At 32.5% G+C, this 288,358-nt stretch overlaps 2 protein-coding genes across 2 annotated transcripts; one reads left to right on the top strand and one right to left on the bottom strand.

The window, feature by feature from the left end:
• Positions 1–33,021: 33,021 nt before the first annotated feature.
• ath (ATP-dependent RNA helicase DHX33) lies at positions 33,022–150,176 on the top strand. Its single transcript, XM_085812780.1, has 22 exons — positions 33,022–33,483; positions 36,753–36,803; positions 51,420–51,491; positions 56,024–56,077; positions 56,662–56,717; positions 58,192–58,309; positions 58,551–58,649; positions 61,009–61,094; positions 62,438–62,523; positions 75,869–75,951; positions 83,910–84,007; positions 90,776–90,871; positions 94,056–94,130; positions 96,554–96,644; positions 104,393–104,461; positions 106,650–106,738; positions 108,736–108,802; positions 120,452–120,556; positions 122,948–123,081; positions 130,671–130,737; positions 139,372–139,481; positions 149,745–150,176. The coding sequence occupies exons 1-22, from the start codon at positions 33,334–33,336 to the stop codon at positions 149,908–149,910; spliced, it is 2,022 nt and encodes a 673-aa protein (XP_085668906.1). The 5' UTR covers positions 33,022–33,333; the 3' UTR covers positions 149,911–150,176.
• A 4,403-nt stretch (positions 150,177–154,579) lies between these two features.
• Positions 154,580–221,073, bottom strand: LOC118192756 (beta-1,4-glucuronyltransferase 1-like). The gene is made up of 6 exons (XM_035363769.2): positions 220,897–221,073; positions 193,519–193,825; positions 178,381–178,680; positions 172,619–172,946; positions 168,316–168,492; positions 154,580–157,046 (listed from the first exon to the last, which is right to left on the bottom strand). The coding sequence occupies exons 2-6, from the start codon at positions 193,761–193,763 to the stop codon at positions 156,852–156,854; spliced, it is 1,245 nt and encodes a 414-aa protein (XP_035219660.2). The 5' UTR covers positions 193,764–193,825; positions 220,897–221,073; the 3' UTR covers positions 154,580–156,851.
• Between the last annotated feature and the right edge of the window lie 67,285 nt (positions 221,074–288,358).

The raw sequence follows: 288,358 nt of genomic DNA on the forward strand, positions 1-288,358 counted from the left end.
TACGTAAGTTTTAAATCAGTGATATTGTTCAATTTCTCATGTAAATACTGTTGTTTACAACTCAGTTTTTCAGCTATTATTATATTTATTCTTCCGTTATTTACGATACTCTTTAATTTGAATGTGGATTCAATTTAAAGTGAAATTATTAAATTTCTAAAAAATACAGGCAAATTCGCAATAATATTTTTCACTTGATTATTATACTAATTATTCTTCTGTTTCTGTGTATTTTTAACTACCTTCTGATTGTCCAGCACTTTTCAGTAAAAGTGTACGTCTTCTCCGGTTCTTATTAACCCGGTTAACCAGGAGTATATTGTAATAATAATAACAATATTACTACTAATAATAATAGTAATGCTTTCCATCTTAAATATATAAAAATGCATTATAAATCGAAAAGAGTAACACATAAAATAAAAAGATGGAATAGAACTGAGAGCTAAATATATAAATAAGAGTCTTATCTTGGAATAACAATGAAAAACCTGACTAATGCCTTTCTGCTAGCAAGGCACATGCCCGGATGAAATAAGCTGAGTGGTATAAAACTACGCTAAACCAAAAAAGAGTGGATTAAATTAAAAATCCTTTTACAGATGGAATCTAGTTCTCTTCTTATCAACCACAATGCAAAAGTAATTGGATTTTTCTCAAATTCTATTTTAACTGCTGGAAAAGTAATACGAGTACACTTAAATCTTTAAATTCTGTTCTTGAGTTATTCTTTGCTTTCTGAAGAACATATCATGTTTGAAGGCATAAAAAAATTCATTTCATAACCGTTTTTGATCACCACATGTATTATAGTTTGAGTTACTGTAGCTCAAAAGAACTAATTTAGAATACTTAATGAAAAAATGATTTGAATATTAAAAAGTATATGATGTGAGCACCACATGACTAACTTGTACAGCCTATTAAATTATACATATATTTTTGCTGCAATTCATTTAAACTTATTTCCTCAGATTTCATTAGAGATGCAATATTTCGAATTCAGTCAATTCAGTTCTCACTTCACAGAAAGGCAAAAGCGTATAAAAACCCAATTTTCATTAAAAATTGCAAAATACAGAAAAACCTAGAACTCCAAATACAGTTAAAAACAGTCAGTTTAAAATTATTTTTTACAATTAAAATTAAAGTTTCTCTACGAAAACAAGCTATTCGGCTAGCGGGTAGGAAGACAAAATATTCGGTGCACACAACTGAAAGTTAACTTCTGGTCACACTGAGCAAAAGACATGGAAGCTGGTGCACCAACTGAATTAATTCATTATTCTATACAGAGTTTCAAATGTAAACAAATAGCAGCCTCATTAGGCTTCATGCCACTTAAACTTTTAAATTGTTGATAATTCTACAACTACTGCATGCAGAATAGCTCAATGCATAAAAACATTAACCGGGATTTAAGACCAACATAATACACTTTTGGAGTAAAAAATGAAAAATTTGCCAACATATAAGAATAAAAAAACTCAGCTCACTGAGCCGATAACAGGATGGGTATATGTATATACGTAACTAAATAATTTAATTAAGCTTTATAAAGGGTGTAATACTTGCGCAAATGCTGCAAAGCAATAAAATAATAATTTATTTACTAATGAATTATTTAGTATATTATCTCCTTTAATAAAGGTAGTTAGAATTTTATTGAAATAAAGTAACTTATAAGCATATTTAAAAATTGAAAATGGAAGCTTTTAAAAAGGTATAATTAAAATTGAAAATGTAATCGATAAACCGAGCAATTATCATCATTGATGGAAATTAGTTGACTTTTTAATGCGAACAAACCAATTCCCGATCAATATATATAATTATAAAGCAATATTTTTAAAAACAAAATATAAACACGCCTAGTATTTTCGCGCATTAAGCTGCTGAAAAATTATCAGTAAAGACATAAATTAATAAATTTAGAACTAATTTTTTACAAAGGCCAAAAATTGAAATTCATAATTAATAATTTTCAAATAATCCTATAAATGCAACAAAGAATTTTAAAAATGTTAAAACCAAATCTTTTAAACAAGCAACACCCCAATTAAAAAAAATTTAATGAAACTTAATGAAAAAAGAACATAACAGAAGAGGAATCTAATCAACTTCAATATCACTTCGTCAGGGAGGGAGGAACATTGAAATCAATTGAAATCTCTCATCTACAAGCAATGATTTTTGTAGAAGAGGGATTTTATAGCAAAAGCAAGGATTTTTGTAGAAGCCGACATAGACCATATTTTGGAATGATGATGAGCCATAGTTCAATGATTATTCGTCATGCTAAAACCACTATAACAAATACCGTATTTATGCGAATCTAATGCGCCATCGAATCTAATGCGCATCCCCATTTTAAAACTTTAAATAATAAAAAAAAATTTTGTCGGCGAATGTAATGCGCATCAATGGTATGAGGAATTTATTGAATCTTATTTTATACAACAATGGATTTGTATATAAACTATCAATCAATGGTATGATAATTTTATTTAAATTTAGATACCATATTTTATACAACAATGGATTTATACATAAATAGCAGAACATAGAATTAACCTATTAGTGGGCTATTGTTATGTGAAACAATCATTGTTAATTACCACTACCGTATATGCGGTACATATCGTAAAGTATGAACATGAAATAAATCGTAACATTTCTATCTAGCTAACAGTTTCTACAATCAGTGATTAATAGTAAACGTCTTTATTCACTATTTTGATGATAACGTTTTTAGTCCCCTTCTCCGTAATGGTGTAGTTGCGAGGCATATCAAACCAAATTGGCGTCTCGTCAGCGTTGCCAATTTGCCCCATTGAAAAATTCTTTTCCTTCCGAAGTGTGATGACATACCGCTAAAATGTTAGTAGTTTTCCCTCAAAATCTGCAGGAAGCTTTTGGCATATTGTTGTACGGCGTCTTAGAGATAAGCCCATCCGCTTCATAAACCGATCCACCCATCCACGGCTAGCTTTAAACTCTGGTTTCGGTATTCCAAGAACTTCAGCCTCCTCTTTTGCTTTATTTCTTATAGTGTCGCTAGTCACAGGTTGTCCATTCTTCCTCCTTTCACGTACGAATTCCAAAACGTTTTCTTCAATTTTAGGGTATCTTCCTTAGCGAGGGCCAGTGAATTTCTTTCTACTAGTTTTAGTTGCAAACAGTGCCAATTTCTGTTGCCGCCACAAGTGAATATTGCTCTCAGCTACGTTTAACCCTCTCCCAGCCTTTCTATTGCCATTTCTTTCAGGATAAAGAATTACTTTACGTTTGAAAGTAGCGTCATATGACATTCTTCTCTGCTTGCCCTCCATTTCGTGACTACGTACTCTGCAGTTTGTATCCTCTATGCAATAAGCGATAAGCAACGGAGGACGTGGGCACTATCCCTTTACCAAAACGTTAATCGGTATAGCACCAAGTCCACCTATATCTAGAGCCTAAAGAGGAATTACAAGACGCCATGCACCGGGCTCCCAAACCCAAAGCCAAATTTAACCCGGGGGCAGTCCAACAGACCAAATGCCCACGAAAGACAGTCCCAACAACCGCCCAGGCCCCACATTTATTAAATAAAATAACAAAAGCGTGCAGAGCCAAAAAGGGCGAGTTTTGACAATAGACAAAAATTTTACAAAGGTGTAATACACACAAATATAGAATATACATAAGCTAAAGTACAGTCTGATGTTGAGCAGCCCAATAATATACAATGAGTAAAATATAGACAGTAGAATTAGACTTAATGACAATATAACATAAAAATAGAGAACATAGTGACATAATGAATGTAAATGATTACAGCAATATACAGAGGATATACCAAAAGAAATAAAAATAAAATAATACAATAGCCATCAGTGTGTGACTGGAAGTACTGATACATGGGAAATGCGTAAAGCATTCAGAATTCGACTTAATTCAGAAGACTAACAACTGGATCGGGATACATTGCATAGCCAAGTACATATATTTGACACGATAAATGTAACGGTAAATGTAATCGAGAAATACAGTAATCCATTGTTACGATTTAAATTCGGTTGACGTCATCGGCGAACTTTGCACTCGAATCTAATGCGCCATCGAATCTAATACGCACCCCAATTTTGAGTACTACATTTGGCCAAAAACGATGCGCATTAGATTCTCATAAATACGGTATTTTGTAATTAAATTTCTTGATAGTAAACTATAAAAGATAAGAATTCATGTAAACCCAATAGAATTTGCATAGTAACACATCAGGCTCAGTCTTCCCAAACTGCTATTTTTTTTATTCAGAACAAATTTTATATTCTTCTCCTACCTCTACTATTACCGTACCTGTTTCCAGGGCATTATTTCATTTACTTATTTGTTTATCTTTTGTTTGTTTCTGCCTCACAAATTGTTTAAAAAAAATACAACCAGTTGCGTTGTTCGTGTTACAGCAACGATGACAGCTTAAAAGATGTTGTTCAAGAATAGTTTCAGGGCTATGACAAACTTTTTCTTCTGGATTTCAAAACTTAATCGATCGAAATCGAAGCATTCTGCGTAATAAAGTCATTTGAGACTACATAAAAAAACCTGGATGCATAATTTTAGGCATTTATCACATAAAAAAGTAATATTACCTTTATTTTATGTTTATTACGAGCCTATTCAACTAAAAACTTGATGAATACTTTTGGAATACCGGTCTCATATCTCTAACAGTTGTGTGTAAAACCGATGGGATAAAAGCATATCTGTCAGTTTTTTTCTTTGAATATCAGATATACAGCAGAATTAACTCCATTTTATCTTAACTAGAGATAAGCTTTCTGTTTAGCTAGTAGTCACATTGGCCTTGAATAATTCGAGGTAAAATTTCATAAATTCTTTATCTCTAGATCACTACAAGAACTTTAAAGAAAGCTTTTTTGCAGCACATCTATTTCTGTACTTAATCCTATATGAAGATGACCTATATATCACCTAATATTACCCGTAAGCTATTTGTCTATACGTTTCTTCGCCTTTATAAATTTATTGTCATTATAATTATATTATTGCAAATTATTAAAATTACCTCAATTTTTTTAAAACTACAGCTGAACTGGTTGACATTCAGCAAATCTTATTTCGTATTTAATGTATGAAGTTGAGAGGAAAAATTGAATGTTATGTTTTTAAGTTTTTATTTTAAAAAACATAGAAATAGGATAAGATTTTCAAGTTTTTTTGTAATATAGAAAAGATAATGTTTTCAGGTTTTTTTTATTTTTAAAGTTTAAAAATAGTTTTAAAAGCAGATTTTTGTACTTTATTCAAAATAAAAATGCTTTTAAGCATTTTCATTAAAAACTTCTTTCCGTACTTAAATAACACTAAGTGTATAATTTGTAACATATACTTTATTTTCTTAAATTAAAAAAATAAATTCGCCCCATTCCTTTGAAAGTTTTTATAGTTAGCATTAAAAGCGATGCTAAGAATAACATGTCATTAAATTTAAAATTTAATCATTAAATTCATATTTTATTCAAATACTAAACGGCTGTATGAAAGTTTTGATTCATTTATTATTTATTTTTTTATATTTCATAACTTAGATTTGATTACCTATTTAAGCATATGGTTTTGCTGCAATTTAAGTGAAGTTCGCCTTTTCAGCAACAGTATTCAAATTAATTTCCACCTATAAGATTATTCTTTCCTTATTTAACTTTTGTTCAACTGATATAAAAATAATTGTTAACCATTCTTTAATACGCAGTTTTCTCAAGACTTTGTAATTTTCTTTAAAAATTTTTAACTAGTCTACATGATTAATTTTTAATACATTTGTTAAACTTTGCAGCACATTTATATGTAATCAGCACTATTTTACTTTTCCTTTCTATTTAATTTGTATTAAGCTGAATAAATTTAAGAAGAAGCATAATTTTGTTTAAAAATAAAAGAACGAAAAATTGCAATTTCCTTTTAATTTAAGAGAGCCAAAATTAAAATGACAATCGATCATTTTGGAAAGTTTAATCTGACGAATGTGCGTAAAGCCGTATGACATGCTTTAAGCGCAGTATTTTAGAGTTAACCTAGGATTAGAAGGAAGCAATTTACAAGCAGTCTTAGGCAACGATGTGAAAATAAATAAATTCTCAATCATTTATTTTACAACATCTCAGTTCCGATGTCTGAAATGAAAAGAAGAGGAGATAACGGGAGAAAAAATCTTTATTGTGCCAAACGCATAAAATTAAAGCTAAGGAAAAATACAAGTTTCGTCCTTTTGTTTTTCCTCTGAAGTATTTTATTTTTACCCTACGCTTTATTGGACATGCATTTACTGTTACAGTTCTAGAGAATCACTTTAATGATGAAATATGCTTAGTCAGGGGAACATAATCGATATTAAATTTCATTATCTCTGCAGGCTACGTAGAACTCCACTGTACCCGGAATCTTTGCTATTATCTAAGATCATTATTACTTTTAAATCCTTGAGCATTTAATGCCATAATACTTAAGTAACTTTATAATTCAGCTATATTTCTCTCATTCTCTCTCTAAATTTCCATGAAATATTTTGTAAAAAAAGATTGTATATTTTTTTCTTCTTTTAAGGAAATTTTCTTTAAACACCATTTCAGATTTCTTCATTTTATGCATCACTAGACTTTTTGTTTAAGAACTATTTGATTTGTGTTCATAGAAACTTTTTAATTAAATCTTTACATTTATTTCTCTTCGTTTATTGCCATTAATTTTAGCTCTGTCTTTCTCCTGTTTTTCTCTGATTCTTTTCTTTTAATACCATTCAACAGAAACCTTGAAAGTGGACATTTATCAATAAATTTTTTGCTTTTCGTTTGTTGTACTTAACTTCGATAAAAGTTTTATTTCTAAAAAATTCTATATTTTCACATTCTACATTGCACGAACCAATTTGCTATGTATACGAATTTTTGACAAAATTAAGAACAAAATTGCTTTTATTTACCACTGATTGTCTGAAAAAAAATAGAATATTAACTCAAAGTTTGTCATTTAATTAATGTTCAGAGCGACAATATAGTTATAGATAATTGCAGACTAATATACGTCGTACATATTAATTTCTGAATATACTAGTTTCTTAAATTATGTATTGAACTACAATATCTGTTTATATTAAAGGAATGTACATAACTCAACTAGCAAATAAATTTAAAAACTTCATTTAACTTAAATAGAAACACACATCACCCGATTTACGTCTGTATGTATATACAGCAGAACTACAGTTATCTCCATTCCGCAGAACCCCGGTTTATTAGATTTCTGGTTCTCCTGAATGGAGATAGCTGTAGTTCTGCTGTACATACAGATGAAACTTTCTTAGTATAACAAATACTACAGCCTGAGAAATGAAGAAATTTAGCATATATTTACGCGTCAGATAGAATTCACGAAACAGCATAGTTATAAAGCCAAGACAATGCAGAAATAATACCTCTATAAATAGCATTAATCTCAAAAGAGAGAAGATAATTCGGAAAGCTTTCGAAAGACACAAACTATAGCACGACGTAGTGCGGTAAATTGTTATTTCACAGGGAAAACAAAAAGCTAAAAGAACCTGCATTTAATCGACATCCAACTTAACTGAAGGCTACCAGCCGAGGAGGAGTAAAGTCGCTGAACATCAGTAGTTCAACGTGGTACCGATTCCAGGGAAATGGATTGGTTGCAAAGGCCTTTTTGTGGTTTTGCGCATGTGGAACGAGCATACGAGCTAGTTTCCCTTAAAAGATCCTCCGCGAAGCATTAGGTGGATAGTCCTCGTGTGCTTTGCATTAATCAAATTAACAAAACCAAATCAACGTAATTGAAAATGTATAACATAAAAATAAAGCCACTTCGGGATATCTCAGAAGTGAAACATGTAATTCTATGAAATTTTGTGATGGAAAAGAATAGTGGGGTAGAAATTCATTTCTCGAATACTCTTTTGATACGAAGAATATATGCGCTGCTCAACGGGATAGCGATTAGCGACTCTAATTACTGTATCAAAGAGCCAAGGCTAATTTCCCGGAAAACGCATGGATGTTAAAATATATAGTGTCTTTGCAGCATGAATGCACCCTAAATATATAGCGAGTCGAAACTCATTTCGTGTTATTTGGTGGTAGGAGAACAGCAGGGGCGTAAGTAGAGAGGGGAAAGGGGGACAGCTGTCCTTGGGCGCAGCATCCAGGGGAGTCAAACTGATGTTATGAAATTTTAGAATTAAATATTTTCCATTCTTAGCAAACAGGTGGAGGCCTAAAATCTTCAGGTATTCCCGAGGTCTGAAAACCCTAGCTAGGACTCTGGAGGAGAGGGGTGGAAGACTCTCATACCGTCCACAAGGATGCTCTCCTTCAAAACTGGGAAGGAACTGGGCAAAATCGTAATGTCACCTATACTGTGCCCAAGACTCTTGCCGAGGACAGATGAAATTTTGTACTCCTTGCCACGACAAAATTCGTGAATTTGTTCTGATTAGGCCCGGCGTGTGAGATAAGTTACAACAACAACACAAAATCTGTGCGTTTCTGAATGTTTTGAGTGTAGTATTCAGTTTAACTGGCTAATGAAAATCTGAAAGATTACTACCACAAATGTTACCTTAAATTTACCTTGACTGTGTTTTTGATTAGCTACATTGTGCCTCAAATCAATATTAAAGAATATTTTTTTAGAAAACTGTAAAAAATGTACCTAAAAGTGTGCATGTAATATACAAGTATATTTTGAATTTTATTCTATTATTATTTGACGTGAATGAATTTTATATTCAGGTAGGCATATCTCTATTTTGAACTTAAACTGACTCATATCTATGTTACACATAGAGAAATCTACGTAATCAGCCCACTTAACTCTCAAGAACGGTTAAGAGTAAATACCAGCTTTAGTGGATTTATGCATTCATATTCATATACTAGCAACTATTTTATTGCATTCAGGTGATGTTCTTAGAATTGCAATTAGTATGAAAATCAATTTATCAGAAATATTACCCAAACTGAATTTAAAAGAAACTAATATGTAAAATTTAAAAAATTACGTCAAATACTATACACAGTATGTGTATATTTGTTTTGGTAGCATATGCATATGTCCAAACAGACTTGGAAAGAATTATCGCTTCGTCTGAAAAGAACTACAAAGTATTAAGACGGTTTCAAAATAAACCTCCTTATTAAGTCAGAACTGGAACATAAATGCACAACTCGTGCTTGTAAATCAGCCAACCACTTGTGGCGATGAAACTTAAGTAACAGACAAATTCAAATTTAAAATTAAGATTAATAGCCATGGGCTACACAATCGATTTAACGCGAAGTTGGCTAAAAATTTTCACCGGAGTAACAATTTAACTGTTGGCAACTATAATGCAATCTTGTTTGAGCTAGCTAGCTGAGTGATATGATCTCGAGAGGAAGAAACACCCACTGTCTTACAGTCTTAAAATCTCACGTTACCATATTCTCTAAATAATTTACATTCTATTAGAGAAACAAAAAAAGAAATGATAGTACAGATTTAAATCATAAAATAACTGGTTATTTAAAGTTATAGGAACCTCATAACTATAATACACTAAATTCTCTTTAGAATTTGGTTGCCATTTTATCGAATATAAAAATATAATTAAATACTACTGAACTGAAAGATATTGCTCAAGTATTAAAATAACTTAAGTACGTATATTTATTGTGTTTCTTAAGATAATTACCTAATCCGAGACCTACTATATACAACACTTCAAATAAAATTGCTCTAAAAAGTACATTTTTTTAACAACAGGTCCATATATTTCAGTGAATACATTCAGGGTTTGTTTGCTAAATGTTCAGCCATCACCATCAGTGATCAAGCATTTTTTTTACTGTATGCAGTTAAATTGAAGCGTTACATTAAAATTAGTTTAAAATTCTAGAAAGAAAAATAAATATTTAATTAACATTGTAAACAAGGCTATATTCTGAAGTCTCACTGCAAGATTCTTCTGAAGAAAAATGCATTTTTAAAACAAAAATAATTGAAAATGTCAAAGCGAAAAGAAATAAAACTGAAATGAGTTTAAAAAATTTAAAGATAGGAAGAGCTTTGATTTTGAAGAAAAGAATTTCTTGTTATTAATTGCTTGATCTTAGAATTAAATCTAAAACTTTTTGAATCTATAAGCAGTGTTTTTACAATTAAGAAGTGGACTATAAGTTTCCATTTTTTTTTTTTTTTTTAATTTCTTGAATAGATGTGTCCTCATAAAATCGTTGACAATTAGCGAAGAGCTCCCAAGTAGCTTATATTTTTGGTAGATAATGGCAGAAATACGAAAGATTTGAGAATCTATTGGGAATTTAGATTACTGCAGATGAAATGACCAATATAAACTACAATAAATTCTGTTCACATGGAGAGAAAAAAAAAAAAAAAAAGAGAGTTACGTTTATGCGGTATTTTTCTAATACAAGATAACATTCTAGCATCAATAGCATCAATAACAAGAACTCTAGACTTTGACAATCAATTCAACAATCAAAACGTCACTCAAATTTTAATCATAGCATACGTTTATTAAGGATTACTTCAAGAAATGTTAAAAGAATAGTTTATGAAGTACTAGACAATTTACGTGTCCTTGGCTACTAGAACTTTTATGGAAGTGTCTAGCGACTATTCACTGGTCTTCCTACAACTATAAAATATTAGTCCAAAGAAAGGTTAAACTACCCTTTTGTTCATTCAGATAAAGACTCACGGACGACCCCTTCTCGAGCTTAAAAGATATTTTATTTTTCTGATCATTTATAAAACTGTCAAGAATTTCAGGCATCATATTCAAATACTGTTACTTCGTACCAATGTTTTTTTAACCATAAAGTAAGTGTAGAAGGAAACTCTGAAAACAAACTACGTGTTCAGCAAAGTCAAAAAGCGAAAGTAGGATTTTTTTTTTTTTTTTTACAAATGTAAAATTTTTCAAATGTTTGAAAGAGATTTTTGAAAATCTGGAACATTTTCACTTAATATTATCCAATTTTACAGGCCAGTATAAAAATATATTGCATTGTACACTATTGTTTAAAAGCTATCTAAGTAGATTTAAAGCTTCAGGTTTCTGCTCTCTTCTTAATTTTCGAGCTGTATTCGCAAAATCGTATATAGCTGTAATTTAAATCTTTCAATATTTTCTAACACTATTGAACATACCTAAGCAGTTTAAATACGGGGAAAATCTAAATTTTTTTGTAAGACTGTATAATTTTATGAAGCGACATTACGTTGAAGAAATAATACTAAGTATTGCTTTTTTTAATAATAAAAATAGCTGCAGATCATCTGCCTAAATACGTCTAAAATCGTATTTGAGGTGAGTGCAAAACTGAATTTTTGCTTAATCATGAATACACAGACATTTTACAAAAAACACTTCAATAGCTTCAAAAGTTAGAATATGTAGATAATCGTACGAAATTTTAGTAGTATAATGCTTTGAAAAATTGTGCTCTACTATTCGCGAAAATACGTTTATTCTAGAAGTTGTGCAAAAGTTTTCACAAAACTGTATTTACCATGAAAATTCCTGGCCAAGTCTCGAATGTATCCTAACAAAGCATCTCAACTTGTACCAAAAATTCATTTGCAAATAACAAATAAGTTAAGGAGAAATGAGTTGCAGACCTACATTAGTTTTGTGAAGAACTCTATAGATTTTGAGTGTGTCAAATACGAAATGTGTTTTCTTCAAAGAGTGAAAACTGCTTGTTGCTTTTAAATTCTCTTTGGAAAAGAGGGATCCCTTATCTAATAACCTCGAAGTCGGCGAGAATCTTGTGTAAAACTAACCTAGTCTAGAATTACGATTTTTGGAGAGGATATATACTTGTATATTCAGTAAGACACTATATCTTGCAAAATCATTTTTAGTATTGCCTGAAACGTATTTATCCAAATATATTCTTCTCTTAATTTATGCTACGAAATCCTTCTTGCGTAATAACCAAAGAAAATATACTTATTATGAAAATTTCTTCTCGTGTGTTAGTTTTATTCAGGAATTCTGCTTAATATTTATTCTCAAAATACCTGCTCTGATACTGACTAAAAACATGTTTGTTTTGATACATCCCGCTATAAAGTGTTTAGATAATTATAATAAGAGCATTAAATAATTCCTTTTTAAATTTGAATGCTGTATGAAGTCGATAAATCATGAGAATTTGCGAGTAGTTATTGAAACTCTAATGCTTTAAAAAAGCAAGCCAAGAAATTACAAAATGTATTCTATTTAACTCCGAATCTCAACATAAAAATTGAAAGAAAAGAAAACGTATTAAAATACACATTAAGAAAAAGTATTATTAAAAGTTCATCAAGAATTTTAAAAAAAATGTAACTAGCATTTGTACGTGCATCAACGAGATTAAAAACAAACTTAACCAGGATTATCAACCTTATCAGAGCAGGTATTTTGAGAATAAATATTAAGCAGAATTAAAAGCACTTTTCTGATGCTTTCTTGAAACAATGTTTTAAAATCATAATCAGGATAAAAAGAACTTAAAATGGCTTTCTAACTAAGAAATTTAAGGGCATACTTCAGTTTTAGATGAATGCTTTGTATTTTAAGGAAATGCATAAAATTTTTGAAAAATACAAGCACTATAACTTTCATTACTAAAGAAATTTTTAAATGCCGATACATTTTAATCTGAATTATTTCTCTTATTTTCTCTTGTCAACTGTTTTCTTCCTTTCTCCAATTATAGTTGTCTTACGGTTTCAGTGAGTCTATTTTCATGAAATTCTCAAGTTCAAATCCATAAAGAATACCATAAAAAGCACTAGAATGCATTTTAGGGGTACTCTACGTATAACAATTGTGCATCAAGGTACCCTATGTACATTTTTCCCATTCCACTCTTCGTTTTAAAGTATTTTTATCTTAAGGTCATTTCAGTGCAATCTTCTACAACATGGATTACTTTCAATCTTACATGATATATAAATATAATTTTAATTTGTAATACAATTTTAAAACTCGATTTAAAAACTACTCTCCTATACATTAGACAATGAAAAATGAAAATTATGCATGCTGAGTACACATAAGTTCTCATGCTTTGATATGAAAATATCGCATCAGTTGTAGTATATACCCTCTGATCTTATACATTTTCGTATTCATAAATCAATGACTTTATAATTATAGTCTTTAAAAGCTCCATATTTTTAGAATTGCCGGTAGGATATTAAGTCCTGCCATACACTTCTTTTTATGTTCTCTATGTAATTCGCACGTGCTATATTATTTCTTTAAAAATAATATATAGCGGTAACATTTGGTAGCAGCATCCATTTATTTGAAAGTGAATTATTTTATTTATTTAAAAAAAACTGAAACAAACGTAAAATTAAGGACTGGGGTTAATAAGTATAGTTGTTTCATAACCAGAGCTTATATTCATAATGAAATTGTTCTCGTTAGATTTAGCATAATTTCAAGAATGCATTTAATGATCATAAAAATAATTGTAATTTGTTATTCTCAATCCCATACCTACTTTAAATAAAAACTAAACTCAGTGGCGTAACAGCCCTAATGGGCCAAGCCTAGCAGTGCCCGAAATCGTCTTCCTTGACCGTGCGCCCCGGGGAGCGTAAGCATATGCCCTGGGCAAATGGTCAGCTTGTCGCAGGACCCCCAGTGTTTAGTCCCCAAGCGAACTCGGTACTCATTTTATCAACTCAAGTGATGGACATCAAGGGATGAAAGGTTGAGTCGACCTTGCCCAGCCCGGGAATCAAACCCCGGATCTGTGGTGCTGTTCCGCGATGAGCTAGCCACTGCGCCACCGGACCTGCTCTACGTTAAATATCAAGTTTAAAAAGCTTTCCTTTATCTTATAACATTTTTTTTTTTTTTTTTTTTTTTTTTTTTTTACAAAAATCTGTTCAGAGCTTGAAGTAAAGTATCACTTTCCTTTTATCAGTTTTAACCCAAACTTAATATGTTGTTCCCGTTGAAATAAAAGTATTAAATGCTAAAATTGTAAATTTTGGATTATTATTTTAATACAGTATTCTATTAAAAACTACTACAGACGTCAAGTAAAGCACCACTTCAGGAAGTCTATTAAAGGTTGTTATGGGTTTCCTGTAAAATATCACTTCTGCTTATCCAGTTTTGGCCAAAAGCTAATCAACACTTTATGTGAAGTTTGAATATGGAAAATAAAAATTTTTGGAAGTTTCATATGGAAGTTAGCGTGGAGAGAAAAAATTACCTCAGAGAGACAGACATCACTATGAAAAACGTAAAAACCTGTTCTGGCGACCCTAGTTCGTAATTATGCACTGAAAACTCATTATGGACTTTTTCGATGGAAAACACTGACTACCTTACCTATGTGTATAGGTTGGTGGAAGGAAAAAATAGTGAATGCCCTTTTGATCTTTAGCGAAGCTGTTATGCTCAGCACGTTTCTTGGACTCATAGTCTTGCTAGAGTAAACAGTCCTTTATGCTTCAGTGAAAAACCTTTTTGGCCGCCTAGACAAGAAAATGGCTAGTGACACTGACTGCCGAAGGCACCGGGTTCGAATCCCAGCAATAAATCGTATTAAAATTTGAAGTTTTTAAGAAAATTTGGAATTAATTAAATTAATAAAGGAGAAAAGTTTCGCTACAATCTTATACGTTTAAGTACGCACGTTTTTGCAGTTCATTTTGTTTTCATGTTTTCATCTTTAGTTTTCATGTTCTTCCGTTAGTAAGTTGAAAAAGACAGATTTACAGATAAAATCCCCCATAATGCATGCCCCCAAACGAGAAAGCTTTCAATTTCTTTGCCACAAAGACGCAACCAAACAACTGCTAAAGTTCAGAAGGCATTTGTAACAAGAAGTACATTGTAATTTTTACCATTTAAAGTAGATAGGCAGTAAATTGATTGTATTTCGTTTCCCAAAACAGTTAGGATTAGAAAAAGTTTAATTTTGAATCTCTTACAAAGGGAAAACACTTTATCTTCTTAATGTGATGAAAGCAACATAATAACAATTTATAGAAATGTCATGTAGTAAGGAGATTATCGAAGTCCAAGATGATTAAAGCCTAGCCTTTGATATCAGGGCTTTGAACTTGCATAGTTTGGAGAGTTTGAAAATCTAATTGCGGACATTTGAGGAGCAGTTAGGATACTAATCCAGCTGGGAATGGTAATGTGGATAATTCGCAATTGATTGTGCTGAATTCCTTGCCGTGGGTGATCACAGATTCTAGAATCCAGCAATCTTCATTATAACAGCGAACAATTAAACTCGCATGTTGATACCTTAATAAAACAGGATTCAATGAGATCACACTGCGAAGTTAAATGCGCTCGAATTTGTAGTAAACTCTTAACACAAAAGTGAAGGTTAGAGATGATCCCCAAAGCAGAATGATGCTGTTACAACCTTTATAAGAATGTTATTAATTCGCAGTTTGAAACAACAGGAAACTTGCATCAATAAAAAGCGTGGTTAACATATTGTTATTGCTATTAATTATTGCTTCACTACTGTTTCTTTCTTTTTACATTTACACTACGTCCTGTATTGCTAACCATCATTTATATCACAAAAAAGCGCAGAATTTTTTTGTTAAACTGCATAATTTAAATCTTAAAATTCGTATTACAGACGAAGTATTCGTATTACAGAAGATCATTTATCTTTATTTGAGCCACAGCATATACTTGCAGCTAAGTTAATAAAATGTATTATTACTGACTACGGATTTTCGAATGTTTGTGTATTTTCATACTTTTAACCATCGGCTATCTTGGTGAAAATATCACTAATGTGACTGGTTGATTGCTGTGAACCCATCTTCACAAGATAATTCAATGTTTTTTAAACTTGTACAGCACTTTAGGACTTAAAATTTAAGACTTTGTATATTTTCTTACAGAGTATTTAAACAGCACCTTAAACTGCTATGTATAACGTATAACGAGTTGGTTTTAATAGTTGGCCTTTAAAAAATTGTTTATAAGACATACTTGAAATTAATGCCGCAAGAACTGTGAAATAACCAGTGTTTAATAGTTTACGAAATATATTCTTAAGTAATTGCCAAATATAACATACTGTAAAGCCTGTAGACACAATTACTCTAGATATCGAAGATACAGAAATTGGCCGCTGTTGTTTTTTTATATTTACAAATGCATTTTGTTTCTCCCACTTATAACATAAAATAACACCCCTCGCAAATTTTTCAAGAAATACAAGTGAAACAACTTTTTAAATTTTTTTACTTTCTTATTTTATAAAATATGCCTTTTAATAATAACTACGGTATTTAAAAATTTCTTATGTCGTGTCGACTGACTGCAATGAACTGTCGCCTTTCTAGTCTTTATTTGAAGCACACGGGACTTCATTACTGATCGAAGGAAACTCCTCTGAATATTAAAAAAGTAGTGAAACGCTTAAGTTTTTATTCGGTATCTCGAAGAGAAGTCATCATAATGCATAATTAAAAGAAATTCATCTGCATTGTGATATCTGGACTTTATTTAGATGAAATAGTACTGTAGAATTCAATGGTAATTATTTGTTTCATTTTATGAAGGATATATATTAAGAAACCATCAATGGATCGTATGAGATGTGATTTATTTCGAAGAACTGAAGAAGTTAAAATAAACGGATTACTCTAATCTTTAGATTAGAAACTCTCAACTGTTTATTACTAATGTGATCAAATTAATTTCTCTCGTTTTTCACGATTACTCTGCATAATAAACACACCTGATGTTTTAGCGTAACAGAAGAATGAATGAGTCTAAAACTATTTTACTTTTCACTAATTAATTGTAAGGTCAGTGTAAAAATATCTGATGCCAGTAATGTTAATTGCCAGATTACTAGAACAGTTATGATACTCAGACGATTTTCTATCCCAACGTCTGACTATAGTCAGGATAAATCTGTAGTCAGGAGATGGGATATAAAATCCCATCTCCTGACAATAGAAATCACGAACTGAAAGCGAAAGTTTAAAATAAAAGCTATTTATTAATTATTCAACCTGATGGTTGCACAAAACTCAGAAATATAACAGAAATACAGCTTCCACAGCTAGTAGGAAATGCAGAATAAATATTCAGATCTAATTAAAATGCGAAATACAAGTTACCAACCGCCAAAATAAGTTTTGTCTCGCCCCACAGTATTCGCGAAGCAAATGCCGCTTGCCGAAACTAAAGCCATAAATCAATCCAAGCAGCTGGGAGGCATATGAGAGTAAAAGTCAACAAAGGCCGTCAAAAGCTTTCTGACAAACCGAAAATCTCTGTGCTTATGTGTACTTTAACTAACTTGCGTTTTGGTAGGAGCTGATTAAAGTCGAAGTTATAGTAAAGCAAACTAATATGATACTTTGTTGTTGTTTATGAGAAAAAAATGCGTCCTTTCTCTTAGCGCTCGATAGTAGTGCTGTAGAAGTAACGAGAAATTGTGTATCCGTATGTATTCGCTACTCGGTGAACCAGTAACTCGTTACTATTGTATCGTTACTCGTTACTTTCACTAAAATCGATCGGTATCCGAATCCTCACGTGAGCTATTCTACCCCGCGGGAACTGAGTAGTGCTGCTATAGGGAGTTTTGCGTCGCATTTTTTGGGTAGAAATAATTCACTTTATTTTGGCTATTATTTTTTGGTGAACTGGATATGATTCATTATTAAATTTTCTATTGCTGTCAGGGCTTAGTTTCTAAAGTCAGAAGCGCCTACGGAAGGCCGTCAGGAAAATAGGAAAAAATAAAATAAAAAATAAAGAAAGAAATGAAATAAATATTACAATAATAACATTAATTAGTAATTAAAATAATAAAAAATACTTATTAAAAAACTTAATAATAAAAATAATAAAAAATAGTGATTAAAATAATGAATAATTAAAGTAACATAATAATTAGCAACTGAAATATAAAATACTTATAAGTAAATTTAATAAAAATGTAAAAACAAATGAAAATTAAAATAATTTTTAAATTTATGATGACTAGTTAAATAATAAAGTAAAATACTAGATCTTGTCTTATTTGCTTAGGTCCTGAGGCAAATTCAAATTGACGAGACCAAGAGTAATAGTAGTCAACGCCCGGTTTTGACAACAAAAGATTAGATTAGATTAGTATCATTTCGTCTTTTCTCATTTCATCCCCAGCTCGAAACAGTGTTATTTCGTTCGCTGCTTTCCCACACCAATTCTCTATTTCCTGTTTCATCCGCTGTTTGAAAAATAGGTGTTTACTTTACGATAAGGCGAACGTCTGTTTACTTCAATTAAAATGGTTTAGAAGAGATGACTGTTTCTACTTCGACTTAGCTTTTGATTTTTAATACTATTTAATATTTTATGCGGACAAATTATGTTGAGCAGAATAATGAATTTCAGACGTGTTCAAAAGGTGTGTATCTGAATATAATAACATTTTTGTTATATAGTATCCATTTTTTTAATTTCACACATTTCTAAAGCAACAGAAGTACGGTATCACTATTTTGACACACATATCAAAAACATGTACAATTAAGATTAATGTTACATTCTTTATTAAAAGTAATGGGTCCTCTTTAAATGCAACCATTCATCCTTTTAGAGGATTTTACATATGGTGGTCTTTAAAAGGTGATGTTCACTACCAATGTTTGTTTATGTTCCCAAAAATACAGATCGCTTAAAAAGTGACCTCTTAGAGATGTCGTAAATAGATGATTTGCTATAATTATTTTCCAATAGATAATAGAATTAATGTAATTTAATGTCAATAACTCGAGGAAGCAAGTTTAAATACGGTGCAACAAAAATACGGAAGTATTTTAAATGACGAAAATATTCATATTTTGTCAATGTCAAGTTTTTAAAAGAATTAATGTTGGACAAATTATGAAATCTAACTTTTAATGTCGTCTTCTGGTTTCTATATTTATATCTGGCAAAGTTTTATACTCGTTATGAAAAAATAAAATACAAGAAGTTTCAGTCCCATAGGACAAAGATTGGCCGTGAAATTTAGTTTAAAATTTGCAATGTCTGATGCCATTTATAACTTGCCTTCGGATATCGCTTAATTAAGTTAGAATAATTCGATGAAATAAGTTTAAATGAAGTGCGGCAAAAATAAGCATAATTTAAATAGTCGTAGAAGGAAGGTCATGTGGTATCCAAATCAAATTTTCACTTTTTCATAATGACCATAAAACTTTCTTAAATACAAATACAGAAAATGGGAGACCGCATTAAAGATTAGCTTTCATTATTTCGTTCGGGCCCACCAGCGGCCGAGCGGTAAAGTCGCTGAACACTGGTAGTTCGGTCCGAGGTTCGAATCCCGCGAACGGGCTGGCTGCATGGGTGTTTTCGTGGTTTTCCCCATGTGTAACGTGTATACGAGCCAGTTTCCCTTAGAAAGTCCTCCACGAAGGCATCCCTCCCCTTAGGCAGATAGCCCTAGTGTGCTTTGCCATAATTAAATACACACACACACTGCATTATTTCGTTCGCTGCTTTTCCCCCATTCTCTTCATCAGAACCGCTAATGACGAAAGCGTGAAATTTCCCCGATTCATCTCTTTTCCCAAAACTCCTTGTTGAGACTTATTTGTTGAGACAAGGAATGCTATATTATAAATGCCGACTTGCTTTTAACACTTAACAATATGATCGATAAAAACATTTGCACATGTATAGGTTAAGTACGAATTAAGAAAGAACTTAAAGGAAATTTAGAAATCTATAAAAGGTAAGGAAATTTTGTTATTTTATTAGAGATAATAGTGAAGCACTAAATATTTCAATCAGTGTTATTTCATAATACTATGAGTATAGCTTTATTCATTTAAGAAATGGCTCACCAGCGGTCGAGAGGTAAAATCGCTGAACACTGGTAGTTCCGACCTGAGTTCGATCTCAGGCGAACGGGCTGGCTTAATGGGCGTTTTCGTGGTTTTTTCCACGTTCCAACTTACAAGCCAGCTTACCACATACCATACGAGCCAGCTTTCCTAAGAAAGTGCTCTACGAAGTCATTCTTCCTCTTAGGCACATAGCCCCAGTGTGTTTTGTCATAATCAACTAAACCAAATCATTTAAGAACTATATTAGTTGATCACTGCTCAGTGTACATCTGCTGTTTGCTTACAAAAACACTTTGTAAAGACATTTCCACTATTTTGCTAATAATTCTGGAAGACTCATAAAATCCGAAATTATCTTACACTAGCTAACAGAGAACTTAAGTCTGCTTAATGTAAACAAAAATCTACTTTACTTGCTTTCGTGTCTTTGGGAAACGTAAGCATATGCAGAAATAAATATTAAAATCTATCACGTATATTTGTAAGGCTGTAAAGCATACTGTTTTGGTTCACGATAATGATAAATCTGCATCATGTTACGACAGTTTTAAAAGATTACGAATAACTATACATATGTTAGACTTCTAACACAATTTCTGTTACAATATGAATATGCATTTATTATTATGTGAGTCGTAAAATTCAGTATTCGTCATTTTTAGATTCTAGGTATATGACAAAAAATTTTCTTTAAATTTTCGTTTTGTTTTTAAAAATTAATTCACTTTAATTTTTTTAAGCATTTCTTCAATTTATTGTAAAGGAATAGAAGTTTAAATTTTGATTTATATATAATATGATATAAATTCATCATTCATTAATAATATTTTATGTATAACAGAAAAATTATTATTAATGTTTCAAATTTTAAGTTTTTAAATGATTTGTCTTACATTTGTTGTATATTTGTTGAATACGTAGTTAAATATTTCAATTATACACAATAAAAATTATGCAGAAAACAATTCAGCTGGCATAACAGCTAATTGCGAAAGAAAAATTAGAGACTTATTGCTCTTAAGCAGCCATTTTTAAATTGAAGTTAAAATAAATTTATTCTATTATCTATTAGAAAATAAGGTACTATTCCGTTTTGAGGACCGTAAAAAAATTGTAGCGAAAATGTGTGCGCAAAAGCGCCAAATTTAGCAAACGCGCCCATTTAACAACGCGCCAAATCTAGCGTACGCGCTGATTTCAGATTGCGTAAGTTTATATATAGTTCTATATTTATTAAGACGCCATTGAAATACTAGTTTAATTTTTAAATCCTTTTTTGGTTTTAAATTCTTTTTTGATATCCTTTGGATTTAAAAATTTGGGAATTGCCCATGACGAAAAGTGTGCAATGGAATTTTGTGTAAAGTGCAGAATCACCCACTGTTTGAGGCGTTTTTAAGAATTGCACATACTCGGTGTCCATATACACATCGACCTATTTTCACTTCAAAAACAATTCCAGAATTATACAAAAATGGCACTGGGCACACACTTGACTTTATCTATGTACGCATCGACATATTTTCACTTAAAAAGTAAAAGAAAATTGACTAAAATCCAATTGTTTTTACCCTTGTAAAAAGCGGCAAACAAATAAGTGGGTGATTCTGCACTTTACCGAGAATTTTTTCAAAGAAAAGGCATCATTCATTATAAGAAATTATGTTTGAACAACCAATGAGATGAAACTATGCTTTAGCGATAACTTGCTAGCGAAATAGCGATGCAGGCATCCATTCAATTATGTTTAGCAATTTTTATATTAATTCTAATAATGATCTAAAATAGTTATTTACTCTTATGCTTCCAATCAGTCATGTTTAGCCTTTTTTATATAAATTATAATAATAAAAAAGTATTTTATGAAATTAACCTTTCATCTAAATTAAAACATTAATCTTAGTTATTTATTATTATACTTCCTTTCTTGCGTTATGGTTGCCGCAATTATTTTTGGCAGCACTGGCATCAACAATAGTTTGGCGATTTCTTACGGCCTTCAAAACCGAATAGTACCGAAAATAACTAAACTGAATCATTTATTGACGACTTCTAAGAGGTCGCTTTCTGAAAGAGACCTGAGAACATAAACATATGTTGATACTGAACATCACTTTTTTAAGATGCTAGAGCAAATGCACAGAGCTTCAAAATTCTCTAAGAAAACGTTTAAAAAGGCTGACTAATTTTAATAAAGCATGTATATTAATGTTCATTATACATTTGCCACAATTTTACTTTCTTTCGAAACAGCAATACCAAAGTTCAATTGTTTTAGAAATGTGTGAAACTAATTAAATAGTCCCTATGTTATAAAAATCTAATTATATTCAGATACACACCTTTTGAACATGTTTCAAATCCATTATTCTAATCAGAATACTTTGTCTATAGAAAATATTGAATCAATATTAGAAATCAAAAGCTAAGTGAGATTAAAGTAGTAAGAGTCATATCGTCTAACCCCTTTTAATTGAAATAAACAGGTGCTTGCTTTATCATAAAGTGAACACCTGTTTTTCAAACAGCGAATGAAACGAAAAAAGAGCCCACCAGAGCTCGAGCGGTAAAGTTGTTGAACACTAATAGTTCGGTCCGGGGTTCAATTCCCGGCTAACGGCTGGCTATAAGGGCGTTTTCCCGGTTTTCCCCATGTGTAACTTGCATATGAGTCAGTTTCCTTTAAAATATCCTCCAAAAAGGTATCCCTCCCCGTAGGGCAATAGTCCTAGTGTGCTTTGCAGTAACCGAATAAACCGAAACCGAAAAAAAAGGGAATTGGTGGTGGAAGGCAGCGACCAAATTTCTATACATACTCTGGTAAACAGTACATTATTTGCCTAAATTTAGCTAATGCTCGGCTTAGTTCTTAAATTGCAATTTCAGCCACAGCCCCCAAACAAGACGATGTCTGGTATTTTATTTCATTACTTAGTTATTCACCATTAATTTAAGAATTAATTAAATTTTCATTTGTCTTTAAATTTTTATTGAATTATAATAATAATAATTTAATATTCTAGTTGCTAATTATTTCATTATTGTAATAGTTATTTTATTTATTTATTTATTTATTTATTTATTTTTGTTTTTATTTATTTATTCATCTGTCCTGATGGCCTTCCATAGAGCTCTAGAACATCTAATTTTAAAAATTAAGTCCTGACTACAACCAACAATTGCGAAAATAAAAGTCAAGTAACTTACTTAGTGATAATTAAATAAAATCAAGGCCAAGGCTTTTATTTTTGCCTTACTTGGCTTTTATTTTATATTTATATATAAATGTGTGTACTTGACATTTATTATAAGGACATATATATATATGCACTTTACATTTAATTATAATTTATTTAATATGTATATATATATACATATTTACGTTTGGTAGTATTACCGATTGCAATCTGCGATTCCAGCGCTCTGATACGGCATCTAGTGGCTAAAAAGTGGAAACATTAAAAATCGGTATTTACGTTTGACAAAACTACGTACTTTGTGAAGCGTGTTGTGATCGAAAAGTAATTAAATGTTTATTTTTTATTGTTTGGGGATTATGCGTTCAGTCGTTTTAACCACTTGTAGGACAAATCTAAAGAAAATGCTTGTAATATCATGTAATCAAAAGTTAATTACATGTTATAATGCCAGGACTGCTTTCTCAAGTACTGAGGGATAGGTAATACTTAATCTGCATTTTTTTAATGTTTGGTCATGGTATTATTCATTGCATGTATTTTCTATAATACATATAGAATACTAATATTTCTATTACAAGTGTCTTTTTTCATTTTTAAGTGCTTTGCTTGTTGATATTCTCAAAATTGCATCTGATAATTAGTGCTATTATGTATATAATAGATATAAATAAAATAGACGAATATTGTCACATTCTTGCCACTAGGTGGCGGGCATCTCTTCCTTTACTTTTGCTGTAATTAAGTTCCGAGAAGCAGTAGAGATTGGAACCGCTTTGAGGAGCGTAAAGACTCAGAGTTAAAAATGTACTGTCTTAAAATAATTATCACTTACCTTGTAAATAGTGTATATTAGCGTTTTCTTTGAATAAATAATTAAAAGACAAGATGGCCTGCTAATTGTAATAGAAACTCTTACTGGAAAACGTGATTATTAGAAGCCTGGCGTCGAGAACACTGAAGATGCAGCAGGTAAGGAATTTTACATTAATTTTGTTGTAAATAGAAGATCCTGATGCAACATTTTTATGGCGCCCGAACAGGGACGCCAGGTTTTTTGAAAAGTTCTAATAAAGTGAATTCAAAAGCTGAATATTAAAATTGAAGATTTTAATACTTGTTCTTGAAGTATTCAGAAAAAGAATAATTTTGTTTTCTAAGTAAGAGTTAAATATTTGTTTTTCATGAGACGTATATTTTTTGTGTAAATGTTTGAATCTAAGAAAGATAATGGCTGAAGTAGATAAATTAAAAAAGAAAAGAAGTATCTTAAGAACTGCCGTTACAAAACTATTTAAGAAAATCGAAAGTGAATTAAATAAATCTGAAGGTAGTATTAATGAGCTCGAAGAATTGTTAGAACAGCTTAATGCTAAAGCCGAAACACTAGCTAATGCCGATGTAGAAGTTGAACCAATTCTGAGTGTAGATGAATTCGAAAATGAATTCGAAATTACAGAACAATATCGTGAGAAGGTAACGTTATGGAAATTTAGGCTTAAGAAACGGATTAAAAAACTTAATCATGACTTAAATGCACCGAACACACAGCAAAATATAAAAGACACACCTAATGTTAAATTACCAAAACTTTCGATTCCCGTATTTTATGGGAACAGTAGTCAATGGCTTACTTTTTGGAATAGTTTTGAGTCCTCAATACATAATAACGAATTATTGAACAAAGTAGACAAATTTAATTACCTGAAAGCGTATTTAGGAGAAACAGCTGCTAATTGCGTTCAAGGACTTCCGTTATCGCCGAAACATTATGATTCAGCAATTCAAATCTTACACGACCGTTTTGGAAGGAGAGACATTCTTATTAATGCGCACATGAATAATTTGCTGAATATTGAATCATTAAAAAATGCGAATGACATAAAAACATTTCGTAACTTGTATCATAAAGTACAAACACAGATTAGATGTCTCGAAGCGTTAGATGTTGTATCGGAATCTTACAGTGCTTTGCTGTGTCCGATGATTTTGAAGTTATTGCCTTCAGAATTAACGCTTGAATTTCATAGAACACAAAATGTTGGCACAGATTATAACATAAAAGATTTAATGTCATTTTTACACGCAGAACTTTCATCCCGTGAACGCACAAGGTCAACGGTTTCGCAACAGCAAAAAGTATCCGATCGGCGACAGTCTTCTTCCCCCCCTGCAACGAAAAGCGCATATGCTCTCTCAAATAGACATAATAAACCAAAGATTCCGACCGCTACAGATTTGTTTACAAAATCCGAATGCAGAGAGGAAAATATGAACTGCGTCTTCTGTAATCAATTTCACAAGACTTATGACTGTAGTTTCGTTTCCGGCTTATCATTACAAGAAAAAAGGGACATTTTAAAAAGAAAATGTGCTTGCTATAAATGCCTAAAATTACACTATTTGGCTCAAAACTGCAGAAGAAAAATAACTTGTTCTATTTGTAAAAAACAACATGCAACTATTATGTGTAATAAACAAAATCCTTCTGTCGAGGTTTCGGAAATTAAAAAAGACGAACAGATAGAAAATAAAGTACTTTCAAATCAAGCAGGATGTTCAGAAGTATATTTGTAAACTTTAATTGTTCGCATATATGGAAGAGGGAATAACCAATTTGTTCGAGCGATAATTGACACCGGAAGTCAAAACTCATACATAAGCAGGTATGCAGCAGAAAGGTTACAATTAAGAAGCTTAGGTGAACAAAGTGTAACCCACGGACTTTTCGGCGGCATAGAAGTTTCGGAAAAACATAAACGTTATAGAATAAAATTGGGTAGCGTAGATAAACGGTATAATTGCGAAATCAATGTATTGGATGAAAGAAAAATATGTTCTTCGGTCCCTAAAATCAAAAATATACACTGGATTGGGGAACTTAGAAGAAGAGGAATTTACGTCAGTGCTGTTTTTGAAAATGGAAATTGCAGATTATTCCAGGAGAACCCCCAAGAGATTAATTTGTTGTTAGGGGCAGATGTTGCTGCAAATTTATTTACAGGTAAAATCGAAGTTCTTCCTTGGGGAAGATTAGTTGCTGTAAGTACAAGACTTGGGTGGACAGTCATGGGGAAAGCGAACACTGACAATTATGAAATAGAAAATTCCTTTTCCACGCTTTCGTTATCTTTACATATTTCTGATGCCACGTTGTCAGAACTGTGGAGGCTTGATGTTATCGGAATAACAGATCCAGTTACAAAAAAGGCTAGAGAGGAAAGGGATTTGCAAGCAAAATTGCAATTCGAAAATTCTGTATCTCTAAACGAAGAAGGGCGTTATGAAGTCGCACTTCCGTGGGCGGAGAATCATGTACCACTCTCCACCCACAAGGATTTAGCGTTGAAACGTCTACAATCTACCACCCAGAAACTTTTATCTCAAAATTTATTTTCTTCATACAATGCAGTTTTTAATGACTGGTGTAACTTAGGAGTGATCGAAGAAGTTAAAGAAAATATTGCGGTTGACTATGGACATTATTTACCGCATAGACCGGTGATCAAAGAAAATAGCTCAACACCAATTCGACCGGTGTTTGATGCGTCTGCGAGGAAACAATCGTCTCCTTCTCTAAATCAGTGTTTGGAGTGTGGACCAAATTTGATAGAACTAATTCCATCTCTTTTGTTGAGATTTCGGGAAGGCAAGTTTGCTGCTATAGCAGACATTGAAAAGGCTTTCTTACAGATCAGTGTAAGGCCTCAAGATAGAGACTGGCTTCGGTTTTTCTGGTGGAATGATGTGGAAGAAAGGAAAACGAAAATATTTCGTCATACTAGGGTAGTATTTGGGGTTAAGAGTAGTCCTTTCCTTTTGGCAGCTGTTATAGAATTCCATCTACAAAAGTACATGAAAAATTCTTCATATGATACGGAGATAATAGCTAAACTCTTGCGTAGCTTCTACGTAGATAACCTTGTTGCCAGTTTTGACAAAGAATCCGAGATGATTCAGTTCATCGAAAAATCTCGAGAAATAATGAATGAAGGAAAGTTTAATCTTCGAGGTTGGTTACATAATGGAGATAACCTGAAACAGGAAACTATTTCACCCGTATTGGGTCTGTTATGGAACACTCAGAAAGATAATTTAACTTTGAATCTGAATTGGCTAGAAGATTTTGAAATGGGTATAATAACGAAGAGAACAATTCTCGCTGTAACACACAAAATATTTGATCCTATTGGTATTGTGAGTCCTGTTCTCTTGTATCCTAAAGTATTGTTGCAGAACCTATGGAAAACAGGAATTTCTTGGGATACTGAAGTTGACAAGAGTACAAAACAAAATTTTGTGAATTGGCATAAAAGCCTTTTTCTCTTAAAAGAAATATCCCTCCTACGTTGGATACATTCCAGCAAGGACAATAGGAAGTTCTGCAGCATTCACACATTCTGTGATGCCAGTAGTAATGCGTATGCAGCTGCAGTTTTCTTGAGAACTGTGATGAATTCTGGAGTTGAAGTTCATCTGTTGGCTTCGAAGTTTAGGGTAGCTCCCGTGAAATCTATTACGATCCCTCGTCTGGAATTGATAGCTGCCACGATAGGTGCCAGACTATGCTCTTCTGTTTTAAATGGTTTGCAATAGCAAAATATGGAAACGCATTTTTGGACGGATTCTACAACAGTTTTGACATGGATTCAAAGGGAAGAGATTGTCTGGGCTGTCTTTGTGGAAAACAGAGTCAGGGAGATTAGGCAACTGATGGATCCAAAAACGTGGAAACATATTGCTGGAACAAAAAATCCAGCTGACCTTCCATCAAGAAGTTGCACCGCCAAACAACTTTTAGCAGTTAGATGGTGGGAGGGCCCCGACTGGCTGAAGAAAAATCAGGAAGAATGGCCTATACAAAGGGAAATACCGGACATGGAAATAGTGAATTCAGAAAAAAGGAAATCAGTCATTTCTGCACTAAATACGCAAAGCGTAGAACATTTTTATGAGAAATATTCATCTTACCATAAAATGTTAAGAATAACTGCTTGGATATGCAGATTTATCAACAACTGCAGAAGACCAGATTCTAAACAATCAGGAGAACTCACAGTCCCTGAAATAGAAACTGTAGAAAAGAAAATATGCAAGATAATACAAATAGAAGCATTTGGCAAAGAACTTAAAGTTAGCAACCTTTGTACCTTTTTTGACTCAGATGGCCTTATTCGGTTAAAGACCAAGATTACTAGAAGAGAGGAAGAAGAAAATTTTCTCTGTCCAATTGTATTGCCCTCAAATCATAACTTAGTTCATAGGTTAATTTTAGATTACCATTTGCGACTATCCCACGCTGGTGTGCAATTCGTACTAGCCAATATTCGACAGAAATTCTGAGTCCTGAGAGGAAGAAAAACAGTACGTAAAGTTCTTATGAAGTGTGTTCGCTGTAGAAGATATAGCGCAAAGAATATAGAGACTGTTCCAGCACCTCTTCCTGAAGATCGAGTTAGAGATGCTCTGGTGTTTGAAGTGACCGGAGTCGATGTAGCCGGTCCTCTTTATTTACGAAAAGGAAAAAAGGCATGGATCTTGCTCTTTACTTGCGCGGTCTATCGCGCGATACATCTTGAACTGATAGAAAGTTTATCAACAAATGCGTTCATCTTGGGATTAAGGAGATTTATTGCCAGAAGAGGTCGTCCAAGTGTTATTTACAGCGACAATGGCACTAATTTCGTTGGAACTGAAAATCTGTTAAGATCGATAGATTGGAAAGAAATAGAATGTCATTCAACTAGTATGAGAATACAGTGGAAGTTTAATCCCCCAACTGCTTCATGGTGGGGCGGTTGGTGGGAGAGGTTGGTACAAACAGTCAAGAAGATGTTGAGAAATGTTCTCGGAAAGTCCTGTGTCTCTTACGAGGAAATGTTGACTATACTTTGTGATATCGAATCAGTGATTAACTCAAGACCCCTTACGTACCTTTCAGAAGATCCAAATGATTTTACGGCACTAACTCCTTCAATGTTTCTACAAGATGTGCACGACGTCGGAGTGCCTGACTTAGACTACCTGGATACCATTAATCTGACAAAAAGATACAAGTTCTTGCAGAACTTAAGAGAACATTTCCGCAAAAGATTTCGTGATGAATATTTAGCTATCCTAGTGCAAAAACCATCTAAACGATCTACTCGGACTATCAACAAAAATGACTTGGTGTTTGTCGGCAGCGACAACAAGAAGAGAATAGATTGGCCAATAGGTCGTGTTGTAGAACTATATCCTGGGAAAGACAACGAAGTACGTGTTGTCAAAGTGAAAACTGCAACAGGTGAACTCCTAAGACTTGTGAAACGTATTTATCCTCTCGAACTTGATAGATCTAACTTGTTTAGTGACTTCACCATGAACAGAAAAAACTCTGCCGATAAGTGTTACAGTGATATGAACTATCAAACTAGATATGGACGTAAAACTGTAAAACCTCTTACATATTTTTAAATTGCTATACTAATTTTTGTTTCTTTTCAGTATTTTAGAAATTTAATTGTCCTAACAGTTGTCAATTGGAACATGTTATCTGGATATGGTATGAATGTAATGCAGAAAATGTTTAGATGTGTAATCCTTCTTTGTAAGTATTAATTTTAGAGCATTAGTTACTTTTCATATTTGTGAAAGTTGTACTTGAATTTTTGTTTGATTATTGATAAATTTTGTTTTGATTTTCCCATCTTATCGAGGTAAAATCAAAAGGTGGGAGGATGTCACATTCTTGCCACTAGGTGGCGGGCATCTCTTCCTTTACTTTTGCTGTAATTAAGTTCCGAGAAGCAGTCGAGATTGGAACCGCTTTGAGGAGCGTAAAGACGCAGAGTTAAAAATGTACTGTCTTAAAATAATTATCACTTACCTTGTAAATAGTGTATATTAGCGTTTTCTTTGAATAAATAATTAAAAGACAAGATGGCCTGCTAATTGTAATAGAAACTCTTACTGGAAAACGTGATTATTAGAAGCCTGGCGTCGAGAACACTGAAGATGCAGCAGGTAAGGAATTTTACATTAATTTTATTGTAAATAGAAGATCCTGATGCAACAAATATAATAGATCAACATATTTTTAGTATATAATGATTTAATATCATTTTTATGGAGGGAAAAAAAAAGACCCTTTTGACTGCACAGATTTTCAGGAAATCCCAAGTTAAACACATATGAAATCATTTGTTTACAATCAATGAACGTTAAAATCAGCTACCTGTCGCAAAACAATAAAACAGTGACACAATTTCCTACAACAGCCAGCAGTTCCTCGTTTACATGAACAAAAAATTTTCCTTTTTAACGATGAAATGTCCTTCGATTTCACGCGATCAGGATGCTATACAACTTATCTTTAAATAGGAAACCAAAATTTGTAAATTGGATTTTTCAAGTAAAATTCCGTGCATTACCAAATAATCCGCTTTTTAAAATTCTTTCTGCTTCAGTAACACAGCGAGAATTTACGCCTCCTTGAACAAAATAAAACATTTCGGAAAAGGTAAGCAACTACATTTTTGAATGTACGAAGTCAGATCACAAATCAAAATACCGGTTTTTATCCGCCACATTAATGTGTAAAAGCGCCACTTATAGGTGAATTGAATCGCGAATAAAAAGGGAGGTGCACTCTAGATGTTATAATGGACCCATATACAAAATCTCAACGTTCTACAACTAATCGTTTTTGAGTTATGCGAAATGCATACATAAGTACTTACACATCACGGAAAAAACCGTTTCTAGTATCAACTTAGAGTCATAATCATTAGTCATAAGTATCAGCTTAGAGCAAATGGGATTACATTTAACAATCCGTTTTGGAAAAAAAAAAAAAAAAAGGAGAGAGAGAGAGAGTCCTTCATTGTGTTCGTACGTACAGACGTCACCCCCCCAAAAATAACTTACATGGATTCCGTAATCGTCAAAAATGGATATTTCCGTTGGTGCTACTTTGGTAGACGGTTGCACGGATTTTGGCGATTTGTTGGCGATTTTTCTTTTGGCGAGTAATACAACTTATGGTAAACCCATTGATGGATAAGTTATTTATGGTAACCGATACTTTGTAGTCATTTTATTTAAAAAATAATGTGTTTTATTGTGCATAAATTCCGTGTTTTAAATATTATTTATGGCTTCTAAATATTAAAAATCAATTTAATTTTGCATTTTTATTTGAAATTATTATTATATTGTTTATCATATTTTATGAAATTTTATATTGTGGATGATGTAACCAATGACGTCACCTTACTTTAAAAATAATTGGTTTTTATATGTATAAATTTAATCTAATGTTTTAAACATTATTTATGGCTGTTAAATATTAAAATACAATTTAATTTTGCATTTTTTTTAAAATGATTTTATTATGTATGAATTTTTAAATAATTTTAATTCTAGGCGTGATGTAATAAGCTCTCTGATTGGTTATAGAATATTTGTGCATTAACAAGCTATAATCAGCTCTCTGATTGGTTTCTGAAAATTTGTGCATTTCCGCGCCGTTTTAAAATTTAATTCATATCTTCGAATTCCTTGAAAGATGTCTTCAAAAATGTTATTTAAATTATGATTCCGATTTGTTTTGTGGTACTTATCAATAAGAAATAGGTTAAATGACTAAAAAATGTAAGTACATATTTTTCCTTTATTTTATAATTGTATACTTCAATTTTTTGTTGAAAAAATTAATACACTATTTTCAAAAATTGCTGAGATAATTATTGTCCATATGTTTTAATGTTAATTATATTCTATATAACGTATTTTAAAGTATTTGAATTTAATAATATTCTGATTCTTTTAAATGTTGGTATGATGGTTTTTAATTCAATATTCAATTTCAGTAATATTTTAATCTAATTAAACGTTGGCACAATGTTTTTATAGCGGTGTTTTTATTCTCTTTGCTATATGAAAGTAATAGTAACCTTACTTTACTATTTTATACTCATAGTAAATGTATTTATTTACCCTTGCTGCCATCTTAAAAAAGCGGTAAAGTCGCTGAACACTGGTAGTTCGGTCCGAGGTTCGAATCCCGCGAACGGGCTGGCTGCATGGGCGTTTTCGTGGTTTTCCCCATGTGTAACGTGTATACGAGCCAGTTTCCCTTAGAAAGTCCTCCACGAAAGGCATCCCTCCCCTTAGGCAGATAGCCCTCGTGTGCTTTGCCATAATTAAATACACCAACACCAACACCGCCATCTTAAAAAGCGACATTTTCAACAAAAAATTAATCCATTACTTTTAACGATATTTATTTTTTTTAAAGTTTGGAATACTTTACTATGCGCAAAAACAGCGTTTTTCAAGATGGCTGACGTTTGTAAAAATCGCGCCAACAATTGCGCCAACGTAAATCGCCAAAAATCCGTGCAACCGTCCACCAAAGTAGCACCTTTCCGTTAAACATGATACCCAAAAGTTTTCTCGATTACAATACTTACTACCTTTTTATTTCGTGCAAAGAAGTAAAGAACCTATATTAACCTACATATTCTTATATAAACGATACCTAAGTGCAGTATATAAATATTTCAAATCAATAAAATCTCACTATGGCACGCTCAAGGAAAAAATCAATAATCACCTAAATTTTCAAATTACAAACATAAATCTTAATGTAAAAAGCAAATACAAAATAACGCTTCACGCTATCAAAATTGCTCTCTTTCTTAAATATCAACAACTAAATAATATTTTAACTAAAACACATAATGTAAACAAGAGTTTGCCCGATGCCCAAAAAAATTCAAAATTATCTATGAAAAATATGAGCGCATTGTGACGCGAGCGCATTGTGACGCAACCGCATCATTCGTATTCGCATAGAAATTGCAGTCGTGCGACCAACACCGACTCTACAGATGCGAGTACGACAGATGCGGTACGACAGATGCGAGTAACGAAATGAGCTTGTGAGCACCGAATCGGTACTTAGGAGTCAACCGATGTACCCGTTACTCAGTAACGAATACATGCGGTTTGATCCAGCTGTACATTGAAGTGTCGACGCTTTACTTAAATTTCTAGCCTGGCTAACAGACGTTAATCACGCAGCAGGAAGAGAAGAAGAAGAATTGTAACTATGTTTTTAACACGTGCGCAATAAATGTCGCGGGAATTGTTTTGAATGTGAAATGTGAGTTTGTGTATCGTTGGTTAGTGATCTTTAGTCAGGTTAATGGCTCAATCATTAGAAGAAATCAAGAAAAGAAGGGAAAGTCTCCCGATTTATCGAGCGAAAAGGGAATTGTTGCAAGCAATTTATCGAAATAAAACCATTATTTTATTAGGGGAAACTGCATGCGGTAAAACTACTCAAATTCCTCAGGTAATTACGATGGCTGAGCATATGTATGTTTAATAAAATGAATGAACTATTGTCTATGAGAGTGTTTTAAGAATGTCTAATAACAGTGATTGTACTTTAATAAGAAACTCGATAAATGTAAACATCAAGAAGAGAGTGCTAACTGTGCTGAGTTAGTAATGTTAACGATATGTTTTTCCACTATAAGACATATTTTAGTACTCTATGATCTCCTTTCTTATCTGTTTCCACACTATATATGTGACAATGATTTTGCAGTAAATGCTAGACGTGGATACAGAAAACCGTAGATTGGGAAATTTAAGCTAATGCAACTTCATTGGGTCAGATGCAGAATGCAGTGTTTTCAGCCTCTTTCAGTGCGTGTCTCTAAGAGAATAATATAGTTTTGGGATGCACACATCAGCATAAATAATCATCTAATCTATCACTCAATAATTTTGAAATTTGTCATTGTTTAGGTTTTCTGTCATGAGCAGATAAAAGCATCAATAGACACACTGCTAATATATTCTAGCACTATCATATTTGTATTTTGAGGAAAAAAAAGAAAAGGTATCTCAAGTGATACATATTAGGTTTATGAAATTCAGACATGCTGTTTTTGCTCATTTATATAAAAGTATATGGCTGAATGCATTTTAATTATAAAATGTCCTTATGCAGGCATAGATATGTGCATCAGACTAAATCATTCAGCTGGTTTTGTTGATCCTAACAACAAGCTCCTATGTTAGTTTCTAAGTTCAGCTCTAGGGTAGAATTGGGTACCCCTTCGATAAGCCACAATTTCTTTTTAAATTTTGGCGATTGAACTTCACTCTGGTTACCATGATAGTTTTAACTTTGTTTTAGCTTCCTGATTTTATTTAAATGAAAATAGATGGATGTGTACATGGAGAAATTTAAGGCAGTGCGCAATGCCTAGTTTGTGCAATTCTAGGATGTTTTTTTAAGTGAAAACAGGTCGATGGGTACATGAACACAGAGTTTGTGCAATTCTTATTTTGGTTTTGTGTAGCGGACATTTTGAAATTGTGCCTTCCTGGTGCCGATCTTGGCGTCAAAAACGAATCGGCAAAAAACAAAGGGCACCTAATTATAAACTTTTACTGTAAGTTCATTAGATCAGACTAATTCTGTTCTTTGAATCGGATTACCTATCTGTAGAAGTAAAGTCATTGAAAAAGAGTGTCGATAACAGTCATTCAGTTGCTTGTTTACATGAAATTTTTTCTGGAGAAATGAAACATAATAGCAGTGATCCATTCTTAATTACGGATACCAACAAAATTTCATATTTCAGAATATGCAAATTCAGATTTCACTTTTGGCAGTTTAATCTTATGATGACATTTTATTATTAAATAGAAAAAACAATATTAGTCTTAGATTGAATTCTCCTTTAAATGGTGCTTAATACTGAAACATGTGCACTCATATGAGTTGCACAAGCCTGCGCACTGGGTCCAAAAGAACTGATTCGTGTTTTTTAAAGAAAATATTGGAAATCTTCAATAAATGTGTTACATCTGTGCCAATAATAAATTTTATAATCAAATTTAAAAAATATGCACATTAAAATTTTTTATTTCTTCAAATTTTTTTATAAAATAAAATTTCTTAAAGGAATAAAAAATCTTATATTAGCATAGGAAGAAAATATTATACCTTTACTCCGTATCGATTCTTATTTTCTTTATTAGTACTAGAGACACAGAGAAAAAATACAATAACAAATGTTAGCAACACATTGAAGAAAGTGTTTTCATGTGTTCCAAATACAAATATTTTTCACATTCGGCAAAGTGCATTTTCATTTTTCTGTGTTGTTTCGCTGGGCAATCACTGCATCTTTCCCCCTTTTTTCTTTTTCATTTCCGATAATTTTTTCCAATAAAACAATTTATGTCATTCTCATTCTCGTTTTCAGAATCTATATCAATGTCTGAATCATTATCATGTGAACTAAAAATTCATGATCACATCCATCCTCATTTTCTTCAACACATTCATTGCCAGTTGGTACATCTAATGACTTTTGCAACATTTCTTTGTTGTAAGATAAATTATGTGACATGTTTGCCACTTTCTATTCTATCACAGATTAACTGTGTATTTGTAACACAAATAGGCCTGCTGGGTCTAAAAGACCTGATCACTTCAAAATCAAGACTCCGAATCAAAGCCCTAGCAAAAAAACTTTGGGAATACAAAGATGTCGACCTAAGACACGACTACACAAGACCTCAACAACTTGCGTGAAATAAGCGTGCTTTGAGAAAGATTTGTTTAACTGCATGTGTCTATTGAACCCAGTGCTCACGCTCACAGGTTAAAAGTCTTTCTGCAGAAACACAACATTTGAATGCGTCAGATTCAAGTTTTTAAATTATATGATACTTCAATATTGTTACAGTTTCGAATTAATAAGTTTTTCCAATGAAGTATTACGTTTTAAGTAGTTCATTACACACCACTCAGTTAGTGCTTTTTTTTTTCCCTTTTACTTTAAATCGTGCAGAAACTTCTCATTACATACATCCATTTTACGGTGTACTTCCTAACTGACTTCTAAAGCAGAAATAAGCCCTTACAAATATTTTTGCATCTGTTAAATTCACCACAATCATGTCATAATAGGGTTTCCATAATATTCAACTACTCAGATTACCATAAATAAAACAACAATTTGGCGATAAATGAAACAAGAACTTCACGATAATCCAAGGGGCACCCTAAAATATAGACTAGCCAGACCTGCTAATAAGGAAATTGGTTAAGTTTTATGAAGTACTTAAAACTCTGAATGAAGAGACTAAATTATTCGATGGATGTGAATAAAAACTTATTAAAACAAGGAAGGGTGAGGCACCCAAAATATAGACTAGCCAGACTTGCTAATAAGGAAAGTTTTATGAATTATTTAAAACTCTGAATGAAGAGACTGAATTATTTGAGGGATGTGAATAAAAACTTATTAAAACAAGAAAGGGTGACTTACTGGCTACTGGCTTAAAATTCTAACAATAGAAGTTTGAAGAGTTGCTTCATTTATTAAAAGAGTTATATATATTTTTAAAGAAATTGCTTGTTTTTAAATATATTTTTAAAGAAATTGCTTGTTTTTAAATCAGAATTATCTTGTTCAAATTTGTTTTAATGAATATTTTTTTTTCTTTTCAGTATTGTTCTTTATTTATATAAAATTACCGTATGCCGCTTATATTTAATTTCTTACTAAGTTATTCCCTTTTTTTCCAATTTAGTATATGTTAGAGGGTGGCATGGCAGGAAACAAGTGTATTGGCGTGACTCAGGTGAGTCGAGCTTTTTTTTTTTTTTTTTTTGTTAAGTATGCTTATATGTGCTTTGCAGTATCGTGTTTTATTTTAAATGTTTAACTGTATTCAAATCAAGTTTTGCAAATATCTTCCACGATTAGAGGGGGAGTAAAAAAAAAAAAAAAAAAAAAACAACCTGGAGAAATGGGTTTTTTTTACTAAAGTGGAAGAATTATATTTTTGAACATATTTCATATTAATATTATTTTATCTATATTTTTTCATATGTAGCATTGTTATATCATTAATTTAAATATTTTTATTTTATATATAAATTAACTAGACAGATTTGTATGCTGTAGTAACTTGTAATTCTTTTTGGTAATATAATATATATATGTGTGTGATAAAAAAAGAGAAAAAGACATTGTAGCAAATGTTGTTTGGTGAAGCATGTAGGTGCCATACTGAAGAGGAAGAATTCTGATTACGTAGAATGCTATTCAAACTTGTCAGTTGAGGCAGATTAAATTCAATTTTTATTTAAATTCACATTTATAGCCACAGTTCACTTGGTACTCTAATCATGCCTATTTTCAGAGCATTTACATTTTTTATACTATTGCGATAGGAAAAGAACCCAGCGAAATGAAATGGCGTCCAAGCAGCAACAGAGATAGAAACGACATAAGCATTTGTAAGCATAAAGGTTTCAGTTCTTAGAGTTTAGGTTCCAAAATAAGTATGTCATAAGCATTAGACAGGCTTTGTGGTGTAGATTAATCTAGGAGTGTAGTCCAGAAATGCTGTTATTGTTTTTAGAATAAAGAGGAAATAACCAAATTAAAAGGCTATTACTGAATTAAAGTATAAAGATGATTTACATATTTTTTATCATTTCACGTGTTACTGAAGCAAGCGAAAGTTTTTACAGTATTTACAGTGTATAAATCATGAGTAAGCATCAGGGACATAGCTTGTAGGTTTTACTATGCCCCATCATTATTCATTAGTTATCTAATAAAAGTAAGTGACAATAAATTGACAAAAAAATAATTTTGAAAGTTCTTAAGCTCTGTTTTCAAAATAGTAGAAAAATGCCCATTGAAAGTTTTTCAAAGTTTTTGATAAAATAGTTCCACAGAGTTCTTTTCCGTGAAATTATTACACAGTTCATGAGTAATTGTATGAAGTCTTATTCCATATTCAATGCAATAACATAATAATATAATATAATAATTTGATGATTAGTTGGCATGACCATTTCAAGCAAAATCAGTGTACAAACTTGCTGATGGTTTTGGCATAAGTACAATAAATTGTAAAACCTCCATTCCTTAAAAAAGGTAACTAACTAGTTTTTAGCATTGTACAATTATCAAAGTTTCCTAAAATCTTTCATATTAATTAATTGAAATACAAAATTAAGATTGAAGTTTAAGAAAAATAACTCGTATAATCAAGGTAAGTCCTTTAAATTTTGCAAAATAGAATGGGACATTACTCTATAAAAATAAGGACAAAAAAATTATAAATAAAAAAAAAATGTGTAAAAAGTGTGTATGTGGTAGCATTTTTATACTAAAATATGATCAGAGGATTGTGTCTGGTAAACGTACACTGGTTATCATAAATTAAGGAAAATCACAAAAATAGTGGTAACTCCCTCAAAAATAAGCCAAACCGTGTAAAATTTGAATATGTTGCCGAGTAAGAGTAGCTGAGTAAAACTGCGATATGCAAATTAGTGGCGCTGCTTTCGGAATACGTCATCTGCGAGGAGCATAAAAGTCCATGTATGAGAGCAAGCCCACATACTTCACTGTGACAGTGACATCAGAAATCTGAGAGGCGACCAGCCATTTGTGTGCCGCTCACGTCACGCTATAGGAGGGACCATTTTCAGTGGGCACGACAACATGTCCACTGGACGCCTGATCAATGGAGGGCAGTTCTCTTTACGGCTGAGTTCAGGTTTAGTCTAGAAAGTGATAGTAGGTGTTATTTGATATGGAAAGAACCTAGAAGCCGTTATCAACCGTCAAACATCCGTGAAAGAGATACATACGGAAGGGGCAGTGTCTGTGTTTGGGGTGGCATCTCTTTGGGTGGACGCACAGACCTCCATGTCTTTCCATTCCGTAAATGCTCAGATTTAGAGAGATGACATCCTTGATGCTTATGTGCGCCCATATGCCGGGGCAATAGGTGATGCTTTCCTGTTACAGGACAACAACACAAGACCACACAGGGCTCGCATCATAAATGATTATCTTCAACAGGAAACAATTATGCGCATGGAGTGGCCAGCTCGATCCCCGGACTTGAATTCTATTGAGCACATTTGGAATGCTTTAGGGAGACGTCTAGCTGCTCTCAATCCGCCCCCTCAGACCCTTGGCGCGCTTGCAACTGCTTTGGAAGAGCAATGGCTCCCGCTTCCTATGGAACTGATAGACCACATAATTGAAAGCATCACTCATCGCTGTATGTGCTGTATTGCTTCTAGAGGCGATCATATTCCATATTGAAGGTACTTTTCCTATAGCAAACTGACACCTCTGATTTGTTCATTTTATACATGTGCTAATTTCTATACTACCGTATTTGTCTGGTAATTTCTTTTTATGTTATTTGATACCTTACTATGTGTTGTATATTGTGGGTAAGTTTCATTAAATTCTACGTGTAACTTTTTCAGTAATCGTGATTTTTGTGATTTTTCCTTAATTTATGATAACCAGTGTATATAAAAACCAACTCAGTTTCGTATCCATAGCTGAATCTCCTAACAAAATAAAAATAAAATTTTTGGGGGTGTTAAGAGCATTCCGTGGGGGACAGCGGGGATGTGATATGTAAAATTTTAAAAAAATGTATCTTTAGATTATACTTTAAATTAGCTCTTAATTCCTTTTTTAAATTTGAAAATGCATCATACTGGAAATTAATTCTCAGAGTTGCCAACTCTCCCGATTTAGGTGGAGACTCCCAATTTCCGACCATACTCCCGCCAACCCGATTTTTAACATATTTATCCCGACTTTCTCTTATTCTTAAAATTTCTCATGATTTTTATGTAGCTTGGCTTAATACTACGTTATTTGCCCACAAAAAGGTGATTTTTGGCATCTGAACGCGCCTGTTTTTTCCAGATGCATATAAAAAAGACTGAAAGTGTTTCATATGAGATGGGGCATGTTTCTGCTTTGTGTATGAAAGTCCAAAACACATATCCGAAAACTTTGTTTTCCAGTTCTTCAATGAGAATCAAGCACTGTTGCAGGTCATCTGGCATATTTTAGCCAATGAGTACAAAGCAAGTTCGAGGTTGTTTATTTCGCTCGTCTCGCCAGTGAGCAGCGTATGTTTCACTTGCTTTCCTGAAACGGTTTGTTCAAAATGAAAAGCACCCATTTATGATAAATGTACAAAACTTAATACTAAATTTTGTGCATAATGCTTGCAATAATTGGATTTTTTAAAAATCTGTAAAACTAAGTAACTGGTAATACTTTTTTTTTTTTTTTTTCTTTCTAAAATTATGTCTAAACTTATTTAAATGTTATACTCTGTTTTTCCATCAAAATTAGAAAATTATGTTTTATTTTGTTTAAAAAGCATGATATTATACTTAATAAAATTTTAAATAATATGATTTTCTAAAAATTTAGGTTAATTTTTGTTGATTTATATAAAATATGTAACTTAAATTCTGAGAAATATTCATTGTTACATAAAAGTAAAATGTTTTAGTTAACTAATCACTTGTGCATATTTTAGGTGTTTTCTGTCTAGAGTCAAATTGATCCACACCACAGTCCTAGGTATATCGAAAGTACTGCGGTTCTAGTGTTAAATATTTAGCGATGTATACAAGAATTTATATTACTGGACTACTATGTTTTTCTTTTTTTTTTTTCTTTTTTTTCTTTCTTTTTTTTTTTTTTTGTGTGTGTGGTTTTGGTTCTAGAGTTTTGATTATTCTGTCAACAGTTTATGTATATATTTAATAATTTCCGATTATATGCATCCCCTAGGGAAAGGTGGAGTCAGAGTATGTTGCCAAAATAGTCATATGGCAATCCACAATGTTACCAAAAACTGTATATGGCAAGACAGATATGTGCAGGGCCAGTACTAGGCATTTTTGTCAATTTGTGCAATCGCTATGGATTCTTTGTACCTCTTTAATCAAAAAAATTTTGCCGTATCTAAATTATGCTGCCTATCACATCTTGTGAATTCTAAAATTCTATTCCTGAATTTTGATGTTTGATACTTCTCCAAATTCTAAGAATTTTGCCACTTGGTGTGAATACGCCTGTTGCACTGCCTCAGTACTCAGCCCTGGGTATTATGTAGCTCAAGGATGTCAAACTCGCGGCCCACAGCAAATATTTTTGCGGCCCGGCCAATATATCGGCAAATAATAATATGTAATAATAAAATTACATATTGACGAAGAAAAAAATGAAATTTTTACTGCTAAGTAATTAACGATACTTTATTCAGTGTTGTTAGATTACTCACAGCGAGCTGACACACACACTACTTAAATTACAAATGCGTGTGAGTAGCTTGCGTTCAGCTACCTTCGGCTTTTGGGGGACACGTGCACTCAGAACTTGTACGCATCCCCCGATAGCCGAATGTGGCCAAACTCATGGTCTCTGTTTTCCAATCATAGTTTTGTACGATATATTGGTGCATGCATGTGCACGCACTTTGCTTTATTATTAATTATTACTTAATTCATATTGTTACGAATTTCATAGTTATTTATTTATTTAGTTTTTTTTTATTTAGAATTGTAATTAGATTTGCTTCATGTTGCCTTAACGCAGACGATTTTTGAAAAGACAGCTGCATTGGAAGGTTAAAAATAGAACAGCATGTGCATTTAATACCTAATAAATAAATATCTCGTAATTGCTGTTGCCATCCACAAAAATCCAGATATTTATAGATGTTTCCAGTATATTCGTGAAATTAATTATAAAGCTTATAAAAGCCGAGAACAAACAACTCATCTCAGTAGTAGCTGTAGTTCTAGCGGACTGTTTGTTTACTTAATGCTGTGATTGATTTGTAGCGATTTCGCTGTGAGATAGAATTAGTTTCTCTGTTTTGAATTGATTTTTGCTAAACGTTTGACATTTTGTGATATTGTTAGAATATTTTTGAAGAAATATTTCAGCATTTTGATTTATCTCTTGTGGAAAGAATAAATTTTTTTTAACTTTTAAACGTTAACCGTGTTTATTCCAACCCTTTGTATTCAGTATGTCTATATCAAAACCAAGTGGTAGTAAAATTAAACGAAAAATCGCTGACAAACATAGAATATTCCAAGTAAAATGGAAATTAGAATATTTTTGCTGTGAAATAAAAGATAAAATAATCTGCTTGATATGTAATAATACTATTAATGTACCAAAGTTATATAATATTAAACGTCATTATGAACAACACAAATCGAAATATAACAATTACGAAGGATTAATGAGAGAAGAAAAGCTGAAAGAGCTCAAGTTAGGAGTGAAAAAGCAATAAATAAAAGATAAAATAATCTGCTTGATATGTAATAATACTATTAATGTACCAAAGTTATATAATATTAAACGTCATTACGAACAACACAAAACAAAATATAACAATTACGAAGGATTAATGAGAGAAGAAAAGTTGAAAGAGCTCAAGTTAGGAGTGAAAAAGCAACAGTCCATGTTTAGTAAAGTATTGCAAGAAAGTGAAGCGGCAGTACATGCAAGCTACGTCTTGTCCGAGTTGATAGCTAAACATTCGAAGCCTTTTACTGACAGTGATTTCATCAAGGAATGCCTAATGAAAGCTGGGGAAATTGTTTGTCCTGGAAAGGTGAAGGCTTTTCAATCAATTTCATTGTCTTGAAATACAGTTGCGGAAAGAGTTACTGATTTAGCCGCGAATTTAAGTGATCAGATCAAAGCAAAATCATCTAGTTTCCAAAGTTTCTTCATTGCCTGTGATGAGAGCACGGACATTAGTGGCAAAGCTCAATTAGCAGTGTTTCTTCATTCTTGTGACAAGAATTTTAACATTTTTGAGGAATTACTGGAACTAATACCGATGCCTGGTCTACCACAGGAGAAGATATATTTACTTGGGTTTTTGGACTTCTGCAGAAATACAATCTATCTTTGGCAAAATTAAATTCTGTAGCTACAGATGGCACTCCATCAATGACCGGGAAAAACAAGGGCTTCGTAGCATTACTAAGAAAAAAACTTAGTGAAATTCAATGGTTCAAACATTCATCATATCCATTGTTTTATACATCAAGAAGTTCTATGCAAAGTAATAAATATGGAGAATGTTTTGTCATATATAAAAAAAGTTATAAATTTTATAAGATCTCGAGGTTTAAATCAGCGTCAATTCACTGCTTTCTTAAGTGAGTTAGATAGTGAATATTCGAGTTTGTCCTACTATACCGAGGTACGTTGGTTATCTTGCTCCAAGATTCTCAAACAATTCTGGGATTTGAAAGAAGAAATATGTCAGTTTTTAAAAACGAAAAATCAAGATGTAAGTTTGTTTTACGATCCAATATGGATACAAGATTTATCTTTCTTGGTTGATATAACCAAACACTTAACCGATTTAAATTTATCGTTACAAGGAAAAGATCATATCATTACGAACATGATTGACATAATTAAAGCATTCAAATGTCAACTAGTTCTTTGGGAAAAACAACTTAAAAATGAAGATTTGACGCACTTCCGGACATGCAGCATGAACAAATCAAGTTTAGATGATACTTGTTCGTATCAAAAATACGCAGAAAAAATTGCAGTTTTAACAACTGAATTTGAAACGAGGTTTAATGATTTTAGTTCCCTCGAAGACAATTTTTTTTTTGTTTTCTTCGATTTTCTTAATAAATATTGACTCAGTACCTAGCCATATGGAAATGGAGGTGATTGAGATTCAAAGCAACTCAAATTTGAAAGCAAAATTCATTGAAGTGGGCGTGCCTGAATTTTACAAATATTTACCAGCCAGGTTTGAAAATACTCGAAAATTCGCATATGAAATTATTTCCATGTTTGGTAGCAGTTATTTTCAGTCATGAAAGGTAATAAGTATTCTATTAGAAACCATATTAATGATGCTCACCTTGGGTCAGCGTTGAAAGTTATCACTGCAAACAAAATTTCTCCCGAAATAGGAAAGGTAATAGCAGAGAAGAGATGTCAAGTATCAGGACGTAAACATTAAATTTTTCTTGTTCTTTTCTATATAAATATATATATATGTTTATTATTGTATTATTCGAAATAAATCTACGTTTCTATGAATATTGATTTTTTTTTTGCGGCCCGCCTAAAGTTAAACCTTGTTTGTTTGGCCCAAGTGTACCTATGAGTTTGACATCCCTGATGTAGCTCATGTCTGTTTTGGCTAGTGCACAATGTAGTTATTCTACGAAGCTAGTTTTATGCAATGCTCTGATTTTTTTTTTTTTTTTTGTTTTGTTTAAATGAAAACAGAATGCTGTGTACATGAGAAGAATAGTGTAAAAATTTAGTATTTCTCGAAAAGGCAAGTGTTTTATTACCAATGCATCTTGCATTTTCAATTTAATAGATTGATTGCTCTTGTATGGAATTCTTAGTGTACCGCTATTTTGAAAATGGCTGTTGTTTTTTGTGCATTACCTTACCAAAAAATTGAATTACAGATAAGTTTGCAAATGTTGACACAACTCATCTGTCAGAGTCACGTATGAGTTCAGAGCTTTTAGGTAGGGTGGTAATGATCAGAATGTAGCAGAGTTTTTTGTACTTTCTGTGAGATCTGTTTTCACAACTGTGAATTTGTATAGATTTTGAAACAGATTTTCAATTTATATCAGTGACAAAAATAGTGAAATGTAATTATATAGAGAGAATAGAAAACAAAAGTTAAAAGAGAAACTACAAATTCAAATTTACTTCTTCATAAATACAGTGTAACAACAAATTAGTTTTACTATTGTGTGCAGTAACCTATTTAATAATTTTGAATTGATAAATTCAAAAGACCAAATACAAAAGCATTTAGTCTAATCCAGCTGAACTACTTTAATATCAAATATATTATATAGTTTATGTAAAATTCAGAAATGACATTGTTTTCCACCACATGCAGGATTTAATGCATTGCAAACAGTGTCAGGGTAAAATAAGATTTTGTATCTTGTATATTCCAAGCAGAATTGGCAAGTTTTTCCATGGTGAAGAAATTTGGGAAGAAAATATTTTATTCATTTTATATTTATATTATTTCTTTTATATTTAATTTGTAAATAACACTACAATACTACTAATGAAATTTAACAGATATATTTTATGTTGACTGCAGTAGGAAGAGGATCTTCTTTGGGGATACATATGTCTATTTGTATGTTTTTTAGTACTGTTCTGTTATCAGGACTAGATTCAGATATCGCCATAAGCTAATAATAATTTGGCAAAAAATTCAAAGCATGCAAATAACCATCAAAATATTTAAGATAGGATTAAATTGAAAAATTGAAGGGAAAATAAGGGTGTAACAGATATTTGTAAAATTATAAATTTTTAATATAAATAAAAATCTTTATAAAGAAGTCGTAAGGAACAAAATTCATTTATCGAATTAAGATTAACGCAGAGTCATAAAACTGTGAATATCATTTAAAATGTCTAAAAACAATGTAGTTTAGGATGCTTTGTTGGCACATACACTTAATTAAATAAGAATCTTAATTGGTTATGGTCAGTGCTGGGTTGACATTTATTTCGCCACTTCACACTTCCCCATAATCTTTCAATAGGTTGTATATGACAACCAGTATTGGAGTGAATAAAATCAGGGCTGTGGAGTCGGTAGAGAAAGTGACCTACTCCAACTTTGGTTCGGACTCCTGGAATTTTAAGACTCCGACTTCCTCATATATATGTAAAAATATACACGTGTTACAGCTTATTTTTTTAAATATAAAAGTAGTAATAGATGCTACAGAAAAAAGGAAAAAAAAAAAAAAAAGATGGCATAGCAGATTATTTATATTAATTAGCATTTATTATGAAATGGAAAAATTGGCATTAGTAATTTCTAAGAAGCAGTGTAGCTTCGTCAAGATCTTCTTTGGTAAAGGACTGTAGATCCAATTTGATAAGCTTCAGAGCTAAGAATAGTCTTTCCACACTAATTTCAGTAGGAGGAAGAGCTGTTACTGCTAGGGCTATTCTTTTAACTTTTCAGGATGGACTTGTATAAGTTCTAAAAGAGGTGTCTTGCAAGAGTGATTATATTCCTCTATTTCTTCAAGGGCTATGTAGAGATCCTGTTTGTATTTTTCATTTTTATATCTAAAGTCTCTTGGTTCTTTATTTTCATTTTCTTTGCCCTGGCCTTTTCAATATTATCTAAGTATTTTTCAAAATCTGATTCATCAATGGAAGAGGATGATACAGACTCGGCTGTAATGTCTGCAGTCTGTCTTGATTTGAATACTCCAGTTGTTCTGAAAATAATTTCATTCTTAGTGAAAATTGGTAAATGGCTTTCTTTGCCTTTTTAATTTTATTTATTATCCAACAAAATTCAGTGTTTCAGATCTATATATATTGAACCCAGTAAGATCTCATTGTCTAGCAAACTAGTTTCTCTTTTCGAAATGATTCCTTCTGCAATAAGCCTTCCCATTTTAAAAAGAATAAACATCACATTTTTCCATTCTCGCAGAAACAAGCCTCCTGTTAAATTCTTCAGATTGTAACTTTTTTGTGGCTATATACGGTGTACAAAGAAGAGTTTCAAATTCTGCAAGATCATTCCATTCTGCAGTCTTTCTATTAGTGAAACATTAAATTTATCTATATCTTCTAAAAAGGTTCTTAATTCTAACAAATTATCATCAAATATGTACTTCCTCATCATGTTGCTTGATCAATAATTGCTCCGTTTCCCTCTCGCCTCCTGAGGAATTGCATCACTTTTGGGAGTCATTGCTGCTTGCCTAAATTTAACAATGAGATCTGTAGCATGGGTACTTATGAAATTTATAGCATTTGACACATTTTGTAGCCATGGGCTCCTTTTTCTTGTTGTGAATTATGCTTCAATAATACCATCTATGACATAGGTGGGGAACCTGCGGCCTCCGCAAGGTTCTTGTGCTGCCCTTTGCCACCTAGTACAAAATGGTAGAGTTCGCTTCAAACAACTATTGTACATCAACGCCATGACAGTTGTGCGAAAAATCCCGCCAAAGACAGTCATATTGTAACATGACGTCAGAATACTAGTCTGAAACAGACTCTAGCACGCATGAGCGAGGCTCTGGCCTACAGCTAGCAGCGCCAACTACCTTGTCTAAGAAGTAAACAAAACTCGGTTTCAGATTTCCCATTTGAGTGTCACACCTTGCTTTGGCTTCTCTGACTCGCATCTCTCAACGCTTCCCTGTTGCGATCTTCAGCTAACTGTAGTTAACAGTGCGTGCTTATAACAGGTACACGGTTTTATTGTATTTCTAGAAAGTACACACTTTGTTAAAGATATTATATGATATTCGTTTTTTATCCATCAAGTCAAATAGTAAGAGAAGAAAATTAGGTGATGAAAACAGAACATTTAATGTAGAATGGGAGTTAGATTTTTTCTTTACTGCTGAGAAAGATAAAATGATGTGTTTGTTGTGCAATACAGTTTTAAATACTTTAAAAAAAGCGAATGCAAATAAACACTATTTGACTCATAAAGAACATAAATATTTCGCTTTAGAAGGTGAATCACGAAAAGCTGCACTTCAAAAGTTGAAAAATGAGAAGCATCATCAGCAGGCATCTTTTAGTGCCTTTGTAAATCAAAATTCTGCTGCAGTTGCTGTTACGTATAAAATAGCACATATACTTGGAAAAAGGGGCAAACCATTTAGTGACATTGAAATAATTAAAGAATGTATTGTTGAAGCAGTGAGTTCGTTAGATCCAAGAAATGTTGACAAATACAAACAATTACCTCTTTCAAGAAGAACTGTAACAGATCGACAGCACGAATTAGCGCAAAATGTAACAGAGCAACTTCATGCAATTATACAAAATGAAGATGTTTATTTTTCAATTGCTTTAGATGAAAGCACTGATAAAACAGATTCGGCACAAGTTTTATATTTTATTCGTGCTATAACTAAAGATTTTCAATGTTACGAAGAACTACTTGCATTGGGTACACTAACTGGAAGAACTCGCGGAGCCGATATTTTCGAAAACTTCAAAGAAGTATGTAATAAATTACAATTGAATGTCAGTAATTTAGTCAGTGTCTGCACCGATGGCGCACCTTCCACGAGAGGCAAAAAAGAAGGATTCGTTGCTTTGTTAAAAAAGGAAAACTTAAACTTGAAAAAATTGATATCATTTCACTGCATTTTGCATCAGCAAAATCTTTGCGCAAAATCTACCATTTTGCAAGACACTGTGGATAGAACCATTGCCAACTATATTCGTGTAAATAGAATGCGTCATCGTGAATTTCGGCAGATGCTCTCTTTAGATGAGGAAACGTATAGTGTTGACCTGCCATACTACTGCAAGGTTTGCTGGCTATCAACAGGTCAAGTTTTGATAAAAGTTTTGTCTTTACGACGACAAATTTTAAATTTTATAAAGAACAAGGAAAACAATGTGATCTATCAGATGAAGTATTTCTCAGAAACTTTACATTTTTGTCTGATATGATGACAAAACAAAACAATTTAAATATTTGCCTGCAAGGTGAAACGAGGTATATTTATGAAATGTGGCAAAAGATCCAAGCGTTTAGAAAAAAATTATCTTTTTTCAAAACATTGCTTTGTCGATCGGAAATATCTGCACAACACTTCCTGGAGCTAGCTAAAATGTTAAATGAGCAGAACTGTGAAAATAAAATATTCGATGAATATGTAGGTGTCTTGGATTGTTTAATAGAAGAGTATACTAATAGATTTTCTGATTTTGACGAACACACTCCTGCTATGAAACTGGCATTTGAACCACATTTAATAGATATATCCGAGGCTCCTGCAGAACTGCAAATGGAGTTAATTGATTTAGGGGAAGATAGTATCATCAAATCCCTTTTTAACGCTAAAAAGGATCCCATAGAAATCTGGAAAAATGCTGTTGAATATCCATGCCTTCGAGAACATGCTCGCTGTTTACTTTCCTGCTTCGGAAGTACCTACTGCTGCGAGACAACATTTTCTCTCTCGTCAAAAATAAAAACAAATTTAAGAATGCAAATTACAGATGCACATTTAGAGGATCAATTAAAGCTGTGTGTTACGAAGCTTGATCCAAATATACAATTACTGTCAAACACAAAACAAAGCCAAATAAGTCACTAACTTAGTGAATAAAAAAATATTTTTTATTGTATTTTTTTATAATGTTTTTATGTTATTTTATATGTGTATTATATTTAAAATTTTGTAGTATTATATTTTATTTTTTCTATATAATGCAATAAATTGTTAAATCTATAGAAAAACTATAATAATTTCACAAAAGTCACTTTCTTAGGTCAATCAGCTTATGCGGCCTCTCTTATTGTTGCCTAATTTAAATGTGGCCTCTAATGGTAAAAAGGTTCCCCACCTCTGATCTATGAGCTGGAGAAGTAACTAAATGAATCAGTTTAATGAATAAGGCAAATATCACATCCATCCTCCTCTCTTATATTTATTAATATGTCAATCAAATGGAAAATAACTAAATAGTATTAATGTGTATGATTCAAAAATAAAAATAATGACTCAGTTTGCCATTAATTTTTTTTTCCAAGTAATTTCATTTCAAATTGAAACTGTCAAACAAAAACTGGATTCTGAATCAGAGTCAAAGTATTTTAGCAACTCCAGCTCTGACTCCTTTTACTTTTTTTTTTTTTTTTTTTGTGCACTTTCTTTCTGAGTGAACAATTTCTAGATCCTGAAGAAATTGTATAAAGACTGTTTCATCATTAGTTAAGTCCCAAATTTTCATATCCATGGTAAGTACAATAATAATAAAAAAGAAAGTAACTCTTGCATCTTTAGAATTTGTATTCTTGTTGCCAATTTTGAAAAGACATTCTTTTACTTTTTAGAAAAAGTAAATATAGTAGCAACTTTAAAAATGTAAATTTCTTTAAAATTGGCAATTCTTACTAATATTATAAATGCGAATGTGAGTTTGTTTGTTACTCTGTCACGCCTTAATTACTTAACCGATCATCATGAAATTTTCAAGAAATATTTTTGATATATTAGAAAAAGTTATAGACTATAAAATGTCTTCGTACGACTTTAATTAGCCGAGATAATTATTAAAAACTACTTTTCCCCTCCATTTTTCACTAACTTTGTTGGGTTTTTCCCTATTGAAGGGATTTGGCTACTTGCCAATTTATACTTTCACAAATATCTATGGAACAGCACTTAGTTGAATTTCGAGACACATATCCGCTGATTCCAAAAATTCGTCGGAATCCAGCGATACCATTCTCTTCTTCGTACGACTTTAATCAACTGAGATATTATTTAAAAACTCTGAAAACGCTAATTTGAATGCGACTCAATAGTAACATTAGGGATTTTTTCTTGAGTTTTCCTGTGTGGGTCCAATAAATTGGTGATAAAAATTATAACTTTTGATCTAATTATTCAAATTTCTCGAAATTTAGAAACTTGTGTGGCTCTCTGAATGATAGGAACAATGGTGGTGTAACTGTTTTTGTTGCTTAATTATCCAGCTTAATCACAGATGAAACAATACTCCGCTTGATATTGTTAATTCTTTGTTGACAGCTAGTATCCGGTCAACTGTTGGATTGGTGAAAATTCATAGTTCACAGATTTACACATGGAAAATCGTTTTAAAATTAATAACTTCCAATTAACTTACCGATTTGAAACTATTATCAACATTTCGACTTTTGTGATATATTTAATCTTTCGTATTTTTTTAAAGATCTATTCATCCGTGTTATATATTTCTGTTATTGTTGCTTGAAAAATTGCATTTACATTTTATTATGTGCGATGCAAAATTTTGTTTTATCATTTTAAGGTGCTCGAATGTTCTTTATTTTGAAATTTTACACTGAGTGCATTTTTAAAATCCATGCAGAGTTGAAACTTATTTAAGGACATCAATATGAGAGAAGATGCGGGTAAAGCTAGTTTCATGTAAACCAATCTCTTGGCGAATATAGCAAAACATTTAATGGCACCTCTGGTCCCAATACAGAACAGTACCACATTTTACTGCAGAAATCATAAAGCATTTATTTTCAAATAAATGAAAGTGTTTTTTTACTAAATTTACTTTTCTTTAGCAGCCCTTTTAAATGTGTCATTACTAATTTCTTCCAGTTTCTTCTGTTTTTTTTTTCCTGTTTCTTCTATTGTTCTGAAAGAAACCCGATCCTGAGTTTTCTGATTTTTACCTTGCTTGCATCATTTTCTGTTTTTGAAAATTGAATTTAAAGTAATATTTTTTTATATATATTGTATATTTTTTTTATATATTTTGTAATATAATGTGCATATATTATTCAATATTATTTGTAGTTTGTAACATAAATTATTAAGTATACATTTGTAATTTTCAGCCTAGGAGGGTTGCTGCAGTAACTATTGCACAACGAGTAGCTGAAGAAGTGAGAACTGAACTTGGTGGTAAAGTATGTTAATTTTTTTCTCATACTGAATTTAAATTTTATTGTAATATCAGATCATCTCAATTTTCTTTTTTAATGTCAAAGACAGTTCAGGTTTTCCCATTCAAAAACCCTATTCTCTTTTTTTATCTGCTAAATTTGCTTTGTGTTTTTTTCCTGGCTGACCACATTTTCACTGACTACTAACCCTAGAAAAGATGTAAGTAACTTTTTCACTCCTGATTCAGGAAGAATGAAGTTTTCTTGTGGGCCAAATGAATGCTAAATAGCACTGTGTGCCCAGATGCATGTTGCAGTTAAACCTGACATGGAACAATAATTCCTGTAAAATCTGATGTTTGCATATATTAATTGTTATTTTTTATAATATAAAATTCTAGCATTTAAAATTAAAGTTGTAACATAACTTAAAGTGCAATAATAATAATGATTAGATTTATGTATTTACCCATACAATATTAAAGCAAAAATAATTTAAGAATTTAAATAACCATTATCATTATAACCTGTTGTCATATTTATATACAAAATTTTAAGCCACTTGCGTTACGTGAAAATGTCTAAACTTTAAACATGCATTGTAAGCATCACGTGTTTTACATTTATAGAATGAAATAGTTAATAATACTCATAACAGCAAGATTAACATTAAAGACATTTAATTGAGTTTCATGGCATTCTGACATAATGTATGCTAATTTAAAACATCAAATAAATCATAGCATTTCAATGCATCAAATATGATATGGTGGGCCACTTAACTCCAGTATCACATTTGACATGGTGGGCATGTAAAGAAAAACTGAAGTGTATCATATACACTGGGGTGAAGAGCTAAATACTTGCCACTAGCAATTTATGGAAATTTAATAAGTCCTATAAGGAAATCAGTGCGAGGGGAAATAAGTAATAAAGGTATTGCTTTTAAATATTTTTCATTTGCTGTAGATTTTGCACCAGATATATATTTTCAATTTATTTCAATCCATAATTAAACTTGAAATTCGTGAACAGTTTGTAGCAAAAACTATACAGCAGAATTGCATGAAAATTGGTTAATGGCAGAATGAAATTATGGGAATTTTATCGAGGGGGCGAAAACAATGAGTTTCAGAAACTACCCCTAAGTGGCATATCATAGGTTTATTAAGAACATATAAATAACCTTACAGAAGTTTACAAAACGTATTCAATATGATGGCTACCATTGTCTGCTACCATCTGGAAGCATAAAATTGCATGTTCGACTGTTGAAAGCAGCATGAGCTGGGGAATGTTACCCACATGGCGTTTTATGCTTTAAGATCGGATAGAGATGTGATGGGATTACGGTAGATCATGGCCTTGAGGTATCCTTACAGCCAAAAGTCGCAAGGATTCATGTTGAGTGATCTAGGAGGCCAAGCTGTATGAAATTGCCTGCTGATGAGTCTGTTGTCACCAAAATGTTGGAGCACTTGCTTCACACAGCGGGTGATGTGTGGAGAGCACCATCCTGCATAAACAAAGTGGTTGTGTCACATCGCCTTGCTTCAAGAGCCGGAATAATGGATTGTTCTAATAATGAAGCGTATCGTTGGCTGGTGATGGTCCATGTCACTGGCCCTGTGGCGCTTTGCTCTTCGAATAAACCCGAACCCACAATGAAGGTCACAGTAAAGCTGCACCAAACCGTTACATGTGAAGTGTGTAATGGAATTTGTAAGAATTGATGGGGGTTTGTAGCAGCCCAAGTATGCCAGTTGTGCGTGTTAACTGCACCTTCCATATGAAAATGGGCCTCGCCAGTCCACAAAATGTTCCATGGACATTCATTCTGGAGCTCAACTCGCGGAAGAAACCGCATTACAAAAATTTGTCGGCTATCCAGATTAGCTGGTAATAACTGCTGCACTAGCGACATTGCTTTTATAGAGATTACAGCCTAAGATCTTTTGAAGAATCTTATGAACCGGGGAACGAAGTTGGTCAATAGATGCTGCAGTACGCAGAACACTAATGCTGTTGATGGTTTGCAGTCTGTCTTCTTCCACTTGCTTCGCTACATCATCTACATCATCCGCTACCTGTGCTGCAACACACTTTTGTCCACTTCTTTTCTGAATCCCCAATGTTCCCATTGCTTCATATTTCCTAATCATGTTTTTTTAGTCCTTGACTAGCGAATCGACCTTTTCGTAACAGTTTCAAAGACCGAAATTTCCGCAAAGTTTCATTAGCAGAGTCTCTGTTTTAGTAAAACAATTTCACCAGTAAAGAATGTTCTTAAAGAGTTAATGTCATCTTCCTTGACTTGGAAATGAGTATAACTGTGGTTCGACTCTCGCGATTTTATATGGTTGCTGTGCACGCACAGGATTATTATGGTTACGACATTTGCATATGCCAATAGTTTACATTGTACAATGCCATCTAATGGTGGTTTTTGAAACACATTGTTTTTTTTTTTTTTCCTCAATAAAATTCCCATCATTTTGCCGTTACCCAATTTTGATGCACTTCTGCTGCATAGTTTTTGTTACAGACTGCTAGCAAATTTAAAGTTTAATTAAGGGCACCGTGTACTTTCCACCAGATATATTTTTCATTGACCAGTCAAGTGTAATAATTCAATATGTAACTGAGGATGAATTCTCATTTGAAAGGTTTCTTATGTTTTAAAAAAGTACAGGGCAAATTGGAGACAAGCATTTTCATGCTATTTTTAATTCTTGAGAACTACATGGCTTAAAACTTGATGACTGTAGAAGTTAGTCTTATGACAGTTTGGCCAACATGTCTGAAATGTAGTCAAGCTTCCTAGCAAGGCTCAACGACAGAATCCTCTTATTTTCTTCATTTCCAGTTCAGCTCACTTGCTGAAATTAATTGGCTGACAAGCATTGTAATGTTCTGTAGCTGTAATACAGTTTTTGCTTTTTACTTACTAGCAACTTCTTTAAGATTCTGTAGGAAAATAGAAAAATCTTGAAAACATTCTATGATTCTACAAGTATAATACTGAAATTGCCATCGAAAACTCGATGGTGTGTATATGAAGATGCTTGTAAATACCTGATTTAAAATGTCAAAAAATCTACATAAGATTACTGTGTGTGATTAAATTAAAGTTCTGTGTTCCATTTCTTAGAAGGGTGTTGGCTTTAAATAATTAGAAAATCTAGATTAGATTAGACTACACTAGACTGTACAGATTAGAATAATTTTAAAAAATGAGAATAATAAAGTTAGACATGAAGCTGAGGATTTTCTTAGAAAATTATATAATAAAGAGAAGCATATCCGAGAGAAGAATATGTGGAGTTACTTTGCAACAATTTGGCAAAGCGATATAAAAGCTGTAAGCTGAGGATTTGGGCATTTCCATTGATGTTGAAATATATATTCGTTTTACTATGCTTCAGACCTCTTTTTCCATTTACAGAGATTGATCTGAAGAGGAACTTAGGCAGATCAAAAGTTTGGAATCATTTCTGTCTTTAGCTATTGAAATTTTAAGACCAAATCATCAAATTCAATGCCAGAGAATTTTTGATGAATCATCTGAGTATGAAATGCAGCCAAAAAATACTGAAGAAAAAACAGAATCAGGCAGTTTCAAAAATGATCGTGGGGCCTAGAAAAAGATGAAAATATTATATTTTAAGGTCATACAAATTTTTGAGAATAATATGCAGAACAGAGTAAATGTCTGTAAAAAATGTTAAAATTTTCATTTTTCTCACATGTAATTGACCTAGAAGGTGCTAAAATTTTAATGTTGCAGAGAAATGCTAACCATTTATGATTCTGATATAAAAGAAGCTTTGGTGATAAATGTATCCATTTTAAAGCTATCTGTTAGTGACAAGTTATCCTCTCTTCCATTTCTTTGAAGGATGTTGGCTTCAAATAAAATTACTGATTTCTACCCAGCACCCTAGATTTACCATAATACTCCAGCAACAAACTCTATTGCTGAAAGTTTATATTCAGTTTTAAAACAGATTAGGAACTTATGGGCTGAGGAGAGTCCAGCATGACTAGTCAGTCCTGAAGTGCTTGCCATAGGATCAGTTATCATATTCAATTTTTATTTTGAGGAAATGATAAATGCACACAGCTCCCATTGCAGATTTACATCTGACAGATGTCTTGCTTATTTGAGGAAAAAGACTTGTTTAATCTTGCAATTACTGAGGGTTTAATGACAATATTTGGAACTAATTTAGTTTTTTGATAAGTATCTTTCCTATCATTTTATTACACCATAGAGAGAGTTTGACTGTAGGTAGCACTGAGTAGGAGCTTGGAATATTCAAATAAGTATATATTATTAACTTTGTAAAATAATGTGCTTAATAAATAAAAAAATTGTTTTATATGTGCATGATTTCAATGGAAAGAAGGCTCGATGTGCCTTAGAGGAAAAAATAGATACTTTAAATTTTGTGACTTTTGAATAGTCTACTGTTGAATTTTAATATTTGTCTAAGTTGGCATGCATTTGTTACATTTCTTTTCTTTTTTTTTTTTTTTTTTTTGTTTGTTGATAGGTTGGATATAGCATTAGGTTTGAAAATGTAACATCCAGCGCAACAAAAATTAAGGTAAATTCAAGTAGTTTATTTATTATGTTGCAGCACTTTATTGTTTTTTAGTCTTTGTTATTATGAATTTAATTATAAATTAAGTAGCTCTATGTGTTGGTGTTTCTTTTTACAGAGTGTCAAAAATATTTAATTATCATCCTTTGTTTATATGAAAGTGTTTTGTAATGCAGTAGTGCTGAAACACTAATAGTCTGTACTACATTCACTTCCCTATCATTGAATGGGGATAGCTGCATGAAAAGGTTTGGATTTTCTCATATGTAATGTGAATATGACCCAGTTCCCATAAAAAATTCCTTCATGAAAGTACCCCTTTTATACCAATCCTAGAATGCTTGTCAAAATAGTCAGAAGTATTTTATAGATAAGTTTAGATAATTCTGTCGTTGTGAATTTCTGAAGTGCGGTTTATTATTAAAATTTATTAAAACTTCACAATAATTATTGAAAATGGATAAGATCATAAGACCTCAATATATATTTTTATGACTGTGTAAGTTTATTAAATGTCTTTCGAATGTTTGTCTTAAAGATCTATATAAATTCTTATGTAGGATTTCGAAAGTTCTTTATTTTTTTAGTATCTTACTGATGGTATGCTGCTACGAGAATCCATTGATAATCCCTTATTAGTAGAGTAAGTACATCTATCATGTGACTTGATGAATAATTTAAAATTTTTCCTTAACTAAATCTTTAAGATTTTTATTAGATGACACTGAATTGCATTTGATGTCTTTCATTTCTCTTTTTATGTATGTATGTATCTCTCAAATAATCATCTTGATGAGCACAGAAGCATGGGTGTAATGATCCTGGGACTCTAGTGATCTTTCCTTCTTCTTTTTCCCTTGTCCTCTAGTCAACAGTTTTCTCTTTGAATGTTCTGATTTACTGTGAGTTACAACCCTTGTTTCTATTATATCATGGCAGGTAAAACTTCCCACATTTGCCATGTGTGAAGAATTATGCCATTTGGAATCAGTATAAAGGTTAGAGATGCTGGCTGCTATATTCTTGGCTCAGATTCAAGTCCCAGGAAGGCATGAATATTTGTAAAATGTCTGTAGAGCATGGGGAACTTAAAATACTGGCAAGTTCTATCGAGTGGTTTTGGTGGTAGGGGAAGACGGATGGGAGATCCTCAGATTCATTTCCTGGAATGTTCTTCATCAAAATTGGGGCAGAATGCACAGACAGTGCAATGGGACAATACCTGTTCAAAAAATGGTGAAATTATATTGTCCTGCTCACTTTCATCTGTACTTGTGTCATTTGGGAAAGACAATTCTGGTAGTTCTGGGTCTTAAATGTTTCAATCAGCTAACTAAATTATGTTTTAATATGGGTAACGCATTAAAAACGAAGGCTCTTCTAAGTCTTCTTTGAGTATGTGTAGATGTGCAGAGATTTACATTATGGCTTTTAGATTGTGTTTAATAATAATGATGTATAGTTTTGTTTTATTCTTAAAAAATAATATTATAAGTGGAAAGGCAGTTGTATAGTTATAATTGCTTTAATTTATTCAGGTCCTTAAATTTTTATATTGGTGGTCTTTAAAAGACCTTAATTTCTATTTAAAGAAATGTGTACGAATCCTGTATCATGATGGTACCTAAAAACAGTTTCATTCACTCCAAAGTATAGAATAACAGTCTCAGTATAGGATAACAGCAGTATTAAATATTGTTTATGTTTCAGATAAGTATTGTGCATTAATTACTTCTGAATTGGCTTCCAGATTATTTACTTCTGCATATAGTGGCTGGCATATTAAAACTTAAAAGTTGAGAATAAATAATACAACTTGGTTTTATTTTACCTTCAGTATGGCTTCGAAAATAAATTTCCTGTATAGTAATGCATAGCCACAAAATAATGGACTGATTTTTTAATAAATAAATAAATAAATAAAAGGATTAACTTTTTTCATCTTTGAGCAGAAGTGTATTTTTTTCTAAGTGAGACAATTTGTTAGATCTTGTAGTAAATAATTTAATTTTGCTTTGTAAAATCTATTCATTTAAGGAAATTTATTCTTAATTTTAATGCATGAAAATGTTTTCTGGTTGGGACATATCTATATATATAAGTGTATATCATTTTAGTTACAGTGTGATAATCTTGGATGAGGCTCATGAGAGAACTTTATGCATGGACATTCTTTTGGGGATTGTGAAATTAGCTCAAAAGTTACGAGAACAGCAAAAAATGCTACCACTGAAAGTAAGACATTTAATTGCCTATAAGGCTTTCAAGTGTACACTTTTAAGATTTAAAAGCTATAGAATTGTTATGTATTGTTCATTGCTTATTATTATTTTAGTTTTTTATATTTCTTTTTATTTCATTTAATTACCTGTAAATTATTGTAATTGAGTTATAATTACGACTAGAAATGTTAGATGTTTTATTTAGTTTTTCAAGATAGCACAGAAGTGAAATTTTTCTTCCTCATTTTTTCCAGATAATAGTTATGTCTGCTACTTTAGATTATGGTCCCTTCTCAAAATATTTTGATGATGCACCTGCATATGTCGTCTGTGGTCGGGAATATAATATACAAGTGTGTATATGCATGCATATCTATGTATTATCTAATGTAGTAATAAGTTGTGATAAATTGTGTGAAATCTCTTAAATTATAATGTATGTAGTTTAATCTGTATTGTAATTGATATGTATTACAATTTGTTGTATTTCTTATCAATTGATAAGAGAAAACGAAGCGCTGAGTAAATCTTAACTAGACTTTCAAGGTATGCTGAAGAGTATATAATTCTGTAACACCTTGCCCATCTTTTGGGGGAAAGTGTTATGTGTTAAGTAGCTGACAGATAAATTAATTTATTTTCTATATGTTAGATTTTCTGTGTTTTACCAAAGAAATTAATTTGAAGAGCTGTTAGATTTTCTTTTTTTGAACCATATTAACATACTTAGCATACTTAGTTCCAATAACAATATACTGCAATATCCCGACAAAGTTGAATTTATGTGTGGATCCTTATTTTTCTTATTTTATTTATACATTTATACATGTAATTAATTTTCATTTGAAATTATTAGTGACTTTGAAAATGGTGATAAACAAAGTATTATTCTGCCTATATATTAAAACTAAATGAAATAATATGAATCAAAACAGTCATTTATGCTAAATAGTTTAAAACTACATCCTTTTTCAAAAACTGCAGTTGAATTATTATAGTTTTCACAGACTATGTAATTATTGTATCTTTATGTATACAGTGTTCAGTTATTTGCTATAAAAAAGCGAAGAACAGAATTTGATATTTTTATTTCTACTTTCCTCGATTGATAAGAATTCAGTGATCAGAGGTGTGGTATATTTTATAAAGTTACTAGCTGTTACCCGGCATACATTGCAATGCTACTGAAAGGGAAGAATGTGTTTCTGTTTTAATTCTGTTATGAAATTTTGTCTTTATGCATATTTTGCATGGGCTTGTGTCATCTGGTACCAAGGTTGATAATGGTTTGGGTGATGAGTTTAATTCTAGCAATTTTACTTTTCCACCCACGCAGTTCGTAGTACTTCATTCTGAAATGGAGGACTCTGCAATACACACATAACACATAATTTATTCATCGTTCCAATGACCACATTTGGATGAAGATTATAATCGTAATTAGCATCGCAATGGAATGCACCAAGATTTAAATCAGTTCGCAATGTTCGTCTGGATTGAGCAGTGGATCCACAAATGTTTTCCAGTTTTGCTTCTTGTTTTTCATCCATTTCAGACAAACGGGCTTCAGCAGTGTGTACTCTAACATTTTCCAGTCTTGCTTCCACTTGCACATTTGTTTCAGACAAACGGATTTGAGCAGTTCTTACTCGATTGTTTTTTTAGTCTTGCTTCCTGTTCATCTGTTTCAGACAAATGGGCTTGAACAGTGCATACTCACATGTTTTCCATTCTTGCTTTTGGTTGCTTATTTGTGTCTGAAGCTCTTGATACCTTTTTCTTTCATGCTGGAGTAATCAGTTTTCATTTTGGTGGTATAATTGATTTTATAGCGAAAGTAATGCTTTGACATGACTATGACAAATTCATTAAAAAAAAGCAAAGAAAATGCATATAATGCAGCAACATGCATGTTAATGCATGAAAAATGAAATATTTTATACTTTAGCTGAATGATTGGCAATGCAAAGCATTTAAATTGCTGAGTTTTTATAAAAAATTTTGTTAAATTAGCGTAAAATATGTGTACATAAAGAGTGCAGAACCCATGAGCTGTTTTTGAGAAATCTTATATAGACAGTGACCTTCCTCTTGTTTTGAAGGTCGAGTGTGGCAAGTTTCATAAAGATTGGAATTAAACTGTATATTTCTATAAAACATTCATTTATATATATATACAGGTTTAACTCCATTTTATGTACATATTTATTTTAATATTTTATATTGATACATATGAAAACTAATATCTTTATTATATAGTTTTCTTTTAAATAGTATTTTTCAGCTGTTGGTGTTATTTAATTAAAATAGAGCTAAAGGCTAAGTGAGACTTCTGCTTGGTGAATCCAGCTTACGTACTTTCAATCATTTCCATGTGTTATATAATTTTGTGTATTACAGTATCTTAAACTCCTAAAATCTAAGTACATTTTCTGTTAAGTAACTATTTAGAATGTTAAATAAGAGAAATTTAAAAATATAGCTTTTTGAACTTGTATATATCTGTAATTTTAATTTTTAAATGGAAAGTATTATTGATTGAGAAGTGTATTTAGAAAAAAATGTATTGCAAAATATAGACAAATTCTTCTTAAAATGTTTAATGTTATAGTTATTTTTTGTGGTGAAAAACATGTAATTTCATTTACTTGAAATATTAATCACTTTTATTTATGAATTAAATTTTTCTCTGTTCTCAATTATTTTTTATAGATATTAAATTCTCAAACAAAACAGGAAGATTATGTACATTCAGCTTTAGTTACTGTTTTCCAAATTCACCAAAATGAAGATGATGGGTTAGTTTTTATTTTGGTATTGTTTCTATTCTATTTTAAATAATTCATATTTTCTGTTTGTTAATTAATTTCAACCATAGCTCTTCACATGGCACACCTCCATGTTTGTATATATGTGTATCTATACAGTACTTGCCATTTATTAAATTCATTGATTAATAAATTCAACCACTTATTACATTTAAATTTTCAGAATCTAAAACAGATGTATACTAATCAATAGAAAAACTGCTGCTTATTAAATTCAGATTAGCAAAAGACTGATTCTTCAGTGCAAGATTATCCTACTAGTATTTTCATAGTTTATTTAACATATTGTGGACCATGATTGTATTGTTCGGATATATAATACTTCAGCAAAATGAGTTTAACCAAAATTCCCTTTCCCCAGTCCCTGTACCCGTGAAACACTGTTTTCAGAGTTCTTTGTTGGAACTATACTTCAGAGGTAGAATTTCCTTATCTTAAAGTTAACAAAAAAAAAAAAAAAAAAAAAAAATCTTTTAGAGGTACTTTAAATGAGTGAGAATTTCTTCTTGAATACCTATATTAAGAATTGATCTGAATATGGGCATCTGGAAGCCCAAATTTGGAATTTGTTTTATTATCTATTTCCTATTAAAGTATTTCTGAGTTTTTGATTAAGAAGCTCAACGATTTCAAAGGGAGCTATGTCAACAATGTACAATTTTTTTTTTTTTTTAAATCTCTATGTGAGGCTGTGTATCGGAAGTTCTAAAGATATGTGTGAAGAACATGATATTTAATAAATAAAGGTGATGCACAAAACATTAAAAAAAAAAAAAAAGCTTCTTTGGGCGTAATATAAAATCTGAAAGCTTTCAGACTTTTTATTTTTAGATTAATTAATAAATTATTTGTTACTGACTATTTTGCTTGGAAAGTGTAAAACTGATATCACAGTTTGTAGTACACAAATTACCATCTGTTAAACTTAACCATTCAATAAACTCAAATAATGTTTGACTGGAAGTGATTTTAATAAGTGGTAAGTGTTGTGTATGTGTGTATCCTCAATTTGAAGATATTCAACCATCATAGCAGCTTAAGGAATTTACGTAATGCCATCCATAAACTAAACAGTGTGGGCCTACAGCAAATGAGCCTTACTTTTGGACACAGAACCTCCTCTGCCTAGTAATAGAATGCATAGATCCAAACCTGAGTTGGGCCATTTCTCATGATTTATTTATTTGAATTAAAATTTTTGGTCATTGTGAAAAATTTGTTCTAAATTTCTCTGTCTCTCTCTATATATAATAAGCTCTGTGTATTGTAAATACTTGTTAATGACTATCTGTCATTGAATTCCTGTTTTATAGGGACATTTTAGTTTTTTGTACTGGACAAGAGGAAATTGATTCCATGGTACTTGAAAGCAAAAAAGTTGCTCTTGAATTGCCTTTAGGTTTGTCTCTATAGCTTTATCATGTATTATTATCAGCATATAATTTACAAAATATGTAATATATTAACTTCTAAAGATTCATTGCTGTAAAAATTGAATGATGACAGATTGCTAGTAAAATAATAAAACATTCTAAGTTGTTATAAAAGTAATTGAAATGTTGGTGTAATAACTAAATACCCTATAACAAGTTTCTGAGACAGCTGATCTGTCTACTTAATCATACAATCTGTTAGACCAAAACTGTAGTTGTGAGTATTTTCATTAAAAAAGTGATACCACAGAACAAGAGAAGGCAAAAGGGGGGTTACATCATTGTTGTTCTTTAATATGTAATTACTTAATAAGGTATTTGATCTCTTCGTGCCAAAATGAACACTTCCCATTGTTTTTCCATACATCATTTAAAACATGCATTAAAAATCTTGTGGGATGAGATTCTTCTAAGACCTGATTCAGATCCAGTGGAGGGTCATAAAGGGAACTTGCATGATGCAACTTGCTAGTCAGGAATATCTTAAATAGGCCTAAGAGGATTGTGGCCAGATGAGTATAGTGTCTATTTGTATAGTATCCTCAATTTGAAGATATTCAACCACCATAGCAGCTTAAGGAATTTACGTAATGCCATCCATAAACTAAACAGTGTGGGCCTACAGCAAATGAGCCTTACTTAATTCATTATCACTTGCCAGTGATAATTTTAATTATCAGTATTTAATTTTTTTATTTACTTTGCACTTCATTCATAATAACAAATTGTGCAAAGATTATGTAAATATTACAAAAATTTTTAGGTATTTTTGTATGAAATTAAATTCACTTAGCTATGAAAGATGGCTTTAACCACTTTACTTCCAGCATATCATATATGGTACACTTCATATTTCCTCCATAAGCCCACTGTATCAAATGTGACATGGAAGTGAGGTGTCACTAAAGATTGAGTGCCTACTGCCGTGACTTTTTGATTATATCTCTGATCACTTAATAGGGAACTGGATTCTCCTAGTTTTCTATTTTTAGACTTTATTAAAAATATTGATGAGGAAAATGTTCAAATGATGAGGAAAATGTTCATTATGAATCAAATTTATTGAATTTGTTGTTCAGAGGCCAATATTTAGAGTAAAGAAGCCATCGTAGGACAACACACTTTATTTACATGAATAATGAATAAAAATATCACACAGGAAATCATATTGAGCATCACACAGCAAATAACATATCAGCATCTCCCTACGCTCGAAGCTCGAATGACGGATGTGTCGGTAGAAGAGACAGCTGCGCCATCATAATTAATATGCATGCGCATAAGAAAAAACGTTCGCTCGCCTCTACCCAACACACCCCTCCTGCGAGCAACATTTTTTCAATACAAAAATGAAATACAAACAATATATAACACATTACATTAAGAAATTAAGGAAATTACTTTCAATGTATACATTAATTTTTCTACACTGACACTCTTAGTAAGAAAATCTGCAATCATATTATCAGTTTGTGAATATTCCAGCTTAATAACATTGTCCTTTGTTAAGTCCTTCATAAAATGGAAACGTAAGTTCATGTGTCTGGATTTCGTAGATCTTGCACAGTTGATCCACTGGATGGCAGCTTGACTGTCTGTATTCAAGACCACTGCACCATTCAAAAATTGTTTACATTTTAATTCTGATAATAAATTTACAGTTCAAATAATATCCTTACAAATTTCAGAAATAGAAAATAATTCTGCTTCACAAGTAGACAGACTAACACTTCTCTGCTTACGACATTTCCAAGAAATCAATGAATCACCTAGCAAAATAGTACCACCAGAAAATGACTTACCATTTTCTGCATTTCCCCAGCTAGCATCAGCATATGCATTTAAAACTCCAAAATCATTGCTATAGAAAAGTTTTTTATTTTTTGTACCTTTTAAATACCTTAATACCCTTTTAGCCAAAAGAAAATGCCTTTTTTCTGGTACATGATTAAATTGTGACAAATAAGTTGTTACAAATGATATATCAGGACGCATTCTATTCGCTAAATATAAAAGTTCCCCAATTAATTCCTGATACAAAATTGCTTCAATTTTTTCATTTGTACATGAAAAACCTTTATCTGCCCCTTTAACGATTGCGTTTTTACTGCTTTAGAATTTTCCAGATTGTATTTAGTCAATAAAGATTCAATATATTCTGTTTGAGACAAACATATACCATTTTCAAGTTTTTCTATTTGCATTCCTAAAAATTTTGAATTAGTATTTTCATGTAACTCAAATTACATTTTTTATTTTAGAAACAATATTTTCAAGCATTTCTTTATTATTACAGAATACAGCTAAATCATCAACATACAAACACAATATAAAAATGTTTTTGGTATCATTATAAATGAATATACAATTATCAGATGCTAACTGTACCAGCCCAAGTTTTTCTAATTCATTTTTTATTTTCATATACCAATTTCTACCAGATTGAGGCAACCCATAAATACTTTTCTTCAATTTACATACTTTACCTTCTCCAATCAGTTTTTTACAACCAGGTGGAGGAGTCATATACACATCCTCGTTTAAGTCACTGTACAAGTACGCTGTTTTTACATCATAAAATTTAACAGTCAAGTTTAATTTAGCTGAAAGAGCAAGCAATAATCTAAAACATTCAATGTTAACTACTGGTGAATATGATTCGGTGTAATCCTTATTTTTTATTTGATTAAACTCAGCCGCTACTAATCGCGCTTTATATTTTACTTCCCCAGAGTCTCCTTCCTTCAAAGTATACACCCACTTACTTTTTACTAATTTTGTTTTTTCAGGCCTCTCTACTATTTCCCACTACTTGACGCTAGTTGTTTTGATTTGAGCCTCTGGGATCATCTTAATGGTATTTCATTTCCATATTTATTACTTTTTTCATAGCTATCAGATGTTTGGACTTCATTTCCCCTGTCATCACCCTTGCTACAACGGGGCTTATGTCGGCGATTTCGAAATTCGATGAGTCATCATATTCGCTTGCTTGGGTATTTTCCGTAACAACCAATTCGAGGTGTGGTTTTTGATCTAATTCATTTCCCTTTCTTTCTAATTCTTCAATATCCCAAGTTTCTAAGGTTTTATTTTTTCCCATATAATTACTACCCTTTAAAGATTCGTTAAATTTAACTGATCGTTCTTCAATTATTTTATTACTTGCTATATCATAAATACGATATCCTTTTCTTTCTCTAGCATATCCTAACATTATCCCTCTTTTCCCTGGTATGTCAAATTTGTTTCGCATCACTTTCGGAATGTGAAAATATGCCACACATCCAAACCTTTTTAGATAGTTTAATTTGGGTTTTTTACCAGTCCAAATTTCTAAAGGAATTTTTTCTTTTCCTTTCCGGGGTGTTAAATTTGATACTTGAGTACTAAAATTTAATTGCTTCTGCTCAGAATTTTACCGGAAGCTCACTCTCATGTAGTAATGTCCTAGCTCTTTCTAAAAGAACTCTGTTTGCCCGTTCATCTTTCCCATTACTCTCACTGTTATATGGAATTGTTTTTTCATGAAAAATACCTGAATTAGCAAGATAATTATCTAATTGTTGATTTACAAATTCTACACCATTGTCTGTTCTCAAACGTTTAATTCTTTTACCAGTTAAATTTTCATACTTAGCTTTAAATTTACAAAATGCATCAAACACTTCACTTTTACTTTTAAGAAAGTAAGTAAAATACATTCCAGAAAAATCATCCACTAAGATCATAAAATATTTAGACCCACCAATTGATTCAGTTTGAACAGGGCCACATAGATCCGAATGAATTAATTCTAAAATTTCTGAACTCTGATTAATGTCAATATTTGGATGACTTTTTCTAGTTATTTTACTTATGTCACAAGTTTCACACTTAAATCACTTACATCATTAATATCAATGTATTCTTTCATTTTAAGCATATATTTTGGATTTAAATGGCACAATCTACTATGCCAAAGCTCATAATTATTATCAGTACAATCATTAGCAATGCAAGATTCAGAATTATAATATGGTTCTAAATTAACTTCAAGCCTACCGTTATTCTTAAATGCTTTAAAAAGTAATTCATTACACCTACTAAAAACTAATACAGAATTATTCCTTAATTCAATTTTACATCCTTTATCCATTAAGGCAGTGAGTGACAATAAGTTATTTCTTAAATCAGGAATATAACTAACATTACTAATAGTTAAATTAATAAAACTAGAATTCTTTGTATTTATAGCTTTTGCTTTAACAGTACCAATACCTTCTGAATATATTTTTGAGTGTTTACCTGCCTGGTAAATTTCCCTCACCTCTGGTGTAATATTCTGAAACCAAAAGAAGTCTTTTGCCATGTGTCCGGTTGCACCACTATCCAGCAGCCAAATTTTATCACATTCATCATTTTTTCCACGCGTAAGTTGAAGAGCAAAATCACTTTCTCTTTCATCAGAACGAGATGAAACGTTCACACTCGTAGGTTGCGACTTCTTTCTGTCCTTGTTACCTTTGGATAACTCACATTTTGAATTCTTGTTTCTGTAATAGCAGTCCTTCGCGATGTGACCAGGTCGTCGGCAAATGTAACAATTTCTTAGCTTATAGTTTTTATTTCTTCTTGATATGAACGCCTCTGCGTTGTTTCCATCAGGTCGTTTCCCATTCGTTGAATTGTGAATGGACTCTTCCTCACGGAGTATTTCGAGTACTTCATCAATTGTTTTTTCACGCTGAGTTTTTACAATTTCCCTAATTCGAGAGAATTTTCCACGAAGTCCACGGACTGTGTAAAACACCAGTTCCCGAGGAGATACATCTAGGCCTAGCGATTGGCACTTAGTTGCTATTCCTCTCGCTCTTGCGATATAATCATTAGCCGACTCATGCAACTTCATTTCTAAATTTTTTAACTCATTACCAGCATCTATTTTTCGATTTTCGGCTTTTCCCGTAAATGTTGACTTTATTTTTTCCCAAAGAATTTTTGCATTCTCTTCTGTGGAGAACTGAAGCGCCTGTTGATCCGATAGTGAAAGTTTTATATATGCTACGGCGTCAGTGTTTTTCTCATTCCACAATCTTTCATCTTTCTCGTCTAAATTTTCTGGTTTTACTGTTGAAATTACCAAGTCAAGTCTTTTCAGTGATAAGGCAGCTTTAATTTTCAATGACCAAATAAAATAGTTCTCTCCAGTTAATTCGGGAACGTTCCACTTCTCCATTCTTAGCTTCCACTAAGACACTTTTGGTTTCGACTTGGTATTTTATATCCAATTCTTGACAAAACCACGGAGCTGCTACCATTTGTTGTTCAGAGGCCAATATTTAGAGTAAAGAAGCCATCGTAGGACAACACACTTTATTTACATGAATAATGAATAAAAATATCACACAGGATATCATATTGAGCATCACACAGCAAATAACATATCAGCATCTCCCTACGCTCGAAGCTCGAATGATGGATGTGTCGGTAGAAGAGACAGCTGCGCCATCATAATTAATACGCATGCGCATAAGAAAAAACGTTCGCTCGCCTCTACCCAACAGAATTAATAAAACTTATGTTGGGCAAATTTCATTCTCCTCACTCCTTGTTATTTTCAGTATAATTTTTCTTATTAAATTTGATTTGATTTTAATTGTTATAATGTTTTGTAGGCATTTGTAAAACTTCTTATGAAGATTCAACCAATGCTTAATCAGATAATATTTTTATTTAATTTTGTTTTGCATCAATATATGATACATTACTAAGTTTATCTACATATTATGTGTATTAATATATTAATTTTGATTTCAACATACTTAAAAGTACTTTGGTAAATAAAAGCTTTCCTTCAGTACTCCGGATTTTCTTAGTATAAAAATATAAGAAAATTATGAGCTGTATGTATCTCGCATAACTAAAAAATGAGTATTTTCAGAATGTTGAAATTTTGTATATAGGACTGCTATAACATGTAGGTAGTTGTGCACCTACCTTTTTGGTTGCAATTGGCCACAACTTGCACTTGATTTACATATGCTCTCAGAATTTAAATGATATTGTAGATTAGTTTGCAGCAATAATTATCAGTTACTTGTTTGCATTAAATTTCATTATTTAAAATTTGCTTTTTACGAATAGAGAATGTTTGTTAAATTCAAATATATATATATGTAATGATTTTAAAATGCGTAGATGAAGGCACTGGAGCTTTAACAGCTTACGATACTGCGTAGATGATCGAGAAGACTGTAGTGGCAAAGTGTAAAGCATGATGACGCAATTCAGCACAACGTATCTTGAAAAATCACAATCTTTATTTTTTCCACGCATATCAAATCTCCTTTTTCAGACAAGATGTTTCCTAATTATATTTGAATACATAAATTGCATTTTGAATTAGAATGTCATCTTAAGTAAGTAAGCAGCAGCAGCATGGTTTAAAAACGTCTTGCCAGCAGGAGATCTATGCGGAAAAGGGGAATGTTTCAGAGTATTTCAGCAGAAGAAGGGTAGGAGTCGGAAAAGTTTCAGTTCAGAGTTTTGGTTTACAATTAATTTGATTGGACAAGAGGCATCTGCATTAAAACGTTACGTAAGATAGAAAAATCTGGAACCTGTGAGAAGAGATGAATTTAGGAGCTGATTACCAAATTTAGAATGTTAATTTTGAAGTTGCCAATTATTTTTTTGAAACAGCTATCATATTTTATTATATCTTACATATCCGCCCTTTCAAAAGAAAAGTTGGGTGAACAGGGTGGAAGAAGAAGCATTAGGCAGCAAAATGAGAAAGATATAATTTTGAAAATACAAAACATATTAACTTTTAAACAAAAAATTGTTATAAAATTTTAACTGATATTTTGACTCAATTTGACATTTCATTGAAAGTCATAAAATTTTGAATTACTAATTTTAGCGCTGTGTTCTTTTAAAACAATTTATAGAGTTCTGAGGTAAGCATGTCCAATGAAATTTTGTAAAGTTCTTGATAGTTCTACAAATTAAAAAAATTTTTTTCACAAAGTAAATGTTCAAATAAAAGTCTTACCAAGTTTTGTTGATGAAAATATTTCTATTATAATACAAATTAAGATGCCAACTTTCATGTTATTTGTTAGAATTTCCAGAATTATGTTTAAGGAAGGTATTTTAAAATATAAAAATTTTGTAACACATCATTCATAAACACAACAAATTTCAAACTTTTCATTATTATTAAGACATTTAAAATTTACTTAATCTTTACAAAACTTGAAGACTCTGCAGCTTTCTCTAAATACCAGCATATCCATCATATTGGTTTATCAGTGAGCAAACTGGTGTTTATTCTTCACCAGTGGCCAAAAGATTTGCCAATTAGCAGTTTACTGTAGAAAAGGCCTCCGTTCATTCGATAGAGGCAACTAGCCTTTTTCGAACTGCTGTCATTCCGTTATAAATATTAAAAACACACTCTATTTTATGAAAAAATAAAAATATTTAGATTTAATAAAAAAAAGGTATATTTTTTCATAAGGTGAGAACCTTCAACATTTATCTTGAAAACATTAAAGAAATACCTGCAATTCAAAATTTTCAAACAATAATTTCCTTCTTAAAACATAGTAAAAATTAAAAAATGTAAATTCAAAGAAATTTAAACAGTAGTACAAAAATCTTATTCATATTAGTACCCTTCCCTAAGTAAAACCTTCAAATTCTTTACCTAATTTTTATCAAATTCAATACTTTTTTTCCCCAATTCAGAAATAACAAAAACTACATTTTAAATAAATCATAAAATTTTTGAATTATTAACTTTGATTCTATAATGATTTAAACAAAACATTGCCATCAATAAACTGTAAAACAATGCAATTACTTATAAATGCAAAATTACTTATAATACAAAGTCAATTAAAATGCAATTTACTCATTTTGGAACTTAATACCACTTCACTATCACATTTGAGGCCTTTTGATTAAACTGCATTCTTTGAACATGAAGAAATTGCCAAATAAAGCACTAAACATGCAAAAGAGAACAAAATACTATTTAGTATTTCAACATTTCGCTGTTGAGGTTGCTGACCTTTTCAAAGCACTTTGGATGTTTAATTTTCTTTTTAGATGATTGAAAATTAATAAACACTGTGAATATTCGGAGCGAGCGAAAACCACTAACCATATTACACTACGTTGCGGCACTGGCCTTGATTTGAAATACTTTTTGATTTTGAACTTGCAGATACTCGATGATTTCAAAGCACACCAGATTTGAGGCAGCAGAGTTCGAAGACCATCAGGGAAAACTTGCGCTAGCTTAATCCTGTCTTGACTTTTTATAAATATGTAATGATTTTAAAATGCGTAGATGAAGACACGGGAACTTTAACAGCTCACGATACTGTGTAGATGACCGAGAAGACCGTAGTGAGCATGATGACGCAATTTAGCACAACGTATCTTGAAAAATCATAATCTTTATTTTTTTCACGCATATCAAATCATCCTTTTTCAGACAAGATGTTTCCTAATTAGATTTGAATACATAAATTGCATTTTGAATTAGAACGTTATCTTAAGTAAGCAGCAAAAGCAGCATGGTTTAAAAACATCTTGCCAGCAGGAGATCTATGCGGAAAAGGGGAATGTTTCAGAGTATTTCAGCAGAAGAAGGGTAGGAGTCGGAAAAGTTTCAGTTCAGAGTTTTGGTTTACAATTAATTTGATTGGACAAGAGGCATCTGCATTAAAACGTTACGTAAGATAGAAAAATCTGGAACCTGTGAGAAGAGATGAATTTAGGGGCAAATCACCAAATTTAGAATGTTAATTTTGAGATCGCCAATTATTTTTTTGAAACAGCTATCATATTTTGTTGTATCTTACATATACAGTGGATGGACAAAAATATGGAAACACCTTGTGAAATGCATGTTTGAAAAGAAAGATTGATTTTAATGAAATATGTAGGTGGCACTGGCGTTTTTGACTACTGACGCCACCTATACAACTTCGTAAATGTGCTAAACAGTTCAGTTGTTGTCGGAGTACTGTTATGTGAGGTTGTCTTTGCATTATGTCAGAGTTAACAGACTTCGAACGTGGGCAAATTGTTGGAGCACGTAGGGTAGGTGCTTCCGTAAGTAAGGTAGCGGAGGTGTTTAGTGTTTCAAGAGGTACTGTATCGAAGATTTATTCCGCATATTTGAAAAGCGGAAAAACATCATCTGCTAAATCACAGCGTGGACGAAAATGTGTCCTGAGTGATCGTGACAGACGATCATTAAGGGCAATTGTAACGAAAAATAAGAAGACCACAGCTGCAAAAGTTACTGCTGAAATGAATGTTATGTTACCGAACCCTGTGAGTACCAAAACAATTAGAAGGGAGCTTCATAAACAGGGAATTTCTGGCCGTGCTGCAATTGAGAAGCCACTCATCAGGGATGCTAATGCCCATAACAGGAAAAGGTGGTGTTTAAGTCATAAAAGCCTGGACTATAGAGCAGTGGAAGCGAGTAATATGGTCTGACGAGTCTTCTTTCACATTGTTTCCCACTTCTGGCCGAGTTTACGTCTGGAGAACGCCATCTCAAGCCTATAATACAGACTGCTTGTTGCCAAGAGTGAAACATGGCGGAGGTTCTGTTATGGTTTGGGCAGCCATATCGTAGTTCTCTGCTAGCCCCATGATAACTGTGTCAGGGCACATGACTGCCAAGACTCATGTGAACATTTTGGCCGATCAAGTTCATCCCATGGTACAAACTTTGTTCCCCGATGGTGATGGTGTCTTCCAAGACGACAAAGCCCCTGTTCACACAGCTCACATTGTCCAGGACTGGTTTTCGGAGCACGAGGATGAGTTGTCCCATCTCCCCTGGCCACCACAGTCACCAGACCTGAATATTATCGAACCTTTGTGGTCTACATTGGAACGGAAAGTGCGTTCTCGTTATCCACCGCCAACATCGTTATCTGAACTTGCCACCGTTTTGCAGGAAGAATGGTATAATATTCCCTTGGCAAACATACAGGTACTGTATTTATCCATTCCGAGAAGACTGCAAGCTGTTTTGGATGCCAACGGGTTTCCTACACCATATTAAGCAAAGAAACATGTTTTTTTAAAGGTGTTTCCATATTTTTGTCCAACCCCTGTATATATACTATACACACCCACTCTGTTACTCAGCTGAGTGAGCTCAGTTTTTTTTATTTCTTGTATCGCACCTAAAGTACATGATTATATATATATAAAATATAATGTACCTAAAGTACATGATTATATATATATATTATATATATATATACACACTGACTCTGTTACTTGGCTGAGTGAGCTCAGTTTTTTTTTTATTCTTGTCTGTTGGTAAATTGTGCAATAAAATTATTGAATTATCTTGTTCTTATCTTTCGGTTAAGGTTTTATGCCTTTGGCTAACCTGCATGCAAATCTTGTAGAATTATCAACCATTTAAAATTTGTTTTAGTGTGGCTAAGCCTACTTTTTTTACCATAGTAGCCATATTTGTTCGCATTTGGAACTTAGCAGAATAGTGGATTTTTTTGCCAATCTAGAGAAACTTAACTTCGCAACAACAAAATTAATGTCTTCTTTTATTATTTCGAATTAAATCATGCTTAATCCATTCTGGAATTATCATTTAAGTTATTAAATTATCCCATATATTGACTCAGCATAACGTCCACAACAAATTAAGTCGGTTTCTACGCCTTCAGTGTTTTTTTGCCAAGTGGAACCAAAAGTAAATTTTCAGTTTTGTGCACCAAAAAAACTGCCTTCCTGTCCACTGGCTGAATTACTTGTTTTTGCATAGGAACTCTAATTTTAATTGTAAAAATTATTCTTTAAATTGTTTTAACTGTATTTCTGTTTTCTATATTTCAATTTTTAACAAAAATATTTTGAGGTTTTTATGTGTTTTTGCATTGTTGCAAAGTGAGAATTGAATTAATTGAATGAGAAATATATCTCTAATGAAATTTGAAGAAATAAGTTTAAATGAAATGTGTATAATTGAATATTCTGTACAAGGAAGTCGTGTATTTTTTTGTGTTATAAAAAGTGACTTTTAAATATTTAATAAAATTTTTTGCAATAACCCAAATATTATTATAAAAATTATTTTTGCACTTTAAGCTTAATCATAAAGTGCATTTGGGCACACAGTGACACTTAGCAGTCTACGATCATGGATCCATGGGTGAACTTCATTCTTTTATGTTAATGAATCAGTACATGGGAAAAGATATGAGAAAGACATTAAAGTGAGGAGCAGTTTAAGGAGATGTTAAAGTGATATAATGTCATATGAACTGATGAAATGTTTCTCTGAAATTCCTAAAGTTTTTCATTGTACGCGAGTTTTAATTTATTCAAAGTAGCTTGGCCTATTATTTAAGGCTTTATTAAACATTTAAAAATAGCTAAGTGCTGTATAATGTATGTTTTTGGATGGTAGTAAACTTTTTTTATTCCTTTTGCATGCCTTAACCTTTGTTCTGGGTATGTTTTAGAATGATAAATGAATCATTCAGTTCATCATTTGCAGCAAGCAGGCTGTAGAATGCTAATAATTCAATGCAGGAGTTAATTTAATATGCAATCTACTTGATTTTTTTCTTAGTGAATTTAAACCATTTTCTTACAAAAAGTTATAAACAAAAGCATTTCTGAGGCAAATGGTTCTTGAGTGATTTGTCATTAAAGTAATCTAATAAAAGTCTTTTATATCTGATTTTGCAAAAAGTTTGTTCTTAAAATTAATATTAACAAAATTAACAAATTTACAGCATATTTATAGTTTACTTTTTAGACTTATACTTTATTACAATTAAGCTACTTGCAGTGTTTTCTATTTTGATTCTTCTTTTGTCTTCTGTCGTTCAGCTATCATTTTTTACTGCTTGAATACATATTCATTTAATTACTAGAAATTGATGTAATCTTCAGTTTATGCTCAGTTGCAAATGGTATTCATGTAATTTGATGTAGTTTCATTATATTTTTACATTCTTATTATTTCTATTTTTTAATCATTGACTTCAACTAATTGAAAATGTGTTGTAGTTTCTCTAAGTACCATATCGGCTATGCCCATCTTATTTGCACATTTTAATATTTAAAAAAATAATAAGATAATTTATTTCTTTTGCCTTAATTTTTTTGCTATAAGAGAACATATTTAATTTGTTTTATTTTAAAAATATAGTATTTAGATCACTTAATTACTTTTCTCGTAGAATAAATATCTTTAGTGTATCATGCTCATGTATATCAGACTTCTTTGATGTATCTCAACATCTTCAGAAATGCTAGATTGTCTTATATTTAATTCTGAATCTTATGTTTGGATTTTTTTAATATTAATTCAAAAAATTAAATTTGAAGGAAAAATTTCATAACTGAAATCATGCTAAGTTTTTCTTCAGAAGTGAATTTTTAAAAAATTTTATGTAATTAATCATAAGATTCCCAGCTTTTCATCATATCTCCTGATCTCCTGGTAGATCATCTAGTCTTTCAGTATTTAATTTTAAGCTTTTTCTCAGCGTAGTACTTTTCATTAATAAATTAAATTAATTATATTAATGAAACTTAAATTTAAGCTAACTTCATTCCTCCCCACACCCACTGATTTTCAGCATAATTTTTCTTATTAAATTGTATTTAAACTAAATTGTGTTCATCTACTGTACATATTTATTGAACTTCGTATTAAGATTTAACCAATGTTTAATCAGTTAATATTCATATTTAATATTGTTTTATGGTTATCCATATGATAGTATGTACATTAATTATTAATTTTATTTTCCTTGTGTTTAAAAAAAGTCTTTTGGTAAATTAAAGCTTTCTTTCTGTGCTCAAGATTTTGTTAGTATGAAAGTATAAGAAAATTACAAAATAAAATTAATCAGGGAAAATAAAATTTAAAACATGTAATGAAATATTAGTATATTTTTCATCACAGTTATGTTATAAATAGTTCAGTAATGTGAATCATGCAGTATAAAGCAAATTTAAGTAAATTTGTAGTTCTTTGGAAATGCTGCCGTCTTGCTATAACATAACTCGAATCTCCTCATTTTTAGTATGAAAACCTTTGCAGCTAGGAGCTGCTTTTCTAAAGAGTTCTATGTTTTTATCATAGTAGTTTGATTTATTTGCCATTAGTTTAAGATTAGATTTGACAGGTTTTAATAGATAACCTTTTTATTTTGTATTTATTTCATAAATGTATCATCATTAAAGTAAACAACACATACAGAGCATTTTTATGTAATTCTTTGCATGTTTCATCATTTTTAGGTTGTAAGCGAATTCTTCCCTGTGCTTTGTATTCTGCACTTCCAACAGATCATCAGACTGCAGCATTTAAACCAGCGCCATTGGTAAGATTTTTACATATTGTAACTGTTTTATTTGTGTTAAATTTTTATATTCCTTGGAGAAACTGGTGAATGCATAATTACTTCCATGTAAATTATTTGCTGTTTTTTGTGGTGATAATATTTGCAAGTATATTGTTTAAATTACTATTACATGTTAACATATGGTTTATTAAGCTTTCAAATATCTTCAGTGAACCTTAATTTTATCTCAAGACTAAAAATACAACCTATTCACTATTAATCCAAGCAGAAAATGATTACAATAGTGTAATCAGGATTATTTTGGAAGATTTTGCAGTAGTGCTAAAAATTACTTAACCTCACATTTAGAATATTCATAAAAATGGACTATGAATTAATTCATCTGCATATTATGGTCAGGAATGGAGGAGGTAGCTACTGTCACATAATGTGACAAAAATCGGGTTTTTGCATTTATAGTTTTCCCCCTTCATTTGCTAGTTCTTTGCTTGTATTTAATTGGCATATATTTCTCCTTATATAAATATTAATGCGAGGTAATTTCTTATAAAATAATTTTGCAAATAATATAAATATAAGTCATTATCTTTGTAAATTTATATAAATATTAATTTGCATTTTCAGTTAATGTGCTTTTTTTAATTTTATAATAATGATTGTTTATTTTATCTCATTTTATTGTAAATTTCTGTACATCTTTTAAAATTATTTTAAATTTTATGTTGTATAATTATTTTTAATTAATTTAATATGCTTTATTCTGTTACTCTGTGTGATAGCTGTTGGAATTTTGTAATTTGTCTGAGTTGAATCTAAAATTTGCACTTTAAAATCTGTCTGGCTTAATGACTTATTTATTGGCATTGAATAAATTTTCTAGATTTTAGAAAGCAAAATTGGTGTGCATCTCCTTTTCTGTTTTGTACTGAAGTTACTTTGGTAAGAAATGGGAATTGGCATATTTTGGCCTTGGGGAGAAACAGGATTACCCATATATACCAGCAATTATGAATTAGACTTTTTTATTCAAAAGTTTCTAAAATATACATTCTTTCGCGTTTTGAAATTCGGCATCTTTTTTTTCTTAGCGATAATAATGCCAAATGTGATTTATGGATTTTTGTTACAGTGAATTGCCACAGCTATTTTTTAACATTAAATTTCAAATAAAATTTTACGGAGAATTAATTATGTGAATTTTTTTCCCTCAATAATGCGTAATAAATATTTATTAATACTACATGAAAAGCTATTTTTTTAAATTATAGATGATATAATTCAAATTTTTAACTATTTTTTAAAATTTCTCTCTTTCTTCCTTGTTTTAAAAAAATATTTGTAAGAGTAAATTTTTATCTTTAGCGTTTTATCGTCTGCTACTTTAATTTAACTTCTTTTAAATCGAATTGTCTAAAACTGAGAAATTTCGTTTGATGTTTATTTGAATTTTACAAAAATATTTTATGACATTAACTGCATAATTTATTTCTAAACAAGCTGTTGCTTATGAAGTGACTGAAAGAGCGGATGATACTATCATCCATATTTTTAAAGCACAATATATTTTTATAGAAACGTAAGATTTAGAATAATCATTTTTATAAAAGTCAAACTATGATATAAACATACAACCCTCTAGAGACCGAATAAATGGAAGTTCAATGGTTATGTAGAAATGATCTGCAGCTACTTAATGGCTGGATAAGTTAGCAGGTTCTGTGGACAAGTAAGAATAATTATATAAACGACACCCAATTCTGGATTCAATTAACAATGAGAGTAGGATGTTTATTAAATGAATTTAAGAAGTTTTTAAACATTAAAAAAATCATCTCAGTTTTTTATCCTAAAATGTATTTTTATGCGTAGCACATTTTCGTTATATCCTTAAAATTCTATTTTAGAATGTAATTGTCAAGAACTGAATTCTAATCATCAGTAATATATGTCTGAATGCAAATATTTCTAATTTTATATTAATCAAGATTGCACACGATATTATTTATTTGCACTTCAATTCTTACCGTCAGCTCTAGTAGAAGTTACAAATCAATTATATTTAATTAAGGAATGACCATCTAAGTTTAGAAACAGCGTACCGTAACAGCAATTCAATTATTGGCACCTATCTTTCATGTTATTCCCGACTGGCAAGCTACATCGTGCTTAAACTAGGTTAGTTGGTTATTTGAACATAGAAGGAACATGGGGGCTATTTGGTTAAGATGCTTTCATAGAGAACCTTTGTAAAGAGAACCTAGATAACTACGAAAACCAACCATGCAGCCTGGGTTAGACTTCGGAACAAACAATTATAATTTAACAATCTTCAAATGCTAGGCAACTTGTGAGGCTCCAATTAAATCTCCAATTTAATATTTTATTTCTAAATATTTAAAATATTGTTGAATTGTTAGACACAAAAAGCAGAATTTAAGTTTTGTTAACTCGTTAGTAAACTACCAAGCCGTAGTGCAAATAAATATTCAATTGCTTTTGCAATAATTGTATTCACTTAACGTTCTTGGAATATGAGCTAAAGAAGGAACGTTCTCGGAAGATTAAAGAAGTGTTTAAATCCAGTGATATTAGGTTTGTCTTACAAGCTCAGGATCAAAACGATACTGCAATTGCCTGAGTAGTTGACTTGTAAATGACTGTGAATTAAGCAGATGACTTTTAATCTTACGTTTTCAGTCAGAAAACTTATTCCAAATGTTTTGTATTGCATGACAATGCATCTTTTCATTATTCAATAACCAGTCGGAGAACCGCTTGTGTTCCGAAAATAAGTATGTGTACTCAATCGTCCTGCATGTTCTTCAAATTTGTCTTCTTGTGATTTTTTTTCTTTCCCAAAAACTAAAGTTGCCTCTCAAAGGAAAGTTTTTTGACATTGAAGAGACAAAAGGAGTATGACATCTACTTTTAGAGACATGTCAAAAACAGATCTCTACAAGCCTTCTCTTCCATTACATGTTGTCCAGTCAGACAAAAAGTTGCATCAGCGTAAATTTTATAATCTACTTTTATTCCACTCTGATTACTTTATTAACATACAGTGAATATTTGCTTAAACCTTTTATTTTAGCTTCAGTAATTCGAAATTTTTGATGGAATTGTTGTTGGAACTAGGACTTAGAAGATAAGTCAAATTGAATATTTCGGATAATCCAATAAATTCAAGGTCGAAGTTTCAATATTTTATTTTCGGAGGGAGGGGACATGTTTTCAGTTTTGGTCCATTATCCTAAGTATATTTGCTTCGATTCTTTATTTTTTCCATAAAAGCGAAAATCTTACACATGGTATACATATAACGCATAGCTTCAATTTAAAATTTAATAATATACAGGGTGATTATAATTAAAGTTCCACTTTGAACCGGTGATAAAAGGAAAACTACTGGATCAAATGTTATCAAACTTGGTAATCGTGTAAAGGACGTCATGGGAATTTATTTTCTGCGAAAAAAAGAAAGTTCAAAACCTCACCACCAGGGGGGGGAATGGCACTGTATGCAATATTGTTAAAAGAAATATGGGTCGGAATCTAACTTAACTTTTTGTTACACAGGTTTAATATGTTGTATACCCTTAAGAAACTTTGAAGTAAGCAAATTACCATTTAAATGTGTTAAATTCGATAAAGTCTAGTGTACCATCCATTTAAGGGAGAAATTCGTTCGTGAAAACCACGAATTAGCGATTAGAAAATGTGAGATCGCAAATCACTCGCACAAGTGCGTACAATCTGGAAATCGTTTTCTTACAGATCGCTAATTTGTAATTTTTGAAGCCTGAATTCGACCCTAAAACGTGAAGATACTGATTGAAAATGCAGCTAGTTTCATAACTGAACCATTTTTCTCTGAATAGCAGTCGACAACTGGACTACTGTGATTGCAGCTCGCTTAGAGTCAATGTTAAAATGTTTCGTGATACATGAACTGCAGTAACGTAGCATTTTAGATACTATGATTTTTATGCAGGGCTTGGCCCCACCACACAGTTACTTAGGAAACATTTCACGAATGAATGTCTTATAGGCCAACACTTGCCCTCTTCCCACCAGACCTCAAACCTCTGTGACTGTTAGCTATGAGGTTATCTCAAAAGCACTGTTTATGGTGATAATCTAAACAATTTGGCAGAAATGAAAAATGTGATACACTCACATTCCGTAACATTCCTCCTGATATGCTAAGAGCTGCTGTTGAGAATGCAGTAATAGGATTTAATTTGCTTTCAGAAAATACTGGACGTTACATTGAACATGCTTTGTAACACGTTTCGGAAATGATTAAACACATTTTAAACCGATGTTTTCATGTCTTATTTCATTTAACAATATTTCATGCAGCGTTATTTTTACCCTGGTGTTGAGTTTTTGAACTCTTTTTTTTTTTTTTTTTTTCCCCTGCAGAAAATAAATTCCCATAACCTCCTTTACACAATTCTCAAGTGTGATAACGTTTGGTCCGGTAGTTTTCCTTTTATGACCGCGAACGGGCTGGCTGTATGGGTGTTTTCGTGGTTTTCCCCATGTGTAACGTGTATACAAGCTAGTTTCCCTTCGAATGTCCTCCATGAAGGCATCCCTCCCCTTAGGCAGATAGCCCTAGCATGCTTTGCCATAATTAAATGAACCAATGCCAACACCTTTTATGACCAATTTAAAATGGAACTTTAATTATAACTACCATGTAAATTAAACTTTGAAACACAATTCATGTAATTGATATTTTAAAAAAATTGACAAGAATGCAAAATTTATGGAAGTCTAGCAATCGACAAATTTTAATTTTCTTGTGTGAGCACTGAAAATAACTGTAGAAGGAAAGAAAAAAAATAGGGAGAAAAGTAAGCAAAAATTTGTAGGGAAATTTGACTGTCAGACATACCAAGATGTTTCAAAAAGTTGGACGCTTTTGAATATACTTTCAGGATACTTCAAAGAATTTAGGCATTCAAAGAGAAAACACTTGGACGTGTGCACCAGCAAATACCATCAATTGAGCTTGTGTTAGCAGAAAAGACAAAAACGATATTGCAGATTAAAGTGAAGAGCGACTGGATTTAGACCATATGGTTGTATAAATTTAAATTACGTTATAGAACATCATATCGTATCATAAACAGAGAATCTCATGATTTCTGAATCGAATTATTTGAAGATTCAGGAGTTTATCCAATGATGTATGTGGATGTCACCTAAAGACGTTTTTTTTCCCCTTCTGATGAAACAGCGGCCAGGCGGTAAAGTCGCTGAAGACAGTTTCCCTTAGAAAGTCCTCCACGAAAGCATCCCTTCCCTTAGGCAGATAGCCCTAGTGTGCTTTGTCATAATTAAATAAACCAAAACCTCTTGATGAAACCAGTCTTTCCTTTTATCTCATACCTTCAGAATGCTTAGCTTCTAAAGACTGATAAAGGCTCTGATGAAATGGATTGAACTGGATTATTAAGTTACGTCAAAGCAGGGCTATCTGCCTAAAAGGAAGGATGCCTTCGTGAAGAAATTTCTAAGGGAAACCAGCTGGCATACATGTTACACATGAGAAAATCCACGAAAACGCCCATGCAACCAGCCCGTTTACCCAGATTCAAACCCCAGAGTGAACTACCAGTGTTCAACGACTTTACCGCTCGGCCGTTTGTGGGCCTTTATGAAATAGAAGGTAAGTACGCTAATTTTATTTAAAATGATTGTCAGAAATACCAAGGTGTTTCGAAAAGTTGGATGCTTTTTAATATAATTGCAGAATGCCTGAAGAAAAAGAGAAGGAAAAATAAATTTTTGCGTAAAATTTAGTATTTCTACTTTTTTTTTAATTTAAAACTTTTTAATCTTATGATATTTGATTCTTACGATTTCAAAAATAAAATATTTGACTAAAAATGAATAACATTTTAAGAAACCAAATGTAGGATAAAATTGTGTAAAGCAATGGGCACAATGATAAAACTGTTTAAAGCAGTGTATATGCAAGTCATTCTAAGTTAAAATGTCGGTTATACATATCTCTTATTTATATATTTCTTTTCTGAATGGAACATTGAAAGGCGTGTTAACTGTGCTTTACTGTAATTTCTCTTTTAATATATGCAGTTTTCAAATGCATCGTAGTCGGGGTTACAAAGAATTCTTCCAAAAGAAACGCAATTCAAATAAATGAAATCAAATTCCGAAAATTTATATTAATAAATATATTTAAAATGCTTAGTTCGAATGAATAAATAGAAAATTTTAAAATAATTATCTGAAGAGACAATGCAACACTAACAATTAAAACAAAAGTCTAAAAATTAAAAAATTACCTAAAATAGTAACTATGACTAAAAATATAATATAAAGAAAACTATTTGAAAAAATAAATAAATAAACGATGCACCTTTGATTTAAACTATGCAGTTCGAATGAGTATATAGAAAATTTAAAACAGTTATTCGAAAGAAACTATGCAACATAAACAATTAAAATAAATTCGAAAAAGAAAAAAATTGCTTAAAGTTTATAACAGTTATAATTAAAAATATAATATAAAGAACATTATTTGAAAGAAGGAACGATTGGGTCTTTTTTTCCTCTCACGCACTATATAAAAATGGAAATGAAAATAGGTTGCCACATATTAAGAAGTTCGCCAAGTGAACTAATTTTGGTGCAAACTGAATAAAAAGCGCCAACATAAATTGTTGAATTTCTCCGTAAATTTTGCACCAAATTTTACAAAATTTGTTATTAAGGCATAATTTGAGTCGTAGAATCGAAATATGGAAAAAAATTGGTATGTTATTTCAGAAAAAGTCCGGTTTTGTGTAAAAATTCCTATGTTAGAATAGTGCTATATATATGTCTAATATATATCCTAAGTCGCGCTTTCGAGACATGAAGAACGCAATTTGATTTTTGTGAATCGGCTCAGTAGAACAGGAGATATAGAACTGTCCCCCCCCTTTTTTTTTTGAGCAGTGTACATTTTATCTCATATATAACTGCAAGGAATCATGCTCGAGGATCCTCAGTATCATTTAGCACACATTCTTGCTCATTGTTCAGAACATTCTCACTCTATTAGCAGTAATCTTTGTGCCAAGAAGCGCATACACATTTTTCAACCATGCAGTTATGCCCTAACATTCATGTCTTCCATTTTTATTCCATTTTGAAAACCTTTCAATTCTTACTGAAAGTAATGATAACTCAAGAACTGGATGAAATCTGAGGATGAGATAGCTGTTACTTCAGTCATGAAGGCATTTTTTAACAGTTCTTTTCGTGGATTAATTTGCTGAATTAAGCTCATGAGCCGAAACCTTACTTTGATAAAATAAACAGATAATTTTTTTTGCCTTCAGCTTGTCAAAATGTAAATTTTAGCCTTATGATTTAAGTCCAGTTCACATCATGGTCTAGAAGTTCAATTTGTTATTTTTAAAACAGTTGTATCTTTGAAACTATCTGTGTTTTTATGCACTGTTTTGGTGAAAATCAGTTACTGGTTATAGTTCGAAGCAATGAGTTATCTGCAGTGCATTTCAGCTGATCCTTCTCTTTTGGTCTAATTTTAGTATTCACTTTTATCTTTAATTTGATAAATTTGACAGACAATAATTAAAAAGTTTTCATTTATTAATTTTTATTCTTTCTGTACTGTATTTTTAAAGCCATAGTTTGAAAAGTCGGATTTCAAAAATTGCAAAATTTCTGATTTAAAATTTTGTTTGATTTTTGGAGCCAAGTTCAGTTTGAGAAGTTATAAAATAAGTCATCTTTCTTTTATAAGAAATGATGCATAACATATCTCAAATCTAACTATTATTTAGAAAGAACTAGAGTTTCATTTCCTGTAACATGAATAAACTTTGATTTGAAATTTCCTGTGCTTTAATGCATTATCTTGTTTTATTGTAATTTTTAAAACAGAGAAAGAGTATGTTTTATAACTGTCAAATGTAAAATATTTTCTTTAGGATGTAAGGAAGGTTATTTTTTCAACAAACATAGCTGAGACTTCAGTGACAATACCTGGGATTAAGTATGTGATTGATACTGGAATGGTAAAAGAAAAGTATGTGTTTTTGCATGTTTTTGTAAAATAAAATTTTAATTTAAATTTGTAACATTCCTAAAGGTTTGCTTTTCAATTTGGTGTTGTCTTTCTATGCTGAAAAAGTAAAAAGTTTAAAATAAATATTTCTTACGAGTTTCACTCAAAAAATAATCGTATCAACTTAATATGATTAAATTTAAGGTGTGGCATATATGATGAAACTAGAGTTTATACAGTGAAGATGTGTCATTGCCAATTGTATTTATTATAGTTGTGTTTATTATTTTGCAAATTATGTTCGAATTAGCTACCCATGATACTGGATCTTCATTGTATCAAATGTATCAGCTTCATCATCTGTGCCATACCCTAAGTTTTTATGTGTGTGTGTATGTATAAATTTGGCTTAATAACTGTCTTTAATTTTGTGAACACATACCTAATGCATTAGTCCAAGCTTTCTGTGCATACAACCTATTTCTACTAGAATAATACTATCAGTTTGTGCACATTCTGTAGAGAAGGATCAGTTGTCTTGTATTCCACAGTTCCTGAATTGATTCACAGTAGGAAGAATTTTAATCAGATGTAGCAAATTTATTCCTCTTATGATTTAATACTTATACAAGCTTTATGGCGAGATACATTATGTTGTTGAAATGATGTTCAGTAAGGATAGCCATCATGCAGATGTGTAAGATGATTATTCTCTTCAAACTGTTGAAAGGAGTTTGCGAAATGATTGCTTTTTGACCTCAGATATGCTGGGAAGATGCTTTCCACACTGCCAGTTTGCTGAATTGTTTTGTTATTAGGAGACTGACTGATGCTATATCTGAACCTGTAAGCTGCAAGAAGTGATATTTTTCTCTCCAAACAATCTTATTTCTACATGTCAAGGATCTATTGCGCCATTCTTTGGTTCAAGTGAAAATCTGCAAATTGCTGATTGTTGATCATTATAGGAAGATTTATTGGTCTTCAGTTATGGAAATTCTAGTGATTCTAGTAATATAGTCTGGACTGTTGCTGTGCTAGTGGATGAATTGTACAATTGTAGTTGCTGAAATACCAGTTATAATTTTTACCATTCAAATTTATGTTTGGTTACATATGGCTGACCCATATGAGCTTTTTTGCTGTACATCTGCTTATGTGAAAACTTCAATTTAACTTACTCATTTAATTTAAAAAAGACATTAATTACATATAGCTCATAATTATGTTTTCATTTATACTGAACTATTTTAATTGTATTTACATATTTCATATTTATATTTTATTACAGTGACAAATTTTTGGTTAAATTTAAATCATGTATATCAGTATGTGTACATGATCATGATTTTAGTATCTGTCTTGCAATTTTCTTTAATTGTAAGCAGAAGAAAAATTTTGTTTATATAATTATAGCGATTGAGTTGAATGATTTCATTGTAAAGGATGCATGCAGATATGAGTCTTAATTTACAGAAAAAAGATCATACATAGTTTTAAAATTTTAATTAATTCTCTTCTTTCTCTACATCTAAATTACTTTATTTATTAATGTAAGCGTAATTTTTTTTGCATCCTTTTATAAAGTAAAAATGTTTTAGAACACTAGAATGACTTTAGAGAACTGAATTAATTGTGTTTTCCTGTGTGATATGTGGAACTTAGTTTGAATAATGTTGGAATTTAATCTTGAAGCACCAAGGTAAGAGTGAGAGGAAAGATCCATTATGTGACATGAATACATGTCACATCATTCATGTTCATGAATACCTGTATGGACTACTTTGGCTGTTTATGAAAGTATGAAGCTGTCTTCACCAAAAAAAGTCCATATCATCTATTGCATTTCCATTACTGTCTACTGTCCGACTTTAACAGTTAAAATAAAATCTCTTCCTGTGAGAAAAATCGTTTTTTTAATCCACATTTTCAGTAGCCTGATGCCTCTATTCTGGTATCTACCATATTATACTACAGGTAAAATAAATATTCATTCCAAAGGTAATGAAATAAAGAAACATAAAAAAAGTGATGGCAAATACTAGGAATGACGTACACATAACTAAAATTAACACCTACACTAAACGGAAATTCAATATAATAGATAATATAATAATTCTGGCCCAGAAAGATGGGCCTTTTTTACATTTTAGAGACATGCTGTTGCTTCTCATTTTGAAGAAATTGGAAAAGGACAGAAATAGTCAATTTTTTGAAAATCGGAAAACAGAAAGCTATATCGAATTTTAACAAAAGTTTCCCGCTATTGCAAATATCATCTGCACAAGCAGTTTGCATTGGCGTGTTTAATCATATTTTGTCAAATGATTTTTTGCCATTTGAAAGAAAGAGACTTGATTTATAACACTGTGTTGTGAAATTTGTAAAAAAATATTCTTATCATTAAGTACAAGGTGTCTGAAATAGAACTATCATGCTAACAAATTAGAAACAGCGTTTACTTCCAGTTCTGTTGCAAAAAGTCAGCTACAGAATGCCACCAAATCATGTGTATAGCCTTAGGTACTAATGCTGTATCATATGATACTGTGAAGATTTGGTACAGAAAGCTCAAAAGCAAGGACTATGACTATTAATTTAGAAGTCAAACAATAAAAATCAGCATTATATTCATAGGACTTGTTTCGCCTGTGAAAATTTGCAAATAACTTTGAAATAGTCCTATATAATTTGCAAATATAACACTGCTTTTTGTTGTTTGACTTCTAAATTAATACTTGTTCGGCATGTTATTTTATCTTAATTAAGGACTATGACAGTCCAGAAGCATAGCATTCTGGCCAGCATACTGAATTTGAAGAGGCCTGTCTGCGAAAACCTTTGGAAGAAGATCAGTATGCGACCACTCTAGAGCTTTCTAAGAAGTAAGATGTTATTACCATGTCCATTAATCATGCTATGCATCACATAAACTTGATGTATAAGTTCAGTCACTGGCTACCGCATGAGCTAACTCAAGCAGATAAGGAGAGACATGCTTGAGCATGCATTAATCTACTTGAATATCAGTGCAAGGACAAAATTCTGGACAGGATTGTCACTTGTGATGAAAAGTGGATTTACTTCAACAACATAGGCCGAAAAAGAGGTATTTCTGCACCTGGTGAACCCATTGGCAGTGTTCCAAAGCCCGATTTGGCTAACAAAAAGATCAGGTTTTGTATCTGGTGGGATTGCTATGGTATTATCCACAAACAGTATCTGGGAAAAGGTAACCCTTGACAGTAAGGTGCACAGCGAGAGGCTAGTCCATGTTGAAATTGCTATCAGGGTGTAGAGTTCCTCACTTTGTAATTTCTAAGTTACTGTCGGAAGTGAAGAATCTTAAGAACTGATAAACGAATAATTGCTTAAGTTCGTGTGACAGGAAACAACAAGGGTAAACTAAACCTTTATTATTCCAACTAAGGTTTAACAAAACTCCGTCTTGGAGTGTACAATAAAGCTGACACTTTGGCTTGAACTTAAAAGACTAAGAATAATACTAAACTAATCTTAACTAAAGAGATATAGCCGAAGCTATCAAGATTCTAACAGAGTTTGCCCCTTAACGTTTATAGACTGCGAAGCTATCAAGAGCCTAAAGTACGACCAAGCGTAATAATAGCTTACGAGAGAGTAGCCAAAAAGGGCGGACGCATGCAGCCAGAATACCTGGTATCTCTCTCACTAAAACTGAAGAACTTTGTAGTTAAATACCGCTCTTCCTCATTATGTATTCAGACATGATTCTAAAACTACATTCTGGCCGGAAGTGGTAAGTTCAAATTAAGAATCAACAGGAAAGGAACTTTAACTCAAAATTTAACTGTTAATAAAATTAGCATATTCCTTACAAGGGAAAAACGTCAAACTGAATTCCGGCAGGAAAAGGTAATTTTTCATCAAGATAATGCAAGACCACATGTGTCTGCATTCACTGGCTGGACTTTGTACAGTCTTGAATGGGATCTTTTGCCACACCCACCATATAGCCCCGACATCGCTCCTTGGGACTTCTTCCTTTTTTCACACATGCAGCTACATCTTGCTGATACTATTTTCCATTCTGTACAGGACATCAGAAATGAGGTTGATCTGTTTTTTTGACTTGTGGCCACCAAGTTTCTGGTCCGAAGGCTTTGAAAAACTACCAAAATGTTGGCAGTAGATTTAGGTGGTGATTACTACCTGCACTAAAGGTATTGCTTTTATTTTTTTTTCTAACTTTATTAAGAATGTTTTTTTGGCAGAAAACTTTCATTACAACCAGATATTATGTCTGACACAGTAGCAAGGGAATCTCAGTTAGTATTGAAATACAAATGTTCTAAAATTTAAGCACATGAAACCTATCTTCTATGGTTAAATTTCTTTTGTTGCACTTATGTCATTCATCTTTATATATAGAGAGAAAGAGAGAACGAAACATGTTTTTCATCACTCCCTAATTAACTTGGTTTATGGCTTCAAAACACTTTTCCCATGACAAGTTCTGTTTGAAGCTAAACTAAGGAGATTAAATTTTTAAAAATTTTGTATTGTTTTGGTTTTAATATGTACAAATTTCCCATTTTTAGTGTAAAGGGAGTATCACTTTTCAAACCATTGCCACCAAATACTATCACCCTATATTATATATGAAGAAATTAAATAATGAAGAATCTGTATAAATATATGTATGTTTCTTGAATTGTGATAAAACAACGGTACCTAGAGCAATCCAATTTTGAATGACATAATCCTACTGCGAATATGGGCATCTGAAAGCCCAAGTTTGAAATTTGGAATTTGTTTTATTATCGATTTCATATCTTGTAACGTTTTAACGAATTTTTGATTAACAAACTCAAGGATTTAAAAGCAAGCAATGGCAACACTTTATGGAGGGGGGGAAGACCTTTTTATCTCCAGTGCGCGGAACTGTGTATCGGAAATTGTAAAGATATGCTTATTTTAAAATTATTTTGTGGCATTGCTGTTGAACTGAATTTTATGGTTTAAATGCAAAGAACATGATATTTAATAAATAAAGGTAACACACAAAACGTTAAAAAAATGCCTTTTAAGATGTAATTTAAATTCTGAAACCTTTCAGATTTTCGCCACCTGTTTGAAGTGAATATTTTTTATAACCATTTTGTAATTTTCTTTAATTTTCATTTTACCAGTTTCTTTGTAACACAGAAAATAAGATTAACCATCAAATATTTAATATAGCATTTTCTTTTCATTCCGATTTTTGAGTATTTGATTTTGTATATACAGTCAAAAGTCTTTAATACGAACTCCTCGGGACTTTGGCGATTCCGGATTATCGGATTTTCTGGATTATAGATCATCAATTTAAATCTGGTAAGATGGCATGCAGAAATTATAAAATTAAAAGTATGAAACCGTAATTTATGAAATAAAGAGCAATTATGATCTAAAGGGTATCAAAATTTGCATAAAATGTTTAATATTTATTTCTTTACTTTATTAAACATTTCTTTCAATGCGCACACGCGTAAAGCACACATTATGCATATTCAAAATTAGAAAATTGCAACCAGAAAATTATTTGATGTGTATTTGTGATATTTATAATGACGAGGAATTTGATTTAAATCATATCAAAGACAGAGTACATGGAGATGAAATACTATATTTAGTAAGGAATTATAAGCTGAATAAAAAAAAATTGCCCTGAAGATAAGGATAGTGCTGACAGATCAACTTCCAATTCATTGCGTGCCGTGACCCCCCCCCCCCCCTCCGCTCGCAGAGCAGCGTGAAATTAATAAACATATTTCGGAATGGTTAGAGAAACAAAGGATATTCCTTTATCAATTTTTTGCAGCAATTCCACTTTTTGTGTGATGGACATCGAAAAATGCTTTCGCTTTGTAGATCCTTTGGCAGCTCCAGAATTGGAAATTCTTTTTGACAATCAAAAGTTCAAGCTTACTTTTATAAAATTGCTTTAACAGTCTGTAAAAAATAATAAGCCGGATCCAATTCAAAGATTAAGGAAGAACACAATCTGCAACATTAATTGAAATAGATAATTAGATAATTTTAGTTAGCTTATACCGTCCGTTATACATTAAACGCGCATGCGTAAACGCATTTTGCGTTTACGCATGCACAGAAAGTTTGTAGCTTTGAGGTCCAAATTATAGATCATTTCGGATTATGGATGTCTGGATTAAAGACTTTTGACTGTATATGTATACATACATATATACATACATACATATATATATATATATATATGAAAATGATTCATTTTTTTCATTTGCGGTTTTGCAGCTGAAGATGATGGTTCGGTAAAACCATCGAAACTAGTCCTGTGAAAATTTTGTAAATATAACGCTGATTTTTGTTGTTTGACTTCTGAATTAGTATAAGCATATTTTTGCAGAATATTCAGAATCAATGTTTTCTTAAATGTGATAAACTTTAAATTTATCTGCAATAATTCTGAATCTTGAGTTAAAAATCATTAGTAATGATTAATGATAAATGAATGAACATGCTTTCTAGAGAATGTATTAAACAATTCTACTGTTTAAGTTACTTATTATTATCTTTGAGCTATTGTCTTCTGCTGTAATTCACTAAAATAAGTATTTAGTGCTACTTGTCATCATCTGATCATCTGTAAAGCAGCTGATGCTAAATACTCCTTTATGTACACACATACGTAGTATAAGTATGCATACATATGCATTCTTAAATGATTAAATGATTCTTCAAATTTAAATTTAGGAAATAGATATATGTGTGTGTGTATGTATTTTTTAGATCATATAATTCAAGTGGATTTGACATACTGAGTATTAAGCGGATATCAAAAGCACAGGCTGATCAAAGAACAGGACGAGCTGGTAGAGAAGTAAAGTAAGATCTGTTTTGTAATTGCTTTGTCTTAAATTGAATTTAAATATATCTGAGAGCAGAAATTCTCATTTGATTGGACATAATCATGTATTTAAAATAGACAAATGAGAAATAAGCTTTTGCTGAGAAATTGAAGTACATGAAATACTAATCTATTTTAAATGCCAAAATTGCCTGTTATTATTGAATTAATGATATGTTCTGAACAGGGCTGTATAGTCAGAATCAGAGTTGAGCAGATTTTGGGGTAAAAGGAGTCGGAGTAGAGTTGCTAAAAATAGGTTGACTCAACTCCAATTTTTGTTGGACAGTTTGAATTTGAAATGAAATTAAAATGAATTGACAAAAATTATTGACAAGCTATTATTGTTTTTATTTATAGACTAAATACATTAATAAATAGTTGATCTTCTATTTTATTGATATATTAATAAATAAATATAAGGCAGGAGGATGGATGTGATATTTGTCATTAGTGATTAAACTGATTCATTTAATTACAAATCTCACTGGTAAATTCTTTAAGCAGCAATAGCAGCAAGAACTCCCAAAACTGATCCCATTCTTAGGAAGCGAGCAGGAAAAGGAGCAATTATTGATCAAGCAAGGCGATAAGGAAGTACATATTTGATGATAAAGAGGTTGTTAGAATTCAGAACGTTTTTAGAAGATGTAGATAATCCTAATGTTTTACTAACAGAAAGACTGTGGAATGATCTTGCAGAATTAGAAACTTTTTCTACGCCGTATATAGCCACAAAAAAGCTGCAATCCGAAGAATTGACAGGAGGCGAGAATGGAAAAATGAGATGTTTGTTCTTTCTGAAATGGAGGGTTTATTGCAAAGGAATCATTTCTTCAATGAAGAAAAGAGAAACTAGTTTGCTAGACAATGAGATCTTGCTGGGTTCAATATATGTAGATCTGAAAGACCAAATTTTCTTGGATAATGAACAAATTAAAAAGGCAAAGAAAGCCATTTGTGAACTTTCATTAAGAATGAAATTATTCTCCGAATGATTGGAGAATTCAAAGCAGAACAGTCAAACTGCAGACATTGCAATTGAGTCTTTATCATCCTCTTCCAAAGATGAGAATTAGATTTTGAGAAATATTTTTGAATAATATTGAAAAGGCTAAGGCAAAGCAAATGAAAATAAAGAACCAGGAACCTTTAGATATAAAAATGAAAAAATACAAGCAAGATTTCTACACAGCCTTTGAAGAACTAGAGAAATAAGATTGCTCTTGCAAGACACCTCTTTTAGAAGTTATAAAAAATCTATTCTGAAAAGTTAAAAGAAGTAGCTGTAACAGTAACAGTTCTTCCTCCTACTCAAGTTAGTGTGGAAAGACTCTTCTCAGCTCTGAAGTTCATCAAATTGGATCTATGGCCCTCCAACAAGGAAGGTCTTGCCAAAGCTATACTATTTCTTAGAAATAACTAATGCCAGTTTTTCCATTTCGTAATAATTGCTAATTAATATAAGTAATCTGCTATGCCATCAGTTTTTTTCCTATAGCATCTATTACTTCTTTTATATTAAAAAAGAATAAGCTGTAACCCATGTGTATATGTTTACATATACTATATATATATATGTGAGGGAGTCGGTCATTTTCCCTACTGACTCCACAGCCCTGGTTCTGAATTTGTTTACCATTTTAATGATTGTTTCTGCTATTCTCTTAAGAAATGAATAAATGGATAATAAGTCAAATAAATAACTGTAACATAATTGACATTTAATTAATTTCCTCTGTGTTGTTTCAAAGATAAAACATACAAAATGCTTACCTTGTTCTCTGCAGTTTCTTTCACATCCACCACTAGGTGATCCTCCTTTTATTACAATCCTTCAAGAGATATTAATGCAATGATCAATTCATTTTTGCACAAAACATGTTTTAATGTGAATGAAAACATAACGTAGAACATCTAAGTAAAAATTTAAAATCCAGCATGATGTAGCTTGCGAGTTTCTCCTTCAATAGTCTCGAGCCATCTGCCTCGCACGTTTGTAGTTCAATATAATGATGTCATACAACAGACATCTTGATTTACAACACCTTATCTTAATTTGAATAATTCAACATTGCATTTAAGTAACTTAGACCTGTCATGAAGATTATATTGCATTTTTATTGAAATGGAAATGCAATGACTAGACATGATTATAATTGTTCTACAGTAAACATACAATTTCAGAATTAAAAATATTCATCATTATTGTGTGTTGCAGTAAACAACTTTTGCTGTAATTGGTAAAGAATCATACAAGTATAATATTTTTTATTATATTTTTTAAACATTTGTTTATATATTGAGCATTTTAAATAAATGAACATGTGCCATTTTATTGAAATGCTTAGTGTTCATAAATATTATCTTTCTATTGGTTTTAAAATTTTAATTATGCTCTTAAAATTAATTGTCAGATTCTGTTTTTACAGTGCAGCTAAATTTCTCTTAAAAAAAATGGAGAAAAATTATATTAGTTATGAGAAAATAATTTGTTCCAGATGTGAAAACCCAATATATACTTCATTTCCATGCAATTTATATAAAAACCTGTAGTTAAATATTTATTTGTGCTAATATTGTGAGATTAAACATTTATTTGCAAAATCTTACAACAAAATACCTGAACACTATGAACTTTTAAAATGAAAGTATGAGTCAACTTAAATATTGGAACTAATAAAAAGAGTTTTCCTGTGAATCAGACATGTACTGCTAGTTGATTATAAATAAAGTATGTTTTTATAAAATGTGTTTAGTAATCATATTTGTATGTTGATAAAACTATTAGCTCATTCCCAGTCATTGTCAGCATATTTTATTCTGAAGGCTTTAGATCTAATAGATTTTAAATAAGATTTTTGATAAATGAAAGACAAAATTTTGTATTAATTTAGTGATACAAAATAGAGAGACTTTAAAGTAATTAAATAATTTTATTTTGTCAGTCTAAATGTGAAACTTGTATACCTATTAAATTTTCAAAATTTAAACTAATTCTAAAAATTGTATTAAAAAGTGTAAAATTTTCTTGGCTGGAATATTTTTTGAGAATTAATTTAGTTGGAGAAGAGAAGGGGTCATAATTATGTGCATTTCATAATTTTTATTTAATGTTTCAGTTTATTAAAGAATTAATAATTTTTTCTAATTTTCTTTTAGTGGCAAATGTTATCGCCTATACACTGAAGAAGAATATCAAAATTTTAAAGAACATACTGTTCCTGAAATTTTAAGGTGTGCAATATATTTTATAAATTTATTAAAATACATCTAAGTATTTACTCAAATTATACAATATGTTATTTAAACCTTTCATATTATGTATTATAACAGAAATGTCTTAAACTTATCAATCTAATTACCTTTGGAATAAATGTTTGTGAATTTTCTGAATTATTTGTTAACTGTTTAAGGAGTAAAGGATGACTGCATTTATATTTAAAAAATGTAATTTCATGAAATCTAAATTACAGCAGTTAATAAATAGTTTCATGGTTTTCGATGGAAGTTTTTAGAGTTGATACAAGAAAAATTATAATTTCATTTTCCTCAGTGGTCAGAGTTCTCCTGATATTGGTAAAAAAGGTAAAAAGAAATTAAGTGAAGTTTTCTAAATTGTCCTAGTTTTTCAATAATTGCCCTACAGGTTTCTATTGTTTGCCTTTATATTTTCTGAGAACAGTGCATTTCATGTTGTTTTCCACTGCAGGGTAATTAATCATTAATTTGTATATGCAGTCAAAAGTCGTTAATCCGGACTCGTTGGGACTTCGGCGATTCCGGATTATCGATTTTTCCGGATTATAGATCATCAGTTTAAATCGCGTAAGATGGCATGCAGAAATTCTAAAATTAAAAATATGAAACCATAATTTATGAAATAAAGAACAATTATGATCTAAAGGGTATCAAAATTTACAAAAAAAAAAGCTTAATATTTATATGTTTACTTTATTAAACATTTCTTTCAATGTAAGTTGTTTCCTTTTATGTGATAATACTTTCTCTTTAATTCTATAAACAGACATAATTTTTTGTTCACTTACAAAGTTCCGCTGTTCAAGTCCCGTTAATTGCTGTGCCGAAAATACCGACTAACTTGTCAATCGAAACTTTTTCGTTTTCACTAACCACTCTGTCACATTCTTCATGTCTTTATCCATTTTTTGCAGCAATTCCACTTTTTGTTTGATGGACATCGAAACATACTTTCGTTTTGTACGATCCTTTGGGAGCTCCAGAATCAAAAATTCTATTTGACATAATCGAAAGTTCAAGTTTACTTTTTTAGTATTGCTCTTACAGTCTGCAAAAAATAATAAGCCGGATCCAATTCGAAAATTAAGGAACAACGCAATCATCAACATTAACTGAAATAGATAATTAGATAATTTTAGCTTATACCGTCCGTTATACATAAAACGTGCACGTGAAAACGTATTCTGCGCTTGCGCACGCGCAAATGCGCAGTCATAAGAGGTCTTACACGCGCGCGTAAACGCCTATGCGCATGTGTCAACGCGGAGCATGCGCAGAAAGTTTTTAGCTTTGAGGTCCGGATTATAGATCATTCCGAATTATGGGTGTCCGAATTAATGACTTTTGACTGTATTTGATTAATTGAAGGTATACTCAATAAGAGAAATTATAGATAAAAATATCAAAATCAAATAGATATTCTTTGGAAAAAATCTCCAATTCTCAGGCAACTCTTTTGTTTTACTTTTTCTAAGTTTATAAAAGAAGTAACATTTTTATATTAATTCTGTTAAACAGGTAAGCTTTGCAAGCCTAGACCTTTCAGTCATACAAAACCTGAAATCAATCTAAAAATATTCTTTTCCTGACATTTTAAGAAAAATCTGAAACTGCTTCTTAACACAAATTGTACTTTTTATTGAAGTAATTTTTAATTGAGAAAACATGTGGGGTCCTCTTAGAATATCTGCAATCTCTTGGGGTTCCTTCCCCATATTATGTAATATGTTTATTTAATTATTTTTAAAGTAAATTTATTTATGCTGCTGAGACAATTAGGAAAATTCTTCTAGAATCCAGATTCCGTGTAAATATTGGCAAGGAACAGTTTTTCATTGCCGTTAAAATGCTCTACCAGGTGTCCCGGAAACATCTGAAAGTTATTTTCTCCTCCTTCTCCTAGCCTTCTTTAGGCTAATAATGATTTCAAAACTTTAACTAATATAATCTTGAAAGACCTTTGCTTAAAACTGAAAACTTTGGATAAGTTAAAAATCACAGATAAAGGAAGTTTCATATATTTGAAGGTGGAATATCATCTAAATATGCAGATCCAAAGAGTTAAATTTCAACCTAATGTATCAATAATTAAATGAAAACTGGAGTTCAAAATGTAAAGAAATAACATATTGTACTTGCTGAAACTAATAACTGCAGGTGAACTGATGTATGTATGTTTGCACTTAAGACAACAAGATGCTGATTTTTTAGTACAGGCAAAGTGATCTTGATTTGTCCTGTTAAACAGTAACTTATTTTCTTTAGTGTGGTTTTTAATTAACTTTAAACTTCTTCTGAGTATATGAAAAAAAAAAAAAAAAAAAAAAAAAAAAAAAAGAAATGTGATTTATATCTTATTGGAAACGTTTTGTGAATAAACTTAATTGTTTTATTTTCAGGTGTTGTCTTTCCAGTGCTATACTTCAAATGGTTGCAGCAGGAATTAGAAATGTAGCAAAATTTGATTTTATTGATAGACCATCAGATGAGGTAAATAAATAATGCACCTGCAATGTTTTCCTCTTGTCTTCTTTTTTCCTTCTTTTTTTAATCTATAAGTGAATGAAATATTTAGTTATTCCCCTTTGCACACATATAATTATGCAGAATTTTCTTTAAATATTTTTTATTAAAATATATAGGAAAATTACCTTGATTCATTGTATTTCGTGTTTTAGCAAACACAAAATCTAATTTTAGAACTGAATAAAACAATTTTAGTACCTCCCCCCTAACAGTTTTCAAGAAAAACATTTTTTTCCCTTTAAAGGAACTATAACAAAAACAATTCTCGTTATTGAAAATAATGCACACAAATTACTCATGGTATATAGGGTAAGACATTTTTATTAATATTTTATGATTTAAATATCTTGCCACTAGTTGCCTATCTCTTCAAGTGTTTGTGTCATACATCTGTGCTAAAGCAAAAAGAAAATTTATTGTTGTTATTTAACCTCCTGATCTTGGAACATCTTTTCTACTGAAAGGATAGATTAATTATTATGAAATAGTAATGCTGGGCCAAAAATACATTAATAACGAGAGTTATAGGGAAACCAGTAAAATTTCCACAGGAAGAAAATTGTAACTTCTGTAGGTGTAATCAACTTCCTGTAGGTGTAATCAACTTCCTGTAGGTGTAATAGGATGGAAGGTTTCATAAATGCAGAGATAACAGATATGGATATATTGTATGAAGTAGTTTAGGTGAGCCACAATGTGGCTGTACCAGGAGCTCATCACATTAAGATGTATTCCGAAGCGCTGTATTTTTGCCCAGTTGCATTAGAGATTATATGAAATGGGCTTCTTCGAGAGACCTGCCATGAATTGGGATCAAACCACACAGACCCTTGAAATCAAAGTGATGGTTCAGAAAACATATATCAGTGCATGAACAGTTGTAATTTGGAGCTCATGGTCGTTCAGGCGAGCCGCTGTGCGATTGTTCATTAAATCCTATTTGATAAGGTATATTCCAAACCATCAGGTGTTTGCATGGCTGCATCAGCAATTGTGTTTAATAGGTTCCTTCAAGAGATATGCCATGAATCAAGAACAGATGGCACAGACTTCCGAAATTGAAAGAATAGTACAGAAGACTTGCTGGTATATGAACAATTGCTATTTCTTTTGTTTTTCGTAAACAATTGTCTGGGGGATCCTGAACTCAAATCAGTAACAGCCATACTATGAGCAGCACTAACAGTTGCTGCAGTCTGATGATTACCCACAAGGGTTTGCTTTTGCTCATTGGTAGTTGCAAGAGAGTGGGCAGTTCTCCGTTTTTCGTGTACCCTCTTATTCTCAGATGAGGCATACTTTACTAGGGAAGTTTGCCACAGTGCACAGAACTCGCATGAATAAGTGACAGAAAAGATTTAATTTGTGCTTAATTGTAAGATTTAATTTATGCACTCTGCACAAACATTGTGCTTTGCTGATGTGACATTTGGACAACAGAGGTTTGGGCATATTGGTCATGTTCATCTGCCTACAGTATCTCAGGACCTATCCTTTCTGGATATTTTTTTCTGGGGTCATATGAAAGGTCTGGTGTATGACACACCTATGGAAAGGCAGAAGGATCATATAGTACACATCCAGACATTTGCTACAGCTGTCCGAGATATGTTTGAATATTACAAAATGTCTGTGATTTCATAGAGCATTAATGCCAAGCTTGTGTTGCTGATTTTTAGCATGATTTTGTTATTTAATTTGATTTGAATTGTTTTAATCTACTGTAAAACTTTTTATGAAATTTCAACCAATATTTCCATTTAATTTTGTTTTGCATTATTATGTGGATTATTGTTCGACCATCTGAAACGCAACCATGGCTGGCATTCTGCCAAAACACATGCACTCGTCCAAAAGGGGCATTATTATATGCTGCAACATGAAAGATCACATGTCTCTTCTTCTCTGGAAAGACAGAATGGAGGGAAAGAAAGTATCCATCCTTCCACCCTATTTTGAGAATAATTCGGTCCAAATGACACATTTGTGTTTGCGCTCATGGTCGCAGATGAGGTGGTTAAAATATACTATGTTTATCCATGCCATAATACTACTAATAGTATTAAAATTAATTTATTATTTTCTTTCCATTGTATTTAAGAGATACAGTAAAAGATAGTTCAGTATACGACCTTCAAAAATACAGCACAGAACTTCCTAGCGTGCCTTTGTGGTGTAGTGGTTCTGCACACTGGGCCGGTCTTCCAGAGGTCCATGGTTTGATTCCTGGCAAAGGCGATTGCTCATTTTTCATCTTTTCTGCATCCAAAAATTACCTAATGTCTCCACAGTATTTTTTAAAATTAAAGCTTTCTGTCCTACTGAGGGTTTTCTCGGTATATTAAATATGCATATATTTTACCTCAGAATCATATTATAATTGCATAAATAACCTAAGTCATACATTATAAAGTAGATTTAAGTCTGTTTGAAATTCTTTTGAAATGGCATCACCACATAGCATGAAAACCTTACAGAAACTCCTAGTTTTGCACATGAGAATCTTCCAATTTTTCGCATTTTAAGGTTGGCAGTTTTCCTTTTCGGCGATTACTGAGTATACTGATTGGAAAAATTTAAACAAGGTAATGAATATATAAGCTCAATTTTTGAATTGTTTTTCAGTGAAAGCTAGATATCATAAACTAATATAATTTTTTATTCTCCATTTTTTATGCTAAGTATTTTTCCCCGAGAAAGTGTTTAAAAAATATTCTGATATTTGTTAGTTTTCTCTGTAAAATTTGCTTTTAGTTTTCTCTGTAAATATTTGCTTTGTGCTTTTGAAGTTGGAAGGTATGTGACAATATGGTTTTCATCCTACTCCATTAAAGTTTTAATGGAAAACATTTAAGATGCAAGTTTCCCCAACTCTCTTCTCCTACTATCAACCTCTTGACGGGACTTTTGGTTCAGTGGTAACTTATGTGCCCCATAATTCAAATTCACTATACATTTGTAAACTTTCATGTGATCTTTGGAATACAACATTAAACAAGGTAATGAATATATAAGCTCAATTTTTTAATTGTTTTTCAGTGAAAGCTAGATATCATAAACTAATATAATTTTTTATTCTCCATTTTTTATGCTAAGTATTTTTCCCCGAGAAAGTGTTTAAAAAATATTCTGATTTTTGTTAGTTTTCTCTGTAAATATTTGCTTTGTGCTTTTGAAGTTGGAAGGCATGTGACAATATGGTTTTCATCCTACTCCATTAAAGTTTTGATGGTTAAGATGCAAGGTTCCCCAACCTCTCTTCTCCTACTATCAACCTCTTGATGGGACTTTTGGTTCAGTGGTAACTTATGTGCCCCAGAGTTCAAATTCACTATACATTTGTAAACTTTCATGCGATCTTTGGAATACAAACCACGGCTAAATGATGTAGTGGCTGGCATCACTTATCACCATTTTGATTGGTTAAAAACAAAAAGTAGCAGCTGGAATTTTCATAATTAAACTACACGTTTAATTTCACATATAATTAAACTTGTAATACGAGGGCTATCCAGAAAGTAGATTACGTTTTGGAATAAAAAAATAAACAAAGTATAGAAAACAAATTTTATTATATACAGATGAAAGCCACACTCAAATACTACTTTTCTACATAGTCACCATACAAATTAAGGCATTTATCGTAGCGATGTACGAGCTTGGAAATTCCTTCGTCGAAAAATTCGGCCGCCTGCGCCTTCAACCACTTCGTTACCTCTTCTTGCAGCTGTGCGTCAGGTTTTTGGGGAGAACTTGTGTGCCCCCACTGCATTGATTGCAATTTCGTTTCACAGTTCACATGTTTCACCCATGTTTCATCACCAGTAACGATGCGATCGAGTAAAGAGTCACCATCCTTATGGTAAGCGTCCAAAAAGTTCAACGCTGCAGCCATTTGCTGATTTTTGTGGTCCTCTGTCAAGATTTTTGGAATCCATCTTGCACAAAACTTGTGGTAACCAAGCTTTTCGCTGATGATTTCGTGCAACAAACTTCGCGAAATTTGTGGAAAACTCAAAGAAAGTTCCGTTATTGTGAAATTTCGATTTTCACGGACTTTAGCATCGACTTTTTCGAGAAGTTCGGCGGTCACTATGCTGGGTCTCCCACTTCGATCTTCGTCGTGAACATTGGTTCGGCCATTTTGAAATCTTATGACCCACTGACGCACTCCACCTTCAGTGATAATGTTGTCCCCATACACTTCACGAAGCTGCCGATAGATTTCTATCGGTTTACAGTTTTTTGCAGTCAGAAACCTTATTACTGAGCGCACCTCGCAGCTCGTGGGATTTTCAATTAACGCAGACATTTCAAACCGTCACAGTATCTGAACGGAGCACAGCACGAACCTCTCACTAGCACGGCTAGATGCAGACTGAGCTGCGCAACGCTCTGACCCCAAGATGGCCGTGCTAGCCCCGCCCCTAGCGGACACAGACGGAAACGTAATCTACTTCCTGGATGGCCCTCGTATTTTACTTTTGGAGGTCAAATGGAACTACCTTCTTTGGTAGCAAATGAAAGGGAAGTGGAGGAAAGAAATTTCTTCTCACATGCATTTTCCCCCATATTTTCAAAATTAAAAGCTTTATTAGTATGAGTTCCTACAGGGCACATTAATTAGCATTAGACACTGCTGCCAACTTTTCTGGGTTAACCAGACCATTTGCAATTTATCCTCACATCTCCCAATTTTCTGGTAGGTCACTGAATCTTCCAATTTGCAATTTTTAGCATTTCATCAGGAAAATTACTCCAGTAAATGTTTCCCAAAAATAAATGGAACTTATTGAATTAATGAAACTTAAATTCTGCAAGTTCTATTTCTCCACCCTTTGTGATTTTGAGCATTATTTTTCTTATTAAAATTTATTTTATCTGAATTGTCGTGATCTACTGTAGATATTCATAGAATTTTTTATGAAGCTTCAGCTCAAGTTTAGTTGGAGTCTACCAACAGCTGATCATTTGCCAATTCAAACTATCACTTGTGACAATTCTGTTGATGGTGATTTCCCAGTTGTGTGTTATACAGATGGTAGTAAAATTTAATAATTGAGTTGCGTTAGTTTATGTTGTTTTCCATCATGGTTCTGAATTGGAATACAAACTCTTTAGAATTCCCAATGAATGCAGTGTTTTCCAAGCCGAATTACTGTATATTAGTGAGTCAATTAAGTGGATATCTAACAACTGTTCATTAAGTGCTAAATTTCTGAATTGCACTGATTCTGTTTCATCCTTATATTCTGTAAATTAATTGTCTCTTCTCATGTCATTCTTAAAGACCTTAATAATAAAGATGTTGATGCCATCTTTTCCCATGTATGTGGCCTCACTGGCAATCTAGGAAATGAAAGGGCTGATTGGTTGGCAAAACAAGCTATAAATCTTCAAGTTAATACTCCAATGATACTGCCTAAGTCATTCTTAAAAAAAAGTAGGGATAAAAGAGCACTCAAGTGGATTGAATTATACAGAAATTCTACTACTGTCTCTTTGACTAAGTTATTTTTTCCTTCCGTTCCTCACAGACTTTTTCTGTGGTTTTAAAATTAGTAAATTTCTAACTGGGCATGATAATTTCAACTCCTATCTGAAGAGGTTTGGGTTAACTAAACAGATTTGTGTTCCTGCTGGTTTGGGGGACTGCAAAATGGTGAATATTTGTTGTTCTATTATTCAAAGCTTATGGAAGGATGAAAAGAAACTCATTTCTAAGTTAAACTCTGTGAGCATTACATTCCCCCCCCCCTGTTCATTTATTTGTTCAAGATAAAATGACATCCAAGTAAGAGTAGCTGAGTAAAACTGCGATATGCAAATTACTGGTGCTGATTTCGGAATACGTCATCTGCAAGGAACATAAAAGTCCATGTTTGAAAGCAAGCCCACATATTTCACTGACAGTGACATCAGAAATCTGAGATAGCCAATTCGTAACAATGACCTCCAAGCATCACTTGCCTGCAGAACTGCAATGGAGAGCCATTGGGAGACTAGAGGCAGGACAAAGTCAAACAGAAGTGGCCAGATGGCTAAATGTGAGTCCTGTGGTTCATAGACTTTGGAGGCAATTTCAAACCACAGATTCGGCATCTAGGAGGTTCAGCCAAGGACGGCCAACTGCTACGGTGAGTGCTGATGACCAATATTTGACATTATGTGCACGCAGAAATAGAACGACTACTCAGACTCTTCTTAGATCCTCCCTTGCTGCAGCCACCGGAAGGTTCGTGTCAACTTCAACTGTGCGTAGAAGGCGGTCTGTATGCGAGGCGACTAGCCATTTTTGTGCCGCTCACATCACGCCATAGGAGGGACCGTTTTCAGTGGGCACAACATATCCACTGTGTGCCTGATTAATGGAAGGCGGTTCTCTTTGCGGATGAGTCCAGGTTTAGTCTAGAAAGCAGTAGTATGCATTATTTGATATGGAGAGAACTTAGGAAATTTACTAAATGAGAAATTTGTAATGCCATTATAGAGCTTATAGTGCTATCGAAATGTATACATTGCTTCGAACAGTGTGATTTAGTGCCAATAATGGATAAACATGAAATCGCATCACAATCAAAAGAAGTTTGTTTTGGTTTAATGTAGATTCAATTAATTCTTGATAAGCCTGTTTAATTTTTGAAAAGTAGGATGTAATTATACTTTTTCCTTGCGTTTAAAAAATATTAATATTCATGACTGCATGCAGTGTTTTCAATATTACAAGATCTGAGCACCATTGAGTAATTTAAAGTTTTTAATATTATATATCTGTGACATATCTATATCTGTGACATATCTTTAATATGCTATATCTCTTTAAAATGGTTTAAGTTTTTAATATGGTATATCTGTAATTTGTGTCTGTTTATTATTAGCTAAATAAAGAACAATATGTTCATTTAAATTTCTGCAAGAATGATTGGCAACATCTCCATTAATTTTAATTTTTGGCAGGATTTCATAATAAGCCTATGAAATAATGGGTGGATCAAGCCTATGAAATACATCAAGACTGAATTTTTTTTTTTGGCTCAAAATCTTAATTTTAGGTATAGGCTTTTGATATTTGAGTGATAACAAATGAGATGATTGTTTTATAATTTTAGAGTAGAAATTTTTCCCACTAGCTTGGGTTTTCTAATGTGAATTTCATTTTTTATATGCTCAGCTATATGGAATTTTCTCAGATCTCTAATTCCCGAGCTTTTACTGTAGCATGCCTTCCGAGTTTAAGTTCTGAATTAGATAATCTTTTTCTCTAACACTGTTCTTCATTTGCCTATGTGTTTACTTTTTCAATGAGTACTGCTGAAAGAGTTTTCATATTATTATTATATATTTAGTGTATGTATTTATTATTATATATATATTTGATATTTCTTCTGATTTTGTGGCACTAATTTCTTTATGCCCTTGAGAAAATACATGTCATTTAGCCTTTATGCCACATGCCTTTTATGCCATGTGCAATTCAAAAATCTCTGCTGTTAGTGCAAAGTGCGTGATTTGCAGAAAATTTAGATGCTTTAAAGCATCAAAATTCTGCAAAATATGATCTATAAATTTCTGACTTGATAGTTTTAGCCTCTTATGCTGAGGCAGCATAATTCACAACCTGCTTTTGCTAGTTTTAGTATTGCTAACTGCTGTATTAAATGGCTGTCTCCATTAGTTAATACGAGTATTATAATAATTGTTCTGCTTCACAGAATATTGCAGCTGCTATCAAACAACTGAAACTTCTTGAAGCAATAGTTGAAAATGATGGAATATTAGAAGTGAGTACTTTAATATCATAATTGAATAAGGATAAATATTCTTTATTAAAAAGAAACAATAAGCTGCTTATAACATACTGTTTTCAATCCACTATGACTTTAATAATAATTTTCATATTTGCTTACTAATTTTTAAAGTAAATTCTAAACCTAAAAATTTAACAGAGTTGCCAACTCTCCCGATTTAGGCGGGAGACTCCCGATTTTCGACCGCTCTCCCGCCAACCCGATTTACAATATATTTCTCCCGACTTTTTCTTATTCTTAATATTTCTCACGATTTTTATGCAACTTGGCTTAATACGTTGTTATATGAATAAAAAAAAGTGCTTTTGGACGTCTGAAAGCAATTGAATTTTCTCTACATTATATCTAAAACAAAACCTTGCAAATCAGATAGCTTCTGCTTTGTGAGTGAGAGCATTATACGTATCCAGAAACGTCATTCTCCAGTTCTCCAATAGGCTTCGAGCTCCACTGCGTGTCAGCTGGCATATATTAGCCAATGAGGACAAAGCAAGTTGTTATTTGGACGTTCTTTTTAGTTATTTCGTTCATTTTGTCCTGAGTTGTGTGAGTACACGTGGCTTAGGGAAATAGTTTTAGAAATTATCATCTTTTGTTACGTCTGCGAGAAAGGTGAAATACTCGTGCACGTTTCAAAAATCGTACACAGTTGACTTTCCTTCCATTATTTCCTCAAGGAAATGTAATAAATTTGCGATGTGTACCGCCTGTCGTTGCGATTTTTCGATTTCGTATGTTGGAAGGGCAGATGTTCTCAAACATGTGCGTACACAAAAACACAAGGATAACATGAGTTGTTTTGAAAAAAACGAAAAATTAAATTTTTCTTCGGAAACAAAGGACCAAAAAGTTATTAATGCAGAATGTCTGTTCTCTGCCTTTTTACTGGAGCACAACCTGCTACTGAATGCATCGGATCACGCTGCAGCTTTTATTTAGAAAAATGTTTCCCGATAGTGAAATCGCCAAGAAATACTCAAGGTGCAAGAATCAAAACAGGTGCAATTATTAAAGAAATGGGTTTGAAAAATAAATCTTCAGTTATTGATTGCATTAAAACAGCTCCGGTCTGCCTCTCTACTGATGGAAGCAATAATACCAATTCAAAACTGTATCCAATTGTTGTTTCTTTTTTTGATCCAGAGTCTTCAGAAATTGAGTGCAGTTTACCCACTTTATAAGGACATTTGACAGGCTTTAATGTAGCACAGCTAATTATTAAAACTTTAAAAGAAAACTGCAGGCACTCTGGATAATTGCTTAGCACTTGGTGCCGATAATGCAGCAGTATTGGTAGGCTTGGAAGGCTGGTGTTGCAGGCATCTTAAGAAAGGAAAATTCAGATTATAAGGTGCACCTGTCACCTTAAATTTAGCAGCTGAAAAAGGGGCAACTTCTTTACCAATAAATGTGGATGAACACATTGTTGATATTTATTATTATCTTGAAAGGAGTTCTAAAAGGAAGGAAAAATTAAAACAGTTCCAACAGCTGCATAACAGCAGTTTACAATTAGAAAACTTGGATGAAGTTATAAAATCAGCTACGATTGACACCCAGTGGAGTTTAATTGCAAAACTGAAAGGTGCTGATGGAATTTTAAAATATAGTGAACTATCTAGAATTGTGTTGGTCATCTTGACAGTTCCCTATAGTAATGCAGAGTGTGAGAGGATCCTCAGTGTTGTTGCGAAAACGAGGACTAAATTTAGATCTAATATTAGAGATGGCACATTAGAAAAACTTTTATCAGCGAAAGCAGGCCTACGTGGCAATTGCTGTGAACACAATGATAAAGTTTCTTTCTTAAAGAAAGCAAAATCTGCCACTGTTTATAACATTTGTATGAAAACTGATTAAAGAGTCTTTTTTTTTTTTTTTTTTTCTTAAACAATGCGTGTAGTAAAAATTTTTTTATGTTTAAGGTATTTTTGTGTTGCTTGCATTTAAGAATTAGTTACTACTTAAAGTTCATTCATTATTAAAAACTATATTTTTATCATTTAAAAAGTCTTTTTAACATTGTGAAAAATCTCCTGATTTCTTAAAAAAATCTCCTGATTTTTGAGTGTCATAGGTTGGCAAGTATGATTTAATTTTGAAAACCCTTAGTTATATGATTTCCATTAAATTATTGATTTCTTAATTTTTCTTTTTTAAGTTGACTGACTGTGGGAGGAAAATGGTTACCTTTCCCTTAGATCCTAGGTTTTCTAAAATGATTTTAACTTCTAAAACATACAAGTGCACGTAAGTATTATAATGTTTTTGTATCTATTTATACAGATTTTTTTTCCCACTTCTAAAAAGTAATATCTAAATCTTAGTATTAATTTTCCTAGTACATTATTGTATAAGGATGAAATGATTAGCATTTCAGGTTGTTCTTAGAAACGCAGAACATGTAGAAATCAGTATCCTAAGAATCCATCTATGCAACAATAGCAGCTGTTATATTGCTAGGCATGGATTTGAACAGAATTTGGAAAGCCATTTGGATATTGCTGGCAGTACGGGCCAGAGTTTGTGTGTCATGCTGACTGGCAGCAGGTGTTGTGCCACCCTGTTTGCTACCATTAACCAGACATTTTCAGTTGTTGAGAGATCTGGAGACTATGCTGGTCAAGTTAGGAATTGAATAACCTATATATTGGAAAGTTTGGTTGATCACTATTGTGGTTAGCAACACTGTCTGGCATACTGATAGGCCAGGGTTTGAATCCCGTAGAAGGCATGGATGTTTGTAAGTATATAGGTTCTGTGGCGCATGGAGGTGCTCAAAATACAGCTGACCCAAAAGTTCTTTGAAGTGATCTGTTAGTAGGAAAAGAGGGGGAGACCCTCAGACCACTAGGATATTCTCCATCAAAGTGGAGCTGGACAGTTAGTAAAGTAGGATTATACCTGTATGATCAATAGCAGAATTCTGATTTTCCTACAATTTGTACCTAGATGTGTATATTGGGAAACTAGATAATGTGATTATCTTCTTGAAAATGAGGTGATGAGCTCCCCAAAGATGTGTTACAGCCATGGACACTAAATTGACAGTAATATAAGAGTGGTTGGTCAAAATATCAATTCTGCAAACTTGAATTGAATGGAATAAATAGTTGAATGGAATCACACTTTATGCTAACAATCTGGGAGCTGAGCTTTCATGAGAGTAAAGAATGCAAGCTTCCAATGTTTGTTTTTCTCTGAACTTCCAACGTGTGGACATGCCCATCATAATTCTGTATGTGAACATGATATCGCTGAGAAAAAAAGACTTCACACCATTTACACATCATCGACACCGCTATAGCCAATTATTCTTGTGATTTAGCATCAAGGGAACTCAAAGCAATGATTACCTTACTGTCAATGTGTGGCACTGCAGACATTGTCATGTGCATACCTGCAGATACTGCTGTGTAGCAAAATTCCTAACCTAGAATACATAATGTAGCCATACAGACCTTAACAGCAGTTCAGATAAAATGTCTCTATTTAGGCATTATTGAGTGGGGACTGTTGAAATCCCACCTGTAGCTGTAGTTTTGTATGGCCCCTTTCGACCTACTTACTGTAAATTCTCCTGGTAGTCAATGGATCTTGACCAATGAAAGAAGCAGCTGTGCTGTACAATAACTTGCTGTTCTTGTGTGAGTTACTTCTTGCATGAGGGATAACACTTCTTTCCATGCTATAAAACAAGGATTATATGCAATTTAAGAATGAAAATATGCATTATTATTATTATTATTATTATTGCTTTTAGGTATCATTATTTTCAGCTGCTGGATATGTATGCTGTGAAATGATAATCATTTGCATATCCCATCATATTCTATATTTCATGCAAATTTCAGTTTGTTGCACACTTACTTCCATTATTGTATAGCAGTTTTAATCAGTGTCAATTTAGAATTTTTGTTGTAATCATATATTAGTATCTGGCATTTAAATAAATTTTAAAACTTTTTTCTAATATATTTTTTATGTATAAAATGAACATGAATTTAAATTTTGTATTTAAAAATATTATTAAAATTTCTGTGAAACTCACTGCTTTATAACAATGTTGCTGTTGTCTGATTTTGTTTTACCATTATTATAATCTAAAGTATTTGATGTTAATTGAAGTATTTATTTCATATAGATTCAGTCATTTACCTTTGGACACATATTATGTTTTTAATTATTTTGTATTACATAAAGTGAAATTTTATTTCTTTTTGCATAAAGTATTTTTTTCCTCCTAGGGATGAAATTTTAACCATAATATCTCTACTGTCTGTCGATTCCATATTCTATGCATCATTAGCTCAGGTTAGAGGCTTTTTATTTAGTAGCTATTGAAAAGTTATTCACTATTTAGATTAATGTCGTAAGAGAAGGTGTGATTAATTTGTAACCTGAAGCATATTTTAATGATTTAGTAGCTGCTATATAGTGTAGCGATTTGAGAACAGTCAGATTTTTATTTTGGGTAGCGTAAATAAAATAAAGGTAAGTGTTAAATTACACAAGTTGAATTTTAAGGTAAGTTCAACTGCTTATCATAACAAAGTAGTTTGCTTAGCAAAATAGTCCGTTTACAATAGGAAGCGATAATCACTTGAGTTCAAACAAAGTCCAAACAGAGGTAGCGGAGAAAAAGTCCGGCTACGCTTCTTTGAGAGTTTCTTTTTCCGCTCTTGACAGAGCTTAGTAGCGACTCGGGACAAGCCGTAAAATACAAGAGAAAGGCTCTCTCTTCTCTACGCAACGACTGCGTATTCTTCAGACTAATCTCTCTAATTATTTTCACTCACTGTTTTTATGTCCAGGTTTTCTGGGCGTGTCTTGTACGTCTGCTGCAGTGATTCGCTAAACGTCTTTTTCGGAGCATCTCTCCATTGGTTAACAGGCGCTGCTTTGTTCTAAGATACTGTCTTGACAGCCTGAGAAACTGAGATTTTCCGTGGGAAAATTCAAAACGTCTTTTTGGGAGGTCTATCTAAATTATTTCGAGAAACAGGCAGTTGGCGACAGTCTATCGCATACACACAATGGACACTCCACAACCCGTGAGAACTTGTATGAAAGTTTTCTCCTTTCGTAAAACAATATGCTTTCCGCACTTTGTTGGGGGTCACGTTTGACCTCAAGAATTCATAAGTGTCATCAGGGTAGTCATCTGGCGCCCATTTGAAGTCTCCTTTTCCCAGACTTCGTGGGAGTCCGTGGGAAAATAGCTGACGACGTTACAGCTATAGATTCCTTCCCCCTTCGGAAGAACTTTTCTCGAGTTGAAACGAAGAGGAAAGTTCTCCTCATCATTTCACTAATTTAAAAAATGACACGAAATAAACTGTTCTCTCGATAACACTTTCAAACACACCTTTACAGGAACACAGCTACATTGATTAATAACAGTACTAGTAATGTCACTATTGAAAAGTTCACATATAAGTCAATAAGGCATTAACTTTAGAGGCGAGAATTAATAGAATATTTAAAATCAGAATCACACACATATATATATATATACATACACATCACAAATATTCTTAACAAAGGGACAAAATAACTGATGATATATTCTTATATTACACTTTTACTGTATACAAAATACTTATTCAGATAAGAAACTGGCATGATCACCTCTTTACACTCTATGTTTCGCCCGATTCGAAATGACTCAGCCCATCAGCATTTTTATTCAATTTGCCTGGGCAGTAAACTACCTCAAAGTTATAAGGTTGCATCACTAGAGACCACCTCATTAATCTCGGGTTTGAACTTGGGTTTTTGTTTAGCCACTCCAGTGGGGTTATGATCTGTTTCGATTTTGAACCTTTGCCCATCTAAATAATGATGCAATTTTTTTATGGCAAAAATGATACTCACGCACTCCTTTTCCGTAGTGCTGTAGTTTTGTTCTGCCTTTGAGAACTTTTTACTTAAATATAAAATCGGATGCTCTTTGTTGAGTTCATCCCGCTGCGAAAGAACGACTCCCATTCCAACATCGGAGGAGTCTGTTTGTACAATGAATTCCTTTGTATAGTCAGGTGCGAATAACACAGGTTTTTCGGTTAATAGCCATTTTAACTCCCGGAAGGCTAGCTCGCATTCTTCAGTCCAGTCTATAGCTCCTTTCTTAGATTTCCCTTTCAGCGAGTTTGTGAGGGGTGCAGCTATTATAGAGTACTTAGGGATGTAGTGTCCGTAATATCCTGTTAAACCAAGGAACGCTCTGACTTGAGTCTTTGTTGTGGGTTGAGGAAACTGCAGAATCGCTTCTGTTTTCACTTCCGTAGGCGTTTGGAAACCGTTTCCTACCACATGCCCTAAGTATTTTACATGATTTTGTGCAAACTTGCATTTTGACGATTTAATTTTAAGATTTGCGTGCAATATTCGTAGTAGCACTTGGCCTAAGTGCTTTAAATGCTCACTCCAGTCGTTTGAAAATATGGCGATGTCATCTAGATAGGGAATTGCGTATGTTTCGCATCCCTGAAGTATTTGTGCCATTAATTTGCTGAAGAAATACGGAGCGTTTTTAAGCCTGAAGGGCATTCTTAGCGGACGGTAAGTGCCAAAGGAAGTTACAAACGCGGCAAGACGCTGGGCCTTGGGGCTGAGCGGAATCTGCCAATAACCCTTTGCTAAATCTAATATAGTAATATATTTAGCCGAAGCTACCGTCTCAACCCTTTCTTCAATATTCAGTAACGGGAAAAATTCGGTCCTAATTACTTGATTCAGACGTCTGTAATCAATACAAGGCCGGGGGTCTTTGTTCGGAGCCTCCACCAAAATCATAGAAGAGGTGTAATCCGATTCGCCGATTTCGATTATTTTCATTTCCAGCATTCTCCGGATTTCTGACTTTAAAATATCATTTCTCCTAGGTGATGTGCGGTATGGCTTCGATCTCACGGGCTGATTATTGATTAATTCAATGTCGTGAACTACTAAATCAGTTATCCCAGGTTCGTTAGAGAACACTGACGTGTATGTATTTAGCAAAGTCTGCAACTGAGCTATCTGTTCAGAACTCAACCTTTCTTCTAGTTTACTCTCCCGAGTTATATCTTCAAAGTCGTACACATTTGGATCAGCAGTGAAGTATGGAATATCAACTTCCGGTTCTAAACCTTTATCATCAACCTCTTGCAATAGTAGATTAATTGTCTCCGGCCGCTGATGGTACGGCTTCATCATATTAACATGATATATCTGAGAACGCTCTTTTTTTCCCGGTAATTTCACTACGTAATTAGTCTCTGAGAGTTGACTCTCAATAATACCAGGGCCGAACCATTGAACTGATAATCGATTTGCTTTCGAGGGGGCAACGACTAACACACAGTCCCCTTCTTTAAATTGTCTCTTAACTGCTTTCTTATCATACCAGAGTTTACGTTTTCCCTGCAACTCACCTAACCTTTCAAAAGCTAGATCTTGGCACCTTTTCAGTCTATTTATTAACGAGAGAACATAATCCGTAACAGTGACATTCTCCTCTTGGGGCTCAACCCAGTGTTCATACAATAGTGTTTCTGGGGTCCTTAGGTTCTTACCATGGACTAATTCGGCGGGACTAAACCCCATACTTTCGTGTGTAACCGTACGCAATGCTAGCAGAACAGATGGGAGATGTTTCTCCCACTCCGATCCGGCCTCTAAACACAGCACTCGCAAGAGTCTCTTGATTGTGCGGTGAAGTCTCTCTACGGGGTTTGACTGCGGGTGATAAACAGAGCTGTGAGTCACTTTGATACCAAATTTTGTGAAAAACTCGGTTGTTAGGTTGCTCGTGAAGGAAGTTCCCTGATCACATTGGACCTCTTTGGGATACCCCATTCTGCTAAAAATTTTCATCAACGCGTCCGTTACCGTCACGGAACTGATATCTGCAACGGGGACTGCATCAGGATATTTGGAGGACATACAGATGGCAGTTATGATATATTTATTTCCGTCCGGAGTGACTGGTAGGGGTCCGCAAGCATCGATATTGATTTTAGAAAAAATCTCAGTTATAATAGGTACTAATTTCATAGGTGCCTTTTTCTTTTCTCCGGGTTTTCCCACCTTTTGACACGGGTCACACGTGTGAACATGCTCTTCTATCTCTTTAAAGCAACCTGGCCAATAAAAATACCTTAAAAGTTTATCTTTCGTTTTCGTAATCCCTAAATGTGCTGCAGCCGTTCCTTCATGGCACAAAACCTTTACCTTTTCCCGCAGCTTTTCAGGAATGATTAGCTGTTTTCTTTTATTCCCATGGTGATCTTCGGAAATTCGAAAAAACAAACCGTCTTCTCGGACAAATTCCCGTTTTCCAGCGGTCCTTTGTTCTTGTACCTGCCTTCGGAGATCGCTTAAGGTATTGCACTCGTCTTGAGCCTTGATAAAATCTTCCTTTGTCACTCCTAATAGAGTATTCATCGGCTCGTCATTCGACCGGGGGGGGGGGTAAGTAGTTTTCTCCTTCTGCGCATCCCGCGCTGACCCTTCTAACGGGGGAAATTTCACCCTCATCCTCGTCATTCATTCGCCCCGCGGGGCGCTCAACTTCGTTGTTCTCTGGACCTTGGCTAGGGGAATTTTCTTTCCTGCTGCAAGCTTTCGTTTGACTGCGAGTCATAACAGCATTGATTTTATGGGGCTGCATTTTATTCTGTTCTATCAATCGGGCTGTTCGATTTCCCAGCAGATAATATTCTTGATTCAGGTCAGAGCTAATCACTGCGGCTTTAGTAATGACTTTCCCAAAGTCCTCTCCCTCTAATTCAATTCGAGCCAAGGGTAAACACAAGGAATGTAAATCTAGCGGCTGCTTAACCCACACTGTCTCTCCTAGAAGCATCTGATGTGTTACTTGGTCCCATCCGATCAGATCGATAGTGGAGCCAGTATCTCGGAGTACAGGCATTTCTCGATTATTTACTCTCGCTATACTCATATAGGGAGCTAGCCATGTATCTGGAGATCCTGAAGTGCCTAGTTTGTTTACAGCTTCAGCGGCCTCTTGTCTTTTTAACCGAGGACACTGAGGTCGGAGATGACTATCTGAATTACATTCATAACATCTAGGTATTCTCCGTTTTTCGGAAACACTTGACTTCCATTTCTCCGCAGTTTTTTCTTTCGAAACATTATCATGGCAACGTACTCGATCTGAAAATTCTCCTTTTTTCCTTTCTTTAATATTTGAATCCTGTTCGGTATTTTTAGTAAAACCTGTTGGTTTTTTTACGGACTTTCGTACTGCTTCATATTCATCTAATTTCTTCACTAGTTCGGCAGAAGATATTATACTCGGCCACTCATCCACGAAGTGTTCGCGAATTTCACTGTTTACTCGACGTTTAATTTGATCCGTCAACCTTAAGTCTTTTAGCGCATCGAAATCTCGTACGTCTACTCCGTTTAACCATTCATCTAGATAGTTTTTTAACTCAAAAGCAAAATCTTTATATAAACTACCCGCACGACGCTGGTGTTGAACAAATTTGACGCGGAACGCCTCTGGGTTCAACTTAAACCGCTGCAAAAGAATTTTCTTTACGTAGGAGTAATTATCTAGCTCCTGTTCCGGCTCTCGTAGAATAATAGAAACAATGTCCATTGGCAATAGAGCCATCAAATGTGACACCCAGTCTCCTTCCTCTACCTTCGCTTTGCGAGCCTGACGCTCAAACATCGCTAAGTAAAGCGAAATATCCGATGATTCGGGATTATATCTCTGCATTAAATTTTGCAAATCTCTCATAGATCTTGAAATATTATTTTGAGAATTTTCTCTGCCATTATTGGCGTTTGTCAACCTTAGACGTTCTAATTCAAATTCTCTCTCCCTTTCCCTTTCAAGTTTACGCTCTTCGGCTTCTTCGAGTCTATGTTGTTCGATTCGCGCTTCGATAATCAACTCTAGTGTTGCCTCGACGAATTTTTCGTCATACTGAGGGCTCTGTACAATGAGGTTTTTAAGATCTTGTATTTTTGCATTTGGGGGAACTTCTAGACCTAATTCTACAGACAGATTTATGAGGTTTTGCTTTCTACCCTTGCCAAGATATGACATTTTGCCAGTGACAAAATTTTAAAATGATACAATAAAATAAAACTAAAGGTACCAGTTTGTCTACTCTGAAAGTTTCACACTATCCAGAAATACTACAGTAAAACAACATAGCAATGCAATTTATGGTATGTATGACATAAAATACGTACCATTAGCAACATAGGAAAAAAAAATTAAAGTAAATTAAGCATTTCTTAAATAATCTGTTGCAGCTTAACACATAACCATACTTAATGCAGTATATAAAAATAATTGCTAAATACTTATTGGCAAAAGAATATTAGTCACAAAGAGCAATACTTATTGACTCAATTTACAACTGATGCGTGCTTTCTAAAGATTGAAAATACTATTATAAAATTCTCTACTCATCAAAAACAAAACATTTACGAGTAACCATTTAAACATATAATTTCGATACACAAAAGACAAACTCCATTAAAATGCCTCTTTAAAAAGATAATGCCATATCAACTTACCCATTGCAGACAAAAAAATAACAGCTCTTCTTTCCTTTCTTTTCTATTTGCACACGCGATTCAATGACCGAAGAAGGAAACCAATTGAACAATAGTCGACTGGGCGATTCTTCTTTCACTAAACACCAAAAGCACTTTCACTGCACAGAGGGTGGTAAACACCAAACGCGAATTCACAACACTTCACTCTTGTCTGGACTTCTTATGTCTTGTCTTTACACCCGAGGGAGAATTTTACTTCACACTCTTTCCCAAGCACTTCCAGAACTAGTCTTTGTAGTAGTTGATTCTTCACGAACACTTCTCATCGATGATCCCTTTTTAGCTGCTGGTTAAACTCTCCAAACTTTACTGCGAAAGAATTCTTTTCCACTGCTAGAATCGGCTGATTCTGAATGAAGATAAGAACCGGGACGGTTCTCCAAAACGATCACGTCTTTGTTTGTCTATTGGGTTTTTACGATCCCACCGCTGCCACCAATTAACACATACCTTCTAGCTGTAGCGATTTGAGAACAGTCAGATTTTTATTTTGGGTAGCGTAAATAAAATAAAGGTAAGTGTTAAATTACACAAGTTGAATTTTAAGGTAAGTTCAACTGCTTATCATAACAAAGTAGTTTGCTTAGCAAAATAGTCCGTTTACAATAGGAAACGATAATCACTTGAGTTCAACAATGTCCAAACAGAGGTAGCGGAGAAAAAGTCCGGCTACGCTTCTTTGAGAGTTTCTTTTTCCGCTCTTGACAGAGCTTAGTAGCTACTCGGGACGAGCCGTAAAATACAAGAGAAAGGCTCTCTCTTCTCTACGCAACGACTAATCTCTAATTATTTTCACTCACTGTTTTTATGTCCAGGTTTTCTGGGCGTGTCTTGTGCGTCTGCTGCAGTGATTCGCTAAACGTCTTTTTCGGAGCATCTCTCCATTGGTTAACAGGCGCTGATTTGTTTTCAGATACTGTCTTGACAGCCTGAGAAACTGAGATTTTCCGTGGGAAAATTCAAAACGTCTTTTTGGGAGGTCTATCTAAATTATTTCGAGAAACAGGCAGTTGGCGACAGTCTATCTATCGCATACACACAATGGACACTCCACAACCCGTGAGAACTTGTATGAAAGTTTTCTCCTTTCGTAAAACAATATGCTTTCCGCACTTTGTTGGGGGTCACGTTCGACCTCAAGAATTCGTAAGTGTCATCATGGTGGTCATCTGGCACCCATTTGAAGTCTCCTTTTCCCAGACTTCATGGGAGTCCGTGGGAAAATAGCTGACGACTTTACAATAGTTACACAAACAGTATAGTAAATAGAAGAGGGTTATTTAAAAGTATTAATCTGTGACTATACCTTTTGGAGCACCCTCCTCCCAAAAGCAAAAAAATACATATAAAAATTAATAGGGGAAAAATCATATACCAGATATGTTTATTGTGTGACTTATTAAAATTTAGTTGTTGATCTTACAAATTTTCAGTTACAGTGGATCGCTTAATAATGAGTCACTTAAACTGGTTTTGCAGAGCTGACTGTAGAGTTTAATGAAATTGATGTAGTAAACGTAAAAATCTTAACTTAAGTAACTTAAAAATCTTAAGTAACTTGAAAATCTTTGAAAAATTCATTCTGAATTCTTCTTTGCAGGTTTAAACTTAACCAGCTTTGCTGAACTGTATATTATACAATTACTCTCTATATTTGGCCTTTTTCCACTTTGCTTCTTCTGCTTTCTGTAAGAGAAAATGCTTACATTAAAAAAAAAAAAAAAAAAAAATATCTGTTGTACTTTTCTACTTTTTAATTTCATTAGTTTTTTGCTTTTCTATAAATACTTTCTATAAATACTAATTGCATTTCTTGCATCTTCCCATGAATTAATTTTAAATAATTCTGTATTCGCCTGCATATGATGGAATTTTTTTTTAACATTAAGATGCCTTTTTCAATGTCATGTCTAATGAGAGCAATATCTCACCAGTGGCTGTGACCATAAGACTGGCAGAATGATCTGAGGTCTGATCCCAGCAAATATGGCAGAATATGAATTTTCATTGTTTTCCCAGTTGTGTAACATGAATGCAAGCCAGTTTCCTCTTTAAAAGTCTTTCAAAAATACATCATTCACTAAGTTGATAACCCCAGTAAGCTTTGCTATGGTCAAATCTAATTTTTGTGAATACAATGTGTACTAGTAGTCAGTAAATAAAACTGCTGAATATAGTAGTTTATCCTAAATTCTTTCCTTATGAATGATTTAGCTGTATGTTTTTTTTGCCGCTTTTATGTTGTGCAATACTAATGCAAACTCATATACCAGATAGGCATAGAGGTGCAATAATTGCACTATGACAATAAATATGCATTGACCTGTGAGGCTCAGATCATTGGTTCAAACCAGCTGTTCTTTTTCATCATCATTTATTCAAACTACTATTCTTTTGTGTAGCAGTTATACTCAGAATTTATTTTTTACATGCAAAAATGCACATTAAAAAATAAAGAAAGAAAAACTCCATTTTTTTTAAAAGCTGAAATACATTTTCCCCAAATTTTGTGATTTCCCCCCCTTCCCATGTTTAAAGTGTAGAACATATAATGAAATCCTGATAACTGTTTTCTCTTAAAAATATATATATACAGTCAAAAGTCATTAATTCGGACACCCATAATCCAGAATGATCTATAATCCGGACCTCAAAGCTAAAATCTTTCTGCGCATGCACCACGTTGACGCATGTGCATAGGCGTTTACGCGTGCGCGTAAGACCTTTACGACTTGCATATGCGTCTGCGCAAGCGTAGAATACGTTTTCGCGTGCACGTTTAGTAACGGACGGTATAAGCTAAAATTATCTAATTATCTATTACAGTTAATGTTGATGATTGCGTTGTTCCTTAATCTTCGAATTGGATCCGGCTTATTATTTTTTGCATACTGTAAGAGCAATTTTATAAAAGTAAGCTTGAACTTTGGATTATGTCAAATAGAATTTCTGATGCTGGAGCTCCCAAAGGATCTACAAAACAAAAGTATGTTTCGATGTCCATCATACAAAAAGTGGAATTGCTACAAAAAATGGATAAAGGCATATCCTTTGTTTATCTAACCGTTCCGAAATCTGTTTATTAATTTCACGCTGCTCTGCGCGGGGGGGGGGGGACGCCACGGCGAGCAATGAACTGGAAGTTGATCTGTCAGCACTATCGTTATCTTCAGGGCAGATGTTTTTATTTTAGTCGGCTTATAATTCCTTACTAAATGTTGTATTTCATCTCGATCTACTCCGTCTTTGATATGATTTAAATCAAATTCCTCCTCATTATAAATATCACGAATACAAATCAAATAGTTTTCTGGTTGCAATTTTCTAATTTCGACTATGCGTAATGTATGCTTTACGCATGCGCGCGTTTAAAGAAATGTTTAATAAAGTAAACAAATAAATATTAAGCTTCTTTTTTTGTAATTTTTGATACCCTTTAGATCATAATTGCTCATTATTTTATAAATTACGGTTTCATATTTTTAATTTTATAATTTCTGCATGCAATCTTACCAGATTTAAACTGATGATCTATAATCCAGAAAAATCGATAATCTGGAATCGCCGAAGTCCCAACGAGTCCGGATTAAAGACTTTTGACTGTATATGTTTATAGCTGAATGATGGGAAAATGACTATCTGTTACGATGTAAAAATGACTATCTATTATGATGTAAAAATGACTTACTGTTATTTATAGCTTAGCTAAAATTTAATTTATGCTTTTATCTTTATCTTATCTATAACTTTTATCTTTCTCAGTTGATTAGATTTTTTTTTGTATTTTCTCTATAAAGTTTTTTGAATAATTTCTTCCCTTCATTAAGTAAAATTTCTTTTGCATGCTTAATTTATTACAACAGTTTTTTAAAATTTCAGGATTGAGTATATTTGTTTTTCTTTATATTCTGCAGTAAAAAAAGGGGGGAATTCATTAATTGTAACATTTTTGTTATAATTCTGATGCATAGATTGGGGTATAATTATCTTCATATACTTTAAAACAAAAATTTTGCCTTGATTTAGTTTCTCCCTTTGGTCTTTCCAGGGTTTTAAGTGGGTTTTCTTTTCTTTTGTTTTTTAAATCAAAAGTGAATAAACATCAATTTTTAATTAATGTTTTAGCTTTATTTTTTCCCTTGTTTTCTTAAAATTGGTGCATAAGAGTAAAAAAAAAATCTGTTTTATTCAGCTTAGTGAAATCTGTGGAAATACTAAGATGTTACAGGAAGTAGAAAACATTTTAAATGCAGAATAGTATCGTTATGAACTAATTGTATATAAAATAAAAACTCATTACATAATAAATGTGATATAAGTAATATCTAAATTTATTAACCATGATTAATATTCTTATTTTGTTGAGATAATAATGTTTCAAAATACAAAATATGAAATTTATTTACTTAAAATTTCACTTTTTGAATCCACTAAATGTGTTTATTAAAATTGCTAGTTTTTTAATTTAAAAAAAAAAAAAAAAAAAAAAAAAAAAGGAAAAATCTTTTATTATATATTGCAACAAAAATTATTAAAACTTTATTTCTCTTTTTTAATGTCTGCATCTTCCCTCTGTGTTATAGAAGTTGCTTTGAACAGTTGTAATTAAAAAAATATATTGCTGCAAATTATTATACTTTTAAAAATTGCTGTGCTTTGTTAAATGCTTACTGCAATGGCTTGCAAACTGCATGCTGTCATGTCCCAAGATATTGCAAAGTATTGAATACTTTCATAAAAATAATATTAAGGTCATGTATTTTTGTAATTGGACTATCTTGTGGTAATGTATTGAAGACAAAATTTGACAATAGAGTACTTTTATTTTTTAGTATCATAAACAATGAACAATGAAATGAATACTATTAAAAAAGTCTTATGAAGAAAATGAAATGAGCCTGCTATGCTCTGTTTGATTGTAAAATATCAAGATATGATATTGAAAAGGGCTTACATTTTCCACTAAATATAAATCATTTATTCTTTTATATGATTGTTCAAAATATCTACTTACTTAATACATTTAATTTAAACTTTCCGTAAAGTATGTGATTCAGTCATCTTTTAATTTCACTAATATACTGTATCCAGGACCGGAACCAGGGGCATTGCAACCAGTGCAGACCTATCAGAATTTAGGGGAAATGAAACTTTTAAAATTGAGGAAGAAACTGGGCGGCAGACTTTAAAACTTGCAATGTTTTGCAGCAAAAAGCGAAAAAAGGCATGAACTTAAAATGCTTTTGAACAGCTGCATTACCATTGAGCCAAAAATGCTTTTTGCATTTTTTCACTTTTACTATATATTGCAATGAAAATGATTAAAACTTTATTTCTCTTTTTTAATGTCTGCATACTCCTTCTGTGTTTTAGAGGGAGAAATTTGCTGAAGTGCGAGAAAAATTTGAATCTTCAGAAGGAGATCTGATTATGCTCCTTAATGTATATAAAGCATATAAAAATAGTAAAGGAATTCCGGTAAGCATTCCTTGAAGAAATGTATTGTTTTATTATTTTATATTGTTTTAAATCTCATTTGTCTATTTAATTTTAAATTAAATATAGAGTTAATGTAAATGATTCATTGATTTCAAACTACTGTAGTTCTTAAAATATTGCACATATGATAATGATTGATAAATTAGAACCAGAAGCTCTTTTAAGTTTTCATGAAACACACATCTGGCGACTGCTTAAAAGTTTGCATTCATTAAAAACCAAATGGCAGTCCAAAGATAGTGCTATTACAGAATGGTGACAATGCAGGAAAAGAATGTGTTTCCTTGTACATCCTATTAAATTATAACATTTTTTTTGCTGCAATTCATTTAAACTTATTTCCTCGAATAATTCTAAATTTATTAACTGATTCCTCGAGGCAAGTTGAAAAATGACATAAAAATTGCATATTTTGAAATCAAATATCCCACTTAATTTTTGTCTTACGGGTTTCAAACTTCTTATAACCAAAAGTAGCCATCATTCAAAATTTACTATAGACTGGTCTTATAATAAATAATTTTGCATCACAGGGCACAAAGCTTTTGAAGGATTTGCTGCCAGTATAATATGAAATAGCATTTATTTATTAGAAAGGCTAATAATTGCACTGATAGCTGGAAGGCATTGAGCTACCTCATGCAGTTGCACAGTTTGTGCAGGAAGTAACTAAGGTTAAAATGACATCAAATATTTTAGACTGACATGCTGAAACTACATTTAAACATAAGTAAGAGCTTTTGCAGGCAACCGATTTGCTTTGTGACCTGAACTGGTATCAGCTGATGAAGCAAATGGTTCCTTTATGAAAGCTTCTGTTTTTATTTATGTTTAAGTGTGATTTCAGCTTGTCAACATAAAATATTTCACCGCATTTTGGTCTTTGTTATACTGACATAGGTTAGTTAATTTATTAACATGTCTGGATTTTTATACTATTCCCAAAATTGGAATTTCTATTCATCTGATTCCTTTCATCATACTAACTTTGGTATAGTCTAAAATATTTAATGCTTAAGACATATATTTTATGTCTAGATTTTTTGCATTACTTCCTCAGAATGTTTACACTATAAAAATTTGTTTTCAAGTTTTGATAAACTTAAAGATATTTCTTCTCTGCATTGTTTCATCAGTCATGGTTTAATTTGATCTTAAATCGTTGTGTAATGTTTCAATTGACAGAGTATCAGAATGTACTAAAACCAGACAATGAGAACTCTAACAATAAGAATAGAACAATAAGAATGTTTCTGAAATTGAAGAGTTGATTTCTGCCAAAGCTTCTTTGAATCAGACCCACTTCGCATTCCAAAGTGATTACTTCTGCCTTACTGAAGGACTAGATAGGGGTAATCCCTTCATTGCAGTCTTTGCTAACATTGGCATGTTCTATTTTAAAGTCAAATTATTTGAAAATCTTTCAGCCCTGGATTATATTGATGATACATGTATGCTTTTTGAAGATAATAAAGCAGATTTAACCAAATTTTATCTGGTCTGAATTTGATTGACACAGCCATTCAGTTGTTTTGAAAGTTAATGGGAAAATTCTTTTTCTTTCCTTATAGTCTAGTTATGTGTGTTGAATTTGAAAAACTTCTTCAGTTGGTGAATTGGATTTTTTTTTTTTTTTAGCTTTTCACAATAACAAAAGTTCTTCTTCTTTAATTAATGACTTCAATCCAGTCCTTTCTAATGTTTTTCAGAATTTATTTAGTTCGTGTTTGTTATTATTTTCCCCAATAGATGGTGCTCCATTGAGGCTCACTTTGCTTACACAGTGCTTTTTTTTTTTTTTTTTTTGTCACTAAATAGTGTAAGTTTAATATGCATCGAGAAATGTTTTAAAGGGTTGGTACACAGTAAAATTCAGTCGGAAAACTGAAAAATGTAGATGGAATTTTGAAATAAATATCTAACATAAGATTGACCATTCCTGTAATTCTTTATAATAATCCAGAATACGAGAAGGTTTTTAATATTATTGCTGAAACAAAGACTAAATTTAGATTCACTATTAATGAAGGCATGTTAGAGTGACTTTTACTAACAAAAATAGGCATTTGTAGCAATTGATATAGACAAAATGATACTGCTACCTTCTTAAAAGAGGCAAAATGTGTAACTGTTGTTAACAGTTAAATAAAAACTGATTAAAATATTATTTTTCCATAAAAAAGATTTTTTTTTAAATATATAAATATATGAGATTTTTCATACAATGTGCATTAAGGAATTAGTGTGTACTCTTTCAGATATTAATTAAATAGTTCATTATTTTTAAAGGAAAAATCTTTTCTGTATATTTTATAGTTTAAAAATTATCTTTGTTGTTGACAAACTTAATAAATTTCTTTTATTTTCCAGTCTTGGTGTTATGAAAATTGTGTAAATGCACGCAATATTAAAAAAGCGATCACTGTGCGAAAGCAGCTAAGTAGTCTGTGTGAAAAAATTGGGATTAAATCCTGTTCATGTAATAAAGAAACTATTCGAATAAGGTAATTAAGTAATGTTCATATTTTTCATCTACTCTTAATATTGAATACTATAAAAAATATAACAGAAAAGTGTAATGACAGTAGCTTTTCAAGGATAATTAATTTGCTTTTCCGTATATTAGTTTATAAAATATTTTTAATATTATAAAATGTGCTAAATCTGTTGAATGTTATTCAACCTCATTTAAACAGGAGGGACTTTTGGGATCAATAACAAAAATAATCATCAGTCAACATTGTTCATTACTTAGCTTCATTCTTTGCTTTCACGGGAGTTTATTTTAATCCTGAAATGTTTGCATCGTTTGGCTGGCTGATTCTGAGCAAGGCTTTTATTCAGAAACGACATTTATTTTGTAAAAATGTAAACATATATGAGCACGTGACCTCTTCTGTATATGTATGTATGTACTACATGTGTGTGTGTTCATATATAGAAAGGGGTAAAAATAATTTAAAAGTTAACTGTCAACTTTATAGCAGAAAGAAGGGTGCTTATATTTCCTTTGGTTTTAGTTACGTAGAACTGAGACTGAAAAATCCCATAGTCTGAGTAGAATATATGACTGTCAATAAAATATGGTCTATTCCTTGCATTTAAATATTAATGGAGGTATTAATAAGTGAGGGCAAGTATAAATAAAGTATATTTTATATATGTTTTCCGTCTTAATGTATATGCATACTGATTAAGTTTCAAATAGAACTCAAAGCAGACTTTGATGACTTTAAAATTTATAGCAATTGTGTAAGTGGATATTTGATGAAAATGAAAGTTAATTTTTATTCATCTCAAGATGTAGAAATAATTTATATATATATATAATGTAAGAAAAATAAAGAATATGTAAAAGATTAAATTGGCAGCATAAATTAATTTCCCTTCTCAATTCTAAAAATAATAACCTCTATTTGCTCTGCATCATTTTGAGACTAATCCATGTCATATGACTCTTATATAATTCTGATGATGTAAATGGAACTAAAGCTCAAACAGCCAATAGTAATTTTACAGCAATATTAACTATCAAATCAAAATGCATCGAGAACCAAATCTAACTAAGTCTGAATTTAGATTTCACCCTGAACATTACGCACTTGCTTTCTACGCTTTAGCCTAGCTGGACTGCAGTTTGTCTGTTCCTTCTATCTTGCTGCAAATTTATATAGAATGTAAACTTTTTGGAATAGGCACAGTTAATGTGCCAACTTGATTGTGGCCGCAACATGTTTGCTGAAATAAAAAATTAAGATTTAATCTGCCTTCTTCGCCTCCAATTTCCTATTCATTATGGATCAACAATTTTACGCCATCAAAATTCTTGCTGGTCATTTACTTCTGAGTTTGATTTTATCATTTATATATACACAGGTCATAGTTTAAAATTTTTCTCTTCATTGTTTATAATTTTGAGGTAATTAGGTACAATTAGGTCTTGTGATGTACTTGAGATAATTGTGATGGACTTAATAGATGAAATTTCCATATATAGGAACTATTCAAACTTTAATAATACAATTAAACTTTAATTAGTCAAATTTCTCGAGCTGAAAATTTTTGATGAAGTTAAATGTTTCTTCATAACCAAAGTATTAAAAATTAATATTACTTACATAGCTTAGTAAGTGAAACTTTTGGTACCTTCTATTATCGGAACCGGATACAGAAATGTATGTTATGTATTCACATGTGTATGGATGTGTGCGCGTACACACATATATAAATATATGTTGTATATGTACATACATGCACATACACCGAAGAGCCATTACATTATGACTCACTGTTAATAACATGAAGGACCATGTTTAGCCCTCAAAACTGCCAGCACCCAGCATGGCATTGACTCCACAATGTGCTGATACATAGTCTGAGGTATCTGGTTGGTTGGTTGGTAACGGAGGACGGGGACGCCTGATGTCTAAGAGGTAAACAGGCATGTGTCCCGCGCCCTCCACTAACCAGGAACAACTCCCTGGGGCCTCAAGAGGCCGCCTCGGGAGCTTTTTAGGATGTTAACAAGATCATTTACATGGCCATACAAGGGCAGATTGCATTCGTTTTACCGTTTTGACATGTGTTGTTGCAATTTGCTATGGTAATTTTGCACATTCACAATAAAATTCTAATAAAAATACAAATTAAATATACAGATACAAAAATACAGTTACAAAATAATAGGATCAAATTACAGGCTCATAGCGGGGGGGAAAAATAAATAAAAAATAAAATAAAATAAAAAAATAAAAAATAAAAATAATAAATAAATAAATAAAAATAAAATAAATAAAAATAAAAAAAAAAATAAGTATTATGCATATACAGAAGAGGAAATGTTAAATACATTTGATTGTACATTATTTGAAAGGTGTCTGTAATAGGGACTTATGTAAATTTTAGGAGTAGACTTATGTGTCTGAGAATGTGGAACTGCATGCTGACTTAGTTAGTGTATCATGTCTTGAGAGTTTTGGTTAATGAGGAGAGCACAAATCTTGGCCCATTCTCTTGAGCTTGTTAACAACTTTGCAAATTGTATTTACTGCCGGTTTGTGCTTTATAAGGAAGCGGTGATAAGCTTCACTATTGTTGATAGGAAGAGGGAGGTGATTTCCTGCTGTCAGATGGCATTCAAAAACATAGTGGTCTGGGGAGCCTTCCGCTCCGCAGGCGCATATGTCCGTGGTTGTTATGCCATGTCTATTGAAGTAGGTCGGGAATGGGCCGTGTCCCGTAATATAAGCCGTAAGAGGAGCTATTGCAATGTTGCGTTCAGTGCTGACTTTCGGGAGGTAGCTGTATGTACGTCTTCCAGTTGTGCAGTGCGTCCAGTCTTCCTGCCAAAGATTTAGGCCTTGACCCCGTAATAGCCCTTTGAGGTAGGAAGGAGGGGCTGGGATTGTGATTTTTTCAGCTTCTGCATCAGTGGCTGCTTGCTTGGCCAGGCTATCAGCTGCTTCATTCCCCTCATTTTCTGCATGTGCCTTGATCCATGTTAAGGAGAGATGTTTCTGCGGGTTGTGCTGTAAAAGTTGTTGTAATTTGATGATCAAGGGCGAGGTGTGGTTGTGATTATCTAGTGCTAGAAGCGTTGACATACTGTCAGTGAAAATTTTCGCCCGTTCTGTATTATTATTGAAAATGTAATCTACCGCGGTTATAATTGCTTGCACCTCCGCCTGGAACACACTGTTGTTTAAGTCAAGGCGTCCTTTCCATACATGGATGATTCTTCCTTTGTCATAGTGTGCAAAGGCGCTGCCTACTCCATCTTCCTGCTTAGAGCCATCGGTGTATATTTGCGTATCCCTTGAAACTCGCGTCATCGACAGTGGCTGTATCCGTGAGATGTTAATTCTTATTCCTGTGCCTTTACGTGCAGGATGAGTGTGAAGAGTGTTACCTGGGCTTTGAAATTGCAGAGGGCTGTATGTTATATTGCCAAATGTTGCATTTTTGCGGAGGTATATGAGGGTGGTGTACACTGCCTCTTGTTCTGCCCGTATGTGGAATGGAATGAGCCATGCAAGGACTGTCGCTGAGCTGGTGGCTGTGGTGCGGTACGCTTTACAGAGATTCAGGGCGAATGGTCGTTGAAGAGATGTAAGATGTTTGATCTTTCGTCCTCCCATCGGTTGGGCCCATACGGCAGCAGCATACAAGACTATTTTTTCAGCTACCACGTGGTAGAGGATCTTCTGAATATGATGATTCTGACCCCAGTTTTTACCTTGGAAGGCGCAGGCCTTTCTGGCTATAGCTGATGTTTTGTTTTTTAGTTCTTGGATGTGAGGGATCCAGGTTAGTTTTTTATCCCAGATTACACCTAGGTATTTTAGCGTTTGGACAATCTTTATGTTGGCTCCTTGTAGTTTGATGCAGGGGCGGCGCGTTGGATTCGGGCCTGCTTTGGGTATTATTATTGCTGATGACTTTGCGGTAGAGATTGTAAGCTTTAAGTTGCTGCAGATATTGGCGAGGAGGGAGCAGACTTCGGTGCCGTTTTTCTCGAGCTCCGCACGAGTGCGACCTTTGACAAGAAGAGCTGCGTCGTCTGCGTAGGCGATGACACTTGTATGTCGTGGCCAGTTTGCATCCAGTACAGAGTTGAATGTTAAATTCCAGAGAATCGGTCCAGCACAAGAGCCTTGGGGACATCCTCTTTCTTGCACTTTGAAGGTAGTGTCATTGTTGATGACTATGAGAAGACTACGATTCTCTAGATAACTACTAAAAACGCTGAAGAGGTTGGATGGACACTGTGCGTCTCGGAGGGCCTGTCTTATCGCTGGCCACCAGAGTGTGTCAAACGCACTCTGGAGGTCAATGGATATGAAAGTTGTATGGAAACCTGTGGTGCTATTGCGTTGAATTGTTTCATGAATTTTGCAGAGGGCATGCGTAGTGGACAGACCAGTGCGAAAGCCATACTGCCTGGGGCTGAGATGATTGTTGCTATGGAGATGATATTTTAGTCTGTTAACAATTAATTTCTCAAAAATTTTGCCCAGGGTTGGCAAAAGGCATATCGGGCGAAAAGAGCGCGGGTCTTGCGGGCTTTTATTCTTTTTCAGGAATAGGACAACTTGTCCTTTCTTGAATGCCTGCGGGAATATTTGGTTGTCAAACAGTTGGTTAAAGAATTTGTAGAAGAAGGAGGGACGTGCTTTGTAGGCAACTTTGATGATGCTATAGTCCAAGCCGTCTGGACCGGGGGCCTTTTTCAGGGGTAGGTGTTGGAAAATTTGCTTGACTTCCTTGTCACTAAATGGTATATCATGTGGAGTCGGTGGGATGGTGGTATTCATGCGAACAATTTTCTGTGCTGGCATATCTTCCTCCGCGTTGTCTGGAGGTATCTGGTACCAGGCTCTCACCAACTGGTCCTACAATTCCTGCACATTGTGAGAGGGTAGTGTAGCAGCACAAATTTGGTTTTCCAGGTAGGGCCACAAATGCTGTATTGGATTAATGTCAGGTTAATTTGGAGCCAAGACATAACTTGAAAGTCGCTGGAATGTTTCTCGAACAACTGTCTGACAATTCGACCCTTATAACATGATGCAATTTCTTGTTGGTAAACACCATCCCCTGTCAGAAATAACTGTTGTCGCAAATGAGTGAACTTTGTGTGCAATGATGTCCACATAGTGCACAGCCATCAGGGATTGTCCTATGGGAATTATGGGTCCTAATGTGCTCCATGAAAACATTGACTACACCATAATACCCCCACCACCGGCTTGTCTCTATCCAACTGTGCATCTGTGAGCCAGGATATTGTTTGGAAATTGGCGTATTAGCACACACCCATCATTGTGATAGACCAGAAAACGTGATTCATCAGACTATGCAACTTTCTACTTGGCCAACTGTAGACGCAGCTGGTGATGACATGCAAGGACATATTTTTACCTCTGGCTGCGTAGGCCCACATGCAGCAGTTTATGCTGCACAGTGTGTTGAGAAACACTGTCTGGGTCACCACTGCAGTAGCTGGTGGTAATTTCAGCTGCTGTAGCTCTTAGGTCATGGCGAACAATGCATAGCAATCTCTGCTTTCCTCTGAAATCAATGCGTTGTCAATGACTCACTGCTGGCCGTCTGACTTGTTGCTTCACCATATATAAACCACTTTCGATATGTACTCACAACAATTGCACGTGAACAGCTCACTAAACATGCCATTTCTGATATTCATGTTCCCAGTCGCCAACCCATAAAGATTTGACCTTTATTAAAGTCTGATAAATCAGCCGCTTTTTCCATTATTTTGTTAACACACTATGTTTGGAAAGACATGCATAGCCGCTTTATATAATCCAATGTTAGCCGTGCACACACAGTGGTTTTTTTCCTGCGTGAGCCCGTTGTTATAGATGGAGGGTTGTTATAATGTAATGGCTCTTGGGTGTACATCCATACACACATGCATTCCTACATACATTTCTGAATCCAGTCATGGTAACAGAAGAGTACCAAACTTCTTTCAAGTGGTGCTGAAATTTTCTTTGTGTTTCTTTTTTGATATGCTGGAGTTTGATGTCTTCCAAAGTTGTGAATGTTGTTATCTAAATCTCTCTTGAATAAATCCTAATTAATTTGGACTCATGTAATGTTTCTGGATCATTTGAGAATTCCATAAGCAAATACATTATAATATTTTGAGTATTTAAAGATGTATTTTCAGAAATTGTCATTTACTATAGAAATGCTATTTTTTATTAATCTGGAATAAAACAAAAATCATCTGTAGGACCTTTTTACATTTTTATTCTATGTTTTAAAACACTAATATATAATTATTAGGAAATTTTAAAATAATGTATTTGAAAAACTACTTTTATCACACTGGTTACATTTCTGTTTTCATGCAACATCGCAGTAGCTGTATGCTAAAGTAATACTGCAAAATGCAAAGCAAACATCTTATTGACTTTCATTCACTTGGACCTTTGTCATTTAATTCAGTGGTGCTCAAACTGTTTTCATTTCCAACCTATCACACCTGATTTTGATGGTCATCAACAAGCTCAGCTCACATACCATTTACACGCTGCAGTGAATGCAAACAAGCATTGCTTGCATCACAAATTTACGATAGACATATGTGCATATTTGGAAAGGAAGATTATTTGATCTCACAACTGCTGTAAGTTTTATAAAGCTGTAGCAAAGATCGCCACTGGCAAAGGTCAGACTAGTCCAAGTGTGCATGTGAATCCCACCAAACTGCAGGTAGAGGGCATCTCAAATTGATGATAATCTTTTATCACTATGTTCATCTGCTGCTTCCCAAAATATAGATATTATGTACTATTTTACTAGTATGTGATACTTGTTGAAGAAATATAATATATTTTTTGTCATCAAACTGCTACTTCATGGGGCGGTTTTGACTTACGATTTATGCACCACAGTTCTAATTCTTAATCAGAGGCATATAATTTTATGCTGTTCTGTTAAACACCTTTCTGCTATAAGTGTATGACTAAAAATTTGGATGTCTTAATTTTGATTAAATTTCAGTATCAAAATATGAACTTTTGTATCAAAATAATCAATAATATGTATGTAATAATGTCCATCTTATTTTACTAAATATATTTATATGTCAGAAATGTCAGAAAAACTAGGATACTAATACCTGGTAAGTCATCTAGGGAGCTTAGAACTGCAAAAACACAAAGAAGCAAGCAATTTATGGATATTCTGGTGTACATTCATAAACTTTGTTGGAAGCATGATGTTTTGTAATAAATTAAAACTTGTGTAATGTATTTGTAAAATATATTTTTCTAATGCCCATAAAAAGTATATCTTTTTGACTTTATTGTCTGAAAAAGATTTATATAAAAGAAAATAATTTCAAAAAATTAAAACTTTACCAATCTCTCAAACTCTAATAAACAAACAGTAGGATTTGTGAAATATATATGTAAAAGATTAAAGGGAGGTAATACTATTTTTTTATATTTTATGTATTTATTACTGTTTTGTATACTCTAGCATTTGCTGAAAAAGCTCTTGTTTAGATTTTGTAATGAATAAATTTGACCTGAGTATGCATTATTTTTTGTGTTTACAGAAAATGTTTGGCTTCTGGACTTTTTATGAATGCTGCACAACTTCAGAAGGATAAAACTTACAAGATGGTAAGAATAAATGAAATTGTAAGCTAAAATCATTAAGGAAGCTTCATAAAAGCATTCAATTTCAGTATTCTAATTTGAAAAAAGATCAGAATAAAATTTTTATCAATTTAAATTTCATAGCCATATTATATTGCAACTGTAGAAATATAATCTTTTCTGACTCCTTTCTTTTACCTAGTTTTAAATGTTTTCCTTTGAATGTTTAATAATTCTAATTTTAGTGCCAGGTTATGTCTTATCATTCAGTTCTTATCAAATGCATTTACCCTAAACACACTAATACTGCATGTTAACTGTTCTTTTGTATGTGATTGCAAAGATTACTTAGCTTCTGATTTTATAGTGATATTACTTTAAACATAGTGTAACTAATTCTTCTAATTTTAAACATACCAATATGTTACTAATATTATAATAAAATGGGAAAAAAAAAAAAATTCCCTGATCCACTAACAAGCTGTTAGAATTAGAAACTTCAAAAAATAAGCAGAGGGACATCTGGATATAGTTAAATATTGCTTAATGTTTGCGTGGTCTTTTATCTTTAAATACTTATAGGGAGCAGAGAGTGTAAGCAAAATCATGTGGTGCTGATGATAATTTATATGCCCCTGGTTTAGTATTCAGAAAAGTGTTACATGGTGCATTGTTTTGTTTAAACAGCACTGGGAATATCAAAACACTCTTCAGAGATTATAACACCAGGTAACATTAATCCAATCTTCTGATTCACAGTCTACCGCAAAACAAGATTATGTTCCATAGAAAATGGGATCAAGTTACTGTTACTTTAAAATTCCATTTTTTTTGTGTCATAATATAATAACTTGACATCATAAGTTATTCCAGGTTATGTATAACTGTTATTGATCAATGTAGCAATTACATGTTCATACACTGTGCAAAACAAGGGGGGCATCTCCTGTTCTACTGGGCCTTTCATTATGCCGGAGTGGGAAAAAAGGATCCTCGTTCCTACGTTTTTACATTGTGCATGAGTGGAAAAAAGTCACATCGTTCATACTGTCTAATAATTTTAGCAAAGTGTCTAAACCACATTTGATGTTTTATCGCTTTCAGCAAATATGCCAAATTTGAAAATGCACCAGTATATAAATTCACGTATATCTTCGGAAATTTTGAATAAAAAACTGTAATATTTTGCTACTACAACTACTTACAAATGCTTAGAAATATTTCTACTTTAAGATGATAGAAAAAATTTGATAGATTATATTTCAAAATTTTTTTCGAAAAATTTATAAAAATTATTTTAATATACAAATTTAAAAAATAAATCATTATTTGGAATGTGAAAGGAAGAATCAAATAAGTTTAATAAAAAACAAGAGATTGATAAATATATACCAAACTCAGTTAACATTGAGGATCTAAAAGTTTGAGAGCTAATTTTTCAAAAACTACTCGTGCAATTTTTAGAAAACTTGGCAGTTTGGTGTAATTTGAGTCTTAGATTATAGTGGCCATGTAAATTTATAACCAAGATATCTAACTACCTAATTTAATTATTTGTAACTAACTGCTCAGCCTTAAAATTATCTCTGCGTATTAAAGCGAGTTATTGCCTTTCATTAATCCTTACCATGATTATAAGATAAAGCACAAAAATGAAAAAAAATTATCTAAAACTTATTCTTTGCATCTAGTGAGACTTAAAATAACACAAAAAACAACTTGTCACCTCTGATGCTTTAGTGGCTTATTGGTACCTTAATCGATCTTAACTGGATTAAGGCTCCAGAAGCTACTGCACTATCTGTGTCAGACTGACAGAGCCCAACTAACTTTCAAACTTGCAAACAGTACATACATCAGGCTTTCAGGTTTGTTCTGATCAGCAGGTCTTTCTCTAGGGACGCAGCAGTGGTGGCAACAGCCATTCTTTTATTACGAATCATGCTGATTCTGATTTTAACCTGTTCCATTTGACATAAAATATACCTGCTATTTACATAGGTAAGTTGAAAAATAAGTTTCCCCTGTCGACTGTGGTCAGAGTTGTGTATGAAAGTCAAAAAATAGAATGAGACATTAAAGATATGACATACCTTTATTTTTCCACATAGGTACCAAGTACATTGAGATATTTGTCACATCGCTTGATAAGCTTCAAAAAGCCCTCCAGGAAAAAAATCAGGGCTTTGCATATGGAAGAAGCATTGAACGGCTTGTTTCACTTCAGTATTGCTTCCAAAGCGCCTTTCCCCGAGATTTATCTGCTATGAATGGGCACATGGAGTATCAGGAACAGAAATTCATAACCGCCTCGTGGAAGTCTATGGGCCAGGTGTGATGTTAAAGCAAATGGTGCAGAGATGGTGTCGCACATTCAGTGATGTACGTCAGCAAGTGGAGGACATACCGAGAGCTGGACGGACGGGCACGGCCACTACAGATGCAAATGTCAGGAAGGTGGATGACATGATTAGAGTGAACCGGCGTATCACCATCGATGAAGTAGCGGAAGAACTTGGAATCTCACATGAGCGAGCTCAAAACATCATCCACGACATTCTTTGATACAGAAAAGTGTCAGCACGATGGGTGCCCCGACAATTGGCCTCGACTCACATCTGGCGTTCTGCTGTTGGATGACAATGCCAGACCACATTCGGCAACGGCAACGCAAAACCATATTGCAACTCTTGGTTGGGAGCACCTACACCATCCGCCATACAGTCCTGGTCTCGCACCAAGCGACTTCCATCTGTTTCTGGCTTTGAAAAAAAATCTCGGGGAATTTCAACTTACCCTCATACTAAACCTCTAGGCCAGAGTTTCGTAAACTGTGGGTCGTGGTCCTCATGAGAGTCGTACGACCTGCAGCAGGGAGTCGCCAAAAATTTTAGCAGTTTTGCAATTTTAGCAGTTTAGCAGCAATAATATTAAAATTACCAAAAAATTTTTATGATGCATCTGAAAGTAAATAAAGGCAAAACAATGGATGCAATTTTTTGTATAGTATAAACATTCATTTTCCCTTTCTTTGCACATGATGCTGTCATTTCGTCTGTTACTTGTTTAAAATTTTCACATTGTTCTAGGTCTTAAAATTAGAAATTAAAGTTAATGACCTAAAACTGCAATAGTATATTACAGCACAAGTGAAAAAAAAATTGACGGTTTCACTCACACGTATGTTGAATTAGAGCAATGCTTATGGGGTCCCACAAAATTTTCATAAATTTTATGGGAGGGGGTCCTGAGGTGGCAAAAAAAATCCCAGTGATAAAAAGGGGTCGCATTTGAAAAAAAGTTTAAGAAGCCCTGCTCTAGGCTGAGGAAGTATGTGACTAAATGAGGTTAAAAAAAAAAAAAAATCAGTGTAAAGCAAACTGTTAATAAAACATAAATAAAATGTCACTAATCTTCTTCCAAATATGTCCAACTATTGTAAGTGAAAATATTCAATGCTACTTGATAAATTTTGTTAAAAGCTGATTTTATTCTCAAATTTGTTTTATAATTATGTTTAATAATAATGCATCTTACTTACAAATCTATTTTATTCTTAGGATAACATTACAAAAGTGAAGTTAAGACATATATAATATATTTAACTGAATTTATTCGGCTTCCATTTGCCAATAGATCCTTAATTTGTTTCATTAATGGTCCTTAAAAGTACTTGATTTCTGCCTGTAGAAATATGTACGAACCCTGTGCAATTTTTTTTTTTTTTTTTTAATAGGAAAAAGGAACCAGTGTATCTCATACCTACCGACTTTTACGAATTTTTCGTAATTTTTACGAAAATGCATTTGTTTTTACGATTTTACGATCGTAATCCATTTTTTACGATTTTTTTCCTTTTTCAAGTGCTTTTAGTGATTTTTGTCAAAATTTTAGAATTTTTCGCCAATTCAGCGATTTTCGCCAATTGCATCGTGTTTTACCGCCAACTATCGACTACTTCGAATCCAGTAAACTGCGGTTTCTCCCAACTCGCAGCTTAACCAGTCAATCCAATGCGCTGAACTTGTTTCTCCCACTCTTTTCTTTGTGGGCGCCAGATTATTTTTTTCACGTTCGCTTCAGCAGCAAGGGAATTACTCAGCTCGGAGCGTAGATTGCCGCATTCTGTTTTTTTGTTTTTTTTTGTTTTTTTTTGTTTGCACATGCTACGAATTTTCTTAATACGCTGTTGTTACAAAATGAGTTAAAAAAAACATATTCTCAATATTTTTGGCCTGCCTACAAAGCCGAATTTCCAACAATTAAAGAATCCTTCAAAGGCAATAACTATGCATTTTGCAACGTGTGCGTGTGTGACTTCATAATAAGTCACGGTGGAAGAAGCGACATTGTGAAGCATGAGAAAAAATAATTTTTTCAATGTGTTAGAAAGTACTTTTCCTCAGCCTGTGATTAAATTGTAAGGATGTTTCCTTTGCAAAATGAAGTTCTTTTAAATGCTGAAGTGGCAAATTTGAAACAAATTGAAAATTCATCTTTTGAAAAGATTTGTTTTTTTATTGATAAATTTCCATTTTTGTTAACAATTAAAGAAAATGAATGCCATAATGATGCTTTAGATGAACTACAGAACCAATTTTCTGCTGCACAGTTTGAAGACTTTGCCAGTTCTGGAGAAGATAGACTTGATGTCCTCGTTGGTACCTTAAAAAGAATAAAAAGAGCTGATGGAACACCAAAATATGATAGACTAGCAAGAGTTTTACATGCTATTCTCGTAATTCCACACAGTAATGCTGAGTGCGAGAGAGTCTTCAGTGTTGTGAAGAAAAACAAAACTATGTTTCGTTCTTCAATTTTGCCAAAAACTCTAGAAAACATTTTAATTGCTAAATGTTATGAGGAAACTAATTGTTATGACAGGAAATTTTCCAAAGAATTTTTGGCTAAAGCCAAAAAATGCACTCTAAATTCATTGCAATAATTTTTTTGTGTAACATTAAGTTCTTGTTTTATGTTTCCTAATAAATTTTTTAGTTACTACTTAATTGAGATTTACTAATGTAAGTACAATTTTCTTTTTTCTATTTGTATAAATTGTTATTTTTTTTTAATATCAAAGCATGATATTAATTCTTCGTGTTCTGAATTTTGGAGAAATCTTCTGAATTTGGGGAAGAAATCTTCTGAATTTTTATCTTTAGAGGTTGGCAGGTATGGTATCTTTGTGTATTAGTAAAATATAAAATCTGGCATATAAGGTAAATTCATTGAAAGAGAAAATAAAGGAAAAGATAGTAATTTCTAAAGTTTTGGTTATTTCACTAGTTAACTTTTACTTTTACGCTGCAGAAAAGGACTGCTGACCCATGGCTAAAAAAAAAAATTGCCTCACAGCATTATTGCCCTCCTTGCAGAAGCGATCTAATGCTGCTGCACCCCCTCCACAGGAATGCCGGCAGAACAGACTGCTACAAACATATGAAGAAGAAGAAGTCCACAAGGCTATTTATAGCAATGCATAAATCCTTGCAGGCTACACTGTCTTGTCCTAATCACTGACTAAGTGAGATCACTGATAGTCCTGTGTTCAGATAGAGATTAAATTTAGGACTTAACAAGAAGAGTTACAATACTACAATCTAAGATGCATGAGGCTGCATTACAGATATATGACTTAACATTTAGAATACTTATCATATATTATACAACTTTCAGGCTAACTTCACAGAGTGCTATTGAACAATGTATTGAAGGTGCTATTAGAATTACTTGCTCTGTTGAATGAAGCAATTATGATATTAGAATTGAACAAGGTAATAATCATAATACAATTGAAGCAAAGATTGAATTCCGTTGTTACAATAAGCAGTAAAACAAGGATTATACATAGATGCAGTATATATATACGAGGGCCATCCAGGAAGTAGATTACGTTTCCGTCTGTGTCCGCTAGGGGCGGGGCTAGCGCGGCCATCTTGGGGTCAGAGCGTTGCGCAGCTCAGTCTGCATCTAGCCGTGCTAGTGAGAGGTTCGTGCTGTGCTCCGTTCAGATACTGTGACGGTTTGAAATGTCTGCGTTAATTGAAAATCCTGCGAGCTGCGAGGTGCGCTCAGTAATAAGGTTTCTGACTGCAAAAAACTGTAAACCGATAGAAATCTATCGGCAGCTTCGTGAAGTGTATGGGGACAACATTATGACTGAAGGTGGAGTGCGTCAGTGGGTCATAAGATTTCAAAATGGCCGAACCAATGTTCACGACGAAGATCAAAGTGGGAGACCCAGCATAGTGACCACTGAACTTCTCGAAAAAGTCGATGCTAAAGTCCGTGAAAATCGAAATTTCACAATAACGGAACTTTCTTTGAGTTTTCCACAAATTTCGCGAAGTTTGTTGCACGAAATCATCAGCGAAAAGCTTGGTTACCACAAGTTTTGTGCAAGATGGAAGGCAAGAAGAGGTAACGAAGTGGTTGAAGGCGCAGGCGGCCGAATTTTTCGACGAAGGAATTTCCAAGCTCGTACATCGCTACGATAAATGCCTTAATTTGTATGGTGACTATGTAGAAAAGTAGTATTTGAGTGTGGCTTTCATCTGTATATAATAAAATTTGTTTCCTATACTTTGTTTATTTTTTTATTCCAAAACGTAATCTACTTTCTGGATAGCCCTCGTAAATGCAGTACAATTGAACACACACAAAAAACAGCTTGTATGCAGGTACTATTGAAGAAGGTGTTTTTACTACTAATGAAACTTTGTATAATAAGGCCTACTGTTGTGTTTCTGCTTTACAGAGTGTCATTACATAGTATTACAAATCATAGAGACTTATGTTGTTCTGAGAAAAAGGTATGCATAGCTATTGGTTAATTTCTGATCGAGGAAGATGCCATTTGCTAGGTTGCCCTGTTGTGTCCACTTACAGTGAGTTCTTTGTTGCACAGTACATAATAAGTTTTCTCAGCTTTACTCTGGCTATGTTGTTCTTAATCAAATTTTCCACCCATTGGGGCCAAAATTGCTGGCTTGGTTCTTTTGATGAAGATGAGCGGTGTCGAGGCAAGAGAAGAGATAGTGATCCGTGTCTCCCACTTCTCCACAGCCAGAGGTATATGTTTCACTTAGGTGAAAGCAATGTAGATAAGATTCAAAAGTGCCATGGCCTGTGAAGTAGTGGGTTAATTCATCAAAATTGACTCGGAGTGTCTTAATGGATGGGAGACATTTAGAACTATACACTGGCATCGACTTGTTAAATGACTTATTAGAAACAGAAAATTATCATCAAAGTAGAGAGACTTTGTAACATTGTCAAATAAAAAGCAATATCAGGAGAAAATAAAGAAAAATGATTAGAAGTTATTGAAGAAGAGAAAAAGGTCTTTAATTGAAATTGAAACGTGTAAAATTGTGAATAAAAGCAAAGCAGTATATGGATTTTTTATGTCAAAGCAGGCAGTCTTTGCAAACAGTCTTTGACAGTCTAGACTTGTTGTAAGAGGTTTTCAAGAAGAAGAAATGGACTTAAAAGAAATATACAGTTCTATTGTAAACAATGCAGCATTAAGAAATAGCAGCTAAGAAAAAGTTTGAATTGATGCAATATGATATACTTTTCTGTACAGAAGCATAAAAGAAGGTATAGGCATGAAGGTTCCAGAAGGCTCATGGGAAATAAAATATTAAAGAAATCTCTTTATGGACTGAAAACAAGTTTCTTTCATTTGGAATGATTGAGCTCTAAACAAGAATAGATGTATATTTAAAACATGATTTTAACAATATTTGTTAATGGCATTTTGATTGTAAATTTAGTGAACAAAAGAAGAAATTTTATGAGAAATCTTGAATGAATTTGCACAATATGAAATAAATGTGGAAGAACATCCAAGTAATTTTTGGAAAATGAAAGTGGAAAGAGATGAAAAATGAATAACACTAAGATAGTCAAGATATTCACTAGATGTTCTTGAGAAATAGAAAATGATTTAATTTAAAGAAACAGATACTCCAATAGGACTAGAATCCATAGTATGTAATGAAAAATGATGTTCTCACACAGAAGTAATCTTTTATATCAATTTAATAAAACTCTTTAACACTTGTTGTTAGTCTTGAAAGTAGACTTGCAGAAAATCCAAATGTGAAAAATATTAAATGTCAAAAGAACTTTTAGATATATGAAATTTATTGAAAATTATAGTCTTAATTCTAAACCTTCAGAGAATCGTTCTACTTCAACTAGGAGTTTTCTGTGAAGCAGATAGATTAAAAATAATGTTAAAAAAAATCAAAGCAATCTATTTTATTTATTTACTTCTTTTGTTGCACCAACCACCTGATGAGGATGCAGCAAAAGATGTAAAGATCATTTTTCAGTTTTATTTTGGCATGTTGTGCCTCCCTATTTCTTGGGCTTTGCCATTGTGGATCTGCTGTTTTGGTTTTTACATGTGGTTCATTCTGAACTGAATATGGGATGGGTTTTAAAGATATCTCTCTTTTTTTTTTTTTTTTTCTTTTTTTTTTTTAATCTTACATTATTTTTGCCAGTTATTACTTCTATCAGCATACAATTGAATTGAATTTTGAATTTTTTTATTTTGTATTTATTCCATTGTGTTTGCGTATATATACACATATATTTTTGTTTAAATTTATATATATATATATTCTATGTATTTGTTTACAGATAGAAGGCAATCAAATAGTCAAAATTCACCCATCTTCCTGTTTGTTTAAAGCTCTGCCTTCTTGCTGTCTCTATACAGAACTTGTACAAACATCCAAGTTTTTTATGAGGTAAATTTAAGTCTTGAATCATGAACTCTTTTAATTAAATGCAAATTTATACTTTTATGTAATATGTTATGTTATTTGTCATTACTTAGAAAATGCTGTTATTTTTTCCATTGAAAAATACACATAATACACATATTTTTTTCAATGAAAAATATGTGTATTATTATGTGTTATATTTAAAAAAAGGAGGGAGAATTAGTGTTTCAGCTTTCATCATTGCTTAGCTTTTATATATGTTACCAATAATGTAAAACTGTTGTTTTATAAAATGACTAGGCACTATATAGAATGCCTGACATTTAGGAGCAAATTATGAAATACCTAAATAATTTTAATATTATCTATACTTTCCCTAGACATTTCATGTAATATATAGGTATTGCATAAAATGACAAATACTATTTAGGCAACGTATTAAAAGAGATGTGATCTGGATTGTAGGGTACTTCTTCCACTCTGATGTCGGAGCCTTGAAACACGAACTTAGATGTTCTTGGGAAACCATTATATATTTGCATTTCATGTCAGGTGGGATTGCAAAATCAATGAGAACAAACACACAGTCAAACAGTTTCTGTCAATGACATGTCCAACCACATAATGTTTGCCTTTACTATTAAACTTCTGCTGCCATACTGGTTGCTTTCTCTGAGGTTGGACTGTTGGCAGTGGGCCCCTGGTTCTCTTCAGATGAAAATATATTGAGAATCAGTGTTTCTTGATCAGGATTCATCAGTAAAGAGAATAGCTGTTTTGTGCAGAAAAGTAAGCTGGATGCAAACATCAGGTCTTTGTAACCAGATGAGACCTTAAGCGTATTGGTTTAAGATCTCATCTGTTTATCACATCTACTAGCTAACCTTAGCAGTATATCAAAAGAAACATTTCTCAGAAATTGGACTTTTGGGTTATTTGATTGGCTGACTTAATGCAAAATCCATTTCTTTGGAGAAAGGTTGTAAGAGACGCAAGTTCAAGTGAAAAATGTTTGCAAAATCAATTTCTTTGAGAAAAGGCTGTAAGAGACACAATTTCAAGTGAAACATTTCCATATCAACTGTAAACTGTCCTTCATAGGTAACCAAAGACATAGGTTCCAGTGAGGAATGTTTTAGCTAGGCTTTATTTCAACTAGGCTGTTAACTTATTTATTATCAGAAATATGATTTAAAAGATGTAATAAAATATGATTATGTGTATCTGATTTCTAAGCCTTTAATCATAGAATTTAGTGACTACCTGCACGATAGGCACTAAAGGTAAAATAAATTCTCCATTGCAACATTATGTGTGGGTATATGACATTTAAAAATGAATAAAAATAAGTAACAGTATGCATAATTCTTTGCATGAAACTATATCATAAACATTGTATATATATATAGAGAGAGAGAGATGTATATATAGATACATATATAATAGCATCACAAAATTTTTCATTTAGGAACAAAATTATTCTAAATATTTCCACGCAATATGCTGCTGAATGAAAATTGATCAGTATAAACAAAAAGTAAGGAATTTAGAACTAATTTCACAAAGACCAAAAAGAAATGAAATTCAAAACAAATAAATTTTAAAATACCCTATAAATATGTAAAATAAGAATTAAAGAATTGTAAAATACAAAAAATTACAAAAACCAGAAAAAATACAAAACATGAGGAATTCGATCAAATCTGATATAATGTTATCAAGAGGAGTATACATCAGACTCAACTGCAGCCCTCCCTTGCACATGAAAAACCACTCTTGTTTCTGTATCGAAAACCAACTAATGAATCATTCTAAAGTATTTTATTATAACAGTTAATTCGAAAATTTTGAAGTCTTTTCTGACACAGGATAAAAATTCCAATATCAAATCAAATAATGTAATTTAATTAGACATATTTTACTAAATTTAAAATTGAAATAAATAGAAATATAAAAATTAAAATATGAAAATACTGTTAAATTAACTGAGAATATGAATTTAAAACTTGCTCAGAGGATGTAGCAGCAATCCAATACTGAAAAATACTAAACACTTCCAAATTTGAATAAAGTAAGTAATTAAGTATAGTTTTTCGTTGAATGTAAGATTAAGATTGAAAAAATTTAAATTCAAATGTAGAAGTACAAAACTTGACTAGAAATTAAACGAGAACACTGTAATTAAACAACAAATTTTGATACAAAGAACAAAAGCGTTGTATTAAAAACCGATGCTTAGGGTCGCCTATTTGGCTTCATTGGCAAAACAAATTGACGATGGCAAATTAGAAATCTCCTAAAACGTGCATTTAGTGCTTGTAAGATTTTTTTTTTTTATTATTATTTTTTTTCTATATAAAAGGAATATGTAAAGGAAAGGAAGAAAGGGAAAAAAGGTTAGAAAAGTAAAAAGTCTTCACATCATGGGCTAATCATGCCGATTTAGAATATAGCAGGCCCTCTGTTAACAGAAATGTCTAGAAAAATATACATCAATAGGAAAAAAAAATACATTAATAGGAAAACTATAAAACTTTATAAAAAATTCTTCTTCATCCTGCTGCGTTTGAGTTTTCATATAAAAAATTCATACTTTTAAAATATCTTGTAGGGTGTAGACTATTCCAGCATTTTTTAAAAGACTGTTAATATAGTTAATTGGAATTTCATTTTCTTTTAAAATTTTAGTGAGAATTGTGATTTCTTTTTGCTGTAATTCTATTTCAGTGCAAAAGTTTTTAATTCTGTTAATTTAATTAAAAATTGTATTTGCTGTAACTTTTTTAGAGTTGTTAGAGTACAAACATGTATGTAATTGTTTTTCTATTTATGTATATTTTTCTTGACTTTACCGTTAACAGAGGGCCTGCTACTTTACTGTTAACATTTTCCAGTTCATAACTATTATAGTAATTATCCATTAGTATGCTATATTCCGCATCTAGGATTTTGCATCTGAAATATCATGAGCATCTTTGGAAAGAAACAATTCCTTGTTAGTGTCATTATCATAATTAAAGTTACTTGGGTAATTAATCCAATAGCTGAGCCAATACATCTCCTGTTAGATGATTTTTATTTTGCACTTTTTTTTTTTTTTCCATTTTATGTGGAAGCCCTATAGAGTTATCATCTGTATAACTCATGTTGCAAGATTATTTTTTCAATAAGCAATAAGGCAATTAATGCGAAACCACATATATTTACTGCTAGTTTTTAACCATCACTCCGCACTAATACAAGCATACATACTGAAAATATAATGCCAACTGAACTGGAGAATAAAGAATGAGGCTTAGCATTTCTCATCCAGCACATGACTGGCACCTGAGACATCACCCCATACTACGCACCAGCATCTAATTGCCTCTTCAGTGATAATGCTATATTGCATGATTGGCAGCTAACGTGTTAATATTTTTACAATGATGTCTGTGTGTGTGGCTATTTTTTATCCATGATAACTTATATGAAACATTTCTTTCTCTTTTTTTTATTATTTAAGCTTTCTATATTCATACAAAGAGTTAATTAGATTTTGGATAAAACTGGACAATCAAAAGTGGTACTTTACAGAAGCAGTCTTTAATGGACAATTTGAAGTGGTACTTTACTTAAAGCCCATAACAGTTTTTAATGAAAAACTATAATAAAATATGATCCAAAACTGTTCAGTTGTAGTCTTTAAGACTTCCGTATCAATGGGAACAACATATTAAGTTTTGGCTAAAATTTATAAACCAGAAGTGATACTTTACTTAAGAGTCTGAGCAAACATTCAAAAAAAGTAAGTTAGAAGATAATTCAAAACTTCTCAAATTTGGAATTTAAAAGTTTGTGATTGAGAACAATATATTACACTTATAAGCATTAAATGTGTTCATGCTAAATGCAATGAGAATAAGCTCATCATAAAGACGAGCTGTTGCTATGAAGTAATTAAACGTGTTAGCCGCGATCCTCGATTTTGTGTTGGATGACTTTTCAAGTAAAATTATGCTGTCACCAAAAGTTATTACAGTTTGTTATTTTTGAAGAACTAGTATGTGAATAAAAAAGTAAAAGTAAATGTAAAAAGTATGAATGTAAAAAGTATGAATGTAAAAAGTAATGTAAAAAGAATGTAAAAAGAAATCAATGACAACGTTTCACACTGTATTAGAAATTCTAAAGATATACTGTGTTTAAAAATTTTTTGAATGTTAAGTCATTTGTTTGAAACCAAAAAACTGTTTGACCAGAGGATATAGTATGAGCAAACCAATATTTTTAAATCTAAGCATGAAAACTGATAGTTATCTCTGTCATTGTATGGGAGAACAGAACAATAAAAAATGAATCATTTTTATAATTAACATTGAGCCATTAAGTGTATAAACAAATACAACTTTTTTACAAACGATCAACTGAAAGTTTGCTTAAAGCTCGCTGCTATTCCACCTATTCCATATCTTAACATGGAATTATTGTGAGGTCATATGTTGGCTACATCAGATTTTTTTTGTTCAGTTTTGCAAACCTGTATTAGATCTTCTAATTCTGATAAGTTTCATGCATGATCATGTGTTGTAAACTATGATTGCGGTATGTTTTTATATTATATCAATCTATGTGCATACTAGATTTCAGTATCATGCATGTAATATTCTGACTATAGCATGTTTTTGGTATTATATACAAATACATCAATCGCCATTATATCAATTGATGTGCCAGATTTCATTAAAGTTGGCCTATCAGTTCTGGATATAATGGACCAAATATGCAAATTCTTTTAATCAGTGTATTTAAAGTACACTGCTAAAAGAAAAAGGGACAGTTCTATGTCCTCCCATTCTACTGGGCCGAATAACGAAAAATATTATTCTAACACGGTATTTTGACACAAAATCAGACTTTTTCTGAAATAATATACCAATTTTTCCCCATATTTCGATTCTACAACTTCAATTATGCCAGACTACCAAGTTTTGTAAAAATTCCACGAGTAATTTTAAAAAAAAATTAGCTCTCAAAATTTTAACTCCTCAATGTTAATTGAATTTGGTGTATATTTATTAATATCTCATTTTTTATTAAACTTTTGTTTTGTTCTTCCTTTCACATTTCAAAATTTAGGTTCATTCCAAATAAAATTCGCCCATTTTTTATGATTTGTTTTTAAAATTTGTACTTTTAAATAACTTTTATAAATTTTTCAAAAAAGTTTGAATTATAATCTATAAAATTTTTACCATCATCTTAAAGTAGGTGTATTTCTAAGCATAACTGAAAAAAATTAGAGTTTTTTTATTCAAAATTTTTTAAGATACACACGAATTTACACATTTTCGCGTTTTGAAATTTGGCATCTTTTTATTTTTTTTTAGTGATAGTAACGCCAAATGTGGTTTATGAATTTTGTTACATTGAATTGCCACAGCTATTTTTAACCTTAAATTTCAAGTAAAGTTTTACAGAGAATTTAATCATATGAAATTTTTTCTCCCAATGATACATAGTAAATATTTATTAATACTATATGAAAAGCTATTTTTTTTAAATAATTGATGATATTATTCAAATGTTTAACTTTTTAAAATTTCTTTCTGTCCTCTCTCTTTTATATGTATTTGTAAGAGAAAATTTTTACCTTCACCGTGTTATTGTCTGCTACTTTACTTTAACTGCATTTAAATTGAATTGTCTAAAACTGAGAAAGTTCATTTGATGTTTATTTTCACAATGTGTTTAAGCAAACAGGACGTTGACAGTTTAAGTGATGTCCCAGCTTTCAAAAATATAAATATAAATTTTTACATTAATCGTATTAGAAAGAATGTTTTAAGTTGTAATTTCCTATCGTGTGTGTATTTTATATTAAAAAAACGTGTTCTTTGATATAGAAATTATTAGGCTTAAAATCTCTAAATAATATGATTTAGATTGTTTGCACCCAATATAAGAATCGGGTCACTCGGTGGTACAGGATAAGCGCTGCTGGAGTGGTTTATTTCTTTCTCATTTAACAAAAATCTTTTAACTCAAATATTTATCCTTTGGACTTTGCTTTATTTATAGTTAAAATGACTAGAAAACAAACAGCTGTCTTCAGCTGAAATGCATTTGATGCAACTGATATTTAAAAAAAATGGACAAGAATGCAAAATTTATGGAATTGTAACAATCGAAAAATCTTAATTTTCTTGGTCAGCACTGAAAACAAATGTAGAAGGAAAGAAAGAAATTGGGGGGGGGGGGTGGAATAAGCAAAAATTTAAAAGGGAATCTACTTCAAGGAAGTTGGGTGTTCAAAGAGAAACACTTGGACATGTATACTAGCATATAGCAACAATTGAGTTTCTGCTAACGGAAAAGACAAAAACAATATCATTGCAGATTAAAGTGAAGAGTGACTGGTTTTCGACTATATGTTTGTATAAATTTAAAGTATGTTATAGAACATCATATAATCATAAACAGAGAATCCCATGATTTCTCAGTTGAATTATTTGAAGATTCAGGAATTTATCCAGTGACATATATGAATATCATCTAAAAACATTCTTGATGAAACCAGTCTTTCCTTTCATCTCATGCCTTCAAAATGCCTAATCTGTAAAGACTTATAAAGGCTCTGACCAAATATTGGTGAAATGGATTGAATTTGATTGTTAACTTACGGCAAAGCAGGGTTATCTGCCTAAAAGGAGAGATGCCTTCGTGAAGAACTTTCTAAGGGAAACCAGCTCGTATACATATTACACATGAGAAAACCACAAAAATGCTAAGAAATTAAATGTAGGATGATAAAAATGTGTAAAACAATGGGCACAGGTTTTAAAGCAATGTATGCATGTCATCCTAAATTAAAATGCTGGATATGCATCTCTCTTATTTATATATCTTTTCTGAACAGAACATTGAAAGGTGTGTTAACTGTGCTTTACTGTATTTTCTCTTTTAATATACGCAGTTTTCAAATGCTTCATATAGTTTCGGTCACAAAATATTCTTCCGAAAGAAACGCAATTCAAATAATTAAAATCAAATTCTGGAAAATTTATATTAATAAATATATTTAAAATGTGCAGTTCAAGTGAATGAATAGAAAATTTTAAAACAATTATCTGAAGAGTAAATGAAATGCAAACAACTAAAATAAAAGTCTTAAAATTAAAAAAAATTACCTAAAATCATAACTAAAAAATATAGTAAAGAAAACTATTTGCAAAAAAATAAGCAATGCACCTTTTATTCAAACTGCACAGTTTGAATGAGTAAATAAATATTTTTAAAACTGTTATTTGAAAGAAACGATGCAACTTAAACAATTAAAATGAAATTCAAAAAAGAAAAATATTATTTATAATAATAACCATTATAATTAAAAATATAATATCAAGAGCATTAAAGGTTGGGATGCCTTTGTGCAGGTCCTTGTAAGTCTGTCTGTCTTACATTTATCATATGGGGAAAAAAACTCTGATATGGCCAGGTATTCACAAAAATGTGAACTAAGGCCAAACTACCAGTGTTTAGTGATTTAGTTCCTGATTTGCTGAACTGTTGGTAGGCCATAAAATTAGCTGCTACATAGTTGAAAATTGCTTAAGTAATTACTAAAAATTCAATTTTTAACAAACATTTTCTCAAACTCAAAATATGTTAAGAGCAAATTCTGAAGAACTGATGCAAGTTGGCCAAATCTTTCTGTTGTTCATTAAGTAAAGAGGAGGATCGAAAAGTAACACAGATTTATGCCCTCTTCCCCCAAAATTTTTTAAATTTTTATCTGTAGGCTCGACAAAATATATGCTTGTTGCACATTGTTGCGTGCATACGGGTTCGTAATAAATTGAATGCACAAATCCGATGAAAAGTGAATGAAATTTATTCTTATCCCAAGAATAAATATAAAATGCTTAAATTTCCTCAGAGATATTCATACAATATCGCAATATCTCACAGCAGTTATATTTTAAACCCGGGAGCCGCATGCAGCCCTCTTATTCATTTTGTTGGCACTTGCCCTTCTTTACTGGAAAAAAAATGTTAGTTAAACATTTGGAAAAACAAAAGATCCTTCTTACTGCTTTAACTCTCTGAGCAGCCCATTTTTTTTTGCTAAGAAAGCATAAATTTCCCAAAACTACTATGAGAACAATTTATTTTTTGATTTTAATGTAAAAACTGAGCTGATATTTCATACTTGGATTTGTTTTCTTTTGATATATTGCCTTAATTTCTTTGACATATTTTAATATGCATGTATATATATGTATCACAAAAAGTATTCTAGGCCACATATATACAGTCTTGTCGCCTACAGGGTTAAATAATAATTAATAAATATAAAAAATTATATTAAATATAATAATTAAATAACAAAAATTATAAAGCTCAGACAATGAAAACTGTTGTAAATATTGTAAATTTAATAAAGGGAGGCAAAGCCCAGAGACACAGAGCATTTATTGCATTTGTAGACAGTTTGGATGCTGAGTATGGTGACATTTTATTGTGCTGTCAAGTGCACTGGCTATCTGCTGGAAATTGTCTGCAACAGTTTTTTGGGTTGAGGAATAAAATTCTTGCTTTCCTCAAAAAAGAAAACATTGGGCATGAGTATCAAGGAAAATTGGAAGAAATCCAGTTTTTAAATAGTCTTGCTTTTCTGACAGATTTAACAACCTGTCTAAATGCTTGAAACTATATAAAAAATATAAGGCAGAAAACAAAATGTATCCCAGTTTTATGGACATATTAAAGGCTTTCGGCAAAAAACTTAATGTAATGCAAGTTACACTGAAGGCAAATAATATGGCACACTTCTCATTTTGTCAGCGGCTGAAAGAAGAAAATGACACAGATTTTAGTATGTTTCATGAAATAATTACTGATATCAGGAAAGAGTTCCAGAACAGATTCCAGGATTTTGATTCCCTAAAAACAAAACTTGTTAAATAACCCCATGGAGACTGAAGTAAGTGAGGTATCTTGTGACCTTCAAATGGAAATTTGTGATCTTCAAGCAGATCCATTCTACCAAACTAAAAAGTGTGATGTCACTGAACATTTCTGGAAACGTGTTTCTAAGGAATGTTTTCCCAAACTGCATAAATTCTCTTTGCAAATGTTATCGCTGTTTGGCAGTAGATATGTACGTGAAAGGCCTTTTTCTGCTGTCAAATAAATTAAAAAACGAGAAATCTCATTGAAAGTACTTCACTGGAATCAAGCCTGAGACCTTAGCCTTACTGAAATTACAGTGGACATTGATAAATGTGTATCAAAAAAGCAGTGCCAATTATCACATTGATTTCTAGACTGTAAAATAAAGTGATATATTAAGCCAGTGATTTAAAGAAGTCGAGATGAAAACCAGTGATTTATATGTAATTCATTTTCTTTCTTTAATGTCTCTGGCCCTCACTCTTCTATACTAATGTTTGATTGGCCCTTGAGTAACTAAAGGTTGGACCACACTGTTTTAAACTACTAAAACATTCAATAAAACTCATTGCAAAACAGAGAATGCTAATCCAATCCATTCGCTACAATCAATAACAAAAACTTAGTAAACGACTGAATTGAGATGTTTTCCTCCAGTTTTTTAAATATGCACAAGAACCTTCTCATATTTTCTCAATTTTTCTGGATAGCAAAGGAGCACAATTACGAGATATCTATTTATTAAAATGTTAAATGCGCATGCTCCTGTAATTTGATTTTTTCAGCATAGCTTTCTCTACAAATGAGTCTTGTGCTGCATTGCACGGGAATATAAAACAATTTTAATTACAAATTCTACTAAAAATAGCTAAATAAATACAAAAACCATAACAATATATATATATATATATAGCTATTGTTCAAAATAAGAGCTGAGACTCCTGGAAAGTTTGAAAGTTGAGCCAAATGAAAAGCTCATGTGTTTTGAATTTCATTTAGTCTTCTCCCCACCCCCTGACGTTTTGTAGAGAATGGGCTACAGATAAAATCAATTTTCAGCTTTAGTGAATGCTAACAAATGAAAAATTTATGTGCTGTATTTCATACTACTTTCACTTAAGTGACAAATGATATTTCATCTTGCAAAGCTTATCTGTAGTAAAGTAGTCAAACTAGATGTCTAGCAACTTGCAGTGTTAAAAAAGAGAGGAAAAATTAATTATTTTTTTTTTTGGTCTCACTTGTAGAATACTAATGTAAATACTTTTTTCCCTTCTTTTAAAGTAATTTACTTAAAATTTATTTTGCTGTAAATGTGTTATTCATGCTTCATTCGTACATATTTATTTCCAGAAATGTTACTTCAATATGGGAAGAAACATTATTAGAAGTTGCACCATTGTATTGCAAAGATAAACCCATACAACGTTTCCAGTTAGTTCCAGTTTTTGAATCTAGCTCTGTGAATTTCCCTCATAGGCCTGAAGATTATGAAAATTCCAAAAAGAGAAAGAGGTGAATTTACCTCATAGGCTTAAAGACTTCAAATGAATTGGGAAAAAAATGAAAAGGAAAGAACATAACAAAAAGACGTCTATGTTGTTGTACATATATTATTTATTTCCTCTATACTTCACGGTCATCTGAGAAATATGTACTCAAAATGGATCTCATTGTACATATGTTGTATATATATTTTTAATTCTTGAATCAGTATTTTTATTTAAATGATAATTTAATAGTATCTGAGATTTTGTATATGTAAAATAAATTTATGACTCTGTACTTTTATGTTATAACTGCCAATACTGTTATAGTATTAATCCTCATCTGGCTATTAAATGCTTGACATTATTCTGATAAACATTTTTAACCATTTGCACTTTGCACTCCTTCAGGGAAAAAGTCAGTTGTCTAGCATTATCACTCAAGTGTCCTCACGGGGGAACATTAAAGTTTATTAGTTATTATAAGGATAAACTTGCATCAAAACAAAATTTTGAAAAATCCATGTTTTCTGAAACTTTTCCATTGAAATAGCATAAAAAATCAAGACAAAATATGGTTTATATACCAAGCTATATAGAAATATGCTCGCTGGTGTTATATCAGAAGAGACGTGAAATTCATTCACATGTGCTCTAAACTCTATTGTGAAGAAAGTGTTAAAGAGCATTTACGTATGTGAAATAGATTTATTATTAGTAGTTGTTGATATTCTCTGTAGGGTATTATACTGTTTGATAGGACAGATAGGCAGATCTAAGATTGCAGCAAGAAATAGACCTGCAAAACTGAATGCAGTTGATGTATAAGCATAGATTATGAGCTGCATAAAGTTTAACATTTTGTCATGATTTATAATATATATTTTCTTGAATAAGTGCCATTGAGTTGCTGATATACAGTCAAAAGTTGTTAATCCGGACACCCATAATCTGGAATGATCTCTATAATCTTCTGGACCTCAAAGCTACAAACTTTCTGCGCATGCGTCAAAGCATAATGCGTTCATGCATGTGCATAGGCATTTACGCATGCGCGTTTAATGTATAACGGACGATATAAGCTAAACTAAAATTATCTAATTATCTATTTCAGTTAATGTTGCAGATTGTGTTGTTCTTTAATCTTCGAATTGGATCCGGGTTATTATTTTTTGCAGACTGTTAGGGCAGTTTTATAAAAGTAAGCTTGAACTTTCGATTATGTCAAATAGAATTTCTGATGCTGGAGCTGCCAAAGGATCTAAAGCGAAAGTATGTTTCGATGTCCATCAAATAAAAAGTGGAATTCCTGCAAAAAATGGATAAAGGCATATATCCTTTGTTTCTCTAACCATTCCGAAATCTGTGTATAAATTTCACGTTGCTCTGTGGAGGGGGGGGGGACGTCGCAGCGCACAATGAACTGGAAGTTGACCCGTCAGCACTATCCTTATCTTCAGGGTAAATGTTTTATTTTATTCAGCTTATAATCTTTTATTAAATGTAGTATTTCATCTCGATGTATTCCGTCTTTGATATGATTTAAATCAAATTTCTCGTCATTATAAAAATCACGAGTACACATCAACTAGTTTTCCGGTTGCAATTTTCTAATTTCGACTATGCGTAATGTATGCTTTACGCATGCGCACATTAAAAGAAATGTTTAATAAAGTAAACAAATAAATATTAAGCTTTTTTTTTTTTTGTAAATTTTTATACCCGTTGGGTCATAATTGCTCTTTATTTCATAAATTATGGTTTCGTATTTTTAATTTTATAATTTCTGCATGCCATCTTACCAGATTTAAACTGATGATCTATAATCCAGAATGGTTAGTGTCCCGACGAGTCCGGATTAAAGACTTTTGACTGTATCATCCATGAGGAGACACCATTTACAAAGGGTTAACTGATTTATACTGATAACTTTTAATACTGATCATAAGAATGATCAGTATTAAAAGATAATTTTAAACTATTTAAAAATGTTTTTAATATATATTTATTAATATATAATGTATTGTGGTTTTTAACAATTATCACCTTTAGAATGATCTTTATAGTAAAAAAAGTAGCTGAACGTTTATCACATTGCAGTATATTCTAAATGTTTATTGATGTACATTATGGAAATGAATTTCAGAACTTTTTTTAAATTTTGTGGAATTTAAAAAAATTAATTTAATTATTTTGCAATGAAAATAATTTAATAGGTATTTAATACATATTGTAATGTCTTGTTTGAAGTATTCTCTGTCAAAAGGAAATTAAAATTAATAAATTAAAAAAAAATTAAAAATAAACTTTCAAAATATTAAATATTTTGGATTATTTCTATTTTTATCATTTATTAAAATTAGAAATTATCTTCATCAATCAGCAAAAGCAAATTACTGTGTGTCATAAAATAAATTCAAATCTTTGTTTGTTTAAAATGTCTTGTTAATCTTCATTTGTTATTAAATTTGTTGCAGTGTATATATGCAGTGTTTTCTATTATTTAATTTAAAAATTATAATCAATCGTTTTAAACCCTGTACTTTAAATGATTATATGTACATGATTCTTTACAATAAATTAAATTATCTTAACTATAAAAAATTTTCGTTATATCTGTTTATTTTGCTGCTCTCTGCCTAGCACTCTGCGCTTTCTATAGGAGTATTTTTCTCTTCAAATGGTGGAGTTATTACAGCAATGCCACTTTTATTTGAACAACACTTATACAATGAAACAGAAAAATGCTTATGGAAGAATTTCATGAATATTTACATATCCTTTATTATAAATTAAAATAGCTGATTATAGAAATATTTACTTCAGTAAATAAAATTTGTTTCATATAAATTGGTATCCAAAATTATTTTTAGTATGTAACAATAATGATATTTCATGGGGTGATCGGTCAATCTGATTTAATTTTTCAGGGAACAAAAGTCAAATACATATTCTCAATAAATAATAAAAAATCATTATTTAACACTGCTTATAACCTTATTCACAATGTTTCTTGTGTTAGTGTTAAGTGACTTACTGATAGCAAGTGAATTGTAAGAGGGTATACAGTCTTTCATCTGTATAACCCTCTTATAATTCACTTGATGGGAGGCGATTGAAACAGTTACATGGGTGCCTGTAGTACCCATGCATTTCCTGTTTCTTTTTGATTAAGTTATAAACAGGGAAATTGTATCTAATTGTAGTGTTTTATCCGCTTGGAGCTGTTCTCTTGTATTTCAGTTTTATTTTTCCAAATACAAGATGACATTCTAAGAACCTGTTTGTTGTCACAACTTCAGTAACATTTTTGCCCACCTTTAGGCTGTCCAGTAGAGTTAGATGAGCCACTCCAGAATTGATTTAAAAAATTGATTAACTTTACTGAGTGAATTTACTTCAATTCAGACTCACTGCACACAGAAAACAGAATCCTAGCTATTTTACAGTTCATGGAGAAATCTTGTTGGAAGCATGCCAGAAATAGAGATCTGCAATTCGTTCCTGAATGGATTCATTTTATTGAGTGAGCTTATGCCTGATTGTCGAGAAAAGAACAAAGTTCTTGCTGGAGGTGTGCCAGTTCGATTTTCATTTTAGGGTAGAAAAGAATGTTTGTCCTCCCATTTTAAAAGTGAATTTAATTTTTATCCTTTCCTAACTTTTTGGAAAAATTTATTCTTGAATTTTATTGTTAGTTCTTTGTAGAAACGATGTATAAGGAAATTTTAAAACTTCAATTGAAAGAAAACAGTTCAGGAAGTTAGCATTTGATTGAGTCAATTCTTCCAATCCCACTCCTTATTCATTCTTTTCAATCCAATCTCACTAACCAGTCCTGATCCACTGCTCATTCAATTCTTTCCACTCTTCACTGCATCCTTCCCAAAATCTTCTGATTCGGCCATTTTTCTGGATCTTTTTCATCAAAGTCATTATTAGTGAGCAGTGAGTCGTAAAGAATTTATTCATGTCAGTGAGCGAATTGTTCTGATCCAATCCCATAAAAGAGCAGTTTTGTCCTCTTTACTGTTCCATTGCTTGTCTTTGACCATACTTAGTAAATGATGTTGTGGAGGCTTGCTGTAAATGGCACTGTTACTTAATATGTAGCACTCACAATTTAAGTTTCCAAAGATTTTTGCCATATTAATTCAATGCAGCCTTTTTTAACTCACTTCTTTTCATGCAAATGGCATAAGACTGCTTTGCTCACTTTTCTTTTGCCTGTGTACTTGCAGAGTGGGAGAGCAGGATAAAAACTATTTATTCATTAGGAGTTCTCAAATAGAACAACAAACATTTTCAGATTCAGTTTTCCATGTTACAGAACAGCAATTATGTGTAAACTTTGCAGAAGGCAAGGGGAAACAATTTTTGTAAACTTTACCAGCAGAGTCCATCTGATGAAAATTATTGCAGCCTGAAAGTCTGCCTTATTTAATTGATTTCTTAACCACAGGTTTACAGTAACCATTGAAGAGATATTTAATTGTATGATCTTTTCGAAGCATTTTCCCTCTTTCCGTATTTAACAGCTTAGGAAAACAATTTATGGCTGAGTGTGTAGTGTCTCATCATAGCTCATCGTCAATTTTCAAAACAATTACTGTGTTTATAAGTTTCTGGAAAGTATTAAAAAAACTAGAATTTCATTAAGTGATGGCTTTAGTGCTCTCTTGGAAAATAATTACAGAGAAACAGAAACTGTAACAGTTTTATTTACATAGACATTGTAAGCATTTACAAGCAAGTAATGTACATTTAATTATAATTTTTGAAAGACATGCATTAATTATAATAAATTTCAGTTTCCCACTAGATTCTTATTACATGAAGAGACAGAGAGAGGGTAAGATAACTGAAAGTTAATCCATTTCAAATGTGGGTGCAAATTTTGTAGTACATGGTTAATCCAGGTCAGTTATGCACATTATTTATGAATGTTATCTGTATAAAGAATTAATTTATTTTGTAGACTCTATGCCAACATATTAACATAAGAAGAGTTTTTTTTTTTTTTTTTTTTAAGTTTTTTTTTTTTTTTTTTTTGCCAATGTTAAATTTAAGAATTAAAAATTCAAAACTTTTTAACAGCTGCAGAAGAAACACAAAGTGATAAAAAGCTGCCAAATATACTACAGCTTGAATACGTTTCCAAAATATAGTCCATGAGAGTGTTCAAGACAGAGCTCAGAATTACTAAAACTATATCTCGTGCAATTTAAAAAAAAAAAAAAAAAAAAAAAAAACCTGATGAGCCTTTAGTAAATGTTTACTATATACTGGAGTTGTGTATCACGATGTTAGTTAAGTATTTCAGTGAGATTGTAGTTTTGGAGTATGAAATTATTACAAATGAGTAACAAATAGCAAAATGTTAATCTGAAGTTTTGCGTTAATTTTTAAATTCATTTTTACTAAGTGCTATTTACATATTTGCAAATTATGGAATAAAAAATTGCTAAAAAAAAGAATGTGAGACAGGATCTATAAACTGATTATTTTTTCTTCTGATAGTATTTAGTAAAAGAGTTATGTCTATAAATATCTTAGATATTTACCTTTAAAAAAGGAGTGGTTTTGAAAAGCAATTATGTTTCATAACAGAATGAGAATGTAAAAAGAAATCCAACTGTATATAACAAGAATGGTTAATTGTTTGTTATTGAAATGTTTAATTGAAATCAACCCTTTTATTGTTAAAAAATTGAAAACTTATTAAGGAATTATTCCCAAGCAACCTATCCAAATTTACAAATAAAGAAATTTGTGGAATAAATTTTGAAAATAAACAAATTACTAATTAGTCTAAAGAAAGACTAATTAGTAATTGTGAGGAGAAATGAAGTATAAAATATTAGTCATATTAATAAACAAGGTACTTTCTGATCATCTACACCTTTGACAAAAAGTTGCGAAAAAGCGTTCATGAGAGAAAGCAGCATGTTGCCGAGAAGTATTTATGTGGCAGCCCCAGGTATGCATGTATCATGTTTGTTCTGATCAAGTTTATACAATACTCTGATTTTTTTTTAGGTGTAAAAAAATAGCTGTGTTCATCAGGAAAACAACAGCACAAAAAAAAGGAATTTCTTGGAAATGGTAGGTTTTCTTTTTCCTGATATTTTTTAATTTAATTGAGCGATTGATGTATGGAATTCATATAGTGCTGTCATTTTGAAAATGGCTGTTGCCTTTTGTTCATTAACTTGGCGAAAAATTAGTCGGTAGCAAGCTTCCAACTTTTTGATAGTAGTACCACAAAATACAGTTTGATAATAGATCATAATAAAGAAATTAAAAACTGTAGTACCACAAATGTATAAATTTTATTGAAAATTAAACTGTCCTGCTGTTTTGAGATGATGTGCATGTTGTTTATAAAAGTATCTGATAGCCACAGCTGAAAATCATATAACTGATCACAGGCAGTCTGTTGACCATATGAGGAATTTACATAGGATAATTATCCTATGTTAAAATGCAGTCAAACATAATTTAGTGCATTATGCAATAGTAAGTGTTAAATTAGCCTATGCCATAAATACTGTTCATGTAGTATTTTACAGTATAGAATGTTTTCAAAAAGTTGACTTTACTAAGAAATATACGCAATATTATTAATGCATGAATTAAATGCAATTTCATAACAGTTTTAGATGGAAATCTATTAAAAAATTATTATTGAATACATTTCCTGAGCATATCATTTTAACTATTAAACTAAGCTTAACTGCTACATCTCTTTCAGTTTCTTTCTGTGTACAGTTCCAACTTTATTTTTTAAAAAAAATCATTATAAATGTGTTAGGCAGTATGTTATAATGCAAACAATTTTCTACTGTGTGTGAATGTCTACAGAAATATACTAAACTAAATGCTATACAATTCCTTAAAAAAATTATACATTAAAATTCTATAATTTAGGAACATCACATCGTTTTGCTCATGCATTAATTTTTTTTAAATATCAGCAATCCTTTTTATGGCCGAATTTCTTTACTAAATTGTTTTTAATTACTGACATAAGTTTCTGGTTCTCCCACATGTATTTTGATTTCAGTTTGGCTTCTGAAACGTTATAAATATTTATGCCTGGCGCATGAACAAGGAAAGCATTTTGTATGATATGGAAATCATAATCCATCAAGCACATTTCATAAGCCTGAAAAGATAAATTAATAACATGATTACTGTTGTGTCTGTATTTACATAGGTAAATGAGTTACAATACATCTAAAAAATTCTAATTATTATACATATAAATGTAAAATAAAATTGAAAAAAATGAATTGTTCCTGGCTGGATTTATGTGAGATTTTTCAAAACTGCAAATATTTTCTTGGATATGACAAATTTTAGATATATAAATGGAGGGTTTTAATTTGGCTTAGAATGTGATGTGGATTTTTTCGATGTGAAAACAACTAAACTAGTTTCAGAGTATAAAATTGTCATTACATTACATATTATGCTGGATTAATGTACTTGTAATGCATAAAATTAAATTAAAAAATTATGTAGTTGGTTTAATTATATAAATACTTCAATTAAAGACGAGTTTTGTAGAAAGTCTTCCTGATATGAAATGGAAATGAGCAAAGATGGAACTCTTTTTTAATTGCACTAAGATGATCGTTTATTAATATACAGAGTTACCAACTCTCCCGATTTAGGCGGGAGACTCCTGATTTTCGACCGCTCTCCTGCCAACCCGATTTACAATATATTTCTCCCGACTTTTCCTTATTCTTAACATTTCTCACGAACTTGGCTTAATACTTTCTTATATATATATATATATAAAAAAATAATAATAATAATAATAATAATAATAATAATAATAAAATATTTTGGACGTCTGAAAGCAATTGAATTTTCTCTAGATTATATTTAAAACAAAACCTTGCAAATTAGATAACTTCTACTTTGTGAGTGAGAGAATAAACGTATCCAGAAACATCGTTCTCCAGTTCTCCAATGGGTATCGAGCTCCACTGCATGTCATCTGGCATATATTAGCTAATGAGGACAAAGCAAGCTGTTATTTGGATGTTCTTTAGTTATTTCGTTCATTTTGTTCTGAGTTGTGTGAGTACACATGCCTTTGGGATATAGTTTTAGAAATTATAATCTTTTGTTATGTCTGCGAGAAAGGTGAGCTACTCGTGTACGTTTCAAAAATCGTACACAGTTGACTTTCCTTCCATTATTTCCTCAAGGAAATGTAATAAATTTGAGATGTGTACCGCCTGTCGTTACGATTTTGCATGGTGGAAGGGCGTATGTTCTCAAACATGTGCGTACACAAGGACAACATGAGTTGTTTTGGGGGGAAAAAAATGGAAAATTAAATTTTTCTTTGAAAACAGAGGACCAAAAAGTTATTAATGCAGAATGTCTGTTCTCTGCCTTTTTACTTGAGCACTACCTGCCACTGAATGCATAGTATCACACTGCAGCTTTATTTAGAAAAATGTTTCCCGATCGTGAAATCGCTAAGAAATACTCAAGTGTAAGAACCAAAACAGGTGCAATTGTTAAAGAAATGGGTTTGAAAAATAAATATTGAGTTATTGATTGCATTAAAACAACTCCGTTCTGCCTCTCTACGTATGGAAGCAATAATACTGATTCAAAACTGTATCCAATTGTTGCTTCTTTTTTTAATCTAGAGTCTTCAGAAATTGAGTGCAGTTTATTTTCAGTTCCCACTTTAGAAGAACATTTGACAGGCTTTAATATAGCACAGCTAATTATTAAAACTTGATAATGCACCAGTATTGGTAGGCTTGCAGGCATCTTAAGAAAGGAAAATTCAGATTTGCAGATTATGAGGTGCACCTGTCACCTCTTAAATTTAGCAGCCGAAAAAGGGGTAGCTTCTTTACCAATAAATGTGGATGAACACATTGTTGATATTTATTATTATCTTGAAAGGAGTTCTAAAAGGAAGGAAAAATTGAAACAGTTCCAAAAGCTGCATAACAGCAGTTTACGATTAGAAAACTTGAATGAATTTATAAAATCAGCTAGGATTGATACCCAGTGGAGTTTAATTGGAAAACTGAAAGGTGCTGATGGAATTTTAAAATATAGTGAACTGTCTAGAATTATGTTGGCCATCTTGACAGTTCCCCATAGTAATGCGGAGTGTGAGAGGATTTTCAGTGTTGTTGCAAAAACGAGGACTAAATTTAGATCTAATATTAACGATGACACATTAGAAAAACTTTTATTAGTGAAAGCAGGCCTACATGGCAATTGCTATGAACAAAATTAGGAAGTTTCTTAAAGAAAGCAAAATCTGCCACTGTTTATAACATTTGTACGAAAACTGATTAAAGTGTCTTTTTTTTTTATTATTACTCGTATTATTATTTTCTTAAACGATGCAAGTAATAAAAATGTTTTTTATCTGTAAGGTATTTTTGTGTTGCTTGCATTTAAGAATTAGTTACTATTTAAAGATAATTCATTATTAAAAACTATATTTTTATCATTTAAAAAGTCTTTTTAACATTGAGAAAAATCTCCTGATTTTTTAAAAAAATTCCTGATTTTTGAGTGTCAAAGGTTGGCAAGTATGAATACATTTCACATTAACATCTTTGAAAATGATGAATCAGTTTTCTTCCCAGAATTTATTGCTTTATTAGTAATGGTAATACTTTAATAGTAATGACAATGTTCCATTTACAACTGTACAAAAGTGAAATCTGTGAAACTTTCATCGTTTTTCTATGTAATCGCTAAGGTTGTATATACAATCTGTTGCCAATGTTGTGGAAGTCATTATATCTTTAACAGTTTATATTCTGTTGATAGTTAGAGTGGGACTTTCTGTTGCTAAAGGATTTCAGAAATGATTGCCATGAAATAGTTCCTTCATCATAAAAATTACATCATAATCACAGCGACTCGGGAAGTGTGACAGATAAAACATTTCCCACCGTCACCGATCAAACTAATCGGCCATAGATTATACAACATATAGAGCTGGGGTTCTCAACCAAGGGGTGGAATACAATCAAACTTTTATTTAGCTGTTCAGCATTTTGTTTTAGTTCATGAGTATAGAACAAACTACTTGTATTCAAGCTTTGGTATTTATCAACATGTCCTATACTTTCTGCTGTTTAATTAATAAAATATGTTAAAAATTAGCCTGAATCTAAATAAATGTATACGTATTGTTAAAGTTTTAGAAACAGGGGAACGAACTTCTAGCAGTAGTGAAAGGGTTGTGCAGGGTAAAAAAAAGATTGAGAAACCCTGATATAGAGAATTGTTCTGCAGAAAGTATGACTACTTTCACAAGTTACATTCCAAAACTGAACAGTAGTAATAATAGTGTGTATTTACAGTGCCTTTGGGTTATATTATACAATACTATAATTCTGCTGCAGTTGTATACTAGAATCGCTATAACCTTCATATCAAAAAGGTTTCGACAAACTTTCGATTTTCATAACTCATCTTGATACCGATAGTTTTATACTATCTTGTTAAAGGGTAAGATTACGGAGACCTCGAAAGTACGGCAGAGCGATGGGCATTAAAAGCTCGGTAATGTACGGTAACTGGTTATAGTATTAGGTAATGCAGACCAGAGGTGGATGGGTTGTATACACAATGATGCTCTGTGTCGGCTTAAGTGCTGGTCCTGCGTGACGGTGAAGGATGCTTCCAATGTTCCACCCACTCTGTACTTCTACATAAGAATACGGCATTCTGACACTCTAAGCAAAGAGGATTCATGAAAAAAGATGACATTACGCCACTAATGCTTCGTTATGTATTTTTGAATGCACCATTTTTGACCCTGATTCTTAGATTGTAGTATGAAACAAAGCAATGACAGATTTATTGACCATCTGTGGCGTTGTTGACATCGTTGGACTCGTACGTGCAGCTACCTGGTGCTGCGCAAGACAAGCCATCCTAATTTCTTTACCCAATTGCGTAATATAGTTCTTTAATCCCTAATGTTTGCTGTCTCAGTCATTATGGAGCTAAAGGCCACTGAGATCTAACATGTCGTTTTATGTTATCCTTCTGGACCCAAAATTTGTACATTCTCATATAAAAGTCACTGGTTCTCGATCAACACGAGTAACAGACGTGTGGTGTAATAACAGACGTGTGGTGTAATAATTCGCAGTTGTGATAAGTTATGATTTTCCCATGATCGAATTCTGAAATATGGTGGTATGAGTTCCTCTTTTTTTATGCGAGGCATAACATGATCTCCATCGCAAAAAACAACGAATAAACGCCATTTCTAAATGAATAATCGATATTTAAGTCTTCCATTTTATACTGCGTTGAGATATCTTTAATTTTACCTGTAATATGCTCAGTTCCATTATATGCCTAAAATTTTGCATCATACATTTTGTAGAGTCATTAGGTTATGTTTGAAACAGGAGAGATGATAAAAGAGCAACGCCCTCGCTGGGAATCGAACCATGGACCTCTGGATACGCGCCCAGCGTGCAGACCACTACACTACCAAGGCTTGCTAAGAAGGTGGGAGAAATACCTTATAACTCATTTGCATATCCTATATTTTATTCAAAATTGAGGTTTATTATGAGTTTCCGTCCTGAAGTAGCAATTTTAACGGCCGGCGGTGTAAATAGATTATTTCATTTGTACGCGCATTGGCCAATGAATTAGAAACCCAAGATCAATATTTTATTGGACTATCTTTTGCACGGATAACTGCTCTGATTCGTTTGGGCATCGAGTCTACATGCTACTGAAGTGCATTTACGTCCAGAGAATACCATGCATTGGCTATGCAGCGTGCTTTTTAAATCCTGTAAATTAGATGGAAGAAAAGAGTGCTATCGGATGCGTCTTTCCACCATATCCCGCACATTTTCTATGGGGTTAAAGTTCGGGCTAAGCGGTGCCGAGGCAAAGTGTTGGAAATCAGACTGATGTTCAGCAAACCAATTTTGAACACTTATGGCACGATGTATAGTTGCATTATCGTCCATGAAGTATCCGTCGCCATCAGGGTAAAAATGGAACATTGCAGGGTACACTTTATCTGCTAGTATATCTAGGTATCTCATGGCTTTTTATTTACCCTCGAGGAACACCAAGGCACCACTTCTATGCCAGCAGAACATGCCCCATATTATAATACTCCCACCAGACCCTTGCATAGTACGAGTAAGGCAAGATGGATTCATAGCTTCATGGGGTTCTCTCTAAATTCGACGTCAGTGCAAAATAAGGTGTAGCGTGATTCATCCGACCACATTATCCGTTTCCAATCATCAGATGTTCAGTGTCTTCTTTCCCGACACCATTGCAACCGAATTCTTTTATATCCGGCAGAAATGAGTAATTTTTCTCACAAGCACCTGACTATGCGTTCCTATTGTAATCATATTAATAATATTCACACCTCTGATAAACACTCGGTTAATTAGAGAACTTCCTGTTTGTCCAAAGACTAATTGTCAGTTAAGAACTTCTGAGAAAATGAGTTAAGGAAATCCCCTGTCAGTTTACAGGCGAAACTGTCATTTCTATGTCAGCTAATGGCCAAAGTCCTCAGCAAGAGGCTATCGAAAAGGACCCCCTTTGATACGTTCCCAAAGACGTTTAACTTAAAAGGAAGAAAGGGGCTTTTGTGTGTGATTTTATTTGGGAAAGTTGCGCCAGCGACGTAAACCGCATCCAGGGGCCGGTTTTTTTTTTTTGTGTTATGGCTGTATTGTTTTTATTATTTATTCAGAAGAACCTTACTGAGTTTTAAAATAAATATTTAAAAGACAACTGCTCTTTTTCCTTCATCCATCACGGGTAATCAGACGTTACAGCTGTATATAATTGGTGGCAGCGGTAAGATTAGGAAATTCACGAAAAAGATACGGACGACAGTCCAGTTAAAGTGATTGCTGCTCTTCGAAGCAGGTGGATTAAGAAATCCACGGAAAAGGTTATGAACGACAGGTCCAGTTAAAGCTGTGTGGATTAGAAAATCCAAGAAAATGTTACGGACACCAGTCCGTTGGAAGAAGATTTTCGATCTCCTGAATTTCAGCTTAAGTTGTAGGACAGTCTGTCCAGATATCGTTAGCAATTTTTAAAATTTGTGCGATCGTCTTGTGTCCGAAAAACATTTTAGTGTATTGAAGAGTGTGGGACAGCCATTGTCCGAAGATCATCAGTTTAAACGTGTGTGTGGTGAAAAGTAAAGTGTTGTGATAAAAATCTATAACATTGTAAGTTATGTTGAGTCTTCATATTCCAAGTATCAACCAGTGCATCAAGTGTCTACAAATCCAGGCGGGTAAGTACCTTTAGGATTTTTATGTTGAGGCAGTGAAGTAGTTAAGTATTTCTGTAAATTAACTGTTCAGTCGATATTGTTTTCGGTAAAACTTAAAGAAAGGTGTTGTTTGGTTTTATTTTTATATTAAGAAAGCATAAATTTTAGGTTTGAATCTGTGTTCCTAGATAGTTAATATCTGAAATGTTAAATGTTGTGCTGAAATTAAGCTAAAAGATTGAATGTTTTAAACGTTAGTATTTTCAGTTACGGTGTAAAATTTTATTTGTGTGAGAACTGAAAAATTTGGGGGGGGGGGGTTCTGTTGAACGGGAAAAAGGGGAGAGCTAGAAACCCCCCAGTGTCTTACTTTAACAGTGTGTGCGAAATCAATGTTTAAGTATGAGCATGTGGAAATGTGTTGTTTAATTTATTGTACCTTTGAATGCATATTTTAACATATCTCAAGTTTTGATGAAAGTATACGGTATTATTATAAGCCTTTGAGTTAACGGAACCGAATTTTAAGTTTGTAAAACGTTAATAGTACTTGTAATCTTAAGCTCTCAAGTAACAAATTATATTTCAACTCATAATGTGCATAGTTTGGAGTAAATTGTTTTGCATTTGTGTTTAGATCTATAAAATATGTTGTGAAAAATTAAGGGTTCAATTTTACTGCTTTCTTTGTGAAAATGATATTTGTTTAAATCTGTCTTATATATATGTAGAGCGAGGGAGCTAAAATTGTTAAGTTGTTATCATAATTTTGGCTTAAATCATGGCATTCTTAGCAAAAGTTAGGAAAGAGGATCTTAAAGCCTTGGCTGAAGAGTAAGGGGAAAGAGTCAGCCCTGAACTTAGGATATTGGATTTAAGATAGCTGATTATGGGAAATGAAAGGAACAAGTGAAAGAGCTGTTAGAAAATATCACTTCAACGAGGCTTGAGAGAGAAAAAAAAGAGCAGGAAAGAATTAGGAGAGAAGAAGAAGAAAGGCAGGATAGCTTTAGGAGAGATGAAGCAGAGAGGCAGGCTAGAATTAGGAGAGAAGAAATTGAGTTTGAATCAACTAAATTAAAATTACTAGCCACTAATGGAATTGACTCTTTAACTGATGGGAATGAAGAAAATGGGCTTAAGAAAAGCCGTTACTATCTGAAAAAAAAATAATTCCAAAATTTGATCCTGAAGAGAACGATATTAGTTTGTATCTAGTTGTGTTTGAGCGCCAAGCAAAGCGTGCGAATCTTCACCAATCAATTTCTGTTTTATTAACAATTTTGCCAACTGACATAGTTCAGCTGATTATGCGAGAGCCAGAGCAGCAGCTTATATGCTGCTTATCATTATGCTTACGTAAAGGGGATATTACTTAAAAGGTTTAAGCTTAGCCCAGAAAAATTTCGCATCAAACTTACGGAATCCCAGAAAAACACTCAAACCACTTGGAGAGATTTTGCTTTTGAATGAAGGAATTATTTTGAAGAATGGATGGCAGGTTTGGAAGTTACAGATTTTGAACTTCTAAAAGATCTCATGATAACAGAACAAATGAAGCGTCGTGTAAATGTCGAAGTGCGGCAGCATTTTATTGACGAATGGTCGAAGATAACGACTCCAGATAAATTAGCAGAAATGTTAGAAGAGTATGAAAATGTACTTGAATCCCAGAAGAAGATCTCTCCGGTTCATAGTTCGCAGTCACAAAAGGGCAATAAAAATCATTCAACTTCAAGAGATTCGCAAAAGTATCACCTGTCTGGAGGGGAAGCTAGATATGCCTTTGAAAAAAAGGAAAATCTCCGAAATCAGAATGAGCATCATTTTGATGTGAAAAGACCACTTAAGTGTTATTCTTGTGGATCAACCGCACATTTAAGGCCTCAATGTCCGGGCGTTAAAAAATATTTCAAATCGCTAGTTATTATAAATAGGGTGCAGGAGATTGAAGAAGATTGTTTATCCCCCGTACCTGACAAGGGCTAAGTGAACGGGTTCGATCTCCCATTGTTGAGAGATACCGAATCATGCATTGACATAATATGCAAAAAATACATCACTCCTTCGATGATGACGGGTGAAACTATCTGCGTAAAACAACCGTTTGATGCCGCTTCAATTTGCTTACTTTTAGCACACATCAAAATAGAAGGGAGTTTGGACGAATAATAACAAAGGCAGCGGTCATTCGTAAGGTCCCAATCACATTATCTTTCGGCTACACGGTACTTGACGTTGAAAGGAACAATTCTCAAAACCCGCACAATTCCAGGAAACGCACGTAGCTAGGTTACCATTCTCACTTACTACAAAGACTTGAACGGCAAACAGTAATCGATTATTGCTCAAATTGGGATCACGTGATCCTTCAGAAGCAGAACTTTCGTCTGATTGGTTGTCTCTTCCCGGGACCTCAGACATTTTCGGTGAGGTTTGAAAAAATCCCGCGTAGCCGCAACATTACTTCCGTAGCTAGGCGGGACTTCGCTTCAGCCGGGGCTCTTTTTTCTAGGAATCCTCCCGTTCAAATCAGTGCTACCAGAATCTCGTTTCTCAGAAACGTCTCGTCCAGCAGGGACTGTAGCCATGTGTGATAACCTCTTTTCAGCCTGGATAGATATATAATTAATATTAGATTTAAGAATGTATATTGTATATTACATATTTCCGAAATTTGTAAGTTCTTTATTGTATGATGTAAGTATGATTAAGATTAGTTCTTAGCGTTATGTTGTGTAAGTGTTATTTACTGGCCTCAATATAAGTTTTTAATGTTATCCTTGCTACTTAATCCAACGTTGTGTAAAAAAATATTAGTGTTAATATCTAAATATTAGTGTTAATATTAATTAGTGTTGACTTTTTAGAACTTGCTGTGGTTAAAAAAAGTACGAGGAATTGGAGTTCCGTCCCCTTGGAGAGGAGAAAGGTTGTAACGATATTCACATCTCTGATAAATATTCGGTTAATTAGAAAACTTCCTGTTTGTTCAGAGACTAATTGTCAGTTAAGAACTTCTGCCGAAATGAGTTAAAGAAATCTCCTGGGCAGTTTCCGGGTGAATTTGTCATTTTCTATGTCAGCTAATGGCCTAAGTGCTCAACAACAGGCTATCGAAAAGGACCCTCTTTGAAGCGTTCCCAAGGATGTTTAACTTAAAAGGAAGAAAGGGGCTTTTGTGTGTGATTTTATGCAGTGAGGGATTTGAGAAACGTCGCGCTAGCGACGTAAGCCGCATCCAACGGTCAGTTTTTTGTATTATGGCTGTACTGTTTTGATTATTTACTTTTATTTCTTCAGAAAAACCTTATTAAGTTTTAAAATAAATATTTAAAAGACATTCATCAGTTGCTCCTTGGCCTTTGTATTGAACTTTAACTCCATGGTCTCGACCACTGTGACGATGGTTCGCAAGAAAGAGGAATCCTAATTATGCATCACAATAAAATCTTCGCAGGTTTCCAGTGCAAACAATTTGCAGGACAGACAAGGAACATATTTTTCTCTTACCAAAATCTTTTAAACACAGTGTGGTCTGTATCCTCGCCAATGCATGGATCAATCAATCATGGATTCAATCACTGATCTCATGCGCCCACTTAATCTTAATCATATTTGGGGCTTTGCTTGTTGATGGTTCCATCACGGGTGATCAGACGTTACACTGTCCTCTGTAACCCTGTGTATGCATGGTTCCAGCTGAAATCTATTGGGAAGATCCTTAACTGACGACCCGTGTCAGTGGAAGAATAGTAGAGTCCCTGTTCTGCCATACAATTCGTCTGAGACGACGCCGATCATTCTCTTGGAAGACTGTGGTCGAACTGCAGCTACGTCTTTTAGAGAAGGGCTGTGGATTCTGATTATAACTTTTCAGAACTTCGATATGCATAACAATTTGCATACTTCAGCTCTATCACGCATTCAAATGAAATTTTCAAATGTTTCTAATTTATTGGCCAGTGTTTGTATATAGCTATTATCATCTGCAGAATTATAATACTTACTCCATAAAATGGATCAATAAATGTCTGTAGTTATTTGATATTGATTGTGTTTTCTTGGTATTTGACACATTACTTAATTAAAATTATCTGGCTGATGATAATTCGTCAGCTCTTAGATATCGCATGAGAATTTTTTTAATATCCCTTTTCAAGGGTGTGATGACATTCCTAATGGTTGAGCAGCAGCACCTAAAAGTAGGACAGGACAAGTGACTTTTCAGTACTGCGAAAATCTATAAGTTTTGGCAAAGCAATTAGCAAACTGCAAGTGATGCAATGATGTATAACATCTCAATGCAAGAATTGAAAAGTCCAGCCCGTTAATATGAGAAGTATCAGTCTACCTTTCTATAGGGCATTAGCGTACTAAAATCGATGCCTTCATCATTTCCTTAGTTATGCAAGGGGTGTTCTAGAAATGCTACAATCTGATACGCATGTAGAGCATATTAAAGGAAATCGGGCATTTATTGGGGGTGGAAGCTTTTTAAGCATTGAAACAGAAAAGTTCCATACATTGCTCTGATAAGGCATATTCTTTTAGCATCTATAATGGATGCTATGACAGGAAGGATCCAAAATAAAATTTAAAGCAATTTGATATTTCGCTACAGTGCTTAGAATGCGCAGACCTGAGCAATGCTTAGAAATAGCCATTATGTCAAATGTTATTAAATTACACGAAACTTGTGTTAAATAAGGAGGGAAATCGCAGCCAAAGTAATCATCAAAATTTACCGATCAACAACAATCGTTTAAAATTAAAAATTTAGATTAATTATCAGTTAGCTCGGAGGTCAAACATTTCTTTCACTACTGTCCTTAGATTAAGATTAGAATAACTAAATTTCCTGGGAAGTCGTTATTTTGCAACATTCGGATATTGTCTGCTAATATGTTTTTCAGTAAGTTTTAATTTGCTTTTCCAATTAACGGAAATATTGTTGTATATTGCAGTATAATCATAGACATGACAACGAAATTACATTACCATTAAATTGCAAGAAAGATGGAAAACTATGCGTCTGCATTTATTAGAATATTTCTCTGTTGTATGTTTTCAGTTTAAATAAAGTCAATTAATAAAAAATATTAATAATAATATTTTATAAAAATATTTTTCTACTCACCACTTGCATTTTATTTTGTTTTCCTTCCCAGGATAATCTTATGTCAAATTCAGGGTCTTCTCTAGTTCCTATAAAGAAAGGCTCCCACGAATCAAGTCGAAAATGGCGATTTCTCTTCACTGTAGTCCATATCTTCAAAGGTTCTAAAGATTCAGCAGCTTCTGAGTTAGAGCTGTCCTTAAGTGTATAATACAAAAACAGAAGTTATATTAAGAGACTTTTTAATTTGTGAATTAATTGAATTAAGTCTAATACTGTAACACCAGTCGTAAGAATTTAAGCTTATAAGGCAGATAATGCAAGAGAATTTTAATGCTGCGAAAGACTTACTTATTCATGCACTGATTTCAGCTTCTTAAAGCTGATCGAATGAAGGTATTTAAAGCAAACACGTTAGACTTAATTCTAGTCAACTGTCTAATTCATAAAATCCTTACTTCTAGAGAAAATTTGCAGGTTTTAAACTAGTTAACCAATTAAGCATAGCCTTTTCCTTTAATCTTCTTCCGTTTCAATCCTTGGACGTTTTCGTGGTTTTCCCCATGTGTGACGTGTATACGAGCCAGTTTTCATTAGAAAGTCCTCCACGTAGGCATCCCTCCCTTTAGGCAGATAGCCCTCAAGGCTTTGTTATAATCACATGCACACACACACACATTTCTATCCTGTTTAGAAGATCCAAATTAGTAGAAGAATATTTAAGCAGTAGATGAGAGACTTAAATATGTAGAAGTTGGCAGGTAAACAGATTTGGTATTTCCCTTTAATCTAATGGGAAAATCCACTTTTATTCTAAAGGAAATACGTTTTCGTTATTTTATTATTATAACTGCCTCACTGAACAGTTATAATGGTACGTAAATATCCTCTAGTAGGACTCTTGTTTTAAAGTACTGACCTTCGATCTCTGCTCATACTGGTTTGATGGATAAGATGTCGGCGTTCATAAAATTAATTTTTTTAGTTGTGAAGTCTGATTTAAATTTTATATTTTGTTTTTCTGCATAATAACAGAGTTATGTCTAATTCGCTTTTAGTATTCATGTTACTGCTTCGTCTCTATTTGCGTTCGTTACTTTTATATTACGTGCGACAAAAAGTGGTCAAGATTGATAGAAAGTGTTGTCGAAAGATAGTTTATAGACAGAAAGTGGGACCTTATCAGTAATGAAGTGAAATCCAAGTTCGTTTGAAAACCAAAATATAAGCTCCAAAAAACAAAAACAGTATGTGTATTTTAACTACGGCAAAGCACACTACGGCTATCTGCTTAAGGGAAGGGATGCCTTCGTGGAGGACTTTCTAAAGGAAACTGCCTCGTATACACGTTACACATGGGGAAAACCACGAAAACACCCATGCAGCCAGCCCGTTCGCGGGATTCGAACCTCGGACCGAACTACCAGTGTTCAGCGATTTTACCGCTCGGCCGCTGGTGGGAAAAAAAAAAAAAAAAAAAAAAGACTGTACAGCTTAACTAGGAATTTTGAAATTAATGTTTCTAAAATATCGAAATCTGAAACGTTTTAAACTATTATTTTTTTCCTTAATGCTATATATTTGTTTAAAAACATTTCTCGAGCCTTTTTAAGCAGGCTATAGTAAAATTTCCAGTTATACTGATACTAATAGCCCATTAGCCCAAATATATACCTTTAAACAACTTCTTATGACTATGCAGTTAAAAACTTGCAATTGATACAGCTGCATTCTCAAGCATTTTGTTTCAACTAATAACGGAAATTATTCTTTCTTATTCTTAAATTATTCTTAAGACCTTGATGTTTTATGATGTATTTGATTAGCTGGAAATATAGCTTTGTTAAGAATATTTTTATCGCTTTTGTTATTTCTTCACCACTAAAAGATATTATGTTGTTTTTGAAATATGATTAACTTGAATGCCATAAAAATCAGCAATGTGTTGTATAGAAAAATAAACGTAATTTCTTAGTCATAACAAGCAATTAAAAATGTTTTTAACTGACGTAAAAAAATGAGAAAATGTAAGAAAATTAGACAAAAAATTTGGTTAATTTTCATTAACTAATTTTTTTTATTTAGTTTTTAGTTTCAAAATGGCATACTTCTTTTCCACATACACTTCTCAACATTGAAACTGCCTTTGCCTAAAAGAGCTGTGTTTAACTATGACAACCGCTGGGGCGGGTTGCATCCACATAAGATACTGAAATAATCTTAGTTCATAGCTAATAACGTCACATATTTTGTGACATATAAGTTTAGTTTGGTTTATTTGTTTATAGCAAAACTCTCGACGACTACCTGCCTAAGGAAAGGGATGCCTTCGTGGAGGACTTTTTGAAGAAAAACGAGTCAAACGGATACAAATATGTATTTTCAGAATCTCAAAATAAAATGAAATAACTCATAGGCATACCCTTCATCGTGAAAATGCGGTCATTTATACACATGTCAAACTGAACCTAAAACATCAAAAAGTGTATATGCAATTCATGTGCAGCTTGCAGCTGAATTATAAAAAAATAGTAATGTTTACCCGAATAAAATAATGCATTTATTTTATTACTTTTTTTTAATGAAACTCATTGTTACACGGTAACTTCTTTGTTGTTTTACTACCTCACACCATATTGAATTCTATAGAAGTCCGGATTCCAATTATTCTGACTAGACTCTGTTCTCCTGATCATGTTTGCTCAAACTTTTGAAGACAATTTTCCTTTATCATGGATGGTTGTCTGTATGTTTCCAGGTAATGTACCTTCTCGGTGTACAATGGCGTCACTCCTATTGTTTATTTAGGATACATCTAGGCATCTGTTGGACCATAAAAAGTATTGTTACGTTCTGCACGGGTTTGTGGATTTGGAGTGATTACGACAACACTTGATGAAGAATGAAAACACAATTTATTATCGAGTATTACTCAGGAAAGCTCCAAAAACACGCTTACAGTCGTCCAAAAATTACAACAAACAATCAGCAATATAGCCTTCAGGTTATCAGGCTATAACGGTGAAGACAGCTTCACGGCGAAACAGGAGAGTACAGTCGTTCTAGGAACTCTACATACTCTCGAGACTCTCCATGCTACAACTCGTGATGCACTCGACGATACACTCACTAGACTCGACGATGCACTCGACCAGACACTTCGACACTAGACTAGACTGACGATCAACTCGATAGACTTCGAGACACACTAGACTGCTACTCCACGTATAGGCAGGGTTTATGTAGTTTTTTGGCCTGCCTTCGAGAACATTCTGGGGCCAAAACGGTAAGAATTCATTCCAGAATGTTCCCCATCCGTCTATAGTATATCGCCAATCAATTTTGTCGCCAAATGTGCGATTTCGCACAAAATCTAGCAACCCTGCATTCACTTTACATTTTCTGGCAACCCTAAACTAAAACCTAAACCTGCTTTGCGAAGAAGCTATCCTACCGTAGCTAGACATTTCGTAATAATAGTAATATACCACAGATACTAATTCAGAAGTCAAACAACAAAAATCAGCGTTATATTTTCAAATTTTCACAGGACTTGTTTCGATGGTTTTACCGAACCACCATCCTCAGTTGCAAAAGCGCAAAATGCAGCTGAGGATGGTGGTTCGGTAAAACCATACATTATTACAGCTAATTACCGTATTTAGCAAGGATTAGGCAGTGTCGGAGAATGAAATGATCCTCACTCTGAGTAGACATCTTTCGTACTCCATATCTAACTCTGGAACCCAGATTCCTATACGCAGTTAGTAGGTGTGTTTTCCTAACAATCTATAGACATATCATGAAATTGAAGTGTTATCCTGCCCGATGTACACTTCTACACACATCAGTTAAAAGTCAGTTATATATCCTTTCTTAAATCCATTAACTAGTTACATTCTATGAGAACACTGGTTTTGGCATACTGAAAAATGTAATAGTCTTTCAAACAATAAAACTTACCTGGAATTTTCCTTCTTAAATATACAGATGTTCTTTAATTACGCATGAAACGTCCTAGGAGGAATTTGTCAAATTTTTCATTACCTCAGTTACAGTTTCTGTGACATGGCCATTAAACTTTTTGAAATTGAATTGAGAACTTTTGAAATTGCTGTCCAGATATCTCTGTGTGTCACCGTGGAGATCTTGTATGTCAGTTTTTAGACTAATTAAACAAGTGGTTCTATATGTTGAAGTTTCAGTTTGACATAGTGTATGCAAATTCAAATTAAAACATTTCAAGGAACTGAACCTTATAGCTATTCTTTTATCCTTATTATTTCATACATTTAATACTGAAATATTAAGAAGACACTATTACCTTGTATTGGATCCACTCCGTCACATTAGGGATTCTGTGACATACATCGCATCTGTACTTGTGAAAAGATATAGCTTGCTTTTTTAGGTACATGCTTCTCAACCCTGACTTTGTGAATGGAGCTCTAAACTGGGAATGAACTTCAAATACTGGTACAACCCATACTTGAGGAACTTCAGAAGGACGCTTTAAATTGACCATTCGCTCAAACTTCGAGAGAATGCCTAAACTGGGATAAAGTTCAATGTCTATTGAGAACACATACGGGGTTTCAGTTTTTGTTCTTGCTATATTTCTTCCCACGTTGATCGGATAAATACCTTGAGATCTGAAAGATATAAAAAAAAATGCATGTAATGAATCGTATCACTGTAATAAGAAGCTTTATTTGCTCCAATGTAGTAATTGAAATTGTTGTCAAGTCATTGTACAGAGTCTTTCAGTATTTTTGTTCAAAAATGTACATATAGATCTGGAACACGATAAGAGGCAATAATCATATAAGAACATAAAATTGTATATCCAACCCCGAAACGCTACATGTCCTCATAGATTGAGAATGAAAGACGTAAGACAGGTCATAAATAATGAGTCTTTATTAGACCCAAAAAAGAGTATAACAGTATTGTTTGAAATGCAGCTGGTAGATGTTGGAAGCTACGGCCAGCGGATGCAATATATTTCTCACAACACGACTGTTGGGAAACCGAAATTGTTATAGTTCCATAGCGACTGCTCCACTGCAATTACTTACCCCTTAAATGATGTGAATATCGCCATTTTGGCTGTTCTAGTAGAGATTCATATTTCCGCACGTTCGTATGCGCTAATAGCGCTTTCTGTTTCTTCATCTTGGCCAGATTTCCTTCCGACGTTCATAGCCGTCTTGCGCATGCGACCGGAAGTTCCTACATGATTATTTTCGGTTAACGTGTCCTGGACCTCCATGCACAATTCTGAATAGTTCTCAAACACCCTGTATAGTTTACAACACAATGATTAAACCTTTGTCATTAAATTAATTTTAGCTGCTAATCCATTGGTCTAGCACACACGCACGCTTAGGTTATGTCAAAATTTATGAACTCAAAAGATATATGAACTGCTGACACTTTCCAGACCACACGAGTCGAAAATTATTTTTAATTCATTTAAGAGATTTTTAATCCTTTTTTTTTAAATTCTTATTTCAATTTTATAAACTGATTACCAATGTATTGTACATCTTTTTAAATATCTGTGTTATAGATAACGGTTATGGTATGTACAATACATAGTCAAACCAATGAAAATGTCAAAAATACTTAATTCTTTTTAATTCTTTAACTAGTCATCAACGCACGCACCTTTATTACCAAATACCATTTCTCTGATATGTAGATTTTGATTAAAATAGCACCCCAAATTATCTTTTACATAATATGTACTTCTTTTTTTTAAAAAAAATCAGATTAAACAAATATGGCTATAATCAAACATAGAATTATTTTAGTTAAATAGCATGTGCGTTTTGTTTTGCGAAAATAGAAGCAAATTTCTTTGTTCAGGTTTAGGTCAGTAAATTGAAAACAAGATTACCTATTTTAGTTTTATGTCTTCATAAATAAAATTCGAAATACATATTTGCATTTTTTATAACTGAAATAAAATATTTCTTTTTAACCGTACAATCTTTGTCGAATGAAAATTATTTCAAATGTTTCGTTAAGAGGTAAGGCTAAAATATTTGAGAAGCACTATCATAGACAAAAAAATTCTTAATTCTGCGCTGTTTTATTTTATTTCATTTATTTATTACACATCCGATATTTTCATACCTGTTTTGCTCTTTAACTCACGTATTTTGCAGAAAGGTGCTTTAAAACTCACTTTATTCACACTTTTCTTCCATTTGCTATGTTTTGATTACGAATGCAATTGTTAAGTTTAGCTGCTGTTTTCCTTTTGACTACCACATTTTACTCGACAATGCTTTCCTTTTGTTTTGGTTTCGACGCTATATTTTCGTTTATATGCTTTCATTAATGCAGTGCATGAACGGAATAAAGATAATGCTGAAGCAGAATTTCTCGTGCAGTAGCTTGTAGGATTACACTGTATCTAGACGATTGTGTCAAAGTCCTGAAGACTCTACTAGACTGATCGTGAGTTCTTGTTTAGTCTGAAGAAAATAACATGCTTAAAGTAAGTTAAAGCCTTTCTTATTTAAATCTTAAATGAACAGAGAGGCACAGCTTGTGAGGCAGACGAAACTTCGTGCCTTACGGGTACTTAAATTAACATAACAAAAAGTTAAATTTCAAATGTTAATAACGTAGTATGAGACTACAACAGAAAATAATTAAGAAATTCTACATTACTTATTTGTGCAGGATAAGTAACTGGAATGATATGTGCCCCCTCCCTTAAAATCTGCTCAGAAGTGTTTCGACAGGCTGCATTAAGATTATCATCTGTATTTTAGGTTAAAATAACACGAAGAGTAATGATTATTAGAGAAGTCAAATAGGAATCAGCGTTATTTTTGTTAATTGTGCAAGAATAGTTTCGATGATTTAACTACAGAAACATCGAAACTAGTCCTGCACGATAAAAAATATAACGCTGATTCTTGTTGTTTTTTTTTAGATTTCATTTATCATTGGTCAATAGATTTTAAGCTAAACTTTAACCATGCAAAATCCAAGACCATGTTTATTGATAGAAAAAATACTACTTATGAAGGATATCAATTGCTTTTAAATGACAATCCCCTTGAGAGGGTGAATGAAATTAAATATCTAGGTGTTTTGTTGCACAGCAAATTTAACTGTAAAAAGCATATTTCCTACATTTCTAATAAATGAATCGAATTGCATGTAATAGTTTTGGTATTAAATCGAATGTTAGCGCAATTATTTATAAACAAGGCATTGTACCCTCTATTTCATACGGATGTAGAGCTTGGGGATTGTCTCTAAAAAAGAAAATTAACTCTAAACGCCTGCTTCGAGTTCAAAGACGAATTTTGCTGCGAGTTATAAGCGGTTACCGAACTATTAGTTACAATGCTGTTTTCTCTCTTGCCGGATTTCCACCACTGGATTTGTTTATTCTGACCTTTATAGATTACAAGAATAGTCTTGCAAATTACTCCAATTCTCACTTTGATCGTTTATTGCCCTTGTCTGTTCTACCACATCCTTCTGTAAGACAACCAGTACAGATTCTGGATAGTACGGACACTGATGTAAATTCATTCTCATTTGTGTTGTATACGGATGGCAGTAGGATTGATGATAAAGTTGGTTTTGCTTATGTTATTTTTGAAAATGATATTGAAATTGAGTGTCACCAATTTCGCATTAGAAATGAATGTATTTCTGAGCTTCTGTGTATTAATTTTGCAATCAAGTGGATAATTTTCCAGAATGGACGTGGTTCCAGCTACTTAATCTGTACGGATTCACTCTCTTCCCTGGAATCTCTTAAAAATACCTCTTTATGTAATGATATTATTGCCAATATACAGCAGTCTCTCGGAGATCTGGAGAAGAGGGGTATTTCAGTGTTTTTTACATTTGTCCGTGGTCATTCGGGTAATTATGGAAACGAGAGAGCTGATTGGCTTGCTAAGAATGCACCTAAAAATGATATTAACGTTGATGTAAATATTCCAAAATCTTATTTTAAAAAAACATTCAAAGCTAAAATGATTGAGCGGTGGAACTGTGATTATATTTCTTCTGATAAGGGATCTGTTACAAAAACATTCTTCCCAACTATTTTTGAAAGACTGAAAAGTAAGGACTTGTTGCTGAATTTTAAAGTTACGCAATTTTTGTCTGGACATGGTAAGTTTAATGTTTATCTTGAACGATTTAAGCTGACATCTTCCAATTTGTGTAATTGCAATCTTAGCGTTCAGCAAAGTGTTTTCTACCTGCTTTTTGACTGCCCACTGCTTGATAAAGCAAGAAATCTTTTGAAATGTAGATTGAAATTCATTGGAATTCATTGGCCGCCGAAATGTTATGATTTTGTATCCTCGACTTCGGCCTACCGAGCTTTCAATGATTTTGTTGACTTTTATTTTAAACACTGTTAATGATTTCTTTATACATTTTTATACTTTTGTATTTACTTGTGTTTTTTTTCCCTTGTTATGATTCATTGTATTGTTGAAAACTGATGATATTACTTACTATTTTTCCTTTTTTACTTACGATTTGTAAGTCTCGTGTGATACTTTGTGGTGCACGAGGATTAAAAAAAAAAAAAATAATGTGATTCTTGTTGTTTGGCTTCTCCAGTAATCTTCTGTATGTTGCGATATATTCCATTTTTCTTCTTCCAAAAAAGACTCTAATTCCAAATGTTTGAAACTGCTGTTAGAGAGCTCTTTTACTTTCGCTTAGATATCTGGCATCTGTTACTATTTTTGATTCAGAATCAGCTAGCTGATTAGAATAATAATTTATTATTATTTAAAATATTCACAATGGACTATTACTGCATTAATCTATGCTTCCCAACTTGCCACAAATGGATATGGGATATGCCACGAATGGATATGGGAATGGAAGGCAAATTTGGTGACCTCTGCGATTTCTTGAATATAGAAAGAAGATTAAGAAGTACTTTTTTTCATTTCGACGTTACATTAGTTTTGAAACTTTAAAATTCATAATTTTATAAACGCGATATAGTGTACTGATGATGCATTATCACTTGCTGAAAAATATTTCGAGTGCTCTAAATACCATTAATATACGTGCTACTCAGTTTTCAAGAATAAGCCACACACTATCATATTTAAAACGCCTACACATAAAAATGAATATGCATCATAATGGTGCTGTTGGTACTTTTCAGACATTATGTTTGCAGCAGTGCTGGCACTATGTTTACAAGTTTCCAGTTTATTCAGGACGTAACTCCATTTTTTTAAACCTATAATTTCATGAAGAATAAAATATACTACATGATCTTTTATTATAGAAAGCATTAGTAACAAGACATTGTTTCATCATAGACGCCTGCTAAATAAATTATTTAGAAAGGTATATTCATTTGAAAATTTTTTGGTGGTTCTTTGACATGGTAATATCTCGACTTTATGTTACGCGATTTCTGTTTCTCTTCTGGCTTTGTTCCGCCACCTACCACGAATGTAATTTTGCACGCGTTTACTATGGCCCTTTTTTTAACAGACAATAATTTCCTTCCAGGGATCATCCAAATGCATCCTTTGTGTCATAACTATTCGGTTATTGCACTGAAATGCTTATAAAGCGCCTGCGAACAATTTTACATCTTCGCCTGTATTCCTTATATATCACTCTCTTACACTCTCGTCATTATGACGTACCGTCGGTGTCATCTGGTTACTTCCTGAAATTTGCATATGATTCTTGAAGGTGTGTGTAGTGATTTTACAGGTGATATATTTATTTTAGAGTTCGATTTCCGCGTGACTCCGAATTATCCTTAATTTATGGACATGAGTGTATTTTTAAGTTCAAATGTCTGCAGAATGGTAGTCAGACTAAGATTCAATCAATATTAGGGAAAACATTTGATTACCAACACAGAAATTCTGCATCTTTACTAAAGATATCGACATTTCATTTCTTTATTTTAAAGAATTTTATTTTTGAGAGGTGTAGTTCGAACTCGCGTGTATCTTTAAGATTTTATTTCTTTCTCAATCGTAATTAAAAATATTTTTATCGGATTGAGATGCGTTTATCCATGCTGCTGTATTTTGTATAATAGCGTACCTTCTCTTTTTAAGTTTGAAATCCATCAATGACTGACAATCTTGAGGGAGCTGCGTGTCCATAAAGAAAGGAATTTCTTGCTTTTGGAAAAAAAAATGCCACTCTACCCAATATCGCGTGCAGAAATCACAGTGTCGGAGTGCATGAACCAAGCGACGAGCATCGAGATAATCATCAACGGGGCTGTAGACTGCTACTGATATAGGTCCAGACCATCTCTGACATAACACTGGCACATGGTGAAGGAATTCAACAGTGCTTTGAGTAGATAGCGTAACCAAAGATTCATATTCAATGTTTCTGCAAGAAAATGGTTGAATTAAAATATGGGAACATTAACTGATTAAATAAGAAAGTTTAAGATTAAAATAACATTTTATATGAGTTTAAATGTAAAATATTTAGTGCGATTATCCAAATTTTTATAAAGGAAGAAAGGTATCGAATGATTTTTTCCGAGCTCGCTTAGCTTATATATTAAATTTATGTAAAAATAGCCAGAGGATTAAGAAATTTTTAGAGTATCAAGAAAGAGTTAGACAAATAAAGAATTTTAACTTATGCAGAAACAATGCCCAGCCGAATGTTCTTGCAATAGATAATCTTTAGGTAATATATTTTCCCTTTAAGATTTGTTTCTTATTAGATATCATTTTTAGAGATAATAGCTTGTGGTGCTTAAAAAAAAAAAGAACAAAATGCCTTCTTTTGTTGGGAAAAGAGTAAATGGGGATCCCAAGTAGCACGGCAAAGTCGTATGTCATTGCAAAAACGTTGCAGTATGTCGTCTTTAAGACACCCAGATGTCCGCGAAACTCCACTGTTTTGCAACCGTTGCAAAGACGTCTTTATTACGTCTTTGCAGATGAGGTTTATGATGAATAGACGTCGTTATTGCGTCTTTCTTCCTTTATATTTTGGTTGTGAAAGCATCGTATCACGACGTTTTAACGACGCCTAAATGTTCGCAGAGTTCAACCTTTTTGCAACAGTTGTGAAAACGTCGTTATGACGTCCTTGTGTTACATATTGATTTATGCAAAAAAAATAAGCTTAATAATTAATGTATTTTTCTTCTTTTTTAAAATTTTGTATTCCTTGTATTTTTCTAAATTTAAATATTTTATCATTTCCTGAAAACCAGAAGATAATGCAATTTTTTCTCTTTAGACTAAATATGCATAATTAATAATAGCAGTACTTTAAACTATATTTTTTAAATAACTTAAATTCTAAGTTCAGATTTTGAGCACGAAGGTGCAGTTGCCCCTCGCTCCCTATTTTTAACTTCGCTAATTCTTTGTCCTTTGTGTTACATGTTTGATCAGATAGCCTGGCTCAGTAAAAGTAAGCGGCCAGTGTAACTCTGATTAAAAATCCGGTTATAACCACGTGCAGTGCTGATAAGGACCACGTGTTTCTGAGACTCCTTCCCTTTAGTTTTCTTCTTTCTAGGTATTTCTTTCTCCTGATGAGGAGGGACTTTTAGCTGCCCTCGAAATCGATTGAGTGTTTCAATATACTTACGCTAAATACAAGGTTGTTTTTACGATTTTGATTAACTTGTTCGAATTTGGCAGCTAGCCAAAGCGCGCAAGCCTGTAATCTCAGATGTTCGTTTATATAATCATCCAGTAAATAATATGTACATGGAATGTCAATCGCTCGAACAGCAGTTCAGTCGATGATACGAAGCGATTTATACGATTGCATTAAACCTTTCGACGGTTCTTCTGATAATTTAATAGAATGTTTTTTAAATGTCCTAGAAGAATTATTTCAACTGAATAGAATTACGAACAATGTTCACAAGATTATATTTATCGGTTTCGCTAAAACATTTGTAATGTCACAATGTCGCCAAATTCCGAGTGTACCATATACTAGGATTAAACCAAGCATTTTTAAATGCATGCAGACGGACAAAAGCGTAAAAACATAACAAACAGTTCATCAGAATTTTTATAAGTAAGGAATTTCGTATTTTTGTGTACATTAATTTTGATTAATTTAATTTTGATGTCAACATTTATTAGTAATTTATCAAAGCCATTAATTTTGTCGTTTTCCATGAAAAGTGTTAATATTTATTTCTTCTCTTCCATTAATTTTTCTGTTCTGCTTTTCCTGACTGTCGATGAGTTTTCCGTCAGATATACTGAACGGTTGTTAAATATGCATGGATATGCAACGTTTTTTAATATTGGGCATTTTCTTGGAATTCTTAAAGTCGCCCCATTTTTATCCGTGCATCACGCGTAATCATATCTTCGAGAAAATCGCACTTTTTGCTCTGTATGTGGTAAAATGTTTCATATTCTGTAAGCATATTAATTCAAATAAATTCGTTCTTACTTCAAAAATAATAAATAAAGTCATATTTCAGCAGTGAATTAATTGCTAACATGTGATTTTCACTGATTTCGGAAACAATGATTTTTTAAAATATATAAAATGCAGAACTTAATAACTTACTTTATAGATTAGTTTCATTTTTAAATATTTTGCTATAATATTTATAAAAAATATTTATGTATTAATTATTTTAACAAAATTTTAAACAATAATTTAGCACGTATTTTTAGCACTAATTAAATTTAATAATTCAAGTATTTATATTAAATTTATATTTCATTAGATGAATCTACCTTAGATTAATATATTTAGATGAAATAAAGTAATGCAACATTGCAAAATAAATCTTATGTGGACTTAAGATTCTTGAAAGGGCAGATTTAGTCTCTTTTCGTTCTAAAAGTAACGCTGATGAACTATGAAAAAGATGTTAAAACAACCATGTCTGAAAGCGATCATATCATGACGTTTTAGCGACGTCGACAAATTGCCAAGATGCAACGGCAAATATTTTGTGTCTTCGCTACGTTTTAAAGACGTCGTAAAAGTTACCAAGACCACTTTGCAACCTCTCGGACCAGTTTGCAACGTCTTTGCTACGTCGTGTGCTGCTTGGGATAATTTAAAATGTCTGTCAATTTAAAGTGGTTACCTAGTACTTTAAATTTTAAGAAAAATATTTACAGAAGTTTAAATGAGAATAACTAACAGTCCTATAAGTAGTTTATACCTTCTAATTCGAGGAAAAGATAATAAGTAATAATTAATAATTAGAGATAAAACTTTCATTACGATAAAAATTTCAACAGCTGTTACAGATATCACACAAATCAGAATGCATAGAATATGTTTAATAGTAGCTTTTATAAATATTCAGCAATTAGCAATAGCAAGATTAAATTACATGTTCTCTAAAAATTATTTTATTATATCATAAAAGAAATTCTGTTTTGCACAAATAATTATTTTAACTCGTTTTTTTGAATCCCAAATGTCTTGTATTAATTTTAAGGGAACTTTAAAGGATATTTATTGGAAAACTTATTTCTGACGTATTCTTAACGGTATAAATGGTATCGTGCTTGAACTTTTATTCATCTTGGGAAATATTTAATTGAAATAGGTGTCCATATAGTAATTATTATTTTTGTTAAGATTCTGGAGCTGTTTTCCATTAGTCTGATGAGATATGACACAAAAATGTGTCACGTGCGCATTCTTCTCCGTGTTTATTATTTATCTCAAGCCTTCTGCTATGTTGCACTTGGATGATGGCATTTGAGTAAGCGACACACTTGCATGGATATACTGAGATTTTGTTCATACTTATGAATGATTTAACAGAAAATAAAATAAAAAAACACTAGGAACCCAATTATATCAGAAATTGGGATTAAATAAAATAAATACAGCATTAATCGCCGAAATGATATGCCATTTCTTGATAATGAAATATTAAGTTTATATAAATTATATTAAGAACCTGAATGGTTTATATAGTTTAATAACCGTGTATAAGTTACGATGTTTGTTTAGTAAAATCACGATAATGATTGAAATAAGCAAATTATAAAAGTCATTTACATATGCTCTTATTTTATAATTATATTGTTCACAATATTAATTAATAAAAAGTGTAAAATCTGAAAACTTTGCCAAGTTATTTGAAACTTATGATATTAGTAAATCATGTTATCTGATACGGTAACAGAAAAAAATGTTATGTTTATCTGATACGGTAACAGAAAACAACAATTAACAATTTCCCTATATTTTTAAGCAGTTTAAATTGAAGAAATCGTTCATTTGAATCTCTAAATCAAATCAGCATTCAAAATAAGAAAACATTTCAAAAACTCAGAAAGAACAATGTTTTTTCTTATGCTACACTTGAATTTGGATAGGAGTTATTGGAGGACAGAAGTTTAATGGCTGTGCATTTAATTTAGTTTTACAGTTTATCAATTAACTTAAACGAATTATTTAACAATATTTATATATATTCCAAATTATATATATTTACGTATATGGATAAAAATAGTTCCTAAATACTGTGACTTCCAAACTGTTATCACTTCGGTTATCAGATGCAGTTTTTCATCCACCAGCGGCCAAGTGGTAAAGACGTTGAGCGCTGGTAAAGCGGTCTGGGGCTCGAATTTCGGTGACTGGGCTTGTTTGCATGATTTCTCCCATGTGTAACATCGATGCGAACCAGTTTACCTTAAGAATGTCCTTCGTAAAGGCTATGCCTAGGCGAGATAGCCTTTGAGTGCTTTGCCGCAATAAAAAATACGGAAACATGCAATTCCCCCCCGCACTTTTTTTAATTCCGAAGAAATTTCGCTTTATTCTGAAGCTTTAAATCTTTTCATCATTTCCTAATAAACAAACTTAATATTCTTTTTAATCCTTAGATATAATATCTCAACAGATATTCTTCAGCTAAAATTACACTTTTCATGCGCTTTAGTACGTATTTAACTATTTTTTCTTTTGATAAAATAATGTTCCATTTTATACCATTCCTTTGTAAGAAGTGTTTGATTAGAGCTTTCGAAGAAATGTCATGTTTACTTGCACCTTTCTTCGATTTACGTTTTACATGTTTGCTAGGATTTAGATCTGAAGATTATGGAGGAGGTCTGATATCTTCAGGGCAGTCGCAACCAAAAGTGAACATGCTGTATGTTTAAAATTGTTATTAAGATAGAATTTGAATGTATTTTTCATTCCGATTTTTCTTATAGATGCTTTTAGTTTTTTTTAAGAATATTTATATATTTACACTGATCCATATTATTTTCTATAAAAACTAAATTTTCCATGCCAGAGGCAGCGAAACACATTCAAACTAGTATTATGCTTCCCCATTTGCTTAACAGCAGACAGCGAGTTTTTCAGATTCAGTTCTTCATATTATAGCTTTCGCCTCACAGAAATTTGTCTATCAGTCCCTATTGTATTAAATTGTGACTCGTCTGCAGATATAACATATTATTTAAATATCGTAAACCTTTGATTACCGTGGAATTTGCTAACGCCAGTCGTATTTTCACTGTTTTCTTGTTGGCAAAAAATTATCTTCTCGTAAATTGTCGATTGTATCCATGTGCTCTAATGACTTTTACAACAGTTTCAAGATTAACTTTCGTTGAAAGCTGCTGTTATAAATCCGCTGCAAGTTTTGCAATACCAAATTTTGGATTTTGTTTCATTTTACGTAAGATAAATCTTCAATTCTTTCCTGTTAGCTTGGAATGTTGTCCAGTTTCAATGCATTTTGAGCAGTTATATGCAACTTCCACCGTTATAATACATCAAAGATAGATGAAAACATTTGTATCAAGGAATGTTAGAATATTTTGAATACTTATATCATCTTTAAAATTATAAACAATTAAATTTTGGACAGAAATTAATTTTTAGCATCTTATTATGTTCACTTCAAATATGAAAATGTTAATATATTTTCCTGAACAAGTAAAGAATTTCAAATCAGATGATAATTCTTGTACATCTGTGATGTATTTTTATTTAAAACAGAAAGATATGACAAGAAACATTGTTTTGCAAAACATCTCAACAAAACTTTCGAGTGTTCGAATTATGTGAGTTACTGTTTAACACTATTGGAATAAATTTATTTTACAACCAAACAAAACTTTCGAGTGGCCGAATTATCATATGAGTTACTGATCTTTTGGAATAAATTATTTTATTCCAAAGAATATTTCGATGATATTTATTTTCAACAAGATAGTATTACTTTCATCAAGATGAACAGTACATTAATATAGACAGAAAGTCTTAAACTAGAGAAAAAATACTATATTAAGAAAAAATTTGTAGTTTTATATAAATTAATTTAAAAAATGCAAGTATCCGAAAACAATTGTGAGCCACTGTATGAGCCAGTTGAACATGCAAGAGAGGTGAGGATGATACAAGTTCAAAGCAGCGTTGTTTATAATAAAAAAACATTATACTGTTTATAATAAATTATGCGAATATTTGGAAACGGAAGTAGCCGATGATGATGAACTTTCTACTCTTTATAGCCAAATTACAAACGGAGGAAATAGTGATGAAGAATTTATGCTAACCTTTTATTCCAATGTATTTATTTCTCCATAAGGACATGAATGGAGATTGGCAAACGAAAGCTTGGCTTAATTGGCATAATTGTTGATTTCAGCTATGCAGATGTCTCTTTCGCTAAATGTTTCAAATGTACTTGCGTACACATCATACAAATATTATTGTATCTGTTAACCTATAAAGTATTTCTCTCCCGCCTTCCTAGCGTGCCTTCTTGGTGTAGTGGTCAGCAAAGTGAGCCGGTATTTCAGAGGTCCATGGTTCAATTCCCGGCGAAGGCGGTTGCATATTTTTCATCTTTTCTGCTTCCAATTAACCTAATGACTCTACAAGCATAGTTAATGAATATAAATCTTTTAATCGTAAATATAAATCCTTTAGTAAGTAACATGAAATTTTCGAATATAAGTATGTTAAAAAAAAACCATCTAACTTTCCGTAATTTTAAAATACACGAAAAAACGTAAACCGGACATAAAGACCCGAACTTATTGACATTTGATGAAATTGTTGCACTAAACATCCAAACTATGCTGTCGACTACACACGCAAAAAAAACGTACCTGGTTTTAGAATTAGTATGGTGAAATAATAAGATAAATTATTTATTTTAAGGAACTCTTGAAAGCTATCTGTCTAAGCTTGCGTGTCCTAAAAACACTCTATTAAGGAAGATATCCTCAAGGATTATCTCATAATAAAGCAAGGAGGGTAATAATAAAATAGGTTTCTGATAATTAAACAGATTATAAAGTATTTCTCCCGCCTTCCTAGCGTGCCTTCGTGGTGTAGTGGTCAGCACACTGAGCCGGTAGTTCAGAGTCCTATGGTTCGATTCCCGGCGAAGGCGTTTCTAATTTTTCATCTCTCTTGCTTCCAAAAAATCCTAATGTCTCTACAGTGGCACCCGAACTAAAAGGGTTGTGGATGATGATTCTTCACACCCAAGATTTGGCAAATAGGTACCCTAAAACCCTAGTCTCCCTTTAAGAAGGGGAGTATATAAGGTATTTCTCCCGCTTTCTTAGCGTGCCTTCGTGGTGAAGTGGTTCTGCACACTGGGCCGGTATTCCAGAGGTCCGAGGTTCGATTCCTGGGGAAGGCGTTTGCTCATTTTTCATTTCTCCGGCTTTTCCAATTAACGTAATGTCTCTACAACCTTTCAAGTAAAACAGTAAAATGTATAGATAGAACATTAATTTTGGACAACGTGCATTAGGAATTTAGCTTCTTTTTACAATGTACGGAAATAAAAATCAAAGCAGTTTTGAATGAAACTTCAGACATTTTATTACTTAAGTCGCTAGTGGGCGTGAAAAATAAGGATCCATTCGAGTTTTTTTTTTTTTTTTTTTTTTTTTTTTTTTTTGTTATGTTCCGATATGTTTGCAATTGGCCACCCAGCCGGGATGTTGGTTAGCGACGCTGACTGCTGTACCGAAAGCCCAGGTTCGAATCCCAGAGAAGGCATGGATGTCTGTGCGACAAGCGGGCTCTTGAAATATGCGGCGAGTCAAAAGTCTTCTCGAGAGGTTGGTGGTATGGGAAAAGGGGTGGGAGACCCTCAGAACCGTCCCCCTGAGACTCTCTCCATCGAATTGGGGGCGAAATCGAGCGAAGTCGAACTGTCACCAAGTGTGTCCAAGGCTCCTGTCGACGACAGGTGCAATCTTCCTCTCCTTGCCACGATGTATCTTGTGGGCTTGTTCTGATGTTATTGCCAGACAAATGAGATAAGTCACAACGCAACATATTTGCACCTTTTTTAAAGCAACATATGACTACTCGAAAATGCAACTAAAACGCCAGTTCACTCTCGAATTCATTTTACGCGCCATTGTTATTAATCACATAATACCCTTGAAGTCATGATTTAGGGAAATGAAATTCGATGCGGTTTCATTTTTTAAAAGATTTGAGATTTCATGCTCTTTATCCAAGTTCCTAAAAATTCGATGTTAAAATAACTCGCAATCGATAGCAATTCTGTGTTTATATTTGGAACAACAGAATAGAATATGAAGGTGTCAAAAATAATTTATTCAGAACACCTCCGCTTATTCCTAGAAGTCACGAATAATGTGTTGAAACAGATGTTCAGGGTTGTCTAGAACCTCCCATTGATTTCGGAATACAATTCAGAGAAAGACTGCTTTGGTGAATAATAATGCCTACTGAAATAAAAGCATGTAAAGGAATGTGTCCATAGCTTAACTCTATAATCCAAATGGTTATAAGGCTGTTTTCATTCGTTCGTTCGTAAGATTATTTCATATAAACGTAAGATAGTATGTCATATGAGGAAACTAATGACAAATTGAATTTGAAGAAATAATTTCAAAATATTTACAGAACATTTTGTAGTTCTAAGTTAGGAGATAATTTTTAGAATACTATTGCGGCTGTTATAAATGTTTCTCAAAATTGTTTAAATTCTTTTTCAGTTTTAATATTTTTTTATTTCGTAATATAAATGAAGGGTAAGGTAGCGTAAATACAGAATAAAAGCCTTTTGTTAGTTAAAAAAAAAGGGAAGTGTTAAAACGCAACCTGAATCGTGTTAACGCTTCCCTTTTTCCTGGCACAGTTAAAGGTATCATTTATCTAGAGCAGAGTTTCTTAAACTGTGGGTCGCAAAAAATGTTAGCAGTTTTGATATTTCTTATTAAATTAATTTTACAGTTACCAACTATTTTTACACAATGTATCTGAAAATGGATAAAGATAAAACAATATAGGCAAAGAAAAAAACGAAAACGTTTCGACACTTTCTTTTTATAATATAAACGTTCATTTTACTTGCTTTGCACGTAACGTTGTCATTTCGTCTGTTACTTATTTAAAATTTTCTCATTGTTCTATGTCTGAAAATTATAACTTAATGACCTAAAATTGTAATAGTATATTACAGTACAAGTGAAAAAAAAATTGTCAGTGCCACTCACGCATGTGTCGGATTTGCGCAATGCTTATGGGGGTCCCACAAAATTTTCGTAAATATTATGGGGTCATGAGGTCGCGAAAGAAATCTCAGTGATAAAAAGGGGTCGCGACTTAAAAACGTTTAAGAAGCCCTGAACTAGACCAAGGATTTCCAAAATTTTTCTTGTTTCGATCCCTTTAAAAAATGGCTTTTTTCATATACCATTACATTTTTCTCTATACTGTATAGCATACAGAATTACAATACAAATATCACACAAACATAAAGATAACAGTTAGACTATGAATATAAACAAATGTTTAAAAAACTTGCTTATTTGAATTAATGTTTTATTACGTTTTGTATTATTATTGTTATTATTCATTTTACAAATATAAATAAGTTACCAGATACAAATTCTAATTGCTTCAAACTGGATTTTTACCTAATGGAATGGCTGCGCTTGATGCACTGATGCAATGTTTTGAATTTTTGGCATAAAATTGCTTAACTGAATTCTTAAACCACTTCGTTCAGAAATATTCAACCTATTTCTTGTTTTCTGTAGTAAGTTACCGACCTCCTTGATATAAAACCTGCTTCTACTGGCGAAGAAGGGGGAAAAGTCAATAATTTTAGATCGGCAACAACTTTAATTTTGGGATTATTTCTCTCGGTTGACTTTTTAAATTCCAAAATTTAAAAATTTAGCGTGGCCATGTGTTTTGAATAATAATGAATTACTTGTATGATAAAGCTATTTATATCAATAAGCAATTAATTATTAATTTTATTAACACATTTTTGAAATAAAAAATGTGTTAATAAAATTCGGTCAACTGCAGGTGCATATTTGACTACTGAACCACAATCAACCCCTTGATCATTTTACCCGTTTTAAATCTTTCGTCGACAACCAAAGAGTCATGCCGACCAAGTAAGAAGCCCCTGAGTTGGAGACTGAAAATTGAAACTAAGCTGTCGAGTTTGTAATCACGGCATCAACACTGATACACGGCATCATACCCTGATACACGATGATGAAACCAAAGAGTCAGTCAAATGGTTTATTCAGAGGTAATCGTTGTCTTCTGTTTCGGATAGCCTGTCAATATATAACTCGGCTCTACATTAGACACTTAGAGGTCAAATTATAAACATAAACAATAATGCCTACAGAACGTTCGCATACTGTTACATTTCGAATTGCAGGGAACATTTATTAAGGAGGATATCTGTAAGAAATTAAAATTGTCAATTACTGTAGTGGAAGAAATAAAAGTAATCTCTTTCGGATATACTGCGCTTGATACACACACACACACACACACACACACAAAAAAAAAAAAAAAAAAAAAAAAAGAAAGAAAAAAAAAATTGCAAAGAACCAGTCCTTATCTGCATAACTGAAGCAATTGAAATGAAATGAAAATAGAAACATTCGTATTAATGTATCATACATTCATTTCCCTGAAAATGAAATAGCTGTGTTAAAATAAAGGACTACAGCTTTCCGATGAATGGGACAAGAATGTATAACATTCAAAATTTCTTTGCAGAGTAGATTTTTATTGCAAAATAATTACAAGCAATGTTCACAGATTGTCTGATTCTTTAGTAGCTTTCGAATTGGACTGTTACTGGAACAGAAAATCCTTATGCAATTTTATCAGCTGGTGTTGAATGCTAAGAAAGTCGAAGTTCATAATAATGGAGCTACACAGATCGAATCAACACCTAAGGATGTCCAGGAACTCGAACCTGCGATTCTGATAAGGAACCCAGATTAGAAGATAATTTAATTTTCGAGAACTTTAAAAGATCTGTGAAATTTAAAAATAAAATTTGCATTGGTCCCTTCCATAGAATCATAATTCAAATGAACTTTCAAACGAACGCATATGAACGAAGATAATTTTGTGATTACTAAAATTAAATTTAAGAATTTAAATCGTACATCTCAGAATAATCAACAATTTTATGACAGGTATTATGAAGTAATTAATAAATAATCAATCGAAGGAATGTATTTCATGCCGTTGTTCAAGCCGTTATAAGAGAAAATAAAGAAATTAAAAATCTCAGTTAGTTTTCTACGTTTCGTTGCATGCTGCGAATTGTTTGTCATTAAATGACTGTTAACATTCAGGTCCAAAGATGTGTCTGAATATATTGGAACTGCTCTTTAAGTTACGTCTATAGCTGATATCGAGCAAGAATTCTTTCAAAATTCTCTAGCGGATGAGAACAGAATCACAGTCTAAATTTCCGTGAACTGATAGTAAACCAAATGAAACCAAAATAAAGGCTCCTCGCATGACAAGAGTAATTTTTGGAAAAGCATCTAGTTCGTTTCTTTTCAGAACAATTCCTTGTTTGCACACTGGAAAATACAAGTCAGAGAACCTGAATGTGTTTTCTATGTTAACTGAAACCATGCGTGTTAGCGACTTAATCGCTTGAGAAGATGAAAAGTAAGAAAATATTAACCATATACTGAAAGAAGATGGATTGAACATGCGAAAGTGAAAAACAAATGAAGTGAATTTACAAAAACTAGCGGATAAAAAAGATTCTGCACAAGATTCACTAATTCCAAAGTTCTAGGGCTGACATGGAATAGGAAAAATGATAAAATTCTGATAGAAAATGAAGATTTGGTAAGAAATGCCAAAAGCGTAGATAACATACTAGCTAAAAGATAAGTTTTCAGACCAAGAGGACGTCTGTGTGATCCATTGGGAATTGTGTGTCCATATACTATCCGAGCTGGGATTTTATTGCAAGATTTAAGGGAACAAATTTTTCGTAAATACACAATTAGTTCGTAAATACACAAATTTTTCGTAATACACAATTAGCAACACTAGAAAAACTCATAAAAATTGGCGAAGCTGGTGTGATAAATTATGTTATATTTTTAGTTAGTAAATATCAAGACATAAGTTTGCAGGTGCTTGGAAAATGTATATGAAGGGTATGTTACAATTACACTGTTTCCCAGATGCGAATCAAAATGCGTACGGAGCTGTTCTGTATTTCCGTTATTGAAAAAATGTAGTCATCTAAACAAGCTTCATTACATCGAAATCAAGAGTAGCACTTCTAAAGATATTATCACTGCCCTGATTGGAATTTATGATTGCTTTAATCGGCTCTTGCTTTTCAAATCATATTCCAGAAAAATTTCAGGACATTGAACTAATTGTGTATTTACGAAATTATTACACTGGCAGAGTTGCCAACTCTCCCGATTTAGGCGGGAGACTCCCGAGTTTCGACCGCTCTCCCACCAACCCGATTTACAATATATTTCTCCCGACTTTTTCTTATTCTTAATATTTCTCACGATTTTTATGGAACTTGGCTTAATACTTCGTTATATGAACAAAAAAAAAAAAAAAAAAAAAAAAGTGATTTTGGACGTCTGAAAGCAACTGAATTTTCCGATTATATCTAAAATGAAACCTTGCGAATCAGATGAGAATTTCTGCTTTGTGATTGACAGCATACGTATCCAGAAACATCGTTCTCCAGTTGTCCAATGGGCATCGAGCTCCACTGTGTGTCATCTGGCATATATTAGCCAATGAGCACAAAGCAAGCTCAAGGCCGTTGGCCGTTCTTTGGATGTTCTTTCGCTATTTCGTTCATCTTGTCCTGAGTTGTGTGAGTACACGTGCCTTTAGGAAATAGTCTTAGAAATTATCGTCTTTTGATATGTCTGCGAGAAAGGTGAAATACTCGTGCACGTTTCAAAAATCGTACACAGTTGACTTTCCTTCCATTATTTCTTCAAGGAAATGTAATAAATTTGCGAGGTGTACCATCTGTCGTTGCGATTTTTCGATTTCGCTTGGTGGAAGGGCAGATGTTCTCAAACATGTGCGTACACAAAAACACAAGGACAACATGAGTTGTTTTGAAAAAACGAAAAATTAAATTTTTCTTTGGAAACAAAAGACCAAAAAGTGATTAATGCAGAATGTCTGTTCTCTGCCTTTTTACTGGAGCACAACCTGCCACTGAATGCATCGGATCACGCTGCAGCTTTATTTAGAAAAATGTTTCCCGATAGTGAAATTGCTAAGAAATACTCAAGTGCAAGAACCAAAACAGGTGCAATTGTTAAAGAAATGGGTTTGAAAAATAAATCTTCAGTTATTGATTACATTAAAACAGCTCCGTTCTGCCTCTCTACGGATGGAAGCAATAATACCAATTCAAAACTGTATCCAATTGTTGTTTCTTTTTTTAATCCAGAGTCTTCAGAAATTGAGTGCAGTTTACTTTCTGTCCCCACTGTAGAAGGACATTTGACAGGCTTTAATATAGCACAGCTAATTATTAAAGCTTTAAAATAAAATGCAGTCCCTCTGGATAATTGCTTAGCGCTTGGTGCCGATAATGCACCAGTAATGGTAGGCTTGAAGACTGGTGTTGCAGGCATCTTAAGAAAGGCAAATTCAGATTTGCAGATTATGAGGTACACCTGTCACCTCTTAAATTTAGCAGCTGAAAAAGGGGCAGCTTCTTTACCATTAAACGTGGATGAACACATTGTTGATATTTATTATTATCTTGAAAGGAGTTCTAAAAGAAAGGAAAAATTGAAACAGTTCCAACAGCTGCATAATACTGAAATGAGAAAAATTTTGATTTTTTGTAATTTCTGCATCATTCATCAATTCAACTGGCAGTTCTCAAAATAATACTGCAAAATATAAGCATAAAGCTGATACAAATTTCTCTCAAAATAAAAAGAAAAATTGCTCAACACACGAAACATTTTCCGATTACTGTAAGTTTATCTTGTGAAGAACGAATATTTATGTTTTTTTCTTCGGACCTTAACAAAGCTTTTTGCTTTTTTTTTACAATTCATTTTGCCATCATTCGAATCCAGTGACTGGATTCGAAGTTATGTGAAAAAACGGAAACCTTTCATGTGCAAAACAGAAGCAAGGACTTACAAAACAATTCAGACGTGTTGAAATGGATATATCTTTCTGGTGTAGATAATATAGTTGACTTACTAATTAGAAGTGAAAATGTCATAAATATGAAACAGAATAGCATAAGGGGGAAAGGACCAACTAGGTTAAAAAAGGAAATGGAAGATTGGCCAAGGTGAAATGTATGAAACGTGAAGAACATTGAAGATTCCGACAAGTAATTCAGATAAGCATGGAAAGAAGTGTCTGTAAATTAACAAAATCTTCTGAAGATTTATTTAAAGTTCAAAATTACAGTGATTTACAGATAATTTATTGAATTATTTCATGGTGCTTAAGGTTCATTAACGATGTTAGAAATGCTTCGAATTTATCCGGATGCTTAAAGATTATCGAAATTGCGATAGCGAAACTTATTGGATCAAACGCGCAGTCGGGAGGCGAAATTTCTCAGATGTCGCGTGCATAAAAGAACAAGACATCAGAGTGGCATTAGAAGGTCCTTGTTCATACTGTTGAAGGTGTAAAATCATGTATTTGAAGGCTTATGCATGAGTGCTTTTGCTATGCTTAGTAAAGTTTTTTCAAACCATTAGCGTAATTGCAGTTCTTTTTTCTCTCTTCTAAATACGTGTAGAACGTACACTATAAGCAAGCCCATTTTCTTTTAGCCTCAAAGAAGTACTGAATTTTCTACTAGATATAATTTTCGAAAATAAAATGTGACATTAAAATCAGTATTGTACTTTAAGGTATTGAAGTTAAGTTATTGAAGTTAAGTTATAACGATGCAAGTATTCTTACCTTTTAGGTTCACTGTATGGGCTAAGGACGCAGTAATTTCCGTACATAAGTTTACTTTCAGCACATTCTTCAGTAAAGGCTTCATTCGAAGTGGATATTTCAGAAAGAGCAGAAGTGATTTTGTAAGTATCAGCAGAGATGATTGCGGAGGAGAAAGTGGTTCCGTTGTTTATGACGGAAATGTAAAATAAAGAAGACGAAATGATTATGAAAGTAATCAGCAACAAGTTGCGTCTCTTATGCATTAAAATATCTGTCACTTCTCAGCTCTGAATTTCAGTGTTCATACACGAAATAGATTTGGTCTCTGCAATAAATTAGAAAGTTAATATTAATTAATAACTTAGCACCATTAACATACAATGTATAACATAATCAAATAAATACAGGCTTAAATATTTCCATGGTAGTTTATTGTATCTACAAGTTTTCGTTGTTTTACGAAAGAAGAAATGAAATCTTCCTTAAGCATAAATGGTGTAGAGCGTAGAAACAATTAACCTTAATTTGATATAAATTTTATAACGCCCTTATGATCTTTTCCCCAAATCTAATAAATATAGCTTAGTACCGTTTCAATTCGTTTCAAACTCAGCCTTGAATGTTTTGTTTCCGTTTGAAAGAAGTATTCTTTTAAGTCTACGCAAATTCTACTAGAAATTATCCCACGATATAATTTATAATGCAATTCGCATTTTAACTCTTCATTTTCTGGATGAAAGAAGCTAGAATCAGTGCTCTGATATTATAAGAGCAGTTTCATTATAACTGGTCGATTTATGAACCCACTACTTCGTTTTCCTTGATATGTTTCAGTCTAAATGTCATGTCATCAGAAGTTAGTGGTTTTAGATCCTGTTCGATTTCAGCATAATTTATCATTTTTGAAGATGATTTAAAAACAACAACAACAAATACCACTAAATTTAGTACTTAAAAATGATCAAATGGGAGAATTAGGGAAAAAAAGTACTTAATCGCAACATACCTTTAATATAAAAAATGCATAAAATCTAAATTAACCGCAGAAATAAGAGAAATAGGATGAAAGCATAACCCAAATGTAGAATTGATGCATGTAGTATAGTTTCGCCTTCCACAGTTGAGAATACAGGGAACAAATCTGAACGTTTGAATGAACATCGCTGCCCGAAGATACATAAGACGGAAATTTAGCATCAGTTATATATTCAGTAGCGGAAGATGCTGGTGTGTATGCGACAGAATAGATCATCATTGTTCATTACATCTGAAGTTTTTTTTATTTGTTTTATAAAGTATTTTCTGCATGCTTTCGCAGTGTAAATGGAAGTACACTCGACGCATTTTCGACAGATCCGGGGTTAGAGAAGCAATGCACATTTTTTACCTCTTATGCTTCAAAAAGAGACTTATGATTCTAGAAGTGGCGCCCGAACTGAAGGTGATGATTGTTGAATTCGTCACCACCGGGATTTGGCAATTCGGTACTTTAATACCCAGTCATCCTTTAAAAGGAAGAGTATATTTTCTCCTTCCTTTCTGCATGCATTCGCGGTGTAGTTGAAAGCACATTCGTCGCGTATTAGAGAGGTGCTGGGTTCGAGTATCGGCGAGGGCACTTAACATTTTTCACTTCTCCTGCTTCAAAATGACCTAATGATTATACAGTCGTATATTAAAAGTCTAGGCTTATCATGTCTAGGCTTTGATCGATATTAAATACTATAAAATACCATATTATATTTGAGTGTAGTTTCAATTGTACAGTCATTCGTAAGAAATTAATACATCTTGAGAAAATACTCAAGTTCCAATTTTCTTTCACAATTAAAGCCATACTGTTTAAAAATCAAACAAAGCATAAATGTAGACTTTAAATGGTATCTTAAATTTTCTTTTTTTTCTTTGCTTATTTTTTCGTAAACTACAAAATATTTTCCTAAATTCCTTTTCAAACAGGAAAGAGTGATAATTTAGGTTACTCGTAAAACCGAAGTATCATAAAGCAAGGAACCTACGCAATTCGACAGCCCTGTACTCCTCAAACTGAGCAGTTGCTGTTACCATATTCTTAGAAGACATATATTCTACATATATTCATATAAACATATATTCATATAAAAGTGTTGCTGAACATATTAGTACAAAAGTACTAATATGTTCAGCAACACTTTTGTGATACATAAGTGAAAAAAATAAATGAGTATTTAATTCCATCACAGATTCAATGCCAAAGTATACGTATGATTTTACTGGCTTTATTTTTTACTTTTAATAAATTAAAATTTCCGTGAAATTAAGAATTTCATACGTGTAAAACAATTTTTTGGAAATTCAAATAAACTGGCTCCTTGTTTCATAATGAGTTTCACATTAAGAAAACTTTTTTTCTTTAATTCAAATAAACTGGCTCCTTGTTTCATAATCAGTTTCACATTAAGAAAACTTTTTTTCTTTAATTCAAATAAACTGGCTCCTTGTTTCATAATCAGTTTCACATTAAGAAGTGTAGTACAGTAGAATTTCAATAATGCGAACTAACTGCAGATCGTATTTGTCTCTAGATAACGAGTAGTGCGAACTAAATAACGTAAAATATATGGAGAAATTATTAAAAATCCTGAAAACTTCAGAAAATGTCGCAGAATTTAAAAATCTGCGCTGTTGTAATATTTCGAAAAATTTGTTTTTTCTTGTATGCTCAAAACGATCAAGTTAAGCCATTAATTAAAAAAGTAAGTTCTTCAAAAACTGAAATTGTTTAAGAAAAAATTATTTTGAAGACTATTTCTCTGGTTCTTTGTTTGCTAAACTACATTGAAGAAACTATCTTATTTCGCATAAATTCATGTTCATCACTACTTTATAAAAGAAGATGATGCCTCAGATGTTCCGTAATGGGCGCAAATATTCTCGTTTTTGCTTTAAGTAGCAATATCAGTGTCAAAATTTAAATAATACTTTATTTCACTTGATTTTTTTCTTCATGTCATTTGAATTAACCCCGAACTCAGCTTAAGCTCTATTAAACTTTTAGCTCTCTTATTAGCACTAAAATCAATCACATCAAATCATTCTAAATCGAATATTTTGAGTCTCCTCCACATAGAGAAATTATTGTGGAATATTAATCTTTTGTATTTAGACATAACACGCAGAATAGGAAGTCCAGTACTGCTACTGTTCTGTCTAAATTTCGGTTTCTTTGATACCACGGATATTTTCAATCCCTACTAACCATAATTCAATGTCTTTCAGTGAAATTACGAGCTCTGATCCCCGAAATAAAGAATGATTTTGTAAAAGAACTCATTCTTCATGCGTTTAGAACTTCCATACCACTTGATTCATTAAAATTTTCTGTGATCTTAAATAAATATGGCTAAAGCGTATGAATTATAAGGTTTTGAACGCAGATTATTTTAATACATTTTTAAAGTTGCATATTCTTTAACTTAAAGGCAGTGATTTCAAAATTTCTGTTGTAGAAAGGCTTAAATACTCAATTTTATCTTAAATGAACTCAAGTTTCTACAGCACATACAGATAATATATTTAAGGTACTGTAAATAAAGCCTAATTAGACATTTCTCCGTATATCGCATGTATAAAAGTTTAAATTTGATATATTTTTAATGAAAGTTGTAGGGTTGAGATTTATTTTAACTAACATTTATTTTAAGTTTAAACTATCTTTCCTGTCAAGCCTTACATTCCCCTGGAACTGCCAATGCCAGAATATGTAAATTTGAGTAGATCGCGCAAGGATTCAAATTATCAGCGGAAGTATTATGATTTAAATAGGAAGGAAACAAGTTTGGTGGGTGATATTCTTACTTCACGAGCGCGGAGGTAGTTAGCGAGAATTGAAGAACCCCGCGTTTCGGCCTATGTGCTTGGCGGGAAGTAGTGTTAATCGTTCAAGTGAGCTTCAAGTCTGCTGAATTAGCAGCGGTATTGTAAAACGCGGTGAGTTAGTTATTTTAGAGAGCCTCGTAGTTAGAGTCTTGTCTTTAGTTTCTTTTCAGGTTATTATTTTTATTTGACCGCCAAGTAGGCGCAGTCTGTGAGCGTCAAGAGCACGCAATTGTAATTTATTACGTTGAATAAAAAAAGACTTAAACCCTTCACAAGATTCTGTAATTTATCCAGTTGTCACAGTCACCTCTTGGTTGCGTGCAAGTTGGAGGCGCGCAACGTTACATTGGCGCCCGAACACTTATCGAACTGAAATGGCCGAAAACTGGATGGAAGCCGCTGGACAACACCAAGAAATGATAAGCCAGTTAGAAGGATTTGGATACCTGGTCCAGACTTTGAGAGCGTCAATCAAGCCAAACGTCCATTTCGACGGAAAAAATTCGGTGGCGGTATTTCTAGAAGGTCTAGAAAACCACTTTCAGCTCTACCCTGTTCCCGAAAGACAAAAAGTTGCCATCGCCTCATCAGCACTAAGAGGACAGGCCGCGCTATGGTGGAAAAACATAGGCAAATTTTTATTAGGGGAAGTTGGAAGCCAGACATATATATTTGAAAATTTCAAAAAATCGTTTGTAAAGGCCTTCCCCATAGTGAAAGATCGCGCACGGCTGGAAGCCGAACTATATAGTTTCTATCAACGGGATACAGCAGAATTGATGGACTTTATTCTACGAAAAATCAAGCTAACGGATATGCTGTATGGAAAGAAACCCGATGCGGAGATTATTGAAATAATATTACCAAGATTGTTACCCGCTGTTCAAGACTACTTTGAAATTAGAAACCCAAGCACATTGCAGGAACTTTTCGAATTGGCGGTGAAGTTTCAAAATCGCAGAATAGCGGAAAAAGCTAGAGGGGAAACATATTCTCAAAGTACCCGAAGGAAATCTTCAAAGGAGGAAACCAGAAATGGAAATCGCTCTTATGGGGGGAAAAGCTATCAAGCTAACGCATCGAAACTCGAAGGTCAAGGCCCAAAAAGAAAATTTGAAAATAAGCATCCGCGTACCCAGAAGACACAGATTGAAAGGAAAGCTTTAAACGAGTAGAGTGGCCTGTGAAAGGGAGGGTCCAGACCCCGGAAGTTTTAAAAAAACCCTCAAATACACATTTAAATACGGTCATCGTAAAAAACTCACAGCTACCAATTATACAAGTCCTGGTTGGCGATGTACCAGTAGAAGCCCTCATCGATACAGGAGCAGAAGGAAATTTTATGAGTGAAAATTTCTTCAAAAAGAATTTTTATAGGGTACGACTATTTAAAACCAAAAATACGGAAATTATAGCGGCGCAAGGAAAAACATGTCACTGCATCGGGAAATTATCATTAAACCCACAGGTAAAAGAGGAAAGTCTCAAAGTATTAATTTTTGTGGTGAAGGATCTGCAACACTCTCTTATTTTAGGTATGGACTTTTTAAGGGCCGCGAGGGCCAAATTAAATTTTCAAGATAGTTCCGTGGTGTTGGAGATGGACCAGAGGGTGGTGGAACCTGTGGAGACACCGCAATTGGACCTTAGCCATCTGAATGACCATGAAAGGAAAGCAATACAGCAAGTGGTGAGTAATTTTTCTCATTTATTTTCAGAAAAACCAGGAAACTGCCAAATAGTGACGCACAAGATTCAATTAAATGCCGAAAAACCTTGTAGGACTAAACCTTACCGCTATGACAAACAAAAAGACGTAATCATCGAAGAACATATTCAGGAGATGTTAAAGAATAAAATAATAACGCCCATAAATAGTGAGTACGCGAGTCCAGTCGTACTATGTAGGAAAAAGAACGAGTTTCCTCCTTCGGATAAAAGGGCTTGGAGGTTTGCTATTGATTACAGAAAACTAAATAGTATTACCAAATTTCCAGTTTACCCTTTGCCGGTTATAGACGAGATCATTAGACAGATCAAATCGACAAGATATATGTCTACTTTGGACTTAACGTCTGGCTACTATCAAATAGCTATGAGACCCGAAGATATACATAAAACCGCGTTTATAACAAAATCGGGCACTTATGCATTTTTACGCATGCCTTTTGGGTTGTGTGGGGCCCCATCAACATTCCAGAGAGCTATGGACATTGTTCTAAAGCCTGTCCTAAGAAAATCAATTTTAATTTATCTAGATGATATAATTATAACGAGTAGTACGTTGGAACAACACATTAATGACCTCGAACAAGTTTTTAAATTATTAAAAGAGGCCGGTCTTACAATTAACGCCTCAAAATGCAAGTTCGCAACTAAAGAACTTAAATATCTCGGTTATAAAATTTCGCAAAAGGGTATAGAAACGCAAGATTCAAAAATAAAAGCTATTAAGAATTTCCCACCGCCCAACACCGCCAAGAAACTTTCTTCGTTCCTTGGGTTATGTTCTTACTATCGATCTTTCATAAAAGATTTCGCTAATATTGTTGAACCACTCTTAGTAATCAAAAGAAAAAAGGGTAAGTTTACGTGGACAGCGGAAGCTAACACAGCTTTTGAGAGATTAAAAGAAGCGCTTATTAATGCCCCTGTTTTAAAATTCCCGGAGGGGGACGAAAACCTGGAAATTGCAGCAGATGCGTCAGACTATGCGGTGGGTGCGGTTCTTATGCAAAATAACCATCCTCTGGCATTTTTTAGTAAAACATTGAATCAGACACAAAGGAATTATACAGCTACAGAAAGAGAAACATTAGCCGTATTAATGGCTGTACACAAATTTCGAGTTTATTTCGGCAAATCGCCAGTAACAGTCTTTTCGGATCATGCGGCTGTTGGTAGACTTTACTCGGGGAAAAACCTAACGCCCAGGTTAATAAGATGGGCTTTAAAACTCCAAGAATATAATATCACAATAAAATATAAACCGGGTAAGGAAAACAATGTAGCTGACGCACTTTCTCGTATAAAACTGGACGATGAAGGAAATGAACTTAAATGCGCTGTGTTGACTTCAAAAATTTTAGATTCTAGAGATACGGTTATTACTGAACTGAAAGCTGATCCTGAATTTGGAAATATCTATGCTTATTTGAAAGACCCCGAAAGCTTTGAGCATACAGATATCGATGCGATAAGAAATAGAGCAAAAAACTATGAAATAATAGATAATTTATTATTCTATACGAAAACAACAAACGAAAATCTTGAGTATAAGCCAGTCATCCCAACCTCGCTTCGATTAAGCATTTTGAAGGAGTTGCACGAAGCAAAAACAGCGGGCCACCTAGGGGTCAGAAAGACTATAAAAAGGGTACGCGAGGCGGTATATTTCCCGCAATTATACAAAATAGTAACGGCGTATGTCAGGTCCTGCAATCAATGTCAGTTAATAAATGATATTAATTACAGCCCGGCCGGGTACTTAAATAGCATTCGCGCTACATTTCCGAATGAAATTTTAGGCATAGATCTTCTTGGTCCCTTCCCCCAGAGCGAGTTAAATAAAAATCGTTTTCTTTTAGTAATAGTAGATCATTTTTCAAAATGGACAGAAATTGTTCCACTTAAACGCGCGTCAGCCAAAACGGTCGCAGATGCATTCTTACACAGATACATTTTAAAATACGGTGCACCGATAAAAGTCATTAGCGATAACGGAAAACAATTCATTAGTCAAATATTTGAAAACATATGCAATGGACTTGGCATACGCCATATCAAAATGGTTCCGTAGAGCACAAGCTAACATAGCAGAAAGAGTTAATAAAAATATAGTAAAAATAATTCGCAGTTACATGAGCACACATCACAAGCGCTGGGATGGCTACATAAATGAATTAGCTTATGCTTTAAGAACGGCACATCATGATACTACGGGAAAAACTCCAGCAGAATTATTCTTAGGCCGAAAATTAATTACGCCTTTAGATAAATTATTCTTTGTGCAACAAAGAGAGCAGGAGTTTAAACAAAAAGATGTGCAAAAGTTGATTGATCAGGCGCTTAAAAGCTCGGATACGGCAAGAAATAGGCAGAAACTATATTATGATAGAAAACGCCGTGAAGCAGATTTTAAAGTTGGGGATAAAGTATTGAAGCAGAAATTTTCTTTATCAAGTGCCCCAGACAATTTTACGGCAAAGCTAGCTCCAAAGTTTGAAGGCCCCTATGTAATTCAGGAAATCAAAGGAGTAGTCTTACATCTTAAGAACGAGAGAGGGGATATCTGTAAAGCAAGTCCCGACCAGGTGAAAAAATACTATAATCCAAATGATTTTGAAATCCTTAAAAGTTTCTTGCAGGACTCAAGTCTAAACGAAATAGAAGGTCCAGAGACAACAACTATTCCACCACCCAAGAAACAGAGAACTGAAGAGAGACCTAGCACTTCTACAACCCGGACGTCGGTATCAAAAAGAAAAAATAATTTTCAAACTCCAGCGTTTAAGAAAAACAAAAATACAGATGCACCGGGTAAAGAAACCGTGGTAAAGAGAAAAACACCACCTACAAAGGATAGAAGGAGAAATTACACATCAAGGAGAACGCGCACACGGCCACAGAGTCAGGTGCCAGCAAGGCCGCCGTTCCGGAAACTGAAACGACAACAGGAGGCACAAAAATACGACGAACAGAAGAAATTCAAGAAGGACTCCAGACCGGAGGACGTCAAGACCAGCCGTCCCAGGCATAAACGGAAATGCCAACAACCAGACGATTACTCCGCCAAGAGGCCAGCATGTAGAGGACGCAAAAGAAAAAGTCAGGTGGACGACACTCGGAGGGCAGTAAGGAGAAGATTAACATCCATGAAACCTCTAAGTTGGGACCAATTCTGCCAAAAACGAATGACGGAGTTTCAAGCATCGAAAACTCAAAGATAAGTTAAAACCTTCTATAAATTTTTTTTTCTCTTTTGTTCCGAAATGTTATGCATAAGTACGAAGTTCTATGTTTTGACGAAAGTCAATATGTCTCGGTTGAGACTTAGTTTTGTTTTACTTTATTTAGCTAAGGCAAAAGTATCATTTTCTTTAAGTGTAAAAGCTAAAAACAAGCATTTTCTGTTGGTCGAAAGACTAATTCTGTTATGTTAAAGCCAAAATTTGGCCGAAGATAAAAACAACTTCGTATTCTTGTATTAATAAGAATTTTAGTTTCAGTGCCGCCAGCTTGGCGAAGAATGAGTAAAGTAAAAATTTATTTTCTCTTATTCATTTTATGGTAAATTGTAAAAATCATATGTATTAAAATTTTGTAAATGTACGTAAATACTTGAATGTTATGTAAAAGTAGAATTTAGTCTAGAAGCATAAAATTGTAGATGCTAAAAGTGAATGCTTAAAAGCAATGAAGTCAAAATTTAAGTATTAAAATTGTAGATAAAGTCATGCTTTAGAGCGAAAGCCTGCATGTTTAAAGATGAATGAGGGGGAAATTAGAATGAATGTGTTTTGTAGGGTTCTCCACCTACATTTGAATTTTTAAGAATATTAAAGTAGCTCATTGAGTTGTAGAATGTCGAGTAAGGTGTGTCTATTTGGTCGTTGAATTCTAACAAATCATGGTGGTTAGTGGAAGTGTTGTAAGACTAAAACACGAATATTCCCGTTTGACACCACACACGGTGGAGAGCCAGGGTAAAGTTAAATTAAAGCTTGAAAAATTGAATGAATGTGAAGTAAGCAATAACTAAGAAAAACGAATCGTTTAAAAACAAAAATTTATTGTGTCAATAAAGTGTAAATTATAATGTATGTAGAAAGATACTGATACTTATTCCTTCCAGATGCTGGAAGGAAAGACCAAGATTGATTGATGAAGTCCAGGAAAAGTTGCTGTAAGAAGAGAGCTTTATAACGATCAACAGAATTTTAGTATACAAATGGTTACATAAGATTTTTTTTGTGTAAACGAGGTTCTCGCCAGTTAGTTCAGAATTAGAGAAACTTACAACAGGTCGTTTGTAGGACCTGCTTCCAAGTTTTCCAAATTCTGGCAGCGGCAAATGTAGGGTTTAGATATATTTTAACTAGCATTTATTTTAAGTTTAAACTATCTTTCCTGTCAAGCCTTACTTTCCCCTGGAACTGCCAATGCCAGAATATGTAAATTTGAGTAGATCGCGCAAGGATTCAAATTATCAGCGGAAGTATTATGATTTAAATAGGAAGGAAACAAGTTCGGTGGGTGATATTCTTACTTCACGAGCGCGGAGGTAGTTAGCGAGAATTGAAGAACCCCGCGTTTCGGCCTATGTGCTTGGCGGGAAGTAGTGGTAATCGTTCAAGTGAGCTTCAAGTCTGCTGAATTAGCAGCGGTATTGTAAAACGCGGTGAGTTAGTTATTTTAGAGAGCCTCGTAGTTAGAGTCTTGTCTTTAGTTTCTTTTCAGGTTATTATTTTTATTTGACTGCCAAGTAGGCGCAGTCTGTGAGCGTCAAGAGCACGCAATTGTAATTTATTACGTTGAATAAAAAGGGACTTAAACCCTTCACAAGATTCTGTAATTTATCCAGTTGTCACAGTCACCTCTTGGTTGCGTGCAAGTTGGAGGCGCGCAACGTTACAAAGTTATCACATAACGTAAAAAGTTCCATAACTACACATCTTACTTTATTTTAGTCTAATATTCTCTTTACAACTGACTCATTAGTATGTGACCAAAGGTACACGATATATTTAGTTTTTAAGTAAAACTTCCTATATATTAAGTAAAGAAATAGGAAAAGCTTAACGCTTGTTTAAAAAATATTAACAAAATTCTCCCACTCCTAAACAGGAGTCACTGAAATTATTTTTAAAAAGTGAGCTTCAAATAAAATGTAAACACTGGACTTCCTATTCTGCAAGATATGTCTCCGTGCAAACGATTAATATTCAAGCAATGATTTATCGATTTGGAAGAAACTCGAAGTATTCGATTTAGAATGACTTGATGTGATTGATTTTAGTGCTAATAAGACAGCTAAGAGGGTTAAGAAGGTTTAAGCTGGATTCAGTATTAATAGATTTACAAATGCGAGAGCATATTTCGCTGGATAGCGGAAGCTATAGTTTGAAGTTTTTATTAGTAAGCTATTTATATTCCTAAGTTTTAAAAAATAGCATTTTTGGTTAAATATATACATGCATTTAAGAAATTTTCGTTTTACCTAAATTTAGCATAATTAGTTTTTGGAAAATAATTTAGAAAGTAAGCAAATGTCTTCCAAATCGAAATTAAAATTTCGTGCAAAATTCGAATTATAAATGAATTTAAAAGATTCAAAATTTGGTGACATCATATATAATGCTATTAACTGCACAGCAAGTTATATAAAAATTAAAATGCAAATTAATGTCTAAGAAGGAAGTGACATGGCGCTAAATGTTATGTCATTACAATGAAGCTTAATGATTGCATCCCTTTCAACTCTAAATCAAGTCCTTCAGCACGTGTCCTTCCTTCCCGCCGTCGATTTTTTTTAAAATCTGTTCCAAATGAACTGCGTAGACTCAATAAAATTTCCATACAGCAATAGAATGCAGTAAAGAGATAATGTGGTATGTGACGTTTGCGGGAAGAAAAGGGGGAAAGGAATAGACATGATACATATGCAAAATGTATCGTGCTCCTTTTCTATTTACGCTAATTTAATCCTCGAATGCCAGAATTATGGTGACTACATGTCCTTGACAAAGTTTATGTTCAAGTTGGGAAGAATGATTTTATTCCAGATTTCCTAGTTTTAAAAATTCTTTATTTCCTAAGTATTTATAAACACTATTTTAAATTCTCAGAAATCCATTACTGCAGTCATATAGCTATCTGACCGTGGAAATTCTTTAGTTTATGTTAGTGATAATCAGTTAGTAGGAAAATGGTTACCAGGGAAGTAGCAAACCCCTGTTAGGCTGCTATCACACGTCGGTTTGTTTCGGAAGAACAACTGTTTGGAACAATTTTTCTGCTTTGTCACAACAGCCAATCAACACAGATCGCTTTGGGGTTAACGCAGGGGAAACTGGTTCCCCATTACAAACAAGGTGATAGCATTCGAAGCTGATAGCTGATTGGTTGAAAACGAACAACCTGCAATTTTTTTGGAAAGGAAGGAAAAAGTCGCGCGTCTTTCTTAATAGTAAACCAGGCAGAAAAATTGTCCGAAACAGTTGTTTGTGTGAAACAAACGCCGTGTGATATGGGCCTTAAAGGCCACACTAGTTAAGCACAGTAGAATATTGGAAAGCCACACACGCATATTTTAATACACAGCCACTCATAGAAAAAAAGGGGAAAAGAAAAAAAGGAGACAGCTCTACATTTCTTGCTCTACTCCACCGATTGATGAAAGTCAAATAGCGATTTTCATGCCCCGACAGCGCACTGGTGGACAATTGCTAAGCACGGATCACAAACAGCTATGTAGCGCTTTAAAAAGTAAGTGTGTTTGGATGTCAAGTGAAATAAAATAATTCCATAATACTAGTACATAACAATAAAGATAATTTATTGTACTCTGAAATCTAGAGGGCTTTGAAAAGTGTTCAAGGGACAAAATGGTCATATTATGCTGAATACGTAAAAGTGAAGAAAATACAATTACTGTTCGCAGGCATTCTGGCGTAAGATATCAATTCGGAATATGGTCACCATGGAAGATCGTGTAAGATTCCACATGTCGTGTCCTACTTTGCAAAACATTATTCAACAGCTGTTGGAGTAATCTCATTCTTCTGTCAATGACGGCTGTCCTTTTTTATTGTCGGTCAGCAAGACCTATCACCAAAGCATCCCAAACATTTTCAATGAGATTCAGATCTGGAGAACGTGCTGACCATACGAGGAACTGAATATCCTCGCTCTAGACACTGTTCGACCCTGGACAGCGACTGTTCGATGACATGTTGCGTTGTCATCCATGAAAACAAATTTATCTCCGGAACGTGTGAAAATGAGGCAGCAGAACTTCATTAATGTTTCGTTGGCCAGTAATGGTTTCATTTTCAACCACATGTAGCAGAGTGCGGCCACTAATTGTAGTGCTGGCCTACAGTATGATACTGAACTCGGATACCAGATATTTTCTGGATGATAAGCAATACTACTTTCATGCCAGATTAGGTGGCATCAGATTAGGAATAAGTAACTAATTTGCTACCTCAGTAACTCTTCTGCGCAAGTTCGTTTTGTTGACAGCACTATATACGTCACTATGCACTTTTACAGAAAACGTTGTACTGAGAACATGACCTCCCATGTGACGTTTCCTACACATTCCATTATTTTAAATGACTTCCAAACTCTTGTAAAAACACTATGTCTGAACTCACTAGAGACACCTGTTATTATTCGTCCTTCTTCAATTTTGCCAATAATATGGCCACATGTACAAACATCTAAATAATGCCAAGAGGGCATATCGAAAATTATTCTTTCACGTTAAATTTTGTTTTTGAACAACAAAGGTCAATACGTGTCAAATCCTTTATCTTTTTTATCAATACATCAGGTGACGTAAAGCTTCGGCAATCCGAAATTTGCACGCGCATAACACGTCTTACTGTATCCTGCATTTACGCTAATTTCTACGTTTTCCTGCCTTCCATTTTGTGGTGACGTTCGCTTCTAATGTCATCCGTTCTTAGCAATTGTCCACCAGTGTATTAGACTTATACACAGCATTTTGTTCCCAAATACGTATTTTGACACAAAATCGCACTTTTTTCTGGAATAAGATGCCATTTTTTTTCTATCACTCAAATTATGCCTAAAAACCAAATTTTGTAAAATAAGGTGGAAAATTTAATGAGCAACTCAGAAATTCGCCTTGATGTACATTTTTTACTTTGTGTTAAGAAATTTCTCAGTTTACGACAACCTGTTTCACTTTCATTCTGTGAGAGAGAAGAAAATTCCTTTTTTTTCTTTCTTGCATATATTTGCATTTTGTATTACATTCTTTAATCACAGTTTTTATTTTTGATTTATTTCCTCTTTAGATTTTATTTTAATTATTTGAGTTGAATGATTGAATTATAGTTCTTCAAACAACTATTTTAAAAATTTCTATTTAATCATCTACTGTGTTTTTTAAGTACAGTCGCATTGTGTACATTTATGTTTATTCATATAAATGTTTTCTTTAAATTTAATTTTATTTATTTGAAAAGCACTTCTTTGGAAAAAGTACTTTGTCATCCAGTATTCGGCACGAATGCTTTGAAAACTGCACTTTGGACTAAAAGCAAAAAATAGTAAATACGTCTTTCAATGGGCTGTTTAGAAAGATACGGTTATGAGTGGTTAGCGATTTTGTCAATGATCCTGAATGTCTTTAGAGGATAGGCGTTTTGAAGGCATGTGATTAAAGGAAAGACTAGTTTCATCGACACTGAAAACATTTTTAAGTGCTATCGTACACCTTTTTGTATAAATTAATAAATCTTCGTCTGAGGCATCTTTGAATTCTCCATTTATGATAAGATATAATGTTCAATGGCGTAATTTAGATCTATACAGCTCTTTAGCGAAAAACAGTCTCCCTTCGGGATGTTATTTCTTTGTCTTTTTCGCTGATATAGGCCCATCTAATGGAATATTTGACGCACTACACTTAGGGAAAATCTCAGCAAAATATTATTTGAACTCCATTTGTTCTCGTCGAACACACAATTTTCGTTGACGGTTTTTCCGGAAACTGATGTTCTTTCTTCTTTCAGAAGCATATACTTTCAGTGATGACACAAGAATGTTCAGTTTTTCCAACGGTTACTTATTCATAAATTTTGCATTCTTATCACATTAGTGTTAAATTTTAATTTAAAATTATTCAGTTACATCTTTCAGGGAGACTCCTTTTTATTTTCTAAACATTTTAACTGTAAATTAACTTTAAAATAAAATCCGGAGAATAATAATTGTGTCAAAACTTGCTTATCAAATAACAGAAGAAGAAAATATCTCCCAAATGTTTTGGTCAACAGAATTCAGCGTTTATGCTGTCCCACCTAGTGATCCAATATAAATATCGGGTGCAAATATTCTAAATCAAATCCTTTTGATAATTTTGAAGACCAGTAAATGATATATTAAAGAGCATATATTTTTTTCAGAAAACTATATGTAGCAAGCAAGAGGAGGAAAAACTAGCTTTTTGAAATATTCTTTGTGAGAAGTTTAACACAAAATTTATATTTGATATATTTTTTCTAAAATACGAGGTATGCTCAAAGCCGTCAAACACTTGAACTTAGTTTAAATTATTAAATACTTAGTTTAAAACTACGCTATATAATTTTTCGTGTGTAAGTGTTTCGTTTTTATGGAAAAAAAGGGAGTAATCACCTCAAACATTGTCAAGTTTCAATAAGCCAAAATTGAAGGAACATATCCTTCGAAAAAAATGTTAAAATTTCGACTTTGAATTAGTATCAGTTCTAAATAGTATGTTTCGATATTCATTTTGACTTACCTTCGATTTTCTAGTTGCGATAATTACTCAGACTAGTAATCGAAGTTTTAGTGTATATTCGTAGCACAGCAATATTAAGTAATCAGAGAGTATTTAAAAAATTAAAACATTGCAGATGTTACATTAACGCAACTCCTCTCTTAATACAAACACGATGGGTAATAAAGGCTTGTAGCGGTAGGTTATTGTCACGGTTATAAGAGTTAGGTCGCATTTTTTTATCTTTTCCATGACAGGAAAAATTTTCTTTGAAAAGGCACTTCAGTTTTGTGACGCGAAACTAGGAAACAAATCTTGAGAACACGAGGGATGACTAAGTATACATACTGTTCAGGGCATAGCGGTTCCATGAAGTGGTTATTGACCGATCGGAAGATGCTCATCGTTCGATACAGCGGTTTTCGAATGAATAACGTAAGATTAAATATCGTCTGCTGAATTCTCAGCAACTTATGTCAGCAACTGAACAAAATTGTAGCATTGTTTTAATATCTAAGCTTGTAAAATAAACCTAATGTCATTTAATCTAAACACCTGTCGAGACATTAGGTATTTTTTGGAAGCAGGTAAGATGAAAAACGAGCAATTGCCTTCGCCGGGAATCGAACCACGGACCTCTGGAGTACCGGCCCAGCGTGCAGAACCACTACACTACGAAGGCACGCCAGGAAGGTGGGAGAAACGTCTTATATACTTCCCCGTTTAAAGGGCGACTGGGGTTTCTAGGGGACCCAATCGCCAAATTCTGGGTGAAGAGAACCATCATCCAACATCTCTTTTAATTCAGGCGCCATTATAGAGACATTAGGTTAATTAGAAAAGCCAGAAAGATGAAAAATGAGCAAACGCCTTCGCCGGGAATCGAACCACGGACCTCTGGAATACCGGCTCAGCGTGCAGAACCACGAAGGCACGCAGGAAGGCGGGAGAAACACCTTATATATCTGCTTAATCTTTTCATGGTGAGTAAATCAAGGAGATAGTCGTTCCGTTTTAGCTTAGATCCCAAGAACACTAAGAGCAAATGTAATTGAACGTTCATTAGCAGTGCGGCTTGGAAGTTTAAAAACTAACTTAACAAAACTCCGTTATTTATAGCTGAGAATAAAATAATCCTTTAAATATTTGTAAATTAAGTAGTAAATCAGAATCTGTAAGATTGCTATTACATTCCTGCTAAAAAAATAAGCAAAAAGGCAAAACAAGGAATAAAACAAAAATATTTTTGATGGATATGCATTAAACTGATACAAGAGGTTGGTGTGGCATAAGCAAACAATAAAGCAAAGACACACAAAAACACATCTATTACGACCATCGCATTGCGAAAAGCAAATGGGTCGGAAGAATGTGCAATGGAAACATCACGCTAATATCGGGTATGATACCCTCTAGTTGAAATGCATGCTTGACAAAGGTGAGGCAAGCTGGCAATAGTGTCTTTGATCGCTTGTTGTGGTAGTAATGCATGTAGGAGCTTCTGGAGGGTTCCTGACATTGCGGCCTGCTATCCGTCGTCACAACATGACCCACACATGCTCTATCAGATTAACATCCGATCATCTAGCAGGCCACTGCGGATATGGAATGGTTTCACTCTCCAGATAACTCCACACTCTATGCGCGCGGGCGTTATCGTTCGTATGCATCACGTGAGTATCCACACCATCGATAAAAGGACGTACAAGAGTGTGTAGAATTTCGTCGCTATATACGAAGGCTATAATGGAACTACCAGGAGTCACATAGAGGGCGGTGTGTCACGTAAGGTTTGCTTGTATCCCAGCCCATACAAGTAAACCTCCTTCTCTGTAATGGTTTCTTTTGACAATGTTTAGAGCCTGATAACGTGTCCTAGCCCCTCGTCGTATCATTGCCCTTAGGGAATCATTCTGGATGTTATATTGAGAATGATACGTAAAGAGGCGACTTCTCTGGTGTCCAACTGCGATGTTGTCGGCCTTAATTCAACGGCGTTCTGACATGAAATCGGGACAAAGAACCACAAACCACATATCGTTGGGCGTACATCACTTTTATGCGGTTGACGCGATACAGTGTGGTGGGATATGGGTATTTCTGAAGCAGCAGATAAATACGACGTCAGCTGTCGTCTGTTAGGCTTCATAATTTAATCTCATAGAAAATTGTGATTATCTAAAGGCAGCATAAATTAAGGCATCACAATTCCACATCAGCATTTTTTTCGACATAATTAACATCACTTCAAGACTTCAATCAATAAAAATGAAGCTTACTTCAGACTAACTATAAAATTTATCAGAGCTTTATCAGAACTTACTTCAGACTAACTGTAAAATTTATCAGAGCTTTATCAGAACTTACTTCAGACTAACTACAACAGATAAATAAACTTTAACAGACTTATGAACTGTGAATTTTTATGAATAGTGAACTATTTATGATTTATAAACTATTTATCAACTGTGAACTATTATTGCATTTCAAACAAATCATCAAAATCCAATTTTATTTATTATGTATATAACCAAAATTTTGTATCTAAATCTTTATTTGTATTCTACATTATGCATTCTATATTCTACGTACGTACCATCAAAATTTCTGTTAATATTTATATGAATTCTGTCAATGTATGTCAAGTATATGTCAAAATTATGTATATATTAAAATCAAAATTTTTATTGTAATATAAAATTTTAAATAAACGTGGTCCCACTAAGGGAGCAATAAAGCTGAAAGTCTTCATGGAGGCACAGCTGCTCACCCAGTGGTCTCCTGTCGTCTGTTAGGGATCTACGGCGTGTTACATATAGTACCAGAAAGCGATCCTCTTGCTTGCCGTTGTGGTGATCTTCCGTCGTCCAAACCCGCGTCTTCTACAGAAGTTTTGATCTTTTTGGTAACGATTCCACAGACTATTGATGACAATATGATGCACAATCACCTCTCTCACAACAGCGGATTGATTGTCTTGCATCAGCTTATAACATCCCGATAGTCCTCCAACGCATTTCATAGTGCAAATAGTTCTTCAGCTCATGCTTTCCAGTTTGGTTACCTCGGATTACATGACTCTATGACTCCTTGTCAATTGACCCATAGGTCCAGCATGCTCCTTGTTAAGACGCTGTGGTGTGACTGCGGGATTGCGTTTTATTCTAGTTTTGGTTGCTTATTTGCATTTGGGTCTACAGCATCTACCTCATACATAAATTATATGTTTCAGATCCCTTTTTTCATTCGTACATTTTATGTTGCTTAAATTTTGGGCACGAATATATAACTGGAAACTGAAGTTAAAATCCCTCAGACTTTACTAAACAGATAACGAGTTATGGCTACATTCAGAAAAACTCACAAAATACAAAAGACGTTTTAAATGCCCTTTTTTATTTTACTCTCAGTTAGAACATAAAGGCCTAACTTGAGATGGAGATGAAATTTCCACAAATTGCGGATATTTTAAATTAACAGAACAGACAGCTGAATTCGAACGTCGATAACACAGTCCAAGATTACACATTAAATAGAAGAAGCTAGCTCATTTACTTTACCAGCGCATATTTAAGTCATCAGATAGCGAAAGTTTTCAACAGAACTGACTAAAAATACTAATAGCTAGACGCTTTGTCGACGAAAGATTCAAAACGCTCAGCTTTAATACACTAAATAGTTAATTTGCATTCTGACGAGGAAGAAGTACAGAAGTTATAATAAATATTTAAATCATAATAGTTGGTTAATTAACATGAGATACTTCACAAATCTATTAACCTGGCTCTTAGTTTTTAGCAACCCCACTAGTGGCTGAGCGGTTAAAGGCTGCTGATAGTTTGTCTGGTAAAAAGTGAGAGAAACCTTATTTTGGACGCTGCCACGCTATTTAATCTTCGTCCAGAAGAGCAAATTTTCTAGTACAATAAATAACCTTGCTACTTAGCGGAGGTCTTTCAAAGGAACTCCAAACTTACTTACTTGGAAAAGGAAAAAACTACTTCCTTGAAAGATTAAATTCTTCAGGAATATACCGGACATCGAGCAATTTCTTTTTTCGGCTTGCATTAACAATTAAATATACAATAATGAATAGAAGGGCCCTTAAGCAATTGTACACAGATATGCACTCTTTATTCTATAGGATGTCGTGCGTCGAAGCAATATGTATGTTTGGCCTCGATTAACAACGAAATACCCTCCGGTGATTTATATAGGTTTTCTTCTAGGAAGCTGCACAAAATTATGCATACTCGTTCTTTGAACCTGATAGAAATGAACCTACTTATTCGGGTAACGATTTCTTTTGAAATTGATGTTGCTAACGTAGACATTGCTTCACAGGAAAATTTTATTGCATACCAAAGTAGCTAGTTTATGATTCAAAGATGAGTAGGATAATACAGTGAAACCTCCCTAAGATGATAAATCATGGATCTATATATATTTTGGCCTTTAGTGAGGTAACCGCCTCCTAGGAGTTATAATGAGTACTAATATTTATTCATATTAAAGAAAATGCTGGACACGTTCAGAATTGCTTCTCTCAAGTAAATGATAGTCAATACCGATAGTTAACATCAAAGAAATACTGGTCACTTTAAAGAGGTTTTTATAACTACGGGAGATGATCGCCGATAGCTGTTTCACTGTTTACCATAAAGTGTTGATTCTATGAAATAATATTTGCTATTCCGTGAAATTGGAAAATTGGGCGCTTTTGCTTTCCCCATATCTGTTCTTGTTGAATATGATTTTATAGTTGTACTTCTCACTTACTATTGACACTGACAATGACTTAAATACATAGCTAACTTTTATTTGATGTTCCTGCAGATTATTCTCAATCTCGTTTAATTCCTGGTAAATACTCGTTAGATATGCAAAGTTATATTTATGTGTCTCACTTGTTTAAAGCACATTAGCGCACTAATTTTCAATATAAAAGAACCTGATACACAAATGCAGATGCTTGCCCCAAACTTGGGCCTTTATAAGCTTGTGAGAGTAACGTTGCTGAAGGTACATTCCCGTGAAAACCATTTGAAACATAAGCAACGTTACTTGGCGAAACATGATGAAAGATGTAAAAGGGGCGGTTACTACTCGATTACTAGATGTAAAAGGGCTAGAAGGGCTCAATTACTAGATGTAAAAGGGCGATTACTAGAAGTAAACTACTTACTTACTAGATGTAAAAGGGGCGGTTACTCAAATGTCTTTGAAATCTAATTTCAAATGAGAGATGAAAAACAATTGTTCTAAGCAGTTGTTTCAAGAATGACCACATAGAAGAATAGTAACAACTGGTCAGAATGAAAAATCTTATGTGAAACATACAAAATATAATTTAAAAATAGACAAAGTAATGAAATTTCAAAATAAACAACTTATACAAAACAGGAAAATTCTGTGCTTGTTTTCACACAAGAAAGAGGGAATTCTAATAGTCCTTAGTGCCTTATTTTGTACCTGCAAGGTTTTACAGTCGGATTCTGTACCTCTGACGCAGGCTGGAAAGGGATAGCATAAACCTAGTACAATGTCAGAAAATGTTTTCTTAAGCAAAAAACTGAGTGAAAAATTATTTTGTAATTAAAAATCTTTTTAACAAGTTTAAATTAAAAATTAAAAAAATTTAAATATTTAAAAATACCAATATGTGAATCTCTGCATCACTTGAAACATACTTGTAACCGGAAGTATAGGTCTGCAACAAACACTTGAGAAAAGAAAGATTAGGTAGACTTCAGTGGACACGGTTGTGGAGTTTTACTTGATTTGGAACTGGTGATCAGTCTAATAACCTCTACGGACATAAAATAAACTATTGCTATATCTGAAGTAATTAAAAAATAGTTAGAAGATATAATAACCCTTTGTTTTAAAAACAATCTTTAGAACAAAAATGCATTTTTGATGCTAACAATATCAGCCACAGATCGTTGTGATGCAATTAAAAGGACAGGTGTCAGCAGCGATATAATGTAAAGCTGCATGATTACAACTATTAGAGCTGGCAGGAAAACTAACAAGTAGCGTGCAGGCGAAATTAGAAACTCTGTCTTAATCTTCAAAAACCTCAGTTTAAATAATGGGTATCCCGTGTGCATTCTGGTTAGGAAAACGGAAAGAATGAGTTATAGTAAAGGCTGAAATTATAAACACCTGATTAATCTAAATAAGCATACTGAACGTGTTAATAATGGAATTTTTACTCTCTCAAGACCGCGCATAAATTAAATTTTATATTGTTGCCTGCTTATGGGTTCGTAATAAAATATATGCACAAGTTTGATGAAAAGTTAATAAAATGTATTCTTATCACAAGAAATAAAACAAAATGCTGAATATTTTCCTCAGGGATATTCGTACAATATCACACAGTAGTTATATTTTAAGCTACTAGAACGTTAAATAGAACACAATTTAAAATGGCAGAGATAGCTAATCCGATCTCAAAATTACAGCAACTTAGTAAACAACAGCTAACAAACAACTGAACTGAGATGTTTTGCTCCGGCTTTTATAAGGTTTTTAATCAGTCACGAGAAGCTTCGGGTAACTTCTATTTTCTCGAGGTTTCTGGAGAGCAAAAGCAATTACGAGATATCTATATGTTAAATGCAGCGTGCTCCTGTATTTTTACTTTTTCTGCGTAGCTTTCTCTTAAAACTCGTCACGCGCTGCATTACAAGGGGAAATGAAACAATTTTAATTACAATTTTACTAACAATAGCAAACCAAATGCAAAATTCGTAACAATATTGATAGAACTCTTCTGACATCTCTGATGAAATTGCTTTCATAAAATTATGTGCTTGTCTTTAGAAATTTTATATATGTAATTAAATAAATCAAGTAGCTATCTTGTTCGAACACCCTATATATAGGTACATAACATTTAACATTCCTTTCTATGAATCTAAAAGCTACCTATTCAAGTAATATGCATACATAAAGATAAAAATTCTTTCTGTTGCTTACTTTAGAATATGCTATATACATGGTTACAGCCGAAAACATCGCGGCAAAAACATCGCGGGCGAAAACGTCGCGGAGAAAACAACGCAAGGCGAAAACGTCGTGCTACAAAACATCGTGGGAGAAAACATCGCAAAGAGAAAACATCGCAGTTCTAAAACATCGTGGTACAAAACATCGTCGTCGAAAATAATGCGGTTCAAAAACTTCGCAGTTTAAAAACATCGTCGTCGAAAATATCGTCGTAAAAAATAAAGTATCTACAAATCATCGCATGACGATAACATCGTAGACATGCTTTTTTCAGGCCTTTAATAATTGTAAATGGGTATTCCCATAGTGATTTGTGAGCGCAAGATGTAAAGAAGGATAATTTTTACTTTCATATTTTTTATTAACTAATAAATTTTTGCTGAAAAAGTAAGAAGGAAACTTAAGCATAGAAAATTAAATGCAACTTAATAGATTATACATTTTATGAAAGATTACCAGTAAAAAATTTATAAAAAATGATTTATTAATGGTCTTTGTTAGTTAACTATGTCGGTTTAAAATTCTATTAAGTGCTATAAGTTGCATTAATTTTCTATGGTTAAGTTTCTTTCTTATTTTCTCTGCAAAAATTTTAATAGTTAATTAAAAATATGAAAGTAAAAATTATCCTCCCTTACACCTTGCGATGATTTGTAGATACTTTATTTTTTACGACGATATTTTCGACGACGATGTTTTTAAACTGCGAAGTTTTTGAACCGCTTTATTTTCGACGACGATGTTTTAGAACTGCGATGTTTTCTCCTACGATGTTTTGTAGCACGACGTTTTCGCCTTGCGTTGTTTTCTCCGCGACGTTTTCGTCCGCGATGTTTTTGCCGCGATGTTATCGGCGGACACCATATACATATAATGACTTCAAAAATTGTTCTTTGAAAATGAGTTGCATAGAAGTATTTTCAACGCATTTTAAGAACCTTGCCCTAGAGCATCTGAATACATTATAAGGTATAGAAGGAGTAACTGCAGAAGATGCATTAACATTTTAATTCATAAATATAAATCTTGCAACTAATCTGCATAAAAAGGGCAAACTAAATAATCATCTTAAAAGGCAGGGCCAATTGGTATGAGAATAAAAGTGATGATAGACATTTTACATCATTATGCCTAGAAGTTAGAAGAAAAAGAAGTTTATAGAAAAAGTTAAATTTCATTAAACGACTTTTTGTACGGATTTCACTACATGCTAATGAAACAGATGTGTAAAATAGGTGTATAAATTTCTAGGCTGCAATATTTCACGTCTTTTTCACATCAAGACATCACTTAAATTAATCTGGCATGAGAAAATTTTAATATCATTAAATTGTAATCTAAATATATTGTTATACCTTCATCAGTGGCTTTCCAACGAGAGAAGTCCGTAATTACAGTTGACGCATTAAAAAGATCAAGATGTAGAGTTCCTCACTTTGTAATTCGAAGTTAATGTTGGAAGTGAAGAATCTTAAGAACTGATAAGCGAATAATCGCTTGGGTTCTTGTGACAGGAAACAACAAGTTAGAAGGGTAACTAACACTTTATTATTCCAATAAGATTTAACAAAACTCCGCCTGGAAGTGTACAAACAAAGCCCTCACTTAGGCTTGAACTTAAGAGACTAAGAATTAAACTAAAACTAAGATTAACTAAAGAGATATAGCCGAAGCTATCAAGATTCAAATCGAGTTGGCCCCTTAAATTATTTGACTACGAAGTTTATCAAGAGCTTGAATACGGCCGAGCGTAATAACAGCTTTGAGAGAGAGAGTGGCCAAAAAGGCAGACGCGCGTAAATCAGAAACTCTGATTCTCTCTACCTCTGTAAGTAACTTCGTGGTTTAAATACCGCTCCTCCTCATTAAATATTCAGCAAGATTCCATAACTACGTTCTGGCGGAAGTAGTAAGTTGAAGTTAAGAATTTGACAGGAAAGGAACTTAAAATTTAATTGTTAATAAAATTAACATAATCCTTACAAAGGCAAATAACAAGGTATGGTACTTTAAGGAAAAGAAAATTTATAAAGTAAAAGAGTTTAAGGAGAAATCAAGACATAATTAAATTTTGCATGATACATAAATACGTATACGTCATGGGGAAAAATGCTTCAAAATTAAACAATTTTTTCACTATGGATAATAAAGTTTCATTACATAAGTCATTTGCTTAGGATTTCTTGACAAAGAGGTGAAATATTTACATCTCATTAATTCGAAATAAATATCCTTAAACTGTGTAAAAGAAGAAATGAGGAATTTAGCTGTAGAATATTACAAAATTATTACATCTGTAGAATATCACATCTCTGTTTTGAGCGAGATTTCATTTTTGACTCAGTTTAATGGACAGGGTAGTTAGTTTGGAGATATTCACTCACTTAAATTTGAGACAGAAGATTAAGAAAAGCAAGCTTTGACTAGCGTTGATTTTTAAATAAAAATTTTTGTTATTCTTATTGCGTAAAACGCGTTAATACTACTGAACTGAGGATAAAAGCCTTCTTGGGAATTTATGTAAGAAAACAGAGGATATTTTGTGTTATACGTAGACAAAAATACTATCATCCTCTCCAACACCCCTCTTCAACAAGTCGGGGTAAATTACGGTTTTTGCTACTTTCAGCATTCGTGAATTTGATGGATCCAGAGCAGTAAATGACGAAAGTTCAACCTGCTTGAAAGGTAAAGAGTTTCTGATTTAAAATTAACCACAATCTAAGAGTGGTGGTGTGTATTTAATTATGGCAAAGCACACTAGGGCTATCTGCCTAAGGGGAGGGATGCCTTTCGTGGAGGACTTTCTAAGGGAAACTGGCTCGTATACACGTTACACATGGGGAAAACCACGAAAACGCCCATGCAGCCAGCCCGTTCGCGGGATTCGAACCTCGGACCGAACTACCAGTGTTCAGCGACTTTACCGCTCGGCCGCTGGTGGGCTCAATCTAAGAGTGAATTTCATTCATATTTAGACTCGACACCTGTTACACTAAGAACATTTTTCAATGAATGAATTTATTTAATTTCTTGACTCGTTTTAGCCCAAAGAGGCGATTGGCCAGAAGGGCTATTAGTCTCAAAACGGCATTTTGTGATGGTTCATTACAAACCGCGAATCACTTTTTAAGTTGTTGCTACCAAATATTATCTTCCTGTATTATAGTTAAAAATTAAATAATGAAAAATCTGCAAGTATGTATGTATGTTTCTCGCGTTGTGAAAAAACGACTGTACCTGCATCCATCAAATTTTGAATAGCGTAATCCTCCATCCAAACATGCGCACCTGGAAGCCCGAATATTGAATTTTGAATTTGTTTTGTTATATATTTCATATTTTGTAAAATTTTAACGAATTTTTGGTTAACAAACTCAACAATTTTAAAGCGAGCAATGGCAACACTGCACGGAAAAAAACATTTTTCTCTCCAACGATTTTCATACCATCTTCAGCGCGCAAGACTGTCTATCGGAAATTCTAAAGATGTTTTTAAATATTTTGTGATATTGCTGTTGAATTGAATTTTATGTGGTTTAAGTGCGAAGAACATGATATTTAATAAACATAGGTAACACAAAAAGCGATAAAAAATCCCTTTGGGCGTAATATAAAATCTGAACGTTTTCAGATTTTTTAAAATAATAACCTGACTATTTTTGGACGCTTGTAATTTCGCACTATTTTTAAGCATATTTACAAATTTCCTTTTTTAGCACGTGCTTTTAATATCGCTGATGTAATTATTAAACGCACTGAAAAAATATTTTGATGCTTATATGTTACGGTTTGCAGGTATACATAAATTAATATACAGTTTGAAATATGTTACATATCACAAATCTACGAGAAGCTTTATAATCATTTATCAAAGACCCGTCTTTTTAAATCTTTGACACGCAAAGTTCACTTCATTTCTTTGAAACAAATTTGAAGAGTATTTTAATATAATTATAAACGCATAATATTATTAATCAAAAGAATGGAAGTAAATTTTTGAAGTTTTTAAAATTTATTTTAATAGAAAATTAACTTTGATAACTTTGTGGCGTAGAATTCGGCCATCATGTTCATCCATTAGAAAACAAATATGAATAGAGAGAATACAGGAACCTCTGAGGAATCCATTAGATCGTCTTATTTCGCGATTCTGTTTTTAAAAGATTATTTTATACGCGCTCCCTTACAACGTTAATCAATTTCGTTCAGCATTGAAAGACAGACAAATGTGCAAACATTTATATATTTTATACTTTAAATTAATATAAAATTTTTAAAAGAAAACTTTACGCACGAATTATTTGCTGTAAATAAAGTATTAAAAATAATAAATCTTGCATACGTCTATTAGTTTATTATTTTGATGCTTAATAACAAATATAGTATGTAAGTAAGGTACAATAATATATTCAAAATTTAAATAAAATTAAGTTTAAGTTTAAAAAAATTAACATGCATTCGGTTTTTTCCGTAAATAAATATTTTAATGAATACTTTTAAATATTTTTTATTATTTAATATTTCTATTAAATAAATATTTTTATCAAAGTTACCTAAATAAATATTTTTATTAAGTTAATTAAATAAATCACTACCAGTAAAACATAGAATACTTAACTGTTATTATTAAATTAATCATAATTCCATTTTAATTGTTCACCAGCACTCTCTAAATAAGTTAAAAAGGTATTGAAGTAATTTATAGCTCTTTAGGTCAAGTTACCCCGTCATGTACAACAATACCTTCTTTCTTCTACCCTTTTTTAATTTTTAAAATTTGATCACAATGTATCGTTTTCGATATTTAAGTTTTAAAATTTGCTGACTTATTATTTTACGCAATAGAGCATTATAGAAAATTTACATACGATAACGTAAGTCCAAATAAAATAAAATTAAAAGATAAAGAAATAGTCATATATTAATCACGCTAATAACCTTGGAAAGACGTGATCTTTTAAACAAGAATGTTAATGAAGAAGGGAATGTGGGTGAAGAGTAAGAAAATCAGAATTTACCTTCTATTTGCTGATCCTCATCTGAAGTCCTTTCGCCACTGTCCGTCACTTAAGCTGTCTGCTTCCCTGATCTTGTAACTTCTCATGTCTAAGCAGGGATGAGGACACGCATTTTTTGCGTTTATGTCTTACGCAGGCGTGGCTTTTGATGTAACAGCTGCACGTCGTGAGGTCGGCAAATGGAAATTCTGCCCTCTGCGCTTTGAGTGATGAGGCGGAAACTTAGATATAAATGACGGCTTTGCATGTTTGGCGTTGAACACGCACTAATAAAAGAGAGCACGTTTTTCAGTCGTTTCTAGGATCAGAAGCGTTAGAGTAAATTGTGTTGATATTCCACTTGTTAGGCCCCCTTCTAATGTTTACATGAATTGTGAGTTAATTTGTCAAACGAAATGGCCTTGTAACTAAATTGGGTATTCTCCTAAATAGTAAATGGCATGGTGACTTTTACCTGTCTTAAAATATTCGAAACATGCTTGTCTTATAAGCGAAGGCTTATATTTTCTTTAAACACCAAAGCTCATTTATAACTTATTATGTAGCATATGTAAGAAAACATAACCTGGCTCACATTTGGTTTTGAATACTTGTACTTTTGAAATCGATTTACATAGATTATGCACTAAATACTGAAACACTGACTCCAAATATTTTTTCTAATATGTTATTTTGCTCTTTTTTAAGCCTTGCTTGTTAAAATATCATTAAAATGTTTTGTAGTGAAATAGTTTATTTGAAATTTGTTATCAGTAACTCATATAATAATTCCGACTGTCGAAAGTTCTGCTGAGATGTTTTGGTACATGATATTTCTTATCATAATATTTGTTTTAAGTGAAAATAAATCACAAGAATTATCGTCTGCATTTGGAAACTGTTAGTTGCTTAGCAAAACATATTAATAATTTCATATTTGATGTGAACATGGCAAGATGTTAGATGTTAATTACATTAAAGATGGTTAAATGTTCAAAATATCCCAGACAAATAATACTTGAGGAAAATAGGTCAACTATTTTTGATGCTATATAACAATGGAAATTGCGTGGAGCTATTGAAAATGTTCTGAAGTCTTGACCATATTACAAGCTAACACGAAGGAATCGGAGATTATTGCATGAAAATTCGAACAGGGAGAGTAGAAAAACTATTTGCAAAAGAAGTTAACCCTGATATCGTTAAAAGAGTCATTAGGGCATACGAATACAGTGGAGATCAACAAGAAGGATATTCATTCTTCGTTAAAAAGTAAACAATTAGACTGAGTGTCGTAGAATTCATGGTAAATGCAGATGTGTGAAAAGTTAATAATTTCGGTTCGATGAACGAATTGCTGTGTGGCGAAAGACGAATGCCGAATTGAATCAGAAAAACTTACTTCCTACAGTTAAGCCGCAAGGTGGAGGCGTAATAATTTAAGGGCGTTTCTCAGCTTCTGAGATGAAAAAGTTAGTTTTTGTAGAACATAATAGGGATCTACTATGACTATTCTTAAATAAAACGTAAAAGCATCTGCTAGAAAACCTGAAATGTAAATTACATTGAACCTTAGTCATTATAAGGATCCTAAACATACAGCCCTATATGTTAGGTAGTGGTTATTACACACACTTCCAAAAGTTAAGCACGAAGATGTAAAATGCAAAAAAATCAACAAATACTGCTTTGATTGACACAAAATTCGACAGGAGGGTAGCATATATATCTATGCACAAAACAAAATCAATACAGAAATGAACACAATATTAAATTTTTGTAAGTTATCAGATAATGACATACTGGAGACTTAAACAGAATTATGTATGAAGTGAAAATAAACAGCATAAAATGAAAAAAAGAACATCAATAGGGTATGTGATCCCCCTCATCTGTATATAGTTTACACCTTGTGATCGTGCTTTCAATTAGGTGGTCAACCACCGCAAAATTAAACAATCGCCATTCTTCTTGGGGAGCAGTTTCCAGCTAAATAAAAGTGGCTGGAGGTGGGAAACGTGAAGATACAGCATGGCCGAGAGCATCCCAAAGGGGATTAAGGTCGGGAGAATATGCTGGCCACGCCATACGCGCAATCCCTTCACTCTCCAGGTAGTCATCGACGATGTCAGCTTTATGGGAACGTGCGCTATCGTCCATTAAAACAAAAGTAGGGCCAACTGCTTCAGTGTACAATCTCACAATGGATTCTAAGACTTCATCTCGATACCGGACAACCGTCAAAGAACTCCGTTTAAAGATGTGCAGATTGGTGCGGTATCCTAATGAAATCCCTGCCCACACCATAATGCTTCCGCCTCGAAATGCGTTATATTTGGTGATGTTTTGGGACTAATTGCGTGTTCGTTGTTCACGCCATATCCTTATACGCTTGTCATCTGGCTCCAGAGCAAATCTTGACTCATCATCACTCAGTAAACATGACATTGCCCCAGTCAGACACATTCCAATTGACATGTTCCCCGCACCACCACTGTAATCGTTCCCCTCTTGATTGGATGGATAGAGGAACACAAACTCGAGATACCCGGGCGTACAGTCCACTCATATGTAATCTTCGGCGTACATTAGTTTCAGAGATCGCCTTATCAATGGACGCTGTAACCATAGATGTCACACGTGTGGAGGTCGCTCTGCGATTCCACTTGGCTACAATAGCAATATATCGATCTTCCGCGGGGGTTGTGACCCTTGGGCGACCGGCTACGGGCCTTCGGACAACTGTCTGTGTGGTTTGGAATTGTTTCCATAAACGTGAAATTACAGAATGATGAACGCCGAAGAAAAGATAAACATCTGTGATTGACTGTCCTGCTTCAATGCGCTCCACAGCACGCCAGCGCTCAGAATCTTCCATTCGTCTTCTGGAAGTCATAGAAACACGTATGTCGTGAAACCAAATTGTACGAAAGTTTTAAACACCTTCTATCAGCACTTACAATCAACTTCTGTAACCCTTCATAAAGCTGGCTTCTTATAAGATTGCCTTTTTTGCATATTTCTTGACATGAAAGCGCGAATGGCAGTTACCTAACATTAATGCATACTTCCGTCTACCTCTGCAGCGAATTGAATCCTCTCCAATTCTGATTGGCTTCTGGAAATTAACATTTTCCTCTCCATGCTTAACTTTTGGAAGTGAGTGTATATAACTGCTAAGAAGTATCAAAGTTCTTTAACATTCTTCGGATTTAAATACTATCGAACAGGTATGAAGTGAGTTGGAAAAAAGAATAAGAGATCATGAGATTTCTTCCACAGTTGCACTTTTAGAGCAATTCTTACGAAGGAATGGAACAAAATGGAACATTCTTACACGAAAAAAACTCGTTGAATTCCATGAGTGATGAAAGGAGGAGAAGTCTGAAAAGTATAACAACACAAACTCGATTCAATGAAATGTCGAATTCCCTGCTATTTTATGTTTTTATTAAATACGTACTGTTTGTTCAATTTGTCTGAATACTTGAATCTTTTTCAGAAAGTTTTGAATAAATTATTATTATTACTATTATTTTAGTGAAAACGTTTTGAATAATTTCTTTTTAAAACAAGCAGGTTTTAAAAATGATGTCCATAAATATACGTAAAAGAAGAATGAAGTTATTTTGGTAATATTTAAAAATAAAAGTGAAACTACAAGTGTCTGAAGATAGATGTGAACCACTATATTTGCTTAGCTTTACCTCAAGGTATGATTCGTAGAACATTTAATTTATCTTTCAAACAGAATACTTTCAGCATGCGAGAGTTAAATTCATTAAACTCATTAAAATTCATTAAACATGCTAACATTAAACAGTGTTAAGCTAAAATTCATTAAACAGTGTTAAATTCATTAAATTCATTAATCATGCTTTCTTTTAATATCTTCAAACATTTTGGACCGTTTTACATATGAGACTTTCTTATATTTGAAAGAATAGGTAAACACAGCAGATCCTTTTTAAAATGAATATTACTCGCAAATTAGCAATTCAAAAGACAGAACAGATATCCTGCTTTAATAACCTAGAGAACATAGTATTTTCAAAATAAAAAATGCTTTGAAAACTATTGTACTCAAATTTATTTTGCGGATTATTTTGTTCGCTTAAAAATGTAAATTATATATTTTTTACTATACTTGCAAATAGATGCGAGCACTAAATTCTGTATGCATACACAAGTAGTGAAAACGAAACCCAATCTCTGTTTCAGTTTTACAAATCATGATGAAAGAAGTAGGAAAACGAAAACTGGAAGATGGATTTGAGTTAAAAATATATTATTTATACCTAAAATCCGAAAGAAGTGTTTTAATTATCCAATAAATGAGATATAAATAAAAGACTCATAAATCCAGCTGTCAAAAAGCATGGTATTCCTGTATAAATAATTTGTTTGAGAATGCAAGGCCGGATAAGAAAAAGAAACGAGAAGTGAAAGCAAATTCTGAAAATATAGCCGAACCAATTTCATCTCTATCCTCTTCAAAGTAGCTTCCATTGTACATTTATGCATTAGGTCCCAAAGTTTAAAACATGATTCACTTCTCCTTGGAAATATTTTAATTGTTATGTATCTAGCATCCTAATTGTTATGTATCTAGCACCCTAATTGTTATGTATCTAGCACCATTGGATACTTTCTAATGCATCAAGGCTACGAATTTAAATTTCAGTTACAATTAATCACCTAAGTTGAAAAACACATGTGGTGATGCTTTGTATAACGAACACAATCCTTTCCATCACACCATTAATTAGCGGGGCGCTACTTCTCATAGGTTATTATGGATGCAATTTTGATTCTTTTCTGACTTAGGAGTGATGTTATATAACCAAAAGCTGATATTCCTTCCACATAGGCAGTATTTAAAGAAGTATTTCAAACATTGAAGATTTTAAAAGTCCCGGGCTGCAGGATGTTTGTTATTGCTCGGCATTTTAGAGAGCAATTACTCGCTGTAGACTGGACTATGGCTTCGTTTTCTGTGGATAGACACCTTTCCTTTTACTGAAACTAGATCCTGTTCACTGTCAGGTCTTGCGGATTTGTTCCTGAACCTTCAGATTATCTCCACCTCAGAGCACATATGCTAATTATTACGAACCATCACTTCAATTCAGACTTGAAGAGCGGTTTCACCAGTGTTATTTTAACATATCAAAAAAAGAAAAAAAAAAAAAAAAAAAAAAAACTCAGCATCTTTTTGAAGTTCTTCTGCTTTATGACATATATAAACGTTTATTTAGAACATGTTCATATCATATATCTTCTTTTTAATGGTTTGCTTATTGAAAAATATTACATGAATGATTTAAATATCCAGGAAATAAAAGATTTTAAATTCACTCTTGGAAGGAAGCCCGAATTTGGTTTCTGAATTTTTTAAGCATATTGTCAAAAGAAACACTATGGGTTTATATACAAACAATAGTTTCCTGGGGCCTAGACACAAATATCGGAGCTAAACTGCCATATGTGCAAATGGGTGGAAATAAGTCAGCCAAAACCTGTTGGGAATAATAAAATAAAATCTGTTGGGAATCAATGCAATATACGGGCATACGGGCACATGTTTTACTTCTTTAGGGTTTTACAAATGTTACGGCCAATCATGAGCGAACTAACGCTCACAGAATGATCCGAAAGAGGAAAACGAAGTTCTCAAACCTAATTTCCGCTAAAACAGTTAATACCAAAAACTCTCACTGAGCCTGAACAAGCAGAACTATCTCATAGATCGAAAAGTAAAAGCTCTTGCCGTTTACTAAGAAAACGTCTGCCATTCCAGAAAGGATTTTGTAGTCTTTCCCATTTATTTTCAACAGGTGCACTAATCAGCATCTCTACGGAAGTATATGATAGAGAAAAAACTGGGAAAATAATAAAAAGCTGATGTCCAGTATCTAGGATTTCTGCTTAACGCCTGGAAAATAAGAGTGGTTATTCTTGCAGTCTGGCAAAAGAAGTCGACATTTAAAAAAAAATAATGAAAAATTATTTACTTTTCTTAAATATGGTTTATAAACTACGGAAATAACTATCGAATCAAAAGTAAAGTGACAAAATGCAGCTCTAGTCCATACTAATATCTGCAACATCTAAAGGGTACTGACAGAATTAACTCATATAAAACCCACTGGCATTGTTATAAAGTAGATTTGAGTATTAACCATTAAGTCAGAGATCAAACATTTTCAATAGCTTTGAAACCTATGCTATTATGAAACCTATGCCTATGCTATTTTGAAACCTATGCCGGAAAATATTTTTGTCAGAAATACTTAAAAATAATTATTTAATAATTTATTACTTATGTAAATAATTTGTGCGTAACGTTTTTTAAAAAATATTGTTGTGTGCGTACGGGTTCGTAATAGATTGAATGCACAAGTCCGATAAAAGGTTAATTAAATGTATTCTTAGCAAAAGAAATATAACAGAATGCAGGAATTTTCCTCAGAGATATTCGAACAAGTACACAATATCACGCAATATAATCAGTAGCTATTCTTCAGACGACTAAAAACGTTAGAATACAACGCAACGCAAAGAGAAAGCTAATCCGATTTTACCGCGAATTCGCTACAGCTAACTAAATAACTGAGCTGAGATGTTTCTCTCCTGCTTTTTAAAGCCTTTAATCGGTCGCGAGAGAGTTCTAGTAATTTCTTTCTTCTCGAGATTTCTGGAAACCAACAAGAGGAATTAAGGAATTACGGTTACAGCTAACATAGTAGTCAATTAAATTTATTAAATATAAATAAAAGATATTTTCATTTATTAAATGTTAAACTCGCGTGTTCCTGCATTTTTTCTTTTTCAGCGTAGCTTTATCTTAAAATTTATGACGCGCTGCATTCCACCAGGAAATAAAACAATTTTAATTGTAATTCTACTAACATTAGCTATTTAAATACAAAATTCGTAATAGTATAAAATATATCATTCCCTTAATATTCGAAAACTCATTCTTAACATTAGCAAACTTGTTTTATTCGATTGTGTTAATTTTAATCACAAAGCTGACATGGGTCTAAGGTTGTCTTCAAGCAGAAGTTTGGTTCATGTGTCTTAAACACAGATTACATTCAGGAGTTTTAGATCTTTTAGAACATCATTCGCATTTTGCTGCATTTTTACTCCCTTGTTCGAAGTAAAAAGGAAGCATTGTAATCGAGAAAAATCATATTTCAAAGAAAATATTCATTTTGACTGCTATCGAATGCAATTTAACGAACGATGCTTTTGCGTGACATCCGTACGTAAGGGCAGAACATTTTTCTCCCAAAACATTATAAAACTGATTTAAAATGAATTCTGAAGAGATTCCTTCGTGGCGTCTTGTACATATATACGTATGCATGTATGTATCTCGCATAACTCAAAAACGAGTAGCCTCAGAACACTGAAATTTTGATATAAGACTGCCATAACATGTTGCACCTCACAGTTTGGTTGCAATCGGCCGCACCAAAAGTATATAAATATATGCATTTATATATGTCCATTGTGTTATTCGGCTCAGTGAACTCTGTATTTTTATTCTTATATGTTTGTAAGTTGCGCATTTTTTGATTAAAAATGACTGAATTATGTTATTCTTATTTCCCGATTAAGGTTTTTATGCCTTTACTTAACCTGCACGCAATAATTGTGGAATTATTCACAATTTAAAAGTTTTCTAAGTGCGGCTAAGCCTAATTTTTGTTTAGATGGCAGCCATATTTGTTTACATTTGAAACTTAGCAGAATAGTGGATTTGTTGTCAATCTAGAGAAACTAAGTTTCGCAAGAACAAAGTAATGTCTTCTTTTATTATTGCGAATTAAATTATGTTTAATTCCTTCTGGAATTATCATTTAAGTTATTAGCTAGTGTTAGTAATTACTTCCTTTATTCAAAAACATTTCCATTAAGCATTACCTTTCTAGGGAAAAAAAATAAAATAATAAAAAAAAAAATAAATAAAAAAAAATAAAAAACTGTTGTTGTCAATCGGGAAAATACATTTTTTTTTAAAAAACCGTTTACACTTGTTTTTGCGTAGAAACTGTACTTAACTGTAATTGTAATTGTAAAAATTGTAAAAATAATAATAAAAAACAACTGTAATTGCAAAAATTGTTTTTTTTTTTTTTAAACTGTACTTGGTGTTTTGTGTTTTCTTATATCTTTCAATTTTTAATGAAAATATTTTGAATTTTTATGTATTTTTTCCTTGCCATGGATTAATTAGTAGCACATGCGCATTAGGTAAGCGGCGCTGAATCGTCTGTGAAAAACTATTCCTTTTTCATTTGTTTAATTTATGTTATACATCGTTTTAGATTTATTGATCGTTTTAGAATTTTATTTAGTATTTTAATAGAACTTGTGGTAATTCTTCAGATGATATAATTTTTGTGCACTCTAAGTGATAAAATGAATGAGGTGTAACGCTGTTAAGCGAACCTAGCGCCGAAATGTCGCGTAAAGAGCGCATTTATTCTATTGTGGTTTATGCGCTATCGACGATGTAGATTATGTATTCTATTGTGGTTTATGCGCTATCGACGAAGTAGATTTAATTTAAAATTCGTTAACTGTTAATTCAATTTGTTTAAATGAAATGCAGGAAAATTGCGTATAATTTAATATTCCGTACAAGGAAGTGATGTAGTGTATACATTAGACTTTTACTATTGCACAGCACGGACCCATTTTGGTTTTATTGTTTAGCATAAGATAAAGGCGACACAGTGCATTTCATATGATGGTAAGTTTATACCATAGATTTTAAAAGTGGCTCAACTATAGCATTAGGAACATTGAGCGAGATCTATCTTTCAATATAAAATTTTGTATATTTATTAATTTTAGATGGAGGAGTCATTCTACATATCTGTGAAGAAAAAAAATTGAGCTTCCTGATTTTTCAATATTTTACTAATATAAGCTGATAGATAAATTAGGGATATTTAGTGCCTTTTTTCTTTAGCTCATCCTCGCAAGGTTTCACGAAACCGAGAAATTTTTATAGTTTTCCCTAATGGCACTTTATAATTTCATTCTTATAAGCATGAAACTGAGCTTTTGCCATAATCAATTTATGAAGCTTTCATCGAATATTTTTCCCAAACCTCTTAAAATTCACATGTATTCCAAGGTGAATAATTCCATACGTATTTTTGCAGAGTTCACCTCAAAATTTGAGGAAAGAATGAGAAGAATTTCGTATTTAATTTAACTAAGAATATGAAAGATTTATCCGTATGTTAGTATTCTGTCTGTTCTTCGTCTAGTCACCAGAATGTGTTTTAAGTGATATTTTTGTCACTGTTAATACAGCTGACTGTTTATTTGTTTTACGTAGTGAAATCGTATTTATAATCACTATCACTTCGTAACTTTGAATCAGAAGAAATAAACATCTTAGAGGCTGAAGTGTTAGTTTGTTGCACTTGTTGATAAGAATGGATAAATTCGGTTTCCGTAGATTCTTGAGGAAATATATTAATGAAGTTGTCAAACCTAAATTTTATTTTAAAATCTTGACTGCAAATCTCGTAGAAAATACGTCATTCTTTCTCACATGCATGTTAGTTTCTCTACATAGACGTTCAAGCTTTAGATTTTGCATGGCGTTCATAAAGCGTTAATAAAACGAAATTTCGTCATAAGTAAGTTTGCCATTAAAACTGACATAGGTGTTTGGAACCAAAACGGGAGTTAAACGTTAAAAATTCATAAATTAGGAGTACATTTGTGGAATTAAAATTAAAATAATCTCTGCTAAGAAAATATATATCATACAAACGACATTTAATTTCTCTCAAATGTACTATGGTATAAAAAAGAGTCGGAAGAAAACTGATCTACATAGGTGAATGAACTGAACAGGCATACATCAGTCGTCTGCTCCAAATAAATAAGTATATAAAAGGACAGTATGATAAAACTCACATTTTTCATATTCGCGGTTTCACGAAAACTTGAATTTAAAAACTAGAGCAATGAAAAATTAGAGCTGCATCGATAAATAATAGTTTTTTTACTTTGCGTTGCACCGTGATTTCTTTCAGTAAATGCCTTGTAGATTTAAAACGTGTGTCGAGTATTTCGAGAAAATATCTTAATTAAGCATGAATTGAAGGTTAAAAATGCCGATGAAGCATATTAATTTCAAATATGAAATACCATCTCTTTACCCACAGTGCTATCAAGATTTAAAACCGCGTCAAAACAAAGCCAAGCAGCCACACATCAAAATCCACTGTTTAATTCCTAGAAAAAAAAATGGAGCAAGAAACGATATCAAGGCCGCCATACCCTTCACTGAAACTCGACTAAATTTCTTGATGTATCATCGATGGATTTAACGTTCCTGGACATTTAAAAAGTGGGTTGGCTAAATGTCGTTCTTGGATTTTGGAAACTTTTTAAGAGGAATGGGATAAAATACCTCATACAAAAGGCTTTATTGTTTTAGAAGTTATGGTGCAGAAAGATAATGAAGAATAAAGGTTATCAAGAAGGACATTTGAAACACAAAAAATTGTCGGTGTAATAAATTTTATTTCTGTAAATACAATAAAATCTTCTAAAAATGTCCGAACTACCTCTGTATAGATTCTGTAGAGATAAGTGTCGATAATCTATAAAAGATTTGTATAATTTCGGCTTGGTTTACGTGATAATGGCAAAGCTTCGAGTTCTATCTTCCTAATGGGGAGGGATGCCTTCGAGGAGGACTTTACAAGGGAAACTGGCTCGTTTACACATTACACACGCAGAGAACCACCTATGCAGCCAGGCCGCTCGCGGGATTCGAACCTCAGACCGATCTACTAGTGTTCAGCGACATTACCACTCGGCCACTGGTATGCCCGAGATTCGTGTAGATTCTATAAAAATGTGTTCAGTTTCTAAGGCTAACAAGTATAGAATCTTATGTAATGTGTATAAAATTAAGCAGTAGTAGAGTTGTATTAAAAATATCCTTTTAGAAGTTTATAGGAAACTGAGTCGTAATTCTAAAGAATTCTAAGCAAGGTTTCTTTGACTTTTGATGAAATATCCTACAGAAGACTGTATAATAAAAAGCATTATGAACTCAACACAGTTTTCTTTTGGTATTAAAAAAATTAATAAAAGTTTTGTTTTTGAATAGAGTGTTTTAGACTAAATTTTGAAATGATGAATGGTATAAATGTAAAGAGTATAAAAACTTTGGAAGTTTGAACTTTGGAACTTTGAAACATTTTTTGGAACATAAGTTTTTGATGTCGTTTTAATTTTAAAAGTTATTTAAAATGGAATAAATACGGTTTAATTAATGCTCCTGCTAAACCTTTTAAACAGCAGAGAAATGTATTCTATTATTGATCCAAATTTAACTTATGTAAATGAATGTTGCCTTAAAAATGGCAGAGAATAACAAAAATTGCGGAGTTTCCAAAGCGTGATTATCCAAGTCAATTACAACAACGCAGCAAATTGAAGATTTGGAAAGAATAAATGTGCCCTTAGGTAGATTTAAGAGGTAATAATAATTCCCATTTGAAGGCGTTAATGTATATTTTTGTTTTTCCTCTACGTATTCGTATTATACTAAGTACCTTTCTTTTCTGTAATATGCTTTATTTTTGTAAATGTTTATTAGTTTCAATTTATTGTATATTTTTCAACAGGACTGCATGCAAATAATGATTGAATGTTGTTAAAATTGTTTGCACCGTCGTTTTCATTGTTTGCACCGTCGAATAAAGCGGAAAAACGACTTTCCGGTGAAACTTGTATGAAAATCTAATTTTTTGATGTTTGGCTAGTTTTGGAAATTTGCTCGATTTTCTAGACGACTTGCTTCTTATGATTTTAAAATTTCAAGTTCTCAAAATGTATCGAATATAAAATTTCGAAATTTTTACAGTTTATAAAACAAACCTTTCGGCCATTTTTAAAACAAGAATGATAAAAAAAATATTAACTCAGCTATGTTTTTTAATATTTTTAGATGTATTGCAGTCTGAAACAGACCAGAGAAAAAATAACTTTCTTGCTCAAAAATTACTTTTGCTTTTTTCATCTTGGCGAACTTATTGAAGAAGTTTGCCATACTTAACGCACTCAGTGATGTGATGGCGATACTCATTTTCTCATTTTAGTTTCTCATTAATTAACACTGTTATTAAAGAAAGGCTAATTAAGTAACAATGTTATTATATCTAATTCCTGAATCTGAATCTTCAAAGCAATTTCTTCATTCTCGAAACGGCGTTCAGTTATTTTTCTTTATCTCGTAATTTTCTTATAATTCATTGCTTGTATTTTTTATGACTAAACATTTCATGACTAATAACGTGAAATTAAAGCAACAAAACAAAAATAAAATAACAGTTTTCCCTCTTTTTACCTTCTAGTATTCATATTGATCAACAAGATTTAAATAATCTTATACTTTATGCAGCTACCAGGACTTTTCATCACAATAGGACAGCTTAACCACCATAGTTCAAATAAGGATGCAAATCCTAGAGGTAGGTAAATTAAGCAGCAGATCGACGTTCATTGTGTTTGTCTCCTTAATGAGCGGAATACTTATTTCCATCAGCTTTCAAGGACTTTTCACGCTCTTGATTTTGCCGTCTGTTGATCATTACTCTTGCTCTTTTATACTTTTAGTGTTAGGAATTATCCTTACGATAGTCATCATTTCCCTACTATTGTGCGTCTTCCCCGAGAAAGGAGTAAATCCCATATCAAGATCTCCTTGTTTTGTATTTGATAGGGCAGACTCGGAACCTTTCTCATCTGTTGCAGAGCTCACAGACAAAAGATTGAAAGATGTATGTATCGATAGCTTAGTGAAAGCCTTTACTAATATTATTATTCAAGCATCTACATTTCCTATACTTGTGAGCTGTATAGCAAAGTATTCGAAACCATAGTGAAACCGTGATTGCTAAGATACGCTAAAAACACAGAGAAAGATTTCGAATTTTTCGCAGGTAACTCACTTTGTGAAACCTTATTGTTTTCAGAAAAGCTAAAGCAAACCGAAGAAGTCTGAAGCGCAAAAGTCAGAGGGACTCGTCGATATACCAAGTGTCTGGAATAATGTTTTCTACATCAAGTAAACGAGTTTGGGAAAGAGTTCAAACGCATGCTGAATGTATATAGACCACTTACTACTCATTTCGTTAAAGTGATTAGCACAAGAGATGAATTGCAAATGCAATTAGTGAAACGTTTACTGACGTTTCCAGAGGAAGCAACTACACGCCGGCACTTCTTTCTGTCCAGCGAAGCTGTGAAAAATACCCAGTTACGTTCAACTCTGCCACCTCTGATCCATAAAATGAGGAAATTACTATTCTTGAACTAAGAAGAGCTTTGAACTACGACAAGCATACACATTAGTCTAGTTCGTGTTTACACCATGTGAATTAAGAAATGCTGAAGCATCGTTTCTAAAAGTCATTGACAGCCCTCTTGACTCTTTACAACACAGTATGGGAGAAGCATAATTTCTCCAGTGCGTAAAAGAAGGCTGTTGTCATTCTCACAGCTAATCCAGGGAAAGATCTGAAGAACCCTTCGAACTATCGGTCCATCGTACTTACTAGTTGCATTTGCAAACTATTAGAAAAAAATGTCAAACTGCCATCTATTTTATTATTAAAATAAAGCAAAGTAATCTCGCCTTGTCAGGGCAGTTTCCACGAAGGAAGGATGACTACCAGTAACATGCGTCTTTTGGAAACATCTGTACGTAAAGATTTCATTAAAAATAACCATCTTGTACTTGTCTTCTTTGACACTGTAAAGGCTTAACATTTTTACATGGAGATAAGGTATTGTGTATGATCTTCATGTTAGTGGCTTGCACAGGATTCTACCCATTTTCATTCAGACCTTTCTGAAGGCAAAAACGTTTCAACGATTCGCTCTGTTTTGTCATGTAAATTTGAAGAAGAGAGTGAGCCCAAAATGTACGTTTATAATTTTAATTTATTTAGATTGAAAATGAATTCTGTAAAGGAACTTTGTCCTACTATTTCAGGATCATTGTACGTTGAAGACCTCTAGTTCCATTGTTCAGGAGCTAATACGAGATATGTGGAGAGACATTTGCAGATCGCTGTTAACGGGATTAAGTCATGGCCAAGGAAACACGAATATGTATTTTAAAAACAGAAGAGCACTTTTGCAGAAAGAGAAATTTCCATCCTGAGCATAAGATTTACCTCGAAGGTTCGGTAATTTTGCATCCGAAGTAAAATTTTTAAGAGGGATGTTCGACCAGGAACTTCCCTTCCTTCCAAATGTCCTGTACTTGAAGAAAAAGTATATCAGAGTTCTTTATCTTCTGAAAATGCTCGTGAATTCCTCATTGGGTGCAGAACGTGGATCAACTTACCTTCTCTATAGGGCACTCATTCGCTCAAGACTGGGCCATGGCTCAGCCGTTCATGGGTCCCTACCATCTTTTGTATTAACGAAACTATATCATGCTCAACATCAGGCCTTGCGGTTTTGTTCTGGAGCCTTCAGAACATCCGCGGTACAGAGCTGTTGTAGGAACTATCTTATCAATTGAGATGAGAGAGGTTGCCTCTTCATCACTGTTTCAATATAATGTTACAACCTAGTCAGTTACATAATTTTGATGGGTGTTATAATTTATTATTTGCGGGAAGACCGCTTTACGTGCTTCCGTTCGAAGAAAAAGTCCAGTCATTGGTAGAGAAATACTCTATGTTCAATGTGAAAGAACAAGCAAGTACCTTAATATCCAGCCTTGGGATAATCCAAAAATTCAGCTTCTAAATATTTTTAACCATCGTGATAAGAAAAACGTTAAAAATAGTACATTATTTAGTTTTTTATTGAGCATAGGTACGGATCTAGCAACTACATTCCAATATATACCGATGATTTAAGAACAGTAGGTCATGTAAGTGTATGTGATTAGAAATCATACGAAAGGTAGACGTGAGGGCAGTGCCCTTAAAACTTAAAATATTTTTGATTCGCAGAATCCTGTACTTATAGAAATTCTACGTCTGCATCTTAACTTATGGAGCTGTGGTTTCCAAATGCTTTACTGCTGAGTTCCTGGACACGTTGGAATGAAAGTTAACAAGCTGGCAGGCATCATAGCAAAATCCGCTGTTGAATTGTCAAGTCAAATTGTTGCTTTGAGTGATATTAAAATAATTATAAAATGTTAATGTCTAAAAAAGTGGCAATTACTATCGGATCTGAAAATACATAATAAAGAAGCTTAAACCCTAGGGTAGAATACTGGAAAAGAAACGAAATTCGGAGGGAGAAAGTGCTTTTAACTTGCCTCAGAATCGATCACTGTCGAGTAAGACACAATTACTTGTTAAAAGACGAGTGTGAGCCTATATGTGCTAACTGCAATGCTCTGCTCTAAGGTTTTAGCCATTTTTATATTTGTATTCATACTGTAAATTTTATGCGTCTTCTCATTATAGCACAAAGTAATATTCATTTTATTATTTCATTTTTAATTTTATTCTGTTTCATACTTTTATCATAACATTAATTAACTTAACATCTTCATATTATTTTAAATATATCAAAAACATTTACACTGTACCTAAACAAGAGCTGATATTTTCACCACATGTTTGGGTCAAATAACTGCTCAGGGTTTATGCCTAAAACATCTACCACCACCACGTACTGAAATATTTTCACAGCAGAGAGAATGCAGCTTTTTATTAATGAAAACGAATCAGTATTACCGATTCTAATAGTCATCAAATTCTAATAACAATAAGTAAATTTTGAAAACAGGCATTCGATATCATCTAAATTTAAAGTAACCTATAGAATTTTTTTTCATTTCCTACTTTATACTTTCATGATACATATCCGGCTGGAAATCAGATAATCCAGAGTTCGAACCCCATCTAGGTCTATCTGATTACTGAGATTTCTGTTTTCTAACAGATTTTACAAGTGGCCACCGACTAAAAATGCTGTGGACGAAAATTCTTCACAATTTGGATTTGATGATTCAATCTCCTTCCTCTCCAGGGTCTATTTAAGCTGATGAGAATATAATGTAACTTCGCTTTCCCGACTGCTCGCTCTCGTAGTGTAATTGGTTGCGCATCCGGCTAGCACCTAAAAAATACAACACTCAAATCCCGTTGAAAGTGTAACTGAATATTCATATTTTCTGCTTTGAAAATACTAATAGATTCTACCGCCTGTATGTTTTATCATTAAAAGTGTCTTTTTTGATATTCCAGTGTACTCAAGCTCTTCTTTGAAACTGTTAATCAAGAAGAATTTTCAGTGTGTCGAGATCCTTAATAGTCTGTAAAAATTCCCATTACAGTTACTTTTAATGTATAGAATCGAAATTTTTCATATTACAATCCACCATGTCAATGAAAATTTATTCTTCGAGGGAAATTCTATTCTGTAATTTATGATGACAAAATATTTATGTTGGAGCGTATGGAGAATGAACTTAATAAGTTTCAAATTTAAAATTAAAGAAAATTCATTTTTAGATCGAGGCTTCATTTGCAAATGAATTGCATGCAATGATATTATGCCATGAAAATTCACTCCGGAAATGAAGTAATTTTATAGAAAATTTTTGCGGAATATACAAGTTTGCTTCTTAAAAGAGAAGGAAAAATTCATACCTTAGGTATGCTGAGTTTTTCTATAAAATCAGGATCAATCTAAAATTGAATTTTGCCTAATTTGAAATTAAATACATCTAAAAATTTCTTATGTAAAATATAAAATACAAAATATCTGCTTTAGATTAGTCATAGAAATCATACCATATCATAACCATAACGTTTATCATACCATATATTTTATCATACCATAACGATCTTTCATGGGAGTTGTATAGTAAGCCCACAGATTTAACAAAAGATTTCTTAAATGAAAGTAAGCGGTATTTTCGATGGCGGCCAAACATGCATTCATGCAGTGTAATTGATTTTACTGCTTCGAACACATTAATGTATTGTGATGTCTAACAGGTGTTGCATCTGGTGGAATGAGCCACACCCAAAAGCCTGGTGTTTATGAAGAATCGTTATTAATGAGAAACCATTATTACCGAGGGCGTTCTATAGATATCTACTTCATCAATCTTCCTTTGGTTGAACGTTCTTGATGCACTTAATACAACAAAAACAACGCCAATACTTGTGTGCTCTTTATACTGCTGAGTTCATAAAATGTCATTATTAGCTGATTCACTATCATTGTTGGCTGCTCAGATAATATAATTCTGCTTTAAATCGCATTCCTAGTAACTTCTCCTTTCCCTTACATTTTACTATCAATTAGTGCATTGAGAAATTTCCATTAGAGACAACCTCACTAAGTCTTCTTCTTAAGAATATAATCAATATTTATGAGAACTGCAAATACTACTAATGTTACTTATAACATTGCAGTGAAACCTTTCAGATACCATCTGCGGTTCTGGATGATTTTGGTCTTCTGCAGAGATATTTACTGTATAGAGGTGGTATTCAGTACATTTATTTTGTGAAAAACCCTAGTCACCTTTAGGAAGGGTCCTCTTACTGAAAGGGAGCCGTGAGAGATTTCCACGCATTCTATAAGATTGCTACTCCCAAATATGAAGAAGACCCCTTCCCTCGAACACTTATAAAGGTGACCCTAAAAGTGGCTAATTCTGTCAAAACCGAGGATCTATTTTATGCATTAAAAACTAATCATTAGATAAGAAGTCCAGATTTGAATCTTTAATATAATAATAAAATTACTTTTATCGGATACATACTTAATTAGCACGTTTGAATCAACTGTTTTATTGTTTTAGAGAGTTGTGTAATTTCACACAAACAGAAGAGGCAATAATGAAGCTAGAATGTGAGAGTACTCCAAAAATGAATCGTAATATTTCTCTGCATTTCATACTATATCACTCAATTTATAATTTCCCGTCTATGTAGGTAGTCATGCGTTATAAAACCAGTACTTAAACGGGGCTAGAACAATTCCGTTCGGCAAATGTTTCCTCTGCTATGTTTATTTTTAAATCAATAGTACCGAGTAAGAGTTCTTTCTTTTAAATATTCACTAAGCTTCTTATGTAATAATTCTGCAAAACTAAAAAAAAGAATTAAATTCAAGACGAAAAACTTACTGAAAGTGCGTTTATCTTAGAGGAACTTGAAAGAATAGACAGATTTCTTGACAGAGAAAATGCAACGCCATGAAGATTTGTTTCCGCAGTTCTGAAAATTGCTAGGAATACGCAACTAAAAGTAGAAATAATACACAAGACTCATTTAAATGATAGAAAATGCAAGCTATCACGTGTTATATAGCATTATAAAAACGAAAGAAATGACGCACGACTTAAACGTTTGCGCTCTCCATTGCCTAAGAAACCGGCTTATTGGCTTAGACGGTAAATATAGTTGTACAGTTGCCTAGCATACCACATCGCAGTCACGATACCGATTTAGTTTCAGCAATCAGAAATTTTTCTGATAGATTTCGTATGAGGCCTATGAACAAGTGATGCTTTTTGCTGTGGTATTGCAGCTGAAACACACCTTCATACATCCCCAGTGTAAAGAATTCTAGTAAAGATGGATTGAATAGGGAAATGTGAATCTTGAGAATGGTATTGGTGCATCTCAATGGACGTCAGCACATCTGGAACTGTGCGTCCGAAGACATGAGGCGGTGACCTCGCAAAACACAACTGTCAACATTATGAGAATATTGAAGAAGCTATGAATGCTTCAATATGAGTAGAAAATTTTCTAGATATATAGAAATAAGCAATTTGTAGTTATGCTTCTCTTTACAAGGACTGCCACTGATACAAAACCAATAACAGCAGCGATTGCAATGCTTTCAAAATTCTGGTCTACTAATTAGCACAGGCGAATAATACAGTGATGAGTCTCTCTTCTGTTTCATTCGTGGCTAAGTCGTCAAGTGCATAGTACTTCTCCAGTGGTAGTTATCTAGTAAGAATCTGAAGGCAATATTCAAACAGATCCAAACTGCTGCGAATCTTCATAAGTCATCCCTGGTTGGTATCAGCGACAACATTGACCTCAGAATGAGTGACGCATTGCAGCCGGTTGCAAAACAATGTTTTCTAACAAAATAAAGCATGATTTCCCACATACTTGCAGACAATCCCTGCAAGGTACTCAGGTGTTTCCCTAGCATCGAAATCTCCAGATATCACTCCAATCAAGTTATTTTGTGGAACGAATGTAGTCGTGGTTTGCTTGATCTGCCTCAGCCTCAGCCAAGGAAGAACTGGAGAGCTTGATTCAAATTCGTATTACGGTCATCGATCCTCAGAGCAATATCTGCATGCTTATTTCAACTGTAACCTCCGTAGGTTGCTTCTTGTATCCCCGCAAATGGTATTTCTACTTCCTACCAATAATTTCTGTACATTCGATTACCGTACTGCATTATCACTCTGATAAGCCACCTGTTCATTCACCAGAAGTACTACTCATAAAAATTGCAGAACATTTATATTGTGAAACGTTTCAGCTGTACAATCGGAAATTGGAAATTGCTCAAAACTTTTAAGTGAAATTATATTTTTCCCATATTAATAGTTAATTATAATAGTTTTCGTTAAATGACAGTGCAATTATCATAAAAGCAAGAATTTTAAATAGCTTTCTCGTACTTTTTACCAGATTTGTTTTTAAATACTGAATTTGTAGTTTTTTACATAGTTAAATTTTCAGAAATTTTATTGAAGGGGGAGAGACTACACCAGTCTTTTATTCTCGATTAAGAATATTTGAGATAATTAAATTTCAGAATAGATGATAGACAAATATTCCACAGTAAAATTAAATCTCTTTCTAATATATCAATTTTACGTTATCTAAAATAGAATATCGCATTCCAAATTATAAAGTGTAGTTTCTCTTTCAACTATTGATTATTCAGAAGTTTAAAACTATGTCACAGAATGGAATAGCTTATTAACCATTTTCCTTTTCTAGCTTTGAATTTTCAGGTATATACGTTTCGCAACATATTCACAGTAAAAATACAAGATAATTCAAATGTCTGGAAATAGCTTTCTATTTTGTATGCCATTTATAGAAATTGACATTAAATATTGAAGAGGGGGTTCCATTTGTTGAAGGGAATGAATATCGTGGAAGATAAATGGTCTATAAAACCTGCGTAAATTGATTTGTGATGGTATGTTATATCTTCTCTTCAGCAGATCCACCATCCTTGCGACCACTATACTTACCTAAATTATGCAATAAATTATAGTCTTGAGAAGTACAGAAGATCTTGAAACATCTCTTTCCGGTGTATTAGAGAAATTTATTATACTGACGATCGTCAGCATAAATTTCTCTTAAACTTTATCTTATACTTTTTTTGTGAAAATGAACTCTATATTTGAATTTGAGCCATAAAAGAGTATATATATATATAAATTTCATTGTAATGAAAAACAAACATCGTTAAGAACGCATTTTTCATTAATGTTATGAAGTTTACAAACAATTTTGTCAATGATAACGTTTTGAGTAGTCCTCCTAACCTTTTCTTATTTTAACATAGCATAAAATTTATAATCCAAAAGAATATATTTACTTCGACAATAAATCATTCCGAAGAGAATTATTCACTTTAGCAAAATATATTCTAGACCTATTTTTTACATACACACATATTTTCCACATACTTTTTTGTAAAGAAATGGTGAAAAAACATTGACAATTAATCAACAAATAGGGTTATTATTTTAATGAAGCATTTAAATCTTTACTGTAACTTCTCCTTTTCCGATTCCATACTAGAAATGCACATAAGTTAAAGAGTATTTAGTCGAAGAGTAAGACAGAGCATGTTACTACTAACTAGTAAAATGGCTTCTCGAGGCTTTGTCATTAGGTTTCGCTAGCTCAGATAAAATTGTAATTATTTGGTTTTGCGTTATCTCTGGCGGCATTTAATTGCTGCATCGATGAGAAGTCCTGTGCCAACTTAGTGTAAACTAAATTGTGTAGTCTTTAATATCTAGGTTAAGTTTTAATTTTAATTTAAATAACTTTCATTGCCATAAGTGGTGGTTGTTTGTAAAACACAAGACGTGCGTTTATGTTATAGCTCTGATTTAAAAAAAAAAAAAAAAACGGTTATTTTAACCTTCTCAAGTCTTTGTTGTTTGTTAAACACAAGACGTGCGTTTATGTTATAGCTCTGATTTTAAGAAACGGTTATTTTAACCTTCTCAAGCCTTTGTTGTTATCTTCAGACAAAGCAATAATTTGATTCAAGTCAGAAGGTAGTTCGACATTCTTTGGTATGATACCAAAGAATTAACTTAGAAGCCAAACAACAAAAAATCAGCGTTATATTTTCAAATTTTCACAGGACTAGTTTCGATGGACTAGTTTCTCAGCTGCAATAGCGCAAACAAACGAGGTAAGATATAATGATCAGATAAGATAAGGTAAGAAAGCCTGGACAGGAGATAAGCTACTGGCACCATCTATTGATGAAATAAGAACTAAAACATAATTTCTTTAAAGGCTAAAGGCAAAGATGGATTGGAATTAGGATTGTTAACTAGAACAGAAAGATTTTTTTGAATGTGAAATACCTCTAGAAAATATAGTTCACCAATGGAAGATGTTTTTTGAATAATTTTCGCAGCAGAAAAATTCAAAGTATGATTTTCGGACCAAGAATGTTGGGCAACATAAGACTTCTGTGTTTCCTTTTTATTGGTGAACTGGATTTTCCAGAGGCATTTCATATTCAAAAAAAAAATTTCTGTTCTAGTTAACGACCCTAATTCCAATCCATCTTTGCTTTCAGCCTTTAAAGAAATTATGTTTTAGTTCTGGTTTCATCAACAGATGGCGCCAGTAGCCTAACTTCTGTCCAGGCTTTCTTATCTTATCTAATCATTATATCTCACATCGTTCATTTGAGCTTTTGCAGCTGAGGATGACGGTTCGGTAAACCCATCAAAACTAGTCCTGTGAAAATTTGAAAATATAACGCTGATTTTTTGTTGGTTGGCTTCTAAGTTAATATTTGTTCGGCGTGTTATTGTATCTTAACTATACCAAAGAATGCCGAACTCTGTAAATATAAGACAAACGTTTCTTGATCCGGTCCGCCGTACATATAAATTTACGTCTTTAAAAGCATGTGAAACAGCTTAAAGAAGAAATAGCGTTTGAAAATGGCATGTGTTTGTTTTAAATGGAAATATAAAATGCATTCAGTAAAAATGCGTTTTCCTATACAATCATTTTGTAGTACGTTTTCTATTTGCAATGAATAGGCTATTATTTTTAAGGAAGTTATTCAGCAGAGAATTCTCATTGTAACAATTACCGAGAGACTGGCAAGGATAAAAAAGTCACTCCAGAAGAACAGGAGGGTAACTATAATTTTATTGAAAAAACTGACAATTATAAACAGCACAACGAGAAAAATAGAAAGAAGAAAAATCCTCACTGACGATCACCGAGCGTCAGTGATCACCGAGCGAAATGATATCTAGCAAAACAATCGTAGTCTATCGGTTAACTGATTAAGATAGCAGCTGCTCATAATATCCTATTTACAGGGCTGACGATGAAGATTATCCTATTTATAGGGTTGAATATTCTGAAAAGAAAGATGAAGATTAAAAAGATATTAAAACATATTAAAATGCTCCTGCTACATAATTTAATCACTCGAAAAAATTAATGAATAAAAAACATTAGACGTATATGAATGTGTAAAAAGCACTTGGTGTGTAGAATGTCATGCTATTAGATACTGTAATGCTCCAGAACAGGGTCGATCTTTTACTAAGACGGCATATTTTAGAAATGTGGGAGCTCTCCAGGCACCGATTTGGTAAAAAATGTTTCTCCAAGTTACAATTTTTAACAATGAATGCATTTGAACTGCATTATAAAAACACACGTTTTTCCTTATATATGAAACAAAATTGTACTTACCATTCAACAAATTCATAAAATGACAAATTTTTGCTAGACAATAATAGTTACTGAAGGAGCACGCGAAGGCTTGACAGTTTATAGAAGTATAATGTGAACGGAAAATAGTTCACTGTATGAGGAAGTAAATGCTTCTGTGAATCGAAGATCGATTCGTCTAGTCGTGTTATAGGGTCGTTCTCTCTTGTTCCACATAAACTGGATTAGATCCTATAATGACCTGGCGAATTCTCGCACAGGCGTGAAGAAACAACCAACGCAGAAGAAGGGTGAAAATAATTGATTGTTAATTCAAAATAGTTAACAGAAAGGCACGGTCTTCGTGCGTTTCAAAGGTACTGTTAACCAGAGAACAGGGGCTCCATTACCTAGCTGACATGATGTCTGCCTTACACGGATTAAAGCCCCTGCCTCCAGAAGCTATTTATTATGACTAAGCAGAATAAGTTTACAGTGGCATACAAGGCCTTCAAGAACACAAGAACATAAGTAACATAGTCATAAAAGACCCTAAAGAAAGCATGTTACAAGTAGTACCTATAGCATTCAAACAATAAACCGAGTATACTTTCATAATTTGTACTGAAAATACGAAATACTTTCAAAACTGAGTCCAACTAATTTAAATAAAAACTATAGTACAAACAAAATATAATACATCCATTACTGCATTATACACAATTAATATCAATTAGATTCACAAATTCAAGAAGAACCATTCAATTTAGAAAAAAAAATGCATAAAGATAAACTAAGACAATAATAAACTGCCAAATAAAATTTTTTCATATGAATTCAGAATTAAGAACCAATAACTATGATACCTGAACAATATTATCATAAAATACACTGAACCTGAGATATTATTACAATGCAAAACATAAATTTGGTTTAAAAACAAAACCACTCCAAGTAATATAAAAACTCTACATCAGGTTTGCTGGCGACGCGATAGAAATACAGTACAAGAATAATGCCAACATAAATATATGAAAAATTCCGATTCCAAAAACCACATACATTCAAAAATAAGTCAAAGAAAATTATTATAAAATACTGCCTTAAATGCACATTTTACAATAGAGAACTCAAGTAAAACCAATAAAATTCACAAAAACAGGTCAACTATTCAATTCAGAAAAGTGCAAAAAGGTATACAAAATAATTATTCTAGATTAGGTTTGCTGGCATCGCTAAGACAAATGCAATACTAGAAAAATGCCGACACAAAATTTTACAGAATTTCAAAATCAAAAACAAAATGCATTCAAGATTAAAGTAAAGAAAATTAATATAAAATAACTATCATGAATGCAAATTTTTATAATAGAATGCACAATTAATGCCTATCAAATTCACCAAAGTGAATCAATTAAATTACAAAAGAACGCATTAAAATATGCAAAATAATAAAATTGTCACAATTTTCTGTTAAATTTAATTAACAATTACAAAACTAATAGGCTACAATTAACCGTTACAATTTATAAGAGCATAGATGCATTCAATGTCAGATACGTCTGTTCTACGTAAAACCACTTCTAATTTTAAATCAGTAACATAAGTAGTATTATTGTTCAGTTTCAAAGGTACTGTCAAACTTGCGGTGAAAACTAAGAACGTAGAATATAAGTTAGGTTAAATCTAAAATAAGTAGTGCTAGATAGCACTTAAGTTACGCCTAACAAGTAAATTCACGAAAACCTAACAGGAGTGATGATAATCCGATATAGCCAAAAGGCTTACTAGCGTAACAGCGAAACAACAACGTAACATGCGCTGGGCTGGAAAAAAACACACTCTCAATAAACTCAAAGATTCACCCCTTTAAATAAGCATTTTAAATTTACATCCTGGCGAGAGAATGTGAGGGGAAGTTGAGAAGTTCAGCTAAAGTATCAAACGCAAAATATATTTCTTATGCAAAATAAGGAAAACCCTACATTGTAGTGGTAATTTAATGTCGCTTAGATTCAGGTTTTTGTTAAATATGTAGTTGTGCAATTAATCGTCAAAATGGTGCAGATAAGGATAAGAAATTTTACTAAAATTATTTATTACAGTTACCATAGTTTGTTGTCTAAGGATCTAAATCTCAGAATTTAGATTTTTAGTATTTAGAGCTTTAATCATTGAATACTTTTCATAGTTTGTATTTAGCAAATGTCATTACGGAATAAACGCTTACTCTGAAGCTACACTTGAAGTCAATGAGACAAATAAAAGGATTCTGTAAAATAAAAGCATGGATAAATTAAAAATATTAGTAAAATTATTAAAACAATTACTTCTTTAAAATGTTTATTGCATACATCTTGGCATCAAGAACATGCAATTGCTTTCAAATTTGCGATACTAATTTATAACACAATTAATATATTGACTTTTTAATTCATCTGCGTAGTAAAACATTTACGAAATATTAAAGCTCATTTTTATATGTTTCAATGCAATAAAACACAATTTTTATAATTTCTTTCGCTAGTTATCGCATCTGAGCAACTATTGATGAAAATCATAGTGATGTAATTTGTAAAATGATATGATTATCATGAATACCCACGATCATTAATCACCAACAGCTGCATTCATCTTCCAACCATGAATTCTCAGTCTTCTCAAAAACTGACAAGGACATGAAAGTTTCAATACATACAGCTTACTGTCAAAAATAAGCATCTTTTCTCAAGTTTCTTATTTCATAAGATTTTCTCCTGAAGTTGTTCTGGAAGTAATAATTTATAATGGCATACTTTGATTAGACAATTATTTATCTTTGGATGAATGTGTTTGTGAAGGTTCTTATTTCAGCATTCTGTTATTTTGGTTATTTCTGTGTTGCAACTAAAGATGCTCTATATTTATTTGAAGGGCATATGTATTTCATGCTGTGTGTAAGGAAAATTTTGTAAGTATTCAAAAAAAAAAAAAAAAAAAAAAGAAGGCTAGTCATAAATAGTTTTATTATAAAAAATTCGACGCAGCTTACCAATTTTTACTTCCAAATAAATATAATTTTCAAATATTGGTCATGTTATTAATAAATTTCAATATTAGCAACACTGGTTGTTTTGAAGTTACCAAATCGTTATTTTGTTTCCCTCTTCGTAGTCTTGGTCATGTCTGATATGTCCTTAGGAAAGGTGGCAGTAAGTTTATCATTTCGCAACAGGTGGCAGTAGTCAGTAAGTTTATCAAAATTTGCTATAAACAGTAATAACAGTTTTAAACTATTCACCACACAGTATGCACATCGCTTTTTGTTACATGATCGACATAATTAATTACATGTTAACGACTAAATTAATAACGACTTAATTAATTTCATTCGTGATAAACGACTTAATTAATTACATGTGGTGGCGTTTGAGCAAGACTTTTACGTATGTCAAGATTACCTTGTCCATCTCTGCAGAGGTGAACTAACATTTTCGAATTAGTACATAAGTAAGAAGTTTAGCTTATGATAGACTGAAACACCGTGATTTAAACTCAGATCCAATTTTTTTATGACCTTACGTTAGGTTCATATATCGACATACAAAAAGTATAAGGGATTTTTGGAAATATATCGGAATTTATATTTAATTATAATTAAATTTTTCTCGTTTGGATAAATTAATCGAATCGAATAAAATTCTAGAACTCCATGCGATAACCCACATTATTTCTATTATCTTACGTTTTAAATTACCGGTGTTATTAATCACAGAAAAGTTTTATGACTTTCAGTAATATTAAACATATGCCATTTTTATAACAAATTTTATTTTAGAAATATCCGTTATATATTCCTCGAATAAGCTAATTCTTTTGCCCCATTTTTTTTTCGGACATTTCCCGTTCTTGTAGTCTGATTCCGCCGGAGATCTATATACGCATCACTGCCTAGTGTTTGGATTGAAGGAAATCATAAAAAGAATGCTTCAATTGATCAGTGCGTGACCAAGTAAGCATGCAATCGGAAATATGAGCTATGATTCCCTTTCTTTTCAGAGAAACTCTCACATCACGAAAACTATACATCCAGATGCTCAATATACCCAGATACTAGACCCGAAAACACGCTGTTTGTCGTTAACTGGAAGTGACATCATTTCCGCAAAGAGGGAAAAATATAAATTGCATAAATACGGAGGAGGTTTGTAGTTAAACTCTACGAAATTTTTACCTTCAGTCAACATTTGCAGTATAGCGGCAACGCACATTTTACGCAGAAATGAAAATCGTGATAACAGTACTGAATAATTTAATCGTATAATATTTTTTTATATTCATTTACTTAATATTTTAAATATAGCAGCCATTCACATAATATAATATCTTTTGTGTAGGCCTTAAATGTTATAATAAGTTGATGCATTTGAAGAGACAACAGTTTAAACTTAGCTAATTTAAAACAGCATAACCGTTCTAAACTTTAAAGGCATAAAATTCAGCATCTTAAGTATTGGAGAAGAAAGTTTTACTCTTCTAATACACTATTTCCGAGAGAAAATGCAGTGCCATGAAAAATTGCTGCAAATAACGAAAACCTTGGCAAGCGAAAAAAAAAAGGAAAAAGTTTTTAATTTATAAAAAATCATACCTGAGTGCTGGCATTTATTATACTGAACGCTATGATATAAAAAAAGTGTTCTGATTTTGTACTTTGCCCACCATCCAGACTAATACAAGTGGCCTGTTAAGCTGATGTACTCGTATGTTACATATATTTGGATACGAATGGTGTTTAATGTTACAGCGCCACGAAAACGAGGAAAAATCTGTTTTCACGATTGATCATAATGCATTTAACTTTTGAAATCTGTTTTCACGATTAATCATAATGCATTTAATTTTTTAACTTTTGCATTATTCTGCTTTCGCTCAGTAGCCCGAAGGACATTTAATATGACATACTCTTACTATTATTATTTCGTGTAGGGTCCTTAGGGCCCTTAGGCCCTACACGGAACGGAGGTATGCCTTCGTAGAGGACTTTCTAAGGGAAACTGTCTCGTGCACACGTTACACATAGGGAAAACCACGAGAACGCCCATGTAGTCAGCCCGTTCGCGGTAATCGAGCGTCGGACCGAACTACCAGCATTCAAGGACTTTATCGCTCGGGGCCTGCATACGACATATGAATGCCGTTTTCATCGGCCTGTAAATAGTACGCAGTTTATGAGCTAATAAGATTCATGGAATAATAAGACTGTAATGTCATCCGCAGATATTATTCATATAAGAGACAACTTTAAGCATAAAAAAGTATCAGTAGCTGGATTTATGAGATTAGTGCTGCCACTATGAATGCTAATTGTTTCTTGCTTTTTTTCCGTTTTAAATTTCAAAACCTTCAATAATTTAATACAGTGGTACTCATTTTAAAACAAATATGTATTTTCATTTTATAAATCCATTTGCTAATCATGAACCTTATAACAAATAGACCAACCCAAATGGGTTTTCTCCCTCGTCTGACGCGTTCCCGGCTGTCACCTTGATCACATCCGGAAGATAGGGACGACCTGCAGGAATTTAACAGTGGTTGCCTATTGCAGCGTGTATAATTATCAAGAAAAAGCTGGTTGTAGCACCTCATTTCACAAATTAGAATTTCTCCATATTTTTATTTTTGAAACTGAGATTAATTTTTAAAAATTTAGCATATTTATCGAGCATAATTAGCGTTCCAAATAATTATAAAGCTATTGCATGATTTCAGGGCTGGATATTTTTTTAGTTTTTCCTATGCTGTAAGGAAGTTCGTAACTACTTCTTTTACAAAATAATATTTTAAATCTGAACTAATAGAAAATTTAAAACAAGCAATTTTCTCTTGTAATTTTTATGCTTTTTATTGGTGTAAATAAGTAAAGAATAGAATAAAATTGTTTCTATTTAAAACGAATTTTTGAAAGTTTTGTTTAAAATTCTAAATTGTGCTGCTTTTTTAAAATTATAGATGAGTATTATAGCACAATTTCTAAAAAAGGAATTTTATTTCAATCATATTTCATAATATATCATAGTCATAAACACTTTTGACTCCTTAAATTTTATACACTTAATTCTAATATTAAAATTGTATTTAACCGTAATAATTAATTTTGCTTGTATTTTATAGTGATTATTTTTTAAATTTATTTTTAGTTCTGCATAAGATTTTTTTTATTTACTGTTAATTTACTTTATTAGCTCGAAACGGCATTTTGCGCTGTTTCTCTATAAATGTCCGTGTCTGCTTGCAAATTGTTGTTACCAAATATTACCGCCCTGTATTATATTTACAGAAATCAAATAATGAAGAATCTGCATGATGTTTCTCGCACTGTGACAAAAATGACGGACTCTAGAGCCATCAAATTTTGAATAATGTAATCCTCCACCCGAAAATGGGCATCTGGAGGATCGAATTTCGAATTTGTTTTAATCTATTTCATATTTTGTAAAACTTTAACGAATTTTTTATTAACAAACCCAACGAGTTCAAAGCGACCAATGGTAACACTGTACGGAAAATAACATTTTTATCTCCAGTGCGGAAATTCTAAAGATATGCTGTTTTCAAATGTATGTGGTTTACGGGCGAAGAACATGATATTCAATAAATATAGGTACCACACAAAACGTTAAAAAAAAGGTTCCTTTTGGGCGTAATATAAAATCTGAGTGCGTCTAGATTGTATTTTATCTTTTTTTTCCCTTCATTACACTCAGAAAATTTTATGCTCCGAATTTTATAAATTAGTAAAATAAATAATCCACTTTAATGTTAGTAATTTAATGATGATATAATCAAATAAATAATCGTTTTGTAATGTCATTATAGTTTTGAAAATCACTGCCTGAAAATGTTCATTAAATTAAAACAAAAAGTATCAGATCTTGTTTAATTTTACCTTATTTATTTCAGAGCATCACGTACTATCAATATTATTTAATTTTACCTTATTTTTACGCAAAATTAAGTTCATAAATTTTGTGTTTAGAGTGTTTGCCATTTTACCAAAGTAAAGATATTTGTACAAGAATTACGCGTGAAAAAAATGCGCGAAATGAAAAAAAAAAAAAAAAAAGGTTCCTTAATTTAATCACCATCAATAAATTCATTCTTGTTTCCTAATAAATTCCGCGTCTTTAATAGCATAGCATTTATTGCATCTGGTTTATTATTATTTTTAAGAGTATGTTTTGCTGCAAAAGAAATGTGTCGCTGTATTATATTTAATTGTATTTTCTTGGACATTCATTTTCGTATTTGGAATATATTGACAGTAAATGTGTAGCTTGATTTCACATTAGACCACAATACTTACTAGCACTCTAAAAATGTAATTGCTATATTCTCATTTATTATAGGAATAAACTTATGTCTTTTGAAACAGATCCAAAAATTTAAAAAAAAATGTAGTAATAAAAAATATTAATTAACAAAAATTCATAATTTTTATTAAAAATTTTAAGTGTTTGTTTAAAATTTACAAATTAAGAAAAATTAGGAACACAGAAAATTACCCACCAAATTCTTTATTTAACCCCCCCCCCCCAAAAAAAAAGGAAAAAGATAAAATTTTAAATTAGATAATACCTCCCCCTGAAGAAAGTTCAGAATAGATATAAATAAAGCGATAAATAAAAACAAATGGATAGGAAAACGAGATAAACCGAATTAAATATAACGTAAAATTAAAACTTGAAAAACAGAAAATCGTATGGAGAAAGCAAAATTTTTTAACTGCCTGAAAAAAAATTGAAGTTAAATTTCAATCTGAACCCTGAATATTCGAGTACAATTGACCTTTGAATTACGCGGATATATGGGCGCCATCATGCTGCTTATTTTCTTATCCGAGAAATTAATTATTAATAGTTTATTTCTGATCGATGAAAAAAAAGTTGATTAACGTATATTTTTCACATTGTATGTATTATACACAATATTTACATTAAAGTAAATTAAGAAAATGAAACAGTTTAGAGGAAAAAGTAGAAATTGTACGAATTTACTGTAGTAGAAAATTCATCGATGTATGGAAAATGTATTTCTTATAGTGGTATTCGCCGATGTATATAAACGACGAAGTCGTTTATTTACATTGTTATGAACCTGTTTATTCGTACCCGAGACGAATAGTACTCAAAGTAAATAAAATATGTTGTGTTGCACATATTAGTAACATAAAAAAGAAAAAGAAAACGCGAAGGAAAATCCTTTTTATGAATCAGTATAACAATTCGATGATACAAAATTCGGAGTATTATGACCACATTATAATAAGAAGGTAAAATCAACGATAAAACAACTTAATCTCTGCGAGGGATCCTGTTTCATTTCGAGTGCTTAACTTACTCGTTTGTCCTATCGTCTATTCCAAATGAACACCGAAGCTTAAAACAGAAACTCACAACCCCTACGCTCACTGTAATTCTAACACTAGAAAGTGATTGCTAAATGTTTAAAATAGAGCAACATACAAGGTGACTCTGAAATAGCTCACGAATAATGTAAAGGCAGGTAAGAGGAAACCGAATGAAACAGATTTTATAGTGGGAATGTTTGAATGGAAATGAGTAGTGTAATTGCTAGTACGTAAGGAGCATACGAATAAAAGGCAAGTACAATAAAAAATAATAATAATTCAGCTTGTAGTAGGTGGTCGAAAGTGCGACCATGAACAGTAACGTAAAATTCATAGCGATGGTGCGTGGATTAAAGTACATAATCGAACATATCAGTAATTCACGCACATTTACAGCAATAAATGATAGTTGGTGGCTAGATCTTCATCCGATTCAATGGAATTTTCAAACATCGTGCTCTTAATGTGCTTCAGAGGAAAAAATCCATATACCTAAAAACCAATGATCGTAGTAACCAAAGAACAGGCTCATCGAGATTAATCCAGTGGGAGCCATATACACATCGAGGTAGTTTTTTATGTTACTACTGAAATGTGCTGGTTACTACGATCACTGGTGCTCCATCGCAGAGGAACCACGTTCGCATGCGAACTTCTGAAGGAGCACCGACAAGATGTTCTGGCAACATAACTTTTAGAAAGATGGTATGCGTGCTCCCGTTTAAGTGGCTAGATAGAATACACGGTACTATTAAATACTGGCTGTGTATCATGTCAAACCGAACATCACTGAAAACTTTTACTGGGTGAGTATGGTATCTCCTGCTGTTGTTGATTATCATGCATTCGAAGATGAAAATTGTGAGACCTGCATAGATAGACGTGCCTTATCATTGAATAATACATACGAACGGAGGTCAGGATTTGCTGTAGTCAAGCGTAATTGGCAGTGCACAAAGTTATGACGGAAAGGATAGTCGTCCTCTTTGAACGCCTGCACTATTTGCAGGTTCATATGAAAGTATTTCTTCTTTACTTAAAGTCTTATTAGTCTTCTTTACTTAAAGTCTTATTAGTCTTCTTTACTGAAAGTCTTATTAGTCTTTTTTACTTAAAGTCTTATTAGTCTACTTTCCTTAAAGTTGACTTATATCGAAAAGCTCTCTTGCTTTCAGCAGGATTACCTCCAATATTACAGTTCCTTCCAGTATTCCACTGCAGATCTACAGTATCTTCTCCTACTCATAAGATATAAACATGGAACAATGCACTATCGTACTGCTTAAGTTTAATGCGCTGAGACGTTTCGGCAATGATCTAAACAGGAACTGTTTCTTTCTGCGTCCTTTAAGCAGTTGCTCAGAGTCTGCACTCAACGCCGTAGATGCGTATCGGTGAGTTCTGCGTTCATGTAGCTATGCACACCGCTCAAAAGCTGCGCGAAGAATGACAGTTAGCAGCAATGGACCCCTTTGCGATCTTGACAGCGTCTCTTACCACCTCAAGGCGGCTTCTGCGCTCACATTCCGTTATGAAATCTGCTTATTTTGGTCTTCTCTACGTTTGAAAGATATTTTAGAAACATGCTGCATATTATAACTGCATTTTTGCTAGGTATTTAAAAGCCACTGTAAATGTTGTTTCTTTTATGAAGATAATACTATCATTCATTGTTACCTTTGTTAATACTCCTCCAGTACCAGTGACATCATGAACAAGTGTCAATGATGTCATGCCTGCAACTGTTTTTGTGCTAATACCCTGCCGCATGTAAATTTTTGTATCAGATTTTCTGTTATTTTACGTTAATAAGTGATAAAATAAACAAAATATCCAAAGTAAAAACATCTACAAGGATTGGACAATAAAGCTGAAGAATCAGGAACGTGTAGAGCTTTGAATTTCAAGCTAACGTATGCATTTCTCATTGGGAACCCCGAATGATGTTGAATTTTCCAGACACGGTGTGAAGTTTGCGGGTTTCAGCGTTACTGAAGGCAATTATTTCAGATGATGAGGATTATAGGACATAAATGGGATATACAGGAATTCAAAAGATGAGACATTATTTGTGTTCATCTAGCTTGTTTAGCTCTTGGCAGGACAGAATATTGTTTTTATATAGAGAGGGCCACAAAATCTAAATTCTTATCTGTATACCTAGCAAAGTGAAGAATCGTTGAGGTAAGTGACAGTAACTGTAAGGCTTTACCTGAAAATAATTTTATTAGGCAAAAAAAAATTTATACTGCAACTTAAAAATATAAAGTATTGATTATTCAAATTACAAAAGAAGTGAAAATTTCCCGAATTCAACCTTTTGATAGGCAAAGGCGTTTGGTACTCGTATTGGAGAGGTCAAGGTTTCGAGTCCCAGCGAGGACAATGCGGATTCTGCAGTTTCTTGACATTGAAAGTATTCTAAATGATTCTACAGAGGCGCCCGAACTAAATAATTCTTCACCACCAGTATTTGGCGATTAGGTACCCTAATCTCCAGTCGCCCTTTAAAAGGGGGAGTATATAAGGTATTTTCTCCCTCCTTCCAGCGTGCGTTCGTGGTATAACGGTAGCACACTCGGCGCATATTTGAGAGGTCTAGGTTCAAGTCCCGACGAGGCCATTGCCCTTTGGTTATGTCTCCTGCTTCAGAATAACCTAACCACTCTACAAATTTAATACTCTTGACATTTTTCATTTGTAATAACAGAGTTTTTTCTAATTAAAATACAGTTTTTCTCACTAAGATGTTATTTTTCTCAGCACTAAAAATGTACTGCTTAAAATTATATAACCCCATGAAACTGGTTCTTCCTACGAAAGTATTGCTTTTGAACTGAAATTTTACCGTTTTTAAGACTTAAATATTTATTTTCGTTTAAGGAGGTAAATACTGACTAATAAAATTTTAAAAGATGTCTTATTTAATTTATTACCTTTTCTGTTAAGGCTTTTAATGTTCTTTCAATACTGTCTTCACCTGTTTAATTATTAATAGAATAACTAACCAAGATGATCTAAATCTGAAAGTGCGCTTGAATAAACAGGAAGAACGGGAAATTCAAGAATTATTTTTCTCGATCGAATAAATCAAGTTTGGTAGATTACGAAATAAAGAAGTTTGAATATAAAAAATGTATTTTCCATTAAATTTCTCTTTCTAGAAAAATTTGTGTCAGGCAAAGTAATTACTAATCAAAGAATTTTTGATTTAAAACACACTTCAGTACTGTTTATTTATTTATGGAATTTATTTTACAAAATACTTTTAATTTACATGCACGATGAATTCATTAAAAACTGCTTTAATCTTGCATTGAAGTAGAAAGGCTATTTTATTTATTGGAGTTTCATTAAGAATTACTTATTAAAAAACTTCTTCGAGTTATTTAATTTTTTATTTTGAGGTCACCAAAAGAAACGCTTTACCTGATTTGAAGTCAATGAATAAAGCATAGCAGAAATTGATTTTTATAAAGAGAAAAAAAATTAATTCATTAAACATATTTTGTTATTACATCATTTTTCAGTTAGTAAATAAATTAACATGTGATAAGAAATTTATGTTTTGTAGAAATTGTTTTTTTCCTTAGCGATTTCTTAATATTTTCAGGAATTGCACTTTTTACCTTTTGCGGGTTAAATCTAATTGCTACTGACAAGTTAACATGCAGAAGAATTAAAATATAGCATTTTCTGAATTGAAAACATGATCTTAAATCTTGAATTTTGAATCTGTCTTTGAGTGTGAAAATTTCAATGAAAGAATTATAGGATTGCATGAAGAGGCATTTATTTACAGCATAAATTGTAGATGACTTTCGGTTGTTTCAGCGTTTGGATTTCGTATCATCTTTATATAAACTTGCTTTCTAAACGTATGACTGCTTCAGATTTACCCATTCTAGGTTTGTCTCAGAAATAATGAGCCTTAATCTATGCACATATGTGTTTCCTAACATCCGGCTCTGCTTCTGATTTAGATATTCATGATTATCCTGTATCGGGCAATATCTGTTGTGTTACAAACGGCCATGAGTGACAAAGTTGCAACAAGTTAAAACGTTGCATCAGTTTAAACAAAGGGTTGGATTTTTATCTTATAAAAATAAAATATCAAATTCAGTTTAAATGTTTTCCTCTCACAAGAGCAGAAATTATAATTAATTGTATGTGAGCAAGAAAACTTTTTAAATTAAAGGGGAAAAATCTTTAAAATTTAAAAATTTTAAAAAAATCCTACAGTATCACAGAAATTAAAATAATGAGAAAATTTAAAATTTAAGTTAAGCGTTTAATGATCTTGATTTAAATTAAAAGATAGTTTAGTAATAACTAGCTTATTGACATCTTTTAACAGTAAATCTATTTAAAGCAGACGACATTTTCTAGCATCTGTTTAAATTTTAAGTTATGTGCAACGCTTAAAGGAAATCACATGAGACCCTGATTCTCAAGAAGAGAAAGTAAGAACTCTCAAGAAAGATTGTAAGAACAGAAGGCTCGCAAATTAGAGACAAATTTAAATAAGTGCTCTCGAAAGCCCCTTAAATTTTCCCACTGATTACAAATATATTGTAATTACAACTCTGTGGCAATCACTATTCATCATACACCAAAACCTGACCTTCTTTGTTTTTATGCTTATTTTTGCTTTTTCCAACATACACTTAGCCTTCTCTTGTTCTGTGCATTCTAGTCCACTCTACATTCAGGCATTCTTGGTTACAAAAACTGCTTTTGCATGAATTTTCTTATTTTCTTGCTGTGTATTACATTATTACTCACCAGATTTCACTGTATATTTTTATATAAATGTAGATGTTATGTCTTTACTAGTAACTTCAAGTAAATCGCATGTATTTATTTACCTACTGTACGATTAACGTTTGACCGCATACGTGAAAGATTAGAACAGATCAATTTGAGTAACTTTTAGGATGTGTATTGCACTTCTACAAGACGATTACAGCTCTGTTCTATGTTATTTATTTTGCGATAAAATTTCAGTAATTTTTTTTTTTTTTTTTTTGTATTCACCGTTATTTATATCTGTTACTTTTGAGAACTAGACTGGTGCTTACATATATTTCCTCAGCATTTATTACTGTTTAGGATTAAATATTCACATAGATCCTACTTCTGCATCCGTTTTTTGTAACACACACTGCAATATGTTTAACACTTCCCGACACATGCAGTACCTGTGAATAGCATGCACATGTGGTCTTGCATGACTTCTCGGATTTTCCATCGGCCTGTCTTTAATATCACTGCCTTCTATCTCAAATGCATCAACATAAATTCTACCCAGCAACAGGCTACGGGTATTCATCAAGATGCCTCCTATTTCCATGTTTGTAAGCAGGGAGTACCAGTTCCTATTCTGATATACTGTTTCATGATTTCTCTACGAAATTTAATTATTTAACTCGAAATAATAATTTTTACATCACATTTTACATTTGTTAGTTCATACACAGAAATTGAAAAAGATAATTTATTGAAAGTTAGGTATGTTTTAGAGCACCTTGTATTTTCTTCTTTGTAGTCTATTCTTATGAAGCATTCTGACCTTTTTTTACCCGTTTCTAAAGGTTAATTGCGATATCTTTTAAATACACATTATACTCTCCAGTTACATATTTTGTGGAAGTTCATATGTATATCATAGCAGCACTAGCCTTGATTTTGTTTGTTACATACATTCACGATGTCAAAGAATTCTTATTATGCAAATATTCAGAATCGAATACGTAAGCGTATATTTGCGTGTCTACAGAGCTGTGACTGTGTAAGGAATAGAAGTGCACGAGGGATTTTAGGCAATTTGTGTGTTCGTATTCTATCATGACATTTGACATGATTCTCGCAAAAATTCGGCAAATTTTCTAAGCTAGCTGGTAAAATGAGTAGCCACGAAAGTATGGATGATGAAATGAAATGAAGAATTGTCTGTAGATTAAGGAGACCAGTCTCAAGAGCAAAAGATTACAGAGCTCAATGTAATCCCAGTTACGTCTACACCTGTTTTTACCTGTCTTTTAATCAGAACGATTTTACTTCATTAACATTTTAATTAGTAGTTATGTTAACAATGCAGTAATAATATGTAAATTATTAGTAATGTACATTGATAATAATTTTATAAATTATTTTTCGAAATTTCTTCTTTTACGTTCAATTTTACTGAACAGAAATTCATTAACTTTGAAAAAGTATTGAAGTTTTCTTACGTGCAATTGTTAGTTAGACCTTCCATAAAAATGGAGTTGCCAAATCCATCGTTTTAATGTGGCGCCATCTAGTGGTAATAAAGTAAATTAATATTTTCCTCAATATATAAAATGAGAGATGATTTTATCAGTGGAAAGATACTTAATTTTTCCTCAAAATTTTATCCACTTCGTAAAATATATACTTGCAGATCTTCGTAGGAATATATATAATACGTGCAGTCTGTGGTCTGCAGTAAAAGTTAAATACTTGAAACTAAAATTAGAAGCCGAATAAAAAATAATGAGAAAGCTATGTGTCGTCATGTGCGCGTAAGGGAGAAAAACAGGCAACACTAAATACAACTAGCATCTGCTTTGTGTCCAGTGCTGTCACATTTTCAAAATTGCTGACCCAGATGTTTTAAAATTAAAGTTATAGAAAATGAACAATTTACTTCTCTTTTTTAATTTATAGGGCGAAAGAATAAATTTTTTTTGTAGTTAAACGTGTAACATGGCACATTACTAAGTAATACAACAATCACGTGAGGCATATTATAAAATAGTGAATAACAGTCTCATGCAGATATTAATTGCATGAATAATAATTGGAAGTGAGACCATTAAAGCATATTAACATTTATGTATCCACAAAAACACTCCTCGATTTTATTTGGTTATAGAATGAAAATCTTGGGAATACTGTGTTTATTTTTTGGGTAAACGTGTAACAAATCTTAAAGTTTCATGTGTTATATGTTCATTACAGGCACTCAATGTGTGCCCTCCTGTCACACTACAGACATCCAATTCTATCTTTGTTCTTATTTTAAAATCTTTATTATTGTCTCTGCTAAATATTTCAAATTTGAATAGTTTCTTTTAAAATATTCTTTAAAATTCTTTCTATATTTCTCTCTTTCTTTCCGGGTAAGTGTACATTCATCGACGAAGTGCCTCGCGTCCCCAAATTTATCACAAATTAAGCATTTATCATTATTCTGTAGATGGAAGTTATTAAAATAAGCCGAGCAACGCCCATGATTAGTCTGCACCTGATTTATATCAACATTACTTATAATATTCATCTTCTTGTTTATCTTTATATTTTTCATTAACTCTTTTTTTCTTATTAGACGACTCCCAGCAAAAATTCCGTTCCGTATAAATCCAGTTTTCCGTTTATGTCTTTGATATATCCCCACACGAAAACAACACAAACAGTAAAGTCTGGTGACCTAGCAGGCCAGTGAAGAAACACCTGGTCATTGATTCCAGCACAATCAATCCATCTCGTTGGCAGGACCACATTGAGAAAGTTACGGACATTACAATGCCAGTGCGATGGTGCTCCAACTTGTTAAAGAAGGTAGTCACCTACCTCAGTAAGTTGAGGCATTAAAACCAATTGCATAACATATCCAAGTAACTGTCGCCGGACAGAGTTTCACCTTCAAAGAAAAAAGGAGCATAAACTCTGTTCTGATATGGCACAAACTTAGGAGAACCACGTTGTATCTCCAGCATGGTGTGGGGATTCTCTGATCTCCATATCTGCACATTGTGTCTGTTCACCTTAGCATGCAGGTAGAAGATTGCTTCATCACTAAAAAATATCTTCAACAGAAGTGAAGTTTACCATCATTTTTCAGTAATTGTTGGAGATCCAAACAGAACTGCTGTCACCTTGGATGGTCTACAGGTTGTAACTTCTGTACCAGTTACAGTTTATATGGATGAAAGCGCAGGCGTTTTCATAACAAATTATTAAACGTACTTTTTGGGAATTTTAATTCTCTACTCGGTCTGTGCACTGACTTTCTGGTGCTCCAGAAAAAGGTTTCCCTCACAGATCAAGAACTTGCAGTAGGACTGTTGATCGGTCAGAGTGCTCTTATCAAGATGCACCCTTCTTCGACGAAATCCTTATACCACTTCAAACTTGACCTCTATGAATGAGGTTGCACATCAAATTTGTGCACGAACGCACGTTGAACAGACACAACTCTCTTTGTTGTGTGGAATTCTAACACACACCAGCTGCACTGCTGTTTGAAGAGCGACGTCTTCAATTTTCTGCCCTCCAGCGGAAAAATGGGTAAACGTTACAACCTGTATGGAAGAAATAAAAATATTTTGAGTGACTACACCTTCTGACACCTTACTTACAAACATACTGCAAAAAGTTTTCATTTTACAATCAATTCAAATCAGGGAGTGTTTTTGTGAACACACTGTATAATATATAGTACCAAAAATAACAATGTATAACATATATACAAAAATTTGAAAAAGTAGGATGAGTAATACATGCATTTATTAATAAACTATATGAAAATGTGGAAAATTGCATTAAAATAAATATTATATTATTTTTTAACTGTCGCTTTAAAAGTGTATTTTTGGTTACTTCTAGCTCATACTAATTTTTTTTTATTTTTAATTATTTCTTCAAAAATTTAAATTTTTATGTTATTGCAAATCAGTAGATCGGTTTTGGCATTTTTCAGGGTTAATATTTTTTTTATCCCACCATAAGTTCTTCTTTGAAAAGAAATATCGTTCAACGTATGCTTGGAAGTTGAAATGATAAATTTAAATTCTATTATCATCTGAGTGTTTAAAAATTTCCTTTACTTAACATAAATGCACATAACTGTAGATTTTTTTTCTGCTTTTAGATCGTCTTCCAAATTTCATATTACTTTCTTCATTGAACTAAGTTCATTAAACTATTGTCACTTTTTACTTATAAAGTCATGTTTGTTTATATATTTATCAATTTCACAACAGTCTTAAGCATTAAGAATGGACAAGATTCAAGTTATAGGGAAGCAGAAACGACGGTACTTTATTAGGGATTTTAATATTATCTTTTAAGTTAATTTTTTTAATCTAAAATAAAAAAAATCATTTTCAGAGTCATATAAATTATTTCATCATTCTATTTCTATTATATTTCTATTATAATTATAATAATATTATTTCTATTATAATAATAATATTATTATTTCTATTTCTATTATTTCTACTATTATAAATAATATTATTATTATTTCTATTATTAACAGAAATAGATGGCCCCCTGATATAAAACCGTAAAAACACTGTTCTTTTCTTTGTAGCATATTTTCTTCCAAAATCTGTGAAAACAGTATGTAATTCAGTGACGTGAATATTTTCTCCGTGAAGAATTAACATACATTTTTGGTAAATATGCAAAAAGGAATGTACGAAACATAACATCAGTTCTGGTCAGGATTATTAGTACTATTTTCCGGATCTGCACAGATTTCCAGATGGTAGGTTAATATTCATCTTCTCCCTCATTTATTAAATAAAGTGTGTTAACAGACCACATTTCAGTAATTCATGATTAGCTTCATATAAGTTTACGCATTTGATAGAAATATGCTTCACTTTCCTCAATGAGCTTAGAGAGCGAGTTCCATAAATTTTGAAATTGACTCGTCCACGTTGTGATTGTTTTTGTCTTACTATCAAATAAATCATCTGCGAAGATCACTCCTAACCTTTTGTCTTCTAACTGTTGAACTTTATGCCAGCCTAATACAATACCTGGCTGTCAGAGCGAACTGACATTCAGTCTACGATTTTTTCTAATTACTTATGGATGATTTTAAGGAATAGCAGAGACAGCATTAAGAATGGACAAGATTCAAATTATAGGGAGGCAGAAACGACGGTATCTTATTAGGGATTGTAATGTTCATATCACTATTACTACGTGTTCTTATTGTAACATAGGTTTCTTTTAAGGAAATAATATGTTTATGTTTACCTATTGTTTGTTTATTCATAACTAATTTCCTATGAGAGCATCCTTCGAAAACTAAATTATTCGCATAATTTTCAGCTCTCGATTTTCAAAAAATAAAATGAGTTAAAAAAAAAAATGCAAGGAAATAGTGGTGCTAAACATTCCACATCTTATATTATAATTTTTAATGCATATTTAGTGGTATTATGGAGAATATGGCAGTTACAATTAACTTTTTTAAGTTATTGTTAATCGTTTTTAACTTTGCAAAATTCGAAATGATCCAGATCTAACCAGTACATTTTCAGCTGAAATGAAATGATATCTTCAATTCAATCAAAATGAAAGGATATCTTCAATTCAATCAAAATGAAAGGATATCTTCAATTCAATCAAAATGAAAGGATATCTTCAATTGGTAATCCTGTACTTTCAATTGTTAATTTAATAACATTAAGAGTTTCTTCAAAAATTTCATATTGTTTAAAATTTATTAAAGCATGCACACTAGGTAGCTCGCCGTAAATCACATTAATACCGATTGGCGATTGGAAATAATTTTATGCTACATTAATTAGAAGCATTTGTGGCAACAATAAATGATAAATGTTTGGCAGCAAATGTAACTAAAACCGGTATCACTTCTGCTATTGATAGCCGGAATGCTGCGTCGAAAGAAACATTTCTCAGTACGATTTCTCTTTGCACGAAGCCTATGTAACTGGGTTACCATCTTCATTTGGTAAACAGACTTGAAAACCAAACAGGAATCGATTATCGTTCAGCTTTGGCGAAAGAGACGATTTTACTTTCAAATTCCGTATTGTATCTTGTATCGCTCACATTCTTTTCATTTTAAACTTGCTTGTTACTTATGGAAGATAACAGAAAGGTGGTAGAAAGCATAAACATATATCAAACTGATAATCAGTTGTACACTGTATGTTTTAAGTGATCAAATGTTTTATAAATACTTAGCTGTTAAATTTCTTTTCGTTCTTAAGCCATGCTTTTACTATGTAAATCATACATAGGATATAATTATGTATTATCCCACAAACAAAACGTTTACAGTCTATCTATTCTCATTAATTATTTTTCAACTGTGTATTCCATTTCCATGATAATGTGCAACGAACTGATGAGTACAGTTGCTGTCAATTGCATGATCATTATATGAATTAGAAATGACTTCAAATAAACTTTTTGGCAATGTTCATTTTTATATTCATAAATGCACATCTAATAAGTTTATTTACATATGCAGAGAGAGATGTGATGGTTTAGAAATGGTTGATGGATGCTTATCAGTATTAATATAATGAATAAGATTTATATTAATGAATGTATATACAAATGATTTTCATCGTCCATAATAATAAATCCATAAATTTCAAATGTTTCAATATGTAGCATTTACAATAAAAGTGCACTTTTTAATGTATTTATAATCTAAAAAGTATTTTATTAATAACACAAAGATAATAGCATACAAATTTAATCAGTAGTCTCATTATTACATAAACTATGCTTTCCTTTTTATGCGACTTTTGTGTTGTTTGCAGTATGTCCCTGATTATGCAGTGCACAATTTAAATGATAAGTAAATGGTAAAAAGTAAAGTCGCGCATATATAAAGAGAATTAAAAAAATATATATCACCTTAAATTTAGTAAAAAACAATTATATTAATATATGACAATATAATATAAACAAATTATATTAATATATGAATATATTTTCTACACGATATTCTATGGGTCAATATGAAATATAAGAAATTTGCCGAAATTTTGGCGAGGAAAAATTTGTAAGCAACTCAACAAAAGTACAAGAACGTCCTAAAATACTGTCTAATATGAAATTTCCACGATTATAAATTTAATCAGAATATAAACATTTTAAAAATGACTTAGATGGTTATATTATAAACACGCAGCATAAAAATATAATTTCTTTTCGAATTTCTTCACTATAATTAACTTCCGTTTCTATCATCCACGACGTCATACTACAGCCTTTTCCATATTGGAAATTACCCATTATCCTTCAAAAGCAGAACTTTCGTCTGATTGTTTGATTCCATGCGCAACACAGCTGCAAACGGAACATTTTAGGCAAAGTTTCAAAGTGTCCTGTGTAGCCTGGACATCGTTTCCTCGGCTAGACGGAACATCGCTTCCAGTCGTGCTAGTTTTTCTCGGAACCATCCTGTTTAAACCATTGGTACTAGAATCTCGTTTCTGAGAAATGTCCCGCTTATCCGCGCGCGTCGCTGGATGTGATAGGGGTTTACTTCAAAAACTGAGGGAATTAGTACGTTTTGCCAATAAATTAAACTCTTGTACTCCCAAGTATAGTATTTTTACAGATCATCAAGTGAGGAAATGTAGACTCGCTATATTTATTTCCACATTTCATTGATAAACAAGAGGGATGTGAGTTTACGCCATTATAGACTTGTATCAATTCTGCTGCTGTTACCTGGTTATGACACTTTGTAATTTTCAGTTGAAAAAATTTGCTGATATTGGAATTATGATACTCGTTGCTTACAAGACTTTGCGTCCATGGGACATCTAACAGTTTTGACATCATCCCACTTTACATTGCAAACAGAGCGTGTATCCATTTCACCACATTCTTTAACAGATCGTAAATATTTTTTTTTTTAAATTTGTTTTTGTCAGCCAATCTTCATTAAATTTACAAATCAGTTTCCTCATTTTTGGGTTTTTATGTTCTTGGGTTGTCGTATTTTGCCTTATAAAGTAGTAAAAAATATTGAATTAATTAATTAATTTTAAAATTAATAAATTACACCGACTGCTATCTTTCATAAAATAAAATTCAGTAGTAAAAAACTATAATTATTTTAGTTATACAAATGATTCAAATAGCAGAGGGACAAAGATTATGAATTTTACCTATTTAGTTGTTGTTTTTCATTTAACTTATGCTTTTATTGCATATAAAATAATACAGATACATATTCAGAACTTTTTACTTACATTGAATAATTAAATAGAAATTAAAAACTTATAAACTGAAACTGTCACACTCGCTTTACAATGCTGTAGGCTAGAAATTCAGAATTACACTTTCCGTCATTCCTGGCCTTAGAATAAGTTTGGGTGAGGAGGAAGTTATATACATTACGCGTTAAAATTTGCAAATACTGTTGCAAATTTATTTTATTTCATCATAATTTCACAATTTCTACGAAAAGCTGGCCGAATTAATAATTAATACATACCATGAATCTAAAAACTGGCTTGTTCGGGTGAAAACCAATTCGGTGGTAACAATATTTCTATATTTTGAAAAAAAAATTAGATTTAAAAATCGGCTTATCAATATTAACAATGAAATTTATCACAAATGTCCTTCATTTCGCGCAAAAATGATGGAGGTTTTCTTGCATTTATTTTCTTCGTTATTATACTGGCAGAAGCAACAATAATGCTTTTCGAATGCCATGTTACTGCTCAAAAGACGAAGGGAATAATTTAGTAAAAAAGAAACAATACTTGTGTATTCATGACAGTAAGATGTACAAATGCCAGCCGTCTCCAAACTGAATAGTGCTTCAGATCCCGCATATCTTAAATAATATAAAAGGCGTCATTGAAGATATTTAATGATAATAAAATATTCACACTGAAGAAATTCACTGAAGACAATGGTGTATAAAATGCATATTACTCAAATTAAATCAGGAATGCAAATATTTTCATAGTGTACAGAGTTGGTTTCATTTAATTTTGTTTCTTGGTGATTTTCAGGTTTTATCAAAAACATTTTACATTTAGAATTAGGCGGTGTAGATTTTGAATAAATCTTTTTCGATTTCAAGGGCGATACAAGACAAATCCCTATTTTTCAAAATCAAAATTAATTTCTTCTTTTACAGTTCCCCCCCCCTATAGATAGAATTTAATTCAAAATACAAGTCAGTTTATGTATTCATTGTAAAGAAGTGCTAGAAAGTAACATTTCAGAAGAGATTGTGAATTATATAGTGCCCACAAAATGTGAATTGCTTAAAATGGTACTCGATTCGTTGTAACTGTTTTCATAAGCCCTTTATATTGATCTCAGTCGGAAAAAATAATTATTATAGTTAACCCTAACCAGTTCAATGCCTTTCTAAAGTTCGAGATTACTCCCTAACCAGAGCTCCTTCAAACGAAAGAATTTATTAACTTAAAATAATTTCGGACATTATGGATTTCTTTAATTTATTTATCATTATTTTCCCTTTCCACGTTCTTTTATTTATCATTATTTTCCCTTCCCACATTCTTAGAGTTTGTCATAAAATTATGTGTTCAATATATACATAAAGTATAATTTCAAGAAAATACTGGTATTTTCAAGGATAAGAAATGCTCCATAAAGAACGCAATTTTAAAATATATCTAAAAATTAAGTTTATTTTGATATAAAGAACGAACTATACAGAACAGCCGAAGATTATTTTCCGTAAAAGCAAAGGAAAGTAAGTTCTTAGAGAGTTATTTATGTTTATGGAAATCATAAGCTATTTTAACTAAAGCTAAATTGCACAAAGAAAACGGCTTTATCTAATGCAGAGTTTTAAAACGCAGCTTTGAAAGTCAATTTGGCTTAAGGCACGATGAGCAAATCAAAGTTAATTTAACTGCTCAAGGTTTCAAGTACAGAAATGGAAATTCGTTTCATTTTAGTTAAATTCATTTCAGTAAATTCTTGTAATGCTTCAAGCTAATAAAACACATTTCAGTACGTTGGGTATTTCTTATAAAACGTTTCGAAATGAACAGAATAATGTCACTTAGAAAACTCTGTTCGAAGATTTCTTAAAAGGACGCATCTAAGAGAACCATTAAAAAGACTTCGTTAAATGGCGTCTTTCAGATTTGTATTTTCAGGCTAACTGCATCTCGGCAATCTTGAATAATTTAATTACTTTCGTCAGCCAAGTCTTTAAAGGCATTTTTTTTAAAGAAGAGGTCTCATTGTTAATTGGTATGAAGTCGGTGTTTTTCCCGCAATTAAGTCATCTCTTTAAAGCTGAGGTCACTAATGTTTTTTCAAATTCTTTAGAGGATATTTTTAACAAATGGTAGAACTTCTGTGACTGAGAAATTGAATTCTTCGTTGTGAAACAAATGTTTTCTGCGATATTTTGCGCCAAAATAATCGATAGAAACTACTTTCCTTGCTTAGATTTCCTAATTTTGTTAGAGCGTATTTAAAAATGAACTGCATTTATAAGGTGCTATGTAATTTGTGATTTAAAATTAAGACTTTTGCATTAAATAATAAAATTAGTGTTACATAAAAAAGGAATTTATACGATTCAAATTTATGCAGTTTATGATATTCCGTTTGGTAGTTTGACTATAAATGGTTTAGCCTTCAGCTTTAAAATACAAACGTTTTACAAAATGCCCTACTTTAATGCAATATTTGGCAGTAACCGGCTGTAATGCATGTTTAATGTAATAATGTAAATGTAAAATTTTTTAAAAAATCTGAAATGTTTCAGATTTTTAACAGTCCTACGAAAGGATTTGTTAAACTTCTTTACGCTCTGGCTGATCTAGCAGTCTAACATTCTGTTGTTACATTCACTCCTATTAACACCTTTTATTTGTCTTTTTAACTTTGTTATTAAGCATTATTTTCATACGTCACATGCAATTGTTCTCATGAATTTTTCTGTTTTCTTTTCAGTCATTTCTCAGTTCATCATATCGATACTCAGTTTTCTTACTAATAAGATAGAGGGTTTTAGAAAATTTTTTGTCGTTTTATTAATAATCTTTTGTGTATTTACTTTACTTATTAAATAAAACGTTCCTGGAGCTTATGCGACATAAAATTCGAGTCAACAGCAAAATCATAAAATAGCTAGAAACAGCATATCTTTAGTATTTCTGACAGACAGTCTCGCGCGCTGGAGATAAAAATGTTTCTTCCCTCATACTGCATTACCACTGCTCGTTTTGAAAGCCTTGAGTTCATTAATCAAAAATTCGTTTAAGTTTTGCAAAATAGGAAACTAATAATAAAACAAATTCGAAATTCAAAATTCGGGTTTCCAGATGCCCATGTTCGGGTGGAGGACTACATTGTACAAAATTTGATGGCTCTAGGCACTGTTGTGTTTTCACAGTGAAAGAAACATGCATATTCATACAGATTCTTCATTAATTAATTTCTGAAAGTATGATAATATTTGGTGGCAGCAATTTAAAAAGTGATACTCCTTTCATAGGGATTCAATACAAAATGCCGTTTCAAGACTAATACACCAAACGGGACTAACGTCCCTCTTAGGTTAAAAGATTATTTTTTATTAAACACCTCAACTTTCGTTTGGTTTTCAGTTCAACAGCAGTTCACTGACATAATGACGCGAATCTTGTGTCATCATGCTTTGCAAACGTTAAGCACGTGGGGCAAATTTTGAAATAATGATTACATTCGTGAAATTTAGGGGTATGCAAATATCAAATGGTGAAAGTAAAACACTTCTCGAAAAATATGCAAACTAGACGTAAGACGGAAATGATTTGTTGCGTATTTTGATATTCAAAGAAAAGTTTCGAAGAATGTTAGCACTTATTTTGTATTATATTAGATTTGTTTTAACACAAAGAAGATTTATAAGACTTTGGTACCTGGCATGTTATTGAGATGGTGGATGATATACAATCCATAAGGAGAAAATACTAATTATTTTCGGTGCACTAATCTGAAGTTTTTCGTTTATTGAAACAATTCCAAACATGAGGGACAGTTTTTCGAAAATTCACTGCATCTCTTCTTAACATTATTTGATGATGAATATCTCAAATTACTTGCTGAAAAGAGCATACGAGCGAATGCACAGATTTTCCAGCTCAACGGCTGTCACAACAATATTAGTTAAGTCGATATGTTTAAGTACAGTATGGCAAAGTTTAAACCTCAGTGGCTCTGTGACGAATATCGGGATTTAGTGTTGTTAGAGCTATGGAGTCAGAAGACAAAAAATAACAAGAACACAGTCGGCTTAGGCAGAATTCGTGCAGTGAAGATAAGAATTTATTTTTGAGTGAGACATAAAACGTTTAAGGACTGGGCAAAGCAAGGTGTTGTAACTCGAAGAGAAGTTACACAGAAGATTCTTATAGTCGTAAACTAAATGCTTTATTTCGTATTAAGACGTTTTTATTAGCTTAAAAAGTTTAGAAATTATCGCAAGTTAGTTACTCAGAAAACATTTTCTCTATATTAAAATACGTCTCGTTGTTATGGATACAGACAAAATAAAAACCCAATTCTAAAACCGATAACAATGAATATCGATATGCACCACAAGGATTCTAATCAGCTCAGTAATACTGTTGAATACCACATCTATACTCATGGTAGGATAACGACAGAAATTTCTTTGGAATAATCGCAAGGGCATGCATTTGTTTATAGGAGAGGAACTATAGCAACTAAAAGACAACGGATTTGAATATTTGCATTTTATTTGAAAGAGCACGGCGAAGCAGTCAGGTCAGATACACGTTTCATGAGTAATAACATTCATCCGCTCAGAAAAGGCTTGTGAGTTGATTATTTTCCGACTGAAAAGGTTTACAATCCTCCAGAAGAACAACATGTCCTAGTTCTACCAGCCGATCGTGGTACAGGGGATTCGAAATGAATCACTCCATTTGAAATGCATATATTATGAAATATACTGAACGTAGGAACTTAAGATTGATATTTTATTACATGATTGTTCATAATTTGTTTTTCAAACCAAATTAAAGGTGCTCACTTAAAGGTTTCTGTAGACCACGTGCAAAATTCTGTTGGATGCGCTCGATATTTTCATTTGACATTTGGGAACGAACAGGTGATCTCCTTTTACACAGAAATCCGGTGTTTTAGAATTAGTCATACCATCGCCTAGCGGTAGGTTGTTGAACATTAGGATGTTGTCGAAGAAAATCACATTGCACAATTGTTGACGGACTCGCATCTCGCGAAGCGTAGATGTTAAGTACTGTCTTGAACTGATCACGGTTCCATTTGTTAAGTACCGTCTGCATGGTTTTAACTTAATTCAGTGAACTTAGAAGGGTGACATTTGTAATGTACCTCTTACCCGGCACTATAATTTTGTTTTGTACCGAATTCACATTAGCAGTAATACGTATTGTTCAGAACCAATTCAATAATTTTCCAAATACTAAATGAGATTGTAAGGTATGGCTGATATACTTTATTAAATGCAATTTAACCATTTACTAAAACCGAATGTAGGGTAGTACGTGTTGTCTTAGAGGTTACCGTGTTCGTACCGGTTGAATGACCATATAAGAGAACCATTAATACAGTAATACTAAGTAAGACAAATAATTTAAAAACAAATAATTAAGTAATTTTAAGCTTATTAATATCCATTTTTACTTAAACGTTTAGAACTAGATGATACTATTTTCTTACAATGAAACATTGATTTAGTAATCATTTCATGGGAGTAGATTGGGTACCCAATTTAACATTCCTTCTTTTCTTTTAATAATTATATACCAGGTTCACTAGTAGAACTTGTGCAGTACACTATTTCACATTTTACATGTTAAGTCAGTTACAAGAAAAGCAAACATTATTAATCATTCATTCAAGCGTAGCATTCTTTCCTCAGCCAAACTGGCGAAAGAGACATTTTCTTAACATAGTACAAATATCAATTTTCCCCTTAAGATATTGTGATTATATCAATGCAAAAAGCAAGAGAACCTGCAAAATTAATTAATGTTCATCTGAAATTCATCCGTTAATCGGATGAATCTGCAAACAGGAAAATAATGATAAGTTAAACAAACTTGTCGTTGTGGATATCTTTCACCATCAGTGACCAGAAACTTGAGAGAAAAACATTTCCTCTGAAGAATTCGGAAGATGTCTAGTCGAAATCAGCAACTCTGTAAACTCTTGTCCAGGTCTCACTCAGATATCCAGGAAGACAGGATCTCGAGAACAGCACACATGGATGAGACGAACATGCTCATGGTTTTTGACAGCACACGTTGATAAACGTGAAGTTGATTAAGGAGGCTAGAAGCTAGATACGGCCGCAGGACCCACCCGAAGAAAAAGGTTTTCTTTCCCGGAAACAACACCAGGTCGAAGAATTTAGGAGTATAAATTTATTCGGCCGAAGAATTTAGGAGCTTCTAAAATTCATCCGAGCAAAAAATCACAAAAACATTTCCGTCACTAGTAACTTCAGAATGAAACCTTAAAACGTCCAGTGTAATTTCACGTAGTTTAGCTTAGACGCTCGTGGATCGCTGCGAGGACTCCTGCCATCGAATCTCAGAAGGCATTTTCGTTGAGCCATACTTGGTAATGATTCCAAGTAACACGGCAACGTCGTAATGACGACCTACCTACCTACCCCGAAACTCGTCGCGGATGTCGTTACAAAAACGTTGCAATATGTGGTCTTTAAGAGGCCCAGGTGTCGACGAAACTCCACTGTTTTTCTACCGTTGCAAAGACGTCTTTATTACATCTTTGCAGATGAAGTTTTTATCGCACAGACGTCGTTATTGCGTCTTTTTTAGGTTATATTTCGGTTGTGAAAGCATCGTTTCACGATTTCTTAACCACACCTAAATGTTTGCAGAATTCGACTTTTTTGCAACACTATGAAAACGTCGTTATTATGCCCTTGTGTTACATATTGATTTATGCAGAAAAATAAACTTAATTATTAATATATTTTTCTTCTTTTTTAAAATTTTATATTCCTTGTATTTGTCTAAAGTTTAAATATTTTATCATTTCCTGAAAACCAGAAGATAATACATTTTTTTCCTCTTTAGAATAAATATGCATAATTAATAACAGCCTTAATTATTTTCAGTACTTTAAACTATATTTTTTAAATAACTTCCAAGTTAAGATTATTTAAGATTTCATCATTTTTTTCTTAATCCTTTAGTATGTAAGTGAGAATAATTATGAAAGTGGTTATTATAAATATATAGCATTAATAGTAGGTTTTAAGTAAATAAAACTCAATCAGACATAAATAAAAGTAAAGATATATATGTGGGTAAAAAAAAGAGCGTTTCTAATTATAACAGTATTATCACATTTATTTCTGTTAAATTTCAGAGACATTGAAAATTGCCCCTGTCATGATAAATTAGGAAGCGGTTCTTAAAGGAACATAATCAGTATTTTACCTGAACTCAAGTATAAATTTATTCGCGTTTTATAGTAAAAAAAATATAACCATTAACTTCTATATACCCAAGATATGCAAATGAAACACTGTTAAGTAGTTAATAGATGTGATCAAAAATATTTCATACAAAAATATACTTAAATCTAATAACAAAAAAAAAGCTTCCCATATTCATATATAAAATGAAATAATAACCTAACAAAAACATCCATGGCAGCACTATTTAAGAAAAAAACATGAAGTAGCAGTGTTTGAAAGTATAAATAGCAGAAGGAAGGTAAAAGAACTAAAATTTCCAATTAATAAAAAATTATTTGTGTTTCTTAAATATTAAGCAATTAAAAGTGCAATAATTATGGATTACAGTATTTACTAGTAATGCTAATTTTCCTTAACACCGTTTCTTTCGATCATATGTTAATGTATTTACTTCTTTTTAGTTTCTACATTTTAGAATAGTGGTAAATTGCAATGATTATTTCCTGCACTTTTTATAATATTGTACAGAAATAATTTAAATAATATAGTATACGATGAAACTAAATACTAAGCTCTTCATTAAATAGCACGAGATGAATTTTTTAATTCTATTTATTATGAATTTCTTTGTTATCACAAGCACATAAAATGTAAGCGAAGAAAATAGAATATGCTTAAATTTAATAAGAAATAAAATCTTATTTCTAACATTAATTTATTGAGATAATGTAATAAACTTACAGAATGGCAATATTTAAAAAAACGTGAATTACATAATGTTTGGAAGAATAGATACCAAACGAAAAGTAATAAAACTGCAATTTGCAATCAATAAAAAATATTTAGTGTTTTTAATATTACACAATTACATATCACATAATTATAGATTACAATATTTCATTGTAATGCTAATGTTTTCTTAACACTATCTTTTCGATCATATATTTCGTACACTTTAGAATCATTAATCTTTTCGCAATACTATATAAAAGAAAACATAGTATAGAATGTGCATTATTATTAATTTTAATGCATTGGGTCTTGTTATTACATATATCTAATTCATCTTCAGCAATCATACTAAGTACTGGTACCAGTCCAATAATTTCTTTGTATTTTGAAACTAATGAACATATCATAAGAGCTTGAATTGTTGTTGCTTCTGCATTGATTTCATTTTCAGCAAAGCTAGAAAATGCTTTACCGTTGTATTTTATTTTTGGTTTTACATGAATTAATTCTGAACACCAACACAATAATCTATTAATATGAATGTTATACAATATAGCTCTTAGGACGTTATAACCGAATTGCTAATCTGTGTATCCAAATATTGCACCGCTGGAGCCAATGAAGATTGCAAAACACCAACTACTATATAATTTTAATCACCGGAAACACATAAAACACCGAAACAGAACGCTGTTTCATGAACACTGTATTCACGATTAGCATTGTAGCACATTGCATTTGAAATTTTCTAAACGATTTATTCAAACTTTTGGTGTCTTCTTGTAGAGCAGATATTCGCAAACAAAATAAGCACAAATTCAGTATTTCTACGATGATTTCTCCTCAATTTAGAGACTTCCAAATAAACAGAAGCTTGTAGTAATGCAAATTCACTCACTGAAGGCAGTTGAAGTAAGTAGATAGGGACAGAACAATGATAAGAGTCACAGTGCGTTCTTTGATTGACAGTGCATTACTTTTAATATAAGCAATATTATTAATATCAGTCATTGACTGATTCAATTTCAAACGTGCAGTCAGTCTTTTCAAATGACAGATGGCAATTTACCAAATTACTTGAAATTACAGATTTTACAGATGGCATCCTTACCAAATTACTTGAAAAAAAATTGTTGGAATCTTAATTAATTACGGCTCAGTTACTTGTTCGAATTTGGCTGCCAGCCAAAGCGCGCAAGCCTTGAGCTCTGATGTCCGTTTATATAATCATCCAGAAAATAATATATAGGGAGTGTCAATCAGTCGAACAGCAATTCAGTGTAACTTCTGATATTTATTCTGATTCTTCTGATATTTAACAAAATCTCTTTTAAAAGGCTTAGAAGCATTATTTCAACTGATTAGAATTACGAATAATGTTCACAAGATTATATTTACAAAAAAGTATTTGTCGGGCTTGATAAAACAAATGTCAGTGTCGCCAAATCCCGAGCGTACCGTATACTAGGATTAAACCAAGCATTTTTGAATGCATAGAGATTAACAAAAACCTAAAAACATAATAAACAATTCATCAGAATTTTTATAGGTAATGAAATTCGTATTATTTTTCACAGTCTCTCTAATTTTGATATCAACAGTTATTAGTAATTTATCAGAGCTATTAATTTGTCGTTTTCCATTAAAAGTGTTAATATTTCTTTCTCCTTTTCCATTAATTTTTCCGTTCTGCTTCTCCTGACTATCGGTGAGTTTTCCGTCATATGTTGGACAGCCGTTAAATATGCATACATATGCAACGTCTTTTAACATTGGACGGTTTCTCGGAATTCTTAAAATCGTCCCATTTTTATCCGCGAATACATCTTCACGCACAATCATATCTTCGCGAAAATTGTACTTTTTGCTCTGTATGCGGTAAAATGGTTCATATTATGTCAGCATATTAATTCAAATAAATTCGCCCTTACTTCAAAAATAATAAGTAAAGTCACATTTCAGTAGTGAAATAATTCCTAACATGTGATTTGTATTGATTTCGGAAATATGATTTTTTAAAATATATAAAATGCATAACTTAATAACTTACTTTATAGATTAGTTTAATTTTTAAATATTTATAAAAATATTTTAAGTATTAATTATTTTAATAAACAATAATTTAGCACGTATTTTTAGTACTAATTAAATTCAATAAATCAAAAGTATTTAGAATAAATTTATATTTCATTAGATGAATCTACCTTAGATTAATACATTTAGATTAAAAATAAATGATAGTATAATAATCAATAAAGTAATGAAACATTGCAAAATAAATTATATGCAGACTTCAGATTCTTGAAAGGGCAGATTTGTCTTTTTGAATTCTAAAAGTAACGCTGATGAACTATGAAAAAAATGCTAAAACGACCACGTCTAAAAGCGGTCATATCATGATGTTTGTCAAATGCAACGGCAAATATTTTTCGTCTTCACAACGTTGCAAAGACGTCGTAAAAGTTACCACGACCACTTTGCAACGTCATGTGCTACTTGGGATAGCAAAACGTTAAAATGGCGAGTTCACCAAGAACCCAGAAACGGTCTTACCCGGAAGAAGAGCAATCGAAAAGTCTATTAGTTTTCTTTTCTTTAAGCTTCCAACCCAAAACCTGATGATTTTCAGTATTCTCCAATCTTTCACTAGGCTGGGAATTGACTGCAAAGTTTTCCCTCGGAACTTCCGAAAACCCAGTATTAAGACCAACCTGGAAACATTGTTAGGCCTTACCCTTACAAGGAGCTATCCAAAAGTCAGGAACGCAGGAATGCCAGACGAAAAGTGACGAGCGCACGAAATCCTTCGCGCAATCACAAAAACAACCAGAATCCCAGAATTCCAGAATTTTGCACCCCCCTAAATAGTGTTAAAACCACTATTTCGTCAAATCAGTAAAAAACAACCCTTTGCACAAGCGCGGTCAGTAAGCCCGAAAGCCAAAAAACCAGAGAAGCCTATTAAAATTCTTTGACCTTTCGCGTAACCTAACATTAGCCCTTGACCTTTACTGAAGGAGAATCACATACTCAAGTCCCCAAGCAAGATAAGAACAATAAAGCAACCTTCGAGAACATGCTATCCCTTTTTAGTAGTTTTGAAAAAAAAAAAAAAAAAGGACGCAGCAAAAACCTGGCCAGCCCTCCTGATTTTACACACAAGAATTATTTCCTTATTTTCAGAATTTTCCAATTAAAATTTAATGATAAAAAATAACATTGAAGCAGTGGTTTTCAGTTAAATAATTTAGTGAAATAAAACGCCCTATTAAATCAAGAATAAAGAAACAAAATTACACTAGAATAATTCTAGTTTCAAATAATTACAGTTACGCTAATTAATTCTTCTGTCGATAAATTCAGACATTTTACTAGATAACATAAAACACAAAACGATTTCTATTGCGCAGTCGCCGTCTAGAAAAAATGGCGGCCAAAGGTGTTGGCGTTATCCTGTCTTCAACTGCAGGAACTCGAAGTTATGATTTTTTTTTAAATCGGATAATTCTTTTAAAAACACCCCATATTACTCGCCCGCAATGGCATGCTTCAGTCCTGTTTTGGGATGGTCTCTGAAATGAGCTGTTATTGAGCTGAAATGAGCATCTACGAGTAACTAGTCTAAGTCTAGCTACTGTCCAAGAACTGAAAATACCTTATTTAGAGAAATTTTAATTATTATACTTTGTTCGAGGAATTACCAGATTGAAGAAATAAAACATTAATGTGAGGAATTTTTTTCAGTCACATATTAGGACCTGTTTGATTAGTTTGTAGCATACAAACCTTTTAGTGAATGTAAAAGAGAATGTTGAAGAAGCAGGTTATTTTATTTTATTTTATTATTATACGACAGTACTTATTAATAAACAACTAAAATTATTGCTTTTTTTATTGCATTTGGTGTCGCATATCATAATGTTGAATTTATTTCTACGTGTTTAACTTTTGTTAACAATGTAGCCATGGTAACAGTAAACAACAAAGGAAGATAGCTTAAATAATCATATCAATTTAAAATTTAGTATTTTATAATTTAGTGAACTTAAATATCTTTATTTTATTCAATACTTTGCCTTATTTTCAATACTCTGTTCTCATCTAATTCCATTATTCTGTTCATTAGATTTCTTTCTTTACTGCTGATACAAGTTCCTGTTTTATTATCCTTAACTTTCTTTCCGATATCCGAGCTTAAGCTTTTTCTTTATTCTAAAAGCCTTTACATTCTTCAAGTATTTTCTTTCTTTACACTTTTTTTTTAGAATTTTACTTCTTTTCTCAGTTTTAAATCTTGCTCTATAAACTACATTTTTATACTTATGCTCCACTTTTACATATTTCTCATTTTGTGGTCTTTTATTTATTCATTATTTCGTGCTTGTTAATATCCAATTCCATATATGCGTTTTATCTGATGTCAAACTTTTTGTACTTGTTATTCTCGCTCTAATGCTGGAATTTAATTTTGGTTTTTTAAGAAAAAGATATATTCTCAAAAATAAAATGATCTTTCTTTTATTTTTAACCAGGTTTTTTTCATTACCATGATGAAATTCTCAGTTAAGTTTGAAAACTCTGCTCCTTTTTTTTAACCAAATACATATTTTGTTTAATTTTATCTACTTCAACCAGCTTCATGTTAAACAGCACAGTAAAAATATTTGCATTATTTTATAAGAAATGTATCTTGTAAAGAGACAAAATAAAATTAATAAAATTAAATGAAGGCTAATTTGCTTATAATTTTTTAAGATTTATCTAAAGAACTTTTATTTCATCCTCTCTGTTTTCTTGATTTATTTCTAATTTTTTCTTTTACATTTCCATTCTTTAATATCAGGTGGTGCTATACTCTTTTTTTATTTTTATTATACATTTTACTATTTCTGTTTAAGAAACGTATTTTCAGAAAAGTGCCATGAAATATTTTTGTTCACTGAAGAAGGGGAAAATTGTCAAAAACCTTTCGAAATCCTTTACTGTAAAAGTAATGCCGGTCTAAGACTGTAAACTAACATACTTTATAGAAATGGCCAAATTCGTTCTCGATCTGATACCCATTCTTTTCTCATCTCACGATCAAACTTAATTTAATTTTTACCATTTAACTCTTTATGAATATCATTCATTTCAGAATGGTTTTGTCAGTTCTATGTAGTTCTATCTATCTAGTTCTATGTAGAAAGGAGATTTTAGGAAATCTTGAAAGTACTGCTGAAAGAAATCTGTCCAGGAAATTAGTGGTTACGATTGAGTTGCTTCTCCTCAACACACTGCTCATTCGATTCTTTGCGCTCTTCGCTCGATCATCACACATCGCTCTTAAATCCCTTTCCGTTCCAGATCTTATTTATCAAAGCTATTTTTAGTGAACGGTGACTCGTAAGAAAGACCCGATTCATTTTAGTGAGTAAACGTCCTAATCCGATCCCATATAAGAGTGGTTTTGCCCACTTCTAGTATTTTACGTTCTATTTACGATAAACCATTGTTATTGTCTTCCCTTTTAACCAGCCAGAAAAATAAATAATGGTAAACAGAAATAAAGTAAGAAGGAACATCTCACATTTAATGAGAAGAGTTTGTAGCTTCTGGGATTGCTAGTAAAGTAACTGCTCCTTCCTCTCAAAATGGTAACTAGATAAATTAAAATCCAGAACATTTATACAACCTCGGAAACTTCTGCATTTGGGATGCGTAGACTATGACCAGACTATGACCAATGACTAAGAGCTTCCGGAACCCTAATAACATCACCATGGAAGTTTCCAATATACAGCAGAAATATTGTACGCTTTGTTTCACAATATGCTTTGTAGCTCAAGGCAAAACGATGCGACAAAAATCTCTTAACCTTCGTCACAAAAGCAATACTAAAATTACAGCTTTGAATTCCAAACTTTGAGAAATTAAAGTTGCTACAAAATTACTCTCAATACCTATTTGAATGCAATATTACCAGCAGTGTTTTCTTCCAGGAAAGATAATAGACGAGGAAAAACAATACAAGCATTCAAGTTTCCTCTTTTTATTTGCTTTTATACGGCATCAAACTGAAAATTAATAACTTCGAAACACGAAATCACCAAATTTGACATTTCATAAAATGATGTTATATTTGTAACGTTATTAATTCCAGTATATTTAATTCTACCTCAATTATTTATAATTTTATAAAAGGGTGATGTTTCTTGTACATTGTTTCTTGTACAAGTTTAACATTTTGTATCCATTTTTATAAATTCAAGGCAAATGTAGATATGTGGAAGCTTATATAAATTTACTACCTCCCAGTTCTTGAAAAAAAAATAGCATTCATTCTCAAGTTAAATAAGGCATGTTTGCCTTTTAATGGTTGCAGAGATTATAATTAAGTAAATTATCATAAATTTTGCCTTTAAATAATTTTATTACATTTCTCAGTACATTAAAAATCAAAACATGTCACAAAGCCCAACAAAAATAGTAGCAAATGAAAAATATTTGGCAAAGTTTCTGCTTCTTCAAGGAGATTTTCTTTGGCGTATTTCGAGGGTTATAACATTCTCAATTACGAGTAAACATCAACAAATGAAATGAGCATTAATCTCCTTCAGTATTCAAAAACTAAGGAATTTAGAAAACAACACAGAAAATTCACGGAATTCATTTTAAAATGCTATACATTTTGCGATTGTTACGTATAATGAATACATTTTTCCGTCCAAAGGAGCGAAAGTAAAATATTCTACACTCTGTTAGCATCTATTGAAACATTTATAATTTTTACAATAATAATTGTCTATTGTATGTAACGCTTGCCAAGTTCTTTTGTACATTTTATAGACGGCTAATGGAAACAATTGTCAAATGATCTTCTCAAAATAAGCCAGATGCATTGTTAAACTAAAGCAAAACTCGATATGACTCAAAATTCAGTGAAATGATAATTTTATTGCTCAGCACGTGATACCAGTGTAGATCATGATTCACCTGCTACATTCCAGATTCATACATATTTATGGCTTTGAAATGATTTGAAAAATCTGTTTTAAGGGTCATTTTCCATCGCAAATATATTAGTAAACTGGCGAACCATTTGTAATTGTATGTATGCTATATCACTAATTATGTTCTTTCAGACTGCTTAATAACTTACAAAAATTAATGATAGTCTTAAGTGTCGAATTTCCGTGTAATGTTAGTAACATATGGATAATATCACTCAAACGAAAAAGTTTGCGAAGTTCTGGAAACATAGAAGTAAATGGCAATCTCTTGTTCCTTGCTAAAGTGATGTAGAACACCTTTTGATCAAGAGAAGGTGCTTGAAAAAGAAAAGGGACGAGTGAAAGAGTAAAGCTGTGATGGTTGCTGCGCTTGTAGAGATAAAATAAAGGAAAAAGGAAATCTTTCTTCTTTCTTGCCTCGGTATGATTGTTCTAAATGTTTGGTTGCGTTTGACTTTAGATATTTCTAATTGTAAATACCGATTTCCGTAAAATACGAGTTTTCAATTTTCGTTTCATTTTAAGCAGTAATTTGAAGAACTGACTGTAATAACTATTTCAGTTTTTGTTTCTTCTTTTCTTTGTTTATATGTTTATCTTGCATGTATATGTATATATATATATATATACATGCAAGATAAAAAGTATGTAAATCCAAATTATAGCGATAGCGCCTTGATTCTTCATTTTAATTTGGGTATTTTCTTTCCATTCAAAAAACAGTAATTGCTTACAATAACGTTCTCTGGATTGCATCTTTTCTAGATTAATCTGTATCATATGGCTTTTAAATAACTTTCTGACAAAAAGAATTTACATAAGCCTGCAGCTAATAATTTTAGAGTTTCACTAATTATTCAATCAAATACTACTTAAACCGAAAATAACCCATTCTGAATTAAAATTTCAACCTAAAATTAAAGTACTTCGCTTCTGATGCTCGGCCTCACTAGATTGCCGTTGAGTTGAGGTCGTCTTACTGCAACTAATAAAAAGAAATATTATTTAAACTTGCTAAGACTGCTTCTTATTAAATCTGTTACGTCTGCAATTATGCTTTCTGCTTAAATATCTCATGTCTGTGATCTTCCAGAATTATCACATTTCTATATAAGAAACGTGAATATAGTAAATTAAGGAATGTCAAAATTATATTAATAGAATGATACTAAAGAATGTCAAAATTCCAAATTTTTGATCTGGGCGAAAAATAACATTCGTGTCAAAGAAATGCACAGAACCTAAATTTATTTCAAAACAAGCAAAACGTTTCACATACAAATCATTCAGACGTGAATTTATTGGACAAACTAGAAATTACATTAACCGAAGAAATAACAATCCGAGATCATTAATTAAAAATAAAATATTAACAACTCTAAGCGTGACAAAGCTTATTATACAGCAGAACTTGAGCATAGCTTCAAAAGATATTTCCATAGAAATTAAAAATTTGCCATAGAATTCTAGGTGTTATTCCTAAAGAAAAAGAAGATTTTTATATAAATCTCTCTGCATTCTTTAACTGAAATCATTCTATCTTTGGACAAAGTACTGTTGTTCATATCAGCACAAAACTTACAAAAGCAACTTTAGCATTTATAATAGTTTTCAAATATAACAAATGGAAGTTATAAGAGGAATGGGAATAGCAAAAATAAAAATTTAATCTACCGTCTTCTAACACGATTATTAATTTTTTAGAATACGTTTAAAGTAATATATACTTTGTCAAAAATATTGAAAATATTACTTTTTCGTTAAAAGGTATAATACTCAAAACTTTAAAACCTACACTATTACATTTTAGTTTATTCTATTATTGAAGCTATCACTGAAGATTTCTTAAAATGTAAACTACCTATAAAGTTAAGAACAAATCGAATAACTATTGTCTAATTGAATTCGTGTATCCAATGATGGACTAAATCGTTTTAAAGCAGTAACCAAAATTTCTGGGAAAAGGCTGTTCCATTTGTAATAAATACAAGAATTTGCTTCAAATAAGCTATAACTAAACCCCATAGCCGAAATACTGTTAACAATAGCAATCATCTTTATTAGGAAATTAAATTTAATAAATTTCTCGACAAGAAGCAAAATGATAAATTTGTGTGACTACTGCTGAGAAAGCCAGCAATAAATTTAACATTATTTGTAAAGCATATTATAGTGAAATTATCAGCCAAGAACTTGTCAATCAAATTACATATTAGTATACAAAGCAGCACTGAGAAAAAGCCCATCATTAACGCCTACCATAAAAGTTAAAAATTTTCTTACACTCAGCCACAGTGTCCGGATTTTGATGCCAAGCTTCATTCATGTACCTGTCTGCCAAAATATGATGTATATATTTATATAAGTGTATGCATATATAAACTTAAGGCATCTAAACTTAGAATTAAACTGGAATAAAAGCAAGGGAATTCCTGAACAATATTAATAATTGCATTTGTGGATAAGAGGTTTAACACTGTATCTAAACATATCGAAATTAAAAAGCAGTAGAACAAACTCGAAAATTAAAAATGCGAAAAGGAAAAAAAAATGCACAATTTATAAAAATATAAAAATTAGTCTCCTTTTACTGAAAATCCAATTCAGAACTCTGCAGGGGAATATGAATCAAAGTTTCATAAAAGTCGATTAATGTTTTGAATACATGTTTCGTTCTTCTGGTTTATTTGAGATCAAAAACCGAAAAAAGATACAATTAAATTTTCATTTATGACATTCAAATTCATTTAAAACGGAAAAATCTAATCTTTAAATGTATCCAGAATTTTTCCTACACGCATTCGGAAAAGAAACTTCCCTACACACATTCAAAAATAAACTCTTAAATGAAAATCTGATTGAATCTTTTTTCGGTTTTTGATCTCTGTGAAGCAAAAGAACGTAACATATTAATTGACTTTTATGAAACTTTAATTCATTTTCCCCTGAAGAGTTCTGAATCGGTGTTATCCCAGAAGCACTATAATATCCAAACAGCATTTTGCGTTGGTTCACTATAAACTCCATACCAACTTTTAAATTGTTACCACCAATTATTATCGTCCTTTATCATACTTAAAGAAATGGAATAAGAAAGAATCTGCTTAAACGTATGCATGTTTTTAGTACTGTGAAAAACCAACGGTACTTAGAATCATAAAATTTGAATAAGGTGCACTTTTGAATAAGGTGATCATTTTTATATAGGATTCTGCAATTTGCTGTGCGTTGTGCCATATGCCTCGGCAAAAGCTGGTAAAGACTTCGTTTTTCGGCTTCTTTAAGTTATAAGTTTATTTTATTTACTTTTGTTGCAGATGTATCTAAAGATTTTAGAGCTGGTTTATGTGTCACGGAGTTCCTCTTGTTACCAACGATTTAACTTAGTTTTCTTTCTATGTAGAAGTAATGATTAACTATTTTTCCCTTTCCGATTAGCAATATTGCTTATTTTTTTCTTAGAAATTTTAAAATCATGCATCTTACAGCTTTTTTGAATTACGGAATAGGAATATTTCTCTTTGGAAAGCGAAAAACATATCCTTTAATCCACAGCTTGCTTCCTTTCGACATTTTGAAATAGCAATAAATTTAAAAGCAGTAGATAGTATTTTTCATTTCAAATAGTAAGCTTTTACCAGAAATGTTTATTCCAAACTATTTAACTTTTTTTAAAAATTCTTTATCGAAATTATACTAAAAAGATGGGAATACATTATTTAGTACTTCCACATAATGGCTGTTTTGCATTCCATTTCAAACAATAGGCCGCTGTTATAAGAACGTTTTTTTGCTATTGATTTTTTCGTCGTATTGCATTCTTATTTATAAATATTTACATGTAATAAATTTTCATGGTTTTGTACGACTTTTAAAATTACCTTGGTATATTTCTGCGGAAATGGATTGCAGAATTTTGAATTTGGCTTAGGAAATTTTTGCACAGCTCTATATCTTGATGAATGCTTTATTTAAAAAAATTATATCGTTGAAGCTGCAAGAATTTTTAAATTTTCCTTTATTTATTTATTTTTTGGATTTAGTAATTTGTTGGCCAGAAAAGAAACATTGCTCTGTTAATAATTCTTTCGGCTGATCCTTAAAGAAAACTAGAACGATTATGAATTCATTTGTAACGAATGAATGTAACGAAATTTGTTGTCTACTTATTGATTGTCTCTAATTACTTACGCATTTACTTCCAGGATTAATATCCGGGATAGTGCATTATTATATTTTTAATCCTATTCCAATGAATTTGCAATATCCACAGTCAAAATATGAAAATTAACATAAAGTTTGCTTCTTACATTTTGTATTATTGTGGGAATTTATTTAAGTTGCTTAACAGTTAATTTTATTCCGAAGTAACCTTTCCTCTTAATCTCGTTTTCAACCCGCGCTTTCTTGCCAGAATGTGAGTGAGTTAACGCCCGTGTATTCAAACGATGTAGAAAGAAGTTAGTATTAAAGAAAAGGTTTTGGAAAATGATTTTAGAGCGTGTCCTGCCTGCCTGAAGGCCATGTTGCGATCTTTGATTTACTAGCCATTAGATTTCTGTGGCATTAAGCGATTTTAGCCATTAAGTTTGTTTACGTCGACTTTTACGAGTGAGAACATGCCTGCGAGTTAAGTGGTCTATGAAAATCCGTTAGCTAACTTAATCCTATTCCATTTTAAGTTACTTCTTACCATTTAAAGCAAAAGTGTTGGTTTTTGTAAGCACGAGTCGTTGCCATCTGTGAATAATATTTAGTTAACAAAGGGTTCTTTACACCATTTCTCTGAATTTGTCGTATTTAAGAGTTAGGGATAATTAACTACAAGTTTATTAACGTCTAGTTAGTTTATGCTAGTTAAGAATACTATTTATATCGGTAAGCACATATAAAAAGAAAGAAAAAATAAATAGGAAATTATATTTCGAATTTTTCTCCCCTTTCATTCCTGAGAATTTTAACTGCCTATAGTAAATCTCTCTAAAGGCGACATTTTCAAATTAATCCATGTCATATGATTCTTGCATAACGCTAAGAGCACATATACTAATCAAAATTAAAATTTAGGAAACGAAAATTAACTACTAGTAATAAATCTAAGCTGAAACTAATTTATTCTAAATGACTGCTCATTTTAGACACGTCGCACTTTGTTTCTCGTTCCCGTCCTGTCAGCAGGTCCATCAGCGGCCGCGCAATGAAGTCGCTAAATACTGGTAGTTTGGTCAGGATTCGAACCCCTGCAAATGGGCTGACTGCATAGGCGTTTTCGTGGTTTTTCGAATGTGTAACGCGCACACGAAGGAGTTTCTCTTAGAAAATCCTCCCAGTAAGGCATCCCTCTCTTAAGGCGATATTACATTCGAGTGCTTTGCCGTAATTAAATAAAACCAACAAATCTTTTTGTCTCCATCTACTCTTTCTCCAATAGATTTTCTTATAAAGATGTAGAAAAAGCACATATTTGTTCAAGATCGGAAGCGTAGACTGCGCGCATTTAACTGTGTCTGTCTATGTTAAGAATTAATTTGCATAGAAATGAAAATGGTGAATATGCTATGAAAGCAACAACTTTTTTATTCATCTACGTGGTAAGAGTATTTGGTTATATGCTTGAAAATCTTTTATTATTACATATATTCTATAATAATAATAATGAAAATAAATTCTAATGCTGAAACAAAAATGTGTTTCTTTGCACAATATTTTTAAAATACTTTTTACATTACGAAATATGCATAATATTTAGAATAGTTTAAGATCATGCATAATATTAAAGTATTTAAATATACATTTAATATTCCACATACTTTCTTTATCTTAAAGGTACAACAAAATACTTTTAGATAATGAAATATATATATTATTTAGAATAATTTAAAGTGAAATATATTGTTATGAATTTTACATTTAATTAGCTATTTTTAGTAGAACAATAATTAGAATTGTTTTATTTACACGTGCAATGCAGCGCGTGACAAGTTTTAAGAGAAAGCTGCGCTGAAGAAGTAAAAATACGGGAGCATTTAATAAATAGATATCTTCTAATTTATATATAAACTGAATAAATGTAATTGAGTACTGTGTTAGATGTGACCGTAATTCTACTCTTTTGCTTTCCAGAAATCTCGACAAAACGGAAATTACCAGAACATTGTCGTGCACGATTAAAAAGCTTTAAAAGGCCGGAGAGAAAAATCTCAGTTCAGTTGTTTCTAAGTTGTTGTTATTGATTGCAGCGAATTTGCGGTGTGATCGGATTAGCTTTTCTTGTGCTTTGGATTGCGTTCTATTTAACGTTTTATTAGTTTAAAATATAACTACTGTAAATTATTGTGTGGTATTGTGATACTGTACGAATATCTTTGAGGAAAAACTTAGCGTTTTATTACATTTCATGTGATAATATTAAATTTTACTAACTTTTTATCGGACTTGTGCATTCAAACTATTTCAAACCCGTACGTAAGTAAACTTTTAATGTTTCACATTTTTTATTCCTTTATTTTAAAAGTGCAACAAAATAGTTTTAAAATATGAAATGTGCATATTATTTAGAATAATGTAAAACGTAAAACATAAAATTAATATTTCACATTCTTTCTTTCTTTGAAGAAAATGCTAATTGGTGGACAGCTTTGTGAAAAAGCAAATATGTGAGATAAGTATGATAAGTTTTTCTAAAGCAAATGATTGTATGGACTTTTGTATACTTTTAATATTGTTGCCCGTACGGTTATTTATCAGTTTTTATGCGTACCTAAGATCAGAAACACAAAAATGGAGCTTATTTATTGTGCCCATAAACCTAAATCTACATTAAAATCGGAGCCCTTTATTCGGGGTATTGCTTAATTCTCTAATGAAGTTTAATTTAAAAAGTATACAGTTTTGTAGCGAAGATAACAAACTATTATAAACCATTCGAAAGAATCTGATCCTGATCTCTGTTGAAAGGAAAACCTAAACGTTTACTTTCCATAGAGAATTAAGTTGTTTGAAGAAATAATTACAATCATCAAAGTCAGACGTTTATTTATTTTTTTTTCAGAACTCTAACTTGCTTTATAAAAAAATCTGATGTGTACACCACAAGACTTCCTTGTACGGAATATTAAATTATACGCATTTTTTCTTGCATTTCATTTAAACTTATTGGATTGAATTAAATCTACTTCGCTAACAGAGCATAAACCACAATAGAATAAATGCATTCTTTAAAATTCACTTTGTTTACCATAGCGACACTCAGGCGCTAGATTCACTTAACAGTATAGTTCATTTGTATAATAATTATATAATGGAAACTAAGTTAACTGTTAAACTTATATATTTCGTTCATATTATAACTCATAATGCACAAAATTTATATCATTTAAAGAATAGAATTATCTAATCGTTGCCACATGTTCTATTCAAATACTATAATAAAGCTAGTATGTATCAAAGAAATTAAGCAAACAAAACAAAAAAAGAAACAGTTTGTCACAGACGATTGAGTATTTCTCATTCAATTAATTCAGTTCTCACTTCGCGAGAAGGCAAAAATACATAAAAACTCAAAATATCTATATTAAAAATTACGAAGTAAATCTCAAACGCTTATTTCTTCGAAAAAATTCCAGAAAGAATTAAGCATGATTTAATTGGCAATAATACATGAATGCGTTATCTTTGTTGTTGCGAAGCTAAGTTTCTCTAGATTGGCAACAAATCCACTAGTCTCCTGTTTCAAAAGTAAACATCAATGGCCGCCATAAAAAAAAGGCTTAGCGGCACTTAGACAACTTTAAAATTGTTGATGATTCTAAAAATTTTGCCCACAGATTTACTAAAGGCATAAAAACCTTAACCGGAAGATAAAATCAATATAATACAATCATTTTTAAAGCAAAAAATGTACAATTTACAAACATATAAGGGTAAAGAAACTGAGATCATTGAGCCGGATAACAGAGTGGATACATATATAAATATATTTATATACGTTTGGTGCGGCCGATTGCAACTAAAATACGAGGTGCACATCTACATGTTATAGCAGTTCTATATACAAAATTTCAACGTTCTGAGGCTACTCGTTTTTGAGTTATGCGAGATACGTACAGACGCCACGAAAAATTCTCTTCAGAATTAATTTTAAAGGAGTTTTGGAATTTTTTTGGAGGAAACGAGTCTT

Source organism: Stegodyphus dumicola, chromosome 3 (assembly GCF_044657685.1).
Source record: "Stegodyphus dumicola isolate Sdum_Otavi_A_Nest chromosome 3, ASM4465768v1".
In the NCBI taxonomy this organism is placed as follows: domain Eukaryota; kingdom Metazoa; phylum Arthropoda; class Arachnida; order Araneae; family Eresidae; genus Stegodyphus; species Stegodyphus dumicola.

Coding starts and splice junctions, on each gene's coding strand:
- ath (XM_085812780.1), top strand. CDS start 33,334: ATGGCTCAATCATTAGAAGAAATCAAGAAAAGAAGGGAAAGTCTCCCG. Junction 56,078..56,661: donor CCAGCGCAACAAAAATTAAG/GTAAATTCAAGT, acceptor TTATTTTTTTAG/TATCTTACTGATGGTATGCT. Junction 106,739..108,735: donor TCTAAAACATACAAGTGCAC/GTAAGTATTATA, acceptor TTTTCCTCCTAG/GGATGAAATTTTAACCATAA.
- LOC118192756 (XM_035363769.2), bottom strand. CDS start 193,763: ATGCATAAGAGACGCAACTTGTTGCTGATTACTTTCATAATCATTTCG. Junction 178,681..193,518: donor CCATACAGTGAACCTAAAAG/GTAAGAATACTT, acceptor ATTTTCTTGCAG/AAACATTGAATATGAATCTT. Junction 172,947..178,380: donor TTCAAACTTAAAAAGAGAAG/GTACGCTATTAT, acceptor TATATCTTTCAG/ATCTCAAGGTATTTATCCGA.